Source organism: Salvelinus namaycush, chromosome 39 (genome assembly GCF_016432855.1).
Source record: "Salvelinus namaycush isolate Seneca chromosome 39, SaNama_1.0, whole genome shotgun sequence".
Classification (NCBI taxonomy): domain Eukaryota; kingdom Metazoa; phylum Chordata; class Actinopteri; order Salmoniformes; family Salmonidae; genus Salvelinus; species Salvelinus namaycush.
Window position 1 is genome coordinate 14,138,152 of NC_052345.1, and position 288,358 is coordinate 14,426,509.

At 43.9% G+C, this 288,358-nt stretch overlaps 14 protein-coding genes and 1 non-coding gene across 23 annotated transcripts in view; 9 read left to right on the forward strand and 6 right to left on the reverse strand.

Moving 5' to 3' along the window:
* Window positions 1-40,399: 40,399 nt before the first annotated feature.
* LOC120032568 (multidrug resistance-associated protein 7-like) lies at window positions 40,400-55,946 on the reverse strand. Its single transcript, XM_038978708.1, has 22 exons — window positions 55,887-55,946; window positions 55,175-55,376; window positions 53,520-54,894; window positions 53,045-53,272; window positions 52,590-52,746; window positions 52,285-52,436; window positions 52,104-52,183; window positions 51,819-51,990; window positions 51,478-51,576; window positions 51,102-51,291; window positions 50,911-50,988; window positions 50,536-50,721; window positions 50,306-50,438; window positions 49,384-49,576; window positions 48,367-48,710; window positions 48,041-48,210; window positions 47,151-47,311; window positions 46,571-46,824; window positions 46,163-46,308; window positions 42,100-42,197; window positions 41,723-41,835; window positions 40,400-41,565 (listed from the first exon to the last, which is right to left on the reverse strand). Exons 2-22 carry the CDS (start codon window positions 55,363-55,365, stop codon window positions 41,430-41,432), a joined length of 4,656 nt encoding a protein of 1,551 aa, XP_038834636.1. The 5' UTR covers window positions 55,366-55,376; window positions 55,887-55,946; the 3' UTR covers window positions 40,400-41,429.
* Window positions 55,947-66,213: 10,267 nt separating this feature from the next.
* Window positions 66,214-80,065, reverse strand: LOC120032991 (transcription factor Sp2-like). Its single transcript, XM_038979274.1, has 7 exons — window positions 78,856-80,065; window positions 71,764-72,465; window positions 71,268-71,465; window positions 70,316-70,601; window positions 69,783-69,963; window positions 69,060-69,253; window positions 66,214-68,569 (listed from the first exon to the last, which is right to left on the reverse strand). Exons 1-7 carry the CDS (start codon window positions 79,081-79,083, stop codon window positions 68,469-68,471), a joined length of 1,890 nt encoding a protein of 629 aa, XP_038835202.1. The 5' UTR covers window positions 79,084-80,065; the 3' UTR covers window positions 66,214-68,468.
* Window positions 80,066-83,967: 3,902 nt separating this feature from the next.
* Window positions 83,968-91,025, reverse strand: LOC120032876 (suppressor of cytokine signaling 7-like). Its single transcript, XM_038979099.1, has 9 exons — window positions 89,176-91,025; window positions 88,838-88,899; window positions 88,583-88,687; window positions 87,725-87,856; window positions 86,941-87,089; window positions 86,465-86,633; window positions 85,414-85,542; window positions 85,001-85,136; window positions 83,968-84,628 (listed from the first exon to the last, which is right to left on the reverse strand). Exons 1-9 carry the CDS (start codon window positions 90,705-90,707, stop codon window positions 84,508-84,510), a joined length of 2,535 nt encoding a protein of 844 aa, XP_038835027.1. The 5' UTR covers window positions 90,708-91,025; the 3' UTR covers window positions 83,968-84,507.
* Window positions 91,026-94,997: 3,972 nt separating this feature from the next.
* Window positions 94,998-111,415, forward strand: si:ch211-156l18.8 (probable G-protein coupled receptor 158). The gene is made up of 13 exons (XM_038978903.1): window positions 94,998-95,899; window positions 96,574-96,682; window positions 100,854-100,938; window positions 101,245-101,471; window positions 104,511-104,579; window positions 105,627-105,736; window positions 105,960-106,198; window positions 106,533-106,671; window positions 107,253-107,355; window positions 107,441-107,590; window positions 108,017-108,236; window positions 108,285-109,063; window positions 111,149-111,415. Exons 1-13 carry the CDS (start codon window positions 94,998-95,000, stop codon window positions 111,413-111,415), a joined length of 3,399 nt encoding a protein of 1,132 aa, XP_038834831.1.
* A 1,388-nt stretch (window positions 111,416-112,803) lies between these two features.
* On the reverse strand, window positions 112,804-119,442 carry LOC120032972 (39S ribosomal protein L45, mitochondrial-like). The gene is made up of 8 exons (XM_038979247.1): window positions 119,331-119,442; window positions 118,528-118,729; window positions 118,104-118,221; window positions 117,639-117,737; window positions 115,012-115,060; window positions 114,162-114,311; window positions 113,523-113,696; window positions 112,804-113,161 (listed from the first exon to the last, which is right to left on the reverse strand). The coding sequence occupies exons 1-8, from the start codon at window positions 119,391-119,393 to the stop codon at window positions 113,063-113,065; spliced, it is 954 nt and encodes a 317-aa protein (XP_038835175.1). The 5' UTR covers window positions 119,394-119,442; the 3' UTR covers window positions 112,804-113,062.
* A 1,367-nt stretch (window positions 119,443-120,809) lies between these two features.
* LOC120032506 (puromycin-sensitive aminopeptidase-like) lies at window positions 120,810-139,512 on the forward strand. 4 transcript variants are annotated; one of them, XM_038978622.1, is made up of 23 exons: window positions 120,810-121,170; window positions 124,171-124,261; window positions 124,458-124,535; window positions 124,739-124,860; window positions 125,307-125,414; window positions 125,749-125,949; window positions 126,121-126,217; window positions 126,316-126,349; window positions 126,601-126,715; window positions 126,893-127,057; window positions 127,184-127,288; window positions 127,477-127,537; window positions 127,665-127,774; window positions 127,906-127,969; window positions 128,107-128,246; window positions 129,360-129,494; window positions 132,326-132,566; window positions 133,009-133,151; window positions 133,653-133,709; window positions 134,142-134,249; window positions 134,560-134,715; window positions 137,584-137,631; window positions 137,765-139,512. In XM_038978622.1, exons 1-23 carry the CDS (start codon window positions 120,877-120,879, stop codon window positions 137,909-137,911), a joined length of 2,820 nt encoding a protein of 939 aa, XP_038834550.1. In that variant the 5' UTR covers window positions 120,810-120,876; the 3' UTR covers window positions 137,912-139,512. The 4 variants fall into 4 exon arrangements, with proteins under 4 accessions (XP_038834550.1, XP_038834552.1, XP_038834551.1 ...); XM_038978624.1 differs by having other exon boundaries at window positions 132,326-132,545; XM_038978623.1 differs by having other exon boundaries at window positions 124,171-124,255.
* A 1,184-nt stretch (window positions 139,513-140,696) lies between these two features.
* Window positions 140,697-143,233, forward strand: LOC120032571 (UPF0669 protein C6orf120 homolog). Its single transcript, XM_038978711.1, has 2 exons — window positions 140,697-140,787; window positions 141,664-143,233. The coding sequence occupies exon 2, from the start codon at window positions 141,728-141,730 to the stop codon at window positions 142,283-142,285; it is 558 nt and encodes a 185-aa protein (XP_038834639.1). The 5' UTR covers window positions 140,697-140,787; window positions 141,664-141,727; the 3' UTR covers window positions 142,286-143,233.
* A 2,218-nt stretch (window positions 143,234-145,451) lies between these two features.
* Window positions 145,452-160,701, forward strand: LOC120032597 (WAS/WASL-interacting protein family member 2-like). Its single transcript, XM_038978749.1, has 8 exons — window positions 145,452-145,917; window positions 147,531-147,664; window positions 148,123-148,255; window positions 150,097-150,222; window positions 151,874-152,653; window positions 157,041-157,277; window positions 157,906-158,016; window positions 158,384-160,701. The coding sequence occupies exons 2-8, from the start codon at window positions 147,602-147,604 to the stop codon at window positions 158,425-158,427; spliced, it is 1,494 nt and encodes a 497-aa protein (XP_038834677.1). The 5' UTR covers window positions 145,452-145,917; window positions 147,531-147,601; the 3' UTR covers window positions 158,428-160,701.
* A 571-nt stretch (window positions 160,702-161,272) lies between these two features.
* LOC120032951 (cell division control protein 6 homolog) lies at window positions 161,273-168,821 on the forward strand. Its single transcript, XM_038979227.1, has 9 exons — window positions 161,273-161,353; window positions 162,094-162,402; window positions 162,634-162,879; window positions 165,508-165,707; window positions 165,986-166,140; window positions 166,332-166,438; window positions 166,673-166,913; window positions 167,321-167,543; window positions 168,309-168,821. The coding sequence occupies exons 2-9, from the start codon at window positions 162,135-162,137 to the stop codon at window positions 168,537-168,539; spliced, it is 1,671 nt and encodes a 556-aa protein (XP_038835155.1). The 5' UTR covers window positions 161,273-161,353; window positions 162,094-162,134; the 3' UTR covers window positions 168,540-168,821.
* Window positions 167,005-167,075, forward strand: LOC120033073. Its single transcript, XR_005473911.1, has one exon. It is a non-coding gene; the product is annotated as a small nucleolar RNA SNORD58 (small nucleolar RNA).
* A 9,244-nt stretch (window positions 168,822-178,065) lies between the features above and the next one.
* On the reverse strand, window positions 178,066-205,458 carry LOC120032589 (junction plakoglobin-like). 2 transcript variants are annotated; one of them, XM_038978732.1, is made up of 16 exons: window positions 205,078-205,458; window positions 187,086-187,141; window positions 186,471-186,641; window positions 185,975-186,228; window positions 183,258-183,496; window positions 182,890-183,091; window positions 182,396-182,540; window positions 182,089-182,192; window positions 181,577-181,915; window positions 181,012-181,164; window positions 180,754-180,873; window positions 180,486-180,636; window positions 179,701-179,822; window positions 179,318-179,360; window positions 178,844-178,993; window positions 178,066-178,691 (listed from the first exon to the last, which is right to left on the reverse strand). In XM_038978732.1, the coding sequence occupies exons 2-15, from the start codon at window positions 187,096-187,098 to the stop codon at window positions 178,851-178,853; spliced, it is 2,199 nt and encodes a 732-aa protein (XP_038834660.1). In that variant the 5' UTR covers window positions 187,099-187,141; window positions 205,078-205,458; the 3' UTR covers window positions 178,066-178,691; window positions 178,844-178,850. The 2 variants fall into 2 exon arrangements, with proteins under 2 accessions (XP_038834660.1, XP_038834661.1); XM_038978733.1 differs by lacking the exon at window positions 205,078-205,458 and adding an exon at window positions 187,304-187,357 and having other exon boundaries at window positions 178,066-178,993.
* A 6,364-nt stretch (window positions 205,459-211,822) lies between these two features.
* Window positions 211,823-252,088, forward strand: LOC120032514 (trafficking kinesin-binding protein 1-like). Of its 5 annotated transcripts, XM_038978642.1 has the most exons (17): window positions 211,823-211,912; window positions 223,475-223,822; window positions 224,186-224,377; window positions 241,898-241,974; window positions 242,216-242,332; window positions 242,682-242,779; window positions 242,951-243,059; window positions 243,153-243,231; window positions 243,457-243,587; window positions 243,882-243,956; window positions 244,196-244,407; window positions 244,748-244,987; window positions 247,214-247,578; window positions 247,869-248,075; window positions 248,539-248,647; window positions 249,834-249,960; window positions 250,204-250,316. In XM_038978642.1, the coding sequence occupies exons 2-16, from the start codon at window positions 223,762-223,764 to the stop codon at window positions 249,928-249,930; spliced, it is 2,169 nt and encodes a 722-aa protein (XP_038834570.1). In that variant the 5' UTR covers window positions 211,823-211,912; window positions 223,475-223,761; the 3' UTR covers window positions 249,931-249,960; window positions 250,204-250,316. The 5 variants fall into 5 exon arrangements, with proteins under 5 accessions (XP_038834570.1, XP_038834568.1, XP_038834571.1 ...); XM_038978640.1 differs by lacking the exon at window positions 249,834-249,960 and having other exon boundaries at window positions 250,204-252,088; XM_038978643.1 differs by lacking the exon at window positions 250,204-250,316 and having other exon boundaries at window positions 249,793-249,948.
* A 283-nt stretch (window positions 252,089-252,371) lies between these two features.
* LOC120032607 (cholecystokinin-like) lies at window positions 252,372-252,864 on the reverse strand. The gene is made up of 2 exons (XM_038978770.1): window positions 252,597-252,864; window positions 252,372-252,442 (listed from the first exon to the last, which is right to left on the reverse strand). The coding sequence occupies exons 1-2, from the start codon at window positions 252,862-252,864 to the stop codon at window positions 252,372-252,374; spliced, it is 339 nt and encodes a 112-aa protein (XP_038834698.1).
* Window positions 252,865-267,486: 14,622 nt separating this feature from the next.
* LOC120032712 (keratin, type I cytoskeletal 13-like) lies at window positions 267,487-274,178 on the forward strand. Its single transcript, XM_038978904.1, has 9 exons — window positions 267,487-267,708; window positions 269,003-269,131; window positions 271,089-271,171; window positions 271,388-271,544; window positions 271,907-272,068; window positions 272,279-272,404; window positions 272,712-272,932; window positions 273,871-273,953; window positions 274,072-274,178. Exons 1-9 carry the CDS (start codon window positions 267,487-267,489, stop codon window positions 274,176-274,178), a joined length of 1,290 nt encoding a protein of 429 aa, XP_038834832.1.
* Window positions 274,179-286,702: 12,524 nt separating this feature from the next.
* The window catches only part of LOC120032713 (keratin, type I cytoskeletal 42-like), a 6,330-nt gene continuing 4,674 nt past the window's right edge, over window positions 286,703-288,358 (forward strand). Inside the window, exon 1 of the mRNA XM_038978905.1 lies at window positions 286,703-286,792. Within this exon, the coding sequence (XP_038834833.1) occupies window positions 286,703-286,792 (90 nt within the window). The remainder of the gene's footprint in view (window positions 286,793-288,358) is intronic.

Consider the following 288,358-nt stretch of genomic DNA (forward strand, 5'->3'; position numbering starts at 1 on the left):
CCCTGATTGCCAGAGGAGCCACCGATAACGCTGGAGACGACCAATCCTCCCTTTTCTGATTCCTCCAGCATTAGCCCCTCAGAGAGGCTCCTTCCCCTACGGTGACCAGGCTAAAAGCAGATATACAAAGGTAGTTACAAGAAATGTGCAAAGACGGGTGTGTGGCCTCAGCATTGGTCATGTTTCAATAACCCAAACATCAAACAGAATTTCCACAATGAACTTAAAAATACATGTTATTTACAATCATTTTTAAATAGATTTTAAAAATGGAATTCACTTCTAGAAAGTAAAGTTGGGGCATAGGTGTTTTTCAAAAAGTCCATTTCCTGTTGCTTAGCTTATTGTGTTGGAATATGCTTGTTATTACTATCATCATGGCTGATGGATGAATGATCTCACATACCATGATCCTTCTGATGTTTTCACAGCAGCCTTTAATGAAAAGTTCTTCTGTTTAAACCTGTTGAGGAGGAAAGAATCAATTAAAAATAAATGCTCAGCTTGGTTTCATTCTATTATTATCAAATCATATAGGCCTATATACTGCAGCATACTTTCGTAGCCTTCAAGAGTATCAAATATCATATTTACACTCCAGAATAAAAAATACAAGCAAATACAATAATGGCACAGCTCATTTTACCATAAAGACCAAAATCAGCTGAAATCACCACTAAAGAGGGGCTATGGAGGGTTAACCTGTTTACATAAGCAAATAGGCGCATGGTTGACACCCAGGTAGCTGCACCTTTGACGTATTCGAGGTGTGGCCTTGGGAGATGGAGGGAACAACAGGAACAAGTTTGTCCAGGGAAATAGAGACAAGTGCACTATAATCGGGTGTAAACTCAGAAATGACCACACCCACCACTTTCTATTATGAAAAGCTTGCTGTGGCAGGTGCTCAAATAAAGTGATTTGTAAACAATCGTTAGAGCATAAGTCGTGTCAGTGATTTGTGTCACATGCTTAGTGAGACTGCTGCTCTATGAGCAATACCGTGTGTGCTCTGCTACCAATTCCACAATGATCATAATAATCATAATTTACTTCATCATCAAATACCTCCAAAAGATGAATATGTAAAAATATTCATCACTCAGACTTACTAAACCACACTGAGTATACCAAACATTAGAAACACCTAATGCCCTCCCCTTTTGCCCTCAGACAGACTCAATTGGTCGGGGCATGGACTCTACAAGGTGTCGAACACGTTCCACAGGAATGTTGGCCCATGTTGATTCCAATGCTTCCCACAGGTGTGTCAAGTTGCCTGGATGTCCTTTGGGTGGTGGACCATTCTTGATACACACTGGAAACTATTGAGCGTGAAAAACCCAGCAGCGTTGCAGTTCTTGACACAACTGGTGCGCCTGGCACCTACTACCATAGCCCATTCAATGGCACTTCAATGTTTTGTCTTGCCCATTCACCTTCTGAATGGCACACATACCCAATCCATGTCTCAATTGTCTCAAGGCTTAAAAATCCTTCTTTAACCTATCTCCTCCCCTTCATCTACACTGATTGAAGTGGATTTACCAAGTGACATCAATAAGGGATCATAGCTTTCAGCTGGATTCACCTGGTCAGCAATGTTCCCTCTAGACTGCACGCTCGCCGCTCCCCTGGGAGAAATATCAGCCCATGGAGAGACGTTCAAGAGCAGTGGTCACCAACTGGTCGATCTATTTTTTTTATTTGTCTCGGGCGGTTGACGGTAGGTGCACCCAATTCAGCTGCCCTGTGCACCTGGTAGGAGAACTGTTGCGATTTTGAACCATTTCATGTGTCTGAAGGTACAACTCTGCCTTCCCGGCGGGCCCGGAGAGCAAATCAAGTGCACTATATACCTAATGCTGGCCAATCCGAGGGCTCAGATTACCGTGTCTGCAGTAACGTAGCAGGCATAAAAGAAAGCTACAGCAAAGTTGATACTGTGAGATTTCAAAACGTTTAAAACCATGACTAGAGAGACTGTCAAGGAATTTTTATGAGTGAGTTCATGTGTAAGTTCTTATTCAGCACTGTCAAGGCTTTGTATTCAACACTTTTATAAACCAGGAAATGTGCATTCTTCCTATTTCCACTCAGCGTTACAACAAGCACTGCAGCAGTAATGAATGAGCACTGGTGTAAAGTAGTTTAGCAAAAATACCTGAAAGTACTACATAAGTTATTTTTTGGGGTATCTGTACTTTACTATTTATATTTTTGACAACTTTTTCTTCTACTTCACTACATTCCTAAAGAAGATTATGTACTTTTTACTCCATACATTTTCCCTGACACTCAAAAGTACTCATTACATTTTGAATGCTTAGCAGGACAGTAAAAGTCTAATTCACACACTTATCAAAAGAACATCCCTGTCATCCCTATTGCCTCTGATCTGACGGACTCACTAAACACATGCTTTGTTTGTAAATTATATCTGAGAGTTGGAGCGTGGCCCTGGCTATCCGTAACATAAGGAATGTGAAATGATTTATACTTTTACTTTTGATACTTAAGTATATTTTAGCAATTACATTTACTTTTGATACTTAAGTATATTTAAAACCAAATACTTTTAGACTTTTTCTCAAGTAGTATTTTAGTGGGTGACTTTCACTTTTACTTGAGTCATTTTCTATTAAGGTATCTTTACTTTTACTCAAGTATAACATAGGAGTAACAGCATGAATTTGTGCATGAGGCAGAAATAATGCGGTGCGACTCGAGTTTTGCCATCAGATGAAAGACGGTGACCCTTTTTGGTCAGTGTCAGTGGTGGAAAGGGAGAGAGGAGGGATGTAATCAGAGCTGTAGCAGGCCTATATGCAAATAGACCATTGCTGTATATGGATCTGTGCCATTTACTTTGAACTGGACTGTGTTTACAGCATGGGTGGTCTTGAGTAGATGTACTTGTTTTGAGATCAAAGCAAGAGCTGCATGTAGCTGTCATGCCCTGATCTGCTTCACCTGTTAGTGTGATTGTCTTCACCCCCTCCAGGTGTTGCTTATTTTCCCCAGTGTATTTATCCCTGTGTTTCCTGTCTCTCTGTGCCAGTTTGTCTTGTATGTTAGTCAAGTCAACCAGGGTGTTTTCCCGTACTCCTTTTGCTATTCTCTTATTGACAGTCTTCCCGGTTCTGACCCCTGTCTGACTCTGGACTACTTTCCCGCCTGCCTGATCATCCTGCCTGCCCTGACCTTGATTCTGCCTGCCCTTCGGTACCTTTTGGACTCTGAACTGGTTTTTACCCTTTTGCCTGTCCACGACCATTCTCTTGCCTTACCCTATTGGATTAATAAATACTGTAAGACTCCAACCATCTGCCTCCCGTGTCTGCATCTGGGTCTTGCCTTGTGTCATGATAGTAGCCACGTGTGCACATTTTGTTAATTTCCTTTGCTAGTTAGTGAGTTATTAGCCCAGTTATAGATCATTTGTAGTCTACAATAAGAGAGTACATTTTTAGACATCTTTGAAAAGCCAGTCAGGTAAAGAGCTTTTTTTAGTCTTAAAGGGGAATGTTGTACTTTGCGATAGGCTTTAATAAGCTCAGTAGCAAATAGGCAGAGGGTAGCAATAATTTGTCTGGTATGAAAATAATAATCCATTTTATGTTGTAAAGTGGTTTCTTGCATCAAACAACACAACAATATTTTCAGTCACCTGAAAACATTTTTCAGTCACCTCCCTTGTCTGAAGGACAAGTGGATAAACAGGTTAATGTCAAGCCCTGCATGTTTTTTCAAAAGTTTCATGGAATGTTGGTCTACATTGAACAACACACATCGGCTACTACTGTAGGCTGAATGATAAAATGTTCAAATGTTATGGGATGCATTTCTCTATTGTTTTTGATGGTAGGCCACTCTGGTAGAAGTGGAGGCTCATCAGAGGAGGAAGGGGAGGACCAGTTTCATAAAATAAACATGAAAAAAGTTATGTTTTTTTATAAAACTATACTAAATATAAACACATCACCAAATAATTAATTAAAACATACTATTTGGAAATGAAGGTCTACAGTAGCCTCAACAGCACTCTGTAGGGTAGCACCATGGTGTAGCCGGAGAACAGTTAGCTTCCATCCTCCTCTAGGTACATTGACTTCAATACAAAACCTAGGAGGCTCATGGTTCCCACCCCATTCCATAGGCTTAAACAGTAATTATGACAACTTCCGGAGGATGTTGTCCCACCTATCAGAACTCTTGCAGCCCGAACTGACATGTTGTTCACCCAATCAAAGGAGCAAAGAATGAATCTAGTACTGAAAGCATAAGCTATAGCTGACTAGCACTGCAGTGCATAAAATGTTGTGAGTAGTTGACTCTGAGAAAGAAAGACAATATTTTAACAGTTTGAACAAATTAATTTCTTCCAAAATGGAGAAGCAAGAGCGAGAGAGAGAGATTTCGTATTTTTTTTCCATTTTCAGATTCACTTACTTAGCTAGCAAATGCAGCTAACTAGTTCAGCTTACTCAAACACCCTGCTCAAACAGAGGGATGCTATGTTAGCTAGCTACTGTAGCTATGACTATCCAACACAACATTGGAACTCTTCCAAGTCAAGGTAAGCTTTTGGTTTTACTAATTTATTGCCACCGGGGACTGCCGGTGTAAGTGCTAAACTGCTTACTTACTGCACACTGTAACGTTACTACATGATTGTAGCGTGTTTACGCGTTAGTTCTATTAGCTATGTTGACTCTGACGTTGCTTTAGCTAATATGGTGACAAGGATGTAGGCTGTGTGTTATGATATGGTTTGGCTTGGAAAGGTTTTTTCGCCTGGTCACATACAGCTGTGTTGTGCATTGAAGTCCACAAGCGAAGGGAAAAGGTGAGATCCGGAGAGTGCATAGATGGAAGAAGGAATACAACATGGCTGCTATGAAAGTGAACTGTGTTTAAACGTGATCAGGGGTGTATTCATTCCGCAGATTCTGTTGAAAAAAGTTTATTTAACTGAAGCAAACAGATCAAACAGGGATAAACATACCTGAATTTGTCCAATAGAAACTCTCGTTTGCAACTGTTGGACTAATAATTACACCCTATATCAACTAGAAGCAGGCAAGAAGTGTGCAAGACAGTATTGAATGTGTCACTGTGTGTTCATGTGTCACTAGCTGTCATTTCACATTTTTCTCTCGACCTGTGTGCACCTACGTTGTAAACTTTCATTCATAGGCTAGGTTGTAGCAACCTCATGATGGGTATAGGGAGTATCATGTAGTAGCCTAAACCTATCGCAGTTACAATCAACTGGGTGAATGGAATTTGATCGACAGTCATCAAATATGCTGTAATAGAAATAAGGCCTACTAATGAAAAAAATAATCATCATCCTCCCTCATCTTAAATGGCACTGACCGCCACTGTCTGGTAGGCCAGACTGTGGCCACTGTTGGCCACTGTTAAAACTGTAACTTAAAGCGGGAAAGCCTCAGTGTTCACAGTAAATGCGCACAGGAAATTGCACAGAAATTTCACAATGCTGAAATTTGCTCAGTGCTGCCCAAAAAAATTGAGGGAACATTGCTGGTCAGTCTATGTCATGGAAAGAGCAGGTGTCGTTAATGTTTTGCATGCTCATTGTATGTGTTGCTTGAAATATTCCCCTATTGCATTTACGTCAGCCAACTCATCAATCTGTTGCATTGTGAATTGTAAGGACAGACACTGGGAGACGAGAAGCAAGTACAGGGAGTGAACATTTAATAGAACCTACAAGAAACAAACAAGGACAGCGTCTGGACAGGGAAAACATAATGACAATAATGCTGACACGGGGAACAAACTGAGGAACAGACAGAGATAGAGGGGGCAATCAACAAAGTGAAGGAGTCCAGGTGAATCCAAAATTGCGCTGATGCGCGTAATGATGCTGACAGGTGTGCGTATTGATGGGCAGCCTGGCGCCCTCGAGCGCCATGCAGGGGGAGCGGGAGTGTCCCACCTGGCCGAGACATCGGAGTCAGACGAGCCGGCTAAGGCATGGAAGCCTGAAAAGCCGGCTGAGACGTGGGAGCCCGACGAGCCGGCTGAGGCGTGGGAGCCCAACGAGCTTGTCTGAGGCGTGGGAGACCAACGAGCCGGCTGAGGCGCGGGAAACTGATGAGCCAGCTGAGGCGCGGGAGCCTGACAAGCCAGCTGAGGCATGGGAGCCTGACGACGTGGCTGAGGCGCGGGAGCCTTTTGAGCCGGCTGAGGCATGACGTAGGGTGGGAGCCTGCCGAGCCAGCCGAGGCAAGGAAACCTCTCGAGCCAGCTAAGGCGTGGAAGCCCAACGAGCCAGCTGAGGCACTCCCGGTTCCTCCGGCAGCAACACCCAGAACCGATGTCACCAAAAAATATATATAATAATTCCTGATGCTTCAAATTGTGGTGTCAGCATTCTGTGAAGAGACACGTTTGGAGACGAGAAACAAGTACAGGGAGTGAACATTTAATAAAACCGACAATAATGCTGACACGGGGAACAAACTGAGGAACACAGATATAGAGGGGGAAATCAACAAAGTCCAGGTGGGTCCAATATTGCGCTGATGCGCTTAATGATGGTGACAGGTGTGCGTAATGATGGGCAGCCTGGCGCCCTCGAGCGCCTGGGAGGGGGAGCAGGAGCAAGCGTGACAGTGAATGGAATAACTTTCATTCAGGAGCAGAGATTGAATGTAATTATCCCACACCCCCAACAACGTCTTATGAAAGATGCATTTAGGAATGGTAACTACAGGTAACAGCCAAAATAACGGAAAAGCTTGAGTAAATGAGTAATGCAAAGTATATTGAACGCAGATGCTTCCACACAGGTGTGGTTCCTGAGTTAATTAAGCAATTAACATACCATCATGTATAAAAAATACTGGGCAGGCCATTATTTTGGCTACCATGGCTATTCCCCATTTTGGCTACTATGGCTATGCCCTCATAGGATGACAGTGCCCTCATTCACAGGGCACGAGTGGTCACTGAATGGTTTGATGAGCATGAAAACGATGTAAACCAAATGCCATATGGCAGTCTCAGTCACCAGATCTCAACCCAATTGAACACTTATGGGAGATTCTGGAGTGGCGCCTGAGACAGCGTTTTCCACCACCACCAACAAAACATCAAATGACAGAATTTCTCATGGAAGAATGGTGTCGCATCCCTCCAACAGAGTTCCAGACACTTGTAGAATCTATGCCAAGGTGCATTGAAGCTGTTGTGGTTCGTGGTGACCCAACACTTTATGTTGGTGTTTCCTTTATTTGGGCAGTTACTTGTATATGCACTCATAAAGAAGAGTGCACTGACAGTAAGCTAAAATCTGCAATCATATTTCATGAAACATGGCACGTTATTGACAATTACTCTGTTCAAATAATTCCTATTATTTGACATTCATTCACATTGTGCAGAGCTGTAAGAGATTAGAGGCTGACTGAGATTTTCTCCAAGTCTAAGGTTGTATTTTATGAGCTCTCTGTTGACTCAAGACAAACTGTATGCTTGTGAATATTTTACTTTTCAAATCAAATGTATTTATAGCCCTTCTTACATCAGCTGATATCTCAAAGTGCTGTACAGAAACTCAGCCTAAAACCCCAAACAGCAAGCAATGCAGGTGTAGAAGCACTTTTAATATGTACTGTACTCTACATACCACTGTACAGAAATATGCCAATTCAGAGTCTCTTCAAAATGTATGGTTTCACCTACTCTATATGCATCCTTGATATCTTTTTTCAGGTATAAAATGTTCCACATCAGCATATTAAATCATCGTCCATGCCAGTTGTTACTGTAGACATTTGCAAATGTAACATCCTCATCTAGCTACTACAACGATGACATCATTGTGAACTTCTTAAACAATAGTAATAGTACATGGCACCATATAGTCTGGATGGAGTACTTCAGCAAAAGTTGACAACAACTCTTACCTTAGGCTCCATTGGGGTATTTTGACTGTGTTTGTTCTTGTTATTCAGCCATTGAAGAGTTTAACCGTCAATGTGAGAGAGTTGCGACACAATGTTATCGGTCCCTGCCGTTTACTCCTGTAAGACTGCCTACACCGTGCCTCACGTCAGCGAAAGCATACTCTCCCCAAAGCAGACAAACTGGTTCCACATTCGGCATGTCTTCCCAGCCACACACCGTCACACACAACTTCCCCAGTCCAGGTAGGCACCGTGATCACTGAAACCTAGCCTCTCAAGACTGGAACTGTGAGATAAAGGGGAAAAAAACAAACAGAGCACTCTCCACGCCAAGACAGGAGGAAAACAAATAGTATGGTAATAGAAAAAAAATGCAGAGGTGTGCCAAAGAGTTGTCTTGTTTCAAGGGAGGGGCAGCTAGGCGTTCATTCATGACTCATGGTAATTATAAGGCACAACAATGAAGGGGTGGCATGATCTAGGGATTAAGACTCGAATAGAACTGACTTATGAGACCTAACATTCATACTATGTAACCATACCTTTAAGGTGGGGCTACTCCTTCCAATTACCATTAATGACAATTATGTAATCGTGATGACATTCTGATGAACAAAAACTCAACAAAACAATAACATGGGATGTGTAAATCATAGAAATATAATTACTAATTATGACGATTGTCATCATGATGTTCAAGCAAACTCAATAAATCAAAAAAGTGACCAGACGTGTAAAATCAGTGCAGCCATTTTATTACACCTTCATATTACTGTACATGAGTAGTGACCACTACTGAAAACGCTGCATGTAAAGGCGATTCTCCCTGAGATGTTCTCTCTTACAGTATATTACAAAACAGAAACATTCTCAAATGACTGATATACAGTAGTTCTGCTACAGAATGGCTTGAAATCCTCAGACGTAACAACATTGTGAGGAGCTTCCAAACAAATGTGCTCTGTGTGAATGGTAAACAAATAGAAAAATAATAACTTTAAATTGTCTTTATCACAAAGTCTATTCGTCTGTAGCACGTCCGTACAGCAAACAATGTGTAAACATGCATTTTATCTATGTGAAGTATGTCCATTAATGTGCGCTCTTTCTAGCTATTACTAATACTGCCAATAGACCAGGTGCAAGAGAAATCTCAGACATTCATAAATGATTGACGATGCTGCAAAGTGAATGACTGACTTGCTCTAGGAAGACAACTTTTCAGTCAAAATCCATTATAGTGCTATAAAATACTCCCTTCATACAAAAGCAATTAAAGTGCTTATTCCATGTTCCTTCATTACCTCTGTGCTATTGACACATCGTCAGTTCTTTCGTACCACATTAACGTGTTTCATGAATAAAAAGCTAGAAAATTAACCCGACTTCCTGAAAGATAGTAAAATAATAATCTTGCTCGGGTTGGACTATTCAGACCTTACTCTCTGAGGTCAAAGTTCAAATGTCAGTCGGTGGGCCTCGAGGAAGAAGTCTCCGCTCTTAACCACAGATCTAGGATCAGATTTCCCTTCCCAATCCTAACCTTAACGATCATGGGGATTTAAAAAATCTAACCCTGGACCAGTAGTTATTATAGGGCCAACTTCTACCACCTCCATTGGACGGGTGGTTGGTTGGTCCACCGATTCCATCCACCACTGGCCTCCTGTGGGGAAACAGAGAGAGAGATCCCCATTGACATTTCCTATTGTCATTAGTCCTCTGATGGCTTCTACTCTATCCCCCCACGCACCAACCAGCTTGCAGAAAATGGAGTCCTCGCTTTGACACAGATCAGCAGGGCTGTCAAACCCCACCACCTTCCCAGAATGCATCACCAGCACTCTGTCTTGAGTACATGATGGTGTTGATCTTGTTGACAGAGAGAGAATCAAGGTCTTTATGTGTCACTATTCCCACCAAACGTTAAAGCACTGAATATGTACGTCGCTATGGAGAACTGTAACGAAACTCTAATTCCTCCTCCTCCTCGGACGAGGAGAGGAGAGAGGGATCGGAAGACCAATGTGCAGCGAGGTATGATGACATAATAGATTTATTTAAAGACGAAGACGAACACGAAAAAACACTTGGTAAATACAAAACAACAAAACGACGTAGACTGACCTAAAACATGAGAACTACAAATACACGAAGAACGCACGAAACAGGTACAGACTACAAACCAACGCTACAGTCCCGTGTGGCACGAACATACATACAGACACAGGAGACAACCACCCACAAACAAACAGTGAGAACAACCTACCTTAATATGACTCTCAATCAGAGGAAACGTCAAACACCTGCCTCTGATTGAGAGCCATACCAGGCAACCCAAAACCAACATAGAAACAGAAAACATAGACTGCCCACCCAAAACTCACGCCCTGACCAATAAACACATACAAAACAAGAGAAAACAGGTCAGGAACGTGACATAACCCCCCCCTTAAGGTGCGAACTCCGGGCGCACCAGCACAAAGTCTAGGGGAGGGTCTGGGTGGGCATCTGACCACGGTGGTGGCTCAGGCTCCGGACGCTGTCCCCACACCACCATAGTCACTCCCCGCTTCTGTATCCCCCTCCCAATGACCACCCTCCAACTAAACCCACCTAAATGAAGGGGCAGCATCGGGATAAGGGGCAGCACCGGGATAAGGGGCAGCACCGGGCTGAGGGACGGCAGCTCCGGGCTGAGGGACGGCAGCTCCGGGCTGAGGGACGGCAGCTCCGGGCTGAGGGACGGCAGCTCCGGGCTGAGGGACTCTGGCAGGTCCTGGCTGGACGGCTCTGGCAGGTCCTGGCTGGACGGCTCTGGCAGGTCCTGGCTGGACGGCTCTGGCAGGTCCTGGCTGGACGGCTCTGGCTGGTCCTGGCTGGACGGCTCTGGCTGGTCCTGGCTGGACGGCTCTGGCTGGTCCTGGCTGGACGGCTCTGGCTGGTCCTGGCTGGACGGCTCTGGCTGGTCCTGGCTGGACGGCTCTGGTTGGTCCTGGCTGGACGGCTCTGGCTGGTCCTGGCTGGATGGCTCTGGCTGGTCCTGGCTGGACGGCTCTGGCTGGTCCTGGCTGGACGACGGCTCAGTCCAGACGAGCAGTTCATGCGGCGTTGGGCAGACGGGCAGTTCAGGCGCCGCTGGGCAGACGGCCAGCTCTGACAGCTCGGGACAGACAGGCAGTTCTGTAGGGAGGAGACGGAGAGACAGCCTGGTGCGTGGTATAGGCACTGGCTGCGCTGGAGAGGAGGAAAGCTCTGACAGCGCTGGACAGGTGGGAGCAGCTGGAGAGAGAACCCGGAGAGACAGCCTGGTGCGGGGGGCTGCCACCGGTGGACTGGTACTTGGAGGTGGCACCGGGTATACCGGACCGTGAAGGAGGACACGTGCTCTTGAGCACCGAGCCTGCCCAACCCTACCAGGTTGAATGGTGCCCGTAGCCCTGCCAGTGCGGCGAGGTGGAATAGCCCGCACTGGGCTATGCTGGCGAACCGGGGACACCATCTGTAAGGCTGGTGCCATGTATGCCGGCCCGAGGAGACGCACTGGTGGCCAGATGCGTTGGGCCGGCTTCATGACATCCGGCTCGATGCCCAACTTAGCCCTACCAGTGCGGCGAGGTGGAATAGCCCGCACTGGGCTAAGCACGCGTACTGGGGACACCGTGCGCTTTACCGCATAACACGGTGTCTGACCAGTACGACGCCCTCTCACTCCACGGTAAACACGGGGAGTTGGCTCAGGTATCCTACCCGGCTTTGCCACACTCCTCGTGTGCTCCCCCCCAAGAAATTTTTGGGTCTGACTCTTGGGCTCCCAACCGCGTCGCCGCGCTGCCTCCTCATACCAGCGCCTCTCTGCCTTCGCTGCCTCCAGCTCCGCCTTGGGACGGCGATATTCCCCTGGCTGAGCCCAGGGTCCTTTGCCGTCCAGGATCTCCTCCCATGTCCATGAATCCTGGGATCTCTGCGGTTGCTGTCGCTGCCCTTTTCCCCGCTGCTTGATCCTGGTAATTTGGTGGGTGGTTCTGTAACGAAACTCTAATTCCTCCTCCTCCTCGGACGAGGAGAGGAGAGAGGGATCGGAAGACCAATGTGCAGCGAGGTATGATGACATAATAGATTTATTTAAAGACGAAGACGAACACGAAAAAACACTTGGTAAATACAAAACAACAAAACGACGTAGACTGACCTAAAACATGAGAACTACAAATACACGAAGAACGCACGAAACAGGTACAGACTACAAACCAACGCTACAGTCCCGTGTGGCACGAACATACATACAGACACAGGAGACAACCACCCACAAACAAACAGTGAGAACAACCTACCTTAATATGACTCTCAATCAGAGGAAACGTCAAACACCTGCCTCTGATTGAGAGCCATACCAGGCAACCCAAAACCAACATAGAAATAGAAAACATAGACTGCCCACCCAAAACTCACGCCCTGACCAATAAACACATACAAAACAAGAGAAAACAGGTCAGGAACGTGACAAGAACAGCCTCTGCTAAATGACTTAAAGGAGTAGTTTACTGTTTTACAGTTATGTTAGATGGTTCCTCCCCTTGAAAGTAGTCTATGGGCCAAGATAAACTGTAATCCATGGTTCAGTCTAGTTTAAACATCCACTACAACCTTCAGCTAACTTTAACCTAACATTTAATGGAAGTGATGGGGGCATATGAGCATGTTTCTTTTTTAATTGCCAAAACACCTGAAATAAAGGTTACATCAAACCAAATATGGAATTGATTTGAATTGATTTCAGGTAATAATTCCTATTATTTGACATTCATTCACATTGTGCAGAGCTGTAAGAGATTAGAGGCTGACTGAGATTTTCTCCAAGTCTAAGGTTGTATTTTATGAGCTCTCTATTGACTCAAGACAAACTGTATGCTTGTGAATATTTAACTTTTAATATGTACTGTACTCTACATACCACTGTACAAAAATATGCCAATTCAGCCTCTTCAAAATGTATGGTTTCACCTACTCTATATGCATCCTTGATATCTTTTTTCAGGTATAAAATGTTCCACATCAGCATATTAAAACATCGTCCATGCCAGTAGTTACTGTAGACATTTGCAAACTTAACATCCTCATCTAGCTACTACAACGATCATTGATTTCAGGTGACATGGACATTCCTTTTTTAAAACATGCTCAAATGCCCCCATCATTTCCATTGAGTGTTAGTGTGGTGGCTAGTGTATGTGTGTGTGGAATTGTTTTAAGAAGGTCATACCAAGGATCATTTAACTATTTGATTTGGAATTTTAAGACCATTGAAGTATCAAAAAAATATATTGTGAGAGAAAAATTACAAGATGATGCTAATACTGTTTATGCATCGAATAGCTAGGATGAGTACTCTCTCATCTGTGTCTGTGGGACTGAGTTGGGCCTCGAGGGCTTGAGCTGACAATTGACCTACAGCTGGCATTTTATAGATAAGATGTGGTGTGTGTGACCCGAGATAGAGATAGCCTGGAGGATTAGAACAATTCAATTCAAGGGGCTTTATTGGCATGGGAAACATATGTTGACATTGCCAAAGCAGGTGGAGTAGATAATATACAAAAGTGGAAATAACAATAAAAAATGAACAGTAAACATTACAGTCACAGAAGTTCCAAAAGAATAAAGACATTTAAAATGTCCTATTATGTATATATACAGTGTTGTAACAATGTACAAATGGTTAAAGTACAAAAGGGAAAATAAATAAGCATAAATATGGGTTGTATTTACAATGGTGTTTGTTCTTCACTGGTTGCCCTTTTCTTGTGGCAACAGGTCACAAATCTTGCTGCTGTGATGGCACACTGTGGTATTTCACCCAGTAGATACGGGAGTTTATCAAAATCGGGTTTGTTTTCTAATTCTTTGTGGGTCTGTGTAATCTGAGGGAAATATGTGTCTCTAATTTGGTCATACATTGGGCAGGAGGTTAGGAAGTGCAGCTCAGTTTCCACCTCATTTTGTGGGCAGTGTGCACATAGCCTGTCTTCTCTTGAGAGCCAGGTCTGCCTACGGCGGCCTTTCTGAATTAGTGATGGGCATTCCGGCTCTTTTCAGTGAGCCGGCTCGTTCGGCTCAGCTCACCAAAAAGAGACGGCTTTTTTGGCTCCCAAACGACTTGTATTTTTTCAAGTCAAACAGTTTGCGATAGTTTGACTATGATTGGTGTTAAAAGAATTCTAATTAAATTATTAAATGAAATCATACTCTACCTTAACCACAATGTATTTAAAAATGCAATGATTTGATATGAAAAAGAACGCTATTAAGCATTTGCATTTAAAGTATAACTTTTTAATGTATATTAACAAAGTGCATATAAATCTGACCATTCAAAATGAATACAATCTGAACAGTATTGCACCATATCAACAAAAAAAAATAACAATGTGCAAAACTGCAGCATCCCACTTAAAACATTAAACTGGTCCCTCTTTTCTCTCTCTTCTTTATTGCCATGTTATAACCAGCAGCACACAGCAATGCAGACCATATTTTGCTTTTATGATAGCAAGCTCATGCAAGCTGCCTCACTTTCGAGGGGCTGATGCGGTTTCTTCTCTCAGTAATTATTTGTCCCATTTTTGAGAAGACCCTCTAATAGTGAACGGATGAGGCCACTATGCAGAGTCTCCCTGTCATGACTTTAGAAAGCCATGGGTAGACAGAGGCCTTGTTCTTCCACCAGCTCAGAAGATCTGCAGATCTTTCAGAACGAACGTGTGTGTGCTTGAGCATGTAGGCCTATATTACTTTATTGCTTTTTTCGTTCTTTGAATTAGTTAATTCTATTCATTTTAATATTTTGATTATTCATATTTACATTTTAAAAATATTTTTATAAATAGATTCGGCTCTTCTGATATGCGAGCCGGCTCCCAACGTTCACCTACAAGAGCCGGCTCTTTGAGCTGACTCGTTCGCAAATGACCCATCACTATTCTCAATAGCAAGGCTATGCTCACTGAGTCTGTACATAGTCAAAGCTTTCCTTAAGTTTGGGTCAGTCACAGTGGTCAGGTATTCTGCCACTGTGTACTCTCTGTTTAGGGCCAAATAGCATTCTAGTTTGCTCTGTTTTTTTGTTAATTCTTTCCAATATGTCAAGTAATTATCTTTTTGTTTTCTCATGATTTGGTTGGGTCTAATTGTGTTGCTGTCCTGGGGCTCTGTGGGATGTGTTTGTGTTTGTGAACAGAGCCCCAGGACCAGCTTGCATAGGGGACTCTTCTCCAGGTTCATCTCTGTAGGTGATGGCTTTGTTATGGAAGGTTTGGGAATCACTTCCTTTTCGGTGGTTGTAGAATTTAACGGCTCTTTTCTGGATTTTGATAATTAGCGGGCATCGGCCTAGTTCTGCTCTCTCAATTTGGTATTTGTCCCATTTTGTGAGTTCTTGGTTGGTGATCGGACGCCAGACCTCACAACCATAAAGGGCAATGGTTTCTATAACTGATTCAAGTATTTTTAGCCAGATCCTAATTGGTATGTCGAATTTTATGTTGCTTTTGATGGCATAGAATGCCTTCTTGCACCTCCATTTGACATTGAGGGTTATGGTGGCGGGGTTACCGACCGACCATCATCAACGTTGCTGACTTTGGAGTCAAGCAAAAGCGACTGAAAGGAGGAGGCGACGCCAGTCAATGCAGTGGCGTAACGTTAACCGGTCATGACTGTTGCTGAATAGGCTAGCGTTAGATACTGGATAACTTTGTTGCAACTCTAGTTGAAGGTAACTAGCTAATTGCGTCTGAAGTGTTTAGTGTAACACCCTCCAGCAAATAACGTTAGCAAGCAACTCAACTGCAATGAAAATTGCAACACAGTTTCTCCGTGTACCCCTGTTATTAGATAGTTACTGTAGCTAGCTTCCACCTCAGTTAGTCAAGTACTGTAATACATTTTGTTGACAGATTTGTTTTCGTAATGTTTTGTTACCTCCACCTCATTTAGCTAGACTGAAGTTGACAGAGCTAATGTTTTCTGAAAAATAAATGTCCCTGTATCTGCTGTGTGTGTGTGTGTGTGTGTTGACAAAGCATACGTAGACAGGTAGCTTGTTAATGCCAACTGATATATTTGGGTTCAGTTGTAACAAAACGTTTGTTTGTTTCAGGATGACATCTTCATCCCTGAAAATGTTTTCATCCTGGAGGAGACTGTGCAGGAGGCAGAGGAGGTACATGCAAATGTTATTTCTAAGACTATTGTTTATTTCAAGTATATGCAGTGTTTCTTGAATATAACTATAGCCTAATAGATGCCTTAATTGTTTTCTACCAATAGGAAAGAACGGTTAGTACAGCATGCCAAACTGACCCCTGGGTGCCAGAGTGTTCCTGTGCTGCGGTGGAGAAGAGGTCATAGTCCTGCCCCTATACGCCACAGATGGAGCTGACGGAGAGTGAGATCAGTGAAGACCATAAGTCGCTGTATGAACCTGCGAGCTCAGAATCACAATAATTACAGTGCGAGCCAAGATGTACTATCGATCACCTTGGGGGAGCGGGCTGGTGTTCCAAAAATAGAGAAGGACATTCAACAACGAATTCAAAGATACACCCATCCATGAAGGGAATCGGAGTGGAATTGTTTTTACACTTCTTTTTTTTTTACCCGTTTCAACGGATGTGCTACCTTGTTCCGGTCCTGCTGTTTCGACTCTCTTTCTCAACCTATGAATGCTCAGCTATGAAAAGACAATTGATATTTGCTCCTGAGGTGTTGAACTGTTGCACCCTCTATAACCACTGTGGTTATTCTTTTGATGTAAAAGGGGCTTTTGTAAAATACATTTGATTGATTGATTGCTGTGCTGGATGCGGTCTATTCACTAACTGTCTGAGTGATGGGACATTTGTACATGATCTGTAACATATTCTGGTGTGTATTTAATCTGCATTTTAACTTCTTAAAGTGGCAATCAGCATTAGAAACAATAACAAAGTGCCTCCCCGCTCCTCTTTTGGTAAAAAGCTGAGGGATGGGGCTGGAGAAATGTATCCACTCTCAAATTCATAGACAGAGCAATAGATGCAAGGACTGACCATCCATGATATCAAAATTGTAATCCTGTTTCTATGATCTGTTTAGACTACCATGTACCCAGATAAAGGCGTCTGCTAAATAGCATATATTATTTAAGTCTACTTTGACTCAGTGTAGTTACCATTCCTTTCCAATAGTAGCAGCCAAAGCTATTTGAATTCACTACAATAGCAACAGGGACATGGGATTAGTGTGCGTTGAAAGTAGTTTTATCTTCCAAGCAAAGTTATCTGGTTACGCTTGAACCTGTTTTTATAGTGGACAAGCTAACTAAGACTATTTTTACATAAGGCGCAGGCATTAGGTCTGTCTTGAAATAATTATAGCAGGCTAGATTTACCAAATGAACTGGTTTTATTCAAACTCAAACTCTATGTAAATGACTTTGCTTCTGGGTATGTGCGCAGTGTTGCCAAGTTAGCGACCATGTCGCTATATTTAGCGTGTATTCAGACTCCTCTAGCGACCCAAAGCACTCACAGGCGGCCCAGTCCTCGCGCAGCAGTCCCTCCCAGGAGATGTTCACCCCTCCGCGTCCAGACTGCAAATGAATCGCGCATGCGGGAAGCCGTCGCTGGCTGATCCCGTCATGGCTTACATTCAGGGCGGGATGTAAATGTAAAATGTTCTTTGTCTGAAATAAATCACTGCACAAAAATAAAACACTGCATTTGACTCACACAACCTCAGTCACTTACTCGCCTTGTCCACTGTGTGTGTGCCTCTCTGTGACATAAGCGAAACATCTAGCTGGCTAGCTCATCATGTCTCAGTCTAAACTATACACTCAAAAATACAGAAAGGAGTGGGAATCGAACCCTGAATTCAAAGGCTGGTTGAAGCCGTTTATTGGAGATGATACACGGGCATACTGCCTGTATTGTAAGGCTGATTTCTACGCCAAACTTAATGATGTAAAAAAACACATGACAACTCAAAAACATACTCAAAAGGCAAAGCCTTATAACAGTTCCACCCAAAACAAGTTGCCATTTATGGTTTAAAAAAAAGGCTGAGGCCACCATGGCATTAGCTATCACTGAACACTGTTCCATGCTGGCATGTGATCACATTGGAGAAGCACGTAGAGCTGCTTTCTCAGACTCCACTGCTGCTACCCACTTCAAAATGCACAGGACAAGGTGCACAGAAATTATTAATGGTGTTCTAGCACCATACTTTCTGAAAAAGTTGGTTGCAGATGTGGGTGACCAGCGTTTCAGCCTCCTCCTCGATGAGTCCACGGATGTAAGTGTTTCTAAGTACCTGGCGGTTGTGATAAGGTACTTTAGTGACACCAAGCAGGCAATTGTATAACCATTTCTGGGGCTTGTTGAGTTGGAGGGAGGAGATGCCAAATCTATAGCCCATGCTGTTGTGGCTTTCCTCGAGAAATGTTGTCTTAAAAAAGAGAAACTCCTGGGGATAGGGACTGACAATGCCTCTGTTATAACGGGGATTAACAATGGGGTCCATAAAGTGCTGAAGGAGGAGTATTGCCTGTGGAGGATGAATCAGAATTAGTTGGGTACCATAGATAAATAAGATGTTTTATTTACATAATATGCTTATGTGAGATACTTGTTATTAGAATGTCTCCCTTTGGACTATACTGTTGGCAGTTGCACTTTTCCCTTCTCAGCTAGGGAAAAGTCACTTGGGGCCCAGAGAGGGGAGAGGTCAGGCTTGTCTTTTACATGTCTGGTAATATGCAGAATATCAGAAAGGGAGAGGTCAGAATGGAACATTGTCTTCATATGTGAATGTATCTGTTAAACCATGTGAAGGGATGGCGTGATTAAGGGGGAACCAATTATCTCTTGGCTCTACAATGTCTGTGCGCAAGTCACTCCCCTCAGTGAGCTTGTCCAGGAGTGGGGAGAAGAGGGGGGTTTACTTGAGATGGGAGAATATAGAGTTGACAATTGAGTTATGCCTTGGATGAGGTAATGTTTTGGTACTATGAAGTACCAGGAACAAGATTAGAACCTAGTCTTAGAGACTGTAAGAAATTGTAATAGATATTGGTAACTTGTTTTAACAACTTCTCAACACTAGCTATACTTGACACAACATGCACCCATCCCCCACTATACCCCCACTCTTCGTACCCTTATAATAACCACAGACCCACACACACTCCCCTCCCCCATGAACAGGCCCCTGTTAAAACAAACGCACATGCATTCTGCTCGAGGTTGAGACTCTAAGACAAAGAACTGTGTTAAGAGCCAATGGAACGTCGACATCAGGCCCGGACAGGACTACCCACGACCCAGATCGACCAATCGGAAGGCCAGACTACAAGATCAACCTACTTTACTTGTTGCATATATAATCAGCACAACATGTTTAGCGTCCTCTTCTCCGACGATTCCATATGAATCAGACAGAACGGGGCCGTGCTGCACGCTTTGCCAGATATTTTTACACTTGAATAAAACTGCCTTATTATACAATTATACACCTCGTCCTATGTCTCAACTTGATCTCCTGTCTCTAGTAACTGTTTTATCAACAAGACCAAACTGAACGATAATTTATAGCCAATGCTATATCTTTGTACTCGAATGTAGGGACTCTCAGAATTCATTATAGACACTGAATTGATCTGAGAGTCAAAGGGCTATGGTGAAGCTCATATAATTAAAGATGAAGTTTAAGTATAACTCTGACTGGTGTGTGGTTTGTAACTCTCCTCATTTGGTAATACAGGAAATTGCCACGACAGGCCTCAAATATCTGGTTCTTATTCGCTGTGTGTGCCACTCTCTGCAGCTTGCTCATTTATAGTTCTAAACATATTTAGGGTGTTCTTTACCCACTTTTTGTCTCTCCCACAACGTTATTCCTCTCTCCTACAGCGTCCATCACAATGACATGCACATGGCAAATTATGCAAATTAGGTGATGACGTCATTTAGCGACTTCTAGCGACTTTTAGGACAGCCAATAGCTACTTTCCTTACTGAGGAGTTGGCAACACTGTATGTGCGCTTTATGGAAGAAATGACACACATCCAATTCTCCCATGTGCCCATAGGGTGAACTGGCGATAAACTGCCAGCCTGTATGCTCTGCAAACAAAAATCATAAGAAAAGTTAGTCTGATACCGAAACTAAATCACAATGTATTTATAATGAGCACGCCCCATTATTGGTTAAAATTAGATTTAATAAATCATGATGCTGTCTGCGATTCAAACTCCAGTCATCTAATGAAAAGGTATATGTGTTACCATCGCGCCAAACAGTGCTGGTGAAAAACAGTGTTATAGGATACTGATTATACAGTTGAAGTCGGAAATTTACATACACTTAGGTTGTAGTCATTACAAATCGTTTTCAACCACTCCACAAATGTCTTGTTGTAAGAGGTGCGTGACTGGCTGCAGGGAAGTCAGGCGCAGGAGAGCAGAACTGGGAACCGGAGCAATTTAATAAGCAAAACCAACGGCACCCAGAACAACAAAATATGAGTACAAAATACCCGTCGCGAACCAGTCAGAAGTGCACATACACTTTACAACAAACAATTCCACACACAGACATGGGGGGAACAGAGGGTTATATACACAACAAATAATGAGGGAATGTAAACCAGGTGTGCGGGAAAACAAAACAAGACAAAACAAATGGAAAATGAAAGGTGGATCGGCGATGGCTAGAAGACCGGTGACGTCGACCGCCGCCCGAACAAGGAGAGGAACCGAATTCGGGGGAAGTCGTGACAGTTGTTAACAAACTATAATTTTGGCAAGTTGGTTAGGACATCTACTTGACATAAGTAGTTTTTCCAACAATTGTTTACATGCAGATTATTTCACTTATATTTCACTGTATCACAATTCCAGTGGGTCAGAAGTTTACATACACTAAGTTGACTGTGCCTTTAAACAGCTTGGAAAATTCCAGAAAATGATGTCATAGCTTTAGAAGCTGCTGATAGGCTAATTGACATTATTTGAGTCAATTGGAGGTGTACCTGTGGAAGTATTTCAAGCCCTACCTTCAAACTCAGTGCCTCTTTGCTTGACATCATGTGAAAATCAAAAAAAATCTGCCAAGACCTCAGAAAAAAATTGTAGACCTCCACAAGTCTGGTTCATCCTTGAGAGCAATTTCCAAATGCCTGAAGGTACAACATTTATCTTTACAAACAATAGTACGCAAGTATAAACACCATGGGACCACGCAGCCCTCATACCGCTCAGGAAGAAGACGCGTTCTATCTCCTAGAGATGAACGTATTTTGGTGCGAAAAGTGCAAATCAATCCCTGAACAACAACAAAGGACCTTGTGAAGATGCTGGAGGAAACAGGTACAAAAGTCTCTATATCCACAGTAAAACGAGTCCTATATCAACATAACCTGAAAGGCCGCTCAGCAAGGAAGAAGCCACTGCTCCAAAACTGCCATAAAAGAGCCAGACTACGGTTTGCAACTGCACATGGGGACAAAGATCGTACTTTTTTGAGAAATGTCCTCTGGTCTGATGAAACAAAAATAGAACTGTTTGGCCATGATGACCATTGTTATGTTTGGAGGAAAAAGGAGGACGCTTGCAAGCCGAAGAACACCATCCCAACCGTGAAGCACGGGGGTGGCAGCATCATATTGTGGGGGTGCTTTGCTGCAGGAGGGACTGGTGCACTTCACAAAATAGAATGCATCATGAGGCAGGAAAATTATGTGGATATATTGAAGCAACATCTCAAGACATCAGTCAGGAAGTTAAAGCTTGGTCACAAATGGGTCTTCCAAATGGACAATGACCCCAAGCATACTTCCAAAGTTGTGGCAAAATGGCTTAAGGACAACAAAGTCAAGGTATTGGAGTGGCCATCACAAAAGCCCTGACCTCAATCCCATAGAAAATTTGTGGGCAGAACTGAAAAAGCGTGTGCGAGCAAGGAGGCTTACAAACCTGACTCAGTTACACCAGCTCTGTCAGGAGGAATGGGCCAAAATTCACCCAACTTATTGTGGGAAGCTTGAGGAAGGCTACCTGAAACATTTGACCCAAGTTAAACAATTTAAAGGCAACCCTACCAAGTACTAATTGAGTGTATGTAAACTTCTGACCCACTGGGAATGTGATGAAAGAAATAAAAGCTGAAATAAATCATTCTCTCTACTATTATTCTGACATTTCACATTCTTAAAATAAAGTGGTGATCCTAACTGACCTAATTTTTACTAGGATTATATGTCAGGAATTATGAAAAACTGAGTTTAATTGTATTTGGCTAAGGTGTATGTGAACTTTCAACTTCAACTGTATATATTGAGCACCCACCTACTGATATTAACCTAAATAATTTATAATCAAGCTAAATTTCACCAATTATTTAACCAGTATATCGGCTGCTGACTGGTCGAGTAACCTCTTCTGCCAGGAAGTCCTTCATAAGGATTAGTGGCACGTCCAATAAATTCATCGCCATCCAGACAGACTGACAGGAACCTCTGACTGGATATAATACAGCCACCATCCGCTGGAATTTTGTGCTGTATCTGCCACCATCTCTCTACAAGACAAATACTCATACTCTAGCCATTATCTGGCAGCATCCCCACTCACACCAGTTTGTGTTTGGCTACGCCGACCCTCTAGCTGAGGTGTTTTAGGCGGCACGTCTGTGTTGTCACTGCTACGAGAATGAACTCTTTGATCTGGGGCAACGATCAGCTCAAACGTGAACGGCTTCAGTAGGTTTATTGGCTCCCTAACTAACATTTATTTCATTCTCTGTAATAAAGTTATTCTCAGACTCAGATCTACTCTGTAAAGTCAGACATTTTTGGGAGTTCCAACATTTTCTCTCCTGCCAGTGACGCAACAATGCCAATACGGCGATTTACAGTTACAGTTAGCTAGCGTTCTAAATCCTAGTGTTTCCATTCCCCTTTAATCCCTTATTTTTGGCACCAAACTATCTCCATATACAGTACCAGTCAAAAGTTTGGACACTCCTATTCATTGCAGGGCTTTTCTTTATTTTTACTATTTTCTACATTGTAGAATAATAGTGAAGACATCAAAACTATGAAATAACACATATGGAATCATGTAGTAACCAAAAAAGTGTTAAACAAATCAAAATATATTTATATTTGAGATTCTTCAAAGTAGCCACCCCTTTGCCTTGATGACAGCTTTGCACACTAGTACAGGGGACCTTCAGACGAGTCTTGTGAGGCTTGTGGGCATTCTAGAGCAAAACAACATCGTGTTCATGAGAGTCTCATCTTTCCATAGAGGGGTCATAATAGTTTTAGGCCAAATGATTCGGACGCTACAGATGATTTTGTGAGAAGAATGATTTTCGGGATGTCTCATGGTCTGAGAAACACTGCTTTAGCTCTGCCACCTCAGATCTCTAGCTTAAACAAAGATTTTGATGGGGATTGTATTATGCTAATTCGATTTTATTGGCCGACATCGACCTTAAGGGGTTATTGAAAACTGAACCATGGATTACATAGACTAATTTCAGGGTGAGGAACCATTAACATACATTTGTAAAACAGTGAACTTGTCCTTTAAATGTAAATAGAATGGCTAGACATTGACTGTTTTACCTTGTAGGGACTGCAAAGATATCAGGGTGGCTGTCAACCAAACCCAAAGTTTCACTGTCCCGCCTCTCCAACGTCTCCACCCATGTCTGTACTGGGCTCAAGTGTACGGGGACGGCAGCATCACACCTCCTCAACACAGGAAGACTGGAGTCTGATGGAGGAGGGTACCTCTCTGGAAAGAGATCATAAAACATCAAATTGCTTTCTTACATCTGACCTAGTTGGAAATGAATGCTCTGAAAATGACAGACCAACATTGCATTCAAGAATAAGGGAATAATCTGCTTGTGTCTGGAGTCTGGACAGGGTTCTGCAGTCTACATACATCTGTATAGAACTTGCAAACCTGCCCCATTAAAGCCTTAATATATTCTGATCCTTAATACTGTAGATTCCAGAATCTATTCTGGCTAAGTGCATAATAAGAAGGCAATGAATGAAAAGCAGAAGACCTACTTGATCTTGCAGGGTCCACAAATTTGTAAGGAATGGATACATTCAAGGGTAGAGCATTCACTCCAAAGAAAGATAAAGGCAACTTAAAAAAGGACATTTGATGATCAGCATTTATATGTACTATTGGTCATACCAGCCACTACATTTCTACAATAAAGTGACCGCTAGCTAAGTTAGCATTAGCCTGTTTTAATACTCAAACTTTTAGTAATGCCTCTACCACACACTGTAACATTAACTGATATAGCAACAACACATTTCTTGTATTTTTAAAAATATTTTTTCTTTTTGTTTGTTTATTCATAATAAAAAAGGACCAACAACTTACATCCATCCCTATATCAAACATGTCTAAGAAAAAAAACACAGATATAAACAAGAAATTACTAAATACATACAAAAAATAATATATATATATAAATAACAAAAAATATATATATATACAAAATAATTTTTAAAAAGAACACCAATTCTAGTGCAATTGTATTCACTCTGAAAAACTCTCATTATAATGATTCAGGAAGATGTTATTATTTTTGTTATTCACTAGGGTTAATGTCTTAACAAGATTATTTAATTCAATCAAAAATATTTTGGTATAGAATTCTGGAATTTTGGTTTATGTATATTTGGCAACAAGAATTAAAAAATTCACAATCATTTCAATGGTCTTGTTATCATTGCAATAGTAATATATTATATCCTTCATGTCAAAAACATGGGTAGTGTTCAAAAAGGTAATAAGTATTCTGCAAGGTTTTCCCCAAAATCTATCACAGATATACATTCATAGAACAAGTGAGTCAGATTTTCACCTTTTTCACAGAAAACGCAGATATCATCAACAGCCACACATTTGGACAACATAGAATTACATGGATATATCTTATGTAGAACCTTAAAGTGCACCTCCTTACATTTGTTTCGTATACAATATTTGTAAGGCATCAACCAAGCTTTTTTCCAGACAATGTCAGGAATAAGCATGCTCCAAAAAATATATTCCTCTAGGCGTAAGTTGATTCCGCGAATGGAAAATTTGACTTATGTATTTATTACAAGAAGATTTCTCAAGTAAGCCCACGCCTTCGAAACTGAGTTCTGGATAAGCTATGTGATCATCACCCAAGTGAAGATGAGTTTTCATTAGTGTAGTTAGACCACTGGGAATGGTTTTGATCACAGAAATAAACTCTCTGAAAGGTATTGGAAACTGTTCATATGCAAGAATATTACCCCTGTCGTCGAAAGCAATAAGAACAAAGTGAATATTCCTCTCATGCCAGCTAGGGTAGAACAATGACTTATTCCTCGTAGTTATGTCTGAATTATTCCACAAAAGAGCTTTATGTGGGGAAAAATTGTGCAGGAAACATATTTTCCAGAACATTTGTCACATGGGATGACACTGGAGAGACGAAGCAGGTTCGGGGAGTCAAACATTTAATAAAGATCAGGAACAGCGTCAGCAAACTAGTAATACAACCAAAAGACAATCAATGCAGAAGCGGGGAACAGAGCTGGGGAACTGACAAATATAGGGGAGGTAATAACAGGTGATGAGTGAGTCCAGGTGAGTCCAATATCGCTGATTCGCGTGACGAGGGAAGGCAGGTGTGAGTAATGGATGATAGGAGTGCGTGATGCAGGGCAGCCTGGTGCCCTTAAGCGCCAGGGGGGGGGGGGGGGGGGGGGAGCAGATGTGACAGTACCCCCCCAGGGGTGCCACCCGGCGTCCCACCTGGGCGAACCGGCCTGAGACATGGGCATTGGGCAAGCCGGTTGGGGCGTGGAAGCCCAACGAACCGGCAGGAGCGTGAGAGCCTGGCGAGCCGGCTGAGGCATGGAAGCCCGACGATCCGACTGAGGCAGACGCCTGTCGATCCCGCTGCAGAGAGGGACCCCGAAGATCTGGTGGAGTGTGACGTGGGATGGGAAGCCGCCGAGCCAACCGAGGCAAGGAAACCTCTCGAGCAGGCCAGGGCGTGAAAGCCCGACGGGCTGGCTTAGGCACCCCCAGTTCCATCGGCGGTGGAATCCACCCCGACATCACCAACAAAACAAAAAACAAACAAAAAAAACTCCTGGACCGGCTGGGCGAACAAGAGCTGACAATCCGGCTGAGGCCCGACGTGGAATGGGCGCCATCCAAGCCAACCGGGGAAAGGAAACCTCTCGAGCCAGCTAGGGCGTGGAAGCCCGATGAGCTGACTAGGCACCCCCGGTTTCATCGGTGGCAACCCAGAGCCGATGCCACCATACCAACCGGAACGCCAGTACTCCCCGATGCTTTGTGTGATGTCTTCTGCATTCTGTCACATGGGATGACGCTGGAGAGACGAAGCAGGTACGGGGAGTCAAACAATAAAGAACGGACATGGAATGAGACAGGAACAGCGTCAGCAAACTAGTAATACAAACAAAAGACAATCAATGCAGAAGCGGGGAACAGAGCTGGGGAACTAACAAATATAGGGGAGGTAATAACAGGTGATGAGTGAGTCCAGGTGAGTCCAATATCGCTGATGCGCGTGACGAGGGAAGACAGGTGTGCATAATGGATGATAGGAGTGCGTGATGCAGGGCAGCCTGGCACCCTCAAGTGCGGGAGCAGACGTGACAACATTAAGATGGCGCCGAAGATGATGGCTGACGTTTTACATACTCTTAACCAATTGTGCTATTTTGTTAGTTTTTTTGCGTTGTTTGTAACTTATTTTGTACGTAATGTTGCTGCTACCGTCTCTTATGCCCGAAAATAACTTCTGGACATCAGAACAGTAATTACTCACCACGAACTGGAAGAACCTTTTTCCTTTAACAAGTCCGATGAGAAGGATATACTGCTCTCCCGGGAACAGGCCCAAATCCCCATAATTTGCGTTTAGAAAAGACGGAGGAAAAGAAGACGCAGATTGGGCTACCTTCTGAGAATCCGTAAGCAAGCGAGTAAACTCCCACTGCCATCCATTCTACTTGCTAATATGCAATCATTGGAAAATGAAATTGATGACCTATGATTACAATTATCCTACCAACGGGACATGAAGAACTATAATATCTTATGTTTCACCGAGTCGTGGCTGAACGACGACATGGATAATAAAGAGCTGGTGGGATTTTCCATGCTCCGGCAGAACAGAAAAGCTACGTCTGGTAAGACGAGGGGTGGGGGTGTGTGTCTTTTGTCAATAACAGCTGGTGCACGATGTCTAATATTAAAGAAGTCTCGAGGTATTGCTCCCCTGAGGTAGAGTACCTTATGATAAGCTATAGACCACACTATCTACCTATGTTATTTGAAGCCGTCTATTTACCACCACAGACCGATGCTGGCAGTAAGACCGCCCTCAACCAACTCTATAAGGCCATAAGCAAACAAGAAAATGCTCACCCAGAAGCGGTTCTCCTAGCGGCCGGGGACTTTAAGGCAGGCAGACAAATCAGTTTTACCAAATTTTTACCAGCATGTCACATGTGCAACCAGAGGGGAAAAAACTCTCGACCACCTTTACTCCACACACAGAGATGCATACAAAGCTCTTCCGCACCCTCCATTTGGCAAATCTGACCATAATTCTATCCTCCTGATTCCTGCTTACAAGCAAAAACTAAAGCAGGAAGTACCAGTGACTTTCTCAATATGGAAGTGGTCAGATGACGCGGATGCTACGCTACAGGACTGTTTTGCAAGCACAGACTGGAATATGTTCCGGGATTCATTCAATGGCATTGAGGAATATACCACCTCGGTCATCGGCTTCATCAATATGTGCATCAACGACGTCATCCCCACAGTGACCGTACGTACATATCCCAACCAGAAGCAATGGATTACAGGCAACATCCACATCGAGCTAAAGGCTAGAGCTGCCACTTTCAAGGAGCGGGACACAAATCCAGACTCTTATAAGAAATCCCGCTATGCCCTCAGACGAACTATCAAACAAGCAAAGCATCAATACAGGACTAAGATTGAATTCTACTACACCGGCTCTTATGCTCGTCGGATGTGGCAGGGCTTGAAAACTATTACGTACTACAAAGGGAAACCCAGACGCGAGCTGCCCAGTGACGCGAGCATACCAGAGAAGCTAAATGCCTTTTATGCTCGCTTCGAGGCAAGCAACACTAAAGCATGTACGGGAGCTCCAACTGTTGTGGATGATTGTGTGATAACGCTCTCGGTAGCCGATGTGAGCAAGACCTTTGAACAGGTCAACATTCACAAAGCCGCAGGGCCAGATGGATTACCAGGACGTGTACTCAAAGAATGTTCGGACCAACTAGCAAGTGTCTTCACTGACATTTTCAACCTCTCTCTGACTGAGTCTGTAATACCAACATGTTTCAAACAGACCACCATAGTCCCTGTGCCCAAGGAAGCGAAGGTTACCGCCCGTAGCGCTCACGTCGGTAGCCATGAAGTGCTTTGAAAGGCTGGTCATGGCTCACATCAACAGCATCCTCCCGGATACCCTAGACCCACTCCAACTTGCATACCGCCCCAACAGATCCACAGATGCCACATCTCAATCGCACTCCACACTGCCCTTTCCCACCTGGACAAAAGGAACACCTATGTGAGAATACTATTCATTGACTACAGCTCAGCATTCAACACCATAGTGCCCATGAAGATCATCACTAAGCTAAGGATCCTGGGACTAAACACCTCGCTCTACAACTGGATCCTGGACTTGCTGACGGGCCGCCCCCAGGTGATAAGGGTAGACAACAACACATCTGCCACGCTGATCCTCAACACTGTAGCCCCTCAAGGGTGTGTACTTAATCCCCTCTTGTACTCTCTGTTCACCCACAAACGCGTAGCCAAACACGATTCCAACACCATCATGAAGTTTGCTGACGACACAACAGTGGTAGGCCTGATCACCGACAACGATGAGACAGCCTATAGGGAGGAGGTCAGAGAACTGGCAGTGTTGTGCAAGGACAACAATCTCTCCCTCAATATGAGCAAGACAAAGGAGCTGATCGTGGACTACGGGACAAGGCGGGCCGAACAGGCTCCCATTATCATCAACGAGGCTGTAATAGAGCAGGTCAAGAGTTTCAAGTTCCTTGGTGTCCACACCAACAAACTATTATGGTCCAAACACACCAAGACAGTTGTGAAGAGGGCACGGCAAAACCGTTCCCCCCTCAGGAGACTGAAAATATTTGGCATGGGTCCTCAGATCCTCAAAAGGTTTTATGGCTGCACCATCGAGAGCATCCTGACTGGTTGCATCACCACCTGGTATGGCAACTGCTCGGCATCTGACCGTAAGGCGCTACAGAGGGTAGTGCGTACGGCCCAGTACATCACTGGGGCCAAGCTTCCTGCAATTCAGGATCTATATAATAGCCGGTGTCAGAGGAAAGCCCATAAAATTGTCAGACTCCAGTCACCCAAGTCATAGATTGTTTTCTCTGCTACCGCACTGCAAATGGTACCGGAGCGCCAAGTCTAAGACCAAAATGCTCCTTAACAGGTTCTACCCCCAAGCCATAAGACTGCTGAACAATTAATCAAATGGCCACCGGACTATTAAGTTGACCCCTCCCCCCATTTGTTTTGTACACTGCTGCTACTCGCTGTTTATTATCTATGCATAGTCACTTCACCCCTACCAACATGTACAATTACCTCAACTAACCTGTACCCCCGCACACGGACTCGGTACCGGTACCCTCTGTATATAGCCTCGTTATTGTTATGTTAATGTATAACTTTTAACTTTAGTTTATTTGGTAAATATTTTCTTAACTCTTCTTGAACTGCACTGTTGGTTAAGGGCTTGTAAGTAAGCATTTCACGGTAACGTCTACACTTATATTCGGCGCATGTGACAAATAAAGTTTGATTTTATTATATTTGATTAAAGCTTGTTGGTGAAACCTAGCCAATTTAGCGGGTAATCATTCAGGAATATAATTACATTTCAGTAAAAATTGAAGACCTCCGAATTTAATAAATACATTGTTTGGAATGAAATACCAGAAAGGTTGTGAGATGGTGCAAAAGATATTGTACTGATGACGTTTATATTGTGTAAAGTCAAGTGTGGTAAGACTACCACCGAGCGGTGCGGAGGTGAAAATCTCTAATAGCTGAAGCAATACTATAATTTTTAAAATCAAACTAATAAATAAAAATTTCGACAAAAATAGCAGTTGAGTTAAATGTTTTATCATACATGACAGAATTAATTTTCCAGACGTTATTTCAAGAGCAAAAATATGGAAAATAAGGCCTACTGTCAGAATCTGGTCAGAATAATGTTGTCTAGGCTAATGCATTAAGACTTTTTTTAGAATTAATTGTTTTGTTGCATTAATGTAAAGATAAAACAAATTATTGTAATACAGCAAGTGTACAGTAAAAACACCTTTTCAGATAGCTTTTCATCCATTTTGTAAAACAATTTGACAAAATGAGAACCCTTTACACATACATTTTCAACATGTTCATAACAAACACCAATCAATTTACATAAAAAGTACAAATAAGTGCAAGTAACAGAAGTTTTCTGCATTATGTTTCAACAGAAGATTGTGATTCAAACAAGCCTAAAATTACATTTAGTCAGTTGTCTGAATCCTATATAAGCTTTGACCCTTTTAAGTTCTCATCTTCTGGAACTTTAAGGTCCACATTTGATGCACTGAAGTCGAGACATCTGAGTGTATGAGATCTACGGTTTGACTCTTCCTTGTGCCAATTTTTCAGGCTCCCAGTTCCGTCTGGTACATCATCTTTGGCATGTTTGGGAAATACTGTACAGTGATTAAATATATTTGATCTTCAGAAATTTTGGGGTTTGAACCATGAGTCAAATTTGTCATGGACTACAATTTTAGACTGTTTTGTACTTTTTTTATCTGCCGGTTTCATTCACCAGTTGGGGTTTCCGATTGTTTATTGCCCTTGAGGTCAGTTCTTCTCAAATTAAAATCTGTCTGTGAAACCACTAATCCACACTTTGGAGTGGGAATATAGGGATTGAGGCGTTAATACTGGGAAGACTTGAGTCTATATCTGGTATTCTTGTATAACTAAGTCTTGGTATTGGGAATTTATGATTTCACTGTGAGGTCGCCAAGGTTAAGGTTTGAACTTCTCAGATCCACACCAAACACTTGGTAATCAACTTCTGGCAAATCAATATCTGCAATGGGATAAGTAGCCCTTCCTTTGACCTTCCTAGACTTCCCAACAGGCACTTTCATATATACTCCACCTGGCATATCAAATCTTTTATATGTGCTCTACCTGGGATATCAGATCTGCGTTTACTATGCGATGACACTTTGTATTCTGGGCCTCTGATATCAGCTTTGGGTAAACTCAGGCGGACATCTGGGTGACTAACTTTCAAGTCTGGTGCTTTTAGATCCACTTTAGCCTTTGGAGGAGAAATGTCATTTGTTTTCATAAAGTCCATATCTGATACTGCTCTTCTATTGGGATTTCCATACTGAGGCATATTTAACGACGGCAGTTTGAATTTTCGAGATTGTATAGCAACGTCACTGTCTGGCAAATTGAGATCAGCTTGGGGGCCTTTGAGGTTACCGAAGGGAACATTTATGTCTAAATCTGGACTACCGATCGCTGTGTTTACTTTCAGGGTTGACAAGTTCAGGTCCGGTCCATCAATGTCTCAATCTATTCCAGCATCTGGACCTTTCAGACCAGAAAGGCCGAATTTAGGCATTTGAGGTGAGACATTTTGAATTTCCAAGACGGTGAACCAATGTTAATATCTGGAGTGTTTAAATCCATGTTAGGGGCTTTTAAGTCAATTGTAGGTAGGTCCAGGCAATTTAATCTAGGTCAGCACTGATGTCATGATCCGGTCCTTTTGGTGTAGACAACCCAAATGTAGGCATTTTGGGCATTTTGAATGTAGGAATGTTGATGTCAAAATCAGGGGCTTTGATGCTACCATTTGGCCTCTCTATGGTTGGAACTCTGAATCTACCTGAGGGCATATCTGGAGCATTGAGGTCTAGTTTTGGGCTTTTGAGATGACCCTTAGATAGTCTCAAATCTGGGGGACTGATTCCCCCTTTTAGCTTTGGGGCTGAGAGGTCAATATCAGGTAAGTCATAGTCAGGTTCATCTACATTTGGCCCAGATAGCCTGAAACCAGGCATCTTCAAATCTGGCATTTTCAGACCTGTTTTGGGACCTTTGAGGTTAGCTGTGGGGGCATTGATATCTATATCTGCGCCCTCTAAGTCTCCATCAATGTCAACATCTGGTCTCTTTAGGTCTCTGAATTTAAGCATTTTATATTTGGGCATTTTGAATTTCCCAGAGGGTTCATTGATGTCAAGATCTGGGGCATTCACATCTAGTTCAGGGGCTTTGAGATCAGCATCTGGTAAATTCATGTCTGGAACATCAATTCCCCCCTTAATGTTTGAAGCTTTGAGCCTCAAGTCTGGGGATTTTGACATTGTACCAGGCAGCAAGAATGTGGGCATTTTCAGTTTACCAGAGGGGCCATCAATGTCCAGATCAGGAGCATTCAGATCAACCGTTGGTTTCTTCAATGTAGGTACTTTGACTTTACCGGAGGGCATATTAAAGTTTACATCTGGTGCATTGAGGTCTAGTTTGGGGCCTTTGAGGGCAACATCTGGCAGATCCAAATCTGGGTGATTGATTCCCCCTTTAAACTTGGGAGCTGAAAGATCTAAGTCAGGCCCCTTAACTTTTGGTCCAGATAAACCTAAATCTGGCATCTTGAAAGTTGGCATCTTGAAATTTCCTGATGGACTGTCAATAACAGCACCTGGAATGTTGAGATCTGCTTTGGGGCCCTTGAGTTTGGGAGATGACAAGTTCAGGTCTGGTCCCTCTATATCTCCATCTAGGTCAATATCTGGCCCTTTCATTCCAAATTTAGGCATTTTCAGATTGGGCATTTTCAATTTCCCTGTGGGTGAATGAATGTCAATATCTGGAGTGTTTACATCTAATTTAGGGTCTTTGAGGTCAATGTCTGGTAGATCCACATCAGGGGCATCAATCCCACCTTTAATCTTTGGCATTTTTAGACTGAACTTTGGTGACTTCGCACCTGCATTTATGTCCACATTTGGTCCTTTTAGCATTGTGCCTGAAAGCCCAAATTTGGGCATTTTCAGTTTACCAGATGGAGCATCAACATCACAATCTTGATCGTTGAGATCTAGTTTGGGCCCTTTGAGATGACCCTTAGGTAGTTTCAAATCTGGGGGACTGATTCCCCCTTTTAGCTTTGGGGCTGAGAGGCCAATATCAGGTAAGTCATAGTCAGGTTCATCTACATTTGGCCCAGATAGCCCGAAACCAGGCATCTTCAAATCAGGCATTTTTAGACCTGTTTTGGGACCTTTGAGGTTAGCTGTGGGGGCATTGATATCTATATCTGGCCCCTCTAAGTCTCCATCTATGTCAACATCTGGTCCCTTTAGGCCTCTGAATTTATGCACTTGAAATTTGGGCATTTTGAATTTCCCAGAAGGTGCATTGATGTCAAGATCAGGGGCATTTCCATCTAGTTTAGGTACTTTGAGATCAGCATCTGGTAAATTCATGTCTGGGGAATCAATTCCCCCCTTTATCTTTGGGGCTTTGAGATTCAGTTTTGTGGATTTTGGCATTTTACCAGACAGCCCAAATTTGGGCATTTTCAGTTTACCAGAGGGGCCATCAATGTCCAGATCAGGAGCATTCAGATCAACCTTTGGTTTCTTCAATGTAGGTACTTTGACTTTACCTGAGGGCATATTACAGTTTACATCTGGTGCATTTAGGCCTAGTTTGGGGCCTTTGAGATCTGGCAGATTCGGGTCTAGGGGACTGATTCCCCCTTTAAACTTGGGGGCTGAAAGATCCAAGTCAGGCCCCTTAACCTTTGGTCCAGAGGAACCTAAATGTGGCATCTTGAAAGTTGGCATTTTGAATTTTCCTGATGGACGGCCAATATCAGCATCTGGAATGTTGAGGTTTGCTTTGGGACCCTTGAGTTTGGGAGATGACAAGTTCAGGTCTGGTCCCTCTATATCTCCATCTTTGTCAATATGTGGCCCCTTCATTCCAAATGTTGACATTTTCAATTTGGGCATTTTCAATTTCCCTGTGGGTGAATCAATGTCAATATCTGGAGTGTTTACATCTAATTTAGGGGCTTTGAGGTCCATGTCTGGTAAATCCATGTCAGGGGCATCAATCCCAGCTTTAAACTTGGGGGCTGAAAGATCCCAGCCAGGCCCCTTAACCTTTGGTCCAGAGGAACCTAAATGTGGCATCTTGAAAGTTGGCATTTTGAATTTTCCTGATGGACGGCCAGTATCAGCATCTGGAATGTTGAGGTTTGCTTTGGGACCCTTGAGTTTGGGAGATGACAAGTTCAGGTCTGGTCCCTCTATATCTCCATCTTTGTCAATATGTGGCCCCTTCATTCCAAATGTTGACATTTTCAATTTGGGCATTTTCAATTTCCCTGTGGGTGAATCAATGTCAATATCTGGAGTGTTTACATCTAATTTAGGGGCTTTGAGGTCCATGTCTGGTAAATCCATGTCAGGGGCATCAATCCCAGCTTTAAACTTGGGGGCTGAAAGATCCCAGCCAGGCCCCTTAACCTTTGGCCCAGAGGAACCTAAATGTGGCATCTTGAAAGTTGGCATTTTGAATTTTCCTGATGGACTGTCAATATCAGCATCTGGAATGTTGAGGTTTGCTTTGGGACCCTTGAGTTTGGGAGATGACAAGTTCAGGTCTGGTCCCTCTATATCTCCATCTTTGTCAATATGTGGCCCCTTCATTCCAAATGTTGACATTTTCAATTTGGGCATTTTCAATTTCCCTGTGGGTGAATCGATGTCAATATCTGGAGTGTTTACATCTAATTTAGGGGCTTTGAGGTCCATGTCTGGTAAATCCATGTCAGGCGCATCAATCCCACCTTTTATCTTTGGCATATTTAGACTGAACTTTGGTGATTTCGCACCTGCATTTAAGTCCAGATTTGATCCTTTTGGCATAGTGCCTGAGAGTCCAAATTTGGGCATTTTCAGTTTTCCTGAGGGAGCGTCAACATCCAAATCTGGATCATTGAGGTCTAGTTTTAGGCCTTTGATTTTACCTTTAGGTAGTTTCAAATCTGGGGGATTGATGCCCCCTTTTAGCTTTGGGGCTGAGAGATCAATATCAGGTAAGTCATAGTCAGGTTCATCTACATTTGGCCCAGATAGCCCGAAACCAGGCATCTTCAAATCTGGCATTTTTAGACCTGTTTTGGGACCTTTGAGGTTAGCTGTGGGGGCATTGATATCTATATCTGCACCCTCTAAGTCTCCATCAATGTCAACATCTGGTCTTTTTAGGCCTCTGAATTTAGACATTTTGAATTTGGGCATTTTGAATTTCCCAGAGGATGCACTGATGTCAAGATCCGGGGTATTCACATCTAGTTTAGGGGCTTTGAGATCAGCATCTGGAAAATTCAGATCTGAGGAATCAATTCCCCCCTTTATCTTTGGAGCTTTGAGATTCAGTTTTGTGGATTTTGGCAATGTACCAGACAGCCCAAATTTGGGCATTTTCAGTTTACCAGAGGGGCCGTTAACGTCCAGGTCAGGAGCATTCAGATCAACCTTTGGTTTCTTCAATGTAGGTACTTTGACTTTACCTGAGGGCATATTACAGTTTACATCTGGTGCATTTAGGCCTAGTTTGGGGCCTTTGAGATCTGGCAGATTCAGATCTGGGGGACTGATTCCCCCTTTAAACTTGGGGGCTGAAAGATCCAAGTCAGGCCCCTTAACCTTTGGTCCAGAGGAACCTAAATCTGGCATCTTGAAAGTTGGCATTTTGAATTTCCCTGTGGGTGAATCTATGTCAATATCTGGAGTGTTTACATCTAATTTAGGGGCTTTGAGGTCCATGTCTGGTAAATCCATGTCAGGGGCATCAATCCCACCTTTAAACTTGGGGGCTGAAAGATCCAAGTCAGGCCCCTTAACCTTTGGTCTAGAGGAACCTAAATGTGGCATCTTGAAAGTTGGCATTTTTAATTTTCCTAATGGACTGTCAATATCAGCATCTGGAATGTTGAGGTCTGCTTTGGGACCCTTGAGTTTGGGAGATGACAAATTCAGGTCTGGTCCCTCTATATCTCCATCTTTGTCAATATGTGGCCCCTTCATTCCAAATGTTGACATTTTCAATTTGGGCATTTTCAATTTCCCTGTGGGTGAATCAATGTCAATACCTGGAGTGTTTACATCTAATTTAGGTGATTTCAGGTCGACTTTGGGTAAATCCAAGTCAGGTGCATCAAGTCCACCTTTTATCTTGGGAGCTTTGAGAATTAGCTTTGGTGCTTTTACATCAGCATCAAATTTGGGCATCTTCAGTTTACCAGAGGGGGCATCCACATCGAAATCAGGAGCTTTGAGTTCTGCATGTGGTTTCGTTAGTTTGAATTTACCTGAGGGTATGTCAATATCTGAAGTACTGAGGTCAGGCAAACTGACGTCTGATACACACATCTCATCCGCTGAGAGGTCCAGGTCTGGATTCCTAAATCTTGGTCCAGACATAGCAAAGTCAGCCATACCAAGACTTGGTTTTTTGATCTTCCCAGATGGGATGCCAATGTCTGAATTTGGCAATTCTAGATCTATTTTGGAACCTTTAAGGTCTACTGAAGGTAAATCGGAGATATTGACATCAGGATCAGCCTCTATAGACCCATTCAATTGAGCTAGGGAGAAATCCGTTGTACTCATGTTGGCATTAGGCAACGAAAGTTCTCCACCAGGAGCATCGAGAGTCACTGTAGAGTCTGTTCCTCTGACATCAGGCTTGACCCAGAGAGGTCTCGGTACCTGTCTGTTAGGAGAGCCTCTTTCCCTAGAAGCTGTAGGTTGTCCAGAGCTGTCCTCCTTCATGAACTTCTTTATTTTGGCATTGAGTCTGTTATAGGAATCGTTCAACATCTGCAAAGAGAAGGCAATCCAAGAACAATGGATATAATTGATCTAACAACCTTGTGAAAATGTACTTTATTTGTTATTCAGCTAATTCTGTTTAACTTTAAATGTATTCCACAAACCTCCTCTGGTGCTTTGATGCTGTCCAAGGTCCCCATACTCTTGTGCAAATTATTTTTCGTCAGAACTTGAACCTTCTCATCAAATCCATTATCATCCATCAACTTCAGGATTTTCAACACATCGTCTTTCGAAAGTTGGTCAAAGTTGATTGTGGCACCCACAATTTCATCTCCTGAAAAAAAAAAACATTTCTCAAAGTGAAACACAGTTAAAGCATGGTGACTGAAAATGGCAATGATTCTAAATGTGTCCTTAAAAACAGCTATGTATTTTATTGATGCACAAATGTCTGAGAAAAATTCCAAAAGTGAAAGCTCCAGTTTTTTTGTTTTTTGGGAGCTTTGAGACTCAACAACATTTTTTATTTATTAAATAAGAGACTCAAAAGTCATACCTTCTTTCAGCCCCTGATTGGCCAATGAGCCATCGACAACACTGGAAACGACCAATTGTCCTTTCTCTGATTCCTCCAGCATCAGCCCATCAGAGAGCCTCTTCCCGCTGCGGACACCAGGCTAAAAGCAGACATACAAACATAGTTATAAGAAATGTGCAGACAGGCGTGTGGCCTCAGCGTTGGTCATGTTTCAATAACCCAAACATCAAATGCCAACAATGAACATTAAACTTAAAAATACATGTTATTTACAATAATTTACAAATCTATAATACAATAACTTTTTAAAATAGACGTTTTAAATGGCATACACTTCTAGAAAGTAATGCTGAGGCATAGGTGTATTTCAAAAAGTCAATTTCCTGTTGCTTAGCTTATTGTGTTGGAATATGCTTGTTATTACTATCATTATGGCTGATGGATGAATTATTTCACATACCATGATTCTTTATGAAAAGCTCTTCTGTCTAAATCTGTTGAGGGAAGAGTCAGTTGAAAAGAAATGCTCAACTTGGTTTCATGCTATAATATTCAAATCATATAGGTCTAAATACAGCATCATACTTTCATAGCCTTCAAGAGTATCAAATGCAAAGAAAGAACATAATTAGACAATAATGCCACAGCTCATGTTACCCCTTTGAACATAAAACACTAAATCAGCTGAAACCATAACTAAAGGGCGGCTATTGGGGATTGATAACCTGTTTACATATGTAAATTGGCAGATGGTTGACACCCAGGTAGCTGCCCATTTGAGGTATTTGAGGTATGGCCTTGGGACATGGAGGGAACAACAGGAACAAGTTTGTCCAGAGATATAGATATATAAGTGTACTATAGTCGGGTGTAAACTCAGAAATGACCACACCCATCAGTTTCTATTATGAAAAGCTTGCCGTGGCAGGGGCTCAAATAAAGCGATTTGTAAACGATCGCTTCCAGTATGTTCTTTCAAGTCCTGTAAGTGATTTGTGTCACAAGCTTAGCGAGACTGCTGCTCTAAGAACAATAATTTGTTCCACAATTATCATCATCATCATCATTAACTTCATCAAATACTGTACATCCAAAACATGAATATGTACAAATATTAATCACTCAGACTTATTAAACGATGTTTCAGTATTCCCCTATTGCTTTTAAGTCCACCCTAATGTTTTGAATGGAATAACTTTAATTCAGGAGCAGAGATTGAATGTAATTATGCCACACGCTCAACAATAACTACAGGTAACTGCCAAAATAATTGAAACACTTGAATAAATAAATAAACAAAGTCTGCTTTGCAGGCCATTAGTTTGGCCATTATTTTGGCTACCCCCCCATTTTGGCTACGCACCCATAAGATGCCAATGCCCCCATCCACAGAGCACGAGTGGTCACTGAATGGTTTGATGAGCATGAAAACAATGAAAACCAAATGCCATGGAGTGGCACCTGAGATAGCATTTTACACCAACATCAACAAAACACCAAATGATGGAATTTCCCGTGGAAAACTGGTGTCGCATCCTTCCAACAGAGTTCCAGACACTTGTAGAATCTATGCCAAGGTGCATTGAAGCTGTTGTGGTTCTGGTGGCCCAACACCCTATTAAGACACTTTATGTTGGTGTTTCCTTTATTTTGTCAGTTACTTGTATACACACTCAAAGAAAAGTGGACAGTAAGCTAAAAGCTGCAATCATATTTCATGAAACATGGCACGTTATTGACAATTACTGTTCAAATAATTCCTATTATTTGACATTCATTCACATTGTGCAGAGCTGTAAGAGATTAGAGGCTGACTGAGATTTTCTCCAAGTCAGCCCCCCGCACCTCTCTGATTCAGAGGCGTTGGGTTATATGCGGAAGACACATTTCAGTTGAATGCATTCAGTTGTACTGACCCTTACAAATACATCGTTGTGGACTTTGTAAACACTACAATAGTACATGGCACTATATCGTCTGGATGGAGTACTTCAGCAAAAGTTTCAAAATGTAAATTGACAACAAATCAAAATCTTACCTTAGTCTCCATTGGGTTGTTCTGACCGTGCAGTTTCTTGTTACTCCGCCACCGAGGAGTTTTACCACCGATGTGAGAAAGTTGTGACAGTGTTAGCAGTCCATGCTGTTCGGTACTCCTGTAGGACTGCCTACCCCTTGCCTCACTCAGCGAAAGCATACCCTCCCCAAAGCAGACAAACTGGTTCCACCTTCGGCATGCCTTCCAGGTGCCTCACTCAGTGAAAACATACCCTCCCCAAAGCAAGACAAACTGGTTCCATCTTCAGCATCCCTTCCCAGCCACAAACCGTCACATACATTCTCCAGTCCAGGTAGGCAGGGTGAACACTGAAACCTGGAACTGTGAGATGGAGAGTGCTCTGTCTTTCTCTGACACACCAAGACAGGTGAAAAAAAAGAATTGTCAGTTAATATAACAAAAATGCAGAGGTGTGCCAAAAAGTTGTCTTGTTTCAAGGGAGGGGCAGCTAGGCGTTCATTCATGACTCATGGTAATTATAAGACACAACAATGAAGGTGTGGCATGATCTAGGGATTAAGACTCAAATAGAACTGATTTATGAGACATAACATTCTTACTATGTAACCATACCTTTAAAGGTGGGGCTACTCCTTCCAATTACCATTAATGACAATTATGTAATCATACTGACATTTTGATAAACCCAAACTCAACAAAACAATAACATGGGATGTGTAAAACATATAAATATAATGACTAATTATGAAGATTATCCCAATGATCTTCAGGCAAACCCAATAAATAAAAAAGGTGACAAGAAATTTGTAAAATCAGTGCAGCCATTTTATTACACCTTCATATTACTGTACATGAGTACTGACCACTACTGAAAACGCTGCATGTAAAGGCGATTCTCCCTGAGTTGTTCTCTCTTACAGTGTATTACAAAACAGAAACATACTCAAATGACTGATATACAGTAGTTCTACTACAGAATGGCTTGAAATCAGACGTAACAACATTGTGAGGAGCTTCCAAACAAATGTGCTCTGTGTGAATGGTAAACAAATAGAAAAAGAGTAACTTTAAATTGTCTTTATTTATCACAAAGTCTATTCGTCTGTAGTACGTCCGTACAGCAAACAGTGTGTAAACATGCATTTTATCTATGTGAAGCATGTCCATTAATGTGCGCTCTTATTAGCTATTACTAATACTGCCAATAGACCAGGTGCAAGAGAAATCTCAGACATTCATAAATGATTGACGATGCTGCAAAGTGAATGACTGACTTGCTCTAGGAAGACAACTTTTCAGTCAAAATCCATTATAGTGCTATAAAATACTCCCTTCATACAAAAGCAATTAAAGTGCTTATTCATTGATTCTTCAGAACCTCTGTGCTACTGACACATCGTCAGTTCTTTCGTACCACATTAACGTGTTTCCGAATAAAAAGCAGAGAAATTCCACATGACGCCCAGGTTAGAAAATTAACCCGACTTCCTAAAATGTAGTAAAAGAATAATCAGACCTTGGACTATTCAGACCTTGCAGATCTCTCTCAGGTCAAATGTCAGTCGGTGGGCCTCAAGGCAGAAGTCGCCGCCCTTAACTACAGATCTAGGATCAAATTACCCTACACCAAATCCTAACCTTAATGATCATGGGGATGAAAAACAAATCTAACCCTGGACCAGTAATTATTATAGGGCCAACTTCTACCACCTCCATTGGACGGGTGGTTGGTTGGTCCACAGAGTCTGACCACCACTGGCCTCCTGTGGGGAAACAGAGAGAGATCCCCATTGACATTTCCCATGGCCATTAGTCCTCTGATCGCTTCTCTTCTCACTCTCCCCTCCCACCAACCAGCTTGCAGAAAATAGAGTCGTCTCTTTGGCACAGATCAGCAGGGGTGTCAAACTCCACCACCTTCCCAGAATCCATCACCAGCACCCTGTCTGAGTCCATGATGGTGTTGATTCTGGTGACAGAGAAAATCAAGGTGTCACTTTTTAAACTAGGACATCAAATTACGTTATAAATGTACCATGAAAACTTAAGTTATGTATAATTCAGTATAAATGTCTACTAAAGCACTTAAGATCATTATGTAAAGTTGTGTTCACTGAATAATTTACCTATGGGCAATGGTGAGGACGGTCTTGTCTTGAAACTTCTCTCTGATTGTCTGCTGTAGCAGTTTATCAGTCTTTTGGTCAACGCTGGCTGTAGCTTCGTCAATGCACAGAATCTATAGAGGAAACAATGGTTGAGAAAAAAAGCCATGCTAGTAATTGATATGGATGGTTGAATTCAAAGCCATGTCTGTAATTGATATGGATGGTTGAATTCAAAGCCATGTCTGTAATTGATATGGATGGTTGAATTCAAAGCCATGTCTGTAATTGATACGGATGGTTGAGAATTCAAAGCCATGTTAGTAATTGGTATGGATGGTTGAATTCAAAGCCATGTTAGTAATCGATACGGATGGATGGTGTGGGCTGGTTCTTACATTAGCTTCAGTCAGCAGAGCCCTGGCCAGACACAGCAGCTGTCTCTGTCCCAGAGAGAGAGACTTACCCCGCTCTCCCACCTCAGCACCAAGACCACCTAAGATACACAAATACACTCAGAGGTTAGTGAGGCCACCTGACCAAACTCTTAGACACAAACATGAACTAATTACTACCTTCACTCTCTTCCTTTCTCACTCTCCTTTACTTCCTTGTTCTTTCACTCTCACTTGGTTTGATACCAGGGGTGAAAGTAGAATTAATTTCTTACCGTATGGGACATACCACGTTTTTTTTAAAAATGGGTCTAATCTAGGGCTGTCATGACATTTTGTGATTTTAAAACAAATAACTGCCGGTCTCACAGTAATTGACCGTTAATTAACAAACACATTTGGCATCTCCTGGCTTCCACACCGATGCAGACCTTTGGAACCTCTACATGTTCTAATACATCTATGTAATATAACCTTCACCATCACAATAAATCCATTATTTATTTTAGACAGGTCTAAAGAAACATGATATTAAGAAAATGTAGTCTGTTTCAGAAGAACAGAATAGCATACTCTGAGTTGTCGTTATGTTAGGCCCTGATCTGGCTATGCCATATGGCTGTGGGCTACACTAGTTCATTTAGCAGACAAGATTTGCTTAGAATTCCGTGGTATTATTTTATAGTATGAAGAATTCAATTGAACATAGCTGAATAAAATAGAAAGGATGTTTTCTCCAAACGATTTCTAAGGGAGTGCGCACATGTGGCTATTCTGTGTTGAGGGGTTAACAAAGAAACAGGAAACTTTAGTTGTGATACAAACGTTGGGCTATATGTTTTGATTTTTAATACTTTTTAAGGCTGCAAGATGCGACTAATGATGATTTGAAAAAAGTTGCATGAAAGGCATGAGCTCTGCTTTGTTTCTTGCACAGGCAGCACACACTTAATCAGTCTCACATTCACAATTTGACAAGCACTTGATAATGCCTAAAATTTCCCGGTGGCATCCCGCTAGTGTGGCTGTAATGCCCCCTTAAAAAAAAAAATGCCTTTTGCGGCCAGTGGCGGTTGTGCGCTTGGTCTGAATATACAGTGCATTCGGAAAGTATTCAGACCCCTTCACTTTTTCCACATTTTGTTATGTTACAGCCTTATTCTAAAATGGCTTAAATTAATTTGGATCCTCAATTTACACACAATACCCCATAATGACAAAGCGAAAACAGGTTTTTAGCAAATTTATTAGAAAATAAAAAACCTTTTAAAAGCAATGAGGCTGATGCAACAGATCTGAACATTTAGCTTAAAATGTTGATAAGCTATTGGGCTATTCACATTATAAGCACAGCAATACGTACACGGCAGTAGGTTATAAGCACGAATGTTCCAAAATGCAATCAATTAGCAGGAAAACGCCATTCCAAAAAGTGACCATAAATGCGATTATGCATGTAATTCTTTATTATAAATGGTGCATTTTTAATGGTGAAAATGATCTTCCCCAAATGTGAAACTCACGCACTGCCTATGTATGTACGTTAGGCTCTACACCGGTTGTAAAAACGGATTAATGTGCCTAAATTTTAAGAAGTTATTTGGCCACTTTAGTTGTGATTCAAACCTTATCAAAACATATAGGCCTATGGGCTAGGCTACATGAGTTGTTTCTTGCCTTAATGCACACAAGTGGGATCATTCACAAGTGTAGGGCTAATATTGTCACCCATCAGACTATTCTTGATTTAATCTTGTCTTTACATATACTAAATAATGTGTGTGAAATTAGTTTTCACTTAGAATGGACCGTTATCATGGACCTGTCTCGGAACAGGGGCAGGGGAAAAAAATACATGCAATCGATGCGCTTAAATAGCGAATGGAGTTTTTGCGTGGTTCATTTTAATGCCAGCCAGGTAGGCTATACTTCTGTTTTAAAATGAAGCAATGTGTTTAATATTAGGAAAGCCTAGCCTATTGAAAGCTGATGGCCTCTACTAAAAAGAGGATCCCATCAAAACACTGTTTTCTCCCGCAATTGCATAGCCTATAGAAAAGTTGCGCAACATCATCTCATCGATTACGTTTGCATTGATGTCAGATTGATTAGAAGGACAATAGAGTGCTGAGTACCAGGCAGTTAGCTAGTTTGGTAGGCTACTAGTGATCATCAGCAGCATCAGAGCTTGGAGCCTAGTTACCATGACTAAACGGTTACGTGGAATTTGACTGCGGTCCTGGCAAGTGACTGCCGGTGTGGCAGTAATACGTTCACCCTAACAGCCCTAGTCTAATCATAGAATGACATATAAACTCAGCAAAAAAAGAAACGTCCTCTCAATGTCAACTGCGTTTGTTTTCAGCAAACTTAACATGTGTAAATATTTGTATGAACATAAGATTCAACAACTGAGACATAAACTGAACAAGTTCCACAGACATGTGACTAACAGAAATTGAATAATGTATCCCTGAACAAAGGGGTGGGGTCAAAATCAAAAGTAATAGTCAATGCAGCTGGTGGCCACACCAGATACTAAGTACTGCAGTGCATCTCCTCCTCATGGACTGCACCAGATTTGCCAGTTCTTGCTGTGAGATGTTACCCCACTCTTCCACCAAGGCACCTGCAAGTTCCCGGACATTTCTGGGGGGAATGGCCCTCACCCTCCGATCCAACAGGCCTCAGACGTGCTCAATGGGATTGAGATCTGGGCTCTTCGCTAGCCATGGCAGAACACTGACATTCCTGTCTTGCAGGAAATCAGCCATACTGCTCGTTCTGTGCGTGGTGGCATTGTCATGCTGGAGGGTCATGTCAGGATGAGCCTGCAGAAAGGGTACCACATGAGGGAGGAGGATGTCTTCCCTGTAACACACAGCGTTGAGATTGCCTGCAATTACAACAAGCTCAGTCCGATGATGCTGTGACACACCGCTCCAGACCATGACGGACCCTCCACCTCCAAATCGATCCCGCTCCAGAGTACAGGCCTCGGTGTAACGCTCATTCCTTCAACGATAAACGCGAATCCGACCATCACCCCTGGTGAGACAAAACCGTGACTCGTCAGTGAAGAGCACTTTTTGCCAGTCCTGTCTGCTGTCTGATCCACCGACGGTGGGTTTGTGCCCATAGGCGACGCTGTTGCCGGTGATGTCTGGTGAGGACCTGCCTTTACAACATGCCTACAAGCCATCAGTCCAGCCTATTGCGGACAGTCTGAGCACTGATGAAGGGATTGTGAGTTCCTGGTGTAACTCGGGCAGTTGTTGTTGCCATCCTGTACCTGTCCCATACCTGTCCCGCAGGTGTGATGTTCGGATGTACCGATCCTGTGCAGGTGTTCTTACACGTGGTCTGCCACTGTCTCTCCTGTCTCCCTGTAGAGCTGTCTTAGGCGTCTCACAGTACGAACATTGCATTTTATTGCCCTGGCCACATCTGCAGTCCTCATGCCTCCTTGCAGCATGCCTAAGGCACGTTCACACAGATGAGCAGGGACCCTGGGCATCTTTCTTTTGGTGTTTTTCAGAGTCAGTAGAAAGGCTTCTTTAGTGTATTAAGTTTTCATAACTGTGACCTTAATTGCCTACCGTCTGTAAGCTGTTAGTGTCTTAACGACCGTTCCACAGGTGCATGCTCATTAATTGTTCATGGTTCTTTATGGTTCATTGAACAAGCAAGGGAAACAGTGTTTAAACCTTTTACAATGAAGATCTCTGAAGTTATTTGGATTTTTACAAATTATCTTTGAAAGACAGGGTCCTGAAAAAGGGCCGTTTCTTTTTTTGCTGAGTTTAGATGCATAGATTACATATAGAATCCCTATTAATGTCATATGATCTCTGTGTCATAACTTTTATCCCTGTTTGATACCCCTCTTCTCTCCATTGTTCTCTCATTCTGTTTGTCTGTTTAATTCAACTACTCTTCCTATTTCTCATCTGCTATATCACCCTCTCATTTGCATGATTTTTCATCATCTCCCTTCTATCACCATCTCAATCTCCCTCTACTGTTCTCAATCCTCTCTTTCTCTCCCACCCTCCCTCTCTCTCACCGATGCGGTTGATGACAGGGCTGAGGTGACAGTGTTCCAGGGCCTCCAGTAGATGGGGGTCAGGGTGACGTCCACGTGGGTCCAGGTTCTCCCTCACTGTCCCGCTGAACAGAAACGGGTCCTGGGGGATGATGGCCAGTTTGGACCTGAAGGGGGAGCCACAAATACAGTGTAAAAAAATGGATCCGTCAACTACTCTAGAGTCATCGATTTTTTTTGTAGTTCAAAATAAGCAGACGTGCTCGATGAATGTCGTCACCTATAAAGAGCTTTTATTACAGATGCACAGATCACCATCATCATCCAAGTACACAATAATGTTGAGTCTAGCAGTTTGAAAAGTACCAAAAAAAAAACATTAAAATCCATTATCATCATATCACCACCATCATTTCTTAATTCTCTCACCTGAGCTGGGCCAGTCCCACCTGTCTAGTGTCCACTCCATCCAGTAAGATCTGACCCTGGTTCAGCTCCACCATGCGGAAGAGGGCCAGGAACAGGGTCGACTTGCCTGAGCCCGTCCGGCCTACCACCCCCACCTTCTCCCCAGGCCGGACCACCAGGCTCACCCCGTCCAGGGCGTTGGGCAGCCCCTCTCTGTAGGACAGCACGGCCCCACGGAACTCCACCCAACCCTGCTCCGGCCACGAGGTGGGCACCTATGGTAAGAACGGAAGTAGATGGGTCCTCAGTCATTTAACAAACTTACTTGTTTTCTATTCCCCTGAATGGCCACTTCAGTAAGAAGTAACTGACCAGGCTAAAAGACCCAAAGAACTTGAACAAATAGATTTAGTAATTTTAGAAATAACACCTATCCAACACCTCATGAAGACAACCACTGAAAACCTGCCACATAACCTTCTAAAAGGTCTACAGAGTGGCGTACACTTCTGACATTGAAAAAAAGGAATTATGAAACCTCCTCAATGAGGTGCAACTGAGTGGCATGCTATAAGACACACGTCCTCACAGGACTCCTCACCTGTGGGTTGCTGTGTTGTGGCTCAGTGGGCAGGGTGGTGGAGTACTCCTCGGTGCGCTCCACACTCACCAGCTGCATCTCTGTCTGGGTAAAGTTGAAGATGAGGCTTGACAGCAGGCCTGTGATGGACAGAGCATAGGACAGGGACAGACCCACCAGACCTGGCAGGGAGAACAACCATAGAACAAACAGTTATTATTAAGGCCTAGGCACAGCAAACAAGACATACACTGAGTATACTCTATACAAAAGAATATTGGCCTCAGAACCGCCTCAATTCGTCGGGGCATGGACTCTACAAGGTGTCGAAAGCATTCCACAGGGATGCTGGCCCATGTTGACTCCAATGCTTTCCACAGTTGTGTCAAGTTGGCTGGATGTCCTTTGGGCGGTGGACCATTCTTGATACACACAGGAAACTGTTGCGCGTAGAAAAACCCAGCAGCGTTGCAGTTCTTGACACAAACGGTGCGCCTGGCACCTACTACCATACCCTGTTCAAAAGGCACTTAAATATTTTGTCTTGCCCATTCACCCTCCGAATGGCACACATACACAATCCATGCCTCAATTTTCTCAAGGCTTAAAAATCCTTCTTAAACCTGTCTCCTCCCCTTCATCAACACTGATCGAAGTTCATTTAACAAGTGACATTAATAAGGGATCATAGCTAACACCTGGATTCACCTGGTCAGTCTACGTCATGGAAAGAGAAGGTGTTCTTAATGTTTTGTATATTCAGAGTACATGTACTGATACTATTTCTAGATTCTCCTCTACAGCAGCCTCAACAACTAGTAGACATCAGCAGTGTAATCTGAGTCAAGGCCTGTTGTGATAAACCTGTGCTGACTATGGGACACATGCTAACATGCTAGCTGGCTGCTCACCTGGGTCGATGGATTTGAACTGGTGCTGGACGACAGCGATCACGCTGATGCCCGTCACCACGACAACGCCGATCATCTGCAGGCGGATGTCCAGCCACTGCATGGCGGCATTGCTAAGGAACAGACAGCGCTGGTTCTGCTCCAGACGCCGCTCGTTCTCCTCCTCGAATCTAGAGCCACAACAGACAAAGAACATGAACCTCCTTCCAAAAAAAAACTATGTTTTGGCCAACACCCCTGATTCAACTAGCCAAATCAAGGTTGGTAACCACAGATCTAGGTGGGTCCAAAATATAAATTCCTCATTCTAACTTTACTGTCCTCACCTGGAGGCACTGGAGCTTGCTCGGATGGTACCTAGGCCGCTCAGCGTCTCAGAGAAATGCGAATACACTGGCGAGAGGGTGAGGCTGCACAGACGCTTCAGGTCTCTGGATGTGTGTCGGTAGAAGCGCTGTGTGCAGTGGTAGAGCAGGCCCAGGGGCAGCAGGGCCACTAGGAACCAGGGCAAGCCGTAGCTCATCACTACCAGCATGCCCAGCATGCCGAAGATGTTAGTCAGCAGGATGTTGAGGAAGAAAGGGAGAGTGTCATCCACGCTGTACAGGTCGGAGGAGAAGCGGTTAAGGACGCGGCCCAGCGGTGTAGTGTCGAAGAAGGTAACTGTAGCCTGGATTGATATAGAGAGGCAGGTGAGGGTTAGTTAGGTGTGTTTGTACTCTATCATGGCAATGTAAACAGTAAACACTACAAACATGTGGATTTAGGTAGTCTAGCAGTCTGAACCACTGCCTTCAGATCACATATATGGCTGCAGCATGGGTTCGAATCCGGACCAATGCCTTTTCAGACTAAAACTATCTTTCCCACTGTCTCACCTCTATCCAATAAAGCATTTTTGTTTATGTACAAAAAATATACCTTTAAAATAAATACTACAAAATGTATAAAACATTTATTTTTTAGAAACAGTATCCAACACTAGGAATGTTTGGACAAAACAAGTACACTGTAAATTATCTATAGAACATCAACTCACACAGTAGAGGCTGGAATGGATAATGGTTGGAATGGAGTCAATGGAGTGTTATCAACCACGTGGAAACCACGTCTTTGATATGTATTATACCATTCCATTGACACCATTCCAGCCATTACTATGAGCCATCCTCCCCTCAGCAGCCTCCACTGCTCTCACAGCATGAGTTGAACCATGAGAATTTTTCAGAAAAATCATAATTATGCTATAAATGTAAAATACTGCTTTTGCATGATCAAAACCATGACCATGATCATGACTAAACCAGTTTCCCGAGGGGTCAACTGAACAGAAAACGCTCAACCTTGAGGACTGTGTCCAGCAGTCTGTTGTGGATGACCGATGCTGCACGGATGCCTCCAAAGGCAAAGAGGAAGGCTCGGAAGGCGGTGAAGACCGTGTTAGCACCCGCAATGGAACCGTAAACTGTCAGATAGAACTTCACCTCCGAGCTCATGTTGGCGAAAGCTGTCGTTTCCATAATATTGACAGGGTACCTGGAGATAAGGGGAGAAAACACACATTTGAATAAATCTTGTCATGCATGTGTGCTGCATCATGGATGTCTCTGCGATTTGACACCTAATTCTTTTACTGCACAATCTAAAAGATTTAGATGCTCTGTAATATCAATGTAGAGTACCTAAGTGTGACTTAAAGCAGTGTGGAGTCATAAGTGGTGATGGGTTCTGACTCCTAAACTTGAAATATTGAGTGCCATAGTCTGGTTTCTACACCAGAAGTAAATGGTTGTCTGTAGGAGGAATGTATATGGTGGAGGCAATTAAGCTTGGAATGTACTGAGTAAAGGAGAGGCAATCACACCGTTGCAGTCACTGATAAGGGTGGAGAGATGTGGTTTAGTGAGGAATGTGGGGCAGAGGTCAGGTCAGATTAAGGGAGAAGGAACTGTTTATTGCCCGCATCACTTAACTTCCTGCCTAGCAATAAAGATGTCATGTTTAGAGAGAAGGAGGATACAACACCCAAATTGGGGTATATATACTCGTGCTGGGGGAAACTCGTGCTGTTCTTGTCTGTTCAGCTGTTCGACCCTTTGGGTGAATAAACTTGGTTTGAGCTTTTATAGTTGTCCATCAGTTTTTGCCGTGTTATTTAGAACCTAACAGTGGATTATATAAGAGGAATGACACTGCACATTCTGAGTAATTGAATCTTATCCAGTGTATCAGTCTCAACGTTGTAACAACCTCTATCTAACTTACATTAGTCCTCCAGGAGAGAATAGCAGCAGGTGTGGTGAGCTGTAGGCAGGCATGAGAACACTCTGGGCGGAACCATTGTTCTTCAGGTTAGAGATCCAGTGGGACAGCCACCAGTCAGACACATTCTTAGAGGCTGAGGGACAGAGACAGCAAAATGTAAAATACATAAACAAGCCAGCAAAGGCAACAGAAGTGTGATGTCATATTACGGCACCAGGTGGTCGCTGTACCTTGCATGAGGAGTAGGGACAGCAAGATGGAGACAGCCAAGGCCCCTCCTACCGCTCTCCAGTAGGTGTGGTAAACCTTCCAGGCCAGCCCACCCACCGCCTTCTGCTCCTCCCTTGACAGTGAAGACTCCACCTCTGCAAACAGCTCATTGGACGGACCCTGCTCCTCCTCTCGCTCAATAACATCTGATTCAAGTCAGAACGCAAATAAAAACACCTGCCAATTTTTCCATAGAGTAGTCCATCACTCAATTCAACAACGTGTAGAAAATAATCAAATGGACTTTCATTCCTCTGCATCAGTGATATTAGCTCTGTGTTGCAAGCAATATATTCCAAAACACAATGCTAAGAGACATTAACGACTACTGGTACCTTTCACCTTTGCATTACTGTCATTCTTCCGGTTCTTGGGCACTGCTTCTACCAAAGGAAGGACCTCTTCAGGTGTACCTATTTAAAACGAATGAGAAGGACATAGCGTTTATTCAGACATATGCGTTTACACAGAAAAGTAATTCATTATTCCATTATCAATTGAAGAACGTAAGGCCAGAGTTCACTACCCGTTTTAATAATTGTTCCATTGTCCATGAGAATCACCACATCAGCTTTGTCCACAAACTCTATGCGGTGGGTGCAAAGGATTCTGGTCTTGCTCCTGAGGATCCCCATGATGCATCTCTCCATGAGGTGATGGGCAACGTCAGAGTCTACTGCTGCCAGTGGATCATCCAGGAGGAAAATGTCTTTCTCCTTGTTTGTTTAAAAGAGAGATTGACATTCAATACAAAAAGCAAATTATTGAATGTTTTCTGCTATCCATACTTCTAACCTGGCAAAAGCTTGCTTGTTAAATAAAGTTGGAGATTCACTGAAACACAGTCTCTGTCTTTTCTAGATGGCTGTTGTGTTACCATGGATTCTGGTGAGGACTCTTACCATGTAAACAGCTCTGGCCAAGGCCAGGCGAACTTTCTGTCCTCCACTCAGAGTAACTCCGTTCTCTCCCACCTCGGTCCTGTCCCCATTAGGCAGAACCTGGACAAACAAGACAATTCAGTCAAATATTTTCAAATGCACCGAGTTTGGAATTCCTGTTTATAACATTCATTGGATATATAACAAATATATTAGAGGTTGGTCAAGTAAAGTTTGGACTGGGCCAAAATAAAATGGAACAAGGGATAAAGCTAGCATTGAGGTTGTCTATGAGGATAAGAGAGATTGAAGCAGAGAGAGAGAAACAGATAAAGAGAGTGAAAAAGAGAGGGGAGTCTCACATTGAGGTCGTCTGTGAGCGCACAGGCCTCCACCACGGCTTGGTAGAAAGAACTGTTGTAGTCCTTCCCAAACAGGATGTTGTCCCGAACTGTTGCATGCTGGATCCACGGCTCCTGAGCGGCTAAACCAAACCCATCCTCCCTGCCCTGGACGTATACATCACCTCCACGCCTACAGAGTGAAGTAATAATTCAATGATAGATCCAAAAAGATCATTGAAATAAACCAACAAAACAAATTTACTTGAGCTTTGTAAGCTTAGTAAATGAGGCGATGAGCACTACCTGTTGAGTTCTCCAGTGATGGCTGCCAGTAAGGAGCTCTTCCCACAGCCCACCTTGCCTACCACAACAACTAGGGATCCCTGGCGGACAAGAAAAAGATACATCTTTGCTGTGATAAGATGGTAGACCCCATGATTTCCAAGCTGTATAGGTTACATAGTTTGTGATGCAGGGTACACACCTTAGTGATGGATAGGTTGAGGCTATGGAGCATCAGACTTCCTTTGGGGGATTCAGTATCAGAGCTTGTGGGGTGGTCTGGCCCCCCAGGCCCCTGCCATGAGAATATGCCCTGACTCATCACAATGGTGTCCTGGGGGTCCTCAGGGGCCACTGTAAGTTGGAGCCACAAAGTCAATGAAAAACATTCATACACATATTTGCATATCTCACTTTCATACACAGTTATTGCACATGTATTAATTAATAATGTATGTACAAGCAAAATGTACTTTATTTATGCTGAGCACACACACACACACCTACCATGACTGAAGTATGCATCGAGGTCCTGGTTGGGAAGCTTGAGGAAGCATTGGATGCGGTCCAGGGACACCTTGGCCACCAGGATGCCGTTGAGGACCCAGGGGAAGCTGTTGAGGGGGATGATCAGCATGCCCACTAGAGCCAGAGTGGTGAACACCTGCAATGGAGGAGGGAAAGTGTCCCTATTCGAATTAGTCTCATGCACCCACATCATCATTGTGTTCCTGGGTATCAGTTAGTAGGTCTTTCAATAGTTAGTATGTCTGTTTCAATGTCCATTCTAGCATAGCTACCACTTGGAATGTTCCATCCGAAACATTACTTCATACAAGGTGGTATTGCTAGTGAGGACATTGGAACAGATTGATTGCAAAATATTTTGCTCACTTTTAAATGGTAACTACTATCGGATGAGGCACTCTAGTTTCACAAAATGAAATATGGACCATGCCTACCGTGGCTGCAGTGAGCTCATGGCCGAGCAGCATGTATGTGACGAAGGTGATGATAGATATGACTACGGGTAGAGATCCCCAGGTGTACACGCACACAGCATCCAGGTACTTAATGGCCTTGAGGTGGGATAGCTCTTGCCTCCGACAACCTGCTATCTTCTGGGCAAAGTAGGCCTCCCAGTTGTAGAACTTGATGACTCGTATTCCAAAGAGGACCTCTGTCATTAGCTGGAAGGCAAGGACAGGGCAGACAGACGACATTGTTGAGTTCACATCTTTAGGTGAAACGTCTGCAAGCAGTTTCGCAGCTTGACATCGAAGACTTTTAATATAAAAGCTATAGAAGTTTTATGTTGTAATTACTACTTCATAGTACTGCTCTAAACAATAAAAATAATAGCATTCATATAGGTGTTGCTATGGTTGGTGTTAAGATAAAAGTAAAAGATAGTCAAAGCCATAGAGAATTTCTCACCTTGACACGACTATCCTTATGTGTGAGCATGTGCTTGTTATTCTCCATGATCTTCGAGGCCAGCACCTTATTGAGCGGCACCAGCAGCAGAGCCACACCCAGTCCTCCTAGGAAGGCCACACCCACCTGCAGGTAGAGCAGGTAGAGGGCAATGGAGAACTGGAAGGGCATACTCCACACCTCGTGGAAATTGTTGAAGAAGTTGATCACGTGGTCCGTGTCCGTGCTCATGAAGTTGACCACCTCGCCCAGGGTGAACCGCGCTGCCAGGCTGCCGCCGCTGACCCGCAGTGCTTTGCCGTAGATGGCGGAGATGAGGGCGGCGCGCGCCGAGAGTGAGACCTTCGAGACTTCGAAGGCAAAGATGTTCCGGATGAGGGCAGAGAAGAAGGTGCTGAAGAAGAGGCCCGTGGCACACCAGGCCCCTTGGCTGACAGGGGCCCCCTCCTCTTCCATGTAGTGCACCAGGCTGCTGAGGAGCAGGGGTCCCACGAAGCTCAGCATGTTGCCCACTAGCTTCAGCACACCAAGCAGGTAGTAGCGCAGTCCGAAGGCTTTGTGCAACACTTTTAACAGTCCTACCTCCTCCACTGCTATACCAGATAGTTCCTCCTGAAGGGGTGAAGTCCTTGTTCCGTTCTGTAGGCTCCTGTTTGCAGGCCTGGGTGTAGTGTTCCCTCTCTGTGTTGCTGCCCCCTGTTGGCAGTCCTCCCAGCAGCGGAGGAAGTGTTGGCGCACTGCGCTGGTGCGGAGCCTCCGGGGAAGGAGAAAGACGTTGCATGGCTTCTCCAGCTCCCCACGCCGGCCGCGCCTCAGTAGAGGGTTCAACCACAGGTACATCAGGCGGGAGATGAAGCTACTGCCATCCTCTGCCACCTCTCCCGTGTCCTGGTAGGAACTCTCTGGGATGAGGAGAAAGCTGTCTGCATCATTGACGGACATGGAGGTGTAACTCCCTTCACCGACGCAGGGAGCAGCGAAGGCCAGGAGGTAGACCAGGAGAGAGAGTCCCCGGGTGGCTGCAAACACCAGCCGTGCCACTTTAAGGGGCTCCGCCAGGTCCAGGTAGGTGGCCTCCTGGGCGTAAGCCAGCAGGGTGACCACCAGGTTAGGGATAGGCAACAGGACCAGCAGTAGTAACACAGAGGGACCCCTGGTTCTTCTATAGATGGACCTCTGGAGGACAAGCAGGGCCCCAAAGTGGACCAGCCATGCCAGGACGGCACATCCATCAGCCAGGACGTCCAGGTACATCTCCCCCCGGTGGAGGTGGACCACCAGGACCAAGTCCACCACGAAGAGCAGGGTCACCAGCAGGGCCGAGGCCACCCTGAGGCTCCAACCACACGGGGGAGAGGACCGGAGGAGGCTGCATCTGTGTAGTGCAAAAAGATAAAATGGTCGATGAACTGTCTGAAATATGGCCTGGCTAGATATAAAAACTGATAAAGATGCCAATCTACAGAATGGGATCCAGTACAGACATGAACTTACTGTTCTGGAGGTAGAAATCAAACATCTTAATTTTACCTAGGTACAATATGTGGGTCTGTATCGCATACTACTGTATGTGCTGTAGGATTAATAGTGGCCAGAATGTTCTAGCCTATGCCTTGTGATTTTGTGAGGGGCCTGACTGTGTGACCTAACATTACCTCTGAGCACTCAGGTAGCAGGCACTGAAGACGGCCACTACAGCGTGAGCCAGGGCTCCCAGAACCAGCTGGTTAAAACAGGGGCTGATGGCTCCATCCCGCCACACTGGGAACGGGTCAAGGGTGTCCGTGTGGCACAGGCCAGAGAATAACTCACTGGGGCCAAAACCAGCCACCACACCTCTCCCCATTCTCCAAGCATCTAGGGAAAAGTTTATAAACATTGCAGATATCTATACTACTTCTGTAATTCGTTTTTCAACCTGTCTGATCAAATCTGTCAGCAACACTTGCAGTTGACTTCAACCAGGCCTACCTGTGTTAAGCTCGTCAAACAGATTGGGCTTTTAAGGGTGAGTTCACATAGCCTACAACACAGTTCTGTACTAGCTAGTTACAGTACACATGTAGCTAAATGTTTTGTTTTGGCTGGTCATAAGAAATGTGTTTGTGTCTCTATAAGCAGTCTACCTCTATGATTCAGTTGCACATGGTCTAGCTAGCTAGCTGTCACTGTCACTAGTCAGCCACACTTGCTTAGGGGGACATTTGTAAACATTGGGATGAGTGGCTAGCAAATCTCTCACCAGCGGCGTGTGTTTTTGTTCGTCAAGCTAATTAAACATTGCCTTTTGCATGATATAAAGCGTATATATAGCAAGACTCTCTCTGCAACTTGGGATAACACAATTGTCAAGATAAATTGAAATACCTGTTTACAGCTTTGGATTCATGGGGGAACGGTAGCACTTGGTGGTGGTAGCATCAGCAGTGCTACAACTTCCGGTCACGCGCCACATATATGTTTTCGCCAAAGCACAGGTCGCATTGAATTCAATGCACTAAATATTGTATCGCTAAATGGCAGGGGTTTACGAACCATAACTAAAAGAAAACCACTTTTTAAAAATGTATTTTGTAAACACTAATGCAGATTTCATTCTACTCTAGAAGACTCACTCCTGCGATTCAGATTCTAGTTTTTGGAAATCACAATGGGGAAATACTGTTTATTATAGTCACGGGTCTTACCAATCAGCTGGTACTATGATATTGCTTCATAAGTTTAGAGGTGATATTTCTTGTATGTCCAAAGTCTTGTATGTCCAAAGATGGGTTATATTGATCTCCAAACTAGATAAGAGTTTTTTTTATTATATGCAATGTGTATATGTAGCGTGGTTCATTCTGCGTTGTGTAATTTTAATTAGGACGCTGCCACAACTGACGGTCTGCTCGTTGAAATATTTTTATTTGCCCTGCACACGAAGAGACAACACACATATTACCCTTGGCGCAGTCACAGCTCTCGGGCACCTTGCTAGCCGAGGGTCAGGCAAAAGAGCGCCAAAAGGAATTAACAGGTGCTGCGTGCACACCCTCGCTGCACAACAGCACACCATACAAGTAGAACTATACAGAACATAATTCTGACAAAATAAAAGACATACCTGCACACGAAGAGACAACACACATGTTACCATTGGCGCAGTCACAGCTCTCGGGCATCTGCGCGAGCACATGGACACTCACTCAACCACTGTCACAAGTACTCACAACTTACAACAGATACCCCAGTCAGTGAGCTCTGTGAAACTTGTTAACATAAATTCCTACACTGTCCACACTATAACAAACTTATGGTTGCAAAACAGTACATTGTATAACCTTATGACGGTTGTATATTAAACAGTTTCGGAGCCAAGGACAACATACCTTTCTAGCCGAGGGTCAGGCAAAAGTAAACGATAAAAGGGTGTGGGAATACAGATAACCCGCGATGGGCCAAACCAAAATATACAAAACTTTTACAATCACATGTATGTACAATATTGGTATGAAAAAGTGTTTGTACACCAAATAAAAACATTAGCTATGCAGCTGTAATTAAATAAAAAAATACACTGAATTATTATTATTATTATCAAATTATTAACATCCCCTCTTGACCTGGCCTATTTGAATTGGTCCTTGTGTGCAATTTGGTGCGTAATCTAGGGGAACAACATCACACTGCTACATATAGGTACAACTCTTACCTCAAATAAGACTGATAAGCTTACTGAGCTGCAAAACAAGTACACAAATGTATGGCTTATAATAGCTGGAGACTTTAATGAAACACCTTATAACTCTTTAGATATATTTCCACCTAGAATAGCTCAAAAAGCTCAGAATAGTGATATCATAACCTAATTTTGCAGTAAACTGACAGTGATTGATGCATGGCGCTTTAATACACACTTAAACGAATACACCTGTGTAATAGGTAAACGATGGTCAAATCCACAATTGATCTGTTTCTCATTTCTCCCCCACCTTTACAGTGTGTACAAGAAGTAAGCCATAAAACCTGCTCCTTTGACTGATCATAAAATTATATTATTTAAGTTAGAATGTTCAGAAAAATCCAGTGGCGTTCGAGGATACTGGAAATGTAATAATTCACTCCTAAATGATCCAGTCTTTAACAAGAGCTTAAAGAACTTGATCATAAACTCGTTTAATTTAAATGATTTAGAACCAAAACATGGAAGTAGCTGGGAAATATTTAAATACAAAGTAAGATCTATCGCCATTACACGCAGTAAGGAATTAAAGTGGCAAAAATGTTTGAAAGAATGAGTATATGAATAAATTGAATGTTCTTTTAGAAAAGCATACCCCTTCAGAAAAGGAAGAAACAGATCTGAATACATCTCGAATAGAACTAGATCAAATGTACATTTATTTAGCTTAAACGGCCTTTATTAGATCAAGAAAAAAGTAACTTTAAGAGAAAATATCTTTCTGCCTTAAATATTGACAATACCTTGTGTAAAAACCCTAAGTGTAAGGTTCTGTATTTATTTTCTTAGTCAACCTTGTGTTCTGTTTCTTCGTGTTCTTGAACGTAGCCCATTCTTTCATTTTTGTTCATTGATTTCACCTGTGTTAGTTACTCACCTGGTCTCAGCTCCTTATTTAGTTCAGTTCATTCTGTGTGTGCCTTTGTGAGATATTGTTCGTTTTGACTCCACTGAGTCTGTTCCTAGCTCGTTTGTGAGAACCAGTTATAGCCTTCAGTCCTACTTTTGATTCACCTGCCTGTTTGCCTACCTGTGTATGACCATATGTGAAGAGGAGTTTTCTATAGTATAGATTAGAGATGCTCTTAAATCTATGAAGAAGGCCAAAGCACCTGGAACAGATGGTCTTTCTGTCGAATTACATTTACACTTTTGGGAACATTTAGAGGGACCAGTATTCAACATGTTCCAAGAATACCTAGCTAAGGGTGAGATGATAACTACCATGAAGTTCCCATTTTCATAGATAATTGGAGACCTATTACATTATAAAATGCAGCTTATAAATTGATAACTTTAGCATATGCCAATAGACTTAAAATGGGCCTAAACCAGCGTATTATTGAAACCTAAACTGGTTTCATGAAAGGTCGCCACATCAGCTGTGACATTAGAATAGTTTTAGACTTGATAGATTCAGTTGACGCTGATTCAGTTGACACCGAGGCTATTATTTTATTCCTCGACTTTTGTGAAGCATTTGATACAATTCAACACAAATTTGTGCACTTTTGGTTTCGGGACTAGTTTTGTCTCTGTCATCAATATGTTTTATAAAGATATTAATAGTTACGATTAATCGTAACACATCTCAAATATTTCATTCACCGCAGCGTACGCCAGGGTTGCCCTATTTCAGCTTTCTTATTCATTTTAGTTGTGGAATTACTATCTATTAGCATTTTAAACAACCCTGAATTAAAAGGTATTTCAATTTTTGGAAAATAAATAAAAATATCTCAATTAGCAGACCATTTTTATTTTTTATTTTACCGTTATTTTACCAGGTAAGTTGACTGAGAACACGTTCTCATTTGCAGCAACGACCTGGGGAATAGTTACAGGGGAGAGGAGGGGGATGAATGAGCCAATTGTAAACTGGGGATTATTAGGTGACCATGATGGTTTGAGGGCCAGATTGGGAATTTAGCCAGGACACCGGGGTTAACACCCCTACTCTTACGATAAGTGCCATGGGATCTTAAATGACCTCAGAGAGTCAGGACACCCGTTTAACGTCCCATCCGAAAGACGGCACCCTACACAGGGCAGTGTCCCCAATCACTGCCCTGGGGCATTGGGATATTTTTTTAGACCAGAGGAAAGAGTGCCTCCTACTGGCCCTCCAACACCACTTCCAGCAGCATCTGGTCTCCCATCCAGGGACTGACCAGGACCAACCCTGCTTAGCTTCAGAAGCAAGCCAGTAGTGGTATGCAGGGTGGTATGCTGCTGGCAGCATACTGCTCTGTTTCTAAAAGACAAGGGTCAAATTGCTTTTCCACTTAATATTATCAAATAATTTCCTTCTGCATCTGGTCTGGAACTTAAGTAATTGCAAAATATTGTCCCTGCATAACTCAAATTACCAATCTAATTAGAATATTCAAGTGAAAGATGCACATGGTGAAAAACCATATTGTCTGTCAACATCTCAATTTCTTTCAGAGATTAAAGAAAACGAAATCCATCTTTAATAACTGGCTCCAACATGACCGCTCTATTATTGGAAGGATTTTATTGTCCAAAGCAGAGGGTCTGTCACGTTTTGTCTACCCTGCTATATCCCTATCTGTAGCTGATCAAACCAGCAAGGATATCAAGAAAACTTTGTATGGAAAAATAAACAACACAACCTTAAGAAGTCTGTAATATCAAACCAAAGAGCTGATGGTGGGTTTGAAGTACTAGATTTCATTGATATCAACAATATCTTAAAAGTAAACTGGATAAAAAGATGTATGCTTAGCTCTGAATCTATATGGTACTTAATTCCCTGTCATATTTTTATGAAATTGGGTGGTCTTTAATTTTTGTGGAAGTGCAACTATTCTCCAGCAAAATGACCCATCAAACTGTCCAAATTTCATAAACAAGCCCTTTTAGCCTGTCCACAACTTCTCCCCACACAAGACACTTCTGTGGAACAACAAAGATATTGTTGTTAAAAACAAGTATTTGTTCTTTCCTAAGTGGTTTGAAAGAAATATATCTGTGCTTGATTTATTTGATAGAGAAGGAAATATACTCTCTAATAGAAAGTTCTTACAAACATATAACTTCCCAATACATTATGAAGAATATAATGCTATATGCAAAGCAATACCTTCAGGATTTACTCAATTAATCCAATGTAATTTGTGTTTTGGAGAACTAGTCAAGATAGATACACAACTAATGTTCGAGGTTGCCCCCTGCTGTAAAAGAAATGTAATAATACAGTCATAAAATAACTTTTTAACTCCAAGAACAAGATCTCTCCTAGAGCGAAATTCTTCTTGAATGCATATATTACTGAAATTGAATGGGTGAATGCTTGGTTGCTCCCTCACAAATTTTGTATGTCAGAAAAGTAAAAGCAATCCACTTTAAAATCTTGCAGAAAATATACCCTTGCAAAAACTTGTCTAAATTCACGGACGTAGAGGACTATGCCTTTTCTGAAGGGAAAACTATTATACACATTTTATATGTGTGACTCTGTGAAATTATTTTGGAGCGAGTTAAGTATTTAAATTTTTTATTTCATCAATAAGACCCATGTATTTACAATTAATTATGTAATATGTTATTATTCAAATGAAAACAAAACTACTTAATAAGTCGTTAATTTCTTCATTCTCTCTGGTAAATTGTAAACACAAAAACAAATATTTTAAATCTGTCCCCAAATGCAATATACACTGCTCAAAAAAATAAAGGGAACACTTAAACAACACAATGTAACTCCAAGTCAATCACACTTCTGTGAAATCAAACTGTCCACTTAGGAAGCAACACTGATTGACAATAAATTTCACATGCTGTTGTGCAAATGGAATAGACAAAAGGTGGAAATTATAGGCAATTAGCAAGACACCCCCCAAAACAGGAGTGATTCTGCAGGTGGTGACCACAGACCACTTCTCAGTTCCTATGCTTCCTGGCTGATGTTTTGGTCACTTTTGAATGCTGGCGGTGCTCTCACTCTAGTGGTAGCATGAGACGGAGTCTACAACCCACACAAGTGGCTCAGGTAGTGCAGTTCATCCAGGATGGCACATCAATGTGAACTCTGGCAAAAAGGTTTGCTGTGTCTGTCAGCGTAGTGTCCAGAGCATGGAGGCCCTACCAGGAGACAGGCCAGTACATCAGGAGACGTGGAGGAGGCCGTAGGAGGGCAACAACCCAGCAGCAGGACCGGTACCTCCGCCTTAGTGCAAGGAGGTGCACTGCCAGAGCCCTGCAAAATGACCTCCAGCAGGCCACAGACTGCTCTTCTCTGTGTCACGGAGGCGCTCCGCACTGCTAAAGCTAACTCTCTCTCCTCTGCTCTCATCCTTCTAGACCTATCGGCTGCCTTTGATACTGTGAACCATCAGATCCTCCTCTCCACCCTCTCCGAGCTGGGCATCTCCGGCGCGGCTCACGCTTGGATTGCGTCCTACCTGACAGGTCGCTCCTACCAGGTGGCGTGGCGAGAATCTGTCTCCGCACCACGTGCTCTCACCACTGGTGTCCCCCAGGGCTCTGTTCTAAGCCCTCTCCTATTCTCACTATACACCAAGTCACTTGGCTCTGTCGTATCCTCACATGGTCTCTCCTATCATTGCTATGCAGACGACACACAATTAATCTTCTCCTTTCCCCCCTCTGATAACCAGGTGGCGAATCACATCTCTGCATGTCTGGCAGACATATCAGTGTGGATGGCGGATCACCACCTCAAGCTGAACCTTGGCAAGACGGAGCTGCTCTTCCTCCCGGGGATGGACTGCCCGTTCCATGATCTCGCCATCACGGTTGACAACTCCATTGTGTCCTCCTCCCAGAGTGCTAAGAACCTTGGCGTGATCCTGGACAACACCCTGTCGTTCTCAACCAACATCAAGGAGGTGACCCGTTCCTGTAGGTTCATGCTCTACAACATTCGCAGAGTACGACCCTGCCTCACACAGGAAGCGGCGCAGGTCCTAATCCAGGCACTTGTCATCTCCCGTCTGGATTACTGCAACTCGCTGTTGGCTGGGCTCCCTGCCTGTGCCATTAAACCCCTACAACTCATCCAGAACGCCGCAGCCCGTCTGGTGTTCAACCTTCCCAAGTTCTCTCACGTCACCCCGCTCCTCCGCTCTCTCCACTGGCTTCCAGTTGAAGCTCGCATCCGCTACAAGACCATGGTGCTTGCCTACGGAGCTGTGAGGGGAACGGCACCTCCGTACCTTCAGGCTCTGATCAGGCCCTACACCCAAACAAGGGCACTGCGTTCATCCACCTCTGGCCTGCTCGCCTCCCTACCTCTGAGGAAGTTCCCGCTCAGCCCAGTCAAAACTGTTCGCTGCTCTGGCACCCCAATGGTGGAACAAACTCCCTCACGACGCCAGGTCAGCGGAGTCAATCACCACCTTCCGGAGACACCTGAAACCCCACCTCTTCAAGGAATACCTAGGATAGGATAAAGTAATCCTTCTAACCCCCCCCCCCCCCCCCCCCCCCCCCCCCCCTTAAAGAGTTAGATGCACTATTGTAAAGTGGTTGTTCCACTGGATATCATAAGGTGAATGCACCAATTTGTAAGTCGCTCTGGATAAGAGTGTCTGCTAAATGACTTAAATGTAAATGTAGTCAATACCAAAAAAAAAACTGTATTCTTACAGCTCTATCATAGGTTTGTACAACTGTAACCCCTGACCTTCTTACAGCTCTATCTTAGGTTTGTACAAATGTAACCCTTGACTTTCTTACAGCTCTATCATAGGTTTGTTCAACTGTAACCCCTGACTTTCTTACAGCTCTATCATAGGTTTGTACAAATGTAACCCCCTGACCGTCTTACAGCTCTATCATAGGTTTGTTCAACTGTAACCCCTGACCTTCTTACAGCTCTATCATAGGTTTGTTCAACTGTAACCCCCTGACCTTCTTACAGCTCTATCACAGGTTTGTTCAACTGTAACCCCTGACCTTCTTACAGCTCTATCATAGGTCTGTACAACTGTAACCCCCTGACCTTCTTACAGCTCTATCATAGGTCTGTACAACTGTAACCCCTGACCTTCTTACAGCTCTATCTTAGGTTTGTACAAATGTAACCCCCTGACCTTCTTACAGCTCTATCATAGGTTTGTTCAACTGTAACCCCCTGACCTTCTTACAGCTCTATCATAGGTCTGTACAACTGTAGCCCTTGACTTTCTTACAAATCCATCATAGGTTTGTACAACTGTAACCCCTGACCTTCTTATTTTATTTAAGGTACATTAACTTTTGAAAGTCAATTGTTGTGATTTTTTTTTTTTTACTTTTAATGTTATTTTATGTTTCTTCCGAGAAAATATACGTGTAGTGATGTCCTATGTTTTTTTGTTGTTATTGTATTGTCATTAGAAATGTTATAATAAGATTTTTTTTAAATACCAAAAAAGTATATATTTCTTTACAAAAAAAACAGGGAGCGTTCGCAATTGTATGCAGTTGGTGAAGTCTTCTTCTTCTTTTTCTTCTTCTTCTTCGGTGGGGTTTATAGGCGGTTGGCATCCAACGTTATGGTGCATTACCGTCGTTTACTGTACTGGAGTGTGGGCCAGATACAGGAAGAAACTAAATCCTACCTGCCAGCTCCGTTGCTCTTGAAAAAAATTATAAAATATTTGAGACTATATCTAATGACGTTCTACTCAATATACTCTTTAAACTAATTTCTTGTATCTCCTTCTCCCTCATACTAGATCTCCGCCTCTTTCCCTCTGATACTACCCACACTGTAGCAATACATGCTCCACTGTACCTGTTTCCTGGCAATAATCACACTTTCCTGTTGGATGCTTTCCTATCACATTTAAAGGACTTTTTCAACCTGCTGTGTCCCAGCCTCTCTTCGGTCGGTGAAGTCGATATTGTTGTAATAAATTAAATCATGGTTTATATTGTTGTAAATTCATTAACTAATTAATATGAATCATCTACTGTGTACTCGCTTCGTGAGATTATTGCAAAATTGCTAAATTTCTTAAAGATTAGAATGAAGTTACAATAACTTTCTAGATTAGAATTCAAAATGAAAAATTTATTTTCAGCAAATAAATTAACAAATGTAATCAAAAACAACATATTAAAACGCTTAGATTTTTCAGGCTACACCAAATCAAATCAAATTTTATTTGTTACATGCGCCGAATACAACAGGTTACAGTGAAATGCTTACTTACAAGCCCTTAACCAACAATGCAGTTTTAATAAAAAATAAATAAATAAAAGTAACAAATAATTAAAGAGCAGCAGCAAAATAACAATAGCGAAGGTATATACAGGGGCTACCGGTAGAGAGTCAATGTGCGGGGGCACCGGTTAGTCGAGGTAATTGAGGTAATATGTACATATAGGTAGTTATTAAAGTGACTATGCATAGATAATAACAGAGAGTAGCAGCAGTGTAAAAGAGAGGGGAGGGGGGCAATGAAAATAGTCTGGGTAGCCATTTGATTACAGTGGTTCTTCCTGTAAAAGTTGCGTCATACTGTAGCACACCTTGCGGGCCGCCGCAGAATTCTATGGCAAGTTATTTAACTGTCAGCCATTGTTGCCATTAATGCTAGTTTGACCACCAGAGGGCATCTTTGAGAAGCATTTGACAGTCTTCAAAATTGGCTGTACTAGAGAATTTAAAACCTTTTTTGTAAGAACATACTATATGGGATTGATTTTAAGAAATTTAGCTTAATTTGATTAATATTATGGTGTTTCTATTCCAAGAAAAACAAAACCCTCAGGGTTTCCGTTAGGACAATATGGCGCTGTACAACGTGACCGGTCGGGAGTAGGCTACAGTACTAAGACCATAACATTTCAACACCCTAATTGTAGTCTAACCAATACCCAAACGGAGATTCAGTGCTCCTAAAAATGTCATTGATTTATCAAGACCAGTCCCCATGCTTGTCTCAGAGCAGCGCGAAATGGTGCTGAAATAGTTGACCACACGCAGGTAGGCTATTGCTTCAAATCCTATTGCTTCTAACTTCAATATGCTTTAAATGCCACAATGTCACAAATAATTGAACACACACAATTCTTAAAACTCTAATGCTTTACTATTTAATAATTTCTCCCCTCCGAATTCATATTCATTATATAAACACTGAACCCCCTAAGCAACGGTACTGGAATTGATCAAACTTGCAGTTTAATACATGTACAAAATTATCCTCTTTCCCTAAAAGCATAATGGTCATGACTTTGTTTTGTTTTTTTACATGAAAGGGGGTCTTTAACTTGGCCCCGCAGACAATCGATCTGAGCTAGACTTAAGTTTCCTTGAACCCTAAAGAACATTATGTAGCAAACACACTTTTTTCTGAAATCAACTGTCCAGACATCAAGCCATGAAGGGGATACAGTACTGAGACCCTATAGCTTGGAATCACTCAATCTTTTCAATAAATTATTTTATTTCCTCATTAGCCATGTACATTTGGCATAGGGTTTCCCAAGCTCGGCCCAAGTTTTAGTTTTTGCCCTAGCACTACACAGCTGATTCAAATAATCAAAGCTTGATGATGACTTGGATATTTGAAATCCGCTGTGTAGTCCTAGGGCAAGAACCAAAACATGCCCTCAGGGCTGGGCCCCAGGACCGAGTTTGGGAAACCCTGATTTCGCAGACGCTCTTATTCAGAGCAACTTACAGGAGCAATTAGGGTTAAGTGCCTTGCTCAAGGGCATATGAGATTTTTTTCACCTGTCAGCTCAGGGATTCTAACCAGCAACCTTTCAGTTACTGGCCCAACGATCTAGGCTACCTACTGCCCAATGTAAAACAAATGACAGCCAGGTAAATACTTGTACACAAACACACCTTTTTCAAAATTCATCCCATGGTTCTCAGTGAGGGCAATCTCTCGTGAAGGCTGATGGGACCTGGACGAAGAAGGACAACCCAGAACACAGTTTGAATGCTTTATTGGAGGGGTGGGTGACTGTAAAAAAGGAGCAAGCACCTGTAGTAAGCGCCTTAATAATAATAATAGCTGAATATCTGAGGACTCCTGTTAATCAAAGGAAGTCTGAAATGGCACCCTATTTCCTATAGAGTGCACTACTTCTGACCAGAGACCATAGAGCTGTGGTTGAAAGTAGTGCACAATATAGGGATTAGGGTGCCAATTCAGACACAAACAGGATCTGTATCTATTACTGTAGTAGATCAGGTTTAGAGAGGGAAAAGCACCTGGTTCACTGAGACCAACATTAGGACCTTTTCAGTTTAGGTAAAATAACTCATCCACTGATCATTACTTAAAAATTCAACCTGGGCTCAAGTCAGTGCACATAAACATCGGCATTATGTAACATAAGTTAGACAAAAATAAAAGGAATTATACAAATGCCTTTCCCTGGAAATTAGACAGAAATCTCTTTAAATACTGGGTGCAACTGTCTAAGGCAACTTTAAATTCGATAGAAAAGGGATCATCTAGAAGTAATGGTGTACAAAGCAGGAATGAAGCTATACAATGTCACATTACGCATTCTCCTTTCACACTGTACAGAGTCCACTTCCTTCAGCTCTGGCCAGGCCAGCCAAAATACAAGGCAGTGTAACTTTCTATCCTACATTTTACTGTGTCTCCCAGACACATTGTATATACACATTCAGGACATACAAGACAAACATAAATATGAGCAGGACTTTCTTTCCGTCCCCCAAGGCCCAGTTTAGGCATCCAGACATACTGGACACGATTTTTCTATTGGCTATTCAATGAAATGTTGATCTCATTTTAAAATGCATGAGGATCATTTTATTGTTGGGGGACATTTATAAATCTTTCCGATTAGTTCATAAAACATTTTAAAGAAAAATAGTAAAAATGTACGCTGTTATGCAGTTAGCTACATAAACAGTCAATATGTATTCATTGAACAGAACATATTGAGTAAAGGTTAATTGCTGGTGTTCTTCCTCGAGTGTTAAAGGAATTGAAACACCAGAAACCTTAGATAAATAATAGTAGATAGCTTGTCAATTTGTATGTCATACGAAGCGGAAATGTTTTATCACACATATTTGCCTCAAACGGATCTTAATGTAGATCATAATAAACAAGTAATGACAGGCCCGAGAAAGCATTTTAATGTCGATTATTTGCATCTTATGGCATGATTGTCATGCCAGACCAATATCTGGAACATATTTAGTTAATATCATAACGATATACACATAGCAATGCACTACATTTAAACTCATAAGGATGGAGTGTGTATTCAAAATAAATGTGTAACTCTTCACTCAAACAAAAAATGCCAAAACCTAATTTACATTTTCATATTTGATATAAAAAAACTCCCGAAAAGGGTATTATGTCTGAACATCATAAATATCTATATTTGCCCATGTATGTGCGAATGTATGTTTGTGCGCACATACACAAAATCTTTTGCCAACTTGGGTTTTCAGAGTCTGGAACTGTGTAAGGTTTCAAAGTGGTCACCAAGGCCTCACAGGTATGTAGGTTCATTCCAACCAAATCATTTATTTGTTGAAAAATCTATAATAGTACTTTGATATTGAACAAGAATAGAATTACAAATACCGTTCAAACCATGTAAAAGGATATGCATGTAGTGCAATTTACTGAAAAGGATTTGTTTGACTGAAAAAAGTACCTTGGATACCCGTGGGGCTTGAGGATCAACTTAGAAAAAAAACTTATTCTGGAGCTTCAACAACAATAATATTTGTTATTATTAACATTGAAAAGAATAAAACATGAAAAAACAAGAAGGGGCAAGAGTGGCTGGGGTCTCCTTTGGGCTCGGGTACTTTGGTAGACTAAATCTATCCGTTTTTCTCTCATTCCTCCCTCAGGCCTTGTGACTGGATATGGTGCTCAGAGCATGAGGTCATCAGAACACAGCAGCCACGCTTGCCTATCTTTCTGGGAGACCGCCTTTCGCTGTTCTACACATTCTGCCTATGTAGGTAAGCCTGCTGTCCGTAATTATATATATATATATATATTTTATCATTAATAAATTGACTGGAACAGTTGAGTCCGTGGGGGGAGGATTGGTATGTACACCAGGCTACGAAGCCTCTGAGGGGGGAGTAAGGAGAAGAGGGCGTATGGGGCGTTTTTGGGGTTCACCCATCATGAGACTACCCTCTTGGCATCCTCTCCTGCGGCCCTCTATGGGGTTTAGTTCATCAGGGCATGTCTGTGTATACAGTCGGTATACAGCACAGCTCACAAGTTCTTGGTGTTTATGTGTGTTTTGTAATGCTTCGTGAGATGGTCGCTCCTCATGAACCGTTTCTGACACTGGTTGCACTCGAAGCGCTTGTCTCCTGCAAGGAAAAGACAGAATAAATGAGTGGTTTAATTTTCCTGCATAACAAAACTATGAAAGAGCAATACCATCCTTCTCTGCTGCAAGGGAATCTCTGCAACAAATCTGAGTGCCTGCTTGAGTCCTGAAAACTTAAGCAAAACTTAACACACTGTATGTTACTGTACTGCTTGAGTCCTGACATGTGGTGAACACAATGGTGTATCAGAATGATTTGGCGTATGGAGTATTGTCGACTGACTTGTGCTAACTTTGCTGTGTACATACCTCCTCTGTGTGTGTCCTGGGGTGTGTTCAGTAGGTGGAAAACATTTTGAAAACAGGGGCGGTACTATCTGAACTTGTCTAATAAGAACACAGGATTGTCATTATCCATTGCAAAACGTTTCGCTACGGTGCTCTTTACTGAACATGACCCAGTGTGTGTTGCAGACTGACCTACATTCATCCTACAGTGTGTATCAGCGTGTCTCTTGCGGTGGACAGACCTGTGTGTGTCCTGGCGTGCCTCTGCAGCTCGTCGCTGCGCGTGAAGCGTTTGCCGCAGAAGACCCAGTTGCAGACGAAGGGCCGCTCGCCGGTGTGCAGGCGCACGTGGGCCCGGAGGAGTGACGTTTTCCGGAACGTCTTCTCGCAGCCCGGGATGTGACAGATGTGCTTCCTCTTCCCTACCTCGCCGGGCCTGCACAACACAGAAAACACAAACTTAACTACACTATATATACACAAAAGTATGTGGTCACCCCTTCAAATGAGTGGATTTGGCTATTTCAGCCACACCTGTTATTGACAGATGTATAAAATCAAGCACACCGCCACGCAATCTCCATAGACAAACATTGGCAGTAGAATGGCCTTACTGAAGAGCTCAGTGACTTTCAACGTACCACTGTCATAGGATGCCACCTTTCCAACAAGTCAGTTCGTCAAATTTCTGCCCTGCTAGAGCTTCCCCGGTCAACTGTAAGTGCTGTTATTGTGAAGTGGAAACGTCTCGGAGCAAAAACGGCTCAGCCGGGTAGTGGTAGGCCTCACAAGCTCACAGAATCACCAAGTGCTGAAGTGCGTAAAAATCGTCTGTCCTCGTTTGCAACACTCACTACAGAGACTTTCCATTTTGGTAAAAAAAAAAATGGTTTTATACTGTATATAATGCTTTTTCCCACCAGGTGCTCAGGCCTGTCTCTAGTTTGCTAGTAAGAGCCACTTGCCTCTTCTCGGAGTCCTTACAGTTGGGGCAGGTGCAAGCCATGCGGCGTTTCTTCTCCCCAGGCTGGCCCTGCAGCTCCAGAGCCAGAGTCTGCTCCATCTGCATCTGGTGGCCCTGGGAGGTCACGCCGCCCAGCTGGAGGGTCCCGCCCTGCACCGTCTGCACTGTCAGGTGCTGCTGCCCTGAAAGAACAGTAGAGAAACTTTAACATCTTGCACATGTATAATAAACATATATTGTACATATATAAAGCTACTTTACACAGACATCCACACCCCAATCCACACACACACATACTGACACATGACCACTGACACACAAATGCAGGCCTCCATTGGCTTGCTAAAAGTCCATTGGAATGAAAACCGTTTTTAAAGGAAGACAGTATGGAAATAGAGTGGATATGGTCAAGCACTTTTTATATTTGTCCCGAACATACAGTACACACACACACACACACACACACACACACACACACACACACACACACACACACACACACACACACACACACACACACACACACACACACACCTCCTGCGTTAGTGATGGTGACGGGCACTCCTTGCACCTGGACCCCGTTGATGTTTATAGTCTGCACGGCCTGGCCCGCTGAGGAGAGCTGGGCCGCGTTCAACGCTATCATCCCCCCCGCCGGAGCTATTTTTGGTAGGGTCCTCTCCTTCCTGCCCCCCGCCAGTGTTCTCTTGGTGGCCCCCACGGACGATAGGGTGGTGGTGACCATGCCGGAGGGCGTGGAAACTGTGGTTTCCTGGAGCTGCACAGTCTGCCATTCGCCTGATGCCGTTTTGATCAGCAGCTGAGAGGAGCACAGGGGTGTCAGACTAACATGGAACAAGTCTGTCAGATTAGACACATTTCTGTACTAAAGGCCCACTTCCACTTTTATGGTGTGCAATCAAGACTCAATCATGAACACTCTTACTGACAGTTGTGGTTGCTTCGCGTGATGTATTGTTGTCTATAACTTCTTGCCCTTTGTGCTGTTGTCTGTGCCCAATAATGTTTGTACCATGTTTTGTTGCTGCTACCATGTTGTTGTCATGTGATGTTGTCTTAGGTCTTTCTTTATGTAGTGTTGTCTCATGTCGTGATGTGTGTTTTGTCCTATACTTTTATTTTTAATCCCAGCTCCAGTCCCCGCAGGCCTTTTGCCTTTTGGTAAGCCGTCATTGTAAATAAGAATTTGTTCTTAACTGACTTGCCTATTTAAAAAGGTTACATACACAAAAATACAAATAAATAAACATGTGGGTAGCCTGGAGTGAGTGTAGAGAGGTGGTGTGCATGCAGCATCTGTAAGAGTATTGTGTATGTGGCCTGTGTGCATGACTACAGTGGCAACTTCAGACTGACCTATCTACAAATCACCTCGCATCCTAACTAACTACTCTGAGTAACTCCTATACCTGTCAGTTTGCTGAGAGAACTACATTGATGATCTTCTAACAACTTGTGTGTGTACCTGAGTGGGCTCTGGCTGCAGGCTGGGTGCAGGCTGTCTCTGGGGGACCTGAGGCAGGGTGGCGGAGGCGGCCTGCACCACCTTCAGGGCCTGCTGGGGGATCTGGACCACCTGCTGCTCCTGTTTCTGCTGCACCAGTTGCACCAGTTGCTGCTGGCCCGACCCGGTGTTCTGCACGATCAGGAGCTGGTTACCCGCCTGGGGAGAACACCGAGAGAGCAGCAATGAGACACAGACCTAAATCTGTCCAACACTTACTCATACAGGGACCCCAATACTGGAGGTTGAAGGGGTGATAGAGTAGGATAACCCTCATGTAAAGCATAGCACTTTGAGTTTGAGAAATACAGATGAAATCATTACTCATTTACACTCACTCACAAGCATTGTAGACACATTCAGTAATTAGTACCCATTTGTAGCCCAATCAAGCAAGTGAACTAGTCGACAAGTCATGGTTGACCCTACACCAAATGCAGCAGAACAACAAACATACCTGAATAATATTCTCCCCGGCTTCTAACAATATCGTCTCCATCTGCTCGGGGGGCGGAGAGGTGGTCTGTGGTGGAGGGGCTGCTGCCACCAGCTTCTTCCTTCCTCGTCTGCCCTTCGTTGGAGGGGGAGGAGCTGCCGCTGGCTCCTCTCCGGTGGCTACGTTGAGGGGCAGCATGAGCCCGCTGGGCAGCCGCACCACGTTGGCTGCATTGGGTTTCCGTCCCCTGGGGGACGGCTTGATGGCCACCGTCTTCTGTGGGGTGATGGGCGCGGTAGCGGGCTGCGGCTGGGGAACCGTCATGGGCGTGGTGATGATGGCCTGGTTGGTACCCGGGATAAGCTGGATCTGTCCGCCCTGCTGCATCATCTGGATGGTCTGTGTGCTTCCCAGCTGCGGCATCACCTGGTACTGGATGTTGGATGTTTGATTCGAGCGGCCAGGGCTCTGCTGGATGGTGAGGACGATGGGGGTGCCGGGGCTGTTGGAGCCCAGGCCCGCTGGCAGCTGGATCACATTTCCTTTAGCGGACAGGAAGCCCAGGTTTTTGGGAGGGGCGGGGGCGATGGGGGCGGGCTTGATGGGGAGGAGACGGCGAGGTTGGGGTTGGGCAGGAGGGGCGCTGACAGGGACCTGAGCGGCAGGGGGGCCAATCTTACTGCAGGTGGCGGCCAGGAGGGCGAGTGGGGAGGGCTGGGAGTCCTGTACAGGATAAGAGAGAGTGAGAGAAAGAGAGAGAGAGACAAATGGTTAGGGGTGGAACGAGTCGGACACAAAGGATTTACTGCTGATACCAGACCCGGGCGAAATGCCTGTCATTCGCATGAAGAAGCGATGCCGTTACAGGGGACACAGGTCAGGTGCCTTGTGAGAATTTGTCGGTGAGTGGGTAACCCGCCTCTACCATCCGTCCTATTGGCCAACGTCCAGTCATTGAAGAATAAACTGGATGAGCTCTGTTCAAGACTATCCTACCAACGGGACATTAAAAACTGTAATATCGTATGTTTCACGAGTCGTGGCAGATCGACGACATGGATAATATCCAGCTGGCTGGGTTTTCTGTGCATCGGCAAGACTTAACAGCTGCCACCGGTAAGACAAGGGGTGGCGGTCTATGTCTATTTGTCAATAACAGCTGGTGCGCGAAATCTAATATTAAGGAAGTCTTGAGGTTTTGCTCGCCTGAGGGTAGAGTATCTCATGATAAGCTGCAGACCACGCTATTTACCAAGAGAGTTTTCATCTATATTTTTCATAGATGTCTATTTACCACAACAAACCGATGCTGGCACTAAGACCGCACTCAACGAGCTGTATAAGGCCATAAGCAAACAAGAAAATGCTCATCGAGGGGCGGTACTCCTAGTGGCCGGGGACTTTAATGCAGGGAAACAAATCCTTTTTACCTCATTTCTACCAGCATGTTACATGTGCAACCAGAGGGAAGAAAAAATCTAGACCACCTTGACTCCACACACAGAGACGCGTACGAAGTTCTCCTTCGCCCTTCATTTGGCAAATCTGACCATAATTCTATCCTCCTGATTCCTGCTTACAAGCAAAAACTAAAGCAGGAAGTACCAGCGACTCGTCCAATACGGACGACTGTGATTACGCTTTCGATAGCCGATGTGAGTAAGTCCTTTAAACAGGTCAACATTCACAAGGCTGTAGGGCCAGACGGATTACCAGGACGTGTACTACAAGCATGCGCTGCGCTGACCAACTGGCAATTGTATTCACTGACATTTTCAACCTCTCCCTGACCGAGTCTGTAATACCTACATGTTTCAAGCAGACCACCATAGTCCCTGTGCCCAAGAACACCAAGGTAACCTGCCTAAATGACTACCAACCCGTAGCACTCACGTATGTAGCCATGAAGGGCTTTGAAAGGCTGGTCATGGCTCACATCAACACCATCATCCCTGAAACCCTAGACCCACTCCAATTTGCATACCACCCCAACAGATCCACAGATGACGCAATCTATATTGCACTCCATACTGCCCTTTACCACCTGGACAAAAGGAACACCTACGTGAGAATGCTGTTCATTGATTACAGGTCAGCGTTCAACACCATAGTGCCCTCAAAGCTCATCACTAAGCTAAAGACCCAGGGACCAAACACCTCCCTCTGCAACTGAATCCTGGACTTCCTGACGGGCCGCCCCCAGTTGGCAAGGGTAGGCAACAGCACATCTGCCACGCTGATCCTCAACACGGGGGCCCCTCGGGGGTGCGTGCTTAGTCCCCTCCTGTACTCCCTGTTTACCCACGACTGCGTGGCCAAGCATGACTCCAACATCATCATTTGCCAATGACACAATAGTGGTAGGCCTGATCACTGACAACAATGAGGCAGCCTATAGGGAGGAGGTCAAAGACCTGGCAGTGTGGTTCCAGGACAACAATCTCTCCCTCAAGGTGATCAAGACAAAGGAGATGATCATGGACTACAGGAAAAGGAGGGCCGAGCACGCCCCATTCTCATCAACAGGGCTGTAGTGGAGCAGGTTGAGAGCTTCAAGTTGCTTGGTGTCCACATCAACAACAAACTAACATGGTCCAATCACACCAAGACAGTCGTGAAGAGGGCACGACAAAACATATTCCCCCTCAAGAGACTGAAAAGATTTGGCTTGGGTCCTCAGATCCTCAAAAGGTTCTACAGCTGCAACATCGAGAGCATCCTGATTGGTTGCATCATTGCCTGGTACGGCAACTGCTCGGCCTCCGACCGCAAGGCACTACAGCGTGTAGTGCGAACGGCCCATTGCATCACTGGGGCCAAGCTTCCTGCCATCCAGGACCTCTATACCAGGCGGTGTCAAAGGAAGGCCCTAAAAATTGTCAAAGACTCCAGCCACCCTAGTCATAGACTGTTCTCTCTGCTATCGCACAGCAAGCGGTCTAGGTCCAAGAGGCTTCTAAACAGCTTCTACCCCCAAGCCATAAGACTCCTGACCATCTAGTCAAATGGCTACCCAGACTATTTGGAGTGCACCCCCCACCCACCCTTTACACCACTGCTACTCTCTGTTGTCATCTATGCATATTCACTTAAATAACTCTACCTACATGTACATACTACCTCAACTATCCGGTTCCCCCACACATCGACTCTGTATTGGTACCCCTCTGTATATCATCTCACTATTGTTATTTTACTACTGCTCTTTAATTACTCATAGTTATCCATATTTTTTTCAAACTGCATTGTTGGTTAGGGGCTTGTAAGTAAGCATTTTACTACACTTTACTTTTAGTCTACACCTGTTGTATTCGGCGCATGTGACTAATACAATTTGATTTGAAACACAAGAAACCAGCAAAATTCATAAAAGGTTGTGGTGGCAGTAGAAGGCACAGCGGCAACAGGAAAAACCTTGGTACTTTAACACTAATATATGGTAAAGAATGCAAGCGACTTCAATGGCTAATTTCTCTGAACATAGGAAAAAAACATCACCCGATTCTCTCTCTCACACACACACACACACACACACACACACACACACACACACACACACACACACACACTTCCCACTCCTCTTTCTACTCAACTAGTCTAAAGGCCAGTTTTATTGCTTCTTTAATCACTAAAGTTTTCAGCTGTGCTAACATAATTGCAAAAGGGGTTTATAATAATCAATTAGACTTTTAAAATGATAAACTTGGATTAGCTAACACAACGTGCCATTGGAACACAGGAGTGATGGTTGCTGATAATGGGACTCTGTATGCCAATGCAGATATTCCATAAAAATAAAAATCAGCCGTTTCCAGCTACAATACAGTTGTGGCCAAAAGTTGAGAATGACACAAATATTAATTTTCACAAAGTCTGCTGCCTCAGTTTGTATGATGGCAATTTGCATATACTCCAGAATGTTATGAAGAGTGATCAGATGAATTGCAAAGTTCCTCTTTGCCATGCAAATGAGCTGAATCCCCAAAAAACATTTCCACTGCATTTCAGCCCTACCACAAAAGGACCAGCTGACATCATGTTAGTGATTCTCTCGTTAACTTCTTATGAATGGGGGGCAGTATTGAGTAGCTTGGATGAATAAGGTGCCCAGAGTAAACTGCCTGCTACTCAGGCTCGGAAGCTAATATATGCATATTATTAGTAGCTTTGGATAGAAAACACTCTGAAGTTTCTAAAACTGTTTGAATGATGTCTGTGAGTATAACAGAACTCATATGGCAGGCAAAAACCTGAGAAAAATCCAACCAGGAAGTGGGAAATCTGAGGTGTGTAGGTTTTCAAGTCTTTGCCTATCCAAGATACAGTGTAAATTTGGTCCGATTGCACTTCCTAAGGCTTCCACTAGATGTCAACAGTCTTTAGAACCTTGTTTCAGGCTTCTACTGTGAAGGGGGAGAAAATAAGAGCTGTTTGACTAAGAGGTCTGGCAGAAGGCCATGAGCTAAATCATGCGCGCGGCCGTGAGAGCGAGCTGCGTTCCTCTTCATTTCTAAAGACAAAGGAATTGTCCGGTTGAAACATTATTGAAAATTTATGATAAAAACATCCTAAAGATTGATTCTATACATCGTTTGACATGTTTCTACGAACTGTAATGGAACTTTTTGACTTTTCGTCTGGACTAAGGTATGCCTGCGCCTCATGAATTTGGATTTGTGAACTAAACGCGTGAACAAAAAGGAGGTATTTGGACATAAATGGACTTTATCGAACAAAACAAACATTTATTGTGGAACTGGGATTCCTGGGAGTGCATTCCGATGAAGATCATCAAAGGTAAGTTAATATTTATAATGCTATTTCTGACTTCTGTTGACTCCACAACATGGCAGGTATCTGTATGACTTGTTTTGGTGCCTGAGCGCTGTACTCAGATTATTGCATGGTGTGCTTTTTTGAAATCTGACACAGCGGTTGCATTAAGGGGAAGTATATCTTTAACACAGGTGTGAGTGTTGACGAGGACAAGGCTGGAGATCACTCTGTCATGCTGATTGAGTTCGAATAACAGACTGGAAGCTTCAAAAGTTGGGTGGTGCATGGAATCATTGTTATTCCTCTGTCAACCATGGTTACCTGAAAGGAAACACGTGCCATCATCATTGCTTTGCACAAAAAGGGCTTCACAAGCAAGGATATTGCTGTCAGTAAGATTGCACCTAAATCAACCATTTATCGGATCATCAAGAACTTCAAGGAGAGCGGTTCAATTGTTGTGAAGGATTCAGGGCGCCCAAGAAAGTCCAGCAAGCGCCAGGACCGTCTCCTAAAGTTGATTCAGCTGCGAAATCGGGGCACCACCAGTACAGAGCTTGCTCAGGAATGGCAGCAGGCAGGTGTGAGTGCATCTGCACGCACAGTGAGGCAAAGACTTTTGGAGGATAGCCTGGTGTCAAGAAGGGCAGCAAAGAAGCCACTTCTCTCCAGGAAAAACATCAGGGACAGACTGATATTCTGCAAAAGGTACAGGGATTGGACTACTGAGGACGGGGGTAAAGTCATTTTCTCTGATGAATCCCCTTTCCGATTGTTTGGGGCATCTGGAAAAAAGCTTGTCCGGAGAAGACAAGGTGAGCTCTACCATCAGTCCTGTGTCATGCCAACAGTAAAGCATCCTGAGACCATTCATGTGTGGGGTTGCTTCTCAGCCAAGGGAGTGGGCTCACTCACAATTCTGCCTAAGAACACAGCCATGAATAAAGAATGGTACTAACACATCCTCCGAGAGCAACTTCTCCCAACCATCCAGGAACAGTTTAGTGACGAACAATGCCTTTTCCAGCATGATGGAGCACCTTGCCATAAGGCAAAAGTGATAACTAAGTGGCTCGGGGAACAATACATCCATATTTTGGGTCCCAGACCTTAATCCCATTGAGAACTTGTGGTCAATCCTCAAGAAGCGGGTGGACAAACAAAACCCCACAAATTCTGACCACCTCCAAGCATTGATTATGCAAGAATGGGCTGCCATCAGTCAGGATGTGGCCCAGAAGTTAATTGACAGCATGCCAGGGCGGATTGCAGAGGTCTTGAAAAAGAAGGGTCAACACTGCAAATATTGACTCTTTGCATCAACTTCATGTAATTGTCAATAAAAGCCTTTGACACTTATGAAATACTTGTAATTATACTTCAGTATTCCATAGTAATATCTGGCAAAAATAACTAAAGACACTGCAAACTTTGTGGAAATTAATATTTGTGTCATTCTCAAAACTTTTGCCCACGACTGTAGTCATTTTCAACATTAACAATGTCTACACTGTATTTCTGATCAATTTCATGTTATTTTAATGGGGGAAAAACTGATTTTCTTTCAAAAATAAGGACATTTCTAAGTGACCCCAAACTTTTGAACGGTAATATTATATATTAGAAACGTTGAAGAAACAATACTCCAAGCAGCAGCTCCATACTACTTGTTAGAGCTAGAGAACTGATACTGTATACTGGTTGTTGGGGTGGGCTTGGCGTGGGGGGGTCCGTGGGTGGCTTTTGATAATTTTATTGGATTCCTCATGTCTTACTCATTGTTAGGAATAATTATGGTCATAATTCGATGTTAGGTACTATAATTATTGAAGATATGAATCTTATAAATTAAAATGGCCAATTTGGGTGCCATCAATCGGCTTTACTTCTCAGATATCAAATTATATTGCAACAAAATGTTTCAGGAATGCTAATCTTATCCATTTCTAACTACAGAAACGATTTCTGAACAATCGGAGATGGTGGGTGTCAATGCTCTTTCTTGTGCTTTTTGAAGTGGAGTGACTCTTGGTGCAGCAAAGCTTGGAGAAAAAGTTTTTTTTTTTTTAACAAATAGAGAGTTATCATGAATTTCACACAGCCCTAGGTGGAACACAGTTTACATACAGGAGGTTAAGCTACATCTCACCATTGGCAACCAATAAAATACATAAACTGCAAACTTCATGATTCACAATAGGATGGCATTGCTGGACTCAGTATTCAAGCTTTAGTCAAATAATGAACCCCTTGGTTACTTTTAAGACACCACTGCGTGATATTTACACATCCGAGAACTACCGAGGACAAGCAGGAAGTAGTCTAGCTGTGACTCACTTGAGAGGAAGTGGCAGAGGGTTGGAGATACTCGCTGGGACTGACAGCAACAGTGGTGGCCATACTGTCCTGTTGATCTGCAACATACATGGAAACACACATTGCATATACTGTAAATAGTCGAACACATTTCAAGTACCAAAAATAATGCAGGTCACTGTCAATACGTCTGCTGCAGAGATTCAGGAAATTATTAAATCCGAGGGAGCTGTTTTGCCCTAAACGCATGCAAAGGTATTCAAATAAGACACAGTACACAAAGGAAAATGGGCACTGCAACTCTAATTGATTAGTTGTGGCTGGCTAGCTACCACCCCGTGAATGCCAGTCACATCAGACTTTGGTGTAAATTGTAACCTTTAATCCGTACTAAAACGGCGGGTCTATGCCAATAAAAGATAGTCATACTCATGCATTGCCAACTACAACTCCTCGTCTACGAAGTACAGAATTAAAAGTCCCTAGAAAATACAGTATGCTAGCTAGCAAATGGGCACAGCAGAGGGCTACTACTTGTGTACAGTGAGTTGGTGACTACTGTATTTGGCTGAATTCTCACGCAATCTCACAAATAGCTCAAGCATGATAATGTATCGCGAGAGTATTAATACAAAAATTGGACTGTACAAATAATATGCACTGTGGATTATTGGGGTCAATTGCAATCGTGACCAATGTGACTGTCTCTTTAAAATCTGATATTTCATGCTTAGAATTTTTTTGGGAGCGCGGCCTGAAAATAGCGCCGCCATCAAACGTACACAGATAGCTTCTTGCAAGCGAAATGGTTTGCTGGCTAACTGGCAGTCAGAAATGAAACAATTAGCTAGCATTGCAAATACTTTCTCGTGCAGCTGACTTTTCAAAGTGAGTGGAACAGACAGCCCATTGCGATACGTGCATGTGGAATTTGTTTTAATGTGAAATATAAAAAATGATTAGCATCAATGTATAGCTAACGGTAGCTGAAATTACAAACAGGATTCAGCTTTACTGGCTAGTATGCTAAGCTAGATACGCGTAGCAAATCAAACTCTTTGATACTGAAAAAAAGGCAGCCCTTTTCCGGAAGTGCATAGCTGGCTTGCACAATGCTCCTACTCAACCTCAAACATAAGGAATTTCCAGCACAAACTGTTCGATGTGTTTTCTTTAACACAGACCAAATTGTTTTACGAAGTACAATGTAATATAAACACCAATGTTTTAATTCCTACCCACCGCTCATGACGAAACTCGCTCTCCGTGAGCCTTCAAGAGCAAGCCCCTGGAAGATTCCGCCCACGCTCATGGACCAATCCACGCGCTATTGTTGAATGAAGGATGCCCAGGCCAGCCAGTAGACACGAGCTCTCAATGTGATTGAAATTTTATTTAGCCAATGAAAAGCCTGAAACCTCACACAACCGTCGATGGACGCTATTTTAACCAATGGAGTATATAGATTATGGTCAATGGGGTGGGTTTTAAGGGAAAAGGTGGACCAGGCAAAGGGCCTATTATAATGGTTTAACATTTAAATGACGTCTATAATGTCCAATAAGAGCTCTATGGGACAAATCGGTCAAACTCAGAATGACATCCATTTTGATCAATGAGCTTGTTTTAAGCCATTTGATTCAGGTAATACCTGCGACAAAGCACAGATACAATATGTTATTAGAATGGATAGGCTATACTCAGTCTGTCATAGTCAACACACAATAAGGCTTACGGATGACTAGGTATGAAGGCAGTGCTGATAAGGGCACAGGGCAAGCTGTTACAAACTTGTTTCTGTCACTCAAACTAAATTACAGCTGATCTGTAGTGATGTAGATCCGCAGGTAATCTATAGTAATAACATGTGCATGTTTTCTAAATACTCACCTACACCTATGTGAATATCCCAGTCATTAGTCATCTATTACAGGTGTAGTAGCGCGATCATTGAGTGCATGCAAAATAGGCTTATTATGCACAATGATCAAGCTTGTAAAATTATGTCTAGGGGAACTATCAGATGTGTATTTCTGCGTATTAAAACATTATAGTACCACTTTACACTAGCACCTGGTGGCCTACCATTTTTAGTCTGATTTGATATATGACATGGATAATACGCCTATAGAGCAGGGGTATTCAAGTCTTACCCTACAAGGTCCGGGAGGCCTGCAAGTGTTCTGTTCTACCTGATCATTCATTTTACCACCTCGTCTAAATCAGTCCCTGATTAGAGGGGAACAATGAAAACAAGCAGTGGAACTGGCTTCAAGGTCCAGAGTTGAGTTTGATGTGTATAGAGTATGGGCAAGAATTTGAAACCAGTCAGCAACAAAAGACCAGTTCATAGTTAGGGTCATTTCCATTTCAACACAATCAGTAAAACAATTATACAAAAAATTCAGCTCAGAATTGAAAATATCAAATTATTAAACCCTTAGTGTAGACCTGCTGGGCCTTCTTATCCAATTTCCTATTTCAATGTATAATCACAAACCCATTTACACAACTGGATTCTCTCTATAGAGGCAAATCACCAATACTGCTGGCATAGTTAGATGTCAAGTTCATGTGTTGTCCATCCATTAAGTTGGCCCCCAACATAGGAGCATGTGTGTATGAGCAGTCCTTGTTCTCCTAAAATCATCCTTCCTGTGTGTGTGTGTGTGTGTGTGTGTGTATATGAATAGGATAACAATACAAAAAGGGCTATGAAATAAGCATATGTTTAGTAGGGGGGAACTAAAAAGCAAAGCGGTCAAAATTACAGGATAAGTTGATGTTTTTGTCAAGTGCAAGTGTTTAAAACTATTCTGTGTTAAGATTGACATTGCCTTTATGCTTTGCGTGCCTCTTGTCCCGACGACTATACAACAGGGTGTGTGTTGTCATTGGTGGTTTAGTTATCAAGAGTGTATGATAGAGTAAAAACATTTGACCTTGATGCTGTTTACACTACTACTTAATTATTACATCAGTCTGTATGGATTGAAAGGACCATGTTCATCATTACCGCAAAAACACCCACACAGGGAACTGACATATACTGAGTGTACCAAACATTAGGATCAACTTCCTAATATTGAGTTGCGCTGTCCTCTCCCCCCTCCCTCATGAAGGCCTGCATGTGTGTGTCAGTGGTCATGTGTCACTATGTATAGTTGAAGTCGGAAGTTTACATACACTTAAGTTGGATTCATTAAAACTCGTTTTTCATCCACTCCACAAATTTCTTGTTAACAACCTATAGTTTTGGGAAGTCAGTTAGGACATTTACTTTGTACATGACACAAGTAATTTTTCCGAAAATTGTTGACAGACAGATTATTATTTCACTTATAACTCACTGTATCACAATTCCAGTGGGTCAGAAGTTTACATACACTAAGTTGACTGTGCCTTTAAACAGCTTGGAAAATTCCAGAAAATGATGTCATGGCTTTAGAAGCTTCTGACAGGCTAATTGACATAATTTGAGTCAATTGGAGGTGTACTTGTGGATGTATTTCAAGGCCTACCTTCAAACTCAGTGCCTCTTTGATTGACATCATGGGAAAATCGAAAGAAATCAGCCAAGACCTCAGATTTTTTTTTTTAGACCTCCACAAGTCTGGTTCATCTTTGTGAGCAATTTCCAAACGCCTGAAGGTACCACGTTCATCTGTACAAACAATAGTAAGCAAGTATAAACACCATGTGACCACGCAGCCGTCATACAGCGCAGGAAGGAGACGCGTTCTGTCTCCTAGAGATGAACGTATTTTTTCCCCCGAAAAGCGCAAATCAATCCCAGAACAACAGCAAAGGATATTGTGAAGATGCTGGAGGAAACAGGTACAAAAGTATCTATATCCACAGTAAAACGAGTCCTATGTCGACATAACCTGAAAGGCCCTTAGCAAGGAAGAAGCCACTGCTCCAAAACCGTCATAAAAAAAGCCAGACTACGGTTTGCAACTGCACATGAGGACAAAGATCGTACTTTTTGGAGAAATGTCCTCTGGTCTGATGAAACAAAAATAGAACTGTTTGGCCATAATGACCATCGTTATGTTTGGAGAAAAAAGGGGGACGCTGGCAAGCCAAAGAACACCATCCCAACCGTGAAGCACGGGGGTGGCAGCATCATATTGTGGGGGTGCTTTGCTGCAGGAGGGACTGGTGCACTTCACAAAATAGATGCATCATGAGGCAGGAAAATGATGTGGATATATTGAAGCAACATCTCAAGACTTTAGTCAGGAAGTTAAAGCTTGGTCGCAAATGGGTCTTTCAAATGGACAATGACCACAAGCATACTGCCAAAGTTGTGGCAAAATGGCTTAAGGACAACAAAGTCAAGGTATTATAGTGGCCATCACAAAGCCCTGACCTCAATCCAATAGAATATTTGTGGGCAGAACTGAAAAAGTGGGTGCGAGGAAGGAGGCCTACAAACCTGACTCAGTTACACCAGCTCTGTCAGGAGGAATGGGCCAAAATTCACCCAACTTATTGTGGGAAGCTTGTGGAAGGCTACCCAAAATGTTTGACCCAAGTTAAACAATTTAAAGGCAACGCTACCAAATACTAATTGAGTGTATGTAAACTCCCGACCCACTGGGAATGTGATGAAAGAAATAAAAGCTGAAATAAATCATTCTCTCTACTATTATTCTGACATTTCACATTCTTAAAATAAAGTGGTGATCCTAACTGACCTAAAACAGGGAATTTTTACTTGGATTAAATGTCAGGAATTGTGACAAACTGAATTTAAATGTAAACTTCCGACTTCAACTGTATGTGTAGATTGAGGTGTGCATTACCCTCAGAACAGCCTCAATTTGTTGGGGAATGGACTCTACAAGGTGTGAAACGTGTTCCACAGGGATGCTGGCCCATGTTGACTCCAAAGCTTCCCACAGTTTTGTTAAGTTGGCTGGATGTCCTTTGGGGCGATGGACCATTGTTGATACACACAAGAAACTGTTGAGCGTGAAAAACCCAGCAGCATTGCAGTTCTTGACACACTCAACCGATGAGCCTGGCACCTACTACCACTTTACTTCAGTCAATTAAAAATGATTGTGCAAAAGAGGGAAGCCATATCTTTTCTCTTTTACTGAAAATGCTGAGCCTGTGGCCAGCTTGGGGTACGGAGGAACAGAATGATGAGCAAGTTACAATCAGGGATTTTTTGACATTTAAAACCAACAAACAAAGATCAACCATGGCCTCCTGTGGGCCAATTGGAGTCCACAACAACCCTCAAAGCAACAGGAGGGAAGAAAACAAGGAAATTATGATAATTGGAAAACATAGTAGTACAAATGGACCAGTGCATCAACTTCAGTTCATAGGTACAGTGAATATCTGTCTAGGGATTGATTCAAAGTCTAGGTTCAAGTTGTTTTTTTGTTTTCAGGTTGTTACAGGCTAGAAGAGTCCGTTCTCCAGTCCGTTCTCAATGAGGCTGTGTCCTTTTTTGTCCCTGCCCCATGTGTGCCTGCCGTATGGACAATTTTCCAGCATTCCACTTCTGTCCCTTTCTACTCTCATTGGTCAAAGTCAAGAGAAGGCATGGTCATCTGGATCCCTTTGACTGCAGCTGACTGGATACAGAGGGTGCCCGAGGACTTTGATTGGCTGATGCTGGAAGACTGGCAGACCAGCAGACACCTCTTCCAGTTACGTCTGAGACTCGGCCTCTTGTTCTACTCCAGCCCCTGGTCGAATGCTCTTGATTGACAGGTACATCTCTTCCTCTGCATCATAGTAGTAGAACTTCCTCAGGTACATGATCAGTGGTCTGGAGAGGGAGAGGTCAAATGCAAAAAGATACCTTTACATTATGTTTAGCATGCGAGGTAGTATTCTCTCTGTGTATAACACTCCGTAAAAGAAAGGAAACTGATGAGGATGATGATGGATTGCATTAAAGTACAGCTGCTACATATAGCACTTTTCACTTGGTCTCAAAGCACATCATCCATGTCTAGTCTGTCAGCAATCAAGGATTATTTCCTTGATTTATTTATTTAGACAAAAATAATATGCTGAGGCATTTCTGTCAAAGCTCAGGAGAGAATGCTATTTCACATACAACTATTTCCAAGAAAACAAATACAAGGTTAAAATGAATGACTAAATAAATATTTTGATAAATTGAGTATGGCAGTACTTGGGCAGCGGCAGCTCCTGGATGTGGTCGATGCGGACCATCTGTCGGATGCAGAAGCGGCAGAGGTGCTGCAGGGACTTGACATTGCTGAACCGGGACACTGGGTAGAGCAGCTGCACCGGGGTAGGGGGGAGCCCTGGAACACACACACACATTCGACGCACACACACACACACACACACACACACACACACACACACACACACACACACACACACACACACACACACACACACACACACACACACACACACACACACACACAAATGAGCACAAACAACCAATACAGATGCTCGTAACCTCTCAGCAACCTTGTATGCTATGCTTACTGTCATTCCAACCACTACACTATGTGGTAGTTCACATAAACATCTAATTGGTTAGGCCGTGTAGGAATGGGGGCCGTTTTTTACCTGGCACACGTGATCGCAGGAAGTAGAGGAATTTTCCATTCTTGGAGTGCATGATGGCTCGCTCGATAAACTCCACCACAGAATGACATCGGTCCTCAAACTTGGGGTGACACCACAAGCTGAATGTCCCTATAGATGGAGACATCGAAGGGACACACATCTTAAGGTTACACCGAACACTCACACGTACATACCATTTAAAGGGGAATGAAATAGAACCAAATACCATTTAAAGGGGAATGAAATAGAACCTTGTGGTACCACTTTATTTAAGTGTTCAGGTATAATGCTTTATTACTTGTTATAGGCACGTATTATATCATATGTCATGTATCAAACTTGTTTTTCTCAACTACCCCGTGGGTTGGGTGGCTGATATGTGCAGTATGTGTAAAACATAAATAGAATTAACTGCATGCTTTCTGTCTGTCATATATTTACACTGCATGTTGAATGTGTCTGTATGTGAGTAAATCCTGTTAGAAGTGCTTCATGCGTATGCCATGTATATTTGTGAGCATGTCTTTGTCGTTCACCCACTTTGTGTGCGGGTGACTCACCATGTTGCTCTGTGTGTGTGTCTGTGTGAGTGCATGTGTGTGTGTGCCTGCCTTCGTGTGTGTGTATGTGTGTTAATAAACATACTGACTGAGTGAGTAGCTACAACATTTATATTTGTGTGATTGACTGACTGTGTGCGTTTCTGCGTATTTACAGTACACAGGACTCACCTCTGTAGTGCTCCATGCGCGTGTGGTGTGTGTAACTCACCTCTGTAGTGCTCCATGCGCGTGTGGTGTGTGTAACTCACCTCTGTAGTGCTCCATGCGCGTGTGGTGTGTGTAACTCACCTCTGTAATGCTCCATGCGCGTGTGGTGTGTGTAACTCAACTCTGTAGTGCTCCATGCGCGTGTGGTGTGTGTAACTCACCTCTGTAGTGCTCCATGCGCATGTGGTGTGTGTAACTCACCTCTGTAGTGCTCCATGCGCGTGTGGTGTGTGTAACTCAACTCTGTAGTGCTCCATGCGCGTGTGGTGTGTGTAACTCACCTCTGTAGTGCTCCATGCGCGTGTGGTGTGTGACTCCCTGGGAGCGGAAGCTGAGGCTGAGGATGTAGCGGGGGTCAGAGCTGTCCCTCACCAGGAACGCCCCGTCAGGCTTTCCCTTCAACTTCATCTCTGCATCTTCCCAGTTCATAGGGCCCCAGTACCAGCCACACTGGGGATAGACATGTAGGTGATTATGAACGAATATCATAGAAACATACACACAGGCACAAAAGCACACACACACACACACACACCATCCGTAGAATCGAATATAAACGTAGAACTGAAGGAATGTCATGAGGAAGTTATCATCAATTAACGGTTTGTTATCACACACCCACTAACACCAAGGCAGTTATCATCAGTTAAATATTTGTACCTATTTGTTAGTATGTAACCCAATCGATTAGTAGTGAGTCTATATTCAGTCAATATGTATGTGTATTTGCGAGTGTCATTGAGTGTGTCGCAATTACCTTTTCCAGCTCTCTCAGACTAGCGGTGAAGTTGCTGGCCTCAGGCCGCCTCAGAGGACAGAGCCTTGGGGGCGGGGCCAACCTGGAAGAGGGAGGAGCTGAGAGGAGCTGTGAAGAGGTGGAGTGAGGCAGGGCCCGGAGGAATGCATCTGAAACAAATAGAGAAATATTCAGTTAGACAGAATGATATGAATGTGTAGCCCAAACCATTGCATTTGGTAGTTGCAAGAAAGTTCAAGTCACACGCATAGATCTCAAGTTAGGACTTGTTACTAATAGATGATAACAGTGTTCAATTTGAGCAAGACTGCTTAGACAGACCAAGTGCCACAAATACTAATTCTCAAGGCATATAATAAAAAGATTAGACAAGCATTGGTTCGCGACAGCACACCAAGCACCTTCACGATTCATTTCTACGCGGACTGGTCTGTATAGTCTTTCCTGAATACAAGCACGTATTTCACCTGAGGGAAATGATGCAACGTTCACCACAACACGCATGTGTCACACCATATCACTCTATGAACTTAGGCATTGGCCGACAGGCATACAGGTTGTATGTTACATATATCTTCACAACTGCAGATGTTATATATGTTTATGATTGCTGATATATTCACACATGTTTATAAATACAGCGTTATAAATATATCATATTGGTACTGTTTTGTATTATGGTCTTTTCAGAGTCTTAGCTCTGGCCATTACGTGCTCTATCACGACACCGTCCGCCCGTTTGCCCCATGCACAGCTCCCAGCCCTCTGCTCTCTGGTGTCTTACCATTGAGGCTGATACTATGCTGGATGGTGGCATGGGAGGGATGAGGAGGAGGAAGAGGCAGGGGGAGGGACTGTAGGGAGGCCCCCATAACACTCACTAGGAAAGGACCAGGCTGCGGCCCACCTATGTCATCTGGAACAGAGCAGGGGGGGGAAGGGGAGGTTTCAGACCAGGGAGGGGTCTATATCACAGGCTTTCTCAACTCCGCTCCTCTGGACCCACTGTGATGTGAAGTTTTCATCTCAACCTTTTTTTGTACTGTTAGTTTTTTTATACATATTTTTATTTTAATTTAAATGTACTCCTTGAAGTATTCTAGGGTAATTAACAGATCAAAACGACATCCGATGTCATTTTATATTTGTAGGTTGCCAGAAATGGGTGATTCAACGTGACATTCAGTAAATTGGTTTGTCCTTGTACCACTGCTTGGCTGAACATTCAATTCTGATAGGTCGAGAGGGTGGGTCCCCAGGATCGATGTTGAGAAACACTGGTCTATAAGGCCACAATACAACAGTCCCTCAGACTTATGGCTGATGTGAGTGTTGCCGTGGGGATCAGAGATGGTGTAAAGCTATTAGGCTCTCCATCACCATGGAACAGAATGGGTATGTTTACATACTGTGATATAGCTTTCAGGAGAGGGAGGTAATACGGTGGGTATAGGACAGTAGGGTGAGTGAGGGTATGCAGGAATCATTTTTAGTGTTTGTGTTTGCCTACAGGTAAGAAACATAGGCAAACGAGATGCGTGCAAGTAAGGGAGAGACACAAGGAAACACAGAGAAAAATAGACTACTCTACAGAGACACACATGGAGAGAAAGAACAGAGAGAAAGAAAGGAGGTAAAGTACCTAATAGACTGAGACTTCTGCGTGGCGGAGGTGGAGGCGTGGGAGGGTGCGGAGTGTTCGCTCCTCTCCTTGAAATATCCACATCCACCAACGAAACAGTCTCACCTGCACCCAGAAATGGAAAGAAGGAAAGAGAAAGAGAGAGAGGGAATGTGAGAAAGGAAATGATAGAGAAAGAGAGTGATGCTAGTAAAGTTACGTGAGTTCTTGGACCAGAGTTTGCCTCCTCAGCCAAGAAATGGCAGAGCCCCTTACCAGTGAAAGGAGCAAAGGAAGCAGGAGAGAAGGCACTTTGGGCCCTGGTCATTCTGGGTTGGCTATGGCAAGAGAAAGACAGCAAAATAGGTATGAAATAAGTTATAGAGGGATGGAATATAGAGGTGATAGGGTGAAAAATAGATATTAGCTAGGTAGCTTAGACAGTTATGGGTCTATAATATCCTGATAGAAAATATTATATTTTAGGATAGGCTCTACAATATTACCTGGCACTGTGATCAATCAATAAATGAGTTGACCTCTATAGCCTACTATAAATTATAGGCATACAATCAGTAATTGCTCACAATGCTTAAAAGTGTGGAAGTCCTTACCTGTCCACGTCATGCTCCCCACCACTTCCACTGGCCACATCCATCAGACTTCCAGCGGAGGAGATTGAAAAGGCCACTGATGGCCTCTTATCCAGAAGGCTATTGGAACCACTACAGCTTTTAGTTCTGAAAAGTTTACTTAGGCGTATTTTAAGTGAGCCCTTTCTGGACTTCCCTGGAACTTTTAGTGTTTTCTCTCCATCGCTTCCCCGACCGTTTGGAGTCCGGGGCGCACTGACGCACTTGTCTGCCCGCTTCCGGGGTGTTGATGCCTGGCTAGGGTTTGGACTGACAGGTCGGTCCGAGCTTGGTGTAGCCGCAGAGGCCCCAGGTATTTTCGACACCTCCGGATTCTGTTCTGTATCTCCCGGGCTCGGTTGAGTTGGGTTAGGTGCGTTTCCATGCAGGCTACATACTTGTGCGTCACCGTGCGCCGACGGACAAGGTTCTCCAGCCACCCCTTCCATCTGTCTGGTCAACTCTGCTTGAAAGCTACTGAGAGAAAATGCACCGGACATCTTTTGAACTCGACGTGCTCGACTTTCATCCGAATCGTCCTCCGGGCAGCCAGTGATACCCAGGCTGGCCACGTCCCCAGTCCCCAGCCCCTCCAGCACCAACAAAGCATCGCTAGTCTCAGTCGGGTCATCCCCATGCCCCATCCCCGCCGGTGCCGGCCTATGTGCACCCTGACACGAGCACTGGGGCATCTCCCCGTCCTTGAATAATATCTTGGGTACCGCGCCGAGCCCCAGCTCCCCGAACCTTCTGGCCAGGTCGAACACTGGGCCGTCGGGCAGTTCCCCGGTTGTGCACCCCCATTTGGACTCTATCATGGTGAGAGGATTGGATTTATCCGATAAGGGAGACCAGTCTGATGGGTTGGTGATCAAACGGTGTCGATGACATAGCTCACCTCCCTCGATATCGGCAGAAACCGTGGATAATGCCACCCGGGGATGCAGACCCCAGCTCTGTGACAGATGGTTCTGCTGTTGCGCGTCGCCGGCGCTGAGCGTATTGTTATTGATGCCTCCGCTTATGTCGGAGACAGAGCCGGAGGTCTTGTCCAAACCAATATGTTCCCTCGACTGATTCCGACCGTCGGATTCACGGTCTAAAATCTCCTCACCATCCCTCAATATGTTAGGAAACACAAGGAGCTGAGGCCGTAAGCCGCCTCTGTGAGCGAACTCAAAGCCCTTGGCCTCCATGGCGCTGTGTGGAGGAGGAGGAATAGACACCGACGGTCTAGTCGCCATCACCCCGGTGTCAGGTGCCGCCGTTCCGCCGCTCTGTTGTGCATTGTTCAGCGACGAGAGATGGCCGGAATGCGCGAGGCCTGTCTTGGGATCTCGGGAGAATTCCAAGCCCCCTTTCATGTTGCTATGAGCCAAGACATCTTTACCGAGTCCTGCCACCACTCCACCCGACGACAGATTCCCATTCTCCTCGTCCAAGCGGTCATCCTCGGCCGCGGAAACCAGGCGCATCAAGACAAAATCGGGAGACATATCTTGCGCGTTGTTCATAATTATTCCTCAATTCACGAAAGGGAATAAACGATTTCAACGCTTCACATAGCTACCGCAGTTTGATGGATCCCCGTTGTCTTATAATAAAGAAAGGCCAAAGCGCTATCTACCATAAATAGGCTACGAGCGAATAAACTATTTAAAGCGTTCTTTCATTATCGCACAGATAAGCGCCTACAAAAAAACGACATCCATTTCTATTCTAACGAAGACCGAGCGAGTGCACGCATAAATATATCCAGCTTGCTGTTGTAAGCAGGCGAACCCCGGGGTCAAACATACGGTCTCATTTGTTAGAATAAAAAGCCTCACAAGTCTGACCACTCTCTCTCTCTCTTTCTCTCTCTCTTTCTCTCGCTATCTCTATCTCTCTCCGGTTCCCAGCGAAGCCCCACCCGCTCCCTCACTTCCGCAAATCCTATGCGTTCTGTGTTCAGTGTGTCCCTTGTCTCCCTCTCCCTCCCCCCATTTCTCTCTCCCTGTAGCGTGAAGTGATGAAAGAGAGAAATCAAATAAAAGTTTATTGGTCGCATACACAGATCTGCAGATGTTATCGCAGGTGCAGCGGAATGCTTGTGTTTTCTAGCTCCAACAGTGCAGTAATATCTAGTAATACAAAAAAATACACACAAAATAACACAAATAATTAATAATTTCAGAATGCTGGGCTACTTTGCAATTAGTGACTTGCATAGTAGCCTAAATATTACAACATCCAAATTGTTCCTATTATTGACATTGATTGGGGGAAATTAATTCAATACAAGACTATATTTGTTGTTGCTGAATTTTATTGATTGATGGCTGTAAAATAGGCTATGGATTGATTAGTTGCAAGATTCAGCATGGTAATAACATCCCTAATAGCTTAGGCAATAATAAACATTTAGTATGCAAGGCCTATTCTGATTTCACTGCATGTCTTGGCAAATTATTGCATGACTTCAACAAATTAGTCCGTTATTTTCTCCAGTGCACGGTATAAAAATCTGACCACTTGTGCCAATGGCTGTGGGCAGTGCTGGGCACCTGATCTGCTCGGTCTGTTCTTGGCATCTCACCGCCCAGTCTTCGCCAACTTAAAAGCTGTGTCAATTTCAGTTCAATTTGGCTCGGGAAGAAACAATCTAACATTGTGCTATTAAAGTGACTAAGGAAATTAGGGGAGAAAAAATAATAAATAAAGATTCAGATTCTATTCTATTCCAGACTGTGCCACGTCATCAAAACTTCCTGGACGAGAGTCATTACACAGGCCCGCACACTCTGTGACTGCACTTGATGTGACTGCACTTAAAAACATACATCTGGCGATTCAGCAATCCATGTGTCACTCATAGAATGTAATGTCAGAGAATAGAACAGGATAGAATATAAATTCCATCAATTCATTTGCAAAAGATAAATCATCAATGCATGGGCGTTTATAATTAGACCTAACCATTTGACTTCCACTTTTAGCCTGCTATATCCTAAGGAGTTGCCTCCTAGACTGCACTCATTGTTCCCCAATTAAAGTGATGAGACATGATTGGGGAATTCTAGAGCCTTCCATCAGAGCAAGAAGCACTGTCTTGAGCTTGACAACCTACATTTCAGCAATGCCTATCTCCCCTTGTTGGATACCCTATTTCAGATTTCAGGATGCTATCAATTTCCTCCACCTGTCATATACAAAACAGACCACCTTGCAGACAAAGGATGACAAAAGGTTTTCACCCATAAATCATGACTCATTCAATCCGTTGTAAAAATATTTTTATTTTATTTACATCTCTCAACCAGAAGGTGGTGCTACAGGCCACCAATGATGGTAAATCCACTGAAGCCCAGTTTAATACAAATGATCATCGTAGAATGGATGGACAGACATTTAATTCTTGATGAGTGCTAGCTAGTATGTAAACACATATATTTAAGTCAATGAGATGGTGCAGGGTAATGCATTATCATGATCACAGATAATGTTTAATTCAAAAGCTGCTTATACAGGTAATGTTGGACAGGGCTGGCAACACAAGGGGCTGAAAATGCACATATGCACAACTATAAAATTGCTTGCTTTATCAAGGGTAATTTTAAACAGAGTCCTGATTGTGAGATTTGCATTAACATTGAGTCCCGATTGTGAGATTTAAATGGATGTATACATAAACACAGACTATGCACTGATCATTTGGTATCTTAACATTTACAAGCAGGCTTAATCCGGTATTACTATGAACAAACTCCCAACTACATACAGTAAAAGCACAGGCACATGTGAACACACAGAAACACACAGATTATACACACTTAAATACACACACACACGCACACACACGCACGGACACATACACACGGACACACACACACACACGCACGGACGCACACGCACGCACGGACACACACGGACACACACACACACACCCACACACACACACACACACACACACACACACACACACACACACACACACACACACACACACACACACACACACACACACACACACACACACACACACACACACACACACACATCTGTGCAGCATCATTGTCTTTCCCACACCACTGCAGCACCTCCCCTGCTCTGCAGTCCTGGGTGGGGGTAGGCGGCCCACAGGAATGGATGAAAATTCTCAGAAGCCCGTTGCCATGGCACCAAAACAAGGATGTGCCTGCATCACCCAGAGCCTGGAGTTGTCTGCTCCATCACTGAGATATAAGAAGGGGTGGGAGGTCTCTCTCTCTCTCTCTCTCGCTCCCTCTCACACACACAAACACTCCCTCTCTCTCTCCTTCTCTCCCACCCTCCCCCCTTCCCTCATTCTTAGTGATGATGAATACTGAATCGTATGATAAGGGAGATTCCCATTTTATAGCCACACATGACGACACTCAATATGAATCTATCTCCACCTGTTCACCAAATAGACACCGGTAATCTATTTGTCAACACACATCATACAGCTGAAAGCATCATCATATCTATAGCATCCCTAACTTCCCTGACAGTGTGTGTCACTGTGTACATATTCCTGGATGATCAAAGAGCAGCCTGGTCCCTCATCCACTCTCCTGGCTGACCCCGCTGGAACACCAGGGGTTAATCCATCGAGCGCACGATTTTGATGGATGCCCAAATACAGGCGGATTAACCCTCATCCTGCATCACCCTCTCTCCTCTTTGCGCTGCAGACACACACGCACACACTAAAACACACACATAGACACACACAGACATACACAGCAGTCCCTGCCGCCAACAGATGTGCACTCTCATCACTCCACAGGCACAACAGTTACATTAGCATCTCCAGCAGCATACTGAGGGGGAATCACAGAAAGAGAGAGAGGCAGGGGCAGAGAGAGAGAGAGGGGGTAGAGGTTGAGGAGCAGGGGTAATCACCGTCAGTCAGAGAGAGAGAGAGAGAGTGGACAGTGAGAGCGAGAAATGCTTTACAGAGGAACTGTGGAGCGAGCAAGAATGTAACAGGCAGACAGAAGGAGGAGTGCAGAAGAGAGAGAGAGAGACGGAGGAAAGCCACTCTTTTTCTTTCCCCTTCCACACACTACTATACCTGCTCTCTCTCTCTCCCCCCACCTTGCCTCAGACCCTCAATTTTGGGCTGTTTCCTCACTCCCCGCCTCCCTCTCTGCCTCCTCCTGTTGTACATGCTAGCGCTTATTTTGGGCTGGGAGTGTGGCGCACCTCTCTCTCTCTAATCTCGGTTGGTTTTGTCTCTCGCTGCTCTGCTGCTGCTCTGACAGGGGACTCGTCGTCGGGAAACCGGAATACAAACATGGGAGTGACAGGCAGATTGACTGCAGACATGATGGGAATGGTAGTGGGATTGAGCGGGAACGGCACTGGATTTTCCCATCAATTCCGTCTCCCTCCCACCGACATGCAGGATTAACCAGGAACACAACTTGGATTCCCCCAGTTCCCATCGGAGGTAGAGAGTATGATTTTTATCCGTGTGTGTGTGTGTGTGTGTGAGGAGTGTGTGATTATGAGGCACAATTGAGCACGGTGTGTTGTGTGTCTGAGACAGTGCTACAGATGATCAACTCCCCCTTGTCGTTACAGCAGACACCTGCTGGAGCACCTCTGCCTGTATGACTACAACTGGAGAGAAGGAGAAGAGACATAAAGAGAGATGAGAGAAGAGGCTTATGAGGCTTTCTAAGCCTCGGCCAAAATGTGACATTTATTTGAGGATTTTGAAAAAGGTCAAGACTAGAGATTATACAAGAGGGGGGTATTAGTATATGGCCCCCCCAACGGGAGTGGATTTGAGAATGGGCCCTGTCTGGCTCCTCCTGTTGCTGCTCACGCCCCTCCTTTCAGCACAGGTTAGCATAGTTTCTGAATTGGGGACTACAGCCGAGTCAGAGGACCCAACGTCGTCCGTTGTGAGCGCTACAGGGGAGTCGGGCACCCCCTACAGCCCCGATCCCTCAGGGTCGGTCACGACCCCCTCGGAAGCCCCAGAGGAGGACTGGACGCCGGCAGAGGTCTTTCTCTACAGCGGGGACTACTCCGTCTTGGAGATAGTGGAGTGTGACCGGGCGTACAGTCTCACGGGTCAGAACGGCCCCCTGCCGCGGGGGTTCTATGTCCCCCTCCGACCGTCCATGGACGCCCTGGCCAACACGGCCAACTTCCTCAACATGATCTTCCAGGCCAGCGACCTGCGGGAGAGCAGTGTGCGAGAGGACATGGAGTGGTACCACGCCATGGTGCGCGCCCTTCTGGAGGCCGACCCCCTCATCCGGCAGGCCCTCCTCACCTTTGATGCCGACCCAGCCTCCACCGCCCCCCAGCTCGTGCTCCGCGCCTCCCGGAACCCTGCCCCCCCCAGGTACCAGAGCATCCTCCTCCAGGACCTCTCTAGCCAATGGGAAAGTCTGCACCTCCCGGCCCCCGCACCCGACGACACCTGGTTCAGCAGTTTCAAGTTTCCCGCCTCCTCAAACCAGCCCACCTCGACCCTATCTAAAAGAGTCCTCCTCAATGACCTCAGCACCCTGGACACGCCCAAATGGGGGCGGGGCGATAGCTACGTGACCAATCGCAGCGGGGTGCGCTGGGCCAATGGGCCATTCCTAGAGTGTGAGGACGGCCGGTTCCTGCCGGGCTGGCTGCTCACCCTATCCACTTCCTTCTACGGCCTGAAGCCCGACCTCAGCCCTGAGTTCAGGTCAGTTAGGACCCTGGCTGCGTCTAAAATGACACTCTATTGCTTATATAGGTTTTGACCAAGTGTCACCCTATTCTCTATATAGTGCACTACTTTTGACCAGGGCGAGTTGGGCGAGGGCCCTGGTCAAAAGTAGCACACTACATAGGGAATAGGCTGCCATTTGGACAAACCCATGTCTCTCTCTGTGTCTCATACTGATGATATCATTTGAGGTAGATAGGTTTAGTACCATCATCAAGGACTATGATGGCCCCAACCCACTACTCCTGCCCCCAGTAGGCTATAATTCACGTTTAGTGCCTGGCTCTAAAAATATCTGGCCCCAGCAGTAGTTGGGCCTATAGTAGTAACCAGAGAGCCACACTGGAGATACTTTGATAAGCATTTGAAATAGCAGATATGATTGAATTACCCATTGCTGGATACCATCTGACATTTCAAAGTAAGGCACTTTTAAAGGCCAAAGAAGTTGATCTAGAGAAAATGTCAAGCTTCAGGAGATAGAGTTGAATATGGATGATTCAATTACAATAATAATATATTTGTTCCCATAAAAGGTCTTGTTGTTTATGTTGCTATTTGCTATTTGTTTGTGTCCAGTTAGTTTCCAGGATAGTCTCCTTTACTGAAATGGATGTGTCTCTTTGTGTGTGTGCGCGCTCTTGTGCCAGGGGTGTAATCCGTGTGGATGTAAACGTACAGGGCTTTGATGTGAACCAGTGTGCCACGGGGGACGCTTGGTTTGCCAACACACACCAGTGCAACCGCACCACCATGGAGGTAAAGAGATTCTCAAAATGTTTAAGACCTGGAAAAATAGTAATTGAACCCCAAATTGTTGTTGAAGAGTTACAGGACCTCTTATCTCTGACCAAGGCCTAGATTCAATCAGATCAAGCGTTAACCGGTGATAGCGTTGGAGCTGTCAAATCGGTGAGCAGCTGCGCTTGATCATTGTCACGAAGCCACACCCATCCCAATCGCATTACAGTGGGTTTTGACCAAAGGCAACTCCTTCTCTTGACAATGCTTTGCTCCAATGCTTCGCTTTGATTTAAGTTTTTATAAAGTAGAGCAGAGCTCAACTTCTTCTACTGGTCTGCTAGCAGGGTTCTCGCCTCTCACAATCCCCCGCACATTTCTCTGCATGCCCTCGTTGAAAATGAATGGGGGCACAACTTCTCCAGCTGAATTCGTTGTTGGTGAAACCCCCACATTAGAAGTTGAGAACGAGAAAGTGTAGGCTACATATACATAAGTACGTTCAAATTGAAAGTCATTCAACAAAATAATGAGGATTTCTATCAGCCTAATCGAGGTGTAGATCTCACATTCCAGTGTTGGAACTTGTAAACAGGGCTGCATTGGAATTCTCTTAATGCAACTCCATGCACCCAATGGCAATGTCTGCTGTAGATATAATGCCAGGAGCCACTTGTGGATTTGACCACTCTAACGCACTTCCACCCCCGATAATGCCAAAACAACCGCTATGCAGATGTCTGCTAAAGCAGATCTGATTGAATTGAGCCCTAAATCTCCTAGAACCAAACCTTGAGTGGGCTGGCCAGCTACTCTGTCACAAGAGACTGCAAAAACCCCTAACTGGCTAAACTCAACTCCATGATTTACATTGGAGTTGAGGGTACTGGAGCGCTGACGTCACAGAAAATGTTGATTTGATTTGATTCAAAACTACTGATTAAATCACCCAAAGAATAGCCCACAGTTATACGGAACAACGTCTTGTGTAATTACGGGCTATTCTTTGGGGGCTAAAATCTGCAGTTTTTGAGCCATCCACACTAGTCGCCGCGCAACTCCATCGTAAGTGGTGGAGTTGAGTTGAATAAGCTACAATACTCCAAACCCTAACCTATATACTTTGGTAAGTCACCATATAGGCAGTATTTAAGTAGTAGTAGTGGGTATTGTTACATCATATGATTCATATAGATACATTCGTCAACCCTAACCGCTTTAAATAGCTTTACTCTCTCTCCACCTCCATCCTTCACGTGTTACTTCATTTACATTTTTATCCTCCACTCATCCCCTTATCCATTCATATTTGTCCTCCTCTGCTCCTCCTTTACCTTCACCCCCTATTTATTCCCCTTCTCTTGTTTGATCATCATCTGTCCTTTCCGACACAATCCTCTCCCTCTCATCCCGCCCTTCTGTTTAAAGATAGCTGTGCTGGGTGGCGGAGGGATGATCTGCAGGATTAAGATGATAATCCAGCCATGAACGACATCCGTCCCCCAATCCCCATGCACCCATCACTCATCTGACAGACAGAAACAACACAGGAGCACACCCATATCCCAATCTCATCAGCATCATCCCCTCTCTAGTCTCATCCTGTCCCCTCATGGAACATCCAGAGACAGGTCAGAGGTGGAACAAGAGAGAGATTGATTTCCAGGTAGAATGGGATGTTTTATTAGAGATGATTTAATTTCCTACAAAAGGAGTTAATTGATTCATGTCTAATTGCGGGCTAAGGCCTCTTTAAAAAGGGGAAGAGATGACTTGCATTAAAACCAATAAAAAAAATATGTAATACTGTATTTAAACTATATGATCTAGCTACACTTAAATCAAGTGATTTGATACCTTTATCAGGTTTTTTCAAAAGGCAAACAGATGTGTCTTTCACTTTCACTTGTGTGTGTGTGTGTGTGTGTGTGTGTGTGTGTGTGTGTGTGTGTGTGTGTGTGTGTGTGTGTGTGTGTGTGTGTGTGTGTGTGTGTGTGTGTGTGTGTGTTACATACAAATTACTCACCAAGTCAATTGTAAATCCATATAACAGTCAACTAAGAAAAATAAAAAACACCTCTCTCAATCAAAATGACATAACGCAATAAAAAAAACACACAATGAACCATATTAGATAGACACTCAGTAAGAGTCAAGCCATAGAGCAAATACGCCTCTGGAGTGAGCTTGATATGTACATCATGAGGCTTTGGAGTGCAGGTCCATGCTATGTTTACCAACCGGCTGACTTCTTAATTACTTACTATGTATGCCATCACCATCTGATAATTAAATTGCCTTCATGCCTGAGTTCAGTTTAATCCATGGCACATACAAATATTTAACCCTTTAAGTAGAAACGCGTTTACCCCGCCCACCTGAGGATTTGTATTTTTCAGCCATCTATTTCCTGTGTTTGAGGGGTGAATATCCACTTGTCACTTAATTCTCGCTGGATTGATACCTTTCATTTGAATCCTCCGACTCTTTCATACTCTTGCTTGTGCCTGTCGTTTTTCCCCGTTAACGTTACGACCGTGGAAATGTTTGTTATGACCTGTCAAACACACCCCGGCAATGGCTGTAATGGGCTCAATGGGATACATTGTCTTTCTGTTGAATCTATACGAACGCTAAAGCTTCGTCAGGGATTTAACACACCGTCTCGACGCGTACCTCACAAGAAAGAGAAGAAAAATAACTTTCTTTTGATGGGGGATAATTTTTTGTGGAATTGAAAAAAGTAATAATTTGATACAGTTGAAATGTTTACAAATTAGATGCGCTGAAGTGAAACCAACTTCAGAAAATGAAGACTCGAATTATAGTGATATTATGTCTGATCTCGCCAACAATGTAAAGTATGTTTAGATACTGTAGGTGTAATCTAGAGCCAAGCGTGTTTATTTTTAATCTAAGGGTATCCTGCTATTATCACACTTGTTGAATTATGCAAGAAACGTGACAACAACAGTAATAAATGAGGCGGTCTAGACATTGCAGGTAGGGTTGACCGAGCAAGTGTCTGGTGGTTGCGGCCCTGTTCCTCCCCTTTGTGTTAATTTATTCATATCTTCAAATACGTCTGGTGTATTTATGCAAATTAGGTACATATAATTTAAAAAAATACCTGATACAATAAGTAAATGTAAATGAGTGCATTCTAAGAAAGAAAAGTGAAATTTTACAATAAAATGGAATACCTGAATTCCCACCAAAATCCCTGAACTCTAATTCAGTCAATATCTCACGGATTATACAAACTCAAAACGTTTGGAGTATCTTCATCCATTGTCCAACTGTTGCATTTATTATAATAGTTTTTAAAACCTTTTAACAATTTAGATGACCGTTGCTGCTTTAAGCAAGCCATTAGGTCTGTCAATACCTGATGTGGGATTGCACATGTACTTGAGGGTGGGCATGTGTGTGTTTGTGTGTGTGTCTGCCAACGTGTGTGTGCATATGGGATTTCACTGGTAGAAAAGGGATAATGCTCTTGGTAGCGAGGCATTACATATCCATTTAGGGTTTAACTTAGATTAACACGGAGGCGAGGGGCGAGCGTCCAAATGGGTGTTTCCTTGACTGAGTGCTGCTGTGCTGGGAACCATCATGGTGGAAAAACTAACACCAGGCTGGCTGAGAGAACATGTGGAACACACTCCATCTCCATCAAGAATGGCCAAGCATGTCAGTCCAATCAGCATAGGCAATACAGTCACCTAATTGTAACAATTCATACCAACAAAGCCCTTTTTATCATAACAAGAGAACATAGTTTTTTTGGCCATTTTCACACAGAAATGCTGATATTACAGCAGCAGCAGATAATGATGCCTTGGTTGCATTGGTTTTTCTGACGTCCACAGCTGTTTACAGATGGAAACATTGCAATGGATGCAGATATGCCAAAGAGAAAGTATTACTTGCATTGAATTGTTTTTTATTCCTCTAGGAGCTCCCCTTTCAGGTGTGGAGTGGGGATATTGCAATAATGATAAAGTCCTCCTAATACAGGCATGTCAAACTCACGGACCCTATTCATCCTTGGTAATCATGTGCGTAGACTCCTTCTAGCCAATCAGGTTCCAGCCAATCAGGGACAAGGATTGATCAAAACCCAAACTACCCCTGTCCTTGTACTGTGATGTGAACTTTAATCCCCACTGCTTTTACTACCTTCCAGTGTGAGCCAATCACAGGCCAGGGATTCAGATTGGGCCAGTACTGCTGTCGCTGCAAAGAGGGATACTACAGCCCCCCAATGGATGGTAAAGAAGACACACAGGCTTCATCCCAAATGGCACCCTATTCCCTTTATAGTGCACTACTTTTGACCAGGGCCCACAGGCTAGTGCACCGTGTAGGGAATAGGGTGCCATTTGGGATGCATACACACAATCAAGAACATTTCTATTCAATGTTTGTCTAAGAACTTTACTTTATATAAGACCCTGGTCAAGGTGATGTAATCTTTTGACTTGTAAGCTAAAAACAGCTCTAAGACAATACTTTAAGATGTATTGTCGTCACTGTCCAGCTGTCTTTGTTTCTATCCCCGTGCGTGTCTAATACAGAAGGTGGTGCCCTGAACAACAGCGGTGGGGAGGGGGGTGGCGTGTGTTACCCGGCCCTGCCCATCTGTCTCCCCTGTTGGCCGGGCTGCAGGCGCTGCGAGGACGGCACCCCCTGTTGGGTAAAGGAGGACTGGTTCCTCAGAGCCGGGGTGCTGGCCGTCCAGGGCTTCTTCATGCTGCTGGTGTTCATCAGCATGCTGGTGGCCTACCAGTTCAGATGCAGCAGGGTGAGTGAGTTCTAGTGGGTGAGAGGGTCATATTCATTAGGGTACACTGTAGCAAAATGTATTGCAACGGAAAATTTAAATGAGTGCTTCTTGTTGGACAAGTTAAGGTAGTCCCTCCCTGTTGCATTATGTTTTCTTTCTTGTGGTCCCTAATGAATACACCTCTGGAGTAACTCCTAACAGTTAAGGTTAATGGTAGAGAAATATGATTCTAGATCTGTGGTTAGTGGCAACTTCTACAACAAGCCATCATTGATGGTTAACTGTTCGGTTTCATTATGAAGATCTCACTAATCTTCAAGTTTCAATGTTTATTCGCAGTGCTACTTTAGTCTATACTTAGAAGGAAATTGATATGAAGCTCTGTTAAAAGTAACAATTAAGTTGTTCCCTCATTCTTTTGAAACACTGTCAGTGCTAGAATATTGCTTCCTTGTATAAAGCATATGCTGAAACTCTGTGGCTCTATCACAGGTAATCTAGTCATCTTGACGTCTTCTGTCATTACTCATCATCGTCGTTGTCACTCTAGATAAGAAATGTGGAAATACCTAACTCTGGGCTCTGAACTTGAATTTAAAAAACGTCTCAAAGTAGGAGTGCTGATCTAGGATCAGGTCCTCCCTGTCCATATAATATTATTCACCACAATCTATAAGGCCAAACTGATTCTATATCAGCACTACTCTAAGACTCCTTCTGAATATGAGCCCTGAGTGTTAACATGAATTGAATATCTTAAGCAATGTTCTATGTGACAGCTTACGAATGAATACATTTATCCGATATCAGATGTATGCATACAGTAGGGCCAACATACAGGTAACTGCCAAAATAAAGGAAATCCCCAACATAAAGTGTCTTAATAGGGCGTTGGGTCACCATGAGCCGCCAGAACAGCTTCAATGCACCTTGGCATAGATTCTACAAGTGTCTGGAACTCTGTTGTAGGGATGCGACACCATTCTTCCACGAGAAATTCCATAATTTGATGTTTTGTAAATGAAGGAAAACGCTGTCTCAGGCGCCGTGCCAGAATCATAAGTGTTCAATTGAGTTGAGATCTGGTGGCTGAGACACACATGCTTTAAACCCCCTATACTCCTTTGATACCCCTCTTTCAAAGTCACTGAGATCTCTTCTAGCCATGGTAGCCAAACTAATGGCCAACTGGGCATGTTTATACAAGCATGATGGAACGGGACGTTTTAATTGCTTAATTAACTCAGAAACCACACCTGTGTGGAATCACCTGCTTTCAATATACACTACCATTCAAAAGTTTGGGGTGACTTAGAAATGTCCTTGTTTTTGAAAGAAAAGCACATTTTTTGTCCACTAAAAGGTCAGCATCCCGGAGTCGCCTCTTCACTGTTGACGTTGAGACTGGTGTTTTGCGGGTACTATTTAATGAAGCTGCCAGTTGAGGACCTGTGAGGCGTCTGTTTCTCAAACTAGACACTCTAATGTGCTTGTTCTCTTGCTCAGTTGTGCACCGGGACCTCCCACTCCTCTTTCTATTCTGGTTAGCGCCAATTTGCTCTGTTCAGTGAACGGAGTGGTACACAGCGTTGTACGAGATCTTCAGTTTCTTGGCAATTTCTTGCATGGAATAACCTTCATTTTTCAGAACAAGAATAGACTGACGAGTTTCAGAAGAAAGTTATTTGTTTCTGGCCATTTTGAGCCTGTAATCGAACCCACAAATGCTGATGCTCCAGATACTCAACTAGTCTAAAGAAGGCCAGTTTTATTGCTTCTTTAATCAGAACAACAGTTTTCAGCTGTGCTAACATAATTGCAAAAGGGTTTTCTGATGATCAATTAGCCTTTTAAAATGATAAACTTGGATTAGCTACGTGCCATTGGAACACAGGAGTGATGGTTGCTGATAATGGGCCTCTGTACGCCTATGTAGATATCATTAAAAATCAGCCGTTTCCAGCTACAATAGTCATTTACAAAATTAACAATGTCGACATTGTATTTCTGATCAATTTGATTGTCACACCCTGGCCTTAGTTATCTTTGTTTTCTTTATTATTTTAGTTAGGTCAGGGTGTGACATGGGGGATGTATGTGTTTTGTATTGTCTAGGTTTTTTTGTATGTTTATGGGGCAGTGTTCAGTCTAGGTGTTTGTATGTCTATGGTTGCCTAGATTGGTTCTCAATTAGAGACAGCTGTCTATCGTTGTCTCTGATTGGGAGCCATATTTAGGCAGCCATAGTCATTAGGTAGTTTTGGGTGATTGTCTATGTCTTTACGTTAGTTGCTTGTGTCTGCACTTTCGTTTTATAGCTTCACGTTTTTGTATAGTTTGTCAGTGTTCGTTTCGTCTTCGTTAATAAAAGAAGATGTATTGTTATCACGCTGCTCCTTGGTCCTCCTCTCTTCCACAATACGACGATCGTGACATTGATGTTATTTTAATGGACAAAAAATGTGCTTTTCTTTCAAAAACAAGAACATTTCTAAGTGACCCCAAATTTTTGAACGGTAATGTACTTGTACCCCTCATTTGCTCAAGTGTTTCCTTTATTTTGGCAGTTACCTGTATATCTTCATGTATCATCACATTACAGCAGGGGCATTAGTATAATTGTACCTCCCCCTAGCCATTCTTCCTCTCTAAGATAGTGCTCCACGGGCCTAGTCTCTGCATACATCAACACATGTAGAGTTAAATGGTTAAACACGGAGCAGCGATGGTCCACAGAGACATCAGAAATCAAACCACTGTAAGATAAGCACAGCATACTGAACCAATCATGTTTCCTCAATTCCTCTCGCTCCCCCTCCCCTCACTTTCCATCTCCCCTTCCACCTCTCTCTCCCTCATCCACCCTTTCCCTCTCTCCCCCTCATCACCCGCATCCTTCTCTCCATCGACCTCTACCTTCCCTCTTCTCTGCCCTCCCTCACCCCTTCTCTCCCCCCCTCACCTTCCCTCTCCCCCACATCCATCCCTCCTCTTTACCCTCCCTCCCTCCATCTCACCTTTCGCCCTTCCCTCTGTCTATCTCACCTTCCCCTATAGAGGATCCGGGCATCGGGTCTCCTGCTTTTGGAGACCATCCTGTTTGGCTCTCTGCTCCTGTACTTCCCGGTGAGTGAGATAATATATGAGTGAGTGAGTGTGGAGATAAGAGCGCTCTTTTCAGATCACTGCGTTGGGTTGGGGATTATATTGTAATGGAGGATTTAGATTGGTGGTTGGGAGGGGGAAGGTTACGTCCCAAAGGCACCCGTATAGACCCTGGTCAAAAGTAGCGCACTATATAGGGAATAGGGTGCCATTTGGGACGCAGTCAATGTATTCGTTGCATAACTCTGCATTACTCGATGGCCGGCGATAGGTTATCAATCACTTGTGTGATTCATTATCCCAATTAAGTAGTCGTTGCACAACTCACTCACACATGTATCTACCCTGAATCATTGATCAAAGTATCCCGTTCAAGTCAATGGTAAATGATGGGGGCATGTGGTGCCCTTGTAGGTCATTGATCATATTACTTCGCTCGCTAGAACACAAGGTTGAGTTACATATGTGCGATATACACATATTAATGTGTTCCCTTCCTCCGTTCAAAATGGAGGAGCTTTGCTGTATTCCCACTTCACTACGGTATCACAGATGCACTAAAGAAACACATATGGGGGATTCAGACGCTGAAAGGCCGACACAAAGGTGAAATTCCTTTCAGTCTGCTGTAACTGTGGAGCGTTGGCCCAGACAAAAGGGCAACCGAGGGACAGACTCTCTCATCTCTGTAGGGCATGACCTGGGGTGGTCACACACCGCCCCCTTTAGCACTCCAGCCATTTGATCTACTGTTGCCGCGGTCACCGACCTAGAGCACACATACAATTCCACTCATGTACACACACAGTCCTGTACACTGCGCATTTCTGTATACGTTCTGTACTGTTGTATACAGTTGTGATTACTAAGTGCATAATGTGTCTCTCCTCTGAGGAAGGTAGAAATGTTCTATTTAAACACATTCTAATCAATTATGGTTCTGTATTATTTTTATCCACACAGCCTGTTGCCTATTGTAACTACAAAAACTAGGTAAACTAAGCTCACAGGGAGTGATTTTGCGTGATAGATCATCTGCTAATGCCTCTCTCTATCCCTCCCCCTCAGGTATTCATCCTGTACTTCAAGCCCAGCACCTTCCGATGCATCCTGCTTCGCTGGGTGCGACTTCTGGGCTTTGCCATAGTCTATGGAACGGTAACACTGAAGATATATAGGTCTGTACTACCGCACTCTCTCACTACTACATTTCACGTATCGTCAGTATCACCGCATGTGTATCCCCTCTCTATAGTCAGGTCGATCAATATGTTGTGAGCTCTTTCTCTGAACTCAGATCAGTTTGTATGCTCTAATGTAATTCAAAATGTGTCAAAAGGTGTCTGTGTATGTTTATCTCTGAGGAATGAGTAACATCAAGTCAACTTCCCACACATACAGGGTTCTCAAGGTGTTCCTGTCGCGCACAGCCCAGAGAGTGCCCTACATGTCCAGCATACACCTGCTGAGGTTGCTGGGAGTCATGGTTGTGACCGTCAGCTGGTTCCTGTGTGCGTGGACCGCGGGCGTTCTACAGAACCGTGACCGTAACGTTCCGTTACTGATCATATCGACCACGTCGGATGGTCAGGGCTTCAGCCTCTGTGACCTAGACCGCTGGGACTACATGATGGCCGTGGGTGAGTGGATAACACTAATTGAAAAAGAGGGTTGTTTGTGTTTTCCAGGTGATACAGAAGAAGAAAAAATCTATATTGAAAAGAGAAACTCCAGCACACGGGCATTCTTGTGTAGACCTATTGACCAAAACCAAAAATCCAGTGAATGTTACTGTTATCGATTTGGCTTTTTTCTGTCTGGTTACAAATCACATTCCTGATTGAGGTCAGAGGTAAAATCAATTTACAAACATGATTTTGAGCTCAACAACCCAGACAAAACAACACATTACTGCCTGACTACTTGTGTATGAGAAGAGTATAAACGTTATGTCTGTCTCTTTGTCTGACTCAGCCGAGCTGATGTTTCTGTGCTGGGGCAGTTTACTGTGCAGTGCTGTGAAGCCAGTGCCCTCAGCCTTCCACGAGCCTCGCTACATAGGTATCGCCATACACAACGAGCTGCTGCTATCCTCCATGTTCCACCTGCTACGGTAACCAGTGTACATGATACCCGGCTCTAAACAGAGGCAGTAAACTGGGATAAAGCCAATGATTTATAGTATATAGGCCTACACTAGATCACTGACAGGGGGCGCTGTTTAGAAGCCACCGCACCTCCATCTTGGCACTCCCCCACCATTGTGAAAAATATTTTGAAAGCTGTAGAAATGTATTTATTCATGTTTTTTGCACAATACCTTTATTTTATTACAAACACAATGCATACTTTACATTATATTATGTGAGCTAAACATAAAAAAGACAATAAAAAAAATAACATGTTCCGTAAAGTATAATTTTTTGAAAGTTCTGTTACTGTGCCCACTAGAAGAAAAAATACCTAAATTCATGTAATTTTGTCCTTGAAACATTTAATTCCTATGGAGGACTGCTTCTTCTGGGGAGTGCCAATATGGCTGACCGGTGGCTTCAAAGCCTCTCATCGGCCAATACATAGCATCAGCAATCCAGTGTTTATATACATCATTGAATAAAACATGCTTATTCACCAAGAGAAACGCTTATTGTATAGGGACATATAACATGTCTTCCTGTTCTATATTTTCCTTAGGTTTGTCATGCCCTCTCTGCATCCTGACTGGATGCTGTTGCTGTTCTTCACCCATACGCATGTCACTATCACCGTGACACTTGCCCTGCTCTTCATACCCAAGGTACATGGCAATTTTCTTCCACAAGCAATGTAAGTATAAATCTGTCTCTGACACATAATAACTACTCTGTGTGTGTGTTCTGTAGTTCCTCCATGTGTCGAGGGCGGGGAGAGAGGAGATTGCAGAGGAAGTGTATGAGGATGAGGTGGACTTGCGGCGATCCGGCTCGTACCTCAACAGCAGTTTTACCTCAGCAGTTTGGAGTGACCACAGCTTGGACCCCGATGACATTCGGGTAAACTCCCTTTCTGCCCTGGACCCTTACTAAGTGACCATTTCTATTCAGGCACTGTCCAGGCCAAGACGGGGAGAAATGATTAAATAGAATTTAAACTTTAGTAAAATAAAACAATTATAAACATTGAATTACTGCTATAACCATTTGTAGGATTACTTTATACTAATTTAAAACCAACTAGAATTATAAACTTACACATAAAAAGCCCTGTGTGTATTTCACAATATGTGGCCTGGCACAGACCTGACCTGTGTTTTCTTTTCCGCCTGCCCCTTCTCTTCTCCCTAAACTTGCTCTCCTTGTCCTTAACAATAACTCTTCCCCAACTAACTGTTCCCTATGGCTTTTCCTCTGCTCACTCATACCAATACCCTCCCTAATTCCCTTTATCCTTCCTTCTCTCTTCCTTTTCACCTGCACCAGGATGAGCTGAAGAAATTGTATGGTCAATTGGAGGTCCACAAGACCAAGAAGATGACAGCAAACAACCCCCACCTGCAGAAGAAGCGCATCTCTCGGCGCGGGCTGGGCCGGTCCATCATAAAGCGTATCACTGAGATCCCAGAGTCCATGAGCCGACAGTGCAGCCGTGATGGCAAAGAGGTCAACCTGGGCAGCAGGGATGTTACGCACTCCGAGTCCTGTAAGAGAGCGCCAGATACTTTGAGCATAAATTACAAAGATGAACCAGTAAAGCAGCCTTCACCAGTGCTGCGTAAATCTCAAAGTGACTATGACTATGTAACCGATAAAGACCCCTCCTTGCACAACACCATGTTAAGGGCGAACCTAGCTAAGAGATGCTCACAGCGCTCTGAGACAGACTCGCTGGATATCGCACCATTGGTCTGTAAGTCGGCCAGTGCCCAAAACCTTACAGTCGATAACAATCTCTTGTTTCCTGGACCTACCAAGCTACACAAGTCACTGAGTTTAGCGTCCAGTAAAGCCCACAGTCTGGAAGACACCTACCGGGTTGGAAGAAATACCCCAGGCGAGCAAGGGCAGTCCCAACAGGATATCGCTATCAAGGACCAGACCTCAAGTGCCCTTGTGCAATCCCAGTCTTATGACAAGGCCGAAGTGTGTCCCTGGGAGTTGGCGGAGGAACGCCCTGCCAATAAGAACCAGCCACACGTTACCTTTGCTCCCTCTGAGGAAGAACCACAGAGCCCAGAGAGTATATCATCACCAATACTGAAACATATTTGCCCCTGGGACCATTTACCTGTTCCTACCCCAGCAGAAAGTCCTGCTGGGGATTCACAAGGCGGAGAGGCAGAATGCGAGTCCCCGAGACCCCAGGCTCCCATCTCCACTAGTGTACCTGGGTCCCCAAAGGCCGCAAAGGACATGCGGGCCTTCTCCTTCCGCACTTCCACCCAGAAATGGCTCTCTGTGAAATCTTTCGTAGGATCTGTGGATGCAAGCATCAAGGAAAAATCCAAAAAGGAGACAGCAGGAGATACGGTAAAGAAACTGGACTCAATATCACGAAAAAGCCAGGGGAGTGTAGCCGCCATCGCCGTCATCGCAGCATTAAAATTAAAAACGCCAAGCATTTCCAGCGCAGAAACGAAATCACAAAGTGTTTCAAACTTGGAGAAGAAATTTAGCGTTTCAAGCGTAGACAAGAGGACACAGCAAAAAATAAGTATGACAACAGGAGATGTGAAACCTGTCCTCGTGAAACAGGCTGCAATCAGACTGTCCTCAAGTGATTCCTCTGAAAGAAGTCCTAGGAGAATAGTGGTTGTACAGTCCACTGTCTATCCCTGGGACTCAGAGGACATGCAAAAGGACAGTGTGTATGAAAACGTGTTCATCTCAAGGGAAAACACTGCACATAGCACAGCTAAGACTCCTTCCACTCACAGAAAGGGTAGCCAAATTAGGCCTGCTCTGAGTGTTTCCCAATCAGATATTTGCCCATGGGATGTTGCTGCTTCCTCCCAGCAGGCCCCACAGAGACAACAGAGCACCACAGCAGACATCTGCCCATGGGAGGTGGGGGAACCAGAGGAGGATCCAAAGGCGCCTGCACGTGCCAGTGTATGTCCTTGGGAATCAGAAGAAGTATTTAAAAGACGGGAGAGTGTCCGGGGAGATGTGTGCCCTTGGGAAGCTGATGTTTCCGCCATCCCAATTACCTCAGCGTCCAACCAGTCTGAGAAGAAACCAGAGGGTCTGAACAAGAAACCAACAGATGTATGTCCTTGGGAAACTGATGAAACCCCACAGATTTCTCACGGCCTGAAACCCCAAAAGAGTGTACGGGTTGATGTCTGCCGTTGGGATGTGGGGGATTCCTTCCCTGAAAAAGTAAAGGTGCCGATTATTTATGAAAATGTTAATCCACAGGAGGACAAGGGATTACGTAATGCGCCACCAAAATGTCAGGAGACAATACATGCCAATGTCTGTCCTTGGGAATCTGAAGAGACCCCAAAATCCCAAGACGGTGTACGGGAGAATGTCTGTCCTTGGGAATCAACAGACACGCCAAGCATTGGGAAACAAGATGTACAAACAAAAAGCACAGAGCAAGCTAAATCTGCCCCTGAAAAACTAAGTGTCCCCTTAGAAAAAGCATGTCCATGGGAATTCCCTGACCCACCGAAAGATTTGACAGTACTTTGTCCTTGGGAAGAGGAGAGTCCAATGCCACCCATAACCATAAAGATCACCAAAAGATCATTTTCCCAGGAGACCACTGTTGCAAAAACAGACATTTGTCCATGGGACATTGGGGACCAAGAAAAGACAGATGGAAAAGACGTCCCTTGTACAAATGTTTGTCCTTGGGAAACTCAAGGCAGAACTCAAGCTGATCCAAAAGAGACTGACAGCATTCGAGTAAATATTTGTCCTTGGGAGACTGAGAAAACAGAGGAAACAGAGCAGCAAGACAGCACTCTGGCAATTGTCTCCATAGAAACAGGAAAGACTAAAAGACAAGACAGCGTTCTAGCAGAGGTTTATCGTTGGGAAACTGGGGCAAATGATGAGCCAGACAAGACAAAAAGACGAGATGGCACTCAAACGGACGTTGGTCCATGGGAAATTGAGGAGCCAAAAAAGACAGAGGAGAAAGATGGTGTCAAAGTTGATGTTTGTCCCTGGGAAACTGGAGAGACTGACAAGACAAATGGACAAGACAGTACTAAAACAGATATCTCCAAGGAAACACAAAAAGAGAAAAGACGAGACAGTGTTCGAGTTAATATTTGTCCTTGGGAAACTGATGTCCCCGAAGAACCAGAAAAGATGAAAAAGCAAGACAGTGTTCAGGCAGATGTTTGTGTATGGGAAACTGGTCCAGCTGAAGAGTCAGAAAATACTAAAAGCCAGGACAGCACCAAGGCAGACATTTGTCCATGGGAGCCCAGGGATCCTATAGAACCAGAGAAGATAAAAAAGCAAGAAAGTGTTCGAGAAGACGTTTGCCCATGGGAAACTGATGAACCAGAAAAGTCTGCAGAGAAAGAGGAAACTATCCTTGCCAGTGGTAGACAGGACGTCACAGAGACCCAGGGTGCACTCTTTATGGAACAGGGTGACGCTGCAGAATCTGCAGCCGGCAGCACGCAGGGGGCAGAGGCGACCAAAGCTAACGTGCCCCTGGCTCGGCGTGATGCTATGTGCCCTTGGGAGATGGAAGGGACCAAACCACCATCATCCCCCTCATCCATCACAGAACACGACAATAACTCTGACATTTTTACATGGGATCCTGAAAACATTCCTGAAGAGGAAGAGGAGGAAGACGATGCCGATGCCGAAAGTGCTGCAGAAGCCTTCGTCTTCCCATCCGACTTGTAAATGCCAGGCCTGTCAGTTACTGGCTAGAACAAGAATGGTCTCAGTGGGTTGTTACACCCGATTCACTGACTGGGTCACTGTGCAAAGATGTCCTATAGCAGGGGGGGTAATGAACCTGAATGTAGCAAAGGCCCCTGGACTGTCCATTCATAACACTCCCCAGAAAGACACAGCTCCACAAGCAATACGTCCCTGGGCCAGGATCTGCAAAAGCTCTGCCCACCAGAGGTACATTTACCCCCCCAGGTTCTCAATCAGAGAAAGCGTCTGGATGCAGTCCCTCTTCTTCTTTCCACTTTGACCCCTTTTAGAAATGTATATTGTTTTCTGTGTCTTTGTGTGTTTATAAGTGACAATGCGCTCTTCTGTATCACACAGTTAAAACCCCATTGCCATGGCTGTAAAAGGTTGACAGTGTTTAAAAAATAACAGCCTGAGCCTTACGAAGCTGGTGGTAAATCCTTATAGACACACAGGGATATAATCTACACTAGACCAGTGCTCCTTCAGGTTAACCTGGAAGCACATCCAGCAGTTTGGAAATCACTGATTACAACGGTGGTGATGCATGTCCTTTTGTTGCCTGCTATAAACACATTCCAAACTATTTAAGGACAGCTTTCCAGCTGTAATATTTATCTGTGCTTTTTCAAAGTCAATTGTGTCAATTACACAGTCGTGGCTACAAGGATATCAAATTTAATGTCAGTAATGTAGAACAACATAATCATGTCCCCACAGACACAGTGCTAATATTAATAACATAATACATCTAACTTTAACAGAGAACTTAAATCGTACTAATTCAACACTGATTTAGCTATAATCTGTTCTTTTGAATAATTTACAATAGCAATTTTATTAGCAGAATAATAAATACATATTTCAAAAAAGGCATATCTGCACTTTGAGGATGCACGACCAAACCTTTTTTCACATTCTTTTTTTAAGCATACAACTCAACTTGGAAACAGTTGCCCTAAAACAACTGCACCTCAGTATAGTCCCGCTAAAACTGTACACAAGGCCCTTGTCATTGATTTATTCACCATTTCCATGCTTTATTTACCAAATGTATCCAGCCATATTTGCCACATCTCCTCATTCAGTGAAAATGAAAATGTTGTACCGTGGTGATATCATCTTCATGTGTTGCCTCGTGTTTTCCGCAATGGACCAACTTCGTTTTGGTGATGCATGTAAAGTTTTTTTTGAATGGGTGTGCTATGTCTTTTTGTTAAGTAGAATCAAACACCATCATTACACAACGCATCCTTTTTGTATGCATGTTGAAAATTATCTCTGTTGATTTCAGTTATTTTTGTATGTATTGCCGATGAAAAGTAGATTATTCTGTTATAACTACACATTCACTGAAATCCAAAAGGTATGAAAAAAAGAGATGGGACATTTTATTTTTGTATTCTTTAAATTAACATGTAATATATTCACCATTGAAATAAACCATACAATCTCTACAGATCTGGACAATATGGATTATTTGAAGTGTTTGAGATATACAAGTGTAAGGTGTAACAAACAGTGTATTTTTTTTATATAAAGGCAGAAAACTAAATGTAGCTTCATGGTTTCTTAAAAAAATGTGAACGTATGTGCTGGCCCAGAATTACAGCTCCCACCTGTGGTCTATTTGTGCCACTGCACAGCCTTAGGCTTGGGCACTTCATAGTTGAGCCCCTCAAATTCCTCGCCTGGCTTGAGCTCCGGGCCAGGGATCATAACAGTCTGAAACAGAGCAAATAAAAGCCAGTGAGCAGAAATTACAACCACAGACAAATGGGCTCTCATATTAGCTTGTGTGTACCATACAAGTTACTGAGAAATCTAAGGCCAGTCCTAAAACTGTCTGAGACAAAACACATATGGTAAATAAGAGATTTAGTACATTTAAAAAATCATTTAAAATCCATTCAGGTAATGAACTGAATGTAATGTATTCAGGAATTTCATTAGTCATCTAATCATTTTCTAATCAACCCTTTGGTAAACAGTGTTAAAGGGGCACATCACCACTTTTGAACCTCATTCATTTGTGACGTGCCCCTTTAAATCAGTAATCTTGCTATAGACTCCTATGAAAGGTCACCTTGACGACGGGTTCCTTCACTGGGGCCCAGGCTGGTACTATCTTGCCATGTAACCTCCACATGCCGTATGGGTTGACGAGGTGCCTCTCCAGAACCAGGTACTCCAGCACATCCCTGGGCTCCTCTTCGCTCCCCATCATCAGTCTGCCGAAGCGGTCGTAGACAGCCAGGGTCTAACCACCAGAACACACAAGTTAACAATTTAGGAATGATGTTAATTCAGGTAACACAACAAGGTAACACAACCCTTATTGAGGATAATGGTGAAACGATGATGTAAACAGAGTGGTTACGTTCAGCCATAAGAGTGGGACAGATTCAGGGGGCAGGAAAAGGTAGGGGGGAAGGAGAAAAGAGAATGAGTTAAGAGAGAATTGGTTCACTCATTACTAATTGGTTCACTCATTACTACTATGCTAATGCAATGTGAATGTTTCAGTCTATAAATAAATGCAGACCCTTATAGCTAAAGCTAAGCATAGCGCCATTGTCTCCTTTTAACGTTTCAAAATGTGGGATTCCATAGTACCCAACCTGTGTGTTATATACTTGTTTAATGGCTCGTCGTTACAGTATTCCAAAATGACGACAACCATTTTCGGAGTGACAGACTGTGTGTTTGCGACTGTCCGTCTCACCTGTCTGGAGTGCATGCGCACCGTAACCTGCCCATACATGTTGCCTTTGCTGACCATGTCTGGGCAGCGGGCGTGCACCACCTTGGGCGGCTCCAGGGACTCCACGAAATGCCACCGCAGCGTCTTGTAGCGGTTCCCCCTCACCATCTCCTGCACAGAATGGACAGACAGTGAGCTAATGCCATATCTAAGCTAAAAGAGCATCCCAAAGACAAACACAACAAGTAACTTATAGGTTATAACATAGGTTACAAGTATAATTAACATTTGATCATACTATTTCTTAGTAAAATACCTGGTTAATTCTGTACCGTAAAATTAAGTACAATCGGCTTGGGCGATAGAGACCATGTGAGGTCGGTATGTGCTAGCTTATGTGCTAGCTTATACTTATAACTAAGAAATGTCAAAGAAATGATATCCAAGCCAGGGCTGCAGCTATGCATTTGGTTTGCTAACTGGCTAAATGTCGTCAAGATCAAGCTTCTTGCTTACAGCAGAGACATTCAACTCCCTCCTGGATCGAGAGGACTGTTGCCTAAATTGTTTTGAGCGTTTAAAAACAGAGCCCCATGTGTGCACTTCTGGTAACACCGCATACCCCCGTATGGTACAGAAACGGTATGACAATCTATATACCGCCCAACCCTAAAGTGCAGCCACACACACTATTTGCAGCAGCAGCAATTTTCATGACATCATGATAACACTGGGATTGTATCAGTGCAAATAGAACTGAGGATAAATATACATGTTGAAATAAATAGCCTGTGTATTGTACAAACAGTAACAGTTAAAGCAAGTGTACTGGTGATGGTGACAATAACTGCCTGAAGGAAGGAGAACTTACAGGGTAACACCTTTCTGTCACAAGGGAGTGAAGTTTCTCCTTGTTAAACCTGAAAACACACAGACAGAAGAAGGGTGATACACTTAAAAGAGCGACTGCCCCTAAAAAGCAACTTCTTGTTTTGATAGTGACCTATGGCATCGATGAGCCAAAAACATTTATTCTGGTTTCAAAATTTACTACAAAGTGTAAATAGGATCATTTTGGTCATAAAGTAAGTCTCGACCAAAACGGAGATTTTCGAGATAGCAAAAAACGGTATGTCATGGAATGAATGGGACTGTAACAGTTTTCCTTGGGTTGTGTTCACTTCAAACCTGCCCACATGCCAAAAGCTGGTAGCACCCAAGTAATCATCAATTTGGAGCGCAGCTGCACACGACCAGATTTTAATGCCCATGGTCAATTTGGTTTGACATTTGATATACCCATAGGGCTAGTTAGGGACCATCGGTAAAAGACACACTGTACAGTGCATTCGGAAAGTATTCAGCCCCCTTGACTTTTTGCACATTTTGTTACATTACAGCCTTATTCTAAAATTGATTAAATGCATTTTTCCCCCATCAATCTACACACAATACCCCATAACGACAAAGCAAAAACAGGTTTAGATATTTTTGCAGATGTATTCAAAATATAAGTAAGTAAGTAAGTATTCAGACCTTTTACTCAGTACTATGTTGAAGCACCTTTGGCAGTGATTACAGCCTTGCGTCTTCTTGGGTATGACGCTACAAGCTTGGCAAAACTGTATTTGGGGAGTTTTTCCCCATTCGTCTCTGCAGATCCTCTCAAGCTCTGTCCGGTTGGATGGGGAGCGTCGCTGCACAGCTATTTTCAGGTCTCTCCAGAGATGTTGGATCGGGTTCAAGTCCGGGCTCTGGCTGGGTCACTGAAGGACATTCAGAGACTTGTCCCGATGCCACTCCTGAACTGTCTTGGCTGTGTGCTTAGGGTCGTTGTCCTTTTGGAAGATTAACCTTCGCCCTAGTCTGAGGTCCTGAGCGCTCTGGAGAAGGTTTTCATCAAGGATCTCTGTACTTTCCTCCGTTCATCTTTCCCTCAATCTTGACTAGTCTCCCAGTCCCTGCCGCTGAAAAACATCCACAGCATGCTGCCACCACGCTTCACCGTAGGGATGGTGCCAGGGTTCCTCCAGACGTGACGCTTGTGCCAATGAGTTCAATCTTGGTTTTATCAGACTTGAGAGTCCTTGTTTCTCATGGTCTGAGAGTCCTTTAGGTGCCTTTTGGCAAACTCCAAGCAGGCTGTCATGTGCCTTTTACTGAGGATTGGCTTCCGTCTGGCCACTCTACCATAAAGGCCTGATTGGTGGAGTGCTGCAGAGATGGTTGTCCTTCTGGAAGGTTCTCCCAGCTCCACAGAGGAACTCTGGAGCTCTGTCAGAGTGACCATCGGGTTCTTAGTCACCTCCCTGACCAAGGCACTTCTCCCCCGATTACTCAGTTTGGCCAGGCGGCCAGCTCTAGGAATAGTCTTGGTGGTTCCAAACTTCTTCCATTTAAGAATGATGGAGTCCACTGTGTTCTTGGGGACCTTCAATGCTGCAGACATATTTTGGTACCCTTCCCCAGATCTGTGCCTCGACACAATCCTGTCTCGGAGCTCTACGGACTATTCCTTCGACCTCATGGCTTGGTTTTTGCTCTGATATACACTGTCCACTGTGGGACCTTATATAGACAGATGTGTGCCTTTCCAAACCATGTCCAATCAATTGAATTTACCCCGGTTGGACTCCAATCATGTTGTAGAAACATCTCAAGGATGATCAATGGAAACAGGATGCACCGGAGCTCAATTTCGAGTCTCATAGCAAAGAGTCTGAATAAGGTATTTCTGCTTTTTATGTTTTCGCTTTGTCGTTATGGGGTATTGTGTGTAGATTGATGAGAAAAAAAAAAGTATATAATACATTTTAGAATAAGGCTGTAACGTAACAAAATGCAGAAAATGTCAAGGGGTCTGAATACTTTCTGAATGCAATGTACATGGAACAATATTTTAAATGTCAATAGTACCTTATTTCAATGACAAACTATAAATTGTAGAAATTGATATACAAATATTGGAAGTATTTATTGAGACAACTAAAAGACGGACAAAATGAAAATATTGTCCCATTTACATTGTATAATTTATTGACGGTCACCAACTAGCTCCAGAGATAGGCTATCCAAGGCTATCCAATGTCAAACCAACTTCGCCACGGTCACACACTAATCACCTGAAGCTAATTGGCGAAAGAAGTTGGCTAGCACTAGCTAGCCTAGACGACTTCAAGACAAGACCTGGTTAGACTGTTTCAAGTTACTGTTGCATCTTCTTAATGAGCAAGCCAAAAAACTAAGCCAAATCAGGTAGTTCAGATTTACAAACAAGATTGGCCTAAACAGACTTTCACAGCAAGCTATATCAGTGAAGAAAATATATCCATCATGAGCACAGTGAGTCACTATCTCACTTCCATTAGAAATGCCTCACTGGATTAACCTGGGACACCACCCACCCCTTTCACAGATCATCTTTGCCTGGTAGCCAAGAGTGTAAGCAGGATAGGGAGCAGTTGATTTGGGTCATATGAGAGTGAGTGTATCTCTTACTGTGTGAGAGCGTTGTGCGCGTCAACGAAGATCTCCTGAGCTTTCACTGGGAACGCCTTTGTGGTGAACTCAGCGTCATGCTCTTTGATCTTGCGTATCCTGCAGTGGAGAGAAGGTTTGGTGTTCCCACTTTAAATGAAATTCAACTTTTAAGCCTTCATAAACCCTTTATTAGGCTTTCATGAATGGACTATAAAGCCTTTATAAAAGTTTGTTTAAAGTGTAACCGGGTTTGTTTCAATGCCAAAGACGTTAATGCAATATAAGAGACAAATAGGTACTCATTCTAAGTCTAATAGTAACAGAGAGTAAGAATATCTAAGGAGTACATGACAGACAGTCTTTGCTAGCTGGGAGTATTTGAGTGTGTGTGAAAGATAAGGAACGATCGCTCAATATCCTACAAAAAGATAAACAATGGGGCGGCGGGCAATGTTAGAGTGTGAAACAGGAAGACTGTCTCACGCTAGCTGGGAGGCAGCACCCTGTTTGATCTGCTCTGTGCGCTGTTTCAGACCCTCTTTGGACAGACTGGAGAGACGAGCATCACCTTCTGGGGGGATATAGGGGTCAAACACTCCCGCTGTGGTAGTGGAAAGGAGAGAGATATTGGTTATTGTGACTATGTATATTATTTGCTTCATTGTAACAGTGGCAACCCTGTTAACTTTGATTCTGTGCACAACAAACTGAAGGTTTTAACTTTAAGATGACCATAATGTATATGCTAATACTATACTGGTCTAGCTTGCTTTTAGAACAAGTCTACAACATTTATTCTCAAATGGCTCATAAGTCTTACACTACTGCTGATATGCAGTCATCAGCAGTAGTGCCAGACTGTCTGACATTTTGAAAAGTGTACGAATGCACTTAAACAGGTCTGTACCAGTGCAGGCGATGTTGATGGCTCTCTCCATGTACTCCTGCCTCAGGACAACACCTGCCGCTCTGGCTTTGGCCTCCTGGTCTGCAGACGCTGCTGCCTTTCCTTTAATCCCCACTGCGGGGGGAATGAAGTAGCGCTTCTTGGTCCTTACCGGGACAACAAAGGGCAGGGGATACCGTACCTCCAGCGAAGCCTCTGCATTCTGCATGAGGGAAAAGCAGGTGGATTAGATAAGAAATCATGGAGTACCAGTCTATGCATAAAGGTTATAGCACAATTTGTTCATGTGGTTTGCAAATTCACAGAGATAAGAGAATTGCACATCCTTATCAATTGGTTATTATTGTATGGTTAATATCATAATATGATGGTACATTCGAGAACATTTTCGTTTATGCATTTAGTTTAACAAGCAACTTGGTTTTTAGAAATAAATACAAAAATCAGATGATGCTAGTCAAAGAGACTGAAGAAAACAGTGTTATAAAATGCAATTATGACATCTTATTAAGTTACATGCATTTTAGGTTGGCTACGGTGATTGATTAATGAGTATAGACTAGCGAGGTAGCTAAACTGGTTTAAAACTTAGTCAGTTGAAAAATTTACTGTTTAGCAAGAGTTGCCTTCCAAAAAGATCTGCTTGCTGGGTTTAGCTAGGTTAGCTAACTTAGCTAGCTAGCTTCTGCTGATTATAAATCTACAGCTTTTTTCGGTGGCATTTTCTCGGGCTGAGCAGTCAACATTTCAATGAATTATGTGAAATGTATAGCTAATGTAATCAATATTCTCTCAAATAATACCTTCAAATTGCTGAATCTCATCCGATGCAGAGGCAGTAATGCCCTCCTCATGGACATCGCCATATTTACTGTCAGCTCAGTTTGAGGTGTGTTCAAGAACAATATATCTGCGCTGTGCTGCGTATTGTTACGATTCTTCTTGCAACGTTTTGGGGGTCACTTTGGCTATTCTGCCTTTTAGAATAAACTATTACTTGTTTAGGTTTTTTTAATCATGAGAATCTGCTTTCAGTTATTGTTGGTTTATAGATCAAATATGTTTAGATCAGAAGACAAAAAATCAAAGATATATCTACAAGGTGTGGCCAAATGTTTAACTGTTGTAACAATGCGGAGGGCTCCATTTTACTCTGCATGATTGGTTGATGGTAGGTGAGGGCGGGCGGTCCTGTATAAACACAAACTCACTTCCTTGACAATTTCCTTCACAACAGCTCTGCGCTGCCCCGCAAAGCACAAGATGTATGAATGCCCTGACTTCTGCAGAGCCGGTAAATGCTGACCGTAAGTGCTGCACTGCCAATGCAGACGTCAGAATGACTATTCAGCGCCTTTGATATGGCCTCTGCAGAAGTCAGTGCATCTCAGAGATGCTCTGAAAGAAGTTGTCAAGGAAGTGAGTTTGTATTTATACAGGACCTCATACCCGCACCTACCATCAACTAATCATGTCAATGCGAAGCCCTACTCATTGTTACAAAATGTGAGGCGCACAGCGCGGTACGGAGCTCAATTTGGCCACTGCTTGCCTCTGGAGGCTTCGCAATCGCATCACACCATCCATACGCCTCCGACCACATTTTTGGATCAAGCATAAATGGGTTCTTATGGATGCAGGCTACAGCACCAGTTACTTAGCCGTTGGACACAGATAATAAAGAGTTACATGGGTTTAGATAGTGGAATTGTCTCTTAAATTGGTTGCTTTTTCATGACATGATCTGAAGATTTGAGCAGCAGCTACTTCGAACACCTTCAGTGGCCGTGCACGTCTTCTTGGCAGGAGGATTCTTAAGCAAACAAAATAGAGTTGATAGAGAGATGTCTGCAATGACCTACATGAGTCATGTGAGTAGCTAAGCCCTCTGACTACTGGTTTCCATAGGTGATTTACACACACTCACTACTAGGCAACAACATAGACAATCATAAAAACTTTCACAACATAAAAAGGTAAACAACCTGTTGTTGATGCAAATTCTTATTTTCAGAGAGTGCAGATGACTTCATGCATTATTGTTATTTCTGCTACTATCTACTACTACTAATAAGGAATGCTACAAACAGAAAGCATGTAATTGTCAGTTATGATTTATGTCAAATATTTTACATAACATAGCTATATTTTTGGAGAAAAAGAGGTTACTGCAATTGACAAACTAATTCAAAACCAAACATATTGAACACACCCCCTTGTTCCAGTGTTCCTCCGCTTCAACGCGATGACACTTTTCCTCGTCATACTGCGCTCCTACACACGTTGTTACGGTGGATTTGAAGTGAGAGGGGAGGACCCTAGCTGGTAACATTTCTAGCTAAGGATTTTATGTTGCTGGTTCTTGGCCGTCGGGTTTCGCTGTCATTCGTAAAACGAGTAATTCCCCAAGATCCAGTTTTGTTGTCGAAGCCCATTTTGCAGAACTTCAGAACTATCAAATTCCGAGTAATACACAGCAGCACCGTCTTCGCAATCGCCACCAGACAAAATACAGACACCATGCCTGAAAGGAGGCCCTTCGTAAGGTTGCCCACTGACGTCTACCCTGTCAACTACGGGTTGTGCTTGAAGCCCGACCTCATCGACTTCACTTTCGAGGGCAAGCTAGAGGCGATTGTGGAGGTAGGGGAAGTAATTGAAAGACAATTTGTATCGTACTTGGTGCATGGTTATGTAATCTATTTTGCCAAATGTACAACGTTCGAATGGCAAAATGCTAACTAGCTAGCTAACTTGCCAGCTAGCGAACCACAAACTAACCTTATCTACTAACCCATGATAGTAGTGGCAAACAGCTAGCCTAGTTCACTTTAGCTAGGTTGAACATATCTATTCAATGTAGAAAATATTGGCTTGAATGGTACCGTCCAGAGTAACTAGCTAGCTACCTACCTAGATGAACCGTCATTCGCTAGTTAACTGCTAATACTAGTTAGATAGCTAGGCACATTAACGTTAACTCGCTGTAATTTTTGCAAATCGTTCACTGGCTAATAGTCACTACTACATACTTCTCACTTGAAATTAATGTATATTATGATCAACGTCAATGCAAAGATGTTGATTTAGCTTCAATGCTAACGTTAGTTGCATGTCAGCGCACCCAGTTAGCATGCGCGCTAGTGCTAACTGAGCTAATGTTTGCTAAATCATAGCTAGTAAATGTCTTCCTACTAGAGGACCTCCCAGCTTCCGTCTCTGTGTTAACCTATTTTGCAAGCGTGTTGCTAGCAGACCATTTCAATGACAAAACACTAGACATTCAACAACCATGATGTACAACATTTAGAACTGATATTGTTTGATGATAATGCACGACACTAATTTAACTAAAGAAATTTAGTTAAATTATTCCTAATCTGTCAGTGATTGGGAAAATGGTGTGCAACCTTGCGTACTTCCCATTGCCTGTTGGTATGTTGATGGTGTAAACCAATTACTACATACGGATGGGCATGAATTCTCAAACGGACGTCAAAGCTCGATCTTTAACCAGAGATGACTTGTATTTATTTTGTTATACTGTAAAACTATTTGGTGGAATGTGCCTTGGCACCCCCCGTTTTACCCCTAAATTCCCTTTCCCCTCCATGTCTCATTCACTCAATTGCCTTCTGACTGCTCCCTGCACACACAGGCGTGCTGAGTGTGCATCACAAGCCTATAAAAGCGGTATCTAGCTGATGGATACACAAACTACATTCCTTGCCAAATGATGACAGTTTTATCACAAATTATAAATGGACTGGTTGAAGTAGGAAAATGTGTTCCAACAACAAGCAGCAGTTTGGGAATAATTGTCTCTAGCCTATTTTCCGCTGGGTTCACTTAGACCTAGACTGACCAGGTGAAAGCTATTATTCCTTATTGATGTCTCTTGTTAAATCCACTTCAATCAGTGCAGAAGATGAAGGGGAAGAGACAGTTTAAAGAAGGATTTTTAAGCCTTGAGGCATGGATTGTGTATGTGTGCGCCATTCAGATTGTGAATAGGCAAGACAACATATTTAAGTGCCTTTTAAACGTAGTAGTAGGTGCCAGGCGCACCGTTTTGTGTCGAACTGCAAAACTGCTGGGTTTTTCGCGCTCAACCGTTTCCCGTGTGTATCAAGGATGGCCCACCACCCAAAGGACATCCAGCCAACTTGACACAACTGTAGGAAGAATTGGGGTCAACATGGGCCAGCATCCCTGTGGAACTCTTTTGACACCTTGTAGAGTCCATTCCCTGAAGAATTGGGGCTGTTCTGAGGGCAAAAGGGGAGGGGGTTTAACTCATATTAGGAATGTGTTCTTAATGTTTTGTACACTGTCTGTATGGGGCAATTAGTATTTGTTATCTGTAATACTTGAGTATGATTTAGTTTTTTCCCCAATACGAGTACTGCAACTGTCAAATGCCCATCCCAAATACTACACCACATGTCTATTACAGACTTGCTTGCTTCATTTGATTCGTTTCTTATGGGTATCATATTTGGTGACAAATATGGTGCATAAATTCCGCTCAGATGTTTGCATACACCATCTTCATCTCAGAACACAGGCTAGGAACACAAGTTACTAGTCATCATGGGGACATAACACTGGCTGCGTTTCAATGACACTTAAAACGCCAGGCTAAACTATTTTAGTACCTTACACACAAACATTGTCTAAATCTAATAGATTACGGTATGGGTTATCTATGTGCCGCTGATCTATGTTTGGTATCCATGGGGGGATGGCACATTGTTTTACGTAGTTGGTGAACTGCATTTGCCAAGGAAATTGGGCTAGATGAAAGGATTAGGGAACTCTTTGCATTTAAGTGATAAGTACAGTTGTCAAGTATGGCATTTTTAACTGCAATACATGGGCTATGTGTTGTCAGTTCCGTGGCTGCTATTTGTATGCACATTCTATAATTTCATTAGCCAAGTTAATGTCAATGCCAGCCCATGATTTAAAAGTTGTCAGATAACCGCACAATAGCCAACAAGACTGATAGCGATGTGGCACCGTGCCATCACCTAGCACACTCTATAATTACAGCCCTGCCTTCTTGGTTACAACCTCCCAGCTCTCTGAGTATCAAAATAAACAACGGCAGCACCCAACCGTCAATAAATGGGACTAGCCTTCTCTCTCAGAAAGCCGCGTCTGAGTGTGCCTCTGGGTTCCGCCCTCAATAGGTCGGACGGTCGACCGTCGCATGAGCCGCTATCACATTGCATTCTAGTCAGAAGCCCTATAGGCTGTCTCTTTCTTTCCCTCTCTCCAAACCATCTTTCACTCCCTTTCCGCTCTCCCTGTCAAGCCACAATTTTTTCACGGTGACACTGAGCCACTGTAGGTTAAGCCTCCTACAGTAAGTTGTTTGATCCCTATCGCTGCTATCTGACACAGTTCAGATTAGATTTACCCTTAATGGTGGATTTGCTTATGGCAGAAAAACAAATATCCTAGTTTGGAAGTATTATATCGAGGGAGTATTATCATTGAGGGACTCTAGAATGACTGCCAAACATTTTATTTTTTACACTAATTAAAAATGTCGTTCTTATGTCATCCCGGGGATTTATACAAGGGTATGCTAGTCCCCGATTTTACTTAGTAGTCGTGTTTCTGTCGTTTTTCCAGGTTAACCTGGCCACTAATCAGATTGTGATGAACTGTGCTGACATCGACATCATCACAGCATCCTTTGTACCAGAGGGAGGGGAAGGTGAGGGTGAGATTCTGTCAATTGTCTTTTCATATTTCTCTTGAATATAGACAAAATATTATATATATTTTTGATTTTATGTATTTCTTCTATTTCCTGATTAGACCTGCTTTTTCAGGCTTGTTAGGCACATTTGTATGTTCTTTTCATTATTATGTTATGGCAGCGAATATCAGCCTTGCATTTTTTCCCTTCTCTTTAGAAATTAACGCTACAGGATTCAACTATCAAAATGAGGACGAGAAAGTAACTCTGTCATTCCCTAGTGCTCTACAGAAAGGTAAGTCAAAGGACTCGCCGTTAACCAGAATGGCTCCAGGGCTTTTTAGGTTTATAATAAACCCTCCACTCTCTGCCATTCACTATTCTTCCTAGTGTTTGACACCATGCCATGTCTTTTTGTTTGTAGTTGACAAAAAAACAAACCTCTTATTGTAGTAAAGGCTGAATAAACACACGTTGGTTTTTGCACCTGTTTCCCAGGATCTGGTACTTTGAAGATTGACTTTGTTGGGGAGCTGAATGACAAAATGAAAGGTTTCTACAGAAGTAAATATGCAACTCCTGCAGGAGAAATCCGCTATGCTGCTGTCACACAGTTCGAGGTACAGTAACTAGGCGCTCCTCCTGTCCTGCATTACTTCTGGTACAGTAATGAGTACAGTTTCTCTCGGCAGAAGAGTTGATTTGCTTAACCAATGTTGCAATAGTGTAAAGGAATGTGACTGCCATTTGACCACAGTGTTTGAGGGTTGTCACACCCTGGCTATAGGCTGAATGTTTTATCAACCATTGTTGGAGAGTCTTGATAATGCAACATTGTAATCTCTTAACTTTAGAAAAAAATGTGGGGAGGGGAACGACATGCCCAGCTGCTATATACGGAATGTTGTTTATTTTCAACTTTCACTAGAGGTCATTGGAGTAGCTTTATTATAAAGCAGCCCTCTGACACCCTCCAGGATGTTGGCCTGACATAACACGCTGTGAAACGTGTTGAAACTATTTTGCCTAACCTCCCATGGTGTTCCCTCCTTTCTTCTCTCCTCAGGCCACGGACGCTCGCCGGGCCTTCCCCTGTTGGGACGAGCCAGCTATCAAAGCCACCTTTGACATCTCTCTGATAGTTCCCAAGGACCGAGTAGCCTTGTCAAATATGGTACGTGTCACACTCTAACTCTTCCGCCTGAGGACGCAAGACCCCAAACAGCTTGAGTCACATTTCGCCACTCTGTTGTTTGCGCTCTGCTAACATTGGCTTATGTAACATAAGACGGTCTTGTTGGGTCACTGCATTTCCCCCCCCATCTAGCTACAAGAGTAATAAGTCTGCTGGCATTCAAAATGTAACTGAATTAGTATGTTTTTCCAAGATGTCTGCCCTGTGGACTGTTAAATTCTATGAGCTCATTCTTCAAAAGCATTGCTGACACTATGACTTTCTGATTACATTTTCTGTCCGTACTAATATGCCCTTGTCCTCAATGACACAGAATGTCATCGATCGAAAGCCACATCCAGAAGATGACAGCCTTTTGGAAGTGAAGTTTGCCACCACCCCCATCATGTCCACGTACCTTGTAGCGTTCGTCATCGGCGAATACGACTTTGTAGAAGGCCAATCGTCGGACGGCGTGACCGTACGCGTCTACACGCCTACCGGAAAGGCGGAACAAGGGAAATTTGCACTAGAGGTGAGTTGTTTTTACCCCTTTTTAAACTTGGATACTGGTTAGACCAGTACTAAACTCTAGTCATGTATCACATATTGATGAATGACAGTTACTGCTAGCACAACAATCTATTGGCATCAAGTGTAAAATAGAAAAAAAACTAGATATCATTTCCATCTACTTTTCTCACAGGTTGCTGTAAAGACCTTACCTTTCTACAATGACTACTTCAATGTTCCTTACCCATTGCCTAAAATTGATCTAATAGCTATCGCTGACTTTGCTGCTGGTAAGTACAATTCAAATGACTCTATTTCAATTATTATATTTTGACGAAAAATAGGAATTATAGTCAAGATCTAACACGCTTGGTGCTGCCCCCTCCAGGTGCCATGGAAAACTGGGGCCTTGTTACTTACAGGTAAATCTAAAGTAATGTTGCTAAATTTGCAACTAATGAGAGGATGCACAGTTAGCCTGCCAATCATGTTATTCCACAAAAAGATTACTTGATTACCACTAGCGGGAAATGTATGTGATTTTTTTATATTTTTTTATATGCTATTTATGTTTTTGTGTTAATGCATGATACCACTAGGGGGAGTGTGAAATGAATCACTTTTGCGCTTGTTTTTCTTCGAGTTGACCTCGCTGTTTGACCTCGTTTCCCAGGGAGACGGCGCTGCTGATTGACCCGAAGAACTCGTGCTCGTCCTCACGGCAGTGGGTGGCCCTGGTGGTGGGACACGAGCTAGCTCACCAGTGGTTCGGAAACCTGGTCACCATGGTAAACAACCACTGCGCTCTTTACTGCTTATGTAGAAGCAAAAAGCACTCTGCTGGTCAATGACCGAAGGACATGATCATGAAAGATATTGCATTATTGAAGATTATATGAACAACTTTCTTCAATTGCATTGTCCTGAATTGGTTTTAGTCAATATGATCCCCCCTTGCCTTGTAGGAATGGTGGACCCATCTGTGGCTTAACGAGGGCTTCGCATCATGGATCGAGTACCTCTGTGTGGACCACTGCTTCCCTGACTACGACATCTGGACACAGTTTGTGTCTGCCGACTACACCCGCGCCCTGGACCTGGATGCGTTGGACAACAGTCATCCCATCGAGGTGTGTGGCTTTAAATTTGTAAGATTATATATATAGATGTGAATATACGTGAGGTATCTCTATCAGATGAAAGCGAACCTCGTACTGCGTTTGAAAGCATGAACTGACTGATTCCCTGGACTGCAGGTGAACGTGGGCCACCCGTCGGAGGTGGATGAAATCTTTGATGCCATATCCTACAGCAAAGGAGCGTCTGTGATCCGTATGCTGCACAACTACATAGGAGACGAGGTGAGGAGCTGCTGCCCAGGCACACTGCCATGTTGTCCACTAATTAGTCAAGCTCTCTTTCATGTACTAGCTAAAAGGGTATTCCGTGAACAAGTGTCTCTGTTAACTATTTGTATATTTTCATCTCAGATGTTTTTCTTGATATTCTAGCTTTCTTTGTAAACCTATTTTGTTTCTTCTGTCTCTAGGATTTTAGGAAAGGAATGCATTCCTATCTGTTGAAGTTCCAACATAAAAATGCGGCAACAGGTAACACTGTCAAGTCTCCTATAAATCTCAAGAATTTATAATGGCTTGTCTGGTCCATTATAACAAGATATATATTTGAGCATTGTAATTGGTTGGTGACCACCTCTCTCCCCACCACCTTTCCCAGAGGACCTATGGGAATGTCTGGAACAGGCTAGCGGGAAACCCATCGCCCTGGTGATGAGCTCCTGGACTAAGCAGATGGGCTTCCCTATAATCGTAGTGGACCAGGAGCAGGTAAATAGACCACAATGGAAATTGTCTTTGGACAATATGAATGTTCTGTGTTTATCCTGTGAGAGGGGATCTCTCTGTTTTGGATATAGCTGTTTGTGTATTAAATAATCACATACTTTTTATTTTTGTAGCAAGGGGATGACCGCATCCTCAAGATATCTCAGAAGAAATTCTGTGCCAGTGGACCACATAATGGTAAGATAATATTTTCCAGTAACTCGCCACAACAAAAAAAGCCAGGTACAAATTGCTGGTTCCCTATTTGTCACATGAGACAAATATGCTACTTTGCTTCATCTCATTGGGTCTTGCTTGTGTCAATCATCCACCAGGTGAGGACTGCCCTAACTGGATGGTACCAATCAGTATCTGTACCGGTGAGGACCCCGGGTGTACTAAGCTCAAGGTGCTGCTGGACAGCCCAGAGACCACCATCACGATCAACAACGTCAGCCCTGACCAGTGGGTCAAGGTGAGGACAACCAAATTCCACCTATTACATCTGTCTAATATAGAATTGAGTTGAAAACCAAGCCCTGAGGCCTTAAAATGTGTACTATAACCCTTATACAGAGTTGCATGTTTAGGGAAATAGAAAGCTGTCTAATAAAAGCAAAATGGATACAAAAATTCTCGCTTCAAGAGCCATGACCTTGGAGGTCTCCCTGCTTGGAGAATTATACATTTTTGTGAATGGGCTGTAACATTCATGATTCTGAGACAGTAAATACTAAACAAACGGATGGGAGATCATTGAGTTCAGTAAACCAATCACCTGACAAAAAGGGTCGACAAGAGGTTAAGCCAACCATGACCCTTGAAGGTCTTTGAAAGGGGTCAAAAGGTCACACAGATGGCTGTTTAAAGGGGTCACTGGAGGGTCAGGATTTGTGAATGGACCATAGAAATAGCTGTTCACTGAAAGGACATCATTAGTAATGTTAAAGTAAGTTTGGGGAACTGAGAACCATTCAAAAATAACCACTTGATTGGGACTAGTGGTTGCTTGAGCGGGATTATAACCTGGCTAGTCCCTATCTAGTTAGCAATGCTAAAGAGGATCCACAAGGCCAGTGGTTACCAGGGGTACTAAGACCCCTAGGGGTACTTGTGAAGACTCATGAGACCATAGGCTTACTGGTAAAATGCACAAGGGGGTACTCCGGGCAGAGCAAAATTCAATTGGTGGTACTGTAACCGAAAAAGGTTGGGAACCACTGCACAAGGCTATGTGTAGGGGAGAGTGAAACTACTTATGCGTGTGCCATTCAGAACAGAGAATGATCCATGTACTGAGTTGATCAAAGGGTTAGAAAATATCTCTTCCTGTTTCCTTAATGCTAAGCTGTACTTTTTATAGCTAGAATAGAACATAATTTTGTTCATTTGTTGGGTGGGGTCACTCAAGCATATAAGGGCTTTCTTCCACACTTGCTTGTTAGGCAGATTTATTTCCGCTTTAGCTAACAAGTTTGGAACAGCAAATGGTTTGGCATGACACCGACAAAGGAGTGGAAGAAAACAGATTGGCAACAAGGCTATGGTCTTTGGCTGCTGTTCAACTGTCCTCCTCCTCCCCCTATAGATCAACCCAGGAACAGTGGGCTTCTACAGGATCCAGTACAGCTCAGCCATGTTGGAGAGCCTGCTGCCTGGTATCAGAAACCTCACCCTGCTGCCTGTGGACCGTCTGGGCCTGCAGAACGACCTCTTCTCCCTGGTGAGAGGAGAGACTACCGTCAACACTACACCAACATGCCCTTTAGCTTGACGCTAACGCTCAAGAATAAATTTGATATTTATGGTATTGGTGCTTGTGTATAAGTCAGCCATGAACAGGGTAAGGGTCAGTTCCTGTAACAATCATAATCATAAAAAATAATTCCTTTCTGCCACAAAACCCTTAGGTTCTTTCCCCTTCCATATAGCAAGGCCCCATCTGCCTAGTCTAGCGCTACAGTGGCAAAGAAACAGTGTAAAAAAAAATCTGTATAAACAGATACTTTTTGAGGAAGCCCAGGGTGGAAGCTTCCCCTAAAATATACTAGCCGCTCAATGTTGTAAATGTGGAATCCACATAAAGTTAACGAAACCCCAACATAGTGTCAAATCAAATGTTATTTGTCACATGCGCCAAATACAACAGGTACAATTTCACCTTACAGTGAAATGCTTACTTAAAAGCCCTTAACCAAGTTTTAAGGGAAAAAAAGTTGTAGGTAAAAAATAACATTTTTTAAATAACACCCAAATTGACGTGTGCGCTCCTATGGGGCAGAACAGACAGGGTTGGTTTAGACTGACATGTAAACTATATTTAGTCTCCAAATGTTTAATAGAAAACAAATACATTTCCCCATGAGCACTTGTCTCTCAAATAGTTGTTGGTTAGATAGCTAGTGAATTTGAGCCATATTAGTATAGACATGACATCAGTCATAACACCTCAAAACAAGATACAACTAGCTGAAACGAACCACCTACGATTCCCCACATGGCAGCTTCTTGTCATTGTTGCTAGCTATCTGACCCTTCAGAATCATAACAACGCACGCCTTCCGGACACATCGATGCACGTATATCATTTTCGCGACGTTGTCAGCCAACCTGTCTATAGCTGTGGTAGCCAAAATAATTCTCTGCTCAGCATTTTTTATACATTACCCTAATCATGATGTTAATTGCTTAATTTACTCAGGAACCACACCTGTGTGGTAGTGGTGAATGGGTCATCCGCAACCGCACCACTATGTATAAATAAATAAAAAGGAGACCCGCACCTGACCCTAATCTGCAAATTTAGAAAATGTGCTGTAGGCTACAGTCAGAGATGGTGGGATGTTTTTTTTTGACGGGTGCAGGATTTATTTTGCCCTAATTTAGATGCGTTTCTGATAAATAATGTCTGGTATTTTGGCACATTTTAATCTAAATGAAATGAATGAGTCAGCCCTAATAAGGTTCTATCTACATTTGTGTCAATCTAGTTATTGACTTGTTTTGTTAAATGGTCTCTACCTATAGAGTACTCTAAATACCCCAATTCATGCTAAGTTCAAAACAATACAGGATCAAAATGTACACCATTTAAACCAATGAAGGTTTGTAACTTTAAAGCCAGTTATCTCAGAATCATCTTTTTGCAGATGGAACCTTGTTAGACCCAAGCTCTCTGACGTCGTTTTGACCGGTGGTAAGGAAATAGGAAACTGTGAAATACGACCCAACATGTTTCTGATAAGATTTCAGTTCGGCTTGGACACATATTTTATGTGGTAGGAAATATGATCAGCTTTTATCATGCTGATTTTAAGATAGGGGACCGTCTGTAGAGGTGCTAACTGCATTTGCATTCTCAAGATGCTGAAAGAAATCATATTTCCCCATATATTTCGATGTACATTTGGTGTTTACTTTTGCTGAAAGAAATGCTTAATTCTGCAGGAGTTAATATTAAGGCTATAGACCTACAGTCGGTGTCCATATTTCAGTTTCCATTTAATCCATCTGAAGGGTAGGCTAAAGTTCCCCGTCTTGTGACTGTCGAATATGTATAGCGCCCCAAACAACTTTTCTGGCCCTCCCTTCTCTTTATTTTCAACTCCGTTTTGCAGCATTTCTCTTATTTAATTCAACTCTGACATTGTCCTTTTTCCCTAAGTGGATCGACATCTACTTTTTCTGTCCGTTCCCAAAAGCATTTGGCGATTGGCATGTAGGCTATTTGGGGCGTGTACAGTTAGGACAAACGCACAAATGCCAGATAGCCTAAAAAGAATGAAAGAAAAACCTCAATGTAGCCTATAGATATATGAATAAAACATTTATGGATTCTTTTATGCATTTTCTCTTTATTCAACCTGCCACCCACCTGCCCTTCCATCTACACAGTATTTAATGAGCCGAAACCCGCCCTGCGGATATACCCGCGGGAACTGCGCCTTCTGAGTCAACCTGCGCATCACTACAGTGTGGAAGCACCTGCTTTCGATTTACTTTGTATCCCTCATTTACTCAAGTGTTTACATTATTTTGGCAGTTACCTGTACATGTTATTATTTTGTGGCCATGTAAACGTAACTGTTATGGTTCGATAACGATACTGCTCCTTTCTCCCTCTGTACCCATGAGTATTAAGCTCTTTGACTAAGATATGTCATGTGAATTGTTAAGCATTGATTCTTCGGCCTTTTTCTCACAAGTCTCTTATGAAGATGTTTACTGTAGATGTTGGATAAACAATTTGTAATCCAATCAGCTTGTTTTCCTGCTTTATCCTATTCCTCAAAGGCTTTATTGTCCCATTCATTCAGGGCTCAATTACAAACACTGTAGATAACATCACAACACTGTGACTCTTAACAACTTTTCCCCTGCTCTTACCTCTTCTATTCCTCTTACCCTCATTCTTCATATTCCTTCTCTTCCATTCCTCTTTTACCTCTCCTTTATTTTCCTCCTCTATTCTACTTCTACCCCCCCCCCCCCCCCCCAATTCCTTCTCTTCTTGTCGCCAATCTTCATCCTATTAATCATCTTCATCTTCCTCAGTCGCGTGCTGGCATGATCAGCACGGTGGAGGTGCTGAAGCTGATGGAGGCCTTTGTCAACGAGCCCAACTACACTGTGTGGAGCGACCTGAGCTGCAACCTGGGTGTCCTCTCCTCCCTGCTCTCCCACACCGACTTCCACGAGGAGATTCAGGAGTTCATCCGGGACCTGTTCACTCCCATCGGCCTCAAGCTGGGCTGGGAATGCAAGCAGGGCGAAGGTGAGCCCCCCGGGGCCGGTGGTAAGCGTTACGAACTGAGCTGCCGAGTCAATCCTCAGCTTTTAGTCCCAAGTTACTTGATGTAGCACTGATTGGGGTGGATAGGTGTAAGAGAGATGGCAATCAGTCTACGTTGCACTCTTGATAGGCTTGGTGGGATTTATTTTCTGCTATATTGCTTACACCTATACAATATATTCAGTTCTGCTCAAGTGCCTAGGGGTTAGGGGCTAAGGGTCGGTTTGGGGTTAGGCAAGTGTTTTGTGTAGTAGGGGTATCAGCCCAGAGCTGGTGATGTATGGATTTACTGGCTCCTGGATTGCCTAGCAGTAGATACATTTGGTTCTTTTGGATGAAGTTCAGTGTGTCAGTTTGTGTTTTTAACGTGTGAGACTGACTGGTGCTTTTTTTTCTTTTTCTGTTTTCCGGCCCCGGTTCTTCTATTCTCTCCTCCCTCTCTCAGGTCACCTGGATGCCCTGCTGAGGGGCCTGGTTCTGGGGAAGCTGGGGAAGGCGGGACACAAGCCCACACTGGAGGAGGCCCGGCGGAGATTCAAAGACCATGTGGAAGGCAAGCAGATCCTCTCTGCAGACCTCAGGAGCCCAGTAAGCTGTTCTGCCACACACACACACAGATACACATACACACACACACATTTATTCATAGAGAAACACACGTGTTCTTAACATGTAGTTACATAAACAAAGGCCCCATTCCAAACTAACCTTTGCCCTCTAACCCTAGGCTCTTGATGACTTTCCGTCATGAATGTTTAAAGGATTTGATTGGTCAGCAATTTGATAACGTCTCCACCTATGCCTCTGGTTGGCTAGGTGAAGCGTCTTCAGTACTGCTTTGACCTGTCCATTTATTTCAATCAGTTGTGGTTAACATTTCAACAATGGGCCTGTAATCATGTTATTGATCCTACTTTCAAACAGTGACTTATCATTTGTAGATCATCTCTAAGTGCTAATGATAGTTATTTAGTACCACCATGACTGGAAGTAGATGCCGTTTATGAGACAAAGACATACATTTATTGTAAAATCAAGTGATGAAACCGTATTGAATGCCCATGTTGTATGGTCTTTGTTTCTCTTCAGGTGTACTTAACAGTGCTGAAGCATGGTGACAGTGCCACGTTGGACACAATGCTGAAGGTAAGTCACACCAGCTAATGGTGTATTCACTAGTGCACACCGTAGCAAAATGTTTTGCAACGAAAACAAGCATTTCTTATTGGATAAATTCAGATTAGTCCCGCCCTGTTTCGTCACGTTTGGTTCCTAGACAATACACCCCAGCCAGGCCAGCTGGTTGGAGATCAGTCTCCTCAATAAGCATGAGTCATATAAGTAAGCATGAATGATTTCAATTACATTTCCTCAGTCAGATGAACAGGATTACCAGCTCGCTCCATGTCCTAGACATGGAGAGCCTCACCAATAATCTGTGACAGATAAAGCTTTAATCACAGTCAACTGATGAGAATTGATATCATTTGATACCGTCCCATAAATGTCACACCAAAGGTAAAATATTAATATTTTTCTCTCACATTATCGCTCTCTAATCTCTCCCATCCTCTTCAGCTTCACAAGCAGGCTGACATGCAGGAGGAGAAGAACCGCATAGAGAGAGTGCTGGGAGCCATCTCTGCCCCCGACCTCATCCAGAAAGTCCTCACCTTTGCCCTCTCGGTATGTACACACAACCATTCCTGCCCTGGCATCTGGAGTGTGTTGCTTGCTCCTGCTATTTTGTCAGGAGAATATAAAAGACAGAACAAAAATCTCTAGAAACATTCATATTTACACCTTGTGTTCTTTTGGTCTCGCTTTTATGGTGTTCATTCTTGAAAATAGCCGGTGCAATTGTTAACACTGGTGTTAACTAGTTTCGTTAATGTAGCCCTCCTAGTTCTTTTGGTCATACGAGTTTACCTATAAGATGAGCATGATGAATTCATGGCAATTGGCAAAAACCAACCACTCTGTCTCCCCCACCCAGGAGGACGTGCGTCCCCAGGACACCGTGTCAGTAATCGGGGGCGTGGCCGGAAGCAGTAAGCATGGTAGGAAAGCCGCCTGGAAGTTTGTCAAAGACAACTGGGAGGAGCTTCACAACCGCTACCAGGGCGGCTTCCTCATATCACGGCTCATCAAGGTAAAGGCTCCGCTCTGAAGCATTGTCGTTTAACTGTTCTTATTCTCATATTTTCCTCAGAGGGCACTGTATACAGTGCATTTCAAAAGTTTCCAGACCCCTTGACTTTTTCCACATTTTGTTAAATTACAGCCTTATTCTAAAATGGATTAAATAAATAAAAAATCCTCAATCTACACACAATACCCCATAATGACAAATCTGAAAAAGGTTTTTTGAAATGTTTGCACATTTTATTAAAATCAACAAACAGAAATACCTTAATTCAATTGATTGAACATGATTTGCAAAGGCACACCTGTCTGTATAAGGTCCCACAGTTGACAGTGTATATCAGAGCAAAAACCAAGTCATGAGGTCAAAGTAATTGTCCGTAGAGCTCAGCGACACGATTGTGTCGAGGTACACATCTGGGGAAGGACAACCATGGAGCACTCCACCAATCAGGCTTTTATGGTAGAGTGGCCAGATGGAAGCCAATCCTCAGTAAAAGCCACATGACAGACCTCTTGGAGTTTGCCAAAAGGCACCTAAAGGACCATGACCATGAGAAACAAGACTCTCAGGTCTGATGAAACCAAGATTGAACCCTGGCATCATCCCTACGGTGAAGCATTATGCTGTGGGGATGTTTTTCAGCGGCAGGAACTAGGAGACTAGTCAGGATTGAGGCAAAGATGAACGGCGAAAAGTACAGAGAGATGAGATCCTAATGAAAACCTGCTCCAGAGCACTCAGGACCTCTGACTGGGGCGAAGGTTCAACTTCCAACAGGACAACGACCCTTAGCACACAGCCAAGACAGTCAAGGAGTGGCTTCGGGACAAGTGTGAATGTCCTTCAGTGGCCCAGCCAGAGCCCAGACTTGAACTCGATCTAACATCTCTGGAGAGACCTGAAAATAGCTGTGCGGTAACGCTCCCCATCCAACCTGACCGCTTGAGAGGATCTTCAGAGAAGAATAGGAGAAACTCTCAAAATACAGGTGTGCCAAGCTTGTAGCGTCATACCGAAGAATACTTGAGGATGTAATCGTGGCCAAAGGTGCTTTAACAAAGTTAAGATTTCTAAACCTGTTTTTGCTTTGTCATTATGGGGTATTGTGTGTAGATTGATGAGGGGGGGGGGGAAACATTTAATCAATTTTAGAATAAGGCTGTAACGTAACAAAATGTGGAAAAATCAAGGGGTCTGAATATTTTCCGAATGCACTATATATTCTGTATATACACTGCTCAAAAAAATAAAGGGAACACTTAAACAACACAATGTAACTCCAAGTCAATCACACTTCTGTGAAATCAAACTGTCCACTTAGGAAGCAACACTGATTGACAATAAATTTCACATGCTGTTGTGCAAATGGAATAGACAAAAGGTGGAAATTATAGGCAATTAGCAAGACACCCCCAATAAAGGAGTGGTTCTGCAGGTGGTGACCACAGACCACTTCTCAGTTCCTATGCTTCCTGGCTGATGTTTTGGTCATTTTTGAATGCTGGCGGTGCTTTCACTCTAGTGGTAGCATGAGACGGAGTCTACAACCCACACAAGTGGCTCAGGTAGTGCAGCTCATCCAGGATGGCACATCAATGTGAGCTGTGGCAAGAAGGTTTGCTGTGTCTGTCAGCGTAGTGTCCAGAGCATGGAGGCGCTACCAGGAGACAGGCCAGTACATCAGGAGACGTGGAGGAGGCCGTAGGAGGGCAACAACCAAGCAGCAGGACCGCTACCTCCGCCTTTGTGCAAGGAGTAGCAGGAGGAGCACTGCCAGAGCCCTGCAAAATGACCTCCAGCAGGCCACAAATGTGCATGTGTCTGCTCAAACGGTCAGAAACAGACTCCATGAGGGTGGTATGAGGGCCCGACGTCCACAGGTGGGGGTTGTGCTTACAGCCCAACACCGTGCAGGACGTTTGGCATTTGCCAGAGAACACCAAGATTGGCAAATTCGCCACTGGCGCCCTGTGCTCTTCACAGATGAAAGCAGGTTCACACTGAGCACATGTGACAGACGTGACAGAGTCTGGAGACGTCGTGGAGAACGTTCTGCTGCCTGCAACATCCTCCAGCATGACCGGTTTGGCGGTGGGTCAGTCATGGTGTGGGGTGGCATTTCTTTGGGCTCGCCAGAGGTAGCCTGACTGCCATTAGGTACCGAGATGAGATCCTCAGACCCCTTGTGAGACCATATGCTGGTGCGGTTGGCCCTGGGTTCCTCCTAATGCAAGACAATGCTAGACCTCATGTGGCTGGAGTGTGTCAGCAGTTCCTGCAATAGGAAGGCATTGATGCTATGGACCGCCCGTTCCCCAGACCTGAATCCAATTGAGCACATCTGGGACATCATGTCTCGCTCCATCCACCAACGCCACGTTGCACCACAGACTGTCCAGGAGTTGGCGGATGCTTTAGTCCAGGTCTGGGAGGAGATCCCTCAGGAGACCATCCGCCACCTCATCAGGAGCATGCCCAGGCGTTGTAGGTCATACAGGCACGTGGAGGCCACACACACTACTGAGCCTCATTTTGACTTGTTTTAAGGACATTACATCAAAGTTGGATCAGCCTGTAGTGTGGTTTTCCACTTTAATTTTGACTCCAAATCCAGACCTCCACGGGTTGATAAATTTGATTTCCATTGATAATTTTTGTGTGATTTTGTTGTCAGCACATTCAACTATGTAAAGAAAAAAGTATTTAATAAGAATATTTCATTCATTCAGATCTAGGATGTGTTATTTTAGTGTTCCCTTTATTTTTTTGAGCAGTGTATTATAAGAGGAATGTATTATGGAAGACTGGTAGCTTTTGCATGTGGCCCAATGACCTAAGCCAACTCACTTGTATATTCACCCCTCTTCACAGCTCTCTGTGGATGGATTTGCCATTGACAAAATGGCTGCTGAAGTGAAGGTGAGCATCATATTGGTTTATACCTCTTTTAATAGTGTTGTCTCGCTCAATGAAACTGATAAATGTGAACAAAAATAAGTATAGCTAACTTCTGTCGTTTTAATTCTAAACGCGGCCATTTTGTATCTTCCAGAGTTTCTTCGAGAGCCACCACGCGCCGGCGGCTGAGCGCACGGTGCAGCAGTGCTGCGAGAACATTCTCCTGAATGCCGCCTGGCTCAAGCGCGACGCCGACGACATTCACCAGTATCTACTGAAGCGCAAAGCTCCCCCGGTCTGAACAACCCAGTCCCCTCCTTCCAGCGCGGACCTCCCTGCATCATAGCTGCCTCGGCCCCCCCTTCTCAGTCCATAGATGGAGAGCGAGCATACTCAAAGCAGGCTTAATTTCTCTAAAAGGAAAAAAATACAAATGACGACGACGTCAACAAACAAGCCAAGAATTTAACCAAGCGTTGAAAAAGAAGAGACTATTATACATAAATAACAAAGCAAATTCATTTGTCTGACAAAGAATGTAATTGCCCCCATTCTGCCCATCGGAAGATGATACATGAGTTAGGTTACTGGGGTTTAACACTCCCAGATATGATTTGCGGAATGGCTATCCCAGTGTGCCCCAAATGGCACTCCATTCTCTATTAGTGCACTATTTTTGACTTGAGACAAATGGGCCCTAGTTAGTGAACTTTACAGGGAATAGGGTGCCATTTGAGATGCACCCCCAAGTCTGAGTGCATGCTCACACTCCCGTACAGTTACGACACGCAAAACATAAACACTTGCATACACACACAGCCTTGCATTGTAGTTTGAAAACTGTGAATTTCTTTCTTTTTCTCATCTCACTCCTACTCTATGTAGAAAAAAAAAAGCATGAATAATATGATATATCCTGTGTTGCTGTTTTTGTTCACTTTGTTTGTTTTCTGTACAAACAAATTATTTTCTTTCTTTTTTTCCGCCATAGGCGTTTCGCAGTTGCTGGTTTTTACCCAACAGGTGTAGTTTGTGTAAGAGCACAGCTGGGCAGAATGGGGTTAATATAGCGTGTGATGTTTTGTTGGCGGTAGTTAAATGAACTCATGGCACTGATCTCCATCTCTACTAACGGTTAGGACAAAAGGTGAGCAGCGCTAGCATGGTACTACATGTATACTGTATAATGCAAGCATTCTTGCAAAGACGTTCCACAAATCTGAATAGCGATATTCATTGTTACCTTACCCGCCACTCTCTTCCCCCTCAATCCATCATCCTACTCTGGCATTTGATACATACCATCCCCCCCTTAAGTCGCCTGTATTCTCAGCCCTCTGTGGAGTTACAGAATGATGTATAGTATGGCAAACGACAAACATGCATATTTAAATTGTTTCTTCATCTGCCACATTATATACAAAATTACGTCTTGTTTTCAATAACCTGTTTTTATAAGATGCAGTGATTTATTTTATCGTTGAGGAAAAACTTTCATTTATTCTGAAGAATTAGTTAAACAACACTACTTGGGCCTTTTAGTGCAGTTAACACCAGGAAACTTTAGTGTATACACTTTCATGATGTACTGGCCCAGTTTGAAATGATAGGATTTACTTAACACTGCTATTGAACTCCGAAGCCTTAAAAATTGGTAAAGTGGTTTGCAATAATTACACTGAAGTGGGTGATATTCCACTGCAAAGTTAAAAATATTGTTTCTAACATGACAGATCTACACACAGACTTGTTGAACGAGTATATCTATATAGAATTTGATGTGGCTTTGAAAACATTTACCGGAGAAGATCATCAAACTAATTGTCACTCTTTCCCTGGAACATTTGTTGTGCTTTTGTTTAAAAATAGTTGGTGTTCATTAAAGTAAAAAAAAAAAAAAGACTTAAACAATATGAAACTAGTACAGTTGATTTATGATTGAGTTGTGTGTGTGCATGCCTGGAAGTGGAAACCAGTTTGATATGTAATTTAACAATTACTAATACAATTTTGTATGATCATAATAAGCAAAAATATGATCATAAATAGATTACAAATGGTTCTAGTAAAACCTGCAATAGAAATGAACGCTGTACATAATTAAAGTTGACCTAAATGAGAATAAAGTAAATGGGTATGATGTGTAGATGGAGGGAAGTAAAATCAGTCTACATGTTTCACAAGGTGTCTGTAAACTTGCGGTGGTGGATTTTGGTGTGTCTGAGATTTACATGCTGTTATATTTTCATTGCAGTATTACTCTGCAGTCCAACGCTTTGTGGTAGTGGGTGGAAAAAAATGACTCCGTTTTTCAAACACTGAATGATCAAACTTAGTTTTGAATGTCGCATTGCTGCCGATAAAAATGTGGGAAAAAAACTTAATTGGCAGGACGGCAGTGACGCTGGTGTTGCCAAAGCAGAAATTAAGATGCAGTACAATAAAGTAACGTGGTAATTAATATCCTTCACTATGGGAGATTCTTTCACCTTGGTTTACAGTACCTTGATCTGATGATGCATTGATAAACTGGTGAGTCTTCAATTCCAGGTATTTTTTTTTTATACCTTTCTATAATCCTACGCACAGTGCTTGGGAACTGTAATACTACAAACCTGATCTTTGTCGGCTGTATATAGCGGGGTGGGGAACCGCAGGTCGAAATGAACTTCATGGATTAATCAAACATTGTAGTGTGTAGGCATATTCTACAAAGTAATAATGCTGACATAATTCGACCAATGTGTAGCCACATTTTCTTTCTCTTTGTAGGCTCCTAAAATGTTTATTTTTTGGGGTGCAGAGCTCCTTTAGCTACTACATTACTGCTGTGTGAAGCGTACAACCAAGTCTGAGGGGTGTGGGAGTGAACTTGACAATAAATGGATCAGGTTACTGTAATTAACTTATAGAGGACTGGTTAGGATCACATTGTCTATTTATATATCAGTTCCCATATGTATATTTGTAGGATGATGTGATTTAATATAGGTTCAGTGTTACTTGGTGGTTTGTGTTCAGTTATGAATGTGCTACTTTCCCTGTACTGTAGGCGGCGCCAGTGGATAAGTGTGAGAGACCCCGGAAAACGGAAGAAGTGAACTTGACACTGACTGGTTCGTTCTTTACTGGCAAAACAATAACCATTACTAAATTTGTGCTCGGAGCAATGTACAGGTGAGTAGTTCATGTTCCACAAACCTGCTAAATATTGTGATAACAGTAATTGTTGCTTCTCGTAACGTTAGCCCTGGAAAGTTCTTTGTGCTAGACTACTAACATTAGCTAGCTATGTAAGGTTAATTTAGCGTAGCCAGTTAGCAAGCTAGCATGAACGCTGGCAGCAGTAGCTTGCTTCTTGCAAGGCTGATGAAATGTAGCTATGTTGTTCGTATCAATCAAAATCTATTTGCATATGTGTTGTTAAATATATGTATTTTGCATATAGTTAACGAGCCACCAGTACAATACTCGACGTTTCGCTATCTAGCTAAAGTGTCCACATCATGGCCACGCGCTGTCAAACAATTGCTTTAGGACTATATTCTGCGTTAGCGCATAACTGAGTCTAGCTTTATAAACTATTTTGTTAATGGGATTAGCCAGCCTGTGGCTGCTCTAATAACTAATTCACAGGCCAGCGATTTAGACGGACATGTGCAAGTGAGCGGTTAGCCAGCAGTCAATGCAAGGCAGACAGACAGGGTGGGCGTAACGTCTTTACAGATGGGCTACTCAAGAAGTAACTGCTAAACATGTGTAGTATATTACAAGGTTGCAGAGGTCACACAATGCTAATCTTTAGAAGAAGCTAGCTTGCTACTGTATTTATAGAGCAGAGATAGTGCTTGTACTGGCTTGTACTGGCTTGTAGCCAGTACAGTGATCTACAGGCAGGAGGTGTCAGTTTCTAAACATCCCTTAAAAGTCAACTGGCAGTCTGACACTGTCCTGGCTGAAGACCATATTGCCTCCCTGAGGATTTGCCCAGTACAAGCTTTATCAGGCTTATACTGTACTGTAGGTAATGCATTTGTTTGTGTTGCCCTTCAGGTTATCAACAGATGGTAGAAGGTGGGTGTTGTCCAGTCGGTGACTCTGACCATCCATCTCCATTATGGCGCTGTGCAGCAGTGTGCTGGCTGTGGCATTCCTCCTGTCTCAGGCTGGGGGGTTCCTGCACTCTTTGGAAGAGGATGCCCTTCCTAAGGAGTGGGTGCTGCTCCACGTGGTGCAGGGCCACATCGGGGCGGGCAACTACAGCTACCTGCGGCTCAACCACGATGGCAAGATCATCCTGCACATGCGCAGCCTCAAGGGTGATGCAGACCTGTACGTCTCGGATAAAACTCTGCGGCCCAGCTTCGACACCTACAAGCTGCAGTCGGTCACCTGCGGCCAGGACGTGGTCGTAGTGCCTGGAGACTTTGTGAGGCCCGTGGGGATTGGCATTTATGGCCACCCGTCGCACCAGGAGAGCGAGTTTGAGATGAAGGTGTTTTACGATCAGACTTCTCTCCAGGACCAGTTCGATAAAAGGTCGTACCCCTCGGAGGAGGACCGGGGGAAGCAGAGATACTCACCAGCTCCAGAGGATGACTTCCAGGAAGAGGAGTCCATCTTCTGGACTATTTTAATTGGGATTCTGAAGATTATACTTGAAATTTTGTTCTAATAAATGTGTGCTGCTGCTCTCTGCCATGTGCATTTAGAATGAGTACACTTGTGGTGTAGTGGAGCTGAGCGCATGATGTTAACCTATCTGAGCCCGATTTCCCAAAAACATTTTAAGGCTAAGTTCATCTTAGACCCATAGGATGCTTTTGGGAAACCTGGCATTGGTGATCTGAACATTGGACTGAAATTAACCTGAGGGGAAGAAGCGGAAAATCAAAGGGAATATATATATATTTTTTTTTCGTAATTCAATTGAGTGATTATCTTTTGATTAATGACAAAGGCAATGCCTCAATATGTTGCTTGTCAATCAACCTCTTGGCTGAGGCTTACCTCTGTGAAAAAATGATTGAATCAAACCACTAGTATTTGCATATCTATATCAATTATGCCATCTGATTAAATGACTGGGTTATGGTGAATGACCACTGCTCTCCAAGCAAATACCATGGCCTAACAAACAATGGAAGTTTATCTGATTGGTAGTGCCTCGCTAGATGGACTGATAGCACTTCTTCATGGAAGTGTGCAATGAGCCTGTTCACTTGGAGTCATGTAGAGTTTAGCTAACCTGGGCCCGGTTTCCTGATAGCAGAGAGACTTAGGCTTACACGTGTTTAAAAAATATATCTTTCCTACAACGGCCTAAGATGTAACATACATTTCAGTGATAATGCCAGTGAAGCTGGTGTTTGGAGGATATATTGGCACGGATGTCTCTGGCTGGCAAACAGTGCCAATATATCCTCCAAACACTGGCTTTGAGGACATTATCACTTTAATACAATGGGTTACCAACAAACAAATAATGATTGACATTTTCATATACATATTGAATTTATTCATGTAATGGATGTGAAATGGCTAGCTAGTTAGCGGTGGTGCTCGCTAATAGTCTTTCAATCGGTGACGTCACTTGCTCTGAGACCTTGAAGTAGTGGTTCCCCTTGCTCTGCAAGGGCCGGGGCTTTTGTGGAGCGATGGGTAACGATGCTTCGTGGGTGACTGTTGTTGTGTGCAGAAGGTCCCTGGTTCGCGCCCGGGTATGGGCGAGGGGACGGACGTAAAGTTAAACTGTTACATTCATACCATTTCATTCTTCCACAAGATCAATTCTATTGGTCATTAATTCTATCGGTTGCCAGAGACATGACCTAGTCCTTCACTCTTTTTGTTCTGTATCTATGGACACAACCCAGTTCTGGCTGGCAACGTTCTTATCTCTCGCTTGCTAGCTAGCCAACTACGGCTAACTTAGTCACGTCAAACAGTGCAGCCAGAATAACAGCAAAGTAGCTGCATTTGCGTTTGTTTAAGCTGTTTTCCAGAGACATTTCTTGTCAGGACACTGTTCAGACGAATTAGCCAACAACACAGCTAACACAATCCCTTCAAACTGTAGCTGGAAAGACTGCAAACTAGCTGCGTTTCGTTTTACCTATTTTCTATTGACATTTCTTTGTGTATATCCATAAAAATTATGCCATTTGATTCATGATTTCGACTGGCTGAGAAAAGCTGTCTGCCTATCTCGTCCCAACTCCCGAACCGTTCATTATTTTGGGACAGCTAGAGATCGAATTTCAATTTTGAAACAATGTTGCAAATGTCAGAGACAGCAAGATTTATACAAATCTCCGCTGTTGAAAATCAAATGCTTGTCGAAAATAAATGGGAGATAGGCATTTCAACGCCATAGTTTTAGCCGGTGGTCATTTTTGGAATAGACACTGGCTGGAATGCGGTGTTAACCAATCAGCATCCAGGATTAGACCCACCCGTTGTATAATTCCCAAAACACTAGGCAGAGAGAACGTTCGCCAAGTGCGTCGTTGAGGCATGTGTCGATACTGACAGGATCGGAATAATGGCAACGCTGCTCTCTGATCAGCTTTCCGTTCAAATCTTACTTTAACGTTCTAATTATTCCACGATACTGACGATGGATCAGCTCATAGAAAGATCACATGGCTAAAATATTAGGCAAATCAAGATTTGGCACATAATGAAATGACAAATTACAGACGGTATCATACAAGTAGCAAAATATAACTCCATTTCTTGAACATTAAATGTATTTCAATATGATTGAAATAGGCCTATAGCTTACTTACTCTATGCTATATTTTAATGCAGTCATCTCTGTTTTAATTTGAAGCATGTTTTTATACGTCGCTTGTTTGTATCAATTGCAAAGATGTTGGCATCTTTGTATTTGTAGTCAACTCCTTACTGAAGTTATCAGCAGTCACAGAGGCGAATAAACCATGTGATTTTATATTTAGCGGAGATCTGTGTATCAAGTGATGCGGGAGGGCAAAAAGCATCTAATTTATTAGCTGTGCTACGAGTGGTCTAAGCCAGGCGTTCGATTTCGAGCGTTTAAATCCAACGAGGGTTTTGGGAAACAGCTCAAACGATGCGCCTACAAAGGTTCTAACGATGAACTTTGCCTTAAGATGCTTTTGTGAAACCGGGCCCTGTTCAATAGGTTCCAAATGGGAACAAATTACTTGAAATGGAGGCGGCAGGCACTAGCTGAAACTTGCGTTTCCATTTGAAAACGTTTGCTCCCATGTGTGCCTAATGAACAAGACCCAGGTCTAAATTGGTGTCCTGGGTCTGAATTATGCAACAACTAAATATCAGTACACCAGTGAGCAGAGATGTTCAACAGTGCCTTTTGATCTGTCATGTCTTGGGTGAATGGCAATGCAACATCTCATGCAAATGGAGTCATTTTATAAGATTTTCAAATAAAGATGTGATTATCTTTGCAAAATACCTAGTGTCAGATTGTCTCTGTCTGGGATATCCACAATATTTTTGTCAAATTCATTCAGATTCACTAAGTGCAATGATTTCATCAGTTTGTTCACTTGACTGTACAAGTATCAGACTCATTGAAATGCATATATATGTGTTCATGCATGCATTCATGTAAAATATAAAAAATATTGCTCTTACAAGCAATGAATGCATGCATGAACACATCTGACATGAGACAAAAGCAAGAAGAAGACCCTGCTCCACACACTCGATGGTGTTCTCACAGAGTTTCTAAACTAATTATAGCCCATTTCTCGCGAGTATTCTACAGGTTTCATTCCATTTGAGGTCGCTGTTTTCCCAGTTGATAAACTCGTCGGCGGTGATCCTGTTACCTGCTTGCCTCCATTTTGTGTTGGACGGCCCAGTTCCGGGTTTCCGAGAAGCGACAGAAACAGTTGTGAAGCGAGAGTCTCGCTTTGCTTGCTGGTCAAGAGGAGAGCAGAATAAAAAGTATATGAAAATAGGATATAAACTGGAGTTACGCGTACCTCGAATTAGCTTTTGCACCGAAATATAACTTGTTTACAGCCATAGTTAAGACGCCAGCAAAATTTCACTTGACAGCTGTCGCGAGTAAACAGTAACTTAGTTAGCAAGCTAACTTTGGGTATTGGATTTAGTTGATTTCACTAGCAAGCTAATTTCGCTGCTAGTGTCCCCCAGTTTTTAATAGATTTTATTCGCAAGTAACCAAGAGGTGCCTACTGCCTGGGATTGTGTTAACTAGCAAACTTGCCACAACTGCAGTTTCCATTCATGTTGTTATTGAAGACGAGACTCACAATCCTTCGAGACAGGGTAAGTCACTGCCAATCCACCCAGCTAGTTAGATCAACATGTTATCCAGATAATAACTAGTTGACTCACTTGATATAGATTTTTACCTAGATTGCTACATTAATTCAAACAATGTCCAGTTAGTTAGTTCAACTTTTAGGCCAAGGGGAAGGAATTGCATTAAAAAATATATATAACTTACATGTTTTTGGGCTCGCTCACCTGGCACCTATTGTAGATTGACAGAGCGTGCGTAGACATTGGCTAGCTACCCGAGACCATTTCTGATTTGGAATGTTCCCTTATCAAATCTGTGTTTACATTTCAGTAACAAACTCAGTCAAATTGTCTGCATATCAGAAAGTGAAATTCAAGTGACACTTCTGACTCAGGCCTGCTCGTTTTAGGGTTGCTAGTTTGTGTTTTATATGACGTTAGGCCCAAAATAGTTACCGACATCTGCACTTTTTTTTTTTTACCTCCTAGTTTATTTCCCCGTCCACAAAACCATAAAACTAACTCAATTGGTCACATATTAGGTTAGAGAAGGAGCTGTACACCTCCCCTACCTTGTAAGAATGTCATAATCCTTTGAGGTTTTAACATTGTAGTCCATTGGCAATTCTCCAAGTAGGCGCATGTACAGGTGGTAACTGCCAAAATAATGAAAACACTACACTAAATCAGGAATGCAATGTATATTGAAAGCAAGTGCTTCCATACAGGTGTGGTTCCTGAGTTAAGCAATTAACATCCCATCATCCCATCAGGGTCATGTACAAAAATGCCGGGAAGGCCATTATTTTGTCTACCATGGCTATGCCCCCATAGGATGACAATGTCCAGTGTGGAAGCACGAGTGGTCACTGAATGGTGTGATGAGCATGAAAATTATGTTAACCATATGCCATGCCTGCCTCAGTCACCAGATCTCAACACGATTTAACATTAATGGGAGATTCTAGAGACATTTTGATTGACATAAATGGTTGGTGCCGGTAGTGCAAAAACAATAACATCAAATCTTGTCAATGGATGAAATATGAAGTGGCGGGTTGTGCTGTCCACTCTCGGTTTCTCTCACTTGAGGTAGCAACTTACAATGGCTACTGCGTTTCCGTTCCTTATCGCCTCACTGGCAAGCTCACCCAATGACATTCCATTTGTTTTCCTCTTCTGTGAAAACCTGTTCAAACACTCTTAACAGGTAGCTTGTGGAATGGAGTTTAGGGGCGAGTGAAGGAGGGTGGGGTTTGCTGCCTAGCTGAACGTGCTGTATGTCTGTATGTCTGTATCCACAATGAGCCAACCAACTGGTTTGGGGAGCTCTACTGAGCTGAATCATTCTAGAGTGAGTATATGCATGTAGAATTAGATAATAGTTGTTTTTAGTGTGGTCCACGCCACCATTGTAGTCAACAACTACAAATAGAGGTGAATTGTAATGGTCTTTGAACAGATGTTCCAATGAAATCTTGACTCACCTGAGTTCAATACAGTCCACCAATGTCAAACATGACACTACAAGGATGTACAATTTTACTCTGACCCCAGTTTAGTTCAGGAGTGTATATTTTTGACCTTGTAGTGTGTATTTGACTGAGCCCGAGTCTCTCCTCTGTCTTGTTTCACAGGAGTTTGAGAGTGTACCCAGAGCTGAGACGGTGAACAAACCTCCACCCCAAGGTGCCCACAGAGGGACAGGATGCCCGTTCCTCCCCCTCCCCCTCCTCCTCCAGGACCCCCTCCTCCCCCCACCTTCAACCAGGTCAGTCCAGCTCCTAAACCGATGTTCAAAACATGACAAAACTCACAAGTCCTCTGAAGGGTTTCTAGAGATTCATAACTACATGATAAATGAACTGAAGTCACTCATTATTTGCTGTTGTATTGTTAAGGATGATACAACTCCTGCTGGTGTTAGATACTATGCCAAATATATTATTATGCCCACATTTCCCATAGTATGATTTCTAGGGTTGCTATGCCATGTTTTATAAAGGATGCAGTTTTTACCTTTTTAAACAAATCCAAACACAAACCCAAAAATGTCTAAGCTGGCCAAACACACACCCACGCAGGCACCATGTGGATTACTATCAGCTTGCACCATAATGCTGCATTGCCATCTATTGTATCTGTTGCTATAACGATGGTACCTTATGCAGTTCATGTTATTATCTTTGGCATGGTCAACATGGTGGTTTGCTCATATCCTCTCCTCAGGCGAAGACTACAGCACCTAAGTTGAATCGGGATGAGGCGAAGGGGAGAGGAGCGTTGCTCTCTGATATCTCCAAAGGAGCCAGGCTGAAGAAGGTTGGAGTGGTCAATGACAGAAGTGCACCTGTTATAGAGAGTAAGTAGCATAGAAACTATAGGTTTCCTATCTCCTAACTTTTGTACTCTCCTCATTTCCTGCTGAGACACACACACACACACACACACACACACACACACACACACACACACACACACACACACACACACACACACACACACACACACACACACACACAGACTATACATGTATGTTTATGCATACATACAGTACCAGTAAAAAGTTTGGACAGACCTACTCATTCCAGGGTTTTTCTTTTTTTTTACTATTTTCTACATTGTATAATAATAGTGAAGACATCAAAACTATGAAATAACACATATGGAATATTGTAGTGACCAGAAAAGTGTTAAACAAATGAAAATATATTTTGGATTATTCAAAGTAGTCACTGTTTGCCTTGACAGCTTTGCACACTCTTGGCATTCTCTCAACAAGCTTCATGAGGTAGTCACCTGGAATGCATTTCAATTAACAGGTATGCCTTGGCAAAAGTTAAGTTGTGGAATTTCTTTCCTTAATGTTTTTGTGCCAATCAGTTGTGTTGTGACAAGATAGGGATGGTATACAGAAGATAGCCCTATTTGGTAAAAGACCCAAGTCCATATTATGGAAAAAAATGCTAAAATTAGCAAAGAGAGATGACAGTCCATCATTAATTTAAGACATGAAGGTCAGTCAATCTGGAAAATGTCAAGAACTTTGAAAGTTTATTCAAGTGCAGTCGCAAAAACCATCAAGTGCTATGATGAAACTGGCTCTCATGAGGACCGCCACAGGAAAGGAAGACCCAGAGTTACCTCTGCTGCAGAGGATAAGTTCATTAGAGTTACCAGCCTCAGAAATTGCAGCCCAAATAAATGCTTTAGAGTTCAAGTAACAGACACATCTCAACATCAACTGTTCAGAGGAGACTGTGTGAATCAGGCCTTCATGGTCGAATTGCTGCAAAGAAACCACTACTAAAGGACACCAATAAGAAGAAGAGACTTGCTCGGGCCAAGAAACACGAGCAATGGACATTAGGCCGGTGGAAATGTTTCCTTTGGTCTGAGTCCAAATTTGAGATTTTTAGTTCCAACTGCCGTGTCTTTCTGAGATGCATAGTAGGTGAACAGATGATCTCCGTATGTGTGGTTCTCACAATGAAGCATGGAGGAGGAGTGCGGGTGCTTTGCTGGTGACACTGTAAGTGATTTATTTACAATTCAAGGCACACTTAACCAGCATGGCTACCACAGCATTCTTCAGCGATAAGCCATCCCATCTGGTTTGCTCTTAGTGGGACTATAATTTGTTTTACAAGAGGACAATGACCCAACACACCTCCAGACTGTGTAAGGGCTATTTGACCAAGAAGGATAGTGATGGAGTGCTACATCAGATGACCTGGCCTCCACAATCCACCTGACCTCAACCCAATTGAAATGGTTTGGGATGAGTTGGACCGCAGAGTGAAGGAAAAGCTGCCATCAAGTGCTCCGCATATGTGGGAACTCATTCAAGACTGTTAGAAATGCATTCCAGGTGAAGCTGGTTGAGAGAATGCCAAGAGTGTGCAAAGCTGTCAAGGCAAAGGCTGGCTACTTTGAAGAATCTCAAATATAAAATACTTTATTTTTTATCAAACACTTTTTTGGTTACGACATGATTTCATAGTTTTGATGTCTTCACTATTATTCTACAATGTAGAAAATACAAAAAATAAAGAAAAACACTTGAATGAGTAGGTGTCCAAACTTTTTTGACTGGTACTATACATGCACAATTCTTTGCCACAAATGGCTTTCAACAATGTCAATGCAAGCATTATCAGCACAACAGTGTAACAAGGACATTTGTACCTCTGCTTTCCCCAGAACCAAAGGAAAGTGGTGGTGGTGGTGGTAGAGGAGGTGGAGGAGGGAGCAGTGGTGGGTCAGGGGGAGGCCTTGGAGGCCTTTTCGCTGGGGGCATGCCAAAACTACGATCAGTTGGAGCTGGAGGTAAGCAGAATTCACTACATATGATTACAATGTAAATGGGGCCCTGTAAACTCAGCTTTATTTTTTTGCCTGGTTCTGTTTAGTTTTTAAATGTGTTTCTCTAGGCCTCCCGAGTGGCACAGTGGTCTAAGGCACTGCATCGCAGTTGTTAGCTGTGCTGCTAGAGATCCTGGTTTGAGTCCAGGCTCTGTCGCAGCCGGCCGTGACCGGGAGACCCATGGAGCAGCAAACAATTGGGCCAGCGTCGTCTGGGTTAGGGGAGGGTTTGGCCGGCAGGGATATCCTTGTCTCATCGCGCACTAGCGACTCCTGTGGCGAGCCGGCCGCAGTGCACGCTGACACGGTTGCCAGGTGTACGGTGTTTCCGCCGACACATTGGTGCGGCTGGCTTCCGGGTTGGATGGGCATTGTGTCAAGAAGCAGTGCGGCTTGGTTGGGTTGTGTTTCGATGGACGCATGGCTCTCGACCTTGGCCTCTCCCGAGTCTCATCGCTGCAACTCCCGTACGGACAAGACTGTAACTACTACCAATTGGATACCACGAAATTGGGGAGAAAATGTCCTGCTTGCTACAATTCTAATAGTCAAATTTCAAATAAATGTTTATTTGTCACATGCGCGGAATACAACAGGTGTAGTAGACCTTATCGTGAAATGCCTACATACCAACAATTTAGTTCAATAAATAGTTAAGAAAATATTTACTAAATTATCGCCTAATTTCAAGCAAGTATAGTGTAGAGAATCATTGTACCATCTAAACTGCCGTGAAATCTTTTCCATAACCAAAAATATGGTGTTTGAAGCTGGTGTAAAAGACTCAAAAAACTAAACTTAAGCACAGGAAGCATAGAAATAGCACACATAGAACAGATCTACCACTTCATAGACTTGCTTTTAATGAGAATGACATATCTATCTCACATTTCTATGTGAATTTGGTCAGGTCGTCCCCAAAAAGTTACATATTGCAGCTTTAATAGAAAAACAACCAAATTGAATGTTCTAAGTCCACAGCAATGCTTATTTAGATTTTTTTGTGTAGTTTAATGCAAGTTCGCACCAGCAAGAGACTGTTTGGTTAGTGGGCTTTCTGTGCGCTCGTAATTTCAGAGTTTGCAAAACAAATGGCCACTGGATTGATGCAAATAATCATGATATCATTCTGCCAGATAGGCTACTTTGTAGTTATGCCTAACATTTAATTGGGATCTCTACCAGAAGAAGGTTATCATTAGCATCATCGCTAACGACTACACAAAGTGTAGACATAAGCGCACACACACAAACACAGACGGGCATTTCCGTGTCATTTCAGAAAGTTGCATGAAAATACGAATCACTGATGCATTTTTTGTTCAGGTCTTATGATTAACTTGGGCAAATTAATGACTAAGTTCAATACATTTAGTTTTTTTCCTGCTAAGTTCAATACATTTTTGAATATTTTGTCTGGATTCCGTGATTCCGTCCGTGTTCTCTACAGCATGGATTTTATAGGGCCCTATATAAATATGCTACTATAAATATACTGCAGAAACAGACTGGCATCCAGGATACTGGATGTTCTACATTTGCCATGAAGCTTGATGTGAATGGGTGTATTTATGCATAGTGTTCTAAAATGTGTGTTTCTATGCCTTCCTTCCAGACGCCTCAGTGGGCAGATCCGCCCTGCGTCCCCCAGGCTCCAGACCTGCAGCCCCCCGGTCCACCCCAGGCCGCTCTACCTCCCCAGGAGACAAACCCTCCCCAAGAGACAAACCCTCCCCCCCGGAGCCCCAGCGCTCCCACCGCCCCTCTCTCCCCGACATCTCCCGCCCCCCAACCAGTGCCAGCTCCTCCCACTCCTCCACTGGGGGTATGAAGCACAGCACTTCAGGCTCAGCCCCTCCCCCTCCTTCAGGCATGAAACACAGCACATCAGCCCCACCCGCTCCACCTTCTTCGACAGGGGGCATGAAGCATAGCACATCCGCCCCAGCTCCTCCTCCGCCGTTTAACCGAGGTGGTTACCGCAGCAATGTCCCGTCAACCCCGCAACAAAAGGCCCCAGTAGGCCCCAGCAACAGCCGGGAGAAGCCCCTCCCCCCGCCGCCGCAAAGAGGCCCGGCTCCGCCCAGCTCTGGCCCCCCTCCTTCATCGAGACCGCCTCCTTCCTCCACGCGGCCGCCCACTGGGGGGTCTTCGGTGCCGCCCCCGCCTTACAGGCACCCCTCTGCGGGCACCTCCAACGGCCCCACGGGGCACCATGGTGGAGATGGGGCTCCGAAACTTCCCCATAGGCACAACTCACTGCACAAGAAGAACTCAGGCGGCAGCTACGGCGGACGCAATCACGCACCTCCTCCACCCCCCTCGCCATCTGCAGGACCTCCAGTGGGTGGCAGACCACCCCCACCCGCCAGGGAGCCCCCCAGCAAGAGATCAGGTACTAGAACACAGCTCAATGTTTATATTGGGGAGCCATTAGTCTTATCAAGGGACTACCGTCACAAAGGGTAATGACCTTTTCCAAATCAATCCTTTCTTCCACACACAATTTCATGGTCTGAAAGGAAAGGATGGGTAGTAGCCAAAGTCTTAGACATCTCAACATTTTATATGTCCCATTATGGTGTCAGAGCATGGGCAGCGCCATTGAGTCGATTTTCTTCGACTACTTCTATGAGTTGGCAAACAAACTGAAAGCGGGCATACTGCTACCTGTAGCGTGTTGTTGGAACAGGTATGAGGCCAAGGTTGCCGATTTACTGCCACCTGCAGTTATGGAACGTTTGCTCACAAGTATGCAGTGCATTTGGAAAGTATTCAGACCCCTTGACTTTATCCACATTTTGTTACGTTACAGCCTTATTCTAAAATGGATTGAATTATTTTTTCCCCTCATCAATCTACACACAATATCCCATAATGACAAAGCAAAAACAGGTTTTTAGAAATGTTTGCAAAATTTTAAAAAAAAAGAAAGAAATATCAAATTTACATAAGTATTCAGACCTTTTACTCAGTACTTTGTTGAAGCACTTTTGGCAGTGATTACAGCCCCAGGTCTTCTTGAGAATGATGCACCTGTATTTGGGGAGTTTCTCCCATTCTTCTCTGCAGATCCTCTCAAGCTATTTTCAGGTCTCCAGAGATGTTTGATCGGGATCAAGTCCGGCCTATGGCTGGGCCACCACTAAAGGACATTCAAAGACTTGTTCCGAAGCCACTCCTGCATTGTCTTGGCTGTGTGCTTAGGGTAGTTGTCCTGTCTGAGGTACTGAGCGCTCTAGAGCAGGTTTTCATCAAGGATCTCTCTGTACTTTGCTCCGTTCATCTTTCCCTCTATCCTGACTAGTCTCCCAGTCCCTGCTGCAGAAAACATCCCCACAGCATGATGTTGCCACCACCATGCTTCATCGTAGGGATGGTGCCAGGTTTCCTCCAGACGTGACGCTTGGCATTCAGTCCAAAGAGTTCAATAATGGTTTCATCGGACCATAGAATCTTGGTTCTCATGGTCTAAGGGTCTTTAGGTACCTTCTGGCAAACTCCAAGCAGGCTGTCATGTGCCTTTTACTGAGGAGTGACCAGTCTAGCCACTCTACTATAAAGGCGTGATTGGTAGAGTGCTGCAGAGATGGTTGTCCTTCTGGAAGGTTCTCCCATCTCCACAGAGGAGCTCTATCAGAGTGATCGTTGGGTTCTTGGTCACTTCCCTGACCAAGCTCCTTCTCCCCCAATTCCTCAGTTTGGCCAGTCAGCCAGCTCTAGGAAGAATCTTGGTGGATCCAAACTTCTTACATTTAAGAATGATGGAGGCCACTGTGTTCTTTGGGACCTTCAATACTGCGTTTTTTTTTTGGTACCCTTCCCCAGATCTGTGCCCCAACACAATCCTGTCTCTGAGTTCTACGGACAATTCCTTCAACTGTGGGACCTTATATAGACAGGTGTGTGTGCCTTTCCAAATCATGTCCAATCAATTGAATTTACCACAGGTGGACTCCAATCAAGTTGTAGAAACATCTCAACGAATCAATTTTAGAATAAGGCTGTAATGTAACAGTGGAAAAAGTTAAGGGGTCTGAATACTTTCCGAATGCACTGTAAATTATTGGCTGATCCCTCCTGATGACCCGGATGGAATCATGTGATCCTTACTTAACCATAGGAAGTCCCACCCAGTTGAAAGTCCTCAATGGCACGGCCCATGCTAAATTGGGCTTTTGGGCACTAAAGTCCTCTATCTCTGATAATTAGGTCTGACCCCATTTAGTCGATTGTTTGGTCTATACGCTGATGGTCGACTAAGATATTGTATTTAGTCGAGCAGTGGCAAATGTATAATGAAAAAAATCTGGTCTGATTCATGCCTGTCTGAGTGGACTAATCCAGAGGCCATGGGGATGGCACACCAGTAGTACATTTACAGTTAATTACCATAATTTCTAATCTACAATGTTTGTTTGGTTACGGTCATTTCTGTTAATGCAGTCATTAAATGATTATTACAGTCTTACTGTTGTCATTGTAGGAGTGGGCACGTTGTTTGCAGAGCGCACAACCTAGGCTACACTTGTGAGAAGTTTTGGTTTATTTCATTCGATTTACGAGTTGACAATGTGTTCATTGTCTTTTGTTTGGAGTGCTATTGTCAATCTTGAGTAAGTACACGCTTCTCAAAGTATATTTTTCTTCGCCTCAAACATGAAGTAAACAAAGTATGTTTTTACATTGTTCAAATAGTCTACACTGAGGAACTATCTTTCCAGCTCTCTCACTTTCGATTATTCTACCACTCAGCATGAAAGGGGGAAAAAAAGTCATGTTCTGATCCGGTGGAAACGTCATAAAATAGGCCTAAGGATTACTTATTATCCCTTGCTCAAATAGCCTACAGCTGTGTCTGTTTGTCTGGGGCTCACTGGTGTGGGAAACTCTGAGGGCCCCGAATATTTTATACACTGTTGCAAGTTTGCTAGTTAATGGAAAAGGTTGCCGACCCGCTGGTGTAGCCTATTACCGGCAGCAGCGGGCAGAGGAGGGTCAGGAGTAGGTTTTTGTTCTTCTGGTTAGGCTATATTGATCTCTGGCTCCCTCCCGCTTTAGCAATTTGTGTTTTTTAATTAAAGCATCAGACAAGCTCAGTAGCCTACATAGTTAATTTTGAAAAATATATATTGAAAAATACACCTTTCAAAATTTCGCCCAATCGATTGGTCGAAAGAACAGATGACTCTCGGTCAACCAAGATATTTTTTGGGGGGGGGGACAGCTCTAATGGTAATTGCAATATAACAATTGCTCCACCTTTTCAGACCTACATGAAGTAGGACCTAGGGGTTGATTTGGAATTTAGCATTTTGAATGCGCAGCCTCAAATTGTCATTAGATGGCTGAGCCCTCCTGTTTTCTCCACAAGTTCTCTGGAATATTCTGGCATTCCTTGCGCTCTTGTTCTCTCTCTCTTTGCCAGCCTACTGTATCTAGTATTTCTTGCAACCCGACCAGTCCTGGTCCCTTGGGCATGGTCTGTTATTTAAGGACATACAGTGCATTTGGAAAGTATTCAGACCCCCTGAAGTTTTCCTCATTTTGTTACGTCACAGCCTTATTCTAAAATGGATTAAAAAAATGTTTCCCTCATCAATCTAAACACATTACCCCATATTGACAAAGCGAAACAGGTTTTTCAAAAATTTTGCAAATGTATTAAAAATAAACATAAGTTTGTACCACTCAAGGACAATTTACATAACTATTCAGTCCCTTTGCTGTAAGACTCGAATTTGAGATCAGGTGTATCCTGTTTCCATTGATCATCCTTGAGATGTTTCTACAACTTGAAGTCCATCTGTGGAAAATTCTATTGATTGGACATGATTTGAAAAGGCACACCTGTCCTATATAAGGTCCCATAAGGTCCCACAGCCCACTTGGAGTTTGACAAAAGGCACCTAAAGGACTCAGGCTATGAGAAACAAGATTCTATGGTCTGATGAAACCAAGATTGAACTCTTTGGCCCGAATGCGAAGCGTGACGTCTGGAGGAAACCTGGCAACATCCCTACAGTGAAGCATGGTGGTGGCAGCATCATGCTGTGGGGATGTTTTTCAGCTGTAGGGACTGGGAGACTAGTCTGAGATATCCTTGATGAAAACCTGCTCCAGAGCACTCAGTACCTCAGACTGGGGCAAAGGTTCACCTTCCAACAGGACAACGAACCTAAGCACACAGCCAAGACAACGCAGAAGTGGCTTCGGGACGAGTCTCTGAGTGTCCTTGAGTGGCCCGGACTTTGGACAAACCTGAAAATAGCTGTGCAGCGACGCTCCCCATCCACCCTGACAGAGCTTGAGAGGATCTGCAGAGAGGAATGGGAGTAACTCCCCAAATACAGGTGTAGCGCCATACCAAGAAGTCTCGAGGCTGTAATTCGCTGCCAAAGGTGCTTCAACAAAGTACTGAGTAAAGGGTCTGAATACTTATGTTAATGTGATATTTCTTTTTTTAAATTTTTGACAAATTTGCAAAAATGTCTAAACCTGTTTTTGCTTTGTTAGGGGGTATTGTTTGTAGATTGTTGAGGGGTGGGGGGACAATTTAATACATTTTAGAATAAGGCTGTAACGTAACAAATGTGGAAAAAGTCAAGGGGTCTGAATACTTTCCGAATGCGCTATACCACTTCAGTTTACTGTAGAGTACAGTACAAACATTTTTCAGAAAGTTACAGGTTGGAAGGGATATGTTTGCTGCTATGTGATTTATTTTAATCAGGCATTATCATGGTCTTACTATTGTGTGTGTTTGTTTGCTACCGATGCAGCCCCTTCTGCACCCAATCCTGGGTCACGAAACGGGGGTGGTGGGCAAGCCCCTCTTCCCCCGCCCCCCTACCGGATCCACAGTGCTGTCACTCCCAACACCACCTCCTCGGAGCCACCCCACCACACCCGGGGGCCCAGGCCCCCTCCACCCCCTTCATCTTCCTCCCGCACCGGACCCCCGCCGCCTCCCCCGCCCATCCGCAACGGACACTCCTCTTCCTCCAAGTCCAATATAGGTGAGTCAGGACAGGCTCATATCCTCCGTCTCCCAGTCCTGGTCGTCAGTGTCCACTGTACATTCTGGTTTTCTTGCAAGTCCCGTTTTTGAGCAACTGTCACTGCGTTTGATTAATATGATGTGATTGACGGCTTTTCATCGCTTTTTAGAATCTATCTTGTGTTGAGTATTAGCCTCCACAGACCTGAACACGGTCTACTTTGGAACACTATGGCCATTTGTTAGTTCTCAAACCAACAGACATGTTGGAGACACTAGTAGCCTAGTTGTTGTTGGTAGTAGATTGTCAGGTATTATAGCCCCATATTCAAATGCCAGCTCAGTAATGCAAATGTTCCTCTTGTATTGTGACCAACCCAGAGCATTCATAGAGTTCATAGTCAAATTAAAGTTTCCAGGAGAACTGACCATTGTGCATGGCATTGTTAATGGAAATTATTAGAGCAAGCTCGAGAAGTCAAAAATACATGACTTCTAATTTGTTTATATGCTGGACCGATGCTAAAATGTTACTGTACTTTATTCATTCTATTACTGTACTAAGGTCTTGGCCTTCATTTTTTGCTAGTTTAGTGTTGTCTTGATTTACAATGTTGTGTTGACCTTTTACCTTTCTGAACTCTCAGAGGATTTTGAGTCCAAGTTTGACTTCCACCCAGTGGAGGACTTCCCACCCCCTGAGGAATATAGGAATTTCACCAAGATCTACCCCAGCAAAAGCAATAAACCTGGACCAGGTACAGGCTTAAGCTTAATTCATTCTCCACACCACTGCCTGCATACATACTGTACACAACATCCAATATATGGCCTCTGCACTACTGTGTCACAATGTTATTACCATATGGAATGTCAGCTGGGATTGAGTTAAAGCGAATATGGGCTCTTTCAAGTCGTCTTTCCGTGATTCCTCGCATTCTGTCGACTTGCCTCCTTTGCAATCATATTGGAGAAGGTCCATGGTCCCTTCCCTTCTTCTCTCATGCGTTTTGAGAATGATGCGAGGAATTGAGAAAAGATTTATAGAAAATAAAGAGCCAAACGGTTGTTTTTGGAGTTAAGAATTGACCTGATGTAACCTTTTGTTTCCTCTACTTCCTGTAGGCATGATCCGGGGAGTACCTCCAGCGCCACCATTGGCAAGGTGAACTATGGAATTCAGGAGCAAAAGGACTTTAAGTCACTCGGTCTAATCAGAGGACGTTCAGGGGAGTGGCACGACACTTGAAACACACACAGGCCTAAACATAGACACTTTATATGACCAGCCAGAAACAAGTCAACCCCAAACACTATAGAAAGTTCACTAGTCTTGTTCGACGCTACTTTTTTACAAAACCCTACACTACCAGTCGCTCTCTTTTCCACAAACACTTCAGACACTTCTGTTTCAGCATGATAGAACAAAACCGCTGAGGAACTGACCTGTTTGACTGCTGTGGCCACAAGCCAATCTTTCTGCAAGATGGCGGGGCGTTGCATTGATTATACTTTATAGCAGCAGGACCAACTAAGAATTCTGAATTCCATCTTTTGAAATGTGTGCATAATCCACGATGATGATGATGATTTCCTGCGATATATGAATTCATGTTTTTTTTTAATGTTCTATCGTTAACCGCAGTAACTGTGTCGTCAGTAGGACAAAATCGGAGACACGCCAACGTCGGCAAAAATGTGTTGGGTGTCAATTGGTATCTATAGTACGTGGTGTGTTTTCTATAGTTTTTTTTTTAAATGCCGCGCTTCCAGTGCCCTGAGGAGAAGGTGTGGAATAGAATTATCTCCTACCTTTGTGCCAATAGTTGGGTGGAGTAGAATGAGGGGCCTCACACTTAGGAAAGCTGTCGTTTGCTTCACGCAGAAATGGCTTAGTTTTTTTGGTATGAAACAGGGACAGGAGAAATTACTTGAATGCTTGTCATGATATGAGAGGGCGAGTCTTGCTGACAGTGCGTGACACAGTGTAAAGACTGTGAGGGGCATTCTCAATTAGATATTTGTTTTGTTCTTCCTCATGGCATTGCTCTGTGGCAGCATAACAGGTTAACCGTGGCGCCTGTGAATGCCATGTTTTTACACTAGAGGAGAACAGAAAGTGCTGCTCTGATCGGTTGCAGTCTAGATTTATCTGAAACGAAAAATAAATGCGTCTTCATTTTGTCAACACTACGAAATGTTTCAGGGATCCACGTTGCCGCTCCTCTTTAATGATCGTTAGCTGCCAAAGCTCCTTTACTTTATTGATCAAGGAAGGCGTTTGAGAGTACTGTATGAAATTCTACTTTCACTTTGTTCAATGCTGTTCCTGTTTCTTGCCACAAGGGGGCGATCATGGATAAATTATTACCCTCATTCCTTTCTTTGGACCAAGGGTAGCTTTGCAGGGCTGTCAGTCATTCAACCCTGTCTTTCTGAAGTTCCTTCAAAGAACAAAACAAATGTAATCTATTTTTTGAAACTAGAATATTTGATTTTACTGAGGTGGCCCTTTGGAATAGACTGTATCCTGGCCAGAGGGAAACCATAATGCTTGTTTTTAATGCATTCCTATGCAAGGAACGATTTTGTTTGTATTCTCACTTCTCGTTGGTAGCAACTAACCAAAAAGGAAACACCTAGGTGCCAGAAGAAGGTGTAGGGTGAAGTTGCTCCTAGGTGCTGATTTGGGGTCAGTTTTGTATTTTCCCTACTAATGTTTTAAGGTTAGGATTGGGGAAGGGAATCTTATCCTAGATCTGTACCTAGGGGAAACTTCACCTGGATCACCAGGGAACTATTTGGGCAGAATAGGCCCCAGAAATGTCATCATGGTGGATTTATATAATTTTTATGACTTAGGAGCTCCTAAATGTGTGATATCTAAACTGTCATTACATTATAGCTTTGTGATTTCTGTTATGATTCCACTACAGTGAAAGAGAACTACATGGACCAGCTACATGAGAATAGATTCCTTTCTCTTCTCCATTCCTTTTATGTAGTCCCCAGGCTGGTTGTTGCCTTACACATCTATTGTCATACTTATCGGTACCAGTGCATTTGATAAAAATAAAAGTGAGTCTATTCAAAATGCAATAAATAATGTATATTTACATAAAGTATGAGAAATATGGTAATCGTAGTTATTGATATATTTTAATGTTTGTAAAAAGCTTGTAATATAGGGAGGAAATTGATTAAAAAGTTTAACAGTCCAGTTGTGGGCTTTGTCTGACAGCCAGAGAGATGGGTCTCTTTGCAGCACTTCTCTGTATGTCTGACTGTGTGTGTAATTTGTGTGATTGATGGATATGTTTAGTCTCACACAGGTGACTCATTGACTATGTGTGATTCTCATGTTCTCACCCTGTTCATTTCACTTGTTAATCAACCATGTTTTATCATTTGAAATAAATATATGCTTTTGGGGGGAAAATGGGTACATGATTGTTTTGGTGTCCATTGTATTTGACTCTTTATCACCATCTCTATCATCCATCTTTTAAGCTTCTTGCAGGTGCAATTTACAGTAATTTATTGTGGAAGTTAAAAATAATGTTTGAAATAGCTTACACAGAAACATAAAGAACTCAAATTAGTTGTTTTTTCAGTTTTACACATGTATGCATCATTTTTTTTTTTATATATATATTTCGATACGTATGCCAGAGCACATATGCAGAAGTTCTAGTAATTCTCTCAAACTGAAACCAAGTTACTAACAGCACCAGAGAATATTGTGTTAAATGTTACACCAGACAATGCTGAATTTCCCGGGAAATTTCCAGTCCGCCAAAATATATATTATTGAAACTCCCGCCACCATGTACTTGTGTGACGTAGACACTGACGCTACCTGACAATCGAAGATGAACCAATGAGAGCCTGGGAAATAACAAAATGACACAAGAAGGACAAATCAGACCTTAGCTGCGGGAAGTCCAGCTGATTGGGGGAGGAGTTGTAGAGACATTTGGCGCAAGTTTTGTTTCATAGTCAGTCAGACAGACAGACTAGAGCGCGCCAGAGACATCACACGAAATCCATCTAGACGACTAGCCCGAATACTACTTAATCAAGAACTGAAATAAGGTAACACTACTTTCAATGCATGTTTAAAACGTGGAAACTTGTAGCATTTACGTTGGATTTGACGAGATAATTTAGATTTTTTTTGTCAGAATTTGGGGGGAGATATATTGCGAGCGAGTTTCCGTAGCATACTGGGGGGATTATTATCAGTAAAGTTTAACTAGCTAGTCAGATACAAAAAACAGTTTGTCGAAAACAGCAATAAATATATGTCCTGTTTTCTTTGATTGTGGTATTTTACGCCATTTCAGTGTCAAAAATATTTGTGCTGTTGGCGCCACAAATGAGGACACGTATTGTTGTCGCCATTGAGTCTTCAGATACAGTAGTTACTGAGAATTCCCACCATTCTGATGGCCCCGGAAATGGCCTAATTGTTTGTTGCATAGCCAGTATACAGTCGAACATTCGGGCTGACCTTTTGTAATGTTGATTTACAACAGTGCAACAACGGCACAAAGACGTATACGAAGACAGCACACACTTGTAAATCGAGGGAGTCATGCTTAGCAGTTATAACATTAACTTGGGTGGAAAATACTATAACTACTTCGATCAGGGTAGGCCTGATCGCTAGGATGAATGGTATTGTAACGTCATTTACTATTAAGCGGTTCTGTACCTCTTCTTTATTCACTCATTTCAAGTCACTCTTGAACATAAGACAATTGTTTTTCTTGCTGTCTATCTATTCATGGTTGTTGTCACAATGGCTGACCTTTATCTCTTCCCCCCTTCAGTCTTTTGAAACCGGTCTGGACGCTAAGTGCTCACCGGGAAGATGCCCAGTACACGTTCCCAGGCTCAGCCCATCCTCCAGTTCCCCAGATGCAAGTCCTCTAGGGTTGACTCAAAAAGCACCCCCTCCAAGAGCACATCCCAGCTGAAGGAGACCCAGTCCCTCTGCTCCGTGGAGGCTTCTAAACCGCAGTCCCTTCCAGAGAGGGTCCAGCTTACGCCACTCTCACACGGGCCCGTGGCCCTCAAAGGCATAACTCTGTGCCCAAGGCTGACCCCAAGAATACCCCTCAGCCCTCGCAAACGCACAGGTATGGGATTGTTATTATACACAACTTTGAAAGTCTTTCACTGTCTCAAATTTCAGTCAGTTTATGATTTTTAAAATATTTTTTTTTACATATTCTGTGCACGGTCTAAGCTGATAAACCACCATGCTCAAAATTAAGGAATAATTTCAACTCTTGACGCAAACGTGACGTGCTTTCAAAGATAGACATCTTGTTTCTAACCTAACCATCCGTCTTCTGTGTGTTTCTCAGGAGATGAAAATGGCTGTAACCTCAGTGCCAACCTACTGGGCTCTCCCCCCAAACAGACCCGCCTTAACCTGTCCTCCCCCCGCAAGCTGGGCTTGGATGAGAACTCCCCCGTTCGATCCCCGAGGAGACTACTGGCCCCCCTCTCCCGCCCCAGGGCCTCCCCCAGCAGACTGCATGAGACCCCCAGTGGGAGCCCATCATGTCCCCGATCAGAGAAGACCCCCGGGGTCCGCCTCTTTGCTGAAAGTAAGACATGTCTCTCACGGTCTCTTCCTTCTCTCCTCCCTCACGTTCTCTTCCTCTTATCTTTTTCTCCTCCCTCACGTTCTCGTCCTCGTATCTTTTTCTCCTCCCTCACGTTCTCGTCCTCGTACCTTTTTCTCCTCCCTCACGTTCTCTTTCTCGTACCTTTTTCTCCTCCCTCACGTTCTCTTCCTCGTACCTTTTTCTCCTCCCTCACGTTCTCTTCCTCGTACCTTTTTCTCCTCCCTCACGTTCTCTTCCTCGTACCTTTTTTTCTCCTCCCTCACGTTCTCTTCCTCGTACCTTTTTTTCTCCTCCCTCACGTTCTCTTCCTCGTACCTTTTTCTCCTCCCTCACGTTCTCTTCCTCGTACCTTTTTCTCCTCCCTCACGTTCTCTTCCTCGTACCTTTTTCTCCTCCCTCACGTTCTCTTCCTCGTACCTTTTTCTCCTCCCTCACGTTCTCTTTCTCGTACCTTTTTCTCCTCCCTCACGTTCTCTTCCTCGTACCTTTTTCTCCTCCCTCACGTTCTCTTCCTCGTACCTTTTTCTCCTCCCTCACGTTCTCTTCCTCGTACCTTTTTCTCCTCCCTCACGTTCTCGTCCTCGTACCTTTTTCTCCTCCCTCACGTTCTCTTTCTCGTACCTTTTTCTCCTCCCTCACGTTCTCTTCCTCGTACCTTTTTCTCCTCCCTCACGTTCTCTTCCTCGTACCTTTTTCTCCTCCCTCACGTTCTCTTCCTCGTACCTTTTTCTCCTCCCTCACGTTCTCTTCCTCGTACCTTTTTTTCTCCTCCCTCACGTTCTCTTCCTCGTACCTTTTTTTCTCCTCCCTCACGTTCTCTTCCTCGTACCTTTTTCTCCTCCCTCACGTTCTCTTCCTCGTACCTTTTTCTCCTCCCTCACGTTCTCTTCCTCGTACCTTTTTCTCCTCCCTCACGTTCTCTTTCTCGTACCTTTTTCTCCTCCCTCACGTTCTCTTCCTCGTACCTTTTTCTCCTCCCTCACGTTCTCTTCCTCGTACCTTTTTCTCCTCCCTCACGTTCTCTTCCTCGTACCTTTTTCTCCTCCCTCACGTTCTCTTCCTCGTACCTTTTTCTCCTCCCTCACGTTCTCTTCCTCGTACCTTTTTTCTCCTCCCTCACGTTCTCTTCCTCGTACCTTTTTTCTCCTCCCTCACGTTCTCTTCCTCGTACCTTTTTTCTCCTCCCTCACGTTCTCTTCCTCGTACCTTTTTTCTCCTCCCTCACGTTCTCTTCCTCGTACCTTTTTTCTCCTCCCTCACGTTCTCTTCCTCGTACCTTTTTTCTCCTCCCTCACGTTCTCTTCCTCGTACCTTTTTTCTCCTCCCTCACGTTCTCTTCCTCGTACCTTTTTTCTCCTCCCTCACGTTCTCTTCCTCGTACCTTTTTCTCCTCCCTCACGTTCTCTTCCTCGTACCTTTTTCTCCTCCCTAACGTTCTCTTCCTCGTACCTTTTTCTCCTCCCTCACGTTCTCTTCCTCGTACCTTTTTCTCCTCCCTCACGTTCTCTTCCTCGTACCTTTTTCTCCTCCCTCACGTTCTCTTCCTCGTACCTTTTTCTCCTCCCTCACGTTCTCTTCCTCGTACCTTTTTCTCCTCCCTCACGTTCTCTTCCTCGTACCTTTTTCTCCTCCCTCACGTTCTCTTCCTCGTACCTTTTTCTCCTCCCTCACGTTCTCTTCCTCGTACCTTTTTCTCCTCCCTCACGTTCTCTTCCTCGTACCTTTTTCTCCTCCCTCACGTTCTCTTCCTCGTACCTTTTTCTCCTCCCTCACGTTCTCTTCCTCGTACCTTTTTCTCCTCCCTCACGTTCTCTTCCTCGTACCTTTTTCTCCTCCCTCACGTTCTCTTCCTCGTACCTTTTTCTCCTCCCTCACGTTCTCTTCCTCGTACCTTTTTCTCCTCCCTCACGTTCTCTTCCTCGTACCTTTTTCTCCTCCCTCACGTTCTCTTCCTCGTACCTTTTTCTCCTCCCTCACGTTCTCTTCCTCGTACCTTTTTCTCCTCCCTCACGTTCTCTTCCTCGTACCTTTTTCTCCTCCCTCACGTTCTCTTCCTCGTACCTTTTTCTCCTCCCTCACGTTCTCTTCCTCGTACCTTTTTCTCCTCCCTCACGTTCTCTTCCTCGTACCTTTTTCTCCTCCCTCACGTTCTCTTCCTCGTACCTTTTTCTCCTCCCTCACGTTCTCTTCCTCGTACCTTTTTCTCCTCCCTCACGTTCTCTTCCTCGTACCTTTTTCTCCTCCCTCACGTTCTCTTCCTCGTACCTTTTTCTCCTCCCTCACGTTCTCTTCCTCGTACCTTTTTCTCCTCCCTCACGTTCTCTTCCTCGTCTCTTTTTCTCCTCCCTCACGTTCTCTTCCTCGTCTCTTTTTCTCCTCCCTCACGTTCTCTTCCTCGTCTCTTTTTCTCCTCCCTCACGTTCTCTTCCTCGTCTCTTTTTCTCCTCCCTCACGTTCTCTTCCTCGTCTCTTTTTCTCAAGTGCAAATGAAAAGCGTTAAACTCCAAAGAGAAATGTGTGCCTTTATTTGATTTGCTCATTATTCTAAATGTTCACGTCATATAGACTTAAGGCAGACTATTAACCCATTCTCCGGTCCCTCTCCAGAGTCCAAGTTCCATAGTGTGAAGCAGGCCCTCCACACGGCCGTCCCAGAGCGCCTGCTATCCCGGGAGGCTGAGAGGTCCTCCATCCGCTCCTTCCTGGAGGACAAGGCCCTGAAGGCCAGCCCGGCCAGCCTCTACATCTCTGGAGCCCCCGGCACCGGCAAGACGGCTTGCCTCAACTGTGTGTTGCAGGAGATGAAGGTTAGCGCCACTGTTCGCGTTAGCCTCCGCTTTGTTAATGATGGGTTAATTGTTAGCGTTAGCCTAGCATTGGATCTGTTGCCTTGACAGGATTCCAACATTCATTGGCCTAGTGATGGATCTTGAGTGGATCCCAATACTCTAATATGACTGTGCACCTCTACCATAAGGTGCAGAATCACTTAATTCCACCCCTTGTGTACAGCCCTGAACCCTGTGTAAATGTAACCCCATTGATTTCTGTTAAATGAATTTAACTATTTCCTCTCTTGATCCAGGATGAGCTGAAGGAGATTCAGACAGTGGTGTTCAACTGTATGGCTCTACGTAGCTCCCACGCCATCTTCCCCTTGCTGGCAGAGAAGCTGGGGGCCTCCGGGAGCCACACCGACACCAAGCTGCAGAAACTGCTGACCAGCACAGGGCCCACTGTGTGAGTATCTATAACCCTGAACTAAAACTTAAATCACGTTTGCAAAGAGAAGAAAAGTTGCTTTTCGCTCAAGTTTTCTTTGTCCAACTACTCAATTTACACCCTAAAAAACCCCCACATATTTGAGAGGATTTACATTTTGCTGACCGATAAGTTTTGTCTATTAACCTTCTTTCTCCTTCTCTCCCCAGTCTTCTAGTCCTGGATGAAATGGACCAGTTGGACAGCAAGGCCCAAGACGTTCTCTACACCATCTTTGAGTGGCCCTACCTGCCCAAGTCCCGCCTCTGTCTCATCGGTAAGAACCCCCGAATATACCGTGTAAAACAATATACGCCGTCTCTGGTATACACGTTTCTAATTAATATCTAAGAATTCATCTTTAGATTTCACCCTAAAACTTCATACACACGTCTACCCATTTCTAGATTTAAATTCCATCCATTCAACTCTCATAGCCATTTCCTAATACGGGCTGTCCTTAGTCTTCCTGTATGCAGGCAGGTGTAATGACGGTGTCGTGCCATTCTAGGTATCGCCAACGCTCTGGACCTGACGGACAGGATCCTCCCCAGGCTCCAGGCCCTGCCTCGCTGTCGCCCCCAGCTGTTACACTTCCCTCCCTACAGCCGCCAGGAGCTCGCCGCCATCGTACAGGACAGACTCACACGGGTGTCCGGAGAAGGGTTACTAGACGCATCGGCCGTGCAGTTTTGTGCCAGGAAGGTGTCTGCTGTATCGGGAGATGCACGCAAAGCTCTGGATATCTGCCGGTAAGGGAATGAATTGGCTAAATATCTTAAATACACTGCAGTAATACTAAATATCTTAAATACACTGCAGTAATACTAAATATCATGTTGGTTGCAATGCTGACTTCTTAGGACACCTTTGGATTGGCCACGAAAATAAATGTAAGATCAAATATGAGCAACCGAAAAATGTGCGTTTACTATGGCTAGTTCTAGGTGGTCTTGGAAAGTTGGTATGGGAAGGGGATACCTAGTCAGTTGTCCAACTGAATGCATTCAACTGAAATGTCTTCCGCATTTAACACAACCCCTCTGAATCAGAGAGGTGCGGGGGGCTGCCTTAATCGCCGTCTGGGGGACAGTGGGTCAACTGGTGGAAGTTTTGTTTGAGAACAGAACGTAGCATGACGCCGGTTCCTCTGTTACAGGAGAGCTGTAGAGCTCGTGGAATCTGACGACAGAAAGAAGGCAGCAGAAACTACAGAGTCTCGTGTGAGCGTGCCCCAGGTGGCCAGAGTGCTGTCGGAGGTGTACGGGGACCGCATGTCCTCCTCAGAGGGAGAGAGCTTCCCCCTCCAGCAGAAACTCCTGGTCTGCTGTCTGCTACTGCTCACCCGTAACGGCAAGAACAAAGAGTTCCCACTGGGCAAGGTGAGAGATGGGCACTGCATTTGTGTGAACACGATACAACCACCCAAGTTTGTAAATTGAGAGCGAACATTTAGCTTTTTTTGCTTTTAATCATTTTCTAATACACATTGATATACAGAGTGTACAAAACATTAAGAACACCTGCTCTTTCCCTGAGACTGACCAGGTGAAACTATGATTCCTTATTGCCAAATCCAACTTCCACTTGCTAAATCCACTTCAAATAGTGTGAATGACAGATTAAATATTTTTTTTGCCTTACACAGTCCATGTCTCAATTGTATATGTGTGCCATTCAGAGGGTGAATGGGCAAGACAAAATATGAAGTGCCTTTGAACGGGGTATAGTCGCAGGTGCCAGGTGCACCGGTTTGTCAAGAACTGCAATGCTGCTGGGTCTTTCACGCTCAACTGTTTCCCGTGTGTATCAAGAAGGGTCCACCACCCAAAGGAGTGGGATGCATTGGAGTCAACATCCCTGTGGAACGCTTTCGACACCTTGTAGAGTCCATGCCCTAACGAATTGAGGCTGTTCCGAGGGGGGGGGGGGGGGGGGGGGGGGGGGGGGGCAACGCAATATTAGGAAGGTGTTCCTAATGTTTTGTACACTCAGTGTACATTTAGCATAGAAGCCTAGGTAGCTAGTCAGAATGAAATGTAAAATACAGTTAGATGTTTTCTCTTGCACTGACCTGGTTACCACAAAGTCATTGAGTTGCTGAAGGCCAGTCTTTCTCAAGTCTGACTCTCTTCTCTATCCCTCAGCTCCATGAGGTGTACAGCCGTATATGTGCCAAGAGACAGGTGGGCAGCGTGGGCCAGGGCGAGTGCCTCTCCCTCTGCAGTCTGCTGGAGAGCCGGGGCATCTTTGCCCTGAAAAAAGCCAAGGAGGCTCGCCTCACCAAGGTTTCTCTGAAGATTGAGGAGAGGGATGTGGAGAATGCTCTGAAGGATCGCACCCTGCTGGGCAGCATCCTGACCGCTGGCCTACCATGACCTCTCACCCCAATGATGATATCAACTGACCCAGATTTATATTTATTTGTGACTTTTTTTTTGTGGGTTTTGTTTTTTGATTCCCTTTTTTTTTTCTGGTCGGGTGATGCATATCCAACTATGACTTCCTTTTTCAGAACAATGGGAAATGCAGCGATTTGTTACATTTTTAATTAACAGATGATGAACATGGACTGGAAACATTTCAAATGGTCAGCCAACCAGCTGCTTTTTAACTTGAGTTTAAAATGCTCATTTATTTTTGGGGGTGAAAACCTTATGTACATTTATGTTGTAATAAATGAATGTACAAACTTTTTAAACAGTTGTCGCTCTTATTTTAATTCAGCAAGAGGCCTATTTTTGTTGAACATGGTGCATCAAAAAAGAAACTCAGAAATAAAAACAATGGTTTTGTAAACTAGGCATACCCATCAAAATACTGAGGAAATATAGCCTTAGTCCTTTTTCCTTAGTCAAAATAAATTTAAGGCCTGCCTGCTACTAATGAGCTATCTGTGAAATATGCAGTCCACAAAAACAGGTGCAATGACAACACAAGTGAAAGTCATATCTCAGCCAGCAAAGCCATTGACAACCAAACAGCCGGAGGAAGCAAACAAGGAAGGTAAGTCATGAACTAATTTAATACACTACCCACATTAATTGTACAGTGCACTTCCAATTGTTTAAGCCGAGGAGTTGCAATTTGGAAATGGTATCAACACAAAGATCAAGTCATCCATATTGTGAGTATTTATGTACAGTTGAAGTCGGAAGTTTACATACACCTTAGCCAAATACATTTAAACTCAGTTTTTCATAATTCCTGACATTTTAATCCAAGTAAAAAATTCCCCTGATTTAGGTCAGTTAGGATCACCACTTTATTTTAAGAATGTGAAATGTCAAAATAATAGTATAATTATTTATTTAAACTTTGATTTCTTTCATCACATTCCCAGTGGGTCAGAAGTTTGTATACACTCAATTAATACACTGCTCAAAAAAATAAAGGGAACACTTAAACAACACAATGTAACTCCAAGTCAATCACACTTCTGTGAAATCAAACTGTCCACTTAGGAAGCAACACTGACAATAAATTTCACATGCTGTTGTGCAAATGGAATAGACAACAGGTGGAAATTATAGGCAATTAGCAAGACACCCCCAATAAAGGAGTGGTTCTGCAGGTGGTGACCACAGACCACTTCTCAGTTCCTATGCTTCCTGGCTGATGTTTTGGTCATTTTTGAATGCTGGCGGTGCTTTCACTCTAGTGGTAGCATGAGACGGAGTCTACAACCCACACAAGTGGCTCAGGTAGTGCAGCTCATCCAGGATGGCACATCAATGTGAGCTGTGGCAAGAAGGTTTGCTGTGTCTGTCAGCGTAGTGTCCAGAGCATGGAGGCGCTACCAGGAGACAGGCCAGTACATCAGGAGACGTGGAGGAGGCCGTAGGAGGGCAACAACCCAGCAGCAGGACCGCTACCTCCGCCTTTGTGCAAGGAGGTGCACTGCCAGAGCCCTGCAAAATGACCTCCAGCAGGCCACAAATGTGTATGTGTCTGCTCAAACGGTCAGAAACAGACTCCATGAGGGTGGTATGAGGGCCCGACGTCCACAGGTGGGGGTTGTGCTTACAGCCCAACACCGTGCAGGACGTTTGGCATTTGCCAGAGAACACCAAGATTGGCAAATTCACCACTGTGCTCTTCACAGATGAAAGCAAGTTCACACTGAGCACATGAGCACATGTGACAGACGTGACAGAGTCTGGAGACGCCGTGGAGAACGTTCTGCTGCCTGCAACATCCTCCAGCATGACCGGTTTGGCGGTGGGTCAGTCATGGTGTGGGGTGGCATTTCTTTGTGGGGCCGCACAGCCCTCCATGTGCTCGCCAGAGGTAGCCTGACTGCCATTAGGTACCGAGATGAGATCCTCAGACCCCTTGTGAGACCATATGCTGACACATGCACATTTGTGGCCTGCTGGAGGTCATTTTGCAGGGCTCTGGCAGTGCACCTCCTTGCACAAAGGCGGAGGTAGCGGTCCTGCTGCTGGGTTGTTGCCCTCCTACGGCCTCCTCCACGTCTCCTGATGTACTGGCTTGTCTCCTGGTAGCGCCTCCATGCTCTGGACACTACGCTGACAGACACAGCAAACCTTTTTGCCACAGCTCGCATTGATGTGCCATCCTGGATGAACTGCACTACCTGAGCCACTTGTGTGGGTTGTAGACTCCGTCTCATGCTACCACTAGAGTGAAAGCACCGCCAGCATTCAAAAGTGACCAAAACATCAGCCAGGAAGCATAGGAACTGAGAAGTGGTCTGTGGTCACCACCTGCAGAACCATTCCTTTATTGGGGGTGTCTTGCTAATTGCCTATAATTTCCACCTTTTGTCTATTCCATTTGCACAACAGCATGTGAAATTTATTGCCATTCAGTGTTGCTTCCTAAGTGGACAGTTTGATTTCACAGAAGTGTGATTGACTTGGAGTTACATTGTGTTGTTTAAGTGTTCCCTTTATTTTTTTGAGCAGTGTATTTGGTAGCATAGCCTGTAAATTGTTGAACTTGGGTCAAATGTTTTGGGTAGCCTTCCACAAGCTTCCCACAATAAGTTGGGTGAATTTTGGCCCATTCCTCCTGACAGAGCTGGTGTAACTGAGTCAGGTTTGTAGGCCTCCTTGCTCGCTCACGCATTTTCAGTTCTGCCCACACATTTTCTATAGGATTGAGGTCAGGGCTTTGTGATGTGGTCACTCTAATACCTTGACTTAGTCCTTAAGCCATTTTGCCACAACTTTGGAAGTATGCTTGCGGTTATTGTCCATTTGGAAGACCCATTTGTGACCAAGCTTTGATATCTTGATGTTGCTTCAATATATCCACATAATTTTCCTCCCTCATGATGCCATCTGTTTTGTGAAGTGCACCAGACCCTCCTGCAGCAAAGCAGCCCCACAACATGATGCTGCCACCCCCGTGCTTCACGGTTGGGATGGTGTTCTTCAGCTTGCAAGCCTCCCCATTTTTCCTCCAAACATAAGGGTGGTCATTATGGCCAAACAGTTCTATTTTTGTTTCATCAGACCAGAGGACATTTCTCGAAAAAGTACGATCTTTGTCCCCATGTGCAGTTGCAAACCGTAGTCTGGCTTTTTTATGGCCGTTTTGGAGCAGTGGCTTCTTCCTTGCTGAGCGGCCTTTCAGGTTATGTCGATATAGGACTCGTTTTACTGTGGATATAGATACTTTTGTACCTGTTTCCTCCAGCATCTTCACAAGGTCCTTTGCTGTTGTTCTGGGATTGATTTGCACTTTTCGCACCAAAGTACGTTCATCTCTAGGAGACAGAACGTGTCTCCTTTCTGAGTGGTATGACGTCTGCGTGGTCCCATAGTGTTTATACTTGCGTACTATTGTTTGTATAGATGAACGTGGTACCTTCAGGCGTTTGGAAAGTGCTCCCAAGGATGAACCAGACTTGTGGTGGTCTACAATTTTTTTTTCTGAGGTCTTGGCTGATTTCTTTTGATTTTCCCATGATGTCAAGCAAAGAGGCACTGAGTTTGAAGGTAGGCCTTGAAATACATCCACAGGTACACCTCCAATTGACTCAAATTATGTCAATTAGCCTATCAGAAACTTCTAAAGCCATGACATTTACTGGAATTTTACAAGCTGTTTAAAGGCACAGTCAATTTAGTGTATGTAAACTTCTGACCCACTGGGATTGTGATAGTGTATTATAAGTGAAATAATCTGTAAACAATTGTTGAAAACAATTACTTGTGTCATGCACATGGTAGGTGACCTAACCGACTTGCCAAAATTCTAGTTTGTTAACAAGAAATTTGTGGAGTGGTAGGAAAAACGAGTTTTAATGACTCCCACCTAAGTGTATGTAAACTTCCGACTTAAGATGCCTACTATTGGAGGTGACGGTATAAAGGGTGTTTTATTTCTTCTAGATTCACACTTCAGCATGGGTACCTCAAGACAGCCAAAGCCTATAGCCTATAGCCTGCAAAATGCAATGTCCTGTAACAGATAAATGGTTTCTGTCAGCACCAAATATAGCCTAAATGCCTGTGTTCATGACCACCTGATCTGGATAGCGATACCTTTTTTACTTTATCCCACATGGCAGTCAAATGAAATACTGAACTACATGGGTATTTATGAAGATGGTAAACATTGATAAATCCCCGAACTGCGGAAAGCTGTCATGCGAAGTTAGCGGCGATATCCTGTAACGTGTTCCACACAGTTTGTGTGACGGGGCGAAAATTCCATTTCAACATGGGTGAAAACTACCAACCGCCCGCTTGCAAACACTGGAAGAACAACTCAACTATAATGTAGTGCAGCTTTTATGATTCTCAGTTTTCATACGCAATGCCATATGATAAACACTGACTGTATTAGCTTGGATAGTTACACTACTGATATTCATTTGAACGTGATGTATTATATAGTAAACCAAGTTGTGAGCTGCCGCAATGTTGTTTTCCAAATGAAGGAGTGGGCCTTTAATTGTCATCACAATTCTGTTCTCTCTACACAGTATGAGCACTCTCGGGGGGGAGAGTGGTGGTGGAGGGGGGGTGCGCCTAAACAAAATGGCGATCTGACGGAATTGACACTTACAACACTTTCCAGCTTCATTGTATGTATGGGACTGACACAGATTCCTAACAGCATATCTATCACACATTTTGATCATTGTAGAGCTCAGAAGTGATATTACATCATAAGGCAGAAGTAGCCTGGGTACCAATCTGTTTGTGCCATCATGTCACTCCTTGGCATGCAAGGAATGGCTTGATGGCACAAACAGATTGGAACCCAGGATAAGGCAGAAGATATTATAGACTGAAGATCTGTCTCTGTGTTTTAGCCAAATCCAGCAGGAGAGACGTCTGACCTGTACCCAGCTGTCTGATCATGCAAACATACATGTCTGTTGATCCTCCGTTCAATTTCAGGACAGAAAATATATCTACTGATCAACAGCTTGTCTGGTTTGTGTTCTCTTGTTCTGCTCATTTGTTTCTAATCAATATTTTTGAAGCAAACAGTAAATCACCAACTTCCTGTAGTTTTATGAGTTACATTGAATGTGCTTCTTTACAGGGCCCAGCATCAGAGACCATACACCGCTGTTTGTCCAAGAACAGGGACCAGTCAACTTCAAGAACACTTCAGGAATGGGAACACTGGCCATGCGGTTCCCTCTTTTATCATCTTTATGTCTCCACATTAAAGCATGAAGTCAGGACTCCCTTATGTTTGACTGTAGGTCTAAGTTGTCTGCTGACAGGATCCACTTCCCCTGGACTCAGCTGTGAGTCCTTTAAGAGTGACTGGTCAATGGTTCATCCTAAAACACAATTCATGGAGGAAGGCATTTCTACTGATCGAAGCCGAGTGCTTTAGATCTTAGAGCTAGACAGACAATTTCTGTATTCCACCATCAGCCAGATATATTCTGGGGGGGGGGGGGGGGGGGTGATTATCAATAAGGTAGCACTTGTGATGCGTGTTATGTCATGTGTGCAGAGACAAGCCAGAGAGATCAGAGTCAGACATTCCCTGTGGCCGGTCTACGGCAGAGGTGAGCTGGCTCATGTCTTACAGTTAAAAAAGTGAATGGATAGTTGTTTGATATCTTTGTGACCTTTAACCTCTGACTACTGTATGTAGTATTTAAGGCTCAAGGACCCACCAGGAAATTACAGCATTAAACGTTCAGATAAATAATGTTTGTTCTTTACATATGAAGACCTGTTTTTGCCTATTCCAGTTGGTTGAAGACCAAGTCATCACATTTGTAAAGAGTGAATTAAAGAAGTTCAAGAAGATTCTGAGTCCAAATCACCCAGAATGCTCTGACAGTCAGGGGAAGGTGGTGGTGTACGGTGAAGATGAGAACCAGAAGAGCAGTGCCAGAGAGGGGGCTCTGAAGATCACACTGCACATCCTGAGGAACATGAACCAGAACGAGCTCGCTGACACACTGGAGAACAGTAAGATCTTTAATGTTCAATTTTAATATGCCCACAAACAGTTGGATTGATGTACAAAAATATGTATTGAACGTACTATGCCTTTATTAGTATGCTTCAAAGTACATTTGTCCTTCTCATTTTCAGATCGTTTAGGTGAGCTTGCGGTGTGTCAACCTAAACTCAAATTCAACTTTAAAAAAAAAAGGACGTTTGAATGTGTGTTTGAAGGAATGGCTACACAAGGAAACCCAACACTTCTCAGATCTACACGGAGCTCTACATTCAGAGGGTGGAAGTGGAGAGGTCAGTAATGAACATGAGGCGAGACAGATTGAGACAGCATCCAGGAGATCAGCAACACAAGAGACACCGTTCAAAATACAACGACATCTTTGAACCCTTACCTGAGCAAGACAAACCAACAGAACTGTCCTGACAAAGGGAGTTGCTGGCATTGGCAGAACAGTCTCTGGCAGAAGTTCATTCTGGACTGGGCTGAAGGAAAAGCCATTCAAGATATCCAGTTGATATTTTCACTTTGAGAGGAATTTGATGAAGGGGGAAAAAAACACAGCTTGCTTGACCTTCTCAAGCACCTTTTTTATGGAAATAAAAGTGACTGCAATCTCAGACTTCAACAAGTACTGTTTGTCTTTGGTGATCTGGATGAGTGTCGACTTCCCCTTGACTTCCAGAACAACGAGACCTGCTCATGGACGTGCTGCTGACAAACCTCATTCAGGGGAATCTGCTTCCCTCTGCTCACATCTGGATCACCTCCCGACCAGCAGCTGCTAGTCGCATCCCTCCAGAGTGTGTTGACCAGGTGACAGAGATGAGGCTTCAATGACCCACAGAAGGAGTACTCCAGGAAGAAAAATCAGTGACAAGAGCCTAGCCAGAAAAACCATTACACACCTGAAGTCTTCAAGAAGCCTCGACATCATGTGCCACATGCCAGTCTTCAGTTGGATTTCAGCTACAGCTCTGGAGGCTGTTGCGTGAAACCGAGTCGAGATGCCAAAGACCCTGACTCAAATGTATTCACACTTCCTGAACTGTAACATATGGCTCAAAAAACAGAAATTTCCAAAGAGACCAGATCATGCTGAGACATATTCACAAATGGAAAAAGACAAAGATGATTTGGAAACTGGCCTTTGAACAACTGGAAAAAGGGCAATCTGATCTCCTATGAAGACGACCTGGAAGAATGTGGCATTGATGTTACAGAAGCGTCAGTGTACTCAGGAGTGTGCACTCAGCTCTTCAGAGAGGCGTTCTCGTTGTCGAATGTCAATCTCATGTTTGAACAGGAAACAAGCAGAAACCTAACATCTGAAGAGACACCTGCAACCATCGTCCACAAGAAAGCAGTGGACAAGGCCTTGCAGTGTAAGAATGGACACCTGGACCTGTTCTTCGCTTCCTCCTTGGCCTCTCACTGGAATCCAACCAGACTATCTTACGGTCCCTACTAACAAAGATTAGAAGCAGGTCACAGAACAATGAGGAAACAGTCAAGTACATCAAGGAGAAGCATCAATCTGTTCCACTGTCTGAATGACCACTAAGGAAGTACTGCAAATCAGAAGGTCTTTTGAGGCTGTTGCCTATGATCAAAGCCTCCAGAACAGCTCTGTGAGTACCTGGTGTTTTTAAAATCTCTCCATTAGATATGATACTATAAGGACATTTCCAATAAAAACAAAAAGGTACACTTTTATTGCATGGAGAGTGTCCCACCTCACCTTCCAATGCATTAAAAACCTACTAGGAAATATTTTTGTTGATCATGTACATAATTCCTCTTCAGACTGAAACCTCACGGAATGATGCTGTGAGACGCTGGCCTCAGCTCAAACCTGAGAGAGCTGGATCTGAGTGACAATGACTTGCAGAATTCAGGAGTGAAGTTGCTCTCTGCTGGACTGGAGAGTCCAAACTGCAAATTGGAGACACTCCAGGTTAGTAAATTCAGTTTGACGTTATTAAAATTACTAAAGTGAACTAACTCACATTTGAAGCATCAAATGGTTTGTTACTATCTTTTCACTCAACGTGGATCGAGACGGACCTCCTTGAATAGGAGAAGGAGACAGTGTGGACCATGATGCAGAACACTGGATAAAATCTGGCTTAAGAAAATGTTGATTTCTCTCTTGAAAGCTGCACACACACGATTCAGTGAGAATAAATGTTTTTGTTGGATAGAAATAAGATTAAATAGTAATTAAAAATTCTAATAAATCGTGTCCTTTGGTCTCTCCATTAGATGCCTGTGAGCGATCGGCTGTATCCTGATCAGCAGGGCTGTTGGCAGGTGCTGTGTAAAGAGGGTCTGAACAGGCGCAGTTATTGAGAGGAAATACAGAGACAAATCGGCAGGAGTGGAGAGGTTGGGGACTGTTGGCTGGGACGTAATGACAAGTCCTGGAGTTTGCGATGCTTTGAAAAGTTACATCGCCTTCCATAATGCTAGGAGTATTGCTTTCCCTGCTACCGCGTCTTATTTGAACAGAGTAGGAGTGTATCTGGAACTGGCTGGCACTCCGTCCTTCTACAGTGTCTCCTCTGGTACACTGACCCATCTGCGTACATTTTACTCCACATTTTCTGACCCTCTTTACCCAGGGTTTAGGGTTTGGAATGACAGTGTGCTTGCGTCAGGTAGAGCAGCCTCCAATTTGAAACTCAGGCCAGAATTCCATCATTGCAGGTAGTTGATTTTTGCATTGCGGTTTTAGAAGCAGAATCGATACAGAAATCAGTAGTCCCGTACTACCTGGTTTTAGCTGAAGCTCTGGTAGGATGTTATTTGACAGTTACCATCTTTTATATATTTATCTTGATAATTCCTTTGGTCGTCATTGCAGTCTCACACAGATTTTAATCTGTAACACACAAATTCAGTGACCTTAACAAATTAAATAGCATTCCTTTTTCTGCTCTGCTTCACCTACAGCAAATAAAATATTTGGTTTTGTTCAATTTAGGAGTTAAGAGTCCTGAGTGAGACAATTTTAATAATGTTTCTCTGGAATACAATTCTAAAATGTGCCCAGACCACAGCCTTAAACGACACCTGTAATTTAAGAAATCATTTAGGGTACATGTTGTAGGCTAATGGAGTATTATAAAATAACATGCTATAGCCAGGTCTGCTGAACTTGTTGCATGGGCTCCGGTTTCTCCACAGACCACTAGATGGAGCCACAAACAATTTTATGTAGTGAACATTCCTCAAGACAATGTGACTGTTTTAGGCTGAGAGACTACTGAAAATGTTCTCTCTAGATAGTAATGCAAGTAACTACTACCGTCCCATGAAGAGTGGCGGTTCTGACTCCAGCAGCACTAGCTATGCATCATCATTGGATAAAGAGTACTTTCCCTAAATTTGGGTAGGAAAGATATGCTGTACAGAGCAACAAAATAAACAGTATGGCATTGCCCCAGATATACAGTATTTCCCAGAGAGTAAAATCAATACCCAGTCTGCCTGTACATTAATATATTCTTTATTTTCTTAAACAAAATTGAAGTAAAAACCTTTATGTAGAAAGACAAATTTCCCTGTCAGTAGCGTTCCACCTAAGGTTCTTGATTTAGGGCCTCCAGTAGACTCCCCCTATTGGGTTCTCTTCTACTGTGAGAGTCAATGTAAGAATATTACACCACTGAGTCAGTATTAGCTCATGCAGACTTTCGAGAAACACAGTTGGAAAAATGTTAACAGCAAATAGTGTTGAAAGAAAGCAGGTGAGCTGTACAATACACATCGTTGTCCAGTCACCTCTGGCAGTGTTTTCAACTAGTATTGAAATAAAAAAAATAAAAAAGGAAGCTACATGATTATCGTCACAAAATAAAATCTCTTTGGCATCGATTACCCACCGAAAAGCGCAACAACAACAACCTTAAAACGTCCGACTAAAAACCGGTGCATCATCAATATTATTCTTAGAAAACAGAAGGTAAGCCCTGTTAGAATCTGAGTCCCACAGTCAGTGATAATTGCATATACTACATCGAGATGAGCAGAGACAGATTGACATCACTCCATTTGAAGATTGTGTGATTTCTTCTCCCCCCCCCCCTTCTGCTTCTTCCTCCCTTCAGTGTCTGTAGAGAGAACAGTATCTTTATTAAAAAAGTGGTGCGACTTGTTTTTATAATAATAGGTGTATGTAACTAATGGCTGCTCGGTCTCCGTGTATCTGCGCGCTTGACAATAAGAGCGTGTGTACATTTGTCTATTGGCTGTATGCACGGACCCTTGTCCTAATAGCGCTCAGCATATCCCGGTTGCCTCATGTCGTAGTTCATGCCGCCGGTCTGGTACTCAACATCGGACATCCCCATCTCTCCTTCCATGGGCATGTCAGCAGGGTAGTCGACATAATGGGGGTAGCCTGCATCCAGCTCTGAAACACACACATTCTTAGATCAACACTTTGCAAAATATTAAATGATCTGGAGATGATACTTATTTCAATCATAAAAGAATGGGGGGGGACGACGACTCACTTTTAACATGGTTGAAGTTACATAGATCAATTGCTTTCGCTCTCCTTAATACCGTATAATCATGTCAGAAATTTAAAATATAGCAAAGCAATACATTGGATTTACACAGCCCGTTGGAACAGTGACTAACTAGCACATGAACCCACAGAGCTATAGCCAGCGTTCTGTTCTGCCCCATGTCAGTCAGTATGGGCACCTTTCTGCCAGAGTGAGTTACTCACCGTCTGCTGCGTAGCCTGCCTCCATGGGGACAGCGTTGTGGGCCTGGGGAGGGGGTCACGAGAGGTGAAAGGTCAAAATCAAGTCAGCGAGTTGCCCATATATGGATATCAGAAACCTGTTTTCTTAACCTGCATCATCTACCTTTCTCTTAATACAAAATATTACACTTTGCCATTTTACAGAAACTAAAATACTTCACATGTAAGAATCGACAAAAAATGTAATACATGCATTTTTAATCAATATTAAATTACCGCTAGAAGCAAAGTATTTTCTTCAGTTAAATCGGAATTGAGAGAAGCTGCAATTTGTTATTAGATCCTGCAGTGGCTCCCTCCTTGCCACAGAGGGCGCTAGAGGCCTCGAGCATAGCTCCACTCACCATTTCCCAGGCGGCGGGGTCGTGCTTGAACAGGGAGTGCGTGAGCTCCACGGACACGCGCTTCTTGTAGTCGGAGTTCTTGTCCTCGGAGATGCGGAAGAGAACGGCGGCCGCATAGGTGGCTTGGAGGGAGGAGAAAGGTGACATGGTTAGATTGTCACACGGACACATTGATTGGCTGACAAAGTCAATCTACTCCCAAGTTCTGAGAGGGGGAATCAAATGGCTGCAGTGTGCAATGCTACTTCTCAATCCTTGTCTCATTCAACAATTGAGTTAAGAGATCAGATGTGGCCCAGACTCAATAATTGGTCAATTAAGTGCGAGAGAGATGAAAGCCAGCAGAGACTTGCACCCAGTGAGGCTCCACTGGTTTATGGAAATGTTGCCCATTACGCAGTCAGACAAAAAAAAAAAAAGCATTCTCTTCCAGGTAATAACTTCCTCTCAAATGGACGCCAAACAACAATCTCTGAATCTATCCGCATGGCCCTGATGACGGCCCAGTGCATGCACTGGGCTGTCATCACCAAAACATGTAAATATTGGACTATAGATTGTGCCTTCCTGTATTTTACTTACGCTAAAATGTTTTATATTCTACTGAGCCATTTACTTTGTTTGTATTCTTCTTATTGTTGCATTGTCGAGAAGGAACCTGCAAGTAAGGATTTCGTTGGGCGATGTATACCATTCGTATACCGTACGACTAATAAAAAAAACTAGCGACGCATCTATGGCAAATCCTGGGTTTTTTGATGTGGTTCTAATAGAAGTGGTCTCACCGATGCCCTCGTTGTTGGAGTGCAGCAGCTCCATGAGCGGCGCGGAGGCTCCCTCTGCGTCGATCATCTCAGCAGACTGCTTGTCCAGGGCCAGCTCACACAGAGCCCCCGCAGACACGCGCTTCACGTTCTCCACTGGAGAGTACAGCAGCTAGGTAGGAGGAGGGAGACAACGGTTAACACACACAATCGACAGGAGGTACAAGCAGCAACAGAGATATTGATATCTTAAAAGCAAGAAACATGAGATTTAAAAAGAAGCTCTTACCTGTACAAAGAGTGGGATAGTCTGCATGCTGGCGATCTCTCCCCTGTTGATGGGGTCTCTGGCCATGATGTGCAGGGCCCCTGTGCACCCCTCCACGATCTCCTCCATCCTCACGCCATCCTGAGAGAGCGCGCAAGAGTCAGTCAGTAACAAAAGAGACTAGGGAGGTTAAGAATAGGGCACATTACTGATGTAACAGTTGGATACATTTATTTACATACATATTTTTTAAGTCAATAGATCTGTTGCTACATCTACCTGGTACGTCTGCTGTGCGGCAGAGCCGTGTTTCTGGGCGTCCTGGTGGGCTTTGAGCAGCAGATTGACCAGGCGGGGGATGGCCCCGGCGTCCCTCAGAGGGGTCTGGTTATCTGGGCACAGTGCCAGGTTACGGATCAGACCAACCACAGCCTGAGGACAAGAGAGAGACGGGGTTACCATTTTGATTAGAGCTCACAAAGAAAGCGACGTTGTTTTTGGTTAGAGGTGTTTTTTTTAAACAAATATCACCCATCTCATCGTTTACAGTTTCTCTCGCACTATCATTTCTCACCCTCTCCCTGTAGCTTCTTCCTTATCCCTCATTTTCATCCTTCCATCACAACCTGGTCTTCCTCTTTCCCTCTCTCCTAATGTCTCCTACTTCTCACCTCAGAATTAAGCAGCCGGTTACGTGAATGGTTAGCCATCTCCCTGGGCAACCATCTGTCAACTATTCATCTCTCTATCCTACAACCCCTCACTCTCTCTCCCCCGCTCACCTTGACGACAGGCCAGTAGTAGGGCTGGTTGTCTCTCCATCCTGCCTATCCTATCCTCTCACCTTGACGACAGGCCAGTAGTAGGGCTGTTTGAGCAGCTTGACGATCGCGGGAATGCCATAATGCATGCGCACGGCATTCTGGGCCACCTCGGCGTCGGAGTGGCGCGACGTCAGGTGACGCAGGGCGCACACGGCCGGCTCCGCCACGTCCTCCTTCTCTCCCGCCCTCAGGACGGCGTGGATGAGCGCCTCGATGCCGTTGCCCTGGGTGACCATTGCCTTGTTGCGAGCGTTGTTGCAGGTGAGGTTGGAGAGGATGCCAGTGGAGCAGGTGAGCATGTTGACGTCGTCAGAGCTCAGGAGACCAACGAGGGTCTGAAGAAGACTGTCCAGACCCTCCTGGAGAGACAGAGTTTAGTTAATCTGTAATATATTAATGGTTCTTAAAAACACATTGCTGTTGCAATAAATAAGCACATTTAGAGTAAATGCAAGTGAGGTAAAAGGACAAACACGAGAGAAACAGACAGCAGGGTGGAAACGGTCTCTAGGTTGGAAGGTAGAAGTCTCACCTGTTTAGTGGCGGCGTCAGACAGGTTCCTCAGGGTCCACAGACAGTTCTGCATCAAACGCTGACTGGAGCCTGTCAGGTGCATCCCCAGAGCCTGCATCCCACCTGACAGAGGGAAACAGAGAGAGGGATAGATAGAAAATAGATTCTCACCCTAACTCCTTTTACTGCAAAATATGTATGTCGTTCATAATCTCATAGCATTACAACTGAGGGGGGAAAAATGATTTCTATTCATTAAAACCACAGTGTTGCTCCTCGCAAATCTAATACACCCCCCCCCCACCCACTGTATTTCAAACACTTACCAGCATCCACGATGGCAGGTTTGTTGCTGGGGCAGACAGAGAGAACTTTGAGCACGCGGCTGGTGGTCCACAGGAGCTTCTCATAGCTGTAGTTCCTCATGATGTGGACCAGGCCCTCCGGACCACTGTTAGCCAGGATGATCAGCTGAGAGAGGGATGATGTGAAAATGGAGTTTAACAATATGAATCAAGCAATAGCATTTCTATGAGCCGCAAACAGTGTGGACATTGACTTTTAGTCCAGCTCGTGACATGTTTGGATGTGCCCAATTCCTCATTTTTCCAGTAGGGGTTAGGCGTTAAAAGGTTAATGGGAACGTTTTCAAAAAGGGTCAAAATATTCCATGTATCACAGGCAAGCGCACACAGGGCAGACATCCCTACCCGGCCACACCTGTCTCATATCCACGCGTGCAGTCACAGATTTACTATGGCAGCCACGCCAACACAGGGCAATCATTCAAACACACTCTCATTCACCCACACCCACACACCTTGCTCTCCTGGTTGCCGTAGGACAGCAGCTGCAGGCAGTCGGTGGTGATTGCCAGGAACTTGGGGTTGCTCTTCTTCAGCAGAGGTACCATTCGCTGCAGGCCGTCGGCCAGGCGCACCGCCATCTTGGCTCCCTCCTGGTGCAGTAGCAGGTTGTGGAGGGTGGTGATGGCATAGAAGAGCACAGACTCCATGGGAGAACTGACAGAGGGAGAGAGTTATCTTAAGGATTTCCATAGATGAACATAGTAAGACTCATAATGAGCTATCAAATGCTTTGTCAATAGAAGGCCACAAAATAAGAGAGTTACGAGAATGAGAGGGTGCATTCCCACACACACTACCCCGCAGTCCCTCAGACTCCTACCTGAGCATGCGGACCAGGGCAGGGATGCCCCCACACTTGAAGATGGAAAGCAGGCCCTCTCTCTGGTGGGACAGGTTGTGGAGGATGCTGGCTGTAGCCCGGGCTGTCTCCATGTCCCCGGTGTTCTGCATGGCCCGCACCACCGCCGCCACCATCTGGGGGGACGACATCAGCGCCCGGCGAGACGCCTCCTTACGGGTCAGCTGGTTGACGATCAGGGAGGCTTTGTTGACCACCACCTGGAAGACGGGTGGGGTTTGGTTAGTTTGAATGGAGGGAAAATGCAGAGATATTAAGGGGGAAAGGTTGACTATTGGAGAAGTACAGCAATGTGAATGAAGGACAGCCAGGTTGACTACCACCTGTGATTATTAGTGGTAAATAACATGAACGAATGAGTGATTGAACGAATCAATGTCTAAATGACAAGGGTGGATTGATGGCTAGATGCTTGGGGTAGATAAAAGAAACACACATGCATAGCAGGGTTGTGCTCTTTTCAGAATTGAAAATGCAAGTAGTAAACATGGTACAGAATTGCAATTCAAATGAATTAAAGGAAATTGAAATTAAATAATGCCTCTTCTATTCTATAATGGTGTAGTCAAATATACAGTTGAAGTCGGAAGTTTACATACACCTTAGCCAAATACATTTAAACTCAGTTGTCCACAATTCTTGAAATTTAATCCTAGTAAAAATTCCCCGTCTTAGGTCAGTTAGGATCACCACTTTATTTTAAGAATGTGAAATGTCAGAATAATAGAAGAGAATGATTTATTTCAGCTTTTATTTTTTTCATCACATTCCCAGTGGGTCAGAAGTTTACATACACTCAATTAGTATTTGGTAGCATTGCCTTTAAATTGTTTAACTTGGGTCAAACATTTTGGGTAGCCTTCCACAAGCTTCCCACAATAAGTTGGGTGAATTTTGGCCCATTCCTCCTGACAGAGCTGATGTAACTGAGTCAGGTTTGTAGGCCTCCTTGCTCGCACACACTTTTTCAGTTCTATTCACAGATTTTCTATAGGATTGAGGTCAGGGCTTTGTGTTGGCCACCGATACCTTGACTTTGTTGTCCTTAAGCAATTTTGCCACAACTTTGGAAGTATGCTTGGGGTCATTGTCCATTTGGAAGACCAATGTGACCAAGCTTTAACTTCCTGACAAATGTCTATCGATGTTGCTTCAATATATCTACCTAATTTTCCTGCCTCATGATGCCATCTGTTTTGTGAAGTGCACCAGTCCCTCCTGCAGCAAAGCACCCCCACAACATGATGCTGCCACCCCCGTGCTTCACGGTTGGGATGGTGTTCTTCGCTTGCAAGCCTCCCCATTTTTCCTCCAAACATAACGATGGTCATTATGGCCAAACAGTTCTATTTTTGTTTTATCAGACCAGAGGACATTTCTCCAAAAAGTACGATCTTTGTCCCCATGTGCAGTTGCAAACCGTAGTCTGGCTTTTTATGGCGGTTTTGGAGCAGTGGCTTCTTCCTTGCTGAGCGGCCTTTCAGGTTATGTCGATATAGGACTCGTTTTACTGTGGATATAGATACTTTTGTACCCGTTTCCTCCAGCATCTTCACAAGGTCTTTTGCTGTTGTTCTGGGATTGATTTTCACTTTTCGCACCAAAGTACATTCATCTCTAGGAGACAGAACGCGTCTCCTTCCTGAGCGGTATGACGTCTGCGTGGTCCCATGGTGTTTATACTTGCTTACTATTGTTTGTACAGATTAATGTGGTACCTCCAGGCTTTTGGAAATTGCTCTCAAGGTCTACAATTTTTTTTCTGAGGTCTTGGCTGTTTTTTTGGGATGTTCCCATGATGTCAAGCAAACAGGCACTGAGTTTGAAGGTAGGCCTTGAAATACATCCACAGGTACACCTCCAATTGACTCAAATTATGTCAATTAACCTATTAGAAGCTTCTAAAGCCATGACATCATTTTCTGGAATTTTCCAAGCTGTTTAAAGGCACAGTCAACTTGGTGTATGTAAACTTCTGACCCACTGGAATTGTGATACAGTGAGTTATAAGTGAAATAATCTGTCTGTAAACAATTGTTGTAAAAATTACTTGTGTCATGCACAAAGTAGATGTCCTAACCAACTTGCCAAACCTACAGTTTAACAAGAAATTTGTGGAGTGGTTTAAAAACGAGTTTTAATGACTCCAACCTAAGCGTATGTAAACTTCCGACTTCAACTGTATATCTAGTAGATAAAATATCAAACATGTTATATACATGCATATAAAAAAACTGTTGAAACAGATTTTCAGGACAAACTTCAAATGAATAAGCAGTCATTTCATTAATACCACACCCCCCAGAATGCATTAGTTTAACCCTCAAATTGACCTTAAGCCATTCAAAAAGAAGCCAAACAAATTAAATCATTGGTGGAAATATAACTGGCTATTCTAAGCACTAAGGTTAAGAGAGTATATGAACATTGTTTCCAGAGAAGTGTGATATATTCTTTGGTATCTGGCAGTGTGACCTGTCGGGGTCAATTAAACTTTCATGTTCTATGACTGAGTGGAATTTCTTTGAATTGTGCCGAATAAAATTGCACTTCCTGTTACTCAAACTCAAAAATTATACATTCTGTGTGGCCAATTCAATCTCATGAGCTGAATGGGAGTCAATTCCAAAATTCTGAATTGAGCCCAACCCTGACGTATCAAACAACCCGTACTGTACCTGGTCCTCATCGTTGAGCAGCTTGGTGAGCTCGGGGATGGCGCGCGTGGCCAGCTCGGCGTCGTCCTGGTAGTTGATGAGGTGGACGATGGCCGTCTTGAGGAGCTGCGAGGGCTCGGCCAGCCGCTGGACGTTGGTCATCTGGGACGGGTCAGTCTGGGTGGACAGGATGGTCGTGCCCTCCATCACCGTCTCTGGGAACATGGCCGCTCGGACACGCTGGGCTCGGGTCAGGGCATACTGAGACTCCACTTCTACAGGGAGGGGGGAGGAGAGGAGAATGTTGTGGTTTGTATTTTTAGATGTTGGGTTTGAATGACAGTTTAGTATTAAGCAGTAATAAGGTGTGTGTGTGTGAATGTTTGTGTGTGTGTGTGTGTTTTAACTCCATGTTCCTAAGTGACACAGTGCATGTTTGTAGCAGGTTGTACTTTTGAACGTTTGTTGATGTCAATTTGAGCACGTGTATTCAAGCACTAAACTGCGTGCGTCTCACCAGCAGGGTTCTCTGAGACGACGGTGGTGGTGACGGTCCTGTACTGCTTGGTGCTGTACTCGGTCCCGTCGTCATCGGTCCTCACTGTGGTGGCTCCTGACTGGATCCCAGAGTCCCCGGCGTAGTAGGTCTGCTGCCACTCTTTCACCTTCACCCTCCCATCATTGCCCACTACGGAGGGAAGCAGGGCAGAGAGGTTAGAGTGGAAGTGCACTTTGAAGTAATATATTATCCATGTTCAACACACTTGTTAGTGCCCTCAGGGCTCGCCCACTACAGAGGGAAAGAGGGGAGATCTATGTGGTTATTATGGACTGCACTTAGAATAATAGCTGACACTCTTGTTAACGCACTAGGACGGAGAGCAAAGAGGGGTTACTAGAGACAACACTGCACTTGGAAGTTACCTATGAGCCATTATGCATCTAACATGCTTGTTATTGCACTAGGGGGAAGACATTGAGTTCAGTTGAACAAAGGAGAGGAAGGAATATGGGAGGGAGAGAAGGAATTAAGAGAAGAGGAAGGTGATAGCCAAGAAGAGGAAGAAAACAAAGGAAGAAATAAAAAAGGTTGTGAAAGGGGTAGAACAATATAGCCAGATTATGAACCCACTCTGCATTTCCATGGTGGCCTCCTGGGCTCAAACCAACAACAACGGAGGAGAAGACCTGAAAGACAAAAAAAGAGAACATTGAGATAAAGAATTATCTTCCACATTTTGCCACAAATTACAATCATAACACTCAATTATTTTACAGTTTGCCATCTTTATTCTTCTAATCTGTCTTTTAAAAAAAGGTAAATATTAATTAGGCCGTTAGTTAAAATACATTTTATATCACTCTCTCCCCCAGGAAAGAGTACAGATAGGTGAATGAATGCCCTCTCTCTGAACAGTGCCAGAAATGACAACACCGAATCAACAGCAAAGGTTGCTGGGATAGGAGCGGAGGGGGCAGAGAAACAGCTGCAGGACAGTAATGCCAACTGCTAAGCCCCCGCGGCCTTTAACCCCGGGCTGAGCCTCCGCCTATACATACGGCTGTGGGAGCTAGACACCTGCCTGCCTGCAGGCTGCTGACTGACAGTATAAGCTCCCAGAACCCGCTAGACAGGTTTCTCGTGTGTGAGAAAGTAAGTAGTCATTCATACACACCCTATTCCTCCTAAGACAACACCTTTATAGTTCACACACACACACACAGTTCCTTCGCAAAACGCCACACCTCCTTCGCCTGTAAATACAGGCCCAACGCTTTATGACCATTTATCACTGGCTGATTTAAAACCATTTCTAAACACTCCCACCTCAGTTCTTTTTCAATCCTTATCAAGTCATTTTTCCCGTCAGTACCTGTCGCTCGCTCACTCTCTCGTGACCATCTATCACCCGGGCACCGAAGAGGCGGATGTTGATTAATGCAGCCCTCCGCACCTCTCGGATTCAGAGGGGTTAGGTTAAATGTGGAAGACACTTTTCAGTTGTACAACTGACTAGGTATCCCCTTTTCCCCTTCCCCTCCTGAAGTATCGTCACACAGCTGAAGTGCATTACTTCTGCAGTGTTGGTTTGGACCTGATCTACTCTTCCCCACTTAAGTGATCCCTCAGTTGGCCCCACGTGGTTTCTCATTATGAAGTATTTAAATGCCGACTCATTCTATTGCAGCCATGCTAGCTCTCCATCAACATTACATGGGGATATTTAACCAATGCTATCTAACTGAATGTCTAGAATTAGACAAATATTCTTAAAGTTTCTTACAATTACATGCATTTGAACTTTTTCTGTTTGGAGCCATTTTCCCAACGAGCAAAGGCCAAGTGAGAGTGAGTGTGTGTGTGTGTGTCTCTCACATTGCACAACATTCCTAATTCTGATGGTCTTCAGACTCAAAATAACCTCTGGTGCAGGAAAGAGCTAGTTGGAGGATGACCCACATCCACTCCTCAATATAAACACTCAGTTTCACTGTGAAAACGTCACGACTTCTACACTCAACCCACCGCTCACTCAATACATGATCAATGATGGCTCGTTCATTGCAGTTAAATGCGATGGGAGTGGCACGTGACGTTAGTGTCCACTCTACAATGTCACCAGTGTGTGGTTCAGATGTTTGCGGTGATGGGAGTTACTGTAACTGAAGGGATGGGATTCTTTGCCGGGCACAGACATTACTGACATGCTGTGTGTGTGTGTGTGTGTGTGTGTTTGTAAACTGGATAGGATTGTGGGAGAGTCCGTGGGACGCATGCATGATACAAGAGTCAGGCTGTTTAGAGCCATTCTCCCAAAGAGCAAAGGCCAAGTGTGTGAGAGTGTGTCAACGTGGTTTACACGTTTGTTTACACGCATCTCATTTTTCATATTCATGAATGTAGCAGCTTGAGACGTCACACAATTCCACACGAATGCACCATACGTCCAAGATGAGCTAAGATGAACTATGTAGAATGCAGAAATCTTTTTAAGTCGATTTTGCACTGCTATTCCTTATTCATATGAGAGTGGGTATTCATTTGAAGCTTTTAAACCATTATATTTACCTGCTTATTTCTAGACTCAGGCCACAAATACATACAATATGAAATACTTCCTATGAGGCATGACAGAGTGTAGCCTACAGATTCACTTAATATTGCCGTCACTGGAAAAGTCGGAAAAATGTTTGTTTCCAAATATATGCAGCTATGGAAATGAGGTGGAGGGTTGGACTGACTACCGTATGGCAGGATGAAAGGAATGAAGGAAAGCGGATCTATTTTCCACCTTGTAGTAGCTAGGAGAGATAACGTGGCGAGTCGTGACAGCGTGTTGTCCCCCAGGCGTGTTTGCACTTGATGGGCGATGCCCTAACATTCCTGGCTACCTCTGCCTGTCCTTGTACACAACCCAGGCATCTCCAGGTTCTGCGTTTGCATATATGTGATTATGACCCAATACAGTAAACATCAAATGTATCCATGAGCGTTACTACGCAAAAGCATATTCGTTTCATCTCATATAGGACTCTGTTTTAGAAATCTAAATTGTCATCCCTCTGGAAAATCACATTTTAACACATTGGTATTTTATGCCGCTCCGAAGTATTTTTGTACACGCGAGATAGTAGCACTACTGTACCAGCGCGCATAACAATCCTTGTCTGAAATGAGTCTGGAGTTGCTCTGTGGGTCTGTCAAGCCGTGAGCCTGTTACTGATGTGAGTGATAGTAGCACACCCTCCTGTGTTAGCCCCGGGGCTCAGGATGGGGGATGTGTGTGTGCGTGAGGTGTGTTTGATGTGTTCTTATGTTTCAATCTCTAGAAAGGGAGAGTTGTCATGTGTTTTCCACAGAGACCAGGAGTGTAGTGGAGATGCCCGTATAATTGTGTATTTCTCACTAATGACCTTCCTGCGTTTTCCCCAGGGTTCAGAGGGAAATTAGATTGGTGTGTGTGTGTGTGTGTGTGTGTGTGTGTTATTCTAGACCCTCCACCCAGAGAGCCCTCATGCATACTTATCTCACTAGCATTTGGAACAACAGACTGGTGAGTCACAGGCAAGTCACCATGTTGCCATGGGAGTGTCCGTGTGTGTGTAGTATGCATCGGTCTCACTCTAGGCCCTTAAGGAGGTACGTGTGCCCATCTGAGCTCCATGGAGAACAGTCGAGTCACAGCCCAGTCAGGAAGCTACCTGACCTATGGGGGTTCACAGTGAACGGGGCGTTGGCCAAGAGGCATTTCTGTCTGAGCTTGCAGCTACACGTTACAGATACGAGCTTACTCATCATGGACACAGATCATGTCTCCCACCTCTCCTACTCCCCATGTCTCTCTCGCTCTGTGTTTAAATAGAGGTGTAGCACGCATTTCTCCTTTTCCCAAGCTTGGGAGTGTCTTGTCTTTTCAACTGTGGAATTACCATTAGGTAATAATGAATTAGATGACATTGATAAATAATATCATGGCAAAATTCCAAAATACTAGGTATGCGGTCTATCCTGGTTCCACAAGCTTATTTATTTATATATATATATATATATATATTTTTTAATGTTTGTGAATCTGTGAAAGTGTTCGTGCCGTCCGTTTTCCTGTGCAAGGCAGTGGGTTTCTGACGAGTTCCGATGTAATTGTTGCGACACACCCCACATCGCCTTAGTAACAAAGACTTCACTCACTCACACACACACTATACTGTTGACTATCTAGTCTATCAACTCTTCCTGGTTGTCCAATCAATCTTATTCTCTCACGCGTTTTTTGTAACACTGTGCAAACAGCCTCGGCAGCCTTGCCCCTGACTGTACCAGACTGTAGATGGCTATAGTGATAAAGTTATGATATGATATGATAGCAGAGAAGAACAGATGAGAGAGAGAGAGGGAGGGATGTTGAGTGTGTTTCTACAGTGTTCTGGGTGCTGGTAAAACAGCAACAGACCTAGAACTTGTGGCTCCTTCACCAAATCCCCCATTAGGAATCAACTGGAAATTAAAAGTACAGATTCCTTGAGCTGTGTTGACCACAAGTTAAAAGTGGTAGTAGTATTGCAATATGTCGTCTGCTGACAGAACGACACTGTGCATACCTGCCAATGAACACTGTTACATCGTGGGTAGTGACCAGGAACTGCTGTTGGATTGCATGGTGTGTACATCAGAGCGGACTTTGCTCCTCGGCCCTGCATTCTAAGTAGTGTGGTTCGGTTAATGACTGATGGACTCACTCCCTCCTACTGTACCTTGATCCATTATTATTCACCACTGTACTAGGAGCTATACTTTTCTTTTCCAAAGCCCTGCCCACCCCCTGCCCTGGCCCTGCCCACCCCTGGCCCTGCCCACCCTTGGCCCTGCCCACCCCTGCCCACCCCTGGCAGGTGTCTTCACTGACATTTTCAACATGTCCCTGATTGAGTCTGTAATTCCAACATGTTTCAAGCAGGCCACCATAGTCCCTGTGCCCAAGAACACAAAGGCAACCTGCCTAAATGACTACAGACCCGTAGCACTCATGTCCGTAGCCATGAAGTGCTTTGAAAGGCTGGTAATGGCTCACATCAACACCATTATCCCAGAAACCATAGACCCACTCCAATTTGCATACCGCCCAAACAGATCCACAGATGATGCAATCTCTATTGCACTCCACACTGCCCTTTCCCACCTGGACAAAAGGAACACTTATGTGAGAATGCTATTCATTGACTACAGCTCAGCGTTCAACACCATAGTACCCTCAAAGCTCATCACTAAACTAAGGATCTTGGGACTAAAGACCTCCCTCTGCAACTGGATCCTGGACTTCCTGACGGGCCGCCCCCAGGTGGTGAGGGTAGGTAGCAACACATCTGCCACGCTGATCCTCAACACTGGAGCCCCCCAGGGGTGCGTGCTCAGTCCCCTCATGTACTCCCTGTTCACCCACGACTGCATGGCCAGGCACGACTCCAACACCATCATTAAGGTTGCAGACGACACAACAGTGGTAGGCCGGATCACAGACAACGATGAGACAGCCTATAGGGAGGAGGTCAGAAACCTGGCCGGGTGGTGCCAGAATAACAACCTATCCCGCAACGTAACCAAGACTAAGGAGATGATTGTGGACTACAAGAAAAGGAGGACCGAGCACACCTCCATTCTCATCAACAGGGCTGTAGTGGAGCAGGTTGAGATCTTCAAGTTCCTTGGTGTCCACATCACCAACAAACTAGAATGGTCCAAACACACCAAGACAGTCATGAAGAGGGCACGACAAAGCCTATTCCCCCTCAGGAAACTAATAAGATTTGGCATGGTCCGGAGAACCTCAAAAAGGTTCTACAGCTGCAACATCGAGAGCATCCTGACTAGAGGTCAGGTTAATTATATATATAAATATATATATTTTTTTTAAATGGTCCTCCAATAATCGGTATCGATGTTGAAAAATCATAATCGGTCGACCTCTAATCCTGACTGGTTGCATCACTGCCTGGTACGGCAATTGCTCGGCCTCCGACCGCAAGGCACTACAGAGGGTAGTGCGTACGGCCCAGTAAGTCACTGGGGCTAAGCTGCCTGCCATCCAGGACCTCTACACCAGGCGGTGTCAGAGGAAGGCCCTAAAAATTGTCAAAGACCCCAGCCATAGACTGATCTCTCTACTACCACATGGCAAGCGGTACCAGAGTGCCAAGTCTAGGACAAAAAGGCTTATCAACAGTTTTTAACCCCAAGCCATAAGACTCCTGAACAGGTAATCAAATGGCTACCCAGACTAATTGCATTGTGCGCCCCCCCCAACCCCTCTTTTACGCTGCTGCTAATCTCTGTTTATCATATATGCATAGTAACTTTAACTACACATTCATCTACATACTACCTCAATTGGCCCGACCAACCAGTGCTCCTGTACATTGGCTAACCGGGCTATCTGCATTGTGTCCCGCCACCCACCACCCCCTCTTTACGCTACTGCTACTCTCGGTTCATCATATATGCGTAGTCACTTTAACCATATCTACATACTACCTCAATCAGCCTGACTAACCGGTGTCTGTATGTAGCCTCGCTACTTTTATAGCCTCGCTACTGTATATAGCCCGTCTTTTTCCTGTTGTTTTATTTCTTTACTTACCTATTGTTCACCTAATACCTTTTTTGCACTATTGGTTAGAGCCTGTAAGTAAGCATTTCACTAAGGTTACACCTGTTGTATTCGGCGCACGTGACAAATAAACTTTGATTTGAACCCCACTATTGTTCTTCCTGAGCTACTGGGATAGTTTGGAGGATTCTGATCTTGGGTCATTTTTGCATTTCCCCCACTAATGGTTAAGGTTAGGATTGGGGGAGGGGAATCTGATCCTAGATATACCTATGGGGAAGCTTTACCCTACAGAACTCTGGACTGCTGGTCAGGCCTTCCAGGAAGCACAACACAATGGGGGCAGGAATGTCTGAATGTCAGAGTGCCCCCAGTGGACGAGAGTGAAAGAGATGAATGCGGTTTGGCGCCAATCGCTCGAATCCTGGTGTGACATTCCACACTAGCCCCATACATTCAGCCTCGTTCGACACACACTTTCCCGCTGCGAACATCAACCAAAAATAGTCCTGAGCTGAAAACGCTGTTTCACCCTCTCTCTCTAACCATCTCCTCCTGTACGGCAAACAAACACCATCACCTCCTCTCAGACAAACAATTCTTAACTATTGTCATACATCCAAACCATCCCTTCCGGACTAAACGGGCTCACACAGACGCTGTGTCAGTGGATGATTAACTAGGTTCCACAGATGGTGTGAATACTGCTCATCATCTCCAGCCTCCACTCACAGGCATGTCAGACTGGGGAGTGTCCTCATAACCCTGGCAAGTTGTGGCACTGTGCAGTGTGTGTGTGTGTCTTTGGCTCCTATCTGGCAAAACACACCCACTCGCTGGAGAGTATAAACCGTAGCATTGCTACATTTAAAAATTGGAACCTCTTATTTATTTGACCATTATTTTTTACAGGTAAGTTGACTGAGAACACATTCTCATTTACAGCCACGACTCTTTACAGCCCTATCCATTTATACACCGACTTGAATCAAACCCTATCCATTTATACACCGACTTGAATCAAACCCTATCCATTTATACACCGACTTGAATCAAACCCTATCCATTTATACACCGACTTGAATCAAACCCTATCCATTTATACACCGACTTGAATCAAACATGGCTATTAGCGTGAGCCTTGACACACTAAAAGAGATCCAGCGGACCTGGTTCACCGGGATAAGGTTGACTGAACCAGGCTAGCCTAAGCTCCACCCCAAAAGGAATGAAGAGGATAAGTGACGGAGTGGAAGAACCCAGATCTAAGGAGATGAAAAGGCTTCAATCCGTTTCAAAAGCCTGATGGGGAAACAAACAGTGGTGGAGGTGTGGCTAGAGGCATCATAGACCTTCACAGTCTAAACATTGTGGGTCTCTAAAGCCGATCACAAATCTACATGAGAGCAGTAATACAACGTGCAGAACTTATTTCTGGTCTCGTAGACAGAGGTTTGTTTTCTTGATCCTGGCCACGTGTGCTGCTAAACCAGAGGTAGACTTGTTCCACAGACAGCCATAAGAGACAGAGGGATCGAGAGACTAAAGACAGTTGTGACAGAGGTGGGTGGGGGGTGGTACAGAGCAGATCAAGTCCCATTACCACACATCTGTAAAGCTGCGTTCACTATCTGTGTATAAGGCGGACCTGCCTCCCCCCTCCAATGCACACACATCAACATACACACTAGGGGAACTGGGTTAGCGAGATTAAGAGATTTTCCATCCAAACCTACTCCTGTTTCCCGGGATAAATAACTGAGAAACCGGTAAATCATTTCTAAGAACTGCATGATATGAAACGGAACTGTTAATTTATAATGTCTTGTCTAAAATCGGTCTTCTCTACAGACTTTTCTGCATGATCAATCAACACTCAGGCCGGTGACAGACAGCGCATCTCATATGGAGCGCAATTCATCAATGCAGGTCTTCACTCTCGAGCAATAATCACCGGCCCTCCGCTGGCCTCTAACTCCTGAGGAGTCCCGGGAAAAGCTAGACTAGAATGTATTATATTTGTGGACTGAGAGGGATGCAAGCTTGCTCTTGTTTGCTGAATGTTAAATGCAATGGCAATAGACTATAGCAGTTATTTATTCAGACCCATAACCATTCAATCTCGGTGAAGAGAAGCGAAATCCGTCTGCATCATATTCTCGTATGTCATTACAATGAAGGCCAACGAAACATTTTATTTAACAGATGAGAGCAAGGAAGAAATGAAGCAACGAGGGGTAATACGCATTACTCACGTCGTACAACATTAGGGGAAATATTATGAAAGGTAGGCTAATGAGTCAGCATACTAATTATACAAAATGTAAAATAGGCCATATTATATTTCAAAATTAAAATCTAACTAACAAATGTAACTTTGCAAGCTGCATGTCCTACACCAGCATCACGTGTTCTCTCCCAGCGTCATGGTTCCAGCCCATGCAACATGATAATACAGCCCACCGTTAAAAAGATTACTGGAGCTTGTTTCAAATGTATTTAACTTAGAGCGCATACAACTATGGACTTGGATCTCTTTCTGTCGTGCGTCATGTGCAGTAGCCTATTGGATAACGGCACAATCATTTGGGCTTTTTTTGGGGCGTGTGTTAATAAATTAATTTAATAAAATGTCTTTAATGTAGGGCTCATCTGGCTCAGGTAGTATCAGGCTTGACTTTCCGTGCCGATCACAGCTCTAATCAAACCCTAACATATTTATATGACACTTCCGGTTTTGGTAGGAAATACATGTTATTTAGCAGACACTCTTATATAGAGCGACTTACAGTTAGTGCATTCATCTTAAGATAGCTAGGTGGGACAACAGGCACAGTGAGTACACCTTCCCTCAATAAAGTAGCTATCAGCAAAGTCAGAGCTAGTAAGGGGGTGAGGATGGCGATTATTTAAAATACTCTTAAAAGCGTTTGGGTTTCAGGTGCTTTCAGAAAAGATGGGCAGGGACTCTGCTGTCCTAGCTTCAGGGGGTGGCCGGTTCTGCCATTGGGGTGCCAGGACAGAGACGAGCTTGGTCCTGCGGAGTCATAGCTGCTTGGAGTTGCTGAGAAATACCGGGTTACCCAGGACAAAAGTGATTTATTCTCGGGATGGAACATTTGTAAAAGACCGGGGGGGAAATGTACCCCCCCCCCCCCCCCAAAACCCATCCCTGCCAATTCTCAAAATGGATTTGCAGCCCCGCTGCTAAGAGGCCATGGTCAGTAAGTGGTCCCTAGACACAGTTCACACACAGCTGTGTGCCCCCTGTGTGTGTCTGGTAGGTGGTTTTGGTCCAGCTAGCCGGCTGAGAGAAAGCTTAAACCCCCTCAGGACCCTCTCACCACCACCTCCCCCTCTTATTCACACTCTCCCACTCACCCTTCACTCTGTCCACTGTGGGACTACTGGAAGAAATAGGGGTTAATTGGCCAACTGTGGAGTGTAAAAATCTATACGGGAGGATGTGCAGTGGTGTGGAGCGTGATGCTAATCGATCGACAGTGTGGGCTACAGGAAGTTGTGGTTATTCCACGGTCAGACCAGGCTATGACTCAGCAGCACCGGGGGTCTAGATTGTTTTCCCAGTCAGAGGGAGAGACTCAACAACATTAGCTACACAGAGATAATTGTTTCCCATGTAGATACAACCACATCAAAAACTAGGTTGGGTCAATATTTAGTTACAGTTACCAGTCAAAATTGAAGAAAGGTGCAGGGAACTATCTGTGAATGTTCACTTAGAAGGTGAATGCTCCCCACCTGAGCATAGACTACACTCCATTTAAACCAACTTCAGTGGGCCTTAACCTAGAGCAAGACAACCTCTCCCTCAACTTGAGCAAGACAAAGGAGATGATCATGGACTACAGAAAAAGGAGGGCCGAACACACCCCCATTCACGTTGATCAAGTTCCATCGTGTCCACATCGACAACAAACTATCATGGTCCAAACACACTAAGACAGTCGTGATGAGGACACGACAACACCGTTTCCCTCTCAGGAGACTGAAAAGATTTGGCATGGGTCCCCCACATCCTCAAAGTTACACAGCTGCACCATTGAGAGCACCCTGTCCGGTTGCATCAGTGCCTGGTATAGCAGCTGTTTGGCATCCGACCGTAAGGCGCTACAGAGGGTAGTGCGTATGGCCCAGTACATCACTGGGGCCAAGCTTCCTGCCATCCAGGACCCATATACAAGGCAGTGTCAGAGGAAGGCCCAAAAAATTGTCAAAGACTCCAGTCACCCATGTCATAGACTGTTCTCTCTGCTACAGCACGGCAAGCGGTACAAGAGCACCAAGTCTAGGTCCAAAAGGCTCCTTAACAGCTTCTACCGCCAAGCCATAAGACCGCTGAACAATAAAATGGCCATCCAAACTATTTGCATTGACACCACCCTCCCCCTTTTTGTTTTTACACTGCTGCTACTCGCTGTTTATTATCTACACAGTCACTTTACCCCTACCTACATGTACAAATGACCTCGACTAACCTGTACCTCTGCACATTACTTGGTACCGGTACCCCCTGTATACAGCCTCAGTAGTTATTTAATCAAGTCAAAGTCTCATTGTTATTTTTTACTTTAGTTTATTTAGTAAATATTTTCTTAACCAACAATGCAGTTAAGAAAATGGAGTTTAGGGGCTTGTAAGGAAGATTTTCACAGTAAGGTCAACACCTGCTGTATTCGGCGCCTGTGACAAATAAAATTTGACTTGAGGTTAGAGTCCAGGTTGTGAGTTCAATCCCCGGCCGAGTGTTACCAAAGACTGCTAAAATGGGACCTGGTGAGTCTCTGCTTTGCACTCAGCACTAAGGAGATAGATTGGAGGTAAGGCCCTGCGATAGACTAGCGTCCTGTCCAGAGGGTTCACTCATCTACGATAATCGATCATTTCAATAAGCATTTTTCTACAGCTGGCCACGCTTTCCACCTGGCTACCCCTACCAACAGCTCTGCACCCCCTGCAGCAACTTGCCCAAAATCTGTATCCCTACAAATCAGCTGGGCTAGACAATGGACCCTCTCTAAAATGATCTGCCGAAATTGTTGCAACCCCTATTACTAGCCTGTTCAACCTCTCTTTCGTTTCGTCTGAGATCCCCAAATATTGGAAAGCTGCCGCAGTCATCCCCCTCTTCAAAGGGGGAGACACTCTAAACCCAAACTGTTATAGACCTATATCCATCCTGCCCTGCCTTTCTAAAATCTTTGAAAGCCAAATTAACAATCAGATCACCGAACATTTCGAATCCCACCGTACCTTTTCCACTATGCAAAATGGTTTCCGAGCTGGTCATGGGTGCACCTCAGCCACGCTCACGGTCCTAAACGATATCATAACCGCCATTGTTAAAAGACAGTACTGTGCAGCTGTCTTCATCGACCTGACCAAGGCTTGACTCTGTCAATCACAACATTCTTATTGGCAGACTCAATAGCCTTGGTTTCTCAAATGACTGTCTCACCTGGTTCACCAACCACTTCTCAGATAGAAATCAGTGTGTCAAATCGGAGAGCCTGTTGTCCGGACCTCTGGCAGTCTATGGGGGTGCCACAGGGTTCAATTCTCGGGCCGACTCTTTTGTCTGTATATATCCATGATGTCGCTCCTGCTGCTGGTGATTCTCTGATCCACCTCTACGCAGATGACACCATGATGTATACATCTGGCCCTTCTTTGGACACTTAACAAACCTCCAAACAAGCTGCAATGCCTTACAACACTCCTTCCGTGGCCTCCAACTGATTTTAAATGCAAGTAAAACTAAATGCTTGCTCTACAACCGATTGCTGCTCGCACCCGCCCGCCCGACTAGCATCACTACTCTGGACGGTTCTGACTTAGGTATTTGTAGTTGTCCACATATTCTAGGTGTCAGGTTAGACTGTAAACTCTCCTTCCAGACTCACATTAAGCATCTCCAATCCAAAATTAAATCTAGAATTGGCTTCCTATTTCACAACAAAACCTCCTTCACTCATGCTGCCAAACATACCCTCATAAAACTAACTATCCTACCGATCCTTGACTTTGGGATGTCATTTACAAAATATCCTCCAACACTCTACTCAGCAAACTGGATGTAGGCTATCACAGTGCCATCTGTTCTGTCACCAAAGCCCCATATACTACCCACCACTGCAAACTGTATGCTCTTGTTGGCTGGCCCTCGCTAAATATTCGTCGCCAAACCCACTGGACCCAGGTCATCTATAAGTCTTTGCTAGGTAAAGCCCCGCCTTATCTCAGCTCACTGGTCACCATAGCAACACCCACCCGTAGCACACGCTCCAGCAGGTATATTTCACTGGTCATACCCAGAGCCAACACCTCCTTTGGCCGCCGTTCCTTACAGTTCTCTGCTGCCAATGACTGGAACGAATTGCAAAAAAGAAAAATATAAAAATCACTGAAGCTGGAGTCTTATATCTCCACCTCTAACTTTAAGCATCAGCTGTCAGAGCAGCGTACCGATCACTGTACCTGTACACAGCCAATCTGTAAATAGCACTCTATGGCCTATTTATTGCCTTACCTCCCTAATCTTCTACATTTGCACACACTGTACATTTTTCCTATTATGTCATTGACTGTACGTTTGTTTATGTGTAACTGTGTTGTTTTTGTCGCACTGCTTTGCTTTATCTTGGCCAGGTCGCAGTTGTAAATGAGAACTTGTTCTCAACTGGCATACCTGGTCAAATAAAAGGTGAAATACTTTTTTTTTAAATCAACTCATAGGCTCCTGCCCTACGAGCTGTTCCAGCTACTTTCTTACAGTCCATTTATCAGTCCACTGATAGCAGCCAGTCGATGGAACTCCTCTCGGCTCCACTAGCATACCAAACCCCCACTACAGTCAGGCACATTGAAAGGCTTAAGTACACCACGCAGGGCCCTGCTGGCAGGATCGCATGTGAAACAGAGCGCTAGCACACATTCTCCAACTTGAAAGAGGGGACAATATCGGACTCTATGAAAATCCATGTCTAAAGAGAACCTGCGTGTCAAATACATTTTACGTCTGTTTATAATATGCTTTCAAGAGTCAAAGCATGAAGCCTCTCGGACTTTAAAATTGAGGATTAGGCCTAGTCTGAGTTTTAGAGTTTGGCTTACTGGACTTGATGAAATGCTTCATTACCACCCTAGCTAAATACAGTGACAGCATTAGAAAACACTGGCCAGTTCCAAGACTGTAACAGCATGGTTTTACATTACAGCAGCTACATGGTGTCATTAGCAGTGATTCATCAGGAGAAATGCAATGCCTTTCTAATGCTAATGCTAAAGCTAATGTTATTACTGTGTTAATTGACATAGCCCGGAAAACAGCTAGCAGTCAACTGACAAATAAAAATAAACGATGACTTGCAAGTCATTCACCAAGTCAATATAGGTTCTATTAGACAGTGTAACACAATAATGTCTAACCAGTAAGTGATTAAATAATCATTCTAATTAGGCTTCGATCTGTCGAAAGTGTATTACACCAGACCAGAGGGCATACAGTTGGTGCAGACTGGGACGAGCTATTTGGGTAATTCGTGTTTACTCCCTGTACGCTCCTCGCACTATGCATTATAGGAGGTCAGTGTTGTCTCCGAGGTGTGGAAGTGCAGAGTTGGATCAGATTACACAGAGAAGGGAAGCAGGAAAGTGTGTAGCAGTAGAACTAGGCCTTCATGTCTGCGTGGCTTCTCTGATGTAACAATGACAGTGTGAGGGTTTATGGAAGGCTGTGTGGTCTATGGAAGAAGGCTGAGCCGCCATTGTGGTATCTGAAGAGCTTGCCTTGTTTACCCGTCTCCATTGTTATAGAGCCCTCAAACTCAACTCTGGACCCGAAGCCAGTTCCACTGCTTTTTTCCCCTCCTCCATTGTTCCCCTCTAATCAAGGACTGATTTAGACCTGGGACACCAGGTGTGTGCAATTAATTATCAGGTAGAACAGAAACCCAGCAGGCTCCGGCTCTTGTAGGGTAAGAGTTGAATTCCCCTGTTAGAGAGTAACGGGAGGCTGTGTTGTCACTGCAAGGAAGGACGATGCTGCATGAACTCTGATGTAACACGCTGGGCTGCTGTCCACAATTACTCTGTATGGAGGTAGAATGGACAAGGAGGCTTGTGTCACAATATCTAGGGTGAATGGGAGGACGTCAATGGGAGTGAATGGAAATAAGTATTTTATAGTGAGCTCAGTTTCTCAGTGCTTGAGGGGACTATACAAGAGTTTTGTACAGAGCAACTAGAATGGATGTCCGTCATCGTCTGGACAGCGAGGTTCGCTTGGTTCCATCTAAAGCCCTCCTTTAGGGTTAGTGGGGAGGCTTCGCCTGCTGCAGCGTGGATACATGCATGGCTGTACTGGTGAGCACTGAGGCGATGCGACAGATGATGAATATTTCAGAAAGATCAGAGGCGGAAGGGAGGCTAGGGAGAGCAGGGAGGTTTCAATTTGAGGGGACGCTAAAGAATACCACACACCCCCCCAGAAGAAGTTAGTCTGACTAAGCCTGTACCAGACATCTTTTGGAGGGGAAGATGGAGTAGTTTCCACTTTTAAAAATGTTCTTCATGTAAACCGTGACCAGTACAAAAGACGACAGGGGACTGAAGCACGGACGGAAGACTTACAAATAACGTTTTCTCTCTTTCCTTGGTGTAGTGAGGTTATTGTGAGGCGTTGCTTCCATAAAAGGTCACCTACACGCCACACATCATTGCGCATCAATCATCGTAACAGACACTTCATATCTGTGTGTGAATTATAGTCACTCTTCTAGATGAGGCTGATGATTCTCTTCTCTGATACAGCGTCTCGACGATGAAGAATTCCCAGTCGTTAGCGTTGCTTTTCCACCACACCCGCACTCCTCCCTTCTCTCCCGCTCATTGGAGTGCAATTAAACGGATGAGTAGGAAGTGGGAGATGAGAGCAGGGTGAAGAGGGACACCACAGCAATGACTAGGAGTAATCATCCAAGTCAACTTACTGAGAAGCACTGCTCAGTGTAGGCTAAACGAACCAGCCCAACTGTAAAACCTGTATTTAAGTCACCCATGGATTCAGGAATCCAGTCCACTCCAGTCCCTCCCTTCTTGTGAAACTATGTCAGTAATGAAAAAATGATCAAAGGTAATATATTCATAAAAGAAACAGACAGTAATGGATGCAGCTATTTCCAGCATGCTGTCAGCAGATGTGGCCTGGTGGTTTATGAAGAGCTGTCTGATAGGAGCCGACTTGAAAAGAATACAGTTGGCAGAGTAGTACCAAACTTCCAGAGCACCAAGTGATGGGGGAAAACGGTTGTTAGGCCTCCCCAGAAAAAAAATGTATTGAGTGAATAACTCATATTCATAATGGTAATGGGAGCACAGCTGTGTTGGTCGCCTGGGCGATGCCAGCTTGGATGGATTCTTTCATATTGTGCCACCTCTGCCACTCCATTGATGACTGGGTTCCAAGACGCTTTGGGCCTCTATTGCTTGCTTAAATCATAGCATTCTCCAAGTTAAAGGCTCAGGCGTCAGACCGACCTGCTGTTTTGCGTCGATAGGCTTTACTACTTCATATCTTCTGCTCCGCCCTTGTGTAATGTCCTTGACATTTGCAACAGCCGTCCAATATGGAAGTCGCCTTAGTCTGGGGATAACATATCAAAAGATAGTGATTTTTGTCTTTGTTCTATGCCAATAATTTTAAAAAATGGTGACAAAGGGGAGGGTAGAAGTCAGTAAATCTGCTTTGGGTTGATAACAGCATTGTCTGAGAAGATATCTTAAGCCCCTGCCCGGTTGATTTAACCCTTAGGAGATTAGGCCGCTATCGTCCCACCTCCTCTTTAACCCCAGATAGAAGATGAGTCCATATCATGGCTGACCAGAAAAAAATCCCTATCTTCCATCCCCGTATGTCACCTACACATGCACGCAAACACGCTCAACCTAGATACACACATTGGCACTGAGGCCTGGTCCCACGCATGGTCTGATTAGGTTCTGTGGCGTAACGGAGCTCTCTGTTCTGCTCAGGCGCCACCGGGGAGGGAGGGCATGGGGCGAGGAGAGAGACTGAATTCAAGAAGAGGGAGGAGAATTACGTAGGCAAGGGTCACATTTGAGAAGTGGCAAACGTGGAACCAAGTTAGAGACACACGTAACAAGACAGCATGATGAAAAAAAAGAAAGGAAGGAAAAGAAAGATGAGGAGATATACGGAGTTCGTTGAATCGTCGGTAATCTCCTTGCTGGACAATATCAAGGAATTAAATAAGGGGGAGGATTAGCGCCAGTATGACCCCAGCTGCAGCTGAGAATCTCAGCCTAACCCCCACCCCCCAGAGGCAGACAACAGCCCCAGGCAAGCCAGACTGCACCTCATGGCACAGCACCAGCAGCATGGCAGGCCTGGCCAGGGCGGACCAGGAGAATGCACTGGCGTAGAGAATGTGTGAAAGGATGCAACTCAATTCAACCTGACATCAATTCAAAACATCAGCTGGGCTCACTGGTCCAGATTCAGTACGCTGTTGAATGCCAAAAAACTTGGTTGTTTTGATGCCATTGTTCTTGGTTGTTTCTGGTCATTGGAATGGCATGATCATGACTGGTGTGAGAGGAGAGAGCTCTCCATTTTGACAGACATCTGTCCAGCTCTAATGCCAGGCTGTGCCATGTCAAATTTGACTTGGACAATTATTAAAAGTTGGTCTTGGGAGTAGTTGAAAAGACTAAACCGCGTAAGATGAGCAAACGAGATAATGTTATTTCGGTTGCATGTTGAAAGTGGATTTACTTGTGAAATAAAATGAGAGGATCTGTGCTCTGCTATTGCAGTGGCATAGAGGGGGTAGTAAAACTACTGTAACTAATGGCATATAACCATATGCCATACTAAGGACATTTTGGTATCAATGCCTCATTGTTGACCAGTATTATTCATCCTAACCCATGATGTATGTATGAACCATGCAGGCACTCATCATGTCATGCCCCACCCCCAACTCACTGGGGTTGTCAAAGCCCCCAGCAGAACCCTTGAATAGAGATTACATACTAGGGGCTCCCGAGTGACGCAGCGGTCTAAGTGCAAGAGGTGTCAATACAGTCCCTGGTTCAAATCCAGGCCGTATCACACCCGGCCGTGATTGGGAGTCCCATAGGGCGGCGCACAATTGGGCCAGCGTCGTCCGGGTTTGGCCGTCATTTGTTCTTAACTGACTTGCCTAGTTAAATAAAAAAATGAAATGCTGTATAGCCTTCTGCAGGACATAGCTTTGGCCCCGACTAGGGGGGCAGTGGATTTGACAATGGATGAGGGTTAGACAAACTTCGATCATCTCTCACTCTCTGCTGTGTACTGTCACACCACGAATGACTTTCACCTCTATTCTATTGAAGGATAAAGGAAATCGCACAATGCTCGTTAGTATCACTGATCTTTAATAAGCTCTATTCTATTGAAATTTGCATGATGTCAAGAAGTTGATCAATAATAGTTTGTCAAAAAAAATTGGGGGGGGGCACATCTATTAGGCAGGAACAGCGTTTGACAAAACCTTGTAGCGACAAACTAAAAACATTTGCTCTTAAAACAGGCAGGAAGGAGTAAACGGTTTCTGTTGCATAACGTTTTGTAACAGAGGAAACGTTTTGCAACGGTATCGGCGTAATGAATACACCCACGATAACTAAATGTCCGACTTTAACGACGTTTGGGTGGTGACTAGACACTTGACAATAGGAAAGGAACATTACGCTATTCTGCCATCAGGTTCAGAGACAAATACAAAAATTGACGGAGACAGAATGTCAGAGACAGGCTACCGGGAAGAACATTTAGGGACCGCTGGAGATTCGTGTTTCCAGTCTAGAGACAAGCGCAACACAGGAATGGAGAAACTGACTAATCTATCCCACTCTACTCACTTGACACGAATTTACTCTCTCCGAAGACTGTCAATACACGGGAATGTGGCAATAAATACATATCTTTCTTACCTGTCAAAATACACGAAATTGTTTCGAATATTCCAAGTCTACGCAGGTCCACAAACAGACTTTTCCAACGATATACTTTGTCCTCTCTGCCTCACCTCAACTGCGGTAGGATGATACTCAGAACAATGAGTAAAAAGCCTAACACCAGCGACTCCGCCCCTCTTACCATATCGCTGTCGACCCGACCCCACCCTTCACTTCTCCACAATTTGGAATGTAAACGCAATTGGCCAGAACAAAACAAAGCTGGGGTTACTTGAGTCTATACAGTAATATGAATATTAATGTTGTTTCCCAAACGTATTTTTGGTCAACTACATTGCTAAAACATTGTTATTTTGTTGTTTTCGAATTTACAACTATGGATAAAATGTTAGTGCGTTAGCATGCCCTGCTCACAAACACGGTTATTAGTCTACCTGTGTGAGAAAGTAGCCTACAGAACAGCCACACCTTAGGCTACGTCATGAAACTTGCCTAGACAGAAAGGTGAGTCACATGGGTAGACTCACTTTTATGTCGCGAAGTGGTGGCGTAAAATCGTATCACATTTTTATAGAGAAGACGCCCACAGTGGTGGAAAAAGTACCCAATTGTCATACTTAAGTAAAAGTAAAGACACCTTAATAGAAAAATACTCAAGTAAAAGTGAAAGTCACCCAGTTAAATCACTACTTGAGTAAAGTCTAAAAGTATTTGGTTTTAAATATACTTAAGAATTACAAGTAAAACTATTAATAATGTAAAATTCCTTATATTAAGCAAACCAGACTCCACCATTTTCTTGTTTTTTAAAATGTATTTACAAATAGCCTGGGCACACTCCAACACTGAGTCCGTCAGATCAGAGGCAGTAGGGATGACTAGGGATGTTCCCTTGATAAGTGCATGAATTTGACAATTTCCCTGTCCTGCTATGTATTCAAAAATGTAACTAGTACTTTTGGGTGTCAGGGAAAATGTATGGAGCAAAAAGTACATTATTTTCTTTAAGAATGTAATGAAGTAAAAGTAAAAGTTGTCAAAATTATAAATAGTGAAGTAAAGTACAAATGCCCCAAAAAGCTACTTAAGTAGTACTTTAAAGTATTTTACTTAAGTACTGTACACCACTGCGCACAAATACACTCCACAAACGTCTGTGACTTTCACCATGGAGACAGCCCACACAAATACACTCATACAAACCACAAACATCTGTGACATTCACCATGGATTTAACGTAACCAGGCACTTTTGCTTTGTTTTTGTTGTCTGCTTTTTCTGCCGAGGAAAATCACACAGACTTCATCCAAGACAGTGAGGACGGGGTGTTGTTGCCGCTAGACACCCATCTAAGGTCATGAGATAGGGAGAAGGAGAAAGTGCAGGAGACAAGATAAATCTGGATCCATAATTTTAACCCACATTCACGCTCTCATTCGTCTTTTCGAAAAAACCTTTCTCAGTGGGCACAGAGAGAGTTTTAGTACCTTGTGGATGAAAATTCAGTGACACCCTGCATGGTGTTAGGAGTCTAGAAAGGATTGAGAATGCGGTTACGTGAGGAAAGTGACAGAGAGAAAGTAAGCATGTGGAAAGTGTTTCTCTCTCCCATGCTGTATGACAGACTGAAATAGGTCAGTCCATATCCTGCCTCGGGGTGTATTGTTGTCAGGCTAGTAGCTAGCTGTCCATTGTGACAGCCATATTCTATCCCCCTAGACTGGATGAGACAGGGGCCAGGGTCGGTGGCACGGTATATTGGGTCAGTGCTGCTGATTATATAGGCCATCCGTCTGGGTGTAACAGCATGTGTGTGGTTGACAGATGAATGTCTGGGCTAATTGACGCTTCTCGTCACAAATTGACGCTTCTCTTGTGTACTTTGTGACTGTGTTGCCTAGCCTACTCTTAGTAAATTGCCGCTGTGAGTGAACCTATTAGAACCTAACATGTAAACCTATTAGGAAGAATGTATCAACAACTTGCTGGTCAGGGAACCTGCAATTCCTCCCAAAGTTGAGATTTGGTTTGACCGGTCCATTCGTGAATCAAAACTTAGACTTTAGCTCAAGAGATCACATGATTGTTCATATCACAATAACTCACTTTAAATTCATTCTGATGCTGTGTAACATGATTACAATCGTGTATTACAATAATAAAAGGCCCTTCATTTGTTTTAAATCAGTTCTATATCATTAACTCTGCTAAGCTTTCTTTACAGATTACTGGATATTGTGGATAAGTGGCCGTAGGATTTTCAGTGAGATGAATGGTCCTATTGTTTACACACTGCATGCCTTGTCCTTGAATATTAGCCAGGAGGAATTAAAGTGTGGGGTTCATGTGGGTTTCTGACTCTGTCTTGCCACCTGTTTTGGGGCCTTCAAAGACGGGTATTGACTCTTTGTTAAAATGGGACCATTGAGGTAGAGTTTCAAAAGATTTTCTCCAGAATCGAAAATAGAACATCCATCTGGTTTTCTTGTATGGGCAAGCATAACACACCCTGTTCCTCTGTCCTCTCTCTCTCTCTCTCTCTCTCTCTCTCTCTCTCTCTTTCTTTCTTTCTTTCTTTCTTTCTTGCGTTCACAAACGCATGCACGCACACACACCACAATGCCTCCTTCTACGCGATATCACAGATGTATTCATTGGCTTGTAGTAGGGCTTGTAACTGCTCTGAACTTTCTACATAGGGGTCATCTGAACATTCTGATGACTGCATTTGGGTGCCAGTGACCAATCAGCCCTCTCCGACCTCAAAGCAAATGGACCAATGAATCTCAGTGTATATGACTGAGTCAGTCTTTCACTCCAAGGTCATGGCTGGCTGATATGATGTCCTGCCTCACAATACTCCACTGTCTCTGCTTTTACACCCGACAGGAAATGGCCCCATTGTCCTTGGGAGAGGATGAGGCCGGGACCGGACCAGCCCCATCGGCTCACTGGCTGGATTGATGGAGAGTGTTGTAAATTATTAATGGCTGTTTCCCCAATGTGAGACACTGTAGTCTTGTGTTTAATGTGGAAGAATGGACAGTGGGAAGCTATATAGGATCTCACACCACAAGACAGAATTAGACTACTCTGCTACTTTAAAACATGTTCGAGTGATTATAGTGTAGAGAGGTTCAAGGACCAATGCTTTTTTGGTGGATTAATATGGATAATAATATTGTCTATAAAGCGGATTGTTTAGCATGCAACAGCTATGACAGAGTACGCGTGATAAAATCTATAATGTCCTTTGTAACTCAGTTGGTAGAGCATGGTGCTTGTAACGCCAGGGTAGTTGGTTCAATCCCAGTGCCAACCATATGTAAAATGTATGCACGCATGACTGTTGCTTTGGATAAAAGCATCTGATAAATTTCATATTATACACTGCTCAAAAAAATAAAGGGAACACTTAAACAACACAATGTAACTCCAAGTCAATCACACTTCTGTGAAATCAAACTGTCCACTTAGGAAGCAACACTGATTGACAATAAATTTCACATGCTGTTGTGCAAATGGAATAGACAACAGGTGGAAATTATAGGCAATTAGCAAGACACCCCCAATAAAGGAGTGGTTCTGCAGGTGGTGACCACAGACCACTTCTCAGTTCCTATGCTTCCTGGCTGATGTTTTGGTCACTTTTGAATGCTGGCAGTGCTTTCACTCTAGTGGTAGCATGAGACGGAGTCTACAACCCACACAAGTGGCTCAGGTAGTGCAGCTCATCCAGGATGGCACATCAATGCGAGCTGTGGCAAGAAGGTTTGCTGTGTCTGTCAGCGTAGTGTCCAGAGCATGGAGGCGCTACCAGGAGACAGGCCAGTACATCAGGAGACGTGGAGGAGGCCGTAGGAGGGCAACAACCCAGCAGCAGGACCGCTACCTCCGCCTTTGTGCAAGGAGGAGCACTGCCAGAGCCCTGCAAAATGACCTCCAGCAGGCCACAAATGTGCATGTGTCTGCTCAAACAGTCAGAAATAGACTCCATGAGGGTGGTATGAGGGCCCGACGTCCACAGGTGGGGGTTGTGCTTACAGCCCAACACCGTGCAGGACGTTTGGCATTTGCCAGAGAACACCAAGATTGGCAAATTCGCCACTGGCGCCCTGTGCTCTTCACAGATGAAAGCAGGTTCACACTGAGCACATGTGACAGACGTGACAGAGTCTGGAGACGCCGTGGAGAACGTTCTGCTGCCTGCAACATCCTCCAGCATGACCGGTTTGGCGGTGGGTCAGTCATGGTGTGGGGTGGCATTTCTTTGGGGGGCCGCACAGCCCTCCATGTGCTCGCCAGAGGTAGCCTGACTGCCATTAGGTACCGAGATGAGATCCTCAGACCCCTTGTGAGACCATATGCTGGTGCGGTTGGCCCTGGGTTCCTCCTAATGCAAGACAATGCTAGACCTCATGTGGCTGGAGTGTGTCAGCAGTTCCTGCAAGAGGAAGGCATTGATGCTATGGACTGGCCCGCCCGTTCCCCAGACCTGAATCCAATTGAGCACATCTGGGACATCATGTCTCGCTCCATCCACCAACGCCACGTTGCACCACAGACTGTCCAGGAGTTGGCGGATGCTTTAGTCCAGGTCTGGGAGGAGATCCCTCAGGAGACCATCCGCCACCTCATCAGGAGCATGCCCAGGCGTTGTAGGGAGGTCATACAGGCACGTGGAGGCCACACACACTACTGAGCCTCATTGTGACTTGTTTTAAGGACATTACATCAAAGTTGGATCAGCCTGTAGTGTGGTTTTCCACTTTAATTTTGAGTGTGACTCCAAATCCAGACCTCTATGGGTTGATAAATTTGATTTCCATTGATAATTTTTGTGTGATTTTGTTGTCAGCACATTCAACTATGTAATGAAAAAAGTATTTAATAAGAATATTTCATTCATTCAGATCTAGGATGTGTTATTTTAGTGTTCCCTTTATTCTTATGAGCAGTGTATATATATATATATATATATATATATATATATATATATATATATATATATATATATATATATTTATATACACTGAGTGTACAAAACATTAAGGACACCTGCTCTTTCCCTGACATAGACTATCCAGGTGAAAGCTATGACACTTGTTAAATCAACTTCAATCAGTGTTGATGAAGGGGAGGAGACAGGTTAAAGAAGGATTTTTAAGCCTTGAGACAACTGAGACATGGATTATGTATGTGTGCCATTCAGAGGATGAATGGGCAAGACAAAAAAATCTAAGTGCCTTTGAACGGGGTATAGTAGTAGGTGCCAGGTGTACTGGTTTGTGTCAAGAACGGCAATGCTGATGGATTTTTCACTATAGCTAATGGTAAGTTTCCCGTGTGTATCAAGAATAGTCAATGCATTGCTTTGTGTTCTTACTGTACATTTCTGTACATGACTTTAGCCACTAGAGGTAGACAGTAGCCTACGCACCAAAACACTGCACATTCAAATACTGCTTTACCCCATATATCAGTGCCGCCATGTGTGTGTGTGTCAGTGGAGGCTGCTGAGAGGAGGATGACTCATAATAATGGCTGGAATGGAATCGATGGAATGGTATTAAACACAACAAACACGTGGCTTCCACGTGGTTCATACCAATCCATTGACTCCATTCCAGCCATTATTATAAAGCGTCCTCTCCTCAGCGTCCTCCCCACTGGTGGGTGTGTGTGTGTGTGTGTGTGTGTGTGTGTGTGTGTGTGTGTGTGTGTGTGTGTGTGTGTGTGTGTGTGTGTGTGTGTGTGTGTGTGTGTGTGTGTGTGTGTGTGTGTGTGTGTGTGTGTGTGTGTGTGTGTGTGTGTGTGGTTTAGGGTCAGATGGATGCATTCCCAAAGGGGTTTGGTGGTTCTCTCTGGGGGTTAAAATAGTCTAGCATTTGTTGCTCCAACCCAGTGTAGGCATCTTAAGGAGTGTGGGAGAATCTAGATATAGAGTAGGAGAGAGATGATGCTCATCTTTAGAATGGGAGAAACATCAAGCCCATAAGAGTTCCTGCTGTTTTGGGAGGAGTGATACAATTTCACAGCAAATGGGTCTTTCACAATTTTCTCACAATATATATCTGTACCCTTGAATATGATTAAATCCTTCAAAAAGAAGTATGAATATAACCATAAATAATATCTAAGAAAGTCAATAAACAGCCTCAAAATGTAATATAGGAAGTAGGTCAAGCTTATTAATAATTTCCATGCTTGTAGTCTGCTGCATTCAGGTTGACTGCCTCCTTTAACCTACTAGATGAATGCCTGATATGTCAGATATAGTATCACCAAAATGATCCATGGAGCAGCAGGACATGACTAAAATACTTTTCATGTGACCGCTGGTTTGGACTGCCTCTAATTTGAACATGGCTGGGCTGCAAACTGCAGGGGCAGTTACTTTTATGACGTACCCAGGGAACTTCCACTGGAACTTTTTAGGTGGTGTGACACTGTCCTCAACTGGGTTGCTTTTCTATAATATTTTTTTGTCTGTTGAAATCAAACAACATGGTCTGTGTGTACATCTTATATCTACATTTGGAACACATTCTCAACACATAATACATACAATGTAATACATACAATTTCACTAAATATTTGTCATATTTGCGCATGAATGCGAAATTGTTGTGGTGTTCATCATGTCTGTTACTGTTCCTGGGGGCCACTGGTTCAAAGTATTCTCGCTAAGCAAGGAGGTTGCCCGTGAAACTACATGTTCCATAATGCTTCGCTTCCAAGATGACCAAATACAGACGGACCCAGCGCTTTGACAGATCGAAGTCCGGAGGAAAAGTTCCTGTCAAGTTTGCCGACAACGACCTTGAAGAACTTGGGTTAAAGCAAATTCGTAAGTCTCTATAAACTTGTTATCGTTTGTCACAGTATTATCTGTTGATAGTTGTATTTTGGTATTTACCTTCTAAACAAAGCAACGGGTGACCAACTTGATGAAGCGATGTTTCCATAGGCTCACACAGGGTGGAATCAAATGGTAGGATCCCTGCCCTTTTGTTGTCGGTGGAAATGCAAAACGCCTGTGCTCTTTGAAAATGTTCTCAAAAGAAACACTTATTTACCTCAATGAAGTAGGACAAATTAACTCATTGTACACGACTGTCACCCCTTTTCAGTTGCAGCATAGAGAAGTAATTATCAGCAGAAAAGATGAAGAGAGATGTAACGTTAGCTAGTCAACTGGAAAATTGGCTGAGGCAGATCGGATCGTATCACGACAACATGATCTAATCTTTGTTAGGCCTAATTGACAAATGAATCGCACTCATCCGGTTTGCCGACAATTCAAGTCGATAATTAACGTTTCCTTTTTTACCCCAAACATGATTTTTTTTTAGTTCACATGCAATTGATTCATAGTGGACGACAAATCACAACGGGATATAGGCAGAGGCCAGGTAAATATTGACTAGGATAGTCTATAAACAGGACTTGCCATGTTTCTGTTTGCCACATTGTTTCTGTTTGCGACACCATTTTTGCAACAATGTTTCAAACAAACAGTAACGTTGGTCTTTGAAAATCCCCTGCCGGTATAACTGTAGTAGGCTACAATTTTATGGGTACAGTCCATGTGTCCTGTAGCGGTGCTTCCGTACCAGTCCTCTGTCAATGTGGTCATGTGGCCATGTTTTGAAAACATTTGTTTATCAAAATAGGTGTATATGACCCTATTCTATCATCTACTGCATATTGATAATGTTAAACAACTGATGTTGGTCCTTGGAACCATCCAACACCACCCTTGACACTGACTATACCAACCCTACATATTGATGGGTGTTTGCAATATACTATAGCACCTTGATACAGATACAGTCAAGCGAGTCACTGTGTGTCAGATCCAGTCACCTCACTCTTTGAACGTCATAATCACTGTAGCCTAGGCTGTCTTGACTGCATCCTGTTGTGTTAGCTCGGGGACACAACAGGAGGTGGCGCTCTCACCACCAGTTTTGATGACTAAATAGAAATGTCCTTTTATGGTAGCCCTTATTACTCCGAGCTGTAACTTAGAACATGCTTTTTCTAAGTTGTGATACTTTTCCCATAAATGGCCTAACAGTTCATGACCAGCCAACTGGTTCAGAGTCTATGCCAAATAATGAAGCCTCTGGGATCACAGATCTATGATGTATTCATCCATTTCATATTCAGTGCCTTCCTTTTATTGCGCATAGTCTGATGTTGGCCTACCATATGCCATCGGCATGTAGCCGAAGTGTCCTCGTTTCCCGGTTAGTTTAATTGGCAAACTACAATGGGCAATTGTTTCTAAAACCTATAAGCCAGATTTAGAGAGCATTTTGGGACCAAACAACATGAGCTAAGTTTATCTGCTGACTGTTGGTTGCACGTCACTGGTGTGATTAGGATCCGATTTGAGCATCATTGATTGTTAATCAGTTATATTCTACTTTTTAGAAAAACAGATTCATTATAATAGCTGTAGGTAATAGATGTTGAACTGTAGCGTAATAAACTAGTGCATGGGTAAGGCATTTGATTTGGCTAGTGTACGGCCGTGTGTAAAGCAGAAAGTGAGATGTCTGATTTGGCTAGTGTACGGCCGTGTGTAAAGCAGAAAGTGAGATGTCTGATTTGGCTAGTGTACGGCCGTGTGTAAAGCAGAAAGTGAGATGTCTGATTTGGCTACTGTACGGCCGTGTGTAAAGCAGAAAGTGAGATGTCTGATTTGGCTAGTGTACGGCTGTGTGTAAAGCAGAAAGTGAGATGTCTGATTTGACTGACGCAAATGAATGGCTCTGACCAGAGCACCAGACTGAGCCAGATAGTATGACAGAGAGAGAGGGGAGAGGGAATTCCTTGCCTGCAGCTGCAATACGACAGCGTGTACAAGTGCTGACTCACAGACTGTCTTCCACTCTCATTCTCTCTCTCTCTCTCTCTCACACACACACACACACACACACACACACACACACACACACACACACACACACCCTCTCTCGCTGTCCCTCCCCCACCTCTCTCTCCATTATAACCCCACCTCCTCCCACCTCCTCCCGCCTTCTCTCACTCCCTCACTCTCCCTCTCCCTCTCAGCCAGGACACCACACTGGATGAGGGCTAAGGTAGCTGACAGGAGAAGCAGCAGCTGTAGAGGCCATTGGTTTTTGACTCGGGCTCACTCACTCTCAAGGAGAGACTGTCCTAGCAACCTGCGTCCAATCAATGTAAGGATACTCCTAGCAGCACAGGAAGTAACTGTCATTTACAACAGTAAGTGATATACTCAGTCAATACAGCGAATAACCTAACGTTATTAGCATTATTAGCATACCGTCTCTGTGTCTATGCTGCTGTAGTTAGCCTCTGACTCGGTTTGCGTTCGTTATCCCTGAGAGAGCCGGCACAGAGGACTTCTGTGTTTGTTCTTCTCCCCTCCCTGCAACTTTTTAATGTCAATACATTCGAGGCAGACTAAACAAATTGACTGCAAACTAGAGATGTTTGTGTGTTTTAGAATGCTTTTGCTTAATGAAAACATTGCAAACATTGACCAGAAGCACAGTAAAGAGGTCTGTCATTTTGAAGATCATAGAGGTTCACTTCATAGCTGATGTATTGTGTCGTCATGTGTGTATTGTTGGCCTTAGCTAGGTTGTGTAAGAGCCAGTCAAAAGGCCTGTAGGCCTGTTGAACCACAGTACTTGCAAGATGGGGTTAACATATACTAAGGTTCGATATTTCACTGACTGATGCTGTGGTTGTACTTTATCAACTGTTTAGATGTTATTATGATGGTATGGTTTATCTATCCTAATGTTGTGACTATGTTATTATAACGGCATGAGTTAGCTAATGTTGTGACTATGTTATTATAACGGCATGAGTTAGCTAATGTTGTGACTATGTTATTATAACGACATGAGTTAGCTAAGGTTGTGACTATACAGGTGCATGTCACCTGTTCTCTTTCCTTGGGAGGCCTATATAGAGAATATTCAATATATAGAAGTGTAGGGAAATATGTGTCTGGTGTGTGAGAGGGCAAATGTCTGAAAGGATTTATAGCTAACCTGGCGTGGTATGACTGACAAACAACTGAAGGAGCTTGTGGCCAGACAGAGCAGATGTGGTTGGCAGCCATTGCAGAACGTGTGTGTGTGTGTGTGTGTGTGTGTTGCGCGCGCGCAACACATGCATTTGTATTTGTGTGTGGCCACCTTAGGTTGATTATTGACCTGTGATAACTGTCTTGTGAGCTGGCAGAGTGGTTTCAATTAGTAATACCGTCTTCCTACTTAAAAAAGGGCCAGAGAATGTAATACCGTGCAGTCGTCCAAGGTATTTGTGCAGAGTCAAGTTGACCTGAGTTGAATTGCATGTTGTGTGAAAGTCTCTTTTAGCCACGTCGCAACTGCAGCAATTCACACTAGCGCAGACCAAATGTGTGCATGATAAAGGATATAGTGTGTGCATTGGCGTTCCCAACTACCCAAACCATCAGTGCACTCTCTTCAAATACAACCATATGGATACAATAGCAACTCTCTGTCTGTTAGCATATTAGAGGTAGAATGCCACTCTGTTAAGCTTGAATGGTCCTACTTGTCTTCTTAATGCCGAGTTGTGAATGACATTACATTGATGAGAATTACCACTTGACAGACATAATGATCACTGTGTTCGACTCTCAATCCTTGAACCTCTCCTCACTTGTAGCTTTTGTTCACGGACACTTGTCTCTATCTACAGGGTGTGCAGGCTTTTGTTGCAGCCCAACACTTAAGTCAACTAATTCAACCGATCAAGGTCTTTGTGAGTAGTAGATTGGTCCGATCACGACAGCGGGTATGTTAGAGCTGGGCTGGAACAAAAAATCCTGCTCACCCTTTAGTGTATTAGCTCTGTAGGAGCAGGGCTAGTGACCTCTGGTCTACACAGAGAATCAGCTGAGAGTGTGTTGGTATTTAGGTTTAGGTATTTAAGGCCACTTTCTATTCATACCGTAGTTGGAGTCCAGGTATAGCTGCTCCAGTTGTCTGGGTGACTAGTGGGTTGTAAAAATAACCGGTCTCTGTCCAAGTAAAGGTTCTCCTGTTACAGTGCTGTTGTCTCTCTCTCTCTCTCTCTCCCCTTCTGTCTCTTTTTGTGGCTCTGTATCGTCTCACTCTGTCCCCCCCCCCCCTCTTTCTTTCTCCACTTTCCCATGCCCTATACCTGCCTTTGTATCATAGCTGTATTCATTAGCTTGTAACAAATCTTCTGGATAGAGGTCATTTTAAAGATAGATGCTGGTGTCTGTGTAGTATCTCTCTCTAGCTTTCATACTATTTCTCTCTCTCGCTTTCTCTCTCTCATCCACTCTCCTGTTTTGTCTTTCTCTCATACTATACCAAGTGTTTCCTCATTTGCTTTGTGGAGCGTTATCTCTCACCTCATATCCTGCCTTTTGTCATGACTCATGACAGGCTTGGTGATTTGCATTTTGCCTTGGTTTGTACCCGATCAAGGCCCTGCTCCTATGATCATGTCAATAGTATCTGTGGCTTCATCTCTGTAGATCCAGAGGCTTCAACGTTTGTCCAGACTTTGGTTTTGTCTGTACCATCCATATGATCTAAAAGAGACAAACGGGCATAACAACAGACGGGATATAGACATCACACGAGTCATTTTCAAAGCATCCAAATAGTACATATTGTTAGATAGGCAGAGCCAGGAGAATAACTGAAATGTCGCATTGGAAATGCACAAACAATGATCTTCAAATGCTTTGTCGCGCTCCTTTCCCCCTCTATTCCCATGCCAGAGTTGAAACAATATACATTTAAGAGACACCACACCTTTATCAGTGAGGTGGTTGATAGACTGGGTCTTTATGGGAAATAGTACAATGAGAAAGTTAATGGTTAACCAACCAGTGCTCCCAGTTTGAGTTAATGGTGACTGCAGGTTTTGGGGGAGGTTGCTTCATAGGAATGAGAGTGTCTGTTAGAAGACCTATGTAGACAGGGTGTAATAGATGTGGTGTCTGTTGGATGGTATCTGTCAGTTTGTCTTCAAAGGGCCAAGGACGTTATTATTTTTTTGTTATTTAGCGGACGCTCTCATCCAGAGTGACTTACAGTTGTGAGCACATACATTTTCATATGTGCTCATACTGGTCCCCCGTTGGAATCGAACCCACAACCCTGGCGTTGCAAGTGCCACGCGCTACCATCTGAGCCACACAGGACTATATGTCACGGCAGTCTGTTTCCAGGGTCGATGGCTTTGTCAGCGGTTTTGATCAGGTTAGCAATAGCAGGGGGAAGCTTCTTGCAGCCACGGCGGCTGCTGACTGGGGAAAATATTAGGCTTTGAGGGGATTGGGGGGAATTTGGAACATATATCACTTTCCTCGTCCTCTGAGAAGCTTGAATTTGTTTTATTCTATTGGAATCAGGAAACTCCGCTTACTTTAAAGGTAGACTCAGCGATTTGACGAACATGCCGAAAGTAAACAGCACAGTGGGCCAATTTCCGCAACAACTGAGAGCGTTGAAGTGTGAGGCTCAACTTCTCTGCTGTTTTGGTGCCGTCTACCACGCTTTAATAGCGTGAAGTGAACCCGTGCACACGCGCAGATGCTGTGTGTGACTGTGTGAGAGCGAAGTCTCGCGTCTCACTTATCTCAATATCTGCGGTGCTGCTCGCGGCGACGTCATTTCGCCGAGTCTGCCTTTTTTAAATTGAGATATCATTTAGTCGTAATTGCCGTGTGACTTGATGAATCAGGTTTGTAGTGAAGGCTGTTCAGCCATGGTAAGTGTGCAGAAGGTCTCGTAGGCATTGTTTATTGTTTGGGGAGTGAACACTGTGTCTAGATACTCAACTGATACAATACAGCAGCTTATCTCTGAACATGAGACAGTGGCTAAGGTCATCTCATTAGCTCTGCTGTTTGAAATGAGAGTGTAGTAGCTACATGTCGCTGCATACTCCTCATTGACATCAACCCATGTTGTCTGGCTGCTTGGCTCCAGAGATGCGTATAGTATTTACATACTGCGTAGTATGCGTAGTATTTACATACTTACTCAGGCCTTTTACTCCTCCTGGATCATAGGCCATCAACTATTTTAATAGTTCATTTCCTGCTTTTTATTAGTATAGTGTGTTAACTAATTATTGTCTTTTCTCAGAGGTTTGGTGGGTTTTCAGTATCTTTCCGCAATTTAGTTTGAAGGCCTACCTAGTAGGAACTAATGTTACCTGTTCTATTTTGGGGGACCCCTCTCTATGGTCGTGTCTACACTTGACACTTTACATGCAACTTCTGCTATCAGAATGCGAAGATCGTATTGAAAAGACGGGTCTGGATGCATTGTGGTCTGATAACATCAGGAGGTGGTCAGGGATGCATTGTGTGTGTGTGGGTTTCGCCTCAGTCTGGATGCAGTCAGGCTACCAAAAGCTCACACAGTGGGTGACGTCATCAGCACTCCGCTATGAGTCTCCAGAAAATGTGTGCTTTGGGACCGAGAGGCACCTTTTTCATTATATTGTCGGAGGAAATACATTCCTAGCGTGTGTGGAACATATTTGCTGGCCTCATAAATGCTATCCAGCTAGTTCATATTTAGAACAATTATTTTTTGTTTGACTAGAGTTATGCTAACCCGTTTGCAATCCCTTTAATTCTGCTTGCTGGCTAGCTACAGAGGTCAGCCGGCTAGTTAGCTACAGTAGTTAGCTACTGCCATCAGTTGTTGTTGTGTTATTATCATATTTAGCCTATTCTATCGTTTGCAGAATGCATACTGGCATTTTAATATTGTGCGGGAAAAGGGAATCCGGACACAATGTGCATATGGTGGACACATTTTAAATGTAGGTGTAGACGCGTGATGTGTTCGGAACTCCATGATCAGAATACAAAAACTACATTAACTGTCAAGTCTAGACACGGCCATATGGGAGCAACACTCCTACATGAGGCCACTATAATTAGCCTGAACCCAAATCATTAGAAAGGCTCTAATCTCGTCACCCATAACTAAATCTCGTGTGCATGCTGGCTGGTCAGCTCCTTGATTTAAGCCTATCAGGAGAGACCATATAGGCTACTATCTCACGGTACACGGTAGTGTTAAATAATGAAATGGAAGGTATCATTCAAGCACTAGTTTATCGACCTACCTATCTATCTGATCTCATTATCCCATAGTGCCCTCACTGCCCCTCCCTGGCCACCACAGTAATGGACAGTGTGGCACCACTTGAAGTAAATGAGGCCAGTTATGGGGTCAGTTACACCCTCAATGAAAGAACGCTGAAGCTCTTGGATGGAAGCCCTGTCCGGGTTCAGAAAACAAGTTTCATCACTGATGCATTGTATATTAGCTTGTGTGGGGGGTGATCTGGCTTAGATTTACTAAAGCGATCTTAGAGATGTACTTTCCTCTTTCTTGTTGTTATGTGGATGTCTTATATTGTTTGACTTCGATTGTTCTAGCTTTTCCTGTTCCCTCTGGGGGGAAAAGGTACAGATTTCGCTCTAGTGCAAAGGGTCTTGTAAATCTTGCCCCATTTTAGTACAGAGCCTTTCTCTGGTTTGTGGAAAAAGTTCAAGCTTCTACCTTGAAGTTGAATAATTACGTACTTACCATTTGAATAAAATCTCTACTGGCAGAGGCATCAGTTGGGCTTCGTCACATGACCAAACTGTTGCCCGGGCGACCATGGGTCCAGAGTCCTTGGCCCTCTCAGCCAATTAGAGGCGAGATTTGCATTTGACAAGCTTCTCCCTCTCTGCCGGTTTGCAAATTCTGATTTGTTATTCAGTCTGGTGGTGACAGTCTGGTGGTGACAGTCTGGTGTTGACAGTCTGGTGGTGACAGGCTAAATTGAGTGTCACCCATTCATCTCTTTCTTCCCTCTTTTCCTAAGTACCCTTCTCTCAAGGGCCCCTCTCCTCCCGCCTGTGCCCTCTCTCGCCATCTCAGTTTGCCCACTCTTTCCTACACCTACCTTCCCACTTTCCTAAGTACTGTACCCTGCAAGTGTCCCTCCTCAACCCTCACTCTCTTTTCTACCCCCCCACCTTCCCTCGCTTCTTTCTGTAGCACCTTCGTCTGCCCTTCCTTCCTCTCTCGTTCCTGTGTGACTCCACACGCGTACACACCCTTTCTGAACGGCCAAAGAGCACCAAAGACAGGCTCTTCCAACCGGCATTGACGAGTCCTCTGGAAGGTCAGTCAGACTCAGAATGACATCCATTAGAGTTAGAGAGTTACACTTATACGTGACTTATTGGAGTACACTCGTAAAAGTCTCCTTATTTTTCCTTTACTTTTGGCACGGCTCATCTTGGATGAACGGGCCCTGTGCAACTATAACACATTAAGGTAACGTTTCAACTTCTCATTCACATTAGGAAAGTAGTTTGCGATCCTTGAAATTCAGATTGAAGTAACTTTCCTTGTTTGAGTTCAACCACGTAGCATACTGCTGTGCATATTGCTGTGCATTCCACATCTCTCAAGAGCAACTTGTGTAGGCTACACAGAAAATAGCCTGCGTGTTTGATTATATCCTTATGGATATACTGTACAGAACACATCCTCAGGAATCAGACGTTTTTGGCTTTGTCCTTAGTGGCCCAGCCTTCCGCATCCCACTGTGTGTTTGTCTAGGGAACTGGACAATTGTTTTCTCACAGTTCCTGTGGATTCTCTGGACTGTTAATTTGCTGGCCGATCTGGGGAGCGAGGGCCTGGTGGAGCCCAGGGTTGTACAGTGGGCACACTGGACAGCGTAACAGGGTCTTTCCCTTGGCATTCTGCCTGGCCCAACGACAACCACACAGAGAAAGAGACAGGGGGAGATGGCCAATAACCATGCTCACTGGTGACCCACTCTAAATGGGATACAAGGCTGCGCTTGGCTGGGTAGATAATAGACCCACAATGTGACAATACAATGCCTGCCAACTTGGCCTTGGCAGCATGTAAATATGACAGATAAAGAGACGATGTGTCTTTGTTTGTGTGTGTGTGTGCAGCAGGTTAGTTGAGTGCCATTACCAAATGCCAATTGATTCCCCTCGATATCTTTTTATTTGTCATTTAAGACGTGGGAATAAGACATTTATAATTGTATAATAACATGATATTTTGGGCTGCATCCATGCACCCTCATTTAGCATCCTAGTGAAAACACAAGTCCTACTTATCATTCTAGTCACTAGACACGACATGCTACAGAACTACCAGACATGCATCATGGTGGTGGGGGTGGATACAGTAAAAGCCAGACCTAGAGTATGTATACGACCCTGCTGCTCCCTCTGACAGCTGTAAGTGGAGGGAGTGGATGGATGGATGTGGCAGGAGTGACCAGAGCAATACACTCAGTTAATTAAGGGGGTTGGAGAGGGGGAGGAGAGGAGGAGAGATTGTCATTCTCATCTGTCTCATCTGTCTCTCGAGTGGGTGTGTGGCGAGGTGCGCACAGCTGAGTGTGTGTGTGTGTGTGTGTGTGTGTGTGCACGCTTGTGCGCATGTCACATGTTTTGTCTACCCACATGCACGGTCAGTGCTTTGTTAACCCAATAGTCCTCATATAATATGTCCTTGACCCAGACTGCAATGCATAGCTAATGTTTTGTATGATATCCACTGTCCTGTACCACTGGCCTTGATATTGCCTAGGTCTGATGTATCCAAACACTAACAACCGCAATATGACAAAACTGGATGTGACAATTGTTTAGAGTTCCAGCAATAAACTAAGGCTACTTTGCTGCCCATTGTTAGAATGTCCTGAACCCCCGCCCAACCTAATTTTATTTTTGGATTACGTCACTAGCCAGGCTATTCAGTTACAGAACGATGGCCCGCAGCATTTCCTGGCGGACATGTAGGTGAATGTGATATGCCTTATGAAGAGGGACATCATTCTGTAACTGAATAGCCTGGTTAGTGACGTAATTCAAAGAGAAAATGAGGTGGGGCATAATAAAAGTCATTCCAACTAGGACCGTGTGCTAAGGCTAGCTGTTTCTGTTTGCTTTCGTAAACAGAAAGAATTAGCGTTTACTCTAATACAGGTTGCAGCTAGCCTTAGCACACGGTCCTAGTTGGAATGTACAGTACTTTTATTATGCCTCGTAAAGCTTTGTTTAGTAACTGTGTTGGTTTAAATGTCATAAGGTGGTGTGTTGTGCTCCGGTTGTAACTTGATCTGTGTGTGGCTAGGGTAACTTTAGCGTTCTGACCCTAAAAACTCTGGGGAAGGGCCAAGCCTAGTGAGACAATTGGAGCATGCATGACACTACATGGCTTTAAAAAGATGAAGATGCTTGTAAAGTTGTGGTTCAAGTGTCTGAAGTAAAAATAAAAAAAATCTTAAACGTGACCTATATCTGTATGTATTTTAACCAGGCTGTTATAGAATATGAGAGCATCATTTCAGTATCTCACCTGGAAAAACGGGTGAAATACATTTCAGTGAAGGGATGAGAGTTTTCTTGATACATTCATATTTGATGGCATTCCATGTTCAAACGTAAAACGGCATTTAATGTTATGCCATTCCGTACTAAAACGTAAAATACTATGATGTTGATGAATTAAAGATAGTCGGATTGAATGAATCTTTCTAAGCAGGTTTCCATCCAACCTTTTTATGAGAGTAAAGTACATGTCAGATAAAAAATGTTTAATGACAAGACTGACGGAAACAGAAAATGTTTCAGTCAACTTTCCAAAAATAAACTAGACAAGGTGGGATCTTTTTGTGTCTGCAAAATGAATTATGCGAGACATGTCGTTTGAAACGCTTTTATGCAAATATTGATATAATAACCACAATGTCAAAGTAAATTTGGAGTCACGCAATGGAGTTTATTAGGCTACAGATTAAATAAGGTATAATGAACTTCACAGGGTGGTGAAAGTGCAAAGTAATGAGCTTTCCAATAAATATCGAGGGCCTCATTCTGGTGACATGATCATCAATGCTTGACTGCCGCTTGACAAATAAAAATAATCTTACCCTTTTGTCGTAGATACAGTATCTGCGCCCTGTGCGGCGTTGGCTAGAGTGCACGTGCCAAAACCAGAGTTGCCACATTCGCTATTTAACGCAATTTTGTTGAGCGATAAACCCATCAATAGAGTTGAAAATGCCATGGAAACCCATTTAACTTGTATTTTTTATTCAGTACATGGGAACTTAAAATGTATTTTGATGTGCAAAACGTCATCACACACCTTTCATCTGCAACAAGTCAATTTGATGGAAACACATCTCTGGTGGGGAAATGCTTGTGTTGTTTTTATGCGGATTTTAGAATATTTGCATGAAAATCTGTCACAAATTGGATGGAAACCTAGCAACACTCACACTTTTTTTCTTTCTCTCTCTCTCCCTCTCTCAGACCAGCTTTGGTACTAGATGTGCGATCAGCCTGCTGTTTCTCCCTGATCCACCAGGGGGCCTCAGTCCCTCACAGGGACCAGCCCTGAGTCCTCCACCCGCACCCTGAACACCCCGGCCCCAGTCAAGCTGTCCCACCCTCATCCCTCTCCCTCTCCTCCTCATCTCTTCTTCTGGCCCCCACATTCCCCACTGGACCCCCTGTCGACCCTCTCCCTTTACGGGGGGCAGGGGGAGGCGTCCGGGGGCCTCGATGCAGAGACCCTGCCCCTAAATGAGGGCCTTAAAATGGAGTGCGACCTCCTGGAAAGAGTGGATAGAGGAAGCCATGATGTGTCCACCCTCACTGGTAGGTCACAGTTAATGAATGTAGTAGACGGGTTATAGGGGATTGGATAATGGGTTCACTTTCATGTTGGACAGCACTTGTTAGAAGCTAGTGGGAAGATGGGTCTCTTAGTCCAATCTAATGTCCCCTGCAATGGTTCTATCAACCTGCATCCAGGAACATTGTTAAATTACATGTTTTTAATGTAATGCATTATAATGTGATGAGTGGGAACTGTGTCATCCAGTCAGTGCCTCAGGGGGGCAGCAGAGACTTGTAGATTTCAGAGCGCTCAATCCAATGTGATGAATGCTGCCTCTTTGTTCTCCCATATCTCCCCTGCCACACTCTCATACACCTCCTTCCCTCCCTTTCCACTGTCAGAACTTTGTTCAGGTGGCGATAGTGAGGTGGAGATAGTGAGCCTGCTGTCTGAGGGACTGCCTAACTACACTCTGCGGGCGGACTGCATGTTTGGCTACGACCACGACGACTGGCTCCACACCCCTCTGCTGCCCCCGGAGGTCGCCCTGAGACTCACACACGATCAGATAGAAGAGACGCTCAAGTACTTCTGTAAGTCCACCACTCTGTCCACGCTAGGTATCGAACACAGGAGAAGACTCTGGTACTGGTGTGCCAAATGTACCGCACCTGTTTAACGAGTTAATCACCTCACCAACTTAGATTGGAGGGAATCAACTTCTTAAATCCAATGATGAGTTGACTCATGTGGTGCAGCTGCTGGCTTGAGTGAAAGCACCTACCTGGTCTCCTAGATATATAAATCGGAGGCCGCATTCATAAAGAGTTTTAGGCGGTCCGGTAGGGTGTCACAGCAAAATAAATAGTGGGGGTACGCCTTACCGGTAAAACATGAGCCTATTCAAATAAAATGTCAGGCTATATTACACCATTATTTATCAGTACCGCATGTCAGAGGCATGAAAAATTTGCGGATGGAGTTGAAAATGTCTGGTATAGCCTACGCTCCAAATTGCGATGTGATTCGACGAAAACACAGACATTTTTCCAAGGCAGACATGAGTGGCTGACACCGAGACGCACGTGGACAGCAGTGGACGCTTAAATTCTAGCTAATGACAAACGCCAAATGTTATTATACTTTTTGGTGTTTCGTGTAACAGATGTTTCTTCCAATTCACCACTGTTTGGAGGCTGGAAATATGTTACCAGTGGATAAATGTTCACAGGTAGCCTAGAAAAACAGCCCTTTGAAGCAGGGCTGGATTAATGCAGGGGCTTACCAGGGCAGAAGCCCCTGGGCCCAGGACCATGGTTGGCCCAAGAGGCAGCAAAACAAAACAACATTTTTTTTTCAAAAATTAAAATGCATACAGTGCATTCGGGAAGTATTCAGACCACATCCCTTTTCCACCTTTTGTAACATTACAGCCCTATTAGAAAAAAATTATCATCAATCTACACACAATATCCCATAATGACAAAGCGTAAAAAGGTTGTTAGAAATTTTTGCAAATTTATAAAAAATAAAAAACATTTATCTTATTTACGTAAGTATTCAGACCCTTTGCGATGAGACTCAAAATAGAGCTCAGGTGCATCCTGTTTCCATTGATCATCCTTGAGATGTTTCTTCAACTTGATTGGAGTCAAGTTGAAAAAAAAAAAAACAAGCCATGAGGTCAAAGGAATTGTCCGTAGAGCTCAGAGACAGGATTGTGTCGAGGCACAGATCTGGGGAAGGGTACCAAAAAATGTCTGCAGCATTAAAGGTCACTAAAAACACAGTGACCTCCATCATTCTTAAATGGAAGAAGTTTGGAACCACCAAGACTCTAACTAGAGCTGGCCGCCCGGCAAAACTGAGCAATCGGGGGAGAAGGGCCTTGGTCAGGCAAGTTCCAAGAACCCGATGGTCACTCTGACAGAGCTCCAGTGTTCCTCTGTGGAGATGGGAGAACCTTCCAGAAGGACAACCATCTCTGCAGCACTCCACCAACCAGGCCTTTATGGTAGAGTGGCCAGACAGAAGTCACTCCTTAGTCAAAGGCACATGACAGCCTTCTTGGAGTTTGACATAAGGCACCTAGGACTCTCAGACCATGAGAAACACGATTCTCTGGTCTGATGAACGGCAAGCGTCACTTCTGGACGAAACCTGGCACCATCTCTACGGTGAAGCATGGAGGTGGTGTAACGGATGTGAAATGGCTAGCTAGTTAGCGGTGGTCCGCGCTAATAGCGTTTCAATCGGTTACGTCACTCGCTTTGAGACCTTGAAGTAGTGGTTCCCCTTGCTCTACAAGAGCCGTGGCTTTTGTGGAGCGATGGGTAACGATGCTTTGTGGGTGACTGTTGTTGATGTGTGCAGAAGGTCCCTGGTTCGCGCCCGGGTATGGGCGAGGGGACGGTTTAAAGTTATACTGTTACAGTGGCAGCATCATGCTGTGGGGGTGTTTTTCAGCAGCAGGGACTGGGAGACTAGTCAGGATGGAGGGAAAGATGAACGGAGCAAAGTACAGAGAGATCCTTGATGAAAACCTACACCAGAGTGCTCAGGACCTCAGACTGGGGCGAAGGTTCACCTTCCAACAGGACAACAACCCTAAGCACACAGCCAAGACAACGCGGGAGTGGCTTCGGGACAAGTCTCTGAATGTCCTTCAGTGGCCCAGCCAGAGCCCAGACTTGAACTCGATCGAACATCTCTGGAGAGACCTGAAAATAGCGGTACAGTGACGCTCCCCATCCAACCTGACAGAGTTTGAGAGGATCTTCAGAGAAGAATAGGAGAAACTCTCCAAATACAGGTGTGCCAAGCTTGTAGCGTCATACCCAAGACTCAAGGCTGTAATCGCTGCCAAAGGTGCTTCAACAAAGTACTGAGTAAAGGGTCAGACTACTATGTAAATATGATATATACACTATCAGTCCAAAGTTTTAGAACACCTACTCATTCAAGGGTTTTTCTTTATTTGTACTATTTTCTACATTGTAGAAGAATAGTGAAGACATCAGAACTATGAAATAACACATATTGAATCATGTAGTAACCAAAAACAAATCAAAATATATTTTATATTTGAGATTCTTCAAAGTAGCCACCCTTTGCCTTGATGACAGCTTTGCACACTCTTGGCATTCTCTCATTCAGCTTCACCTGGAATGCTTTTCCAACAGTCTTGAAGGAGTTCCCACATATGCTGAGCACTTGTTGACTGCTTTTCTTTCACTCTGAGGTCCAACTCATCCCAAACCATCTCAATTTGGTTTAGGTCGGGGGATTGTGGAGACCAGGTCATCTGATGCAGCACTCCATCACTCTCCTTCTTGGTAAAATAGCCCTTACACAGCCTGGAGGTGTGTTGGGTCATTGTTCTGTTGAAAAACAAATGATAGTCCCACTAAGCCCAAACCAAATGGGATGGCGTATCGCTGCAGAATGCTGTGGTAGCCATGCTGGTTAAGTGTGCCTTGAATACACAGACAGTGTCACCAGCAAAGCACCCCCACACCATAACACCTCCTCCTCCATGCTTTACGATGGGAAATACACATGCGGAGATCAAGCGTTCACCCACACCGCGTCTCACAAAGACACGGCGTTTGGAACAAAAAATATCCAATTTGGACAATAGACCAAAGGACAAATTTCCACCGGTCTAATGCCCATTGCTCTTGTTTCTTGGCCCAAGTAAGTCTCTTCTTATTATTGGTGTCCTTTAGTAGTGGTATCTTTGCAGCAGTTCGACCATGAAGGCCTGATTCTCACAGTCTCAGTCTCCTCTGAACAGTTGATGTTGAGATGTGTCTGTTACTTGAACTCTGTGAAGCATTTATTTGGGCTGCAATTTCTGAGGCTGGTAACTCTAATGAACTTATCCTCTGCAGCAAAGGTAACTCAGGGTCTTCCGTTGCTGTGGCGGTTCTCCTGAGAGCCAGTTTCATCACAGCGCTTGATGGTTTTTGCGACTGCACTTGAAGAAACTTTCAAAGTTCTTGAAATGCTCCATATTGACTGAGCTTCATGTCTTAAAGTAATGATGGACTGTCGTTTCTCTTGGCTTATGAGCTGTTCTGGCCATAATATGGACTTGGTATTTTACCAAGTAGGGCTACCTTCTGTATACCACCCCTACCTTGTCACAACACAACTGATTGGCTCAAACACATTAAGAAGGAAAGAAATTCCACAAATTAACTTTTAAGGCGGCACCTCTGTTAATTGAAATGCATTCCAGGTGACTACCTCATGAAGCTGGTTGAGAGAATGCCAAGACAGTGTAAAGCTGTCATTAAGGCAAAGGGTGGCTATTTGAAAAATCTGAAATATAAAATAGATTTAGATATGTTTATCACTTTTTTTTTGGTTACTATATGATTCCATATGTGCTATTTCATAGTGTTGATGTCTTCACTAAAAATAAAGAAAAACCCTTGAATGAGTAGGTGTTCTAAAACTTTTGACCGGTAGTGTACATTTGCAAAAAATTCTGAAAACATGTTTTTGATTTGTCATTATTGGGTATTGTGTGTTGATTGATAAGTAGATTTAAAAATAAAAATAAACATTTTAGAATAAGGCTGTAACGCAACAAAATGTGGACTAAGTCAAGGGGTCTGAATACTTTCCGAATGCACTGTATATCTTTTTTTTTTTTACTGCAACCGCCAACCACAGGAGGACTCAGGAGCCCGCTGTCAATGAGTGTAGACAGCCTGCTGCTGCTCTGCTAATCGTCAGATGTGGGGAGGAGAAGGAGAAGGAGGTAGGGGGCCACGTGGGTAACTGGGGGGCTGTAACGCTTGTTGTTGGAATGAGGTGAGGACCAAAGCGCAGCGTGGTAAGTGTCCATATTCAATTTAATAACTGGACACTAAGAATACAAAAATAACAATGTGAATGATACAAAACTAAAACGAAACAGTCCCGTATGGTGAAATCACAGACACAGGAAAACAACCACCCACAAAACACAAAGGAAAACAGGCTACCTAAATATGGCTCCCAATCAGAGACAACGACTGACACCTGCCTCTGATTGGGAACCATACTAGGCCAAACACATAGAAATATAACCATAGAACAAAACATAGAAAAACAACATAGAATGCCCACCCCAACTCACGCCCTGACCAAACTAAAATAAAGACATAACAAAGGAACTAAGGTCAGAACGTAACAGGGGCCCTGTCTTGATTGGTTAACTGCTTAATCAACTTTTTTTTAAACTGCATAATAAATCAATGTTACTGGTCAATTGTGTGAGTCAGGTGCTGGACCCAACCCCGTTGGAAGCCCAAGAGGCAATCCAATATTTTTATTTGTAACGTTATTATTTTTATCCAACCACAGGTGTCCGCTCTCAATGTTCAAAATATTCCAGAGAGCATAATTTAGCCAAAGAGGATCAATAGTTTCTAAACAATAACTGTGGATTAAGTTTGATCACAAGCACATACAGGTAACTGCCAAAATAAAGGAAACACCAACATAAAGTGTCTTAAAATGGTTTGGGCTACCACAAACTGTCACATTCCTGACCTTATTTCCTTTGTTTAGTCTTTGTTTAGTTGGTCAGGACGTGAGCTGGGTGGGTACATTCTATGTTTTGTGTTTCTATGTTGGGTATGTTGTTTGGCCTAGTATGGTTCTCAATCAGAGGCAGGTGTTTGTCATTGTCTCTGATTGGGAACCATATTAAGGCAGCCTGTGTTCACTGTTTGTTTGTGGGTTATTGTCTATGTCTATGTCAGTTGCCTGTACTGTTTAGCTTTAGCGTCACGTTCGTCGGTTTATTGTTTTGTAGTTGGTCAAGTGTTTTTTCGTCTTCGTTTAATTAATTAAAGTATGTATTCAAACCACGCTGCGCTTTGGTCCGATCCTTGCTCCTCCTCAGACGAGGAGGATTACGACGTTCGTTACAGAATCACCCACCATACTCGGACCAAGCAGCGTGGTAAAGGGCAGCAGCGACAGCAGCAGCAGCGGTCCATTACGCAGGACTCATGGACTTGGGAGAAGGATCTGGGCTATACAACCTGGGAGGAAATAGAGCACTGGTCGATCGATCCAGAGGGAGTCCCGGAGCCCGCCTGGGATTCGTTGGAACAGTGCGAGGAGGGATACAGGAGAATGGAGGAACAGAGACGTTATCAAGGTACGCGGCTAGCTCGGAAGCCTGAGAAGCAGCCCCAAATATTTCTTGGGGGGGGCTAAAGGGGAGTGTGGCGAAGTCAGGTAGGAGAAATGCGCCAACTCCTCGTGCTTACCATGGAGAGCGAGAGTACGGGCAGGCACCGTGTTATGCGGAAAAGCGCACGGTGTCTCCTGTACGTATGCTTAGCCCGGTGCGGTACATTCCAGCTCCACGTATCGGCCGGGCTAGAGTGGGCATCGAGCCAGGTGCCATGAAGCCGGCTCAACGTATCTGGTCTCCAGTGCGTCTCCTCGGGCCGGTGTACATGGCACCAGCCTTACACATGGTGTCCCCGGTTCGCCAGCACAGCCCAGTGCGGGCTATTCCACCTCGCCGCACTGGCCTGGCTACGGGGAGCATTCAACCAGGTAAGGTTGGGCAGGCTCGGTGTTTAAGAGCTCCTGTACGCCTTCACGGTCCGGTATATCCGGCGCCACCTCCTCGCCCCAGCCCAGTACCACCAGTGCCTACACCACGCACCAGGCTTCCAGTGCGTCTCCAGAGCCCTGTTCCTCCTCCACGCACTCGCCCTGTGGTGCGTGTCTCCAGCCCGGTACCACCAGTTCCGGCACCACGCACCAAGCCTCCTGTGCGTCTCCAGAGCCCTGTACGCCCTGTTGCTGCTCCCCGCACTAGCCTTGAGGTGCGTGTCCCTAGCCCGGTACCACCAGTTCCGGCACCACGTACCAGGCATACTGTGCGCCTCAGCAGGCCAGAGTCTGCCGTCTGCCCAGCGCCGCCTGCGCTGCCCGTCTGCCCAGCGCCGTCTGAGCTGCCCGTCTGCCCAGCGCCGTCTGAGCTGCTCGTCTGCCCAGCGCCGTCTGTGCTGCCCGTCTGCCCAGCGCCATCTGAACCGCCCGTCTGTCCTGAGCCTTCAAAGCCGCCCGTCTGTCCTGAGCCTTCAGAGCCGTCCGCCAGACAGGAGCCGTCAGATCCGCCCGCCAGACAGGAGCCGCCAGAGCCGCCCGCCAGACAGGAGCCGCCAGAGCCGCCCGCCAGACAGGAGCCGCCAGAGCCGCCCGCCAGACAGGAGCCGCCAGAGCCGCCAGACAGGAGCCGCCAGAGCCGCCCGCCAGACAGGAGCCGCCCGCCAGACAGGAGCCGCCCGCCAGACAGGAGCCGCCAGAGCCGCCCGCCAGACAGGAGCCGCCAGAGCCGCCCGCCAGACAGGAGCCGCCAGAGCCGCCCGCCAGACAGGAGCCGCCAGAGCCGCCCGCCAGACAGGAGCCGCCAGAGCCGCCCGCCAGACAGGAGCCGCCAGAGCCGCCCGCCAGTCAGGACCGGCCAGAGCCGTCAGTCAGCCAGGACCGGCCAGAGCCGTCAGTCAGCCAGGACCGGCCAGAGCCGTCAGTCAGCCAGGACCGGCCAGAGCCGTCAGTCAGCCATGACCTGCCAGCGCCGTCAGTCAGTCCGGAGCTGCCCCTCAGTCCGGAGCTGCCCCTCAGTCCGGAGCTGCCCATCAGTCCAGTGGGGTTAATTTGGAGGGTCGCCATTAAGAGGAGGCCACGGAAGCGGGAATTAACTATGGTGGGGTGGGGGCCACGTCCAGCGCCAGAGCCGCCACCGTGGACAGATGCCCACCCAGACCCTCCCCTATAGGTTCAGGTTTTGCGGCCGGAGACCGCACCTTGGGGGGGGGGGGGGGGGGGGTACTGTCACGTTCCTGACCTTATTTCCTTTGTTTAGTCTTTGTTTAGTTGGTCAGGACGTGAGCTGGGTGGGTACATTCTATGTTTTGTGTTTCTATGTTGGGTATGTTGTTTGGCCTAGTATGGTTCTCAATCAGAGGCAGGTGTTTGTCATTGTCTCTGATTGGGAACCATATTAAGGCAGCCTGTGTTCACTGTTTGTTTGTGGGTTATTGTCTATGTCTATGTCAGTTGCCTGTACTGTTTAGCTTTAGCGTCACGTTCGTCGGTTTATTGTTTTGTAGTTGGTCAAGTGTTTTTTCGTCTTCGTTTAATTAATTAAAGTATGTATTCAAACCACGCTGCGCTTTGGTCCGATCCTTGCTCCTCCTCAGACGAGGAGGATTACGACGTTCGTGACACAAGCTGCCAGAACAGCTACAATGTGCCTTGGCATAGATTCTACAAGTGGACCTAAACCATGCCAGAAAAATGCACCCGACACCATAACATACTGTTTAGTTTTTATACCTCATAAAAAATACAAAATAAACCCGTGGCTTATGATTTCTTCATCCAGCCCAGCTTTGAAGTCATTGTTTGACAATCAGATCAAAACATCATGACTGGTTGTGTTTATGTCACAATAAAAGGTCATACATTTTTCAAGTTAAATTACAAATCTTTATGACTAGGCCCACAAAGATCATGTTAAATTGATTGGGATTCTATATTTAATTCTATGTTTAGGCTCACACATTTTTTGGGGAACACATGCAAATGCATGCACATATAGGAGGTCTCGTACCGGGAAGAAATTAGTTCTGCTTTCAGCCCTTACGGGAACTGATGCTTAAAAATACTCAACTTGATGTACTGTACCTGCGGCATTCAGCACCAGGGCTACCTACTCCCAAAGCTATTGCATGTACCACTGTGGAGGCATGTGTTATATTTCAGGTTTGAGAACATGCTGTCCTCTATCTAGTGTCCTAACCTGGTGAAATGAAGTCAATACACGACCTTAGTTGAATATGCACTGAATGTCGCAGGGCTATTCCTATAGGGCCCAAACACTTCTGTTTTGCATCCTCTCTTTCTAATTAGGGACTAATTAAGACCTGGGACACCAGGTGAGTGCAATTAACTACCAAGTAGAAACAAAAAAAATGAAATGTTTCGTCACTCCAGGACCGGAATTGAACAGCCCACTAGTGTTTAATAGGCAATGTTTTAGCCTACAGCAATTCCATCTTAAAGTCCTACTGTGAATTGACCCCTCACATATGCTTTGGAATTGGTCAATGGAAACTTGTACACAGATTACACATATCCTTTAATCACTAGGCTTTATAGTATAACATTGATGGGATAATCTCTCTCTCTTTTGCCATTATCAGGTCATCCATATGGTGTGGATCTAAAGAGCTTGTGGTCTGACTCCTTGCCTGTAAGACAAATACGATTGGAAGAAATAAGATATCTTAACACACAGTGTATGCATTAGCAGTGTCCACAAGAGACGACATTGATTGTGAATGTAGCAATATGTCCTGCAATAATATATCTGATATTGTACCAATTTATCCTGGTGTGTTTAAGTCACACTTGAAGACACACTCATAATAGAATCGCACAGTAGTGGTGACTAAATGATTGGAGTTAGATGGGGTGGTATGGGTCCAAAGGGTTTGGTTGGCGGCACGTTGCCAACAGGAAGGACCGTATATAATGACCATGGTAAACTCCTGCCAGTTTATCTTGAACTCTAAATCGGTCTGACGCAGAATCCCGAGTTAAGGTCTGGCTGAAGATGATATCTGTTTCAATTGTCCTTTCAACAAAGTGTTTTCGCTTGACTCTCCTACGTAGATGTGGAAAAACAAATCGAATGAGATTTGTGAATGTTTTTTCAACAATATTGTGATTGTAATGGGGGTAATGTTATAAAGGTAAATGCTAAAATATGAGCTACAGACAGATATGGGTGAAATTGATTATAGTCACAAGATTGTCTGATTCTATTGAGAAACAATTGATTCGGTACATGGAAGCCTGCATACTGTATCCCTCAATCTAACATAACAAACACTGAGTTTACCCAAACCCAACACTGAACATGATCATGCTACTGACTATTACAATGCTACTCCACTTGTCATAATCACCTTAACGGGACACTATAATATCAGAATCTCCATTTATCAGTACAGTACAGTAGTACACACATGTATGTATGGTCTGTTTAGTAGAGGAGCTAACAGAAGCTCCTCCCCTCCTCCCTCTGGTGACTTTAGGGGAGGTGTCATATCCTGTAGCCACACCCCTTCCCTTGATGCTTGGGGCCACAGATGCCAAATGCCAATAAACCGATTAGCCTCTTAGCTATAATCAGTTTCCTTCTGCACCTCCAGTTCAGAACTGACTTTAACAGTAGCCTTTTACAAAGGGCTTGGCCCCGAGCACTCACTGCTCTTCAGACGTCGTGGCGACACTGACCGTACTCTCGTCACTGTGTACGACTTGGTCGTCTTAGCAACCCATCAGTAGTGCATATTTGAAAGATATCTTTGTGAGCATAGTCTAGAGCAGACAGGTGTCAGAAAGGTGACAGGTTGAAAGCTCAGAGATTGGGTTTGCTGTGTAAACATTGTATTTGTGGCCTTTGGTGTAATTTTTAGAGAGACATCCTGAAGAGGTAAATTAATGCGAAAGCAAGTCGGAAGGTCTCAAATATAGACGGCCGTTTAAGATTGGCTGAACATTTTGGCCAGGTCTCCTCTGTTTGTTTGTTTTACCTCAGTGGGACAGCCTGGTGACATAAAGGTTGAATAAATACAAATATACGTTGCCATGCATTCGCAAAACAAAACAAGTGGGCGCTGGCTAAACAGACGATATGCCAGTCTTTTCTGACATTATGATATCATCAAAGATGGCATTTTCTTGTATCTGATGCGGTCTATGTTATTAGGAAAGCATACAGAGCTTGAGTTGGGCACAGCGACCGGATTTCACGTGTTGACATTCATTTCACATTGGCCCAGAAGTCTGAATTGGTGTTAACCTTAGTGTTGAACATGTTCAACTTCTGACCTCATCAGTGTACTACTAGGGTTGCCAGGTTTCCATAGGATTGCATGGCTAACTCCCCCATTAGGCAGGATAGGCTATACCGTCCTTTCACTAAAGTAGAGCTGGGACGATACCAGTATTGCAATATTTAAAAACCAGCTGTATGTAAAATATTGTGCTATAGCTTGGAAAATAAATACATGTGACTCTGGATGACAACATAATGATGTTTGTTTCCAACATTAGGACTGTTTTCCTAAAAAAGTTAAATCCGCTCTGTGTTTTGTTTCCTTGCCAAGATACTAACGAGTATCGCGAGACTGCTTTTGTCCCGGCCCTACGCTTAAGCCGATCGTGACTAGGGGTACGTTGCCATGTTGGTTCCCATAGGATTGAATGTAAGACAGGATAGACTGTACTCTCCTTTACTCAAGCCGATCGTAACTGGTGGTACAGTGCCAGGGATACTAGGGTTGCCAGATTCCAATAAGATAGTGAGAATAATCCCCCAAAAGGCAGGATAGACTACTCTCCTTTCATTCAAGGTGATCGTAACTGGGGTTACAGTGCTAGGGATACTAGGGTTGCCAGATTTCAATAAGATAGTGAGAATAATCCCCCATAAGGCACGATAGGCTGTACTCCTTTCATTCAAGCTGCTTTGGACTGGGGGTACAGTCAGTGCCAGAGTCGCGATGTCCCATAGGATTGTATGGCTTACTCCTTCATAAGGCAGGATAGGCTGTACCCCCCTTTCACTCCGTCTTCTTTGCAGAGCACAGGTCAGACAGGTACACAGCCAGTCAGCCGGCACACAGCTGTTCCTTATGCCTGGTCCCGTGTTGACATTAGCTTCTTAGCCCTAAACTTCTGTACATCTCTTATTTGGTTTTCCTTCTTCTGGCAATCTACCTTGGTGCACACCTGTTCTGATCTAAATCCTCCCTCCTGTTTTTGCTCTCTGTTCCATCTGTGGGTTGACCCATTCACTGCTTCTCTCACTTTCTACCCTCCTCTAGCTGTCTCCTTTATAGCAATTCAGTATGTTTCTCTACTCCCTTTCTCTGTTATGTCCTGCTCTTTCATGCACCTTCTGTCTCCAGACTTCTTTTTTCCGCCTCAAAGGCTCTCTCTCCGTCTCTGTCACCCGTTTAAACGATTCAACTTCATTCCAGTTACAGACGTATTAGTAAGTAGTCCTTTGTGTCTGGCTCTGTTGCTTGAAATACCGGTTCAGCTTACAGTCTTAACATAACTGGCAGGGATATGGGTGGATGCCCATGGAAGTAAATAGACACACCTGAAAGGGAGCTAACCCCTATGATAAACAACCCAGTCTCTGGGTGCGTCTGAAATGGCATCCTATTCCCTATGTAGTGCACTACTTTTGACCCGGGCTCTGTTCAAAAGTAGGGCACTAGACAGGGAGTAGGGTGGCATTTCAGATGCACCCTTTGTGTTTTGCCGTTGCGCTGGACGCCTGACCACTTCAAAAGGCAGAACGTGACTGATTCCACTCTTCATATGTCGTTGTTGATCAAAGCGTATCTAGCTATGTGATCACTTCATGGTGTACTTTACACTGGATCAATCGCTCTTTATCTGATCAGTGATATGGAGCTCACGGTGTTGTTTTGCTCTGACTGTGTTTCCACGGAAACCGTAGGCGCCCATAAAACTATTTGGCCATTGACCTCTAAGGGTGTGTTCTTTCCATTGGCTGATTGCAAGGATGGTGATATCAGTGCAAAGTGATTTCTTGTGTCAATATTGATTAGGAACTTATGTTTTTGTCCATATCTGCGGAGGCAGAACGGATTTGCCCTTGAATTAGTGTAGCAGCTCTTGGTAACACTTTACTTGATCCTTCCACTGTTATTAGCATGATATTACATAAGTCATGATAACTGACATCATTTTATGTCAATATAACATTGTCAAGTTGCTTGCAGTGCTATTCTTATGCACACTAACAATGGCTAGGCTGGGGTGGACTGTGTGGGGGGTCTCGGATGGTTGAGGGGCAGCACTTGGGGAACTGTGGGGGGGGGGTCTTAAAGGGCCGGTGGCTGACGGATCGCTGGTTCAGGTCCCCGTTTTTGACCTTGTGGGAGATCTGTCGACGTGCCCTTGAGCAGGGCGTTGACCCTGGTTGCTTCTGTGTGTCGCTCTGGATGGGAGTCTGTTAATTGACTAATGTGATGTAGTTGTTGAGCGGCTTCACTGCAAGTATATTGTATGTTTTAAATATTCGATGAAAAAACAAAACAATGGCTAGGTTGGCATAGTCATGACTGTGTCAAATTAGTCAGCTAATTATGACTGCTTAGTGCTTATGGTATCTTACGTCATGCCTTTGCAAAAACGTCAGGTTTGAGATAGATGATGTGAGGGAAATGTAACCCAACTTTACTACTACACAGGTTTTAATGAGCTTTGTGTTGCTGCACTTTTTATTGGAGACAAAGGGCCTGACACTGTATATTCTGTACTGTAGCTTTCTTTAGCCATCTTGGCCCTAGCTTAATCTAACTTTCCACTGTCTTTCTAATACTGTGACTCAACAAATCCTATTGTAGCAGCGACCTGTTTCTGTTAACTGAATTAATCAGTTAGGTTTGGAAGGCTAAGGAAGTCTAATTGTATTGGATGGGCTGGTATTTTTAGGGAGCTGGCAGCCTCCGTTTTGTCCTGGCTGGCTAAAGCGTTGTGTTGGGGCATTCAGTAAACAACCCTGGTAGGAACGCGACGTGGATAGAGGGATGAAACGGGATAGGGGGGTGTATAGAGAGGAAGGAAAAGAGAAGGGGGAGACGGTGAAAGTTGTGTCCCAGCCGCCCCTTGCGTGGCGTACTCAACCAGAAAGAAGCCGTCTGCGGGTGAAACATTTATGAAGGGGAGGTTAATATTTGATTTGGAGAGGACACTTGCGTGCCAGGGTAGCAACAGGGAGGGCACTGGGTGGATGAAGTGATGATGATGGTGGTGATGAAGGCTAGACTTCAGGGGTGTGTTTTTCTCTATACTGAGTTGCTATATGTCAATAAAGCATACCTGGCATATATCTGATATATTGTTTTGACACGTATCAGTTGATGTGAAATAAGCAGCTTTTGTACTTTGGGATAACTTTATTTGAACTCCGTCAATACAGACCATTAATTGGAAAACATGAAAACAATGGGCATCTCTCCAGTTTGTACGTTCACAGTTCATGTGTGTACATTCATCAAGTGTATTTGCATTGAGAATTGAGGAACTATTGTGTTAACATTATTTTACTGTGCATGTGAGGATTGTGCAGTGCTAATACACTAAAGAGTAAATCGAGAGGCCCTGCTGAAAACCCAGCTTGACATCAATTCATATATCACTTTCCCTCTCAGACACCTCCCCTCTCTCCACACAAACATCAACAGTCGATTTACAATCTCAGTCTGTGTGTACAGTGTCAGTGTTGCATTCCTCTCCCTCTAGAAGGGGGTGTGGCTCAGTCTGCACCAATATTATGTGTGCAGGGAGACAACAGTCATGGCCTTAGCAGGAACGTACCATCTCGCTCTGCCTCACGGGGGTGCAGGGACTAAGTGCATTCTGTTGCTAAACCAGATTATAATTCGTATTGTGTTTTATATTAAAGCCTTGCATTTCTATATGTATAGTTCTTAGGCAAAGTTAGGTATGATCTATTTTAGCTTTCATGCGTCGTTCTGGTCTCAAGCTACCTCCGATACCCATCCTCCTCTTTTTGCGCTGTCCCGTAGTCCAGTGTGGCCAGGTCGATATAAACAGGAGGGTAAGGACAGATGGACCTCCCAGTCAGAGGGATTACATATTAACACTAAGGACAGCTCAGTCTCTTCTCACACACACGTAACACGCACCCACACAGTCACAGGGACACACAGAGGAAGATACTGTGTTGGACACGCAACAGAGCATCGGTTTATTGGGATGGGCGTAGAGCTGAAGCAGGGAACAGAAGAACAAGAATAAAAAGAGCAATATAACAGAAGGAGGGATGGAAGAGGGCTTCTGTCCGGTCACCATGGAGGTGTGGAGTTCCTCTGCTTCCGAGGAGGAGGAGGAAGAGAAGGAGAGTGGCCACGGGAGCCAGGAGGAGGAAGAAGAGGAGGTGGAGGAGGGAGGAAAGCAACACAGTAAAGAGAGTCTGTGCAGGGAACTGATGCAAGGTGAGGGAGTAAAGGGAGGATGAGAGACGGACAGAGAGAAGAGAGTGATTGAGAGAGGAGCAAGGATCGAGGGAGCAATGGAGGAGGTTGAGAGAGAGAGGGGGGAAAGAAGGGAGTTGCAGGCGACCAGGGTGATTCTGCAGCCATAAACCTATCTTGTTGGCAGTGTTGCTGTGCTGTAAACATACTGTAGAGTCTGTGTAGCTTACAGTCAAGGGGAGTGATGGTATGGCTGGGAAGGTGCTTATGCATGGATTCTTTGTTGTATGAATGGTTCGTTCAGCTGTGATTTCATTCACATACAGTAACACATGGTTAGGTTATTGACGGGCTGCATGTGTGTATATGAATATCCGAAAGCCTGATCTTTGTCTCTACTTTTGAGTTATCGAAGTCACATATGCCAAATGTATAACTTACCTCCAGTGAACACGGGCTGCCAGGTATACTGAGCTTGCAGTTCTCCCCATAGAGTGTGAAGGTGTCTGTGCCACGGTGTGTGTTCTTAGCAGCAGTTTGTGTGTTCTCCGTCAGCAGCAGCAGTGTTTTCTGTGGTGTATTGTCTCTGTGCCTTTTGAGTGTCATTGACTTTGGGCTGCAGCAGACAGACTGGCTGGAAAAGGTTTGTGGACTTTTAGGACTCACTATGAAGGTCAAAAACATGGAGGTACTGGCTACCCACTGGGCACAGACGTCAGTGCAACATCTAGTTTTGATTTGCCTTTGGTTAAGTTGTCAACTAACGTGAATTCAACGTGAAATAACAACCCCTCATGTTTGAATTGGGTAATTGTCCATTGAATTTTCAATTCATACCCTAAATTGATGAAATGACAAGCTGATCCCAATCATGCTGTTTTGTTATGGTCCTTCAATGTGGCAGGTATCATGATGATGCCCTAGATTCACATCCTAGTTAATTGTCTTCACTCAGTACCTCTAGCAATATTCCATATGCTGGGTTACAGTATAATATACACTCAGTGGCCAGTTTATTAGGTTCACCTCCCCATTCACGAAATGGTTCTCTCCTACAGACAGTGAGTCACGTGGCCGTGGCTTGCTATATAAAGCAGGCATCGAGACATTCAGTTACTGTTCGATTGAATGTTAGAATGGGCAAAACGAGTGACCTAAGCCACTTTGAGCATGGTATGATCGTCAGTGCCAGGCGCGCCGGTTCCAGTATCTTGGAACACACAACTCGTTGGTCCTTGTCGGGGATGGGCTATTGCAGCAGACGACCACATCGGGTTCCACTCCTATCAGGTAAAAACAAGAAGAAGTGGCTTCAGTGGGCACATGATCACCAACACTGGACAATTGAGGAGTGGATAACATTGCCTGTTCTGACGAATCCGGGTTCCTGTTGTGTCATGCTGATGGCAGAGTCAGAGACCATGACCTCATCCTGCCTGGGTACAGGCTGGTGGTGTAATGGTGGGGGGAAGGTTTTCCTGGTGCACGTTAGGTCCGTTGATACCAATTGAGCAACATGTCAATGCTCCAAAGAATTCAGGCTGTTCTGGAGGCAAAGGGGGGTCCGACTCAGTACTAGATGGGTGTACCAAATAATCTGGCCACCGAGTGTATAATAGTGATACTACTATAGTATAATACTGAGTATATGAAATAAGAATACGGCAGATTATTCATTCTACCTCAGAATATTCTAGATTGATTCTTTGCAATGTAAATCAGAAAGGATTGTACCCTGTCAAGGGTTTAACTTGCAGATAAAAGGGGCACCCTGCTTTGACACACAGATATATAGTTGCTAAGAAGCGACCTATTTCAGCTGGAGAATGTCTTTCTTTTCAGCCTCCATTTGGTTCTTTGTCTGAACAGGCTGCGTGTTGGCTGGCTGGCACCTTTTCTGTCAGTGTACTGCGACACTGGCATAGATGCTGGCACAGACCCAGAAAACGAACAGACTTTTCTAGAAAATCTCTGGCTGTAGATGACTCTTACACAATGGCTAAATCAAATTGGATGAATTATAATATTCCATTACACAAATACAGTACAGCTGTAATCTGTAGGCACTGCTACTCAAGGGATTTGACGCAAAGGATTTGATGATTTGACGATGATGTCATCAGGGCTGCCACAGACAGGCAGAAACTTTAACCTGGGTGCAGTTTCTGCCACAAATTATGATTTATTATCTCCCTTGTCATCATTTAGTATTACATGGAATTAACTAGGCTAATGATGTAATCATAAATTATGTAGAGCTATTTTGGATTATATGGAGATGAGGCCTTGCACTGAAACCATGGGTCCCACTTCGTTAGGTCACCAGAATGGTTACTATGACGAACGAATCATCAACTGTAACTCCACGATGACTCGGCTTCCAAACAGGATGACCACTATTCACCCACCCATCAGTCCTGAACAGGGTCGCAGTGTCCATTCACAAACCAGTAAAAAAGCGGACCTGTCGATAACCAGACCTCTCTATAATCACGGCCATAGATAACCAGCCTAACTTCCTACTGGGGGTTAACTGTTCTCATTACAGTGTTCTACAGCAGCTTGTGCTGAGGTATATTTATATCAGAGGGGAAGAGAGAGATGGGTCTTATCCCTGTAATGAGGATCAGGCTAAGAGGATAAGCTCTGACTGACTGGCTACGTGGTAATGTTGTGGTCAGCGCCCCGGTCTGTTTCCTTTCAACTGTTTTTGACCATGAGTCATTCACAGAAAGAGAGGGGATTAGAGAGGACATAGTTGCGGGACAATAATGACCTGATCCACTGGGCAGTTAGCTTTTACCTGTCAAAAGTTTTATTTCCCGATATCGTGGTTCAAATTAACTGAATTGTGTGGTCAGTGTACGCCAGAAATGATCTTAGCTCCCGTGATCAATTAAGTTTCTAACCAGAAAGTTACTGTCTCTATAATGTCCGAATAATTCACTGTCCAATGGCCTCTCCTACTTTTCAGTGAACTATATATTAACCAGGTTTTTTTAATTTTCTCCCTCCATTCCCATCTCCCCCCTACAGTGCTGTGTTCAGAGAGAGTGGGTCAGGTCACTAAGACGTACCATGACATCGAGGCTGTCACCCACCTACTGGAAGAGGTAAGTAAACATAACGGGATTGTTTTCATACGTAAACCCTTAATCGCCCCCGGGGACGAATGAAGTTGTATTGAATCGAATTTAATAATGTGTAACTGGGTATATTATACATTTTGAGTAAGTCACGATAGTCATCAGCCATAAGCATGTTGCTAGAATGGTAAACAAGTATTCTGCTAGAAACTAGACTGTAACTACATCACAGAATGAAGAACATCAAACCGTTTTTTTCGTCTTGCAGAAAGAGCGGGACCTCGAGTTGGCGGCCCGGATCGGCCAATCACTGCTCAAGCAGAATCGGGATCTAACGGCACGGAATGAGTTAATGGACGAACAGCTGGAGATCGCTAAGGAAGAGGTATGAGACCATCACTGTAGCCCTACTTTGATATATCTCACCTATTACAGACAGAATACAGTAGTACTGGAGCATAGCATTTAGCGAGAGAAAATACACACTCATTTTGGTCCTGGAATATGAAACTTACAGTGTATGTAGTCTTTTGTTCCAGCCCGGCATTAACACAGCTGGTTCAACTTTGATTTAGACCTTGTATCACTTGAATCATTGCATTAATGTTAGGCAGGATCAAAATCCTGCACACCCGAAAACTCTCGCCCAGACCAGGAATGGGGACCAATGTACATGATAGATCCTAGTTCAGTACTCTTACCCTGGTTCCTACTTCCTGTTTCCCATTCACCAGATAGCCCAGCTGCGACATGAGCTCTCCATGAGAGACGACCTGCTCCACTTGTACGCCAGCACAGAGGAGATCGAGAACGCTTCCGACTCACACGCACTGTGAGCACATACACACACACGCACACACATACACTGCAGAGTACACATACACACACATACACTGCAGAGTACACATGCACATCGTACACCCCCTCAGGCATATCAACACAACTTTGGCAGGTAAACGTAAGAGTTAAATTCTGACCGCCTTCTCCCTCTCCTGGTTTTCAGAATGAAGAGGAACGAGTCATCTAACTCCCTCAGTAGCTTTGTCAATTATGACTTCATACAGCAGAAACTCAAAGGTCTGGAGGAGGAGAACCTCAAACTACGCTGTGAGGTGTGGAACACTGACTACTTCGAAATATCTGAAGTCATTGAAGTGGATTGGAAACTTGTTCATGCTAATGCCATTGATGTTGTCACTCCACAGGCCAATGAACTGACGTCAGAGACCGCTAACTATGAGGAACAAGAGCAGGAGCTGATGATGGTGTGTGTGGAGGAACTCAGTGAGTATACTATAATGTACTACAGTGTAATATTATACATATTTGTTAATGTATACGGTATTACTGTGTTCCTGAGGGGAGAGGTAATTGGTGAGTGGGTGAATACAGTGAAAACAGTATGTGTTTGTACTGTGTATTCATACTAACCCTCTCTGTCTCTCTCCCTCCTCTTTTTCTCTCTCTATCGTCTTCTCTCCCTCAATCTTTTTGTTCTACCCCTCCCAGCCTCTGTGAATAAGCAGGTGGTGGACATGTCTGATGAGTTGGCCCGTAAGGTGGAGGACACTCTCAGGCAGCAGGAGGAGATCAGCTCCCTGCTCGCACAAATAGTCGACCTGCAGGCACGCTGCAAAGGGGTGAGTGATCACAGACACAACCAGGCAAACGCATACACACACCTAAATACATACCCACACACACACACAAGCATGCAGTGCGCGGACACACACACACAGAGTTGACATGGCACTCCTCTCATGCCTTGAGGTTCCACAAGGACAAAAAACTCAAGACTCACCCACACCGAATGCTTCTATAATGGAGGACATTAAATATTTACATGTGCACTTAAGTTGGTATCTACAGTATTAAGTTGGTATACAGTATCACTGATACGATCATGGTATTAACTCTCCACTCTGTTCCTCTAGCTCACCACTGACAATGAAGAGCTGACCCAGCACCTGAGTGCCTCGCGGGAGAGCCAATCACAGCTCAAATCAGAGGTAAGACACGCCCTCAACACTCTCCCCACAATCCACAACTTATTACCCTCCAGTGAGCGATCTATAACTTGTAGGATAAAGTTGCTTTAACAGTGATCCAAGGTCGGTTTTGTTAATTATTGTTAATGCAAGGATTTGGGGAGGCTAAGCTGATCCTAGATCTGTCCCTCAAGGCAAGCTTGTACATAACCGCAGTAGCAGTGTGTATTTAACTGACCTCTGGCACTCCCTGGCTGCAGCTAAACTACCTGCAGGATAAGTACTCGGAGTGTGAGGACATGCTACGGGAGGCCAGAGAGGACATTAAGAACCTGCGCAACAAGAGCCTGCCCAACAGCACGGTGCAGCGCTACAGCGCCCTATCAGCCGTGTTCCCCATGGACTCCCTGGCAGCAGAGATTGAGGGCACCTTCCGCAAGGGCCTGGACGTCCCCGCACCCTCCGAGTACAAGTGAGTGATGATGTCACTGTGAAAACATAAAACACCGGTGACAGTGCGCTTTTTCCAACCTGTTAAGCTCAGTTGAATGACAACACCGGTAAGTCACTTATGTGCCAGAGGTGAAGTGTTACCAAGTATGTTTGATTGAACAAAGACATAACAAAGTAAATCTGTTCATGAAAAATATAGAGTAAGTCAAATACAATGTTTAAAATGTTTCCAGAATTACACTAAAGAAGATCTAATATTCAAGCAGAAATACACTGACATAAACATATATATGTTAGACTTACTACGGGGCACTTTTTCACCACCCCTAATCTATGTTGTTTATCTATGGTTGCCAAAGGAACCACCCGTGGCGCGTGTTTGAGACTGTGAAGGTGGTGAACCAAGCTTCGAGGCTGCGTTCGTGGTGCCACTCCCCCAGCCAGGTGCCCGGCTCCAGCCCTGTGTCGCTGCGCTCCAGCCGTGCCTCCACCCCCCGTACCAGCTACTACGGCTCAGACAGCGCCAGCCTCACCTTGGAGGACAAGCCCCCTAGTGCCGTATCGAGGCTGGCAGAGGTGGCACACACTGAGGACAACAGGTGAGACTGGCAACAGTGTGTAAATATACACTACCGGTCAAAAGTTTTAGAACACCTACTCATTCAAGGGTTTTTCTTTTCTTTTTAGTATTTTCAACATTGTAGAATAATAGTGAAGACACCAAAACTATTAAGTAACACATATGGAATCATGTAGTAACCAAAAAATGTGTTAAACAAGTCAAAATATATTTTATATTTGAGATTCTTCAAATAGCCACCCTTTGCCTTGATGACAGCTTTGCACACTCTTGGCGTTCTATTAACCAGCTTCATGAGGTAGTCACCTGGAATGCATTTCAAATAACAGGTGTGCCTTCTTAAAAGTTAATTTGTGGAATTTCTTTCCTTCTTAATGTGTTTGAGCCAATCAGTGTTGACGTGATACGGTAGTGGGGTATACAGAAGATAGCCCTATTTGATAAAAGACCAAGTCCGTATTATGGCAAGAACAGCTCAAATAAGCAAAGAGAAACGACAGTCCATCATTACTTTAAGACATGAAGGTCAGTCGAAACGGAAAATTTCAAGAACTTTGAATATTTCTTCAAGTGCAGTCGCAAAAACCATGAAGAGCTGTGATGAAACTGGCTTTCATGAGGACCGCCACAGGAAAGGAAGACCCAGAGTTACCTCTGCTGCAGAGGATAAGTTCATTAGAGTTACCAGCCTCAGAAATTACAGCCCAAATAAATGCTTCAAAGTTCAAGTGACAGACACATCTCAACATCAACTGTTCAGAGGAGACTGTGTGAATCAGGCCTTCATGGTCAAATTAATGCAAAGAAACCATTACTAAAGGACACCAATAAGAAGAAGAGACTTGCTTGGGCCAAGAAAGACGAGCAATGGACATTAGACCAGTGGAGTCCAAATTGGAGATTTTTGGTTCCAACCGCCGTGTCTTTGTGAGACGCGGTGTGGGTGTACAGATGATCTCTTTGTGTATTTGTCACCATAAAGCATGGAGGAGGAGGTGTTATGGTGTGGGGGTGCTTTCAAGTCACACTTGGCTACCACTATCACTATCATCCAGCATGGCTACCACTATCACGTTTCAGGTATGACCCAGATACAGAGTTTCTTTCTGAAACAGGGGCAGGCAAACGACAGGTTAAAGGCAGGCAGGGGTCAAAACCAGGAAGGACTAGAAAACAGGAACAAGAAACGGGCAAGAGTAGGGGAACAAACGCTGGTAGGTTTCATGAACAAAACGAACTGGCAACAGACACAGAGAACACAGGTGTAAATACACAGGGGATAATGGGGAAGATGGGCGACACCTTGGAGGGGGGTGGAGACAAGCACAAATACAGGTGAAACAGATCAGGGTGTGATAACCACAGCATTCTGCAGCGATACGCCATCCCATCTGGTTTGGGCTTAGTGGGACTATCATTTGTTTTTCAACAGGACAATGACCCAACACACTTCCAGGCTATTTAAGGGCAATTTTACCAAGAAGGAGAGTGATGGAGTGCTGCATCAGATGACCTGGCCTCCACAATCCCCCCGACCTCAACCAAATTGAGATGGTTTGGGATGAGTCAGACCGCAGAGTGAAGGAAAAGCAGTCAACATGTGCTCAGCATATGTGGAAACTCCTTCAAGACTGTTGGAAAGCATTCCAGGTGAAGCTGGTTGAGAGAATGCCAAGAGTGTGCAAAGCTGTCATCAAGGCAAAGGGTGGCTACTTTGAAGAATCTCAAATATAAAATATATTTTGATTTGTTTAACACTTTTTTGTTAACTACATCATTCCATGTGTGTTATTTTATAGTTTTGATGTCTTCACTATTATTCTACAATGCAGAAAGTAGTAAAAATAAGTTTATAAAACCTTGAATGAGTAGGTGTTCTAAAACTTGACCGGTAGTGTACATGGGTATTTATGGGTATATGTGTGAATTACATTAACTCTCATACAGAGTCTACAGACATCAGACACAGAGTATTTACTTTTCAAATCAGATTCATTTGTATTTGTCACATGCTTTGCAGACAACAGGCGTAGACTAACAGTGAAATGCTTTTCCATAGTATATTAATGGACTTCTGTCCTTCATACATGTTCAAACATACAGCTTCCATTTCTCTGGTCTATGTGTACTAATAACAGCAGTGCATTTGTATCCAAAACCTATTCTACCTCCTCTACTCTGAGTGTTAGTGCATCAACAGTGTACAGTATATCATTAACCTGCCTTTATTTCTCTCTGATCTCAGTGTGAGTGGCCCTAAGCGTCTGGGTATGCCGGGCATGCCTGGAGGCCAGGACCTTGAGGCCGCCCTCCGCTGTTTATCTGACCGCCAACAGAGCCATGCCTCAGAGCGCCCCTTCTTTGAGGTGGAGCGTGAACGCAAACTCCGCGCCCTGGCCGCCGCCTGCCAGGGGTGCAGTGAGGAGGGCGAGGAGGTGGGCGAGCTGGGCTCCAGCGGGTTCCTTACACCCAACGACAGCCTGGTGTCCAGCTCGGTGGCGTCGACAAGCACCAACTACTCCAATGGCAGCTCGCTGCACTCCTCGGCCGGATCGGGGGGCTCGCGTTCCTACCTACCCGATCGCCTGCAGATTGTCAAGCCCCTGGAAGGTGAGGAGGGACGGGGAGACCCTGTGTGTGTTCTTAGCTGAGATGTTAGGTGTGCGGTAACTCAACTGTTAGTTTTACGGTAACTTGCCTAAGGTTGCTAGACTCAATTACAAGTGAAACTATGAATGTAGACTCTAGAGCTGAAAATAGACACTCTTTACAATTGTTTCCTTCTTTCAATATGAAAAATATGCATGATTAGAGAAATACAGGTTATTACATAAATAAATAAATGTGTTATTCCCAACATACAACAATGTTAACTATATCGCCCTTCCTCTCCACCCCAGGCTCAGTGACCCTGCACCACTGGCAGCAGCTGGCCAAGCCCAACCTGGGAGGTATCTTGCACCCTCGCCCGGGGGTCCTCACCAAAGACTTCCAGGAGCTGGAGATCGACCTCCAACACGTCTACAGCCTCAATGACCTGGAGGAGGACGACCCTGACCTATCACAGCTCTCCCACAGCCTGGCTGCCGGAGCCCACGGCACCATGGGTAAGAAAAGAGGCCACAGGGTAGTGTTTAGTTGAGTTCAGTAGATACGGTTGAAAGGGTCTCAATTGTGAGTGAAAACATTCACACACAGTACACACTCATTCCTCTGGTCCCTCTAGTCTGGTGTGAAAATCTGATCGTTTTCCCTTCTCCCTCCGACGGAACTCTTTAGGTCCGTCAGATTGGGTAAGGGAGAACGATCAGGCATTGACACTGGAACCTTCTATTTGGATAACATGTCTACTGTGGTCCTTTTCCCCCTAAGTTCACCTGTGTGGTAGGTGTGATGTTACTAAACAGTTTGTGTCATTCCAACTCATACTGTCGTTGTGTATCGTACATTCTCCCATCTGTGTCATGTGGTGGGTGGCTCTGGGATTTTCCTCATCCATTGTGAGTAGCTGTATTTGTTGTTGTGTGTGTGTTTTTGTGTAGTTGTGTAAAGTGTGTCCATCACCCACAGTCACTCCTCCATCCTCCGGCCCCAACCTCCCCCAGACCCTTCCCACCCACACCGTCACCACCTGTCGGCGCCACCACCCCTTCCTCCTGCTCCCCTCCTTCTCCACCAGGTAAGATCTGCGAGTCCCTCACACACACCACTTTATTTTACAGTCCGGTTTCACATTTTATTTTATGCATGATTTATTTAACCAAAAAGCAGCGTACAGTCAAGTGCAGAAAGTTACATGTTTTTTGTCTGGTATTTACTAAGAGTGTATTTATGGTGACAATGAATTCTTCCTGGAAGGTTCGTCAAAGACGTCGAAATAATAGGACACCTGGTACTAAATGGTGTTTGAAATGAATCCAAAGAAACATAAGTAATTACCAGGTAGTGGACTGTTGAAGGTCGACTGAACTAAATCTACTATTAAAATAAATATGCATCTGAATGGAAGTGTGAAGAGACTTTTCCCTGTTTTTCCAGTTTTCGATTTTGCTTCCAGCACCATCACTAATCGGTTTTGTGTGTGCGATAGATTCTGCCTATTATCCCCAGGTAGTGGACTGTAAAATAAAGTGAAATCCATTTATTTTTCATTAATTTGCCTTTTGGCATTCATTCATTCATTCAATCATTAATTCATTCATTCATTCAACCAAAGCCCAATATTAGTAATGACGTGAAAAGGTATTTACGATAGGACTACAAAAGACTACACCACTCTCAAAACAACAGCAGCTTTGCTGTGCTGCCCCATTTCTCTCCTCAAAAGTACCTTGCTACTTTGTGTGTGTGTATAGCAGTCCTTCTCTCCTCCCTTACTCAATCCGTCTCCCCTCACCCCATGTCTCTCCCCTCAGTGGTAGGAAACGCTGGTCCAAGCACTTTCTCCAGCTCTAAAGGGGGCTTCCTAGGCAAAGTAAGAGCCAACAGGCATGGACAGAGTGGGAATGATGCCGGAAAATCCCATATTTATCCCCTAACTTTTCTAAACCATGCCCCTTCTAACTCTGACCCCACCCAACCCGGAAGTACAACTATTGATCGTACCCCACGCTAGAGCCTTAAACACCCCTACAAAGTCACGTGAATGAATGCACTCGCAGCTACGACAATGCTTCAACTTTCCATGCATAAAAACAAATGGATGTTCTTTTGTCTATTTAAATGACTTTGAGGTTTAGTATTAGTTTATTGGGGCGAAATCCTAATTTAAGATAACACACATAAGATAACACACACACATAACTCAAACGTTAATACACTCAGGTCTCCCATTCCAACATCTTAATGCCTGCTTCTCTATTAAGGATTTGGTCCATTATCTTGAATCTACTTCGTAAACAACATGTCACACACTTGCTTGGCTTGCTAACGTGGACACCATGGCCCCTGTGCTCATCTTAACAGTTCCTGATCCCTTCCAGATTCTTCCAGGTAAACTGTATGAACCAACAGAAATCCTCTTTTCAGTTCTCAGGCTGACTAACTAACTGACTAACACAACCTCTAACCCACCCTTACAGGCGTAATCCATCACTGGGAGCAACTAAACTAACTAACCACTCTTAACTAATGCTGCACTGTTACTAATGCTCCTAAGCTTCTAGCTATGTATTTATTACATATAACAGAACTCCTGTGTCTGATTGGTATTTTTCTCTTTTGCTGTGTTTCCAGCCTTTGCTCTCGCAGCCTGTCCGCTTGTGGGAGCTGTGAGCATCTGAGTACCACATCACCCTCCTCCTCCAATCAGCAGCACTGTGTGCTGACCTTTGACCCTAGCCAGGGCGGTGGCCACCACTCCACCTCCACCCCAGCACCTCCTCTATCACTGGGACTCCTGAGGCTGCTGGAGGAGCAGGGCATTTCCGCCTCCACCCTCCCCTACCCTTACCACCAACTGACCCCACACACTGCCCACACACGCCCCACAACGGTAGAGGAAGAGCGGGGTGGAGGAACATGCACTATGGAGGAAGAAGGGAGAAGGAACATTTTCAGCTTCAACCTGGTAGAGAAGCTGAGGAGTCTGGGACTTCACAAGGTGGCAGACCGAGGCGTGGTGGACTGAATGGAGAAGAGAGAGAAGCAATCAGGCAATACAGACATCCACCTAGAGTCTGATAAAGACTGGGAAAACTTCTTCTCCCCTTCCTCCTTAATGGTCATTGACTTCAATCCATATACTGACTATGCACTGTACCGCCATTTTGTGTTTGGGGCCCACAGTAATACATCGTAAAATGGAACCTCAGGAGAACCATAGAGCCATACGTTGAGTTTCTGTTACGTGTATAGTCACTCTTCTGTTTGTAATGGACTCATGTATTGTAGATACCAGTTCTCCACGACAATGTGTGACATCATGATCATTCTCAGGAGAGTCACCTGATCACCGGTACGGCTGGCTTGAACACGCGCAAGTTTTTTTTTTTTTTTTTTAAATATAATTTAAAGATGAGGAACATCACAAAGAAAAACATGCGTTTCTTTTTTATACCTGTGTTTCGTGGGTGTCGGATGGTTTTACACGGTATGAAAGACAGGGAAGGCTTCTCGTGGTGTTTATTATTATAGAATTTTTTTTGAAAGACCCCCACTGCTATGCTTTTTTAATATATATTTTTTTACCCTCAAATACAATCACATGACCTTTTCATTACTTTGGGAAAGATTCAAGGTATCGTTATTTAAGAACCACCAAACTGACCACAGTTTGTCACACTTAAAAAACCCAAGATGCACTGGAATTCAGTATGACCTTCTGCATATTATCTGCTATTAGAAAATAAAGCATTTGTGGGTATTAACCACATTCACTTTACTGTAGTAAAACCACACTTCAATCACTCCCCGTTACAGAATGGTAGAGAGATTGATACACTGACTGAACTTCCTGAACGTTTGGGACATTATTGACATTCACTGAGGTATACTAATCTGCTCTTTACCCAAAAGCCCTCATTTAGCACTCGTGGTACTGTGCGTTTGCATGGCATCACACATCACCTGCTGCAAGTCACTGTAAAATGCTTTACTTCGAAATGCTGTCAATTATGTCAGTCATTGTAAACTTGTGCATTTAGTCGGATCTCACCAAAACCATTCAGGTAGTCTACCATGCTGTATGAAAGACAACAGAAAGTGACTGTAAAAGGTCTCGTCACTAGTCTATTGTGCTGGATCTGTGTTAACAGACCTTAAACTAAAGTGTTGTTGGTACAAATGTAATTCATGTCATCAGGAATAATGAAAGTGAGCTGTATGAATTTTTTTTTTAATCAATTGATCATGGACTGCATGCTTTTTTGGATGCTCCTTCGGGTGTCTGGACAATCAATTGTAGATAAAAGGCGTAGGATACTGCAGATCAAAAGGGAAAATTATAGCAATTATGACCATTTGAATACAGAAGAAAATGAACCAAACAGCACTACATATATTTCAGATGTTGAAATTGACTACTCTTTGCTGAATTTTATGTTATGATCACTGAGATGCATGTCTGTATAAATTCTACCACATGTACATTAAAAAGTACATTGTATTTCCATCAGCCACACATGCATGTGTGTTCTTTTTCTACTCAAAGGGACGGTTTCCCCGGACACATTAAGCCATTAAGAACACTTAATGTAGATTCTACAACCGGCCCATGTCCTAAATGAAGTCAAGAAATGTCCGTAGACATAGATACTGCAAACATGTTTATTTTGACACTTGGATAAAAATCAAAACTCATGATATAAGCCAATGAAAATATATACAATCTATTTCAAATAGGGATGTATTCCTGAGTAACGCCAGTGCAGGCAGACGTTCCTCAGTTGGCCTTTGGTACGTCTCTACTCTGCACCCCGCCGTCCAAAGTCGACCCATCCTTGGTAGTCCCGGCCCGGACACTGGTTCATCATCTCTGCGGACAATACAAACCTACATGAACCAAACAGAAAAGTTCAATGGGCATTTAAAGCAAACGACGATACATTTCACATTTGTCACGGTAGATGTTAGCATCTCTCTCTCTCTCTCGCACACACACAAGCACTTGACTCGACACCACCACGTACCTGAGATGGCCTGCATGATTTGCTTGGACATGGACTCGCGCTGGTCCTCCGACAGGTGCGCCATCCTCTCCATCCGTGCCATGCTCGTTTGAGTGTCTTGCTCCCGCTTAGCGACGTTCTCCGCAGCATTCCACACTGCCTCCCTCCTGGCCAGTAGCTGTGGCAGTATCCCACCCTGTTTGGTGTTGCCATCCGACTTGGATACGGGTGATGTCAAACCAACCCCCACTAGCGCTGCCATGAGGACGCACACCAACAATCCACTCATTGCCATGCCTGGACACAGAAGAAGAGTTTTCTTACAATATAGCTTCAGATTATTAAAAGTAGGGAATACAAAAACATTTTTTTTGCATGGAAGTGACAGTGGCAATTACCTTAAAAGAGAGGTGACAGTCCATACAAAACGAAGTCAGCAAGTGCGAATGATATTGCCAGTTGTCTGTGTCAGGTCTTTTATACACAAAGGTCTATCTAACCAATATGGTCAAAGAGCAATATCTGATAACAATGTCCAAGATAGATCCCTTGATTGATTAAAAAAGACGATGGAAACGCCATGCGTAATGGATACCTGCGTCCCATTCTGCACCATCAATATTCTAATCGTTCACCTGGAAATGTGAGACAATAAAGTATAACTCAGACGTTCAATAGTGGTTGTTGTTACAGAAGTCTACAACCCTGTCATAACACCTGTATCCAAGGCCCAGGTCCACCAACTCTAACTTCCACTTGCATTGACATGAATCGATCATTAAATATGCCATGGGAAAAAATGGCAAGTTAGATACACATTTGAAACACAAAGGCACCATATCATTACTGATGTTCTTAATATAGACCTAGTTGTAAAAGGATTATGACAGCGATATCGTTATGGCGTAACCTAAACAACGGATGAAGAAGGGTTTGAAGTGGACAGTGTTTGATGACGTACATCCTCCACTCTTATCTGGACTAAAGAGAGCCTCATTGACTGGAACCAACATTAGAGTTGTTAACCTATAGATTTTCTAAATAGTTAAGGAAGTAACTTCTGTGTATAATATAGTCTTTAAAAGCAGGAAAACATTTTAATTCAATTCATACAGATATGATATCCATTTAGAATGTTGTCAACGAAGCTTGTCAATATATATATATTTTTTTTTTTAAATGCTGGAATTGTTGTCAGGATACCACAGCCAAAGTGACATGCTGTTATGGAAATAGGAAACAAGAGATAATGGTTTAACATGGACCTGATGTCTCTTTTCATTGTGCACTTCACAGTAATGTAAAATATCAACTCATTTATATAGAACAACTGTAAGCCAGTCTGTCAGTTTCAAGCACTCCAAGGATGATGAGAATGCATAGGTGGCTCTTTCCTAGGAAGACTGGAGGTGTGTGTGTGGTAACTGGAGTATTTGGGGTATGTTTGAGATGTTGTTCATTCAATTTTGAGATGTGGGTGTGGAAGAGAGTGTATTGTAGAAACTGTTTATTAATTAAAGGGAAATGAAAAGTACACTGCTCAAAAAAATAAAGGGAACACTTAAACAACACAATGTAACTCCAAGTCAATCACACTTCTGTGAAATCAAACTGTCCACTTAGGAAGCAACACTGATTGACAATACATTTCACATGCTGTTGTGCAAATGGAATAGACAAAAGGTGTAAATTATAGGCAATTAGCAAGACACCCCCAATAAAGGAGTGATTCTGCAGGTGGTGACCACAGACCACTTCTCAGTTCCTATGCTTCCTGGCTGATGTTTTGGTCACTTTTGAATGTTGGCGGTGCTCTCACTCTAGTGGTAACATGAGACGGAGTCTACAACCCACACAAGTGGCTCAGGTAGTGCAGCTCATCCAGGATGGCACATCAATGCGAGCTGTGGCAAGAAGGTTTGCTGTGTCTGTCAGCGTAGTGTCCAGAGCATGGAGGCGCTACCAGGAGACAGGCCAGTACATCAGGAGACGTGGAGGAGGCCGTAGGAGGGCAACAACCCAGCAGCAGGACCGCTACCTCCGCCTTTGTGCAAGGAGGAGCACTGCCAGAGCCCTGCAAAATGACCTCCAGCAGGCCACAAATGTGCATGTGTCTGCTCAAACGGTCAGAAACAGACTCCATGAGGGTGGTATGAGGGCCCGACGTCCACAGGTGGGGGTTGTGCTTACAGCCCAACACCGTGCAGGACGTTTGGCATTTGCCAGAGAACACCAGGATTGGCAAATTCGCCACTGGCGCCCTGTGCTCTTCACAGATGAAAGCAGGTTCACACTGAGCACATGAGCACATGTGACAGACGTGACAGAGTCTGGAGACGCCGTGGAGAACGTTCTGCTGCCTGCAACATCCTCCAGCATGACCGGTTTGGCGGTGGGTCAGTCATGGTGTGGGGTGGCATTTCTTTGTGGGGCCGCACAGCCCTCCATGTGCTCGCCAGAGGTAATCTGACTACCATTAGGTACCGAGATGAGATCCTCAGAGCCCTTGTGAGACCATATGCTGACACATGCACATTTGTGGCCTGCTGGAGGTCATTTTGCAGGGCTCTGGCAGTGCTACTCCTTGCACGAAGGCGGAGGTAGCGGTCCTGCTGCTGGGTTGTTGCCCTCCTACGGCCTCCTCCACGTCTCCTGATGTACTGGCCTGTCTCCTGGTAGCGCCTCCATGCTCTGGACACTACGCTGACAGACACAGCAAACCTTCTTGCCACAGCTCGCATTGATGTGCCATCCTGGATGAGCTGCACTACCTGAGCCACTTGTGTGGGTTGTAGACTCCGTCTCATGTTACCACTAGAGTGAGAGCACCGCCAGCATTCAAAAGTGACCAAAACATCAGCCAGGAAGCATAGGAACTGATAAGTGGTCTGTGGTCACCACCTGCAGAATCACTCCTTTATTGGGGGCGTCTTGCTAATTGCCTATAATTTCCACCTTTTGTCTATTCCATTTTCACAACAGCATGTGACATTTATTGTCAATCAGTGTTGCTTCCTAAGTGGACAGTTTGATTTCACAGAAGTGTGATTGACTTGGAGTTTCATTGTGTTGTTTAAGTGTTCCCTTTATTTTTTTGAGCAGTGTATAATTATAGCAAAAAAGCATGTAAGATTGTTGATGTCCTAGATTAGAAATAAACCCATTTTGTTAGGGTCCTTCCACCTCCAGCTGTCTAAATTGTGCTGGCCCAGTCTGTGCTGTGTCCATCTTTTTTACTGGTGTAACTTCCTGTAAAGGAGGTATACCACTCCCTTCCATACTTGCTTTATCATAATAGCCCAGACACAAAGGCATTCCAGCTGACATTTGGAAGTAATTGCTCGTAGGCCAAAGACATATAGGACTCACCCTTTTGTTATTGTCTTACCTAATCGAGGCAGAACATCTCTACTTGTGATGATAGAACCAAAGAAAACAGTAGAAATAACAGAATGCCTGCCGAGTGATTAGGCACGCAATGGTGTCTTGGTTTCCCAGACATTCCTTGGATATACCTCTTGTCACGCGGTGCCAAAGAATAGTCAAGTCAAACACTTCCTTTTAACCTTTAGTGTCACCAGAGAATACATAGAAGCCATCAAGTTAAGTGCTTTTTTCATGTACAAGTGTATTGGCTGAATGAGGGGGCTTTGGGGTTTCAATGGGTGGTGGTTTGAGGATAGCGACAGTGAAGTCTTGATGGGGATGGGTTTACATAGCGAGGCATGTGGATCATTCATCACGTCGTCTTGTGGGTTCACCGTGTATGAATGATTTGTACTTTTGGGAGGTAAAAAAAAAGAGAAAAATCTTAAGAATGTATTCACACCCCTTGACTTTCTACACATTTTGAGTTACAGATGGAATTTAAAATTGACACAATAAACATTTTGTGTCACTGGCCTACACAAAATAAACCCACAATGTGAAAGTAGAATTATGTTTGTATTATATAATAAAAAGTGAAAAGCTGAAATGTCTTGAGTCAAAAAGTATTCAACCCCTTTGTTATGGCAAGCCTAAATAAGTTCAGGAGTAAAAATTGCTTAAAAATTCACATAATAAGTTACATGGACTCACCCTGTGTACAATAATAGTGTTCAATATAATTTTTGAATGACTACTTCATCTCTGTACCAGACACATACAATTATCTGTAAGGTCCCTCAGTCAAGCAGTGAATTTCAAGCACAGGTTCAGCCACAGAGACCAGGGAGGTTTCCAATGCCTCGCATAGAAGGGCACCTATTGGTAGATGGGTAGAAATTTAGAAAAGCTGACAGTGAATATTCCTTTGAGCATGGTGAAGTTATTAATTACACTTTGGATGGTGTATCAATACACCCAGACACTACAAAGATACATGCATCCTTTCTAACTCAGTTGCCGGAGAGGAAGGAATCTGCGCAGGGATTTCATGAGGCCAATGGTGACTTTAAAACACTTACAGAGTTTAATGGTAGTAATAGGAGAAAAGTGAGGATGGATCAACAACATTGTAGTTACTCCACAACATTAACCTAAATGACAGAGTGAAAAGAAGGAAGCCTGTACATAATAAAATTATTCCAAAACATGCATCCTGCTTGCAATAAGGCACTAAAATAAAACTGCAAAAAATGTGTCAAAGAAATTAACTTTATGTCCTGAATACAAAGCATTATGTTTGTGGCAAATCCAACACAACACATCACTGACTACCGCTCTTCATATTTTCAAGCATGGTGGTGGCTGCATCATGTTATTGGTATGATTGTCATCGGCAAGGACTAGGGATTGTTTTTAGGATAAAAAAACTGAATAGAGCTAAGCACAGGCAAAATCCTAGAGTAAAAGCTGGTTCAGTCTGCTTTCCAACAGACACCGGGAGACAAATTCACCTTTCAGCAGGACAATAACCTAAAACACAAAGCCAAAAATACACTGGAGTTGCTTACCAAAACAAAATTGAACGTTCCAGAGTGGCCTAGTTACAGGTTTTTTGTGTGTTTAATTTGGCTTGAAAATCTATGGCAAGACTTGAAAATGGCTGTCTAGCAATGATCAACAACCAACTTGACAGAGCTTGAAGATTTCTAAAAAGATTATGTGCAAATATTTTACAATCCAGGTGTGTACAGCTCTTAGAGACTCTTAGAGCCAGAGAGACTCATAGCTGCAATTGCTGCCAAAGGTGATTCTAACATGTATTGACTCAGAGGTGTGAATAGTTATGTAAATTAGATATTTCTGTACTTCATTTTCAATAAATGTGCAAACATTTCTAAAAACAAGTTTTCACTTTGTCATTATGGGGTATTGCGTGTATATGTTTGATACGTATTTTTTTATTCCATTTTGAAATCAGGCTGTGACACAAACGTGGAATAAGTCAAGGGGTGTGAATACTTTCCGAAGGCACTGTATCTGTGTGCTATTCATCACTAATGATTTTTGTTCAGGTGAAATGGCCCTGGGGATGTGTCTGTGTATGCTCTGACAAGGTAGAACTCATTCATCATCATTACATGAAAAGAGGCAGGGCTCAATTCAGTCTAACCTGCCTTGCAGTGCTTACACAGCAGCTCACTTTCCCCATGATCAAATAAAATCCTAGAATGTTTTTCACTACTGTAAAAATCCAACTACAGACTCCTCTAACAGGTTGATGCTTGATGGTTTCAAATCAAATCAAATAAAAATGTATTTGTCACGTGTGCCGAATACAACAGGTGTAACCTTACAGTGAAATGCTTACTTACAGGCTCTAACCAATAGTGCAAGAAAGGTGTTAGGTGAACAATAGGTAAGTAAAGAAATAAAACAACAGTAAAAAGACAGGCTATATACAGTAGCGAGGCTATAAAAGTAGCGAGGCTACATACAGACACCGGTTAGTCAGGCTGATGGAGGTAGTACAGTGGGGCAAAAAAGTATTTAGTCAGCCACCAATTGTGCAAGTTCTCCCACTTAAAAAGATGAGAGAGGCCTGTAATTTTCATCATAGGTACACTTCAACTATGACAGACAAAATGAGAAAAGAAAATCCAGAAAATCACATTGTAGGATTTTTAATGAACTTATTTGCAAATTATGGTGGAAAATAAGTATTTGGTCAATAACAAAAGTTTATCTCAATACTTTGTTATATACCCTTTGTTGGCAATGACAGAGGTTAAACGTTTTCTGTAAGTCTTCACAAGGTTTTCACACACTGTTGCTGGTATTTTGGCCCATTCCTCCATGCAGATCTCCTCTAGAGCAGTGATGTTTTGGGGCTGTTGCTGGGCAACACGGACTTTCAACTCCCTCCAAAGATTTTCTATGGGGTTGAGATCTGGAGACTGGCTAGGCCACTCCAGGACCTTGAAATGCTTCTTACGAAGCCACTCCTTCGCTGCCCGGGCGGTGTGTTTGGGATCATTGTCATGCTGAAAGACCCAGCCACGTTTCATCTTCAATGCCCTTGCTGATAGAAGGAGGTTTTCACTCAAAATCTCACGATACATGGCCCCATTCATTCTTTCCTTTACACGGATCAGTCGTCCTGGTCCCTTTGCAGAAAAACAGCCCCAAAGCATGATGTTTCCACCCCCATGCTTCACAGTAGGTATGGTGTTCTTTGGATGCAACTCAGCATTCGTTGTCCTCCAAACACGACGAGTTGAGTTTTTAACCAAAAAATTATTTTTTGGTTTCATCTGACCATATGACATTCTCCCAATCTTCTTCTGGATCATCCAAATGCTCTCTAGCAAACTTCAGACGGGCCTGGACATGTACTGGCTTAAGCAGGGGGACACGTCTGGCACTGCAGGATTTGAGTCCCTGGCGGCGTAGTGTGTTACTGATGGTAGGCTTTGTTACTTTGGTCCCAGCTCTCTGCAGGTCATTCACTAGGTCCCCCCATGTGGTTCTGGGATTTTTGCTCACCGTTCTTGTGATCATTTTGACCCCACGGGGTGAGATCTTGCGTGGAGCCCCAGATCGAGGGAGATTATCAGTGGTCTTGTATGTCTTCCATTTCCTAATAATTGCTCCCACAGTTGATTTCTTCAAACCAAGCTGCTTACCTATTGCAGATTCAGTCTTCCCAGCCTGGTGCAGGTCTACAATTTTGTTTCTGGTGTCCTTTGACAGCTCTTTGGTCTTGGCCATAGTGGAGTTTGGAGTGTGACTGTTTGAGGTTGTGGACAGGTGTCTTTTATACTGATAACAAGTTCAAACAGGTGCCATTAATACAGGTAACGAGTGGAGGACAGAGGAGCCTCTTAAAGGAGAAGTTACAGGTCTGTGAGAGCCAGAAATCTTGCTTGTTTGTAGGTGACCAAATACTTATTTTCCACCATAATTTGCAAATAAATTCATTAAAAATCCTACAATGTGATTTTCTGGATTTTTTTCCCTCATTTTGTCTGTCATAGTTGAAGTGTACCTATGATGAAAATTACAGGCCTCTCTCATCTTTTTAAGTGGGAGAACTTGCACAATTGGTGGCTGACTAAATACTTTTTTGCCCCACTGTATGTACATGTAGATATGGTTAAAGTGACTATGCATATATGATGAACAGAGAGTAGCAGTAGCGTAAAAGAGGGGTTTGCGGGGTGGTGGGACACAATGCAGATAGCCCGGTTAGCCAATGTGCAGGAGCACTGATTGGTCGGCCCAATTGAGGTAGTATGCACATGAATGTATAGTTAAAGTGACTATGCATATGTGATAAACAGAGAGTGACAGGAGCGTAAAAAGAGGGGATGGGGGGGCACACAATGCAAATAGTCCGGGTAGCTATTTGATTACCTGTTCAGGAGTCTTATGGCTTGGGGGTAAAAACTGTTGAGAAGCCTTTTTGTCCTAGACTTGTCACTCCGGTACCGCTTGCCATGCGGTAGCAGAGAGAACAGTCTATGACTGGGGTGGCTGGGGTCTTTGACAATTTTTAGGGCCTTCCTCTGACACCGCCTGGTGTAGAGGTCCTGGATGGCAGGCAGCTTAGCCCCAGTGATGTACTGGGCCGTACGCACTACCCTCTGTAGTGCCTTGCGGTCAGAGGCCGAGCAGTTGCCATATCAGGCAGTGACGCAACCAGTCAGGATGCTTTCGATGTTGCAGCTGTAGAACCTGTTGAGGATCTCAGGACCCATGCCAAATCTTTTTAGTTTCCTGAGGGGGAATAGGCTTTGTCGTGCCCTCTTCACGTCTGTCTTGGTGTGTTTGGACCATTCTAGTTTGTTGGTGATGTGGACACCAAGGAACTTGAAGCTCTCAACCTGCTCCACTACAACCCTGTCGATGAGAATGGGGGCATGCTCGGTCCTCCTTTTCCTGTAGTCCACAATCATCTCCTTAGTCTTGGTTACGTTGAGGGATAGGTTGTTATTCTGGCACCACCCGGCCAGGTCTCTGACCTCCTCCCTATAGGCTGTCTCGTCGTTGTCGGTGATCAGCCCTACCACTGTTGTGTCGTCTGCAACCTTAATGATGGTGTTGGAGTCGTGCCTGGCCATGCAGTCGTGGGTGAACAGATAGTACAGGAGGGGACTGAGCATACACCCCTGGGGGCTCCAGTGTTGAGGATCAGCATGGCAGATGTGTTGCTACCTACCCTCACCACCTGGGGTGGCCCGTCAGGAAGTTCAGGATCCAGTTGCAGAGGGAGGTGTTTAGTCCCAGGATCCTTAGTTTAGTGATGAGCTTTGAGGGTACTATGGTGTTGAGCGCTGAGCTGTAGTCAATGAATAGCATTCTCACATAAGTGTTCCTTTTGTCTAGGTGGGAAAGGGCAGTGTGGAGTGCAATAAAGATTGCATCATCTGTGGATCTGTTTGGGCGGTATGCAAATTGGAGTGGGTCTAGGGTTTCTGGGATTTTGGTGTTGATGTGAGCCATTACCAACCTTTCAAAGCACTTCATGGCTACGGACGTGAGTGCTACGGGTCTGTAGTCATTTAGGCAGGTTGCCTTTGTGTTCTTGGGCACAGGGATTATGGTGGTCTGCTTGAAACATGTTGGAATTACAGACTCAATCAGGGACATGTTGAAGATGTCAGTGAAGACACCTGCCAGTTGGTCAGCACATGCCCGGAGCACACGTCCTGGTAATCCGTCTGGCCCCGCAGCCTTGTGTATGTTGACCTGTTTAAAGGTCTTACTCACGTCGGCTACGGACAGCATCCGGAACAGCTGATGCTCTCATGCATGCATCAGTGTTGCTTGCCTCGAAGCGATTATAGAAGTTATTTAGCTCGTCTGGTTTAGCTCGTCTCATTTCAGAATTAGTGTGTGAGCTTGGGCACATTTTATTAAACTAAGACAGTGTGTAAACATACTGTACAGGTTTGACTGAAATCCAGCCTCAGCATGTAGGAAAGTAAAGGTCCAGCTGGCCATCAGTAGACATCATTTGATTTGATCATGGAGATGTATTTGAAAAGATTATTTCCAAAACGCTATATCCACAAATTTTTCGAAGTGTTTTTTTCATCAGAAACGATTGCTTATGGGTATCTTCGTGTGTTTGTAAAATATTTATGTTCTCAGATTTTTCATTCCTAGATTTGAGATTATAAAAATGTTTTTTGTTGCAAAATGTTATAAATCCATTGTTAAGCTTGAATGGAATTTTCGTATCCTTTATATTTGACTGTGATATCCCAGCTAGCACATTTGTTTCCTTGGAAGTTGTGGGAACGTAAGTTTTTGGCTTCCCATTGGTTCTGGGAACAAAGCCATACTGTTAAAACGAACAGTTTTTTAAACGAAAGGGAAATATTCTCCTATTCTGGGAACATACATTTTTAAGTTGCAGGGAGGTTCTGAAAACATTTTACTATGGTTCCCTGAATGTTTTCCTGGGAGGTTTTATTAATGTTCTGAGAACGGAAACTATAGCTTATTTGAAGGTAATTAAATAACGTTCTGAGAACATGTTTGTTTCAGTAAGATTTTAAATTACACTGCTAGTTTAGTTATTTCCAACTCCAACACACCTGAACACAATTAACAAGATAGAGGATGAGAGAGAGTGGCTGATGCTAAGATCAGAATGTATGTTTTTAAATAACATTCTTAGAACGCTATTTGAGCATTACTCATGTTTTCTTGTGGATTTTATGGAAAGTTTTCTTAATGTTCTGAGAACATATCTTTAAATAGAACCACAAGGAAACCTGCAGAAAACGTTATGCTGAAGTATTGAAATTCCCACAGAAGAACGTTGTTTCATAACGTTCTCTGAAGTATCTGCGAACATTACTTTAAATAGAACCATGGGGAAACATGCGTAAAACGTTATGCTGAAGTACTGAAATTCCCACAGAAGACCGTTGTTTAACGTTCTCTGAACATTCTGAGAACATGACTTGAAATAGAACCGTGAGGAAACCTGTAGGAAATGTTATGGCAGCATTCCCCAAACTACGGGTCGCCTGATTAAAAAATGGAGAGAGAAACTCTGAAATAAATCAAAAAGATTGGGCTTGGTTCATAGAGCCGGGGTTACGTTAGTAACCTCTCGTAGCCCCTAGATGCGGTGGCAATAAACAGAGCGGTTTCTGTTTTCTTTCTAAAAATGTGACTATCGTTTGAATGGTTTCAGCTACAAAATATTATGACCCCATCACTGAAAGACAAGACTCTCAGGAACACATATAGGTCTTATATTTCCCTCTACAATGCCCACAAGCCTCATCAGAACAGAGTGGAAGAGACCAGGCACTAAATCAGACTGGGGGGGGGAAATAATCAATGATGATGCTCTTTCTACACAGAAGATTAAACAAAATGATTGACTAATGATCTTCTAAACTTTCCAATACCTTTCTGATGCATTTCAGACACTTCAAACCAGACTTCCTTCAGATTGAAATACTGTCAAAAGTATTGTCAGACTGATTTGTAATAGACTGTCATACCCACAATTAAAAATGTAAACATTGACCATTGATTTACATCACTTTCTTTTACACGGTGGGGTCGCAATCATTTCTTGATATTAAAATTAGGTCATAGGCCAAAAAAGTTTGGGAAGCCCTGTGTTATGAGAAGGTTGTATGCAAAATAGCCATAGGACAACCACACTCTCACCAAGCTCTAAGAAACACGTGGTTCTCAGAACGTTATGTGCTAGATGGGATGTGGTTGTCTCACCTACATGGTTTGAAATGAATGCACTTGCTGTAAATCGCTCTGGATTAGACTATCTGCTAATGACTAAAATGTCAAACGTAAACATTCCCATATAGATGTCATATTGAATAACTTTTTTGTAAAACATTTTTAAATATTGATGTCACAAATGTATAATTTGTAAATTTCTTCGCAATTTTTTATTTTATTTGTTACATTTGACTGTGTGAAACCTAACAGTAGTAACAAATACATGTCTGTCATTGAACAACCTCATTAGATTGTGAAAAAACACCAATCTCTTTCATAATTTCTTGAAACAATAAAAGATAATTGACCAACATTTCTGAAAATTGATATAGAGCGTTTTGGAATGAAACTGTTCAACTTATTCAGGCTGTTATGTGGCTGTTTTGCATATACATGTCCCTTGAGTAAAACACACTATCCAAACCAACATCTGAGAGCAAATACTGAGTAGGCAAAATGGAATGTGAGGAATTACGAGGTTTATTCATATTTCAAATAAGGGTATAGTTACTGAACAGTACATCTGTGAATTCAGAAAGAAAGAATGAGAAAATCATCAAAGTGACTTAGGGCAAAATAGTAAGAATACCTACTACACATCTTTGACAATGATTGAACACACTATTCAACCAACATTTACATTTACATTTAAGTCATTTAGCAGACGCTCTTATCCAGAGCGACTTACAAATTGGTGCATTCACCTTATGATATCCAGTGGAACAACCACTTTACAATAGTGCATCTAACTCTTTTAAGGGGGGGGGGGGGGGGGGGGGGGGTTAGAAGGATTACTTTATCCTATCCTAGGTATTCCTTAAAGAGGTGGGGTTTCAGGTGTCTCCGGAAGGTGGTGATTGACTCCGCTGACCTGGCGTCGTGAGGGAGTTTGTTCCACCATTGGGGTGCCAGAGCAGCGAACAGTTTTGACTGGGCTGAGCGGGAACTGTACTTCCTCAGAGGTAGGGAGGCGAGCAGGCCAGAGGTGGATGAACGCAGTGCCCTTGTTTGGGTGTAGGGCCTGATCAGAGCCTGAAGGTACGGAGGTGCCGTTCCCCTCACAGCTCCGTAGGCAAGCACCATGGTCTTGTAGCGGATGCGAGCTTCAACTGGAAGCCAGTGGAGAGAGCGGAGGAGCGGGGTGACGTGAGAGAACTTGGGAAGGTTGAACACCAGACGGGCTGCGGCGTTCTGGATGAGTTGTAGGGGTTTAATGGCACAGGCCGGGAGCCCAGCCAACAGCGAGTTGCAGTAATCCAGACGGGAGATGACAAGTGCCTGGATTAGGACCTGCGCCGCTTCCTGTGTGAGGCAGGGTCGTACTCTGCGAATGTTGTAGAGCATGAACCTACAGGAACGGGTCACCACCTTGATGTTAGTTGAGAACGACAGGGTGTTGTCCAGGATCACGCCAAGGTTCTTAGCACTCTGGGAGGAGGACACAATGGAGTTGTCAACCGTGATGGCGAGATCATGGAACGGGCAGTCCTTCCCCGGGAGGAAGAGCAGCTCTGTCTTGCCGAGGTTCAGCTTGAGGTGGTGATCCGTCATCCACACTGATATGTCTGCCAGACATGCAGAGATGCGATTCGCCACCTGGTTATCAGAAGGGGGAAAGGAGAAGATTAATTGTGTGTCGTCTGCATAGCAATGATAGGAGAGACCATGTGAGGATATGACAGAGCCAAGTGACTTGGTGTATAGCGAGAATAGGAGAGGGCCTAGAACAGAGCCCTGGGGGACACCAGTGGTGAGAGCACGTGGTGCGGAGACAGATTCTCGCCACGCCACCTGGTAGGAGCGACCTGTCAGGTAGGACGCAATCCAAGCGTGGGCCGCGCCGGAGATGCCCAACTCGGAGAGGGTGGAGAGGAGGATCTGATGGTTCACAGTATCAAAGGCAGCCGATAGGTCTAGAAGGATGAGAGCAGAGGAGAGAGAGTTAGCTTTAGCAGTGCGGAGCGCCTCCGTGACACAGAGAAGAGCAGTCTCAGTTGAATGACTAGTCTTGAAACCTGACTGATTTGGATCAAGAAGGTCATTCTGAGAGAGATAGCAGGAGAGCTGGCCAAGGATGGCACGTTCAAGAGTTTTGGAGAGAAAAGAAAGAAGGGATACTGGTCTGTAGTTGTTGACATCGGAGGGATCGAGTGTAGTTTTTTTCAGAAGGGGTGCAACTCTCGCTCTCTTGAAGACGGAAGGGACGTAGCCAGCGGTCAAGGATGAGTTGATGAGCGAGGTGAGGTAAGGGAGAAGGTCTCCGGAAATGTTCTGGAGAAGAGAGGAGGGGATAGGGTCAAGCGGGCAGGTTGTTGGGCGGCCGGCCGTCACAAGACGCGAGATTTCATCTGGAGAGAGAGGGGAGAAAGAGGTCAAAGCACAGGGTAGGGCAGTGTGAGCAGAACCAGCGGTGTCGTTTGACTTAGCAAACGAGGATCGGATGTCGTCGACCTTCTTTTCAAAATGGTTGACGAAGTCATCCGCAGAGAGGGAGGGAGGGGGGGGGGGGGGGAGGGGGAGGGGGAGGAGGATTCAGGAGGGAGGAGAAGGTGGCAAAGAGCTTCCTAGGGTTAGAGGCAGATGCTTGGAATTTAGAGTGGTAGAAAGTGGCTTTAGCAGCAGAGACAGAAGAGGAGAATGTAGAGAGGAGGGAGTGAAAGGATGCCAGGTCCGCAGGGAGGCGAGTTTTCCTCCAGTTTTCCAACCAACTAATCTGAGAGCAAGTATACGGAGTAGACAAAGTAACAACATTGAATGTGTTGAATTTATGAACAGTTTATAATGGTTATCTATATTTCAAAAAGATGACTGTTACTGACCATCTTTTCAAATGGATAGAATGACAGAAAATCATCAAATGTAAGTGATGGAGTGACTTGGTGCTGTCACGCCCTGACCTTAGTTCCTTTGTTATGTCTCTATTTTGGTTTGGTCAGGGCGTGAGTTGGAGGGGGCATTCTATGTTTTTGTTCTATGTTTTATATTTCTATGTGTTTGGCTGAGTGTGGTTCACAATCAGAGGCAGCTGTCTATCGTTGTCTCTGATTGAGAACCATACTTAGGTAGCCTCATCCCACCTGTGTTTTGTGGGTAGCTGTTTTCTGTTGTGTGTCTGCACCAGCCAGAACTGTTTCGGTCGTTATTTCAGTGTTCATTAAATAAATATGGACACATACCACGATGCACCTTGGTCCTCTCCTTCCAACAGACGTTACAGGTGCAACATTTTAGTTTGGTAAAATAATAACACATACAATATTTAGCCTACAAATCCTTGACAATGATATATTATTAAAATATATAAAAAATCTTGCAAATTTCAGTAAACAAACCAACATGTAATTGAAAATGGATGTCTGAAACCATGGAATGCCAGCTTTTACAAAACACATTCAGTAAAGCTGTCTGACTTGCCAGACTATACCTGTCAAACACACTGCCCTTCATAAATCACAACATTTACTGAACCATTCATTTCCTTAGTTGTTGTAAGCCCTGTACCCACCCACTGAACAAAACAATTAGATATACCTTCGTTCCAAGGAATAATGGTGACGCAGTCAATCATTCTTAATCCAACTGTATAAAACGCTCGAGGACACAAAAGGGGTTATTTTACCTGACGCCTCAACTACGAAGAACGCACTTTAACCTCCCAGGACGCATCGCCAGACTATCTCTCGCCATGTCCATTGTAGCCAGTCGCAGTAGTAGCCGTAGATACAGCTCAGGTAGCGGTGTCGTTACGAGTAGCCTCAGTTCGTCCGGTGGGATGCAGTTTTCCAGCGGTTTGGGATACGGTAGGTCCCGTATGAGCGTGTCCTCTGTTGGGAGCAGTCGCTCGCCGAGTGTATATGGAGGTGCCGGGGGATACGGCACCCGTATCTCTCAATCTTCTTTTTCTACGGACGGGCCAGGTCAGATCACTATCGGTGCCAACGAGAAGCATACCATGCAGAATCTGAACGACCGTTTGGCCACCTACCTGGAAAAGGTAAGGAAGAGTGATGGGGATGTGGATGGAGATTAGGCGCGCTGCGGGATATTACGCACAGCCCACATTATGGAGACCGAAAGACAAGGCAGAGTGATAACTCTTTTCAAAACACTACATAGTCGATGATACAGAATTGTTTTATTAGAAAGTGATCTTTAATCTTTCTTAGAAAGCATTTGTTTTAAATAACCCCTTTCATCAATACTATCCACAATGTTCAATTTAATGTGATAATACAGTAGGCTACAGTAAATTGACCCTATAATATATATATTTATTAACAACTTTTACTTAACTTGTAACTTTTTAAAAACTATTTATTCCATCATTGTTTCTAATTGTAAAATTGCTATTGAGAAGAAACAGTAACCTATAGTTTGCCTGTAAAGCTCCAAGGAAAGTCTCATTATTATTAAAAGATACACCTGTATTACTATTATAAATGCACGTTCCTAAATACATAATGAGGACCAGTGGTGTAAAAACTACCCAATTGTCATAAATTACCTTAATAGAAAATGACTCAAGTAAAAGTGAAAGTCAAGTAGTAAAATATTACTTATTACTAATATTACTATAAAAGTCCAAGCCTTTGGTTTTATATATACTTTAGTATCAAAAGTAAAAGTGGAAATCATTTCACATTCCTTATATTAAGCAACCCAGACAGCACACTTATTTGTTTACATTTTTTGTACTGATTGTCTGGGGCACACTCCAACACTCTGACATCATTTATAACCAAAGCATGTGTTTAGTGAGTCTGCCAGATCATAGGCAGTAGGGATGACCAGGGATGTTCTCTTGATAAGAGTGTGAATTTGACTATTTTCCCTTTCCTGCTAAGCATTCAAAGTGTAATGAGTACTTTTGGGGGTCAGGGAAAATCTATGGAGTAAAAAGTACACTATTTTCTTGAGGAATGTAGTGGAGTAAAAGCAACAGTTGTAAAAAATATAAATAGTAAAGTAAAGTAAAGATACCCAAAATTCTTACTTAGGTAGTACTTTAAAGTATTTGTACTTAAGCACTTTACACCACTGATGAGTACAATGACATAGCAGGATTTGATAATTTATTTAAAATGTCATTATGTTGGGGATTATCTCATGGGAGTGCACAGATTCACATAACGTGATGGGATGCGCCGCAAATGGCCTCCTATTCCCTATGTAGTGCATAACAGGGCCCATAGGGCTCTGGCCAAAGTAGTGCTCTATATAGGGAATAGGGTGCCATTTCGGATAGACCCATGAACTGAACTGATTCCCTCCACTCTCTGTGTACACAGGTGCACTCTCTAGAGACGGCCAATAGCAAGTTGGAGTTGCAGATCAAAGAGTTCTACGAGATGAGATCACCGACTCACAAGAAGGACCTCAGTGGGTTCTATGCCACCATCACAGACATCCGCAACAAGGTACTTCTGGGTAATGTAGTCTTAATGTAGCAACCCACTGGGCACACACTGGTTGAATCAACATTGCTTCCATGTCATTTCAATATAATTATGTTGAACCAACATGGAATATACGTTGAATTGACATCTGTGCACAGTGGGAAGGGAGGTGGGGATAGGATTGAGAAGATGCCAACAGGTTTGTGAAAGAAGAGAGTCACTAGAATGAATTACAGTGCATTCGGAAAGTATTCAGACCTCTTGACTATTTCCACATTTTGTTACGTTACAGCCTTATTCTAAAATTGATTAAATCGTTTTCCCCCCCGTCATCGATATACACACAATACCCCATAATGACAAAGCAAAAACAGGTTAGTAGATATTTTAGCAAATTAATAAAAAATAAAAAACTGAAATATCACATCAACATAACTATTCAGACCCTTTACTCAGTACTTTGTTGAAGCACCTTTGGCAGCGATTACAGCCTCGAGTTTTTTTGGGTATGACGCTACAAGCTTGGCACACCTGTATTTGGGGGAGTTTCTCCCATTCCTTGCTGCAGATCCTCTCAAGCTCTGTCAGGTTGGATGGGGAGCTTCGCTGCAAGACTTCTTTCAGGTCTCTCCAGAGATGTTCGATCGGGTTCAAGTCCGGGCTCTGGCTGGGCCACTCAAGGACATTCAGACACCTGTCTCGAAGCCACTCCTGCATTGTCTTGGCTGTGTGCTTAGGGTCTTTGTCCTGTTGGAAGGTAAACCTTCGACCAGTCTGAGATCCTGAGCGCTCTGGAGCTGGTTTTCACCAAGGATGTCTCTGTTCTTTGCTCCGTTCATCTTTGCTTCGATCCTGACTAATCTCCCAGGTCTTGCCGCTGAAAAACATACCAAAGCATGATGCTGCCACCACCATGCTTCACTGTAGGGATGGTGCCAGGTTTTCTCCAGACGTGACGCTTGGCATTCAGGCCAAAGAGTTCAATCTTGGTTTCATCAGACCAGAGAATCTTTTTTCTCATGGTCTGAGAGTCTTTAGGTGCCTTTAGGCAAACTCCAAGTGGGCTGTCATGTGGCTTTTACTGAGGATTGGTGGAGTGTTGCAGAGATGGTTGTCCTTTTGGAAGGTTCTCCCATCTCAACAGAGGAAGTCTGAAGCTCTGTCAGAGTGACCATCGGGTTCTTGGTCACCTCCCTGACCAAGGACCTTCTCCCCAGATTGCTCAGTTTGGCCGGGCAGCCAACTCTAGGAAGAATCTTGGTGGTTCCAAACTTCTTCCATTTAAGAACAATGGAAGCCACTGTGTTCTTGGGGACATTCAATGCTGCAGAAATGTTTTGGTACCCTTCCCCAGATTTTTACCTCGACACTATCCTGTCTCGGAGCTCTACAGACAATTCCTTCGTCCTCATGGCTTGGTTTCTGCTCTGACATGCATTGTCAAATGTGGGACCTAATATAGACAGCTGTATGCCTATCCAAATCATGTCCAATCAATTGAATTTACCACCGGTGGACTCCAATCAAGTAGTAGAGGATGATCATGGGAAAGAGGATGCACCTGAGCTCAATTTCGAGAATCATAGCAAAGGGTCTGAATACTTACGTAAATAAGGTATTTCTGGGGTTTTTCCTTCCGAAAACCAGTTTTCGCTTTGTCATGTTGGGGTATTGTGTGCAGGTTGCTGAGGATAAAAAAATATATATATATTTTAGAATAAGGCTGTAACGTAACAAAATGTGGAAAAAGTCAAGTGGTCTGAAAACTTTCCGAAGGCATTGTAGGTAAGTGCTAGATTAGAGGTGTAATTCCTATAGTCTTTCAGTACTTATCTTGTTGATTGTCGAAAAACTGTCCTGTTGTATATGAATGAACAGTAGACATGAACCAGATCTGCTGATCTAAACACATGATATCCCATACATAGTTGACTCTGTTATTACATTCCATTGACTGTGGCTGTCCTCCTGTTCCTAGATCCAAGCCAGGTCTGTGGAGAACGCTCAGATGATCCTGCGGGTGGATAATGCCAGAGTTGCAGCTGATGACTTCAAGATGAAGTAGGTGCACTTCCTGTTTGTACTGTACACAGCCTCTGTGAGTTTACTGTTTCTGTTTGTAGCTTTGGCCTATAGGTTTGAGATTGAGTAGATCCAATCCTCCCAGATCTACAGAAATGCTTATGGGGGTATGCAGAGGCTATGGATCAGTTTATGGTTGGGCAAGTTGCATCTTGTTTTGTTGTGAGAAGGAACTAATCGCCTCAACCCCTGTAGGTTAGAGACGGAGGCTAACATGCGTATGACGATGGAAGGGGATGTAGCTCGTCTGAGAGGAGTGCTGGACAGCTTTATGCTCACCAGAGGAGACTTGGAGATGCAGATTGAGGGGCTGAAGGAGGAGCTGGTCTACCTCAGGAAGAACCATGAGGAGGTAACCTCCTTATTTCTTCTCACACACTCAAGTCTTAACGCTTGTGCTGTTGGCTAAAGTGCCAATATGCCAGGACAGCCACATGTGGTTTTTCATTTGGACACAATGGATTCCCTTGTAGTTTTTGTAATATTTTTGCACTTGAATTTATTTATTAATTCTCAGTGAGTTTGAAACATTTCCATGTTTGCCCACAAGGGGGCAAAACCCACTCCCAACAAATCTAGGGCAACTTCTCTGTTATTTGTCCTCAAATATACGGTAACTGATTGTTTTCAGGTGCTTTTGCCCTTCCCTGTGTATACGTGAACTACACATCTCAGGTATTATAGCACAATTTGTGCCCCTTTTCCTGTTGTCAGGAGATGCATTTGATGCGGACGCAGCATTGTGGTGCTGTGAATGTGGAGATGGACTGTGCTTCCTCAGTGGACATGAGTAAGGTGCTGGAGGAGATGAGGACCCAGTATGAGGGCATGGTGGCGAAGAACCAGAGAGATGCTGCCAAGTGGTTTGAGAGCAAGGTGAGACAACCTCTGAAAATAGGACCGGGGGCCTTGAAGGGTGTGGGCCCGGATTCCTAAATGTGTTTTGTGGGAGGCACAATTGACATGTATTTTGTGAAGTGGTACTATACTTTTGACTAATACAGTGTGTATGTATGTGTGTATGTGTGTGTGTGTGTGTGTGTGTGTGTGTGTGTGTGTGTGTGTGTGTGTGTGTGTGTGTGTCAGGTGGAGGTGCTTCAGAGCCAGATCACCACCAGCACCACAGAGGTGAAGACCTCTCAGTCTCAGGTGACCGACCTGAAGAGGACCTTCCAGAGCCTGGAGATTGAACTGCATGGCCTGCTCACTCAGGTATGATGTCAAACCATCTTAGTGAATCAGCATCCCTAAACAAATAGCATTTCTCTTTACCCTATCTCTGTTCCTAAAATATGGAATTCCTTTAGGTCTTAAAGGAACAGTAGACTCCAAAATCAAAGTTTGTTAGATGTTTTCAGACCTCCACAGTGGTCTAATGTCAAGGTGTTCTAACACCTTCATGCACACCAGTCTAACTATCTCTACCCTTCTTCATCTCCCTCTTTATAAATTTCTACTACCCTCTCCTTTCTTCCGTCTCCATTTTCTTCATCCCTTACAAACATAAACACATTCCTAGAAGGGGTACCTGGAGCAGAGTGTCGCTGATATAAATGGCCGCTACAGCTCCCAGCTGAGCCAGCTGCAGGTTTGTATCAACAGCATGGAGGAGGAGCTGCAGCAGCTCAACGTCAGCATCCAGCAGCAGGCCTCCGAGTACCAGATCCTCCTGGACATCAAGATGAGGCTGGAGATGGAGATTGCTGAGTACAGGAGGCTGCTGGATGGAGAGGGATTCAGGTGAGAGGGGATAATGGATTGGCAGGAAAGAGAGGGATGGGAAGGTGTTTATTGGCACCTCATTGCAAACAGTGGTGGAAAAAGTACCCACCTGTCATACTTGAGTAAAAGTAAAGATACATTAATGGAAAATGACTAAAATAAAAGTCAGTCACCCAGTAAAATTCTACTTGAGTAAAAGTCTAAAAGTATTTGGTTTAAAATATGCTTAAGTATCAAAAATAAAAGTATAAATCATTTCAAATTCCTTATATTAAGCAAACCAGATGGTACCATTTTCTTGTTTTTTTAATTTACGGAAAGCCGGGGCACACTCCAACACTCTGACATAATTTACAACCAAAGCATGTTGGTTTAGTGAGTCCGCCAGATCAGAGGCAGTAGGGATGACCAGGAATATTCGGTTGATAAGTCTGTGAATTGTACTATTTTCCTGTCCTGCTAAGCATTCAAAATGTAACAAGCACTTTTGGGTGTCAAGGAAAAGTACAATATTTTCATAAGCAACGTAGTGAAGTAAAAGTAAAAGTAGTCAAAAATGTAAATACTTAAGTACAGATACCCCAAAAAACGACTTAAGTTACACCACTGATTGCAAACTAGTAGATCAAGATGTGTGTTGGTGAGTTTAGCTGACCGTGAGTGTTCTTCCACTTTGTGTCTTCCAGTAGGCAAAAAAAAATACAATAAGATGTGTGTTATTAGTTTAAGCACACTATGTTTGTCTATTGTTGTGACTTAGATGAAGATCAGATCAAATTTGATGACCAATTTATGCAGAAATCCAGGTAATTCCAAAGGGTTCACATACTTTTTCTTGCCACTGTAAGTAGTTCTATAAAGTATTTTTACTTAAGTACTTTACACCACTGATTGCAAACTAGTAGATCAAGATGTGTGTTAGTGAGATTAGCTGACCGTAAGTGTTCTTCCAGTAGGCATGTGGAGACCAGACAGGAGGTCAGGAAAGTGATCGTGGTCGAGAAGGTCCAGGAACAACAAGTCCAAGAAGTGGTGGAAGGTGAGCATGCAGAGAATAATTAATCCAATGAATGAATGAATGAAGAATCAAGTGTTGTTCCCCATAATACACACAATGAATGAATGAATGAATTCCTGTGTTGTGGCTCTTTCCACAGAGTATAATCCACACATGCAGAAGCGGGTGAGGGTGATCGTGGAGGAGATGGTGGATGGGAAGGTGGTGTCCACCTCAGTTGATGAGAAGGTCCAGGATATGAACTAACTGAGAAGGCCAGATAGTTCTGGGATCTGGTGAAGCGGTAACGGACCAAACATACCCCTGGACCACACATACCCCTGGTGACGGGTGTTCAAGCCCCATCTATATATATATAAATAATGTCATGGCTGCATACTGTAATATTTCCCTTCTGACAGGATTGCATCAGCTGAAAGATAACTGATGTAATTTACTCATGTTACCTTATAACTCTTATATGGATCTGTCATGTGGCCAATTTAATATTATTTCTAGTGTGCTTTTCCTTTTGTTCCATTTGTTGCCACCAGGTGGCGTCTCTCATTTTAACATCTTTGGCCAGTGCAATTAAAAGTGAAAATGATTGTGTGAAAAGTGGAAACAGATTATTCCAGTTACGTAAGTGACATCAGGGAAAATATGATTTACGTCATCAGCCATTATAAAGCTATTTTAGCTCCATTATATCCTCCCAGGACCACAAGCCATGTATGTTCTCTGCACTCTATGACAAGGTTAAAATTCATGTTCTGTAGGGTTATGACACTGACACTACATGTTACATTTGGCTGTTGATTAGGCGCTGATATCATAATTGAGGGTGCGTTGTTGTCCTCTAAAAAGCTGAAAAGAAACACTTTTACAGCAGTGGCGGTGGATGACAATTGTTTTTATAAGCTTGGCCTTATTTCTATTGCAGCATATTGGATGACTGCCATTCATATTCCATTCACCCAGTTCAATATAACAATGACAGGTTAAGGCTTCTACATGAAGCTCACATTTTCCCTATAAACGTCATGAGGTAGCTACAAGATAGTCTATGAATGAAAGTTTACAACTGTTATGGGATTTTGATGAATAATGACTAAATTATGTATACATTTAGCTTAAAACTATAACTAAACGGAATACTACTATGTTACTGTATGGATGTATGAACATTATTCTAATCATAGTGCTGAATATAATGTGTGTAATTATAATCAAGAATTGGAACAAGGAATGTCTGTTCCTTGTTAGAAAGAATGGAGTTATCATCAGACAGGCTGGAATGCTGTGTTCCTTACAGGACATTCTGTCTCTACCCAGGGAGGGGAGAGACCTTGGGCTGGTCGTAGATTGTTTAACAGGTGGCAGACAATGTAAGAAGGCTTGTGAACTGTATTGTCATTGTATCCGAGAGGAGGAAGGATTTTAAAACCTATGACGTCATTTTTATTATATAACCTGATGTAAATTGTACTATGATCAGTACTCTCGAGAATAAACGCTATTGATTGATTGATTTTGAGACTGGTTTCTGTCAATTTTATGCAAATAAGTATCTTACAAATTCTTATGAATAGGCAGAGTGTTTTAATTGAATTGGTTGATAAACATATAGGAATGAAATTCCTTTAACAACAACGTAGGTGCACCAGAGAAAACATTTGAGGTGACAGACAGTGACACATTTAACTTGCACACTCTTGCCTGCATCTAGCTGATCTAGGGTGTAATCATTAGACCAACAGTTGCAAACGAGAGTTTCTACTGGCCGAATTCAGGTATGTTTATCCCCGTTTTGTTCGCTTCTGTTTAAGAAAAGTTTTTCAACAGAATCGGCAGAATGATTCCTGAGTGGCGCAGTGGTCTAAGGAACAGCATCACAGTGCTAGCTGTGCTACTAGAGATTCTGGGTTTGAGTCCAGGCTCTGTCGCAGCCGGCTGCGAACGGGAGACCCATGGGGCGGCGCATAAATTGGCCCAGCGTCGTCCGGGTTAGGGGAGGGTTTGGCCGGCAGGGATGTCCTTGTCCCATCGCGCACTAGCGACTCCTGTGGCGGGCTGGGCGTAGTGCACGCTGACACAGTCGCCAGGTGTACAGTGTTTCCTATAACACATTGGTGCGGCTGGCTTCTGGGTTAAGTGGGCATTGTGTCAAGCAACAGTGCTGCTTTGTTGGGTTGTGTTTCGGAGGACTCTCGACATTTGTCTCTCTTGAGTCCGTACGGGAGTTGCAGCGATGAGACAAGACTGTAAGTAACAATTGGATACCATGAAATTGGGGCGAAAACAGGGTAAAACATTTTTTATAATAAAAATAATCGGTGGAATGAATACACCCCATATCATGTGAAAACACAGTTCACTTTCATAGCAGCCACGTTGCATTCCTTCTCACATCTACATGCTTTCCTCCTCTCACCTTTTCCCTTTGCTTGTGGACTTCAATGCACAACACATCAGCTATCAGGGGCCAGGGAAAAATAACAGCCTACATCGTAGTCACCATATTAGGTGAAGTAACATCATAGTCAACATAGCTAATAGAAGTAATGCGTTAGTAAACCCGCAACAAAATATGCAGTACAGTGTACAGACAATAAGCAATTTAGCAGTTACACCGGCGGATCCCGGGAGGCAACAAATTAATAAAACCAAAAGCTAAGTAAAAGCTAAATAATGAAAGTGAAACCAAAAAATACTTCTCTCTCTAAGGGGGTGAGAACCATGAGCCTCCTAGGTTTTGTATTGAAGTCAATGTACCCAGAGGAGAACAGAAACTAGCTGTCAACTGTCTACACCATGGTGCTGTTGAGGCTACTGTAGAACTTACTTGCATAACAGTGTTTTAAATCAATAATTTGTTGACGTGAATATATTCAGTATAGTTTTTTCTAAACATGATAATATTTTAAATGTTTCACAATTTTTATTTTTATCAAATTCACTGAGGCGGATGGTCTTCCCCTTCCTCTTCTGAGGAGCCTCCACTGATTGAAACAAAGTATGTGCAGAGAATCAGTCGGTACAGTTTCAGCAGAGAAAGTTTCAGTTACATATATATACGTTTAAACAGCTAAGAGTATGACATGGAGTAGCTATGGACCAGGGCGTTACATGCAGCTTGAGCCATCAAGGCTCAAACCAGATATAAGGCCTTGGACCAGAGCTTGACACAGTAAAGGCAGGTTTGTCATGCAGAGATATATTGGGCCTCATTCCCCATCATTCAAAACGTTTTAGAAGTTCTCCACAGTGGTAGTAATTGCATTCATAACTGCAAGACTTGATTACTTATTCAATTTTGAGCGTTACAACAATCTTTCCTCTCGTCAACAGATGATACATAAGAACAATTACGTTTTCAGCTAACATCTTTATGTGCCTGGTCCATTACTTCAAGCTTAAGTTCATTTAACAGAATGGGCCCTGGTCAAAAGTAGTGTACTATATAAAATAGGGTGTCATTTGTGATGTAGCCAATGAGGGTTGTCTGAAAGCAGAGGTGTCTTCTGGTCCTAGCTATATCTTCCTCATCTGAGCCATCAGCTCCTCTAGACTCTGTTCCATCTCCCCTAAGAGGAAAATGTTTTATGGTCCATGTTCAAATAACTTCACAGATCTTCATTATAAATTGTTTAAACACTGTTCCCCATGTTTGTTCAATGACCCATAAACAATTAATGAACATGCACCTATGGAACGGTCGTTAAGACGCTAACAGCTTACAGATGGTAGGCAATTAAGGTCACAGTTATGAAAAATTAGGACACTAAAGAGACCTTTCTACTGACTCTGAAAAACACCAAAAGAAAGAAGCCCAGGGTCCCTGCTCATCTGCGTGAATGTGCCTTTGGCATGCTGCAAGGAGGCATGAGGCCTGCAAATGTGGCCAGGGCAATAAATTGCAATGTGCGTACTTTGAGACGCCTAAGATAGCGCTACAGGGAGACAGGACGGACAGCTGATTGTCCTCGCAGTGGCAGACCATGTGTAACAACACCTGCACAGGATCGATACATGCGGGACAGGTACAGGATGGCAACAACAACTGCCCGAGTTACACCAGCAACGTACAATCCCTCCATCAGTGCTCAGACTGTCCGCAATAGGCTGAGAGAGGCTCTGAGGGCTTGTAGGCCTGTTGTATGGCAGGTCCTCACCAGACATCACCAGCAACAACGTCGCTTATGGGCACAAACCCACCGTCGCTGGACCAGACTGGACTGGCAAAAAGTGCTCTTCACTGACGAGTCGCGGTTTTGTCTCACCAGGGGTGATGGTCGGATTGGCGTTTATCGTCGAAGAACGTTACACCGAGACCTGTACTCTGGAGCGGGATCGATTTTGAGGTGGAGGGTTCGTCATGGTCTGGGGCGGTGTGTCACAGCATCATCGGACTGAGCTTGTTGTCATTGCAGGCAATCTCAAAGCTGTGCGTTACAGGGAAGACATCCTCCTTCCTCATGTGGTACCCTTCCTGCAAGCTCATCCTGACATGACCCTCCAGCATGACAATGCCACCAGCCATCCTGCTCGTTCTGTGCGTGATTTCCTGCAACACAGGAATGTCAGTGTTCTGCCATGGCCAGTGAAGAGCCCGGACCTCAATCCCATTGAGCACGTCAGGGACCTGTTGGATCGGAGCGTGAGGGCTAAGGCCATTCCCTCCAGAAATGTCAGGGAACTTGCAGGGGCCTTGGTGGGGGAGTGGAGTAGCATCTCACAGCAAGAACTGGCAAATCTGGTGCAGTCCATGAGGAGGAGATGCACTGCAGTACTTAATGCAGCTGGTGGCCACACCAGATACTGACTGTTACTTTTGATTTTGAACCCCCCCTTTGTGTTCAGGGACACATTATTCCATTTCTGTTAGTCACATGTCTGTGGAACTTGTTCAGTTTATGTCTCAGTTGTTGAATCTTGTTATGTTCATACAAATATTTACACATGTTAAGTTTGCTGAAAATAAACGCAGTTGACAGTGAGAGGACGTTTCTGTTTTTACTGAGTTTAGTATGTGAAATTTCAGAAATGTAGTACGCTTTAAATTCCAGGATGTACTGATTTCGGCTTTTCATCTAGTAGAATTTACTGCACACTATAGAGGAAAATAAACGTATTTTGAAACCTACATATTTTTGACAACAGCTGATAATCATAATGGCGGGACTCAACCCAATTGATCATTAGATGACGCCTTTGCAGCATGGATGAGAATAGTATGTTGATATTAGTTGTTACTGCATTCGTTTTTACTAAGCAGTGCGTTCTAAATAGTATGCAGTTTAAGTAAGTACCCAGCTACTGTAGCACAGTGGATCTGGGCCGATTCCGGCTGAGAGTCGGGGCACTCGGCTGAGAGTCAGACTCGGCCCGAGGTCATGTGGCCCGAGTCTGGGCCGCCTTCGGCAGTATTACTTATGGCTAAAACGCAGGGATTGAGCTCGGGCCGATTCCGGTGTGAGTTATCTGGCCTAAATGTATTACTTGGGGCTCGGCCCAATTGTGGCTCCTCTCTGGCAGATGATTACACGGGCTGCTTAATATAACTTACATTTAATTATTTATTCATTTTTCCATATATATTCTCATTGTTTCTGTGATCAAAAAATATAATGAACATTTATATTAAATTCTTTAAAAGTAGTATTTTAGTATTTTGATACTTTGTGCAAATTGATAAGCATTAAAAAATGTGTGGATGGGCCCTCCCCAGCGGTCTAAGACACTGCATCGCAGTGAAAACTGCATTGCTACAGATGCTGGTTCGATAGCCGTGCCGGCTGCGACTTGGAGACCCACGAGGCGACGCACAATTGGCCCAGCGTCGTCTGAGTTAGGAGAGGGTTTGGCCGGCCGGGATGTCCTTGTCCCATCGCGCCGTAGTGACAGCTGTGGTGGGCCTGGCGTATGCACGCTGACACTGTCACCAGGTGTAAGGTGTTTCCTCCGACACGTTGGTTCGGCCGGCTTCCAGGTTAAGCGTGCATTGTGTCAAGAAGCAGTGTGGCTTGGCGGGGTTGTGTTTCGGAGGACCCACGGCTCTCGACCTTCGCCTCTCCCGAGGCCATACGGGAGTTACAGCAATGGGACAAGACAATTGGACATGACGAAAAGGGGTTAAAATAATAATAACAATAATAATTTAAAAACAATTGTGGATGGGTATAATTTGTATGTATAAAATGTATAATAGTAATATTTAAAATTTCTAAATCGGGTAATTTTGAATGCATTTATTTAAAATTGCATCACCGCTTCTGGGGGGGATTCTGGTAAGATGCCGGCAAAGTCGGCTGAATTCCGGTAGATGGAAATGGCCCGATGTACTTGGGCCGATTCTGGGCAGTCATTCATTTTGATTCCGGGCCGAGTCAGACACCCGAAATCCGGGCCGATTCAATCAGTTTCCGGCCCCCCGGCAGAGGGAAGCTCCTGGGCCGATTCCTCATTGCTAGCTGGGAATTGGCATATTTCAAGCAGGTTCAATTAACAACAGCCTTACCTGAAATCTGGCTTTTCTACTACTGGGACAAGTCTCTGAATGCCCTTGAGTGGCCTGGACTTGAACCCGATCGAACATTTCTGGAGAGACCTGAAAATAGCTGTGCAGCGACGCTCCTCATTCAACCTGACAGAGCTTGAGTTGATCTGCAGAGAAGAATGGGGGAACCATGGAAAAAGTCAAGGGGTTTGAATACTTTCCAAATGCACAGTGCCATTTTCCTCATTTTGTTAACAGCCTTATTCTAAATTTGATTAAAATAGTTTTTTCCCCACTCATCAATCTACACACAATACCCAATAATGACGAAGCAAAAACAGGTTTTTAGAAATGTTTGCACTTTTCTTAAAAGTAAAAACTGAAATATTACATTAACATAAGCGTAGTGGCTAAATTGTCCAATATAATTGTTCCAATACAAATTCCATTCAAATCATTTAGCCACAATGGAGAGTGGTGAAATGTTAGTCTTGACACATACAAATCCAATGTCCAGAGTTTGATTCAAGTTGAAAATGAATAATACATTTGTTGTTCTTCTGGATACAAAAATGTATATAAATCTTCCAAAACGAATTCTGATCATCTAGGGTCTGTTGTTTCAGGACAGAATGGAGCACCTGGCGAATCACCCGAAGAGCCTTTCCTAGACTCCTCCATGGTGGGACGCCCCAGGGTGATTAAAACTCTGTTGTATTCCTTCCTGAAGTAGAGCATCCTGGATCTTGCCTTGGTTTAAAGCATATAGAGCTTCTCTGAGTTCTCTCTCAGTACCAACAAAGTTAGTTCCATTATCAGATCTTACGGGTTGTAATTGTCTTCTTCTGCACATAAATATTCTTATGGTGTTGATACACGAGTCTGTGTCAAGAGAGTAAGCAATTACAATGTGTATTGCTCTACTGGACATACATGTAAAGATCACTCCATATCGTTTAACATCTCCTCTCCCTCTTTTGATTTCTGTAGGACTAAAGCAATCCACACATATATTGGTAAATGGTGGGATGTCTGGCATGATCCTTTCAAGTGACTAATCTGCCATCTTCTGCTCACAAATCTGGCCTCTGACTTCGGCACACAACACACAGATGATCTTCCTTGCTGCAGAGTTTGCATTGGTGATCCAATACCTTTGACGGAGAAGTGAGAGCATGTGATTCCTTCCACCGTGTCCTGTTTGTTGATGTATGTGGGGGAGGATAAGTGTAGATATGTTAAGGTCTTTGGAAAGAATGACAGGGTGCTTAACTTCTTCAGGCATAGCTGCCTTACACAGCCGTCCTCCGACTTTGAAAACTCCCATCCACCAACACTAGATCCAACTCATAAGTGATACTTCCTTTGTTGACTGTAGACGGCGTCATTGTCAAAGTCAAGAGCTCCTCTGGGAATCTTTGTCTTTGGGTGAAGCAAATGATCCCCTCCTCTGCTTTCAACAGTTCGTCCAAACTTACAGTTTGACCACTGAATGTTGTCTTGTGGGCTCGACTCTTGTCTTTCACCATCTGGTTCCGTGAGCGTGTGTGTATGCTGGTGAGATTGAGATATAACTAGATATATTTTCTTTCCTGTACAAGTGACTAACACTTTTTTCACTTTCAGGAACCAAGCAACTGCAATCTTCAACTACATCCAAGTAGAGAAATAGCTTGTTGGTGGAATTTTCAATCTCATTGACAGTAGCACTGCACACAACAATAGTATTTTTAATCTCAGGGTCAGCAAATGTGAGGGAAACTTAGTTCATGTGTTCCAGGGGCCACTGCACTTCTGGTTTCCAAAGAAACGTTGGGCCATGGATCCACCTTTTGCACTCCAGAAACTTGTTTCCACTCAGTCCTCTAGATGCATCATCAGCAGGATTTTGCCTAGTATCCACATACCTCCACTGTGATACGGATGTGCTCTCTCTGATAACTGAGATCCTATTTGAAACCTTGTACGCTCATTGGCTATGCACTTGAGCACTGACTGGCTATCTGTCCAGAACACAGAGTCGTGCAACTTCAGCTATAGCTCTGTATGCAGCATCTTGTCTACCTTTACACTCAGTACTGCAGCAGCCAGCTCCATGCGAGGGATGGTTATCTCCTTCAGAGGTGCAACTCTGGCCTTCCCCATGACAAGAGATACATGAACATCACCCCTTTGGTTCATCAGTCTCACATAGCTTACTGTTACATAACCTAGCTCACTGGCATCTGAGAAATGGTGCAGTTGAGCTTGAGTGGGTGGCCCAAAGTTAGTTGGCTTAAAACACCTTTCAATCTTAAAGTTGACCATTTTTTCCAGATCCCGAGTCCATTTCTTCTACTTTTCAGAGAAACACCTGGGGATATTCTTATCCCAGCCACAGCTTCTTCTGCACAGCTCCTGTAACAGCAGTTTGGCAGGCAGGGTGAAGGAAGCGAGGAAGCCCAAGGGATCATAGACAGAACTCACCATGGATAGAATTCCTCTACGTGTGTGGGGTTGGTCTTTTATGGTAACATTAAAAGGTAAATGTGTTGCTCTGCACACACCATTGTACTCCCAGTGCTCTTTCAATGGGAAGTTTGTCTCTGTCCAAATTCAACTTTCACCTCTTTAGCTCCTTCAGCTTCTGAGATGGAGGCTGGTACAGTTCGGCTATTGCTCACCCACTTGGGGAGATGGAATCCTCCTTTATGACAAGTAGCTGTGATATCCTTGGCAAGTTGTATTGCCTCCTCTACAGCGGACACAAATTTCAGGCAGTCATCAACATAAAAATGATTTCTGATTGTGTCAACCACCTACGGATGACAACGTTCCTCTGAAGTCTTATTTAATGCATAGCTTGCACAGCTGGGTGACGAGGCAGCTCCAAACAGATGTACACTCCTGCGATACTCACCAGGTGAGAGGCTAGTGTCACCTCCAAGCCACCACAGGAACCTCAGGAAATCAACATCACTGTGTGATACCTTTACCTGGTGAAACATTGTTTGTACGTCAGACCATCATTGCTACAGGCCCCTGGCGGAATCGTGTGAGCGGACGTACGAGACTGTTAGTCAGATCTGGGCCTTTGAAGAAGCTCGGGGTTCAGTGATGTGCCTTTGTATGTAGCAGCACAGTCAAACACGACTCTGATTGTCCCCTTCTTTAGGTGATATACCCCATGGTGTGGCATATACATAACTTTACCATCTGTACGCTCTAGTTGCTCTTCTAGCACTCTCTCAGCATACCCCTTGTAAATGACATCAGAGAGGAAACTCCTTATGTAAGTGTAGCCATACACTCAAATGTACCCACTAATCACCCAAAAGTTTGGGCGCTTGTTAGGCTGCTTTACATAACCAAGTGCGTATTTTCTACGCTGTACTGTAGTCTTGAGGCTGCGCGAGTGCTTTGATCCTATGCGTCCTTCCAAACAATACAGTTTTTAAATTCCAACGAAGTATTTTCCAGCGGAGTATTTTGACTAAGTGAAGTGGCTAAATGGCTAATATAACTGTCAAAATACATTTTCCATTCTAATCGTACGCCAGGCATAATGGATACTTGGTGCCATTCTGCATTCAGGCGGGGCACATCAATACTCTAATCATTCACCTGGAAATGTGAGACAATAAAGTATAACTCAGACGTTCAATAGTGGTTGTTGTTACAGAAGTCTACAACCCTGTCATAACACCTGTATCCAAGGCCCAGGTCCACCAACTCTAACTTCCACTTGCATTGACATGAATCGATCATTAAATATGCCATGGATTAAGTGGCAAGTTGTCCATCACTTAGAAACACATTTGAAACACGAAGGCACCATATCATTACTGTTGTTCTTAATATAGACCTACACTCTAAAAATGAGGGGTTCAACAAGGGTTCTTCTAAGATCCTCAAAGTTATTTGAAGAAACTTAGGGTTCTTGACACTGAAAATTTCCCCCAAAAGGTTCTTCCAAGAACCCCATAGGAGGAGGTGTTCATCGAGGAACCTCATTAGTTGGTGGGGGTTCTTGCAAGAACCTAACTGCCCAACTGAAACATTTGTATTTGATTTAGGAAGGAGGCACTTAACTGAAACAAGTATAGATCTCCTCAATTTAAGGTAAGGTTTGTCCCTTGAGTGATCTACATTTATATTGTTTGATGACAGATGTTGTCTTTTCATATTTGTGCAAATCTTTCGAAAACAGAAAATTGACAATTTAATGGCTATCAAATCAACAAAGCGGTAAGAATATGTATGCTATTAGAAAAATGTTGAAGGCTAGCTGTATTGGGTGCAGATGACTGAACTGCTCACTTGTGTGTCTTTAGGTATACAGGGGAGGCATACAAAGGTATGTCAATTAGTATTGGTATGTTATGCAGATCACATGTACCATCCTCCTCCCTTACCTCTTCAATGAAAATCCCATAGGCCTCTACATTATGGACAAGGTATGTAAAACCAATATCAAAACAGCTTTTTCATTCATATTTACCACAAAATCAAGGTATGAATACTGTCGTGTGCATGTTTTGTTAAACATCTGTATAGTTAAACAATTTTGGATTCACAGACTTCACCCTCCCTACACCTCTGATGAATATAACAGGAAACCTGTTCAATCACCATGCACTGCAAAATCATTTTGGCTGTGGATACGGAGAACATCAACACATTAACATCAACACGTCAGAGAATATACCAATTGGACTTGAGGCTCTGCTCGGAGTTGACCTCATATTTATATTAGTTTATTCAGCTTTGCCACTAAAATCAACCTTTTAAAGAGTTCTTCGAAGAACTTATAGGGGTTCCCCCACAGTTTCAATTTGAAGAACCCCTAAAGGATACTGCTGGAACCTTTTCTTTTTAGAGTGTAGTTATACAATTATTATAACAGTGATATCGTTAAAGCGAAACCTAAACAACCGATGAGAAAAGGTTATGTGGACAGTGTGTGATGACGTACGTCCTCCAGTCTTATCTGGACTAAAGGGAGAATCATTGACAGTGACCAACATTAGAGTTGTTAACTTATAGATTTTCTAAATAGTTAAGGAACTATCTTCTGTATATATTATAGTCTTTAAAAGCTGTAAAAAAATGTAATTCAATTCATACAGATATGATATCCATTTAGAATGTTGTCAATGAAGCTTTCCAATAAAATATATATTTAAAAAAACACTGGAATTGTTGTCAGGATACCACAGCCAAGTGATATGCTGTTATGGAAATAGGAAACAAGAGACTTTTACTTCACTACATTCCTAAAGAAAATAATGTACTTTCTACTACATACATTTACCCTGACACCCAAAAGTACTCATTACATGATAAATGCTTAGCAGGACAGGAAAATGGTCAATTTCATGCACTTAACAAGAGAACATGTGGTCATCCCTACGGCTTCTGATCTGGCAGACTAACTAAATACAAATGCATTGTTTGTAAATGATGTCTGAGTGTTGGACTGTACCCCTGGCTACCCATACATAAAAAAAGACAATGGTGCCGCCTGGTTTGCTTAATATAAGGAATTTGAAATGATTTATACTTTTACTTTTGATACTTAAAAGTATATTTCAGTAACTACATTTACTTTTGATACTTAAGTATATTTAGAACCAAATACTTTTAGACTTTTACTCAAGTAGTATTTTACTGTGTGACTTTCACTTTCACTTGAGTAACTTTCTATTAAGGTATCTTTACTTTTACTCAAGTATGACATGTGGGTACTTTTTCCACCAATGATCATAATAGCGAAGACACACAGGCATTCCAATTGACATTTGGAGGGAATTGCATGTAGGCCAAAGACAATAACGACTCACTCTTTAGCTTTTGTTACCGTCTTACGCTAATCGAGGCAGAACATAAATATATCTACTTGTGATAATAGAACCAAAGGAAACAGTAGAAATAGCAGAAAGCCTGCCAAGTGATTAGGCACGCAATGGTGTCTTGGTTTCCCTGGAAATACCTCTCGTCACACGGTGCCAAAGAAGAGTCAAGTCAAACACTTCCTTTTAACCTTTAGAGTCACCAGAGAATACATAGAGGGCATCAAGTTCATTGTTTTTTTAATATGCAGTCTATTGGCTGAATGAGGGGGCTTTGGGGTTTCAATGAGTGGTGGTTTGAGGATAGTGACAGTGAAGTCTTGATGGGGATGAGTTTACATAGCGAGGCATGTGGATCACGTTGTCTTGTGGGTCCAGCGTGAATTAACGATTTGTACTGTTTTGGCTTAGAGGAAAGTGCCGGGGGATAAGGCACCTGTATCCCTCAATCCTCTTTCTCTATGGACGGGCCAGGCCAGACCACTATTGTTGCCAACGAGAAGCATACCATGCAGAATCTGAACGACCGTTTGGCCACCTACCTGGAAAAGGTAAGGAAGAGTGATGTGGATGGAGATTAGGCGCGCTGCGGGATATTACGCACAGCCCACATTATGGAGACCGAAAGACAAGGCAGAGTGATAACTCTTTTCAAAAGACTACATAGTCGATGATACAGAATTGTTTTATTAGAAAGTGATCTTTAATCATTGTTAGAAAACATTTGTTTTAAATAACCCCTTTCATCAATACTATCCACAATGTTCAATTACATGTGATAATACAGTAGGCTGCAGTAAATTGTCCCTATAATATATATATATATTGTGGCAGACCAGGGGGTTGGGTCAAGACGTTTACACAGATCAGACATGGACAGAGTATGATTTGCTCGGTTTCAAGAGTGTTTATTAAATAGTCAATCAAAAGAAAAGGATAGGTCTCCCCCATGAGACCCTTCCTGGGACACCGTCTTCTGGGCTCCGGGTCTTGCTGTATCCTGTGGGCACACAAACTCAAACTCCCTCGCTTTAGCCTGGGCACCGTCTCCAACTACACAGAAGTCACCTTACTTCCCCGAGTCTGCCAGATCATAGGCAGTAGGGATGCCCAGGGATGTTCTCTTGATAAGAGTGTGAATTGGACCATTTTCCTGTCCTGCTAAGCATTCAACGTGTAATGAGTACCTTTGGGTGTCAAGGAAAATCTATGGAGTAAAAAGTACACTATTTTCTTGAGGAATGTGGTGGAGTAAAAGTAACAATTGTCAAAAATATAAATAGTAAAGTAAAGTAAAGATACCCAAAATACCTACTTAGGTAGTCAGCCCTTGATTACTCACCAACTCCCCAATCAGCCCCAATTAGTCCTGGGCGGAGAGCCCGTCGAGACCTGGCACGTCCAGCAGATGGAGTCATCGCCTCGTGATGTATACTCCGTCTGTCACCAGGCCTCGACGAGTCTCCCCCTGGTGGCTGACCTGCTGTACGCCACTTGTCACAAGCTGGCTCATAGCCTGTGACAAAAATGAGGGGACACGAACAACAGGTATAGGCCAATTAAAAATGTTCTTTATTCTAAACAAAACTATTAACTTTAAACTAAGAAAAAGGAATGAGGTGTGGAAGTATCATAATGTAAGGTGTATGTAAAGTGCATGGATGTGTGAATCTGTGTGTGTGAATATGACTGAGTGAAAACTATGCAAAACTACAAAGGAACAAACAAAACAGGATCATACCTGGAGGAGCAGAGAGAGAGAGAGAGAGAGAGATGATTAGTGAAACAGTTTATAAATACCCTGAGCCCAGGTGACTCCAATCACTAACGACCCTCCTCTGCCTGCAGGAGGAACCGCCCCCTGCACTGCAGAGGAGGAGCCGTGACACACTATATATATATATATATCAACTTTTACTTAACTTGTAACTTTTTAAAAGCGATTTATTCCTTCATTAATTTTTCTAATTGCTATTGAGAAGAAACAGTAACCTATAGTTTGCCTGTAAAGCTCCAAAGATAAGTCTCATTATTATTAAAAGGCACACCTGTACTCCTATTATAAACACACGTTCCTAAATACATAATGAGGACCAGTGGTGGAAAAACTAACCAAT

Bases quoted from the DNA above. Each gene is read 5' to 3' on its own strand.
- LOC120032568 (XM_038978708.1), bottom strand. From the start codon at position 55,365: ATGGGGAGAGGTGTGGTGGCTGGTTTTGGCCCCAGTGAGTTATTCTCT. The intron at 49,577-50,305 runs GTAAGTTAGATA...CCTTATCTCCAG, and splicing joins TTCTCTCCTGGAGGACTAAT to GTACCCTGTCAATATTATGG. The intron at 42,198-46,162 runs GTGAGAGAGAGG...TGTGTATCTTAG, and splicing joins CCCTGTCATCAACCGCATCG to GTGGTCTTGGTGCTGAGGTG.
- LOC120032991 (XM_038979274.1), bottom strand. From the start codon at position 79,083: ATGCGTTTAGGGCAAAACAGCTCCCTCGGATTTAATAATTTCCTGAAT. The intron at 71,466-71,763 runs GTATGTTTGTTG...TGTTCTCCCCAG, and splicing joins CCGGGGAGAATATTATTCAG to GCGGGTAACCAGCTCCTGAT. The intron at 68,570-69,059 runs GTCTGTCCACCG...TTTTCCTTGCAG, and splicing joins GCACGCCAGGACACACACAG to GAGACAAGCGCTTCGAGTGC.
- LOC120032876 (XM_038979099.1), bottom strand. From the start codon at position 90,707: ATGAACAACGCGCAAGATATGTCTCCCGATTTTGTCTTGATGCGCCTG. The intron at 88,900-89,175 runs GTAAGGACTTCC...CTCTTGCCATAG, and splicing joins GGGGAGCATGACGTGGACAG to CCAACCCAGAATGACCAGGG. The intron at 86,634-86,940 runs GTAATTGCGACA...GTCTATCCCCAG, and splicing joins GTCTGAGAGAGCTGGAAAAG to TGTGGCTGGTACTGGGGCCC.
- si:ch211-156l18.8 (XM_038978903.1), top strand. From the start codon at position 94,998: ATGGGCCCTGTCTGGCTCCTCCTGTTGCTGCTCACGCCCCTCCTTTCA. The intron at 104,580-105,626 runs GTGAGTGAGATA...CCTCCCCCTCAG, and splicing joins CTCTGCTCCTGTACTTCCCG to GTATTCATCCTGTACTTCAA. The intron at 105,737-105,959 runs GTCTGTACTACC...CCACACATACAG, and splicing joins GTAACACTGAAGATATATAG to GGTTCTCAAGGTGTTCCTGT.
- LOC120032972 (XM_038979247.1), bottom strand. From the start codon at position 119,393: ATGGCGATGTCCATGAGGAGGGCATTACTGCCTCTGCATCGGATGAGA. The intron at 117,738-118,103 runs GTGAGACAGTCT...TCTCCACTGCAG, and splicing joins GGTGCTGCCTCCCAGCTAGC to GATACGCAAGATCAAAGAGC. The intron at 115,061-117,638 runs GTAAGAGATACA...GTGTGTTTTCAG, and splicing joins GCGCACAACGCTCTCACACA to GTTTAACAAGGAGAAACTTC.
- LOC120032506 (XM_038978622.1), top strand. From the start codon at position 120,877: ATGTTGCTGGTTCTTGGCCGTCGGGTTTCGCTGTCATTCGTAAAACGA. The intron at 133,152-133,652 runs GTAAGCTGTTCT...GTTTCTCTTCAG, and splicing joins CTGCAGACCTCAGGAGCCCA to GTGTACTTAACAGTGCTGAA. The intron at 137,632-137,764 runs GTGAGCATCATA...TGTATCTTCCAG, and splicing joins AAATGGCTGCTGAAGTGAAG to AGTTTCTTCGAGAGCCACCA.
- LOC120032571 (XM_038978711.1), top strand. From the start codon at position 141,728: ATGGCGCTGTGCAGCAGTGTGCTGGCTGTGGCATTCCTCCTGTCTCAG.
- LOC120032597 (XM_038978749.1), top strand. From the start codon at position 147,602: ATGCCCGTTCCTCCCCCTCCCCCTCCTCCTCCAGGACCCCCTCCTCCC. The intron at 147,665-148,122 runs GTCAGTCCAGCT...TCCTCTCCTCAG, and splicing joins CTCCCCCCACCTTCAACCAG to GCGAAGACTACAGCACCTAA. The intron at 158,017-158,383 runs GTACAGGCTTAA...TACTTCCTGTAG, and splicing joins AAGCAATAAACCTGGACCAG to GCATGATCCGGGGAGTACCT.
- LOC120032951 (XM_038979227.1), top strand. From the start codon at position 162,135: ATGCCCAGTACACGTTCCCAGGCTCAGCCCATCCTCCAGTTCCCCAGA. The intron at 162,403-162,633 runs GTATGGGATTGT...TGTGTTTCTCAG, and splicing joins CAGCCCTCGCAAACGCACAG to GAGATGAAAATGGCTGTAAC. The intron at 166,439-166,672 runs GTAAGAACCCCC...GTGCCATTCTAG, and splicing joins GTCCCGCCTCTGTCTCATCG to GTATCGCCAACGCTCTGGAC.
- LOC120032589 (XM_038978732.1), bottom strand. The intron at 183,092-183,257 runs GTAGGAGTCTGA...TCCCTCTGTCAG, and splicing joins GCCCTGGTCCGCATGCTCAG to TTCTCCCATGGAGTCTGTGC. The intron at 180,874-181,011 runs GTAGATGTAGCA...GCGCTCTCTCAG, and splicing joins CCGCACAGCAGACGTACCAG to GATGGCGTGAGGATGGAGGA.
- LOC120032514 (XM_038978640.1), top strand. From the start codon at position 223,762: ATGGAGTGCGACCTCCTGGAAAGAGTGGATAGAGGAAGCCATGATGTG. The intron at 241,975-242,215 runs GTAAGTAAACAT...TTCGTCTTGCAG, and splicing joins TCACCCACCTACTGGAAGAG to AAAGAGCGGGACCTCGAGTT. The intron at 242,333-242,681 runs GTATGAGACCAT...CCCATTCACCAG, and splicing joins TGGAGATCGCTAAGGAAGAG to ATAGCCCAGCTGCGACATGA.
- LOC120032607 (XM_038978770.1), bottom strand. From the start codon at position 252,864: ATGAGTGGATTGTTGGTGTGCGTCCTCATGGCAGCGCTAGTGGGGGTT. The intron at 252,443-252,596 runs GTACGTGGTGGT...TATTGTCCGCAG, and splicing joins AATCATGCAGGCCATCTCAG to AGATGATGAACCAGTGTCCG.
- LOC120032712 (XM_038978904.1), top strand. From the start codon at position 267,487: ATGCAGTTTTCCAGCGGTTTGGGATACGGTAGGTCCCGTATGAGCGTG. The intron at 269,132-271,088 runs GTACTTCTGGGT...TCCTGTTCCTAG, and splicing joins TCACAGACATCCGCAACAAG to ATCCAAGCCAGGTCTGTGGA. The intron at 271,172-271,387 runs GTAGGTGCACTT...CAACCCCTGTAG, and splicing joins GCTGATGACTTCAAGATGAA to GTTAGAGACGGAGGCTAACA.